The sequence below is a fragment of the Nomascus leucogenys genome, chromosome 12 (genome assembly GCF_006542625.1).
Source record: "Nomascus leucogenys isolate Asia chromosome 12, Asia_NLE_v1, whole genome shotgun sequence".
Classification (NCBI taxonomy): Eukaryota; Metazoa; Chordata; class Mammalia; order Primates; family Hylobatidae; genus Nomascus; species Nomascus leucogenys.
In genome coordinates this window covers 61,456,345-61,744,702 of record NC_044392.1, presented here as the reverse complement: position 1 = coordinate 61,744,702, position 288,358 = coordinate 61,456,345, and the positions used below count along the sequence as shown (strand labels likewise).

The following is a 288,358-nucleotide window of genomic DNA, read 5'->3' as shown; positions in this document are numbered from 1 at the left end:
ACAGTGCAGGTATAGACAAAGTTTTCTTAAATTTTAGTGTGCATAGCAATAATCTGGGTACTTATCATAAAAATTGATTCCCAGGCTCCTCTCCAAGGACTCAGATTCAGTAGATATGAGTGGGGCCAAGGAATTTGCATTTTGAACCAGCACCACAGGAACTTCTCATACAGGTTGAAATTTGGACCACATTTAGAGTTGCTATTAAATGGGTTTAGGGTATCTTGGAGGAGTCAGTCTTAGGCCATTTTTTGACTTAGATTATTTTGGTCCCTAAGCTACAACTTCCTATCCTAACACCCACTACGGAAGTTCTGGAATAAAAGAAGCACTTCCTAGAGGCAGCTTTTCTTGCTTTGCTGAATTGACATGTCAATTTTCTCTGCTATTAAGAAAATGAAACTCCCATGGCTGGCAAGATGGCCGAATAGGCACAGCTCTGGTCTGCAGCTCCCAGCGAGATCAATGCAGAAGGTGGGTGATTTCTGCATTTCCAACTGAGGCACCCAGCTCATCTCATTGGGACTGGTTAGACAGTGGGTGCAGCTCACGGAAGGTAAGCCAAAGCAGGGTGGGGCGTTGCCTCACCGGGGAAGTACAAGGGATCAGGGAATTCCCTCCCCTAGCCAACGGAAGCCATGAGGGGCTGTGCCATGAGGAATGGTGCATTCCAGCCCAGATACTACACTTTCCCACGGTCTTCGCAACCCACAGACCAGGAGATTCCCTTGGGTGCCTATACCACCAGGACCCTGAGTTTCAAGCACAAAACTGGGTGGTCATTTGGGCAGACACAGAGCTAGCTGAAGGAGTTGTTTTTCACACCCCAGTGGTGCCTGGAATGCCAGCGAGACAGAACTGTTCACTCCTCTGGAAAGGGGGCTGAAGCCAGGGAGCCAAGTGGTCTAGCTCAGCGGATCCCACCCCCACAGAACCCAGCAAGCTAAGATCCACTGGCTTGAAATTCTCGCTGCTGGCACAACAGTCTGAAGTTGACCTGGGATGCTCGAGCTTGGAGGGGGAGGGGCGTCTGCCATTATTAAGGCTTGAGTAGGCGGTTTTCCCCTCACAGTGAAAACAAAGCCACTGGGAAGTTTGAACTGGGCAGAGCTCACCACAGCTCGGCAAAGCCACTGTAGCCAGACTGCCTCTCTAGATTCCTCCTCTCTGGGCAGGACATCTCTGAAAGAAAAACAGCAGCCCCAGTCGGGGGCTTATAGATAAAACTCCCATCTCCCCGGGAGAGAGCACCTGGAGGAAGGGGCGGCTGTGGGCACAGCTTCAACAGACTTAAACATTCCTGCCTGCCAGCTCTGAAGACAGCAACAGATCTCCCAGCACAGGGCTTGGGCTCTGCTAAGGGACAGACCACCTCCTCATGTGGGTCCCTCACCCCCGTGCCTCCTGACTGGGAGACACCTCCCAGCAGAGGTCGACAGACACCTCATACAGGAGAGCTCTGGCTGGCATCTGGCAGGTGCCCCTCTGGGACAAAGCTTCCAGAGGAAGGAACAGGCAGCAATCTTTGCTGTTCTGCAGCCTCCGCTGGTGATACCCAGGCAAATAGGGTCTGGAGTGGACTTCCAGCAAACTCCAGCAGACCTGCAGCAGAGGGGCCTGTTAGAAGGAAAACTAACAGAAAGGAATAGCATTGACATCAACAAAAAGGACATCCACACAACAACGCCATCTGAAGGTCACAAACATCAAAGACCAAAGGTAGATAAATCCACAAAGATGAGGAAAAACCAGTGCAAAAAGGCTGAAAATTCCAAAAACCAGAATGCCTCTTCTCCTCCAAAGGATCACAACTCCTTGCCAGCAAGGGAGCAAAACTGGATGGAGAATGAGTCTGACAAATTAACCGAAGTAAGCTTCAGAAGATGGGTAATAACAAGCTCCTCCAAGCTAACGAAGCATGTTCTAACCCAATGCAAGGAAGCTAAGAATCTTGAAAAAAGGTTAGAGGAATTGATAACTAGAATAACCAGTTTAGAGAAGAACATAAATGACCTGATGGAGCTGAAAAACAAAGCACAAGAACTTTGTGAAGCACACACAAGTATCACTAGCCACATCAATCAAGCAGAAGAAAGGATATCAGAGATTGAAGATCAACTTAGTGAAATAAAGTGTGAAGGCAAGATTAGAGAAAAAAGAATGAAAAGGAATGAACAAATCCTCCAAGAAATATGGGACTATGTGAAAAGACCAAACCTACATTTGACTGTTGGTACTCCCGTGGTGTACCTGAAAGTGACTGGGAGAATGGAACCAAGTTGGAAAACACTCTTCAGGATATTATCCAGGAGAACTTTCCCAACCTAGCAAGACAGACCAACATTCAAATTCAGGAAATACAGAGAACACCACAAAGATACTCCTTGAGAAGAGCAACCCCAAGACACATAATTGGCAGATTCATCAAGGTTGAAATGAGGGAAAAAATGTTAAGGGCAGCCAGAGAGAAAGGTCAGATTACCCACAAAGGGAAGCCCATCAGACTAACAGTGGATCTTTTGGCAGAAACCCTACAAGCCAGAAGAGAGTGAGGGGCTAATATTCAACATTCTTTTTTTATTTTTATTTTTTGAGACTGAGTCTCGCTCTGTCCCCCAGGCTGGAGTGCAGTGGCACGAACTCGGCTCAGTGCAAGGTCTGCCTCCCAGGTTCATGCCATTCTCCTGCTTCAGCCTCCTGGGTAGCTGGGACTACAGGCACTTGCCACCACGCCCGGCTAATTTTTTGTATTTTTAGTAGAGACAGGGTTTCACCATGTTAGCCAGGATGGTCTCGATCTCCTGACCTCATGATCCATCCGTCTCAGCCTCCCAAAGTGCTGGGATTACAGGTGTGAGCCACCGAGCCCAGCCTCAACATTCTTAAAGAAAAGAATTTTCAACCCAGAATTTCATATCCAGCCAAACTAAGCTTCATAATCAAAGGAGAAATAAAATCATTTACAGACAAGCAAATGCTTAAAGATTTTGTTACCACCAGGCCTGCCTTACAAGAGCTCCTGAAGGAAGCACTAAATATGGAAAGGAAAAACTGGTACCAGCTACTGCAAAAACATACCAAATTATAAAGACCATCAATACTATGAAGAAACTGCATCAACTAATAGGCAAAATAACCAGCTAGCATCATAATGACAGGATCAAATTCACACATAACAATATTAACCTTAAATGTAAATGGGGCTAAATGCCCAAACTAAAAGACACAGACTGGCAAATTGGATAAAGAGTCAACACCCATCGGTGTGCTGTATTCAGGAGACCCATCTCACACACAAAGACACACATAGGCTCAAAATAAAGGGATGGAGGAATATTTACCAAGCAAATGGAAAGCAAAAAAAAGCAGGGGTTGCAATCTTGGTCTCTGATAAAATAGACTTTAAACCAACAAGATCAAAAAAGACAAGGCATTACATAATGGTAAAGGGATCAATCCAACAAGAAGAGCTAACTATCCTAAATATATATGTACCCAATTGTTGCGGGAAGTCAGGGACCCTGAACAGAGGGACCGTCTGAAGCCATGGCAGAAGAACATAAATTGTGAAGATTTCATGGACATTTATCACTTCCCCAATCAATACTCTTGTGATTTCCTATGCCTGTCTTTACTTTAATCTCTTAATCCCATCATCTTCATAAGCCGAGGATGTATGTTGCCTCAGGACCCTGTGATGATTGTGTTAACTGCACAAATTATTTAAACAATATGAAATCTGGGCACCTTGAAAAAAGAACAGGATAGCAGCAATGTTCAGGGAACAAGGGAGATAATCTTAAAGTCTGGCTGCCTGTGGGCCGGGCAGGACAGAGCCATATTTCCCTTATTACCAAAAATGGGTAAGAGAAATATCGCTGAATTCTTTCCCCAGTAAGGAATATTAATAATTGACAGCCCTGGGAAAAGAATGCATTCCCAGGGTGGGGCTTCTAAAATGGCCGCCCTGGGAGTGTTTGCCTTATGCAGATGTAGATAGGGATGAAACACACCCTAGTCTCCGGCAGCACCCCCAGGCTTGCTGGGATTAGGAAATTCCAGCCTGGCGAATTCTAGTCAGACCAGTTCTCTGCTCTTGAACTCTGACAATGCATGCACCACGGGACATGGAATTTCATTAGTGATTCTAGTTTCACCCTGACCTTCTGCCTTGTGATCTTTTGTCACCCTTGAAGCATGTGATCTCTGTGACCCATACCCTATTCATGCACTCCCTCCCCTTTGAAAATTGCTAATAAAAACTTGCTGGTTTTATGGCTCAGGGGGCATCACAGAACCTGCTGACATGTGATGTCTCCCCCGGACACCCAGCTTTAAAATTTCTCTCTTTTGTACTCTTTCCCTTTATTTCTCAGACTGGCTGACACTTAGGAAAAATAGAAAAGGACCCACGTGAAATATCGGGGGCCGAATTTCCCCCGATACCCCCGAGCACCCAGATTCATAAAGCAAGTTCTTAGAGACCTACAAAGAGACTTAGACTCCCACACAATAATAATGGGAGACTTTAACACCCCACTGTCAGTATTAGACAGATCAATGAGAGAGAAAATTAACAAGAATGTTCAGGACTTCAACTCAGCTCTGGACCAAGCAGACCTAATAGACATCTACAGAACTCTCCACCCCAAATCAACAGAATATACATTCTTCTCAGCACCACACTGCACTTATTCTAAGATTGGCCACATAATTGGAAGTAAAACACTCCTCAGCAAATGCAAAAGAACAGAAATCATAACAAACAGTCTTTCAGACCACAGTGCAATCAAATTAGAACTCAGGATTAAGAAACTCACTCAAAACCACACAACTACATGGAAACTGAACAACCTGCTCCTGAATGACTACTAGATAAATAACAAAATTGAGGAAGAAATAAATAAGTTCCTTGAAACCAATGAGAACAAAGACACAATGTACCAGATCTCTGGGACACAGCTAAAGTAGTGTTTAGAGGGAAATTTATAGCACTAAATGCTGATCTTTCCCAGGAGAAAGTGGGAAAGATCTAAAATCAACACCCTAACATCAAAATTAAAAGAACTAGAGAAGCAAGAGCAAACACATTCAAAAGCTAGCAGAAGACAAGAAATAACTAAGATCAGAGCAGAACTGCAGGAGATAGAGACACAAAAAACCCTTCAAAAAATCAATGAATCCAGAAGCTGGTTTTTTGCAAAGATTAACAAAATAGATAGACCACTTGCCAGACTAATAAAGAAGAAAAGAAAGAAGAATCAAATAGACACAATAAAAAATGATAAAGGAGATATCACCACTGATCCCACAGAAATACAAACTACCATCAGAGAATACTATAAATACCTCTATGCAAGAGTATAAATACTCTTCTAGAAAATCTAGAAGAAATTGATAAATTCCTGGACACATACACCCTCCCAAAACTAAACCAGGAAGAAGTCGAATCCCTGAACAGACCAATAACAAGTTCTGAAATTGAGGCAGTAATTAATAGCCTACCAAAAGCCCAGGACCAGATGGATTCACAGCCGAATTCTACCAGAAGTACAAAGAAGAGCTGGTACCATTCCTTCTGAAATGATTTCAAACAATAGAAAAAGAGGGTCACCTCCCTAACTCACTTTTATGAGGCCAGCATCATCCTGATACCAAAACCTGGCAGAGACACAACAACAAAAAAGAAAATTTCAGGCCAATATCCCTGATGAACATCAATGCAAAAATTCTCAATAAAATATTGGCAAATGAATCCAGCAGCACATCAAAAAGCTTATCCACCACGATCAAGTCAGTTTTATCCCTAGGATGCAAGGCTGGTTCAACACACAAATCAATAAACGTAATCCATCACATAAACAGAACTAATGACAAAAACCATATGATTATCTCTATAGATGCAGACAAGGCCTTCAATAAAATTCCACACCCTTTTATGCTAAAAACTCTCAATAAACTAGATATTGATGGAATGTATCTCAAAATAATAAGAGTTATTTATGACAAACCCACAGCCAATATCATACTGAATGGGCAAAAGCGAGAAGCATTCCCTTTGAAAACTGGTACAAGACAAGGATGCCCTCTCTCACCGCTCCTATTCAACATAGTATTGGAAGTTCTGGCCAGGGCAATCAGGCAAGAGAAAGAAATGGTATTCAAATAGGAAGAGTGGAAGTTGAATTGTCTCTGTTTGGAGATGACATGATTGTATATTTAGAAAACCCCCTCGTCTCAGCCTAAAATCTCCTTAAGCTGATAAGCAACTTCAGCAAAGTCTCAGGATACAAAATCAATGTACAAAAATCACAAGCATTCCTATACACCAATAATAGACAAACAGAGTGCCAAATCGTGAGTGAACTCCCATTCACAATTACTACAAAGAGAATAAAATACCTAGGAATACAACTTACAAGGGATGTGAAGGACCTCTTCAAGGAGAACTACAAACCACTGCTCAAGGAAATAAGAGAGGACACAAACAAATGGAAAAACTTTCCATGCTCATGGATAAGAAGAATCAATATCATGAAAATGGCCATACTGTCCAAAGTAATTTATAGATTCAATGCTATCCCCATCAAGCTACCAATGACTTTCTTCACAGAATTAGAAAAAACTACTTTAAATTTCATATGAAACCAAAAACAAGCCCGCATTTCCAAGACAATCCTAAGCAAAAAGAACAAAGGTGGAGGCATCATGCTACCTGACTTCAAACTACACTATAAGGCTACAGTAACCAAAACAGCACGGTACTGGTATCAAAACAGATATATAGACCAATGGAGCAGAACAGAGGCCTCGGAAATAACGCCACACATCTACAACCATCTGATCTTTGACAAACCTGACAAAAACGAGCAATGGGGAAATGATTCCCTATTTAATAAATGGTGTTGGGAAAACTGGCTAACCATATGCAGAAAACTGAAACTGGACCCCTTCCTTACACCTTATACAAAAATTGACTCAAGATGGATTAAAGACTTAAAGGTAAAACCTAAAATCATAGAAACCATAGAAGAAAACCTAGGCAATACCATTCAGGACATAGGCATGGGCAAAGAATTCATGACTAAAACACCAAAAGCAATGGCAACAAAAGCCAAAATTGACAAATGGAATCTAATTAAACTAAAGAGCTTCTGCACAGCAAAAGAAACTATCATCAGAGTGAACAGGCAACCTACAGAATGGAAGACAATTTTTTCAATCTATCTGACAAAGGGCTAATATCCAGAATCTACAAGAAACTTAAATTTGCAAGAAAAACAAACAACCCCATTGAAAAGTGGGCAAAGGATATGAACAGACACTTCTCAAAAGAAGACATTTATGTGGCCAACAAACATATGAAAAAAAGCTCATCATCGCTGGGCATCAGAGAAATGCAAAACAAAACCACACAGTGAGATACCATCTCAACGCCAGTTAGAATGGCGGTCATTAAAAAGTCATGAAACAACAAATGCTGGAGAGGATGTGGAGAAATAGGAATGCTTTTACACTGTTGGTGAGAGTGTAAATTAGTTCAACCATTGTGGAAGACAGTATGGCGATTCCTCAAGGATCTAGAGCCAGAAATACCATTTGACCCAGCAATCCCATTACTGGGTATATACCCAAAGGATTACAAATCATTTTACTATAAAGACACATGCACACATATGTTTATTGCAGCAGTATTCACAATAGCAAAGACTTGGAACCAACCCAAATGCCCATCAGTGATAGACTGGATTAAGAAAATGTGGCTTATATACACCATGGAATACCCTGCAGCCATAAAAAAAGGATAAGTTCATGTCTTTTGCAGGAACATGGATGAAGCTGGAAACCATCATTCTCAGCAAACTAACACAGGAACAGAAAACCAAACATTGCATGTTCTCACTCATAAGTGAGAGCTGAACAATGAGAACATGGACACAGAGAGGGGAACATCACACACGGGGGCCTGTTGGGGGATGGGGGGCTAGGGGAGGGATAACATTAGGTGAAATACCTAATGTAGATGATGGGTTTATGGGTGCAGCAAACCATCATGGCACGTGTATACCTATGTAACACGTTCTGCAAACATATCTGCACATTCTGCACATGTATCCCAGGCTCACGTCTGTAATCCCAGAACTTTGGGATTTTCACACTGTGAAACCCCGTCTCTACTAAAAATACAAAAATTAGCCAGTCGTGGTGGTGGGCGCCTATAGTCCCTGCTACCCGGGAGGCTGAGGCAGGAGAATGGCATGAACCTGGGAGGTGGAGCTTGCAGTGAGCCGAGATCATGCCACTGCACTCCAGCCTGGACAACAGGGCAAGACTCCATCTCAAAAAAAAAAAAAAAGGATAATTTTAAAAAAAAAAGGGTAATTTAAAAAAAAGAAAAAAATGAAACTCTATCAGTGGCAACAACTATAGCCTGAAGTAACCACCTGAGACCATTTCTTCTTCCCTCCTTCTTTCCTTCCTCCCCAGACTGACTCCACCCCCAATACCAGCCTCTCTGCAATGACCCCCTGCCCACACAATGAGACCTCCCACACAAGCAGCAGGGCTGTGCTTGGATGAGAAATCTCTCATTTGAGTGACTTAAGGAAATGTCTCTTACTCTTCCAGGGCAGGTCCTTCAAAGTCGCCGCTAAGTTCAATTGGAGCCAGAGAGGTGGCCAGAAGATGTGATGCCAGCACTCTCCCCACAAAGTATCCTGGGTCCTATGGCCTCTCAGTTTGGGAACATAAAACAAGGTCACGTTTATGTTGATGTCCCAATTTCAATGACTCTGAGCAACCCTCCCCTTGCCCAACCAGAACTGAGCCCCTCAAGGGGCCCCTAGTGAATTCTGGGAACTGCCCCAGGAAAGCTTCACATTGGGTACAGGCCAGGCTTCTAGCAGCACCAACTGCAGGGGGCTGCCCTGAGGTGCCTCTTCCTCTGGCTTCCACTCACCTGTTAAGCAGCTTGAAAAAGCCTTCAAAGGCCACCAATCCTGCGTTCTGTACAGAGGGAAGAGAATGGCCTTTCCCTACTCCCAGGCCGCACTTTGTCACCCAGGTCCTAAAGCATCCCAGCTTGTGCCCAGAATCTCACCAAGTCTACCATGAAAATAATTCCATCCAATTCAGATCCTTATCCCTGCAGAGATGAAGCCCAGGCCAAGCACAGACGGTGGAGAAGAGATCCATGAAACCCCTTCTTTCTTCCTCTCCCAATTACAAGGCATAAGTGTCGTGCATATAAATAGTGACAGAGGAAGGGGACAAGAACACTTGCAATAAGTGGGTTGCAGTTCAGCCAAAATTGTCCCTGAGGCACATAAATGAAAAACAGTCCAGTTAGATAAACCAAGGATGTCTGCCTTCTCCCTGTGGCTCTAAATCAATGGCAGGTATATACCAAGAAGAGCACAGAGTCAGCAATGCTGCAGTCTGAATAGCGGGGAGGGGAGAGTGGAGAGCACGAAGCCATAAAGCTTTCTTCTTTATAAGAAAGTATTTATCTATAATACAAACATTTTGCCTCTCCTGAAGAGCATCACCTGTTTCTTCTTTTCTTTCCTTTTACCTGCTTGAAAGCACAGTTCATTGATTCAGGGTTTTCCCTGGGTCAGCCCACTTTCAACAGACTCTAAGGAAGAGTAGTTAACTCCTGCTTTGAGACCCTCAGGGCAACTGGGCATAATAGAATCTCTCTGAGACTCCTGCAGCCCTGGGGAAGAGTCTATTCTAGGTATCCAGTTCACATTTTCTCTCAAACTAGTACTAAGTTGAAAAAATAGCATCAGTAGAGTCTGCCATTACCTGGAGTCAGGGCTTGGCTGTCGATTCCACACAACTACATCTCATCAGATGAAAAGTTAATTTCAATAATACGATATCTGGGAAGGCTTCAGAAGCTAATTTTCCCATCCTTGGATAATCTGGTACTGCTGACTGTTGCGGGGCGTAACCTGTCAGCCGGTGCCTTCACCAAACACAGAGCACTAGCACCCTGTCCTGGCACCCCATTCCCAGCCCCTTTCCAACTGAGCTGCCGCACACGACTTGGGGAGCCATCTCTGGCTGCCATTCAGGGGAAGACAGATGGCTGAGAAATGATTTTCTGGAGTTTCCTGACCAGATTTCTCTCCTATGTATCATGAAGCAAACCATGGCTTTAAGATTCATCCCTGGAGCAGCAGGCAGCCACCGTCTCTGAGTCGAGTCCTGCTTGGTTGGGAATTTATTTCTAAACACTACGGGATTTGGGTCAGGGCTTGCATTTTAAGCAGCCCATTTTCATTTTCTGGGACATAGGTAAGACGGGAGGACAAGCTTAGATTTTCACAGGTGGTATTGTTGCCGTAAAAAGGGGTCCCAATCCAGACCCCAAGATAGGGTTCTTGGATCTTGTGCAGGAAAGAACTCAGGCCAAGTCACAGGGCTTGGGAGCACAGTGAAAGAAGTAAGATTATTGGAAACTACTCCATTATGGTGTAGAGAGTCCTTGGAAAGCAGGAGGAGGAACTCGTGTCCTTCCTTTGTTAGTGTTGCTACTTTTAAGAAACTATAAGGAGCTATAATTAAGCTTGAAATGTGCAGATGTACGCATTAAAGGTAGGGGCTATTGGTGCTCTCAGTGACCACTCATCTTTCAACCTAAGCCTGCTCATTAACATTATCTTTAAGTCAAGTGGGGTGCACTCAGAACATGTGGACGTTCTGTGGGCTTGGTGAAAGACGTTCTGTATGGCCACAAATATTCTGCACTTATAAGTGGTGGCCAGCTTAGAATGTGGCTATTTTCAAACCATAAGTATTAACCTTATAGGTGCTGTGTGAGTGCCTAGTTACTCACTTTAAGATGAAATCACTCCGGTCATGTTTTATTAAACCAGAGGCCTGGTAAGCAGGGGCTCTTCTAACATTATTAAATCAAAGCGAGAGGCAGACAAGAGCAGTGAGATCAGGCAAGAGTCTGAAAATGGCACTGGGTGTGGGACAAAGCTGCCCCATTGCACCAGGGGGAGCTGAAGACAAGGGCTCTGCCATTGACTGCCACCCAGCTGTAGGCCAGGCACCCTCCTTGGCACTTTACGTATGATAGCTCACTTATTCTTTGAATCTCTGACCTTAGCTGTTTCACTGATAAAGAAATTTTGTCTCTTTGCTAACTAGGTGCTCTCCCTAGTAGTCACCTCTACTCACGTGGCTTCAGTGACCCTGCGTGGGTCAGCGACTTACAATCAAACACTGTCATCCTTCTGAGCCCCCAACACATTTACACAATTGCCCACAGAACCTCTTCAGCCTCAAGCTCAGCACTAACACCCCATCTTCCCCACCCCCATGACTGTCCTGGGTCCTTCTTTCTTCACCTACTATATCCCACGGTCACCACATCCAGTCGTTTCCCTGTGAAAAGGCACTTGGCTCCATCCACAGCTCACATACTCCCCACCACTGCACTGGCTCAGACCACTTCACTGCCACAACTGCTTCCTCCCATCCACTCTGGATTGCAGCTGGAATTCTCAGCCACCTGATCCTGTTGCCACCCGACTCGAAACTTTACAGCTCCCCAAGTTGTCCCGGATCTGTCATGGATGTCCCCTCATGATCTAGCTCCGCTCCCTCATGAATGAGTCACCCTGTCACTTTGGTCCTGGTGTGCTGTGATCCATGCACTTAACGACTTTAACCCAGAGTGTGCTTTTTATTTCTTTATCCAAATCTTTGAAGACTCTTCCCTCTGTCTGGAATCCTCTTACTCACAAATATTGATCCTCCCTTCACCCCAAGGGTTGATCCAACCCTCACCGTGGTTGGCTGACTCCTCCTGACTCTGATTTCAGCTGAGATGCCTCTTTCTTATGTGTCCCTCATCACTCTGCTCCTACCCTTTTCACAGCATCACTTTGTCCCCCACTGGACTGTAAACTCCTTAAGGACAGAAACAACGTCTTTCTTTTTTTTTGAGACGGAGTCTCGCTCTGCTGCCAGGCTGGAGAGCAGTGGTGCGATGATCTCTGCTTACTGCAACCTCGGCCTCCCAGGTCGAAGCGACCCTCCTGCCTCAGTCTCCCAAGTAGCTGGGACTACAGGCATGCACCACCACGCCCAGCTAATTTATGTATTTTTAGTAGGGACGGCGTTTCACCATGTTGGCTAGAATGGCCTCCATCTCTTGACCTCATGATCTGCCCACCTCGGCCTCCCAAAGTGCTGGGATTACAGGCCTAAGCCACTGCACCAGGCTAGAAACAACTTCTTGCTTACCATCGAGTCCTTAGTGCCAGGCACAAGATCTGGCACACAGCAGGTGCTCAAAACATTTTTGTTGAGTGAGTGAATGAGTGAACAAATGAACTAGCAACTTGCCCCAAGTTGCTCAGCTTGTAGATGATGAGCTGCAGTTGAAACCCAGTCCTGTTAATCTCAAAGCCTGTGGCCTTTCCTTTGCACTCTGATGACACAAGCATCATCATGTGGCTTATTTAAAGCAAGGCTGGATGACCTCTGGAACTAATACAGTATCTTGGGAATAACTGCAGTGAACTCTTGAGGGTGTTTTGAATCTGACATTTTGAAATCAACTTTGAGTACTCATCCCACCACTTACTATTCTGGTCTAGAAGACAGACCTCTTCCTGCTCTTTTATCTGCAAATTGCCTTAGGTCTTCAAGTTACCTCTTTCTTTCCCCTAAGTACAACACCTCAGCTATTGTGCAGTTTGTTTCCTGGTACAGTCCTAGTAATATGCCCTGAAGAGCTAGAAAGAGACTGAACCATTACTGTACTTTCTCATTGAAGGAAATTACTTATATTTCTGCTCTAAGGTTGCACCAACTCATTGTTCATGCAGTGTGACCAACTGTATGACAAAATTCAATCAGCCTAGAAAATTTCCCCAGAAGCCAAAGAAGAACCTCCCACTCAGCAGCAATCACTGTAAACACAAATCACAATATTTGCACTTACATGAGCCATGGATGGATTACATTATCTACCTCTGCTTTATTTAGATGATGAACGACATGCAGCTGGGGAATACAGAGACTCAGAAAAAGCCCTGAAAACCCTCAGAAGTGGGATGGATTAATCTTTTCCTGAAGAATCATTGGCTCCAATGAAGCAGGGAATGAACACAATGCACCAGAGCTACCCAGGGGGCCCTGGGCACCTCAGCAAGGCCTTCTCCTGGCCTAGGACCTTGGAGTGGGATCACATGAGATTCCAAGAGATTCTCACCATGGCCCTCTCAAAGGAGCCTCTCATTTGTCTTCTGAATGCTCAGCTATTCAACTAAAAGTATATTAAAAATGCCCGCTTTGGAGCTGATTCAAAATAATCTAGCCAGATGGGAGAGTTGTAGATGAAAGAGATTGGCCATAAGTTAATCATTATTGAATCTGAGTGATGGCTGCATGTGGGGAGCCATTGTTATATCTCTGTTCTTTTGTATATTTTTGAAATTTCCCATAAATAAAAGTTTTAAAAGGTTGCACATAAGTATAATCTGGTATAATTTTTCTGGGGAATAGTTTAGTATTATAAATTCAAAAGTCTTTAAAATGTGCAAATCCTGTGACTCAGAACTTCTACTTCTAGGAATTTACTCTTAGGAAATAATCATGAATGTGAGAAAAGATTTATCTACAGGGATGTTAATGACAGTCTTGTTTATAATGGGGAAAAAAAGTGTTCAATAATGAGGACTGGTCAAATAAATGATGGCACCTATTATGATAGACCATTATGGAGCCATTAAAATAATCTTGGGTCTGGTGATGGTGAAGAGAAACGTCATTTCACACACTATTAATGGAAATAAATTGAATAACTGCTTTGCAAAGTGAGTTGGTAGTATCGATCCTTGTTTAAAATGTTTACTTTGGCCCAGCAATTACATTATTAAGAATTTTTCCAATTGACAGACAAAGATGTATATAGTGGGATAACTGCAGCATTCTTTATATTAGGAAAAAATGAAAACAATATAAATGTTCAACAAATAAAGATAAGTTGAATAAATTGTGGTTAACCATACAATGGAATACTCGAAGGCATTGTTTGTATGTCATAATAATTATACCCAACATTCTTAGAACTTAGATTAGCCGGTGGTTTGGTACTATTTTTTAAGCACATAACCTACAACTCATTAAAGCTGAGCTGTTATAAAACCTTGTGTGTTTGCTCCTCTCCCCGACCTTTCTCCTTGATGACTGTGGCAGTCTCTAATTTCCCTCAAGGAACTTCCATGACCTGCAAACCAGAGTTTGAAAAATTCTGACCTAGGTGATTTCTGAGACCCCTTCCAGATGTGAAGTTGTGTGATACCAACTTGGAGTATAGGAACCTCACACACGTTTTCCACCATACATGGATGTGAGGGCAATAGGGTTAAAAGGTGATAATGCCATTGAGTCAGGCATTCAACATCCACTTCAACCTGCTTCTAAACAGCCTTCCTGAACTAAAGAGGCTGAAAAGCTAAAAATTACATTTCCAGATTCTTTGCAGCTAGTGTTCCATATGTGACACAGGTCCACCACACAAAGACACCAACATGAGACTTGAAAGGCAAAGGTGAGCAATGTTGTCAGTGTTCATGTGCAGGGAGGTTGGATCTTTCAGCAAGTGCAGTAGCAGAAGCATTTGACTTTTCTGGAGCAGTGGGGATGATGGTTCTGTTCCTAGCATCATCAGTGCTGGATGACCAGTCATGGCACCAGTGGGCTTCCTCTAGACTATTCTGGAATTCTGCTTGGGCTTTTTCCCTGGACGCATAAATCCTGAAATGGTAGCATCCAAGCATGATTGGAGCCTCTTCTGGAAACTCTAAACTAAATAATACCCTGTAACAAATCCCTTTATGTTTAAACTAGTGAGGGTAAATTCTGTTACCTGAATGCACTGGTCAAGAAACACCAGAGCAGACTCTTAGATGGCCCTTATGAACATGCCTGGCCCTTGTCCTTCTTGCCTGATTCTCTACCTCCTGCCTCTGTATGCTCCTCCAATCTTTCCAAACTGGACTCAGCAGTTTCTCTGCACCTGCCACCTAGTTACACTTTTGCAGGCACAGACTATAGACTCAGATTGTCCTGAGTTTGAATTGCAACTGCCACTTAGGACAATACAAACTGAGGCAGATTCCTTAACCTTTCTGTTCCATCATTTACAAAATGGGGCTACCAACCACAGAAGGTCATCATAATCAGATGGAATAATGCAAGAGAAACAGCAAAGCACTGGCACATAGGAAAGGCTCTTGGCTGCTGTTGTTGATGTTCTTATTACCTTTGGTTTTGGTGATGAACACCCCTCCAATGACTCACTGGTTCAATTACAGTCTGTGGCATCTGTGTATAATTCTAACACATGACACAGACAGAAATAAGAGCTCTCCTGGCTCCAAGGTCCAACCTTAAAGACAGGTCTCACCTCTGCACAAGTCAAGACTATTGGCTGCAAGCATGAGACTAACCTGCAATCGTCAGTAGAAAAGGGCATTTATTGGAAAGATAAAAGCAACTTACAGAATCCACTGGTATTGGGAGAACCAGGCATAGAATATGACAAGAGTTTACTCATGTCCAGAAAGTCAAGGCAGCCATCCTTTGGCAGTCACTCTCTGCTGCTCCTGAAGTGAACTCTAATTGCCTCTTTCTCTTGGTTCACCCCTCCCCAGGTTCAAAGTCCCAGGCAGGGGCATCTGACTGGCCCAGTGCAGGTCATGTGCCTGCACCCTGCAGCCAAGGTGTGGGGAGAAAGACCACCTGATCCTTGGATTTCTGTAGGAGGAAATGAGACATTGTCTCCCACCGGGATGATACACACTGAGAAACTCTCAAAACCAGAGAAAGGAATTGGATGCTGGAGAGTATTAGTCAGAGTTCTCCAGAGAAACAGAACCAGTAGGCTGCACCTGTACATACTATACAGAAAGATGTGGATTATAAAAAATTGGCTCACATGGTTATGGAGGCTAGCAACTCCTAAGATCTGCAGGGTGAGTCAGCAAGCGGGAGACCCAGGAAAACTGTTGGTTGTTGTTCCAGTCTAAAGACAAGAGGCTCAAGACCCAGGAAGAGCCAGTGCTTCCATTTTAGTCCAAAGACAGAGGAAAGCCAATGTCTCCATTCAAAGGCAGTCAGACAAGAACCATTCTCTCATTTTTTTGGGAAGAGGGTCAGCCTTTTTGTTCTTCTATTTGGGCCTTCAACTGATTGGATGAGGCCCACCCACATTAGAGAGGGCAAACTGCTTTACTTAACTACCCATTTACATGTTAATCTCATCCAAAAGCAATTTCATAGAAGTACCCAGAAGCATATTTGACCAAATATCTAAGCACGCCATGGCCCAATCAAGTTGACATATAAAATTAATCATACAAGTGACCCCAGTGTCTTTCAGGATTCTTCAAGAGGCCTGGAGTTTCTTGCTGGAGCTGCTTGCAGGGATGGGGCTTGTTGCATGGGGCACTATCTCATAGGCAACACAGAGGCTGCCTTGATGTCTACAGTAGCCCTCAGGCTGAGGTCATGGGGGAATCCATTGTTCTGCAAAGTAGACCCCAGACTGCCAAAGTTTGAGAATCTTGGCTTATGAGAGAAATACACACATTCTTTTCCACAGCAAACTCTTCAGGCCAGCTTCCCCTCACTGGTACCATATGTTAGGATTAGACACATTTTCTGTCCTTATGAGTTTCCCGTCCTGGTCAGGATTTGCAATGGCCCTATTTATCATGGAGACCTGTCCCAGACCATTTATGTGACTCACCCCCATTTGTCCCTATTATGATACATTTCTGCTTGGGAGTCCTGTCATCAGAGGACTGGTCTCTTCATATGGCACACTGAGTCTCATCATTCTCTAGACAGCTGGTGTTGATATCATCTGAAAACACCGATGTGTTAATGTATTTCCTCCTTCTCACCATAAACTCTAAACACAGTGCAGCAAAGAGGCCTTCAAACTGATGAGGTTTTCCACCTCGACAGGCTTTTCAGGATGGATCAGTCTCATTTTTGAGCAGTTTTCAGGAAAACATACCATCTGAGCCTCCTCAAATTAACCAATTGATGAAAACAATGCATTTTCTTTCATGATGTTCTCACGTATACCTCCTCGTTTTCAGTTAACAAAAGGAAAAAAATGAAAACTTCTACAGGGAAATTTGCCAAATGCTGCAAAACATACTCAATCATATAGTCAAATTAAGTAGAAAATCTTATCCCCTAACAGGGACCGTAACAGCCAGTTTCATGGATTAAACTGTCCTTTGCAAAATAAAGTTTTCCCCTAGAGAATGAATGAACTCAATTGGGTGGGAGGTTTCTAGGCTCTGCTTGAAATGTTAAGAGAAGTCATTTTTGTTGCATATATACTATCTTAATTCTCTGAAGTGAAACTTACAATATTTGAAATTTTAAGCTACAAACCATGACCTCTTTTTTACATACCGTGGCAGAACTACTTTTGAAGTGCCCCATGTTTTTTAAAACAGAGATTTTGAGTAACATTTCAAAGAGCCAGTCCTGATTTAGTAAGCGGATTACCTAAATTTAGCATGTATTCAAACTCTTTCTATCACTGAAGCTCAACTTTTCTGGACTATGGCCACATCTCTCTTTTCCATTATGATGCCACTTGCTGGCAGATGTCTCCTTCACACCCTGCACACAAGGAGATGGCTAATAATAAATAAGAGTAAAGGGTGATGAAATAATCTTGTCTCAGAACCTCACCCTCCAAATCCCAGGGGCTCCCCTCCCCTGGTTTGCACCCTTCTCCATATGGCCCACACCACGTTCTGCCTGTCTCCCACCCTACATTGCCCCCTGCATTGCTGACGATTATTATCGCCCTGGTGGAAGCAACCTAATCACCCTGGCAGGTACCAATGTCCACATTGAAACTCTGTACCCTGGCCACACCTCTGGGCTCACAGTCACCACACGGAGGTGGGAGGAGGTTTCCATCCCTAAACCAGAGTGACACAAATCCTTTTTTTTTTTTAATTAAACCCCATCCTAGGAGATTTCACACTTTAATTTTCTTACAACTCTTTAGTATTTTTAATCTCTTACATGATTTATACTTCCAAAGTAATGATGTTGAAAATACAGATAATCAGCATCACCATGTAATGAGCCTCTTTTATGTACCTAGACACAATGTTAAGCACTTTACATGGATTTTTCTCAATTGAGCCAAACAATGACCTGCTACACTCGTTTGCCATGATTGTGGCTAGGAACAGGTCCTTTCGAATCTGCCTGGGTTCCAGTTCCAGCCCTGAGATCTTTAGACAGGTTTCAAAGTCCCTGTAAGCTTTTCTTTCCTCAACTGTACATGGGGATAATAAAAGCCTCTACCGGCTGGGCATGGTGGCTCAAGCCTGTAATCCCAGCACTTTGGGAGGCCGAGGTGGGCAGATCACGAGGTCAGGAGATCGAGACCGTCCTGGCTAACACGGTGAAACCCCGTCTCTACTAAAAATACAAAAAATTAGCCAGGTGTGGTGGCAGGCCCCTGTAGTCCCAGCTGCTGGGGAGGCTGAGGCAGGAGAATGGCGTGAACTCGGGAGGCGGAGCTTGCAGTGAGCCAAGATTGCGCCACTGCACTCCAGCCTGGGTGACAGAGCGAGACTCCGTCTCAAAAAAAAAAAAAAAGCCTCTATCTTGAAGTGCTATTATCAAGATTAAATGAAAAGGTGCATATGATGCATCTAGCAGAGTGACCAGCACATACTAGGTGCTCAATAAGTAGTAGCTTACTCTCAGTGTCCCCACCTGGGTGACCTACAGGGTCCCTGGGCTCAGTGGTTTCCCGGTGGGGGGCTGTTACAGCCTCACCCACACTCCCTCCAACCCCTGTCTCCAATCCTTCCTCAATTCCCTGGATTGAGCTGTGACACACTTTCCGTCTCCCCCACCCCACTTTCAGGTGAATTTCCTTCCTCCTATGTAGATAGAAAAGCAGCCTTTGCCTCTCCACTCGGCTTTATTCTCAATCTGCTGGCTGACAGAGCCCCTGCCAAGGGTCCTGACAAGACCAAAGAATAGGACCCTCGTCTTCTATAGTCTGAAATTACCCAAAGTCCTATGTAACCTTTCCAAACGAAGGTACTTGATTTCGTTTGATACCTTCTTTGTTCTTAAGAGAATGGAATTATTTATTTCCATTCTTAGTTTAAAAAGAGCCAACGCTGCCTGCTGCAGGGCCCTGTTGCCAACCTGGAAGCTGCCAGGGTCATGGTCTATTTTAGCACCAGGCTGCCCAGAGACAGAAACTATCACGTGTCACTCATAGGTGTACTATGCATTTTCAAATGTCTGTGGGGCTATTGTGATGAATACAATGCAGGACACTTAAGACGCATGTGAGGGTGTTCAACGTTTGACATTAAAAAGGGCATCTTCTTACTTTCAAAAGCTGGAAACTCCTCATGTCATGGAAAGAACACTAGAAGGAAGTCAAGTATGTTGCCTGGGAGTGTGATCCTGCACAAATCACATTCTCTCCCTGGACCTCAGTGCCCTCATCTGTAAAGGATGGCAGTTGGAAGAGCTGACCTCTAAACCCCAGCACTAAAATGTTATGAGTTTAAAATCACTCTCTCCTAGCTACCTGATGATGAATATTTATAATGGCTGACATTTTTAAAGGAAGAAAACTACATAGACAGGCTCTATAGCCACATAAAACAAATGGCAGACTAGTACCTGTTGGTTTTTTTCTGTCAAATGTTAGTTTTTGTAACTTGTACCACTTTCCCACCCTCGTCACCTGCTGTCGTGAGAGTCCACTCCTTTGTCTGCAGCATCCTATATGTGTCTTTCAAGATTTATTAATGTTGGTGTTTTCTCACCGACTATAGGGTGGCCGTTATTGCCTCTCTCCATTATTTATCCATTTCACTTGCTTGGTGTTATTTTTATTTTTCATGCCCTCCAAGACCTCTCCTTGAACAGATTGCTTTCTATTACCATAGTCTTAACACTCTGTTCTAAGCCGAATTGTCCTCTGTCACCCCTTTGCAATCTTAAATTCATCTGTGGGAGATGTAATTGCCAACACTCCAACTGTTGCTTAAATATTTGCCCCTCTCCCAAGACAACTTCCTTCAAAAGAATGAAATCCTCACAGTCAAGTCATGTGTTTATGTGCTCACCATCTGTGGTGCCTTTGTGCTTTGCCCTCAGCAGGAGTTTTCTGGGCCTTTCCATCACCTTTCTATCTCCACTCTCCTGCCCTCACCCACTCTACCTACCTCTACCTCTGCACCCACCAATCAGAATGCCTCTTCATGTCTGGAACCAATCAGAAAGCCTCTTCTTCCAAACATGTATTAAGCATCTGTGAATGGGCAAAGCCTCTCTGACAAAAGAAAGCACAGAAGCTTTGAGGTGTCTGCTCAGGAAAGATAATCTGTAGGAAGGGAGAACTGCACGCTGTAAGTCTTACCTTTCCTTTGGTGAAGGCATACAGGGAAGTCTCATCCCCTTCAAAGTGATGAGCACTAGACATCCTTTTCTGTTTGGGAAAGACTCTTGCTGCCATCACCAGGAGGAATGTGGCTACCCCTCTAAAACGCCGACTCAATCATGGACCCAAACTGTTTCTGTTGGATTATTTTAGAGCAGCTAAGGCAGGCTGGGATTTTTCCATTAGACTATGTTAAATATTAAAAGACAATAAAAAGGCAATGCACAAAGAAAACACCAGAAACTTTTTTCAAATGAAGAGTACAAAGTGCAGCATGCTTATCCTATTACTGCTATTTCAGTGCCTGACCCTTCCCTATGCTATCTGAAATGGTTACTCACTAACCCCCAAAGAAGTCCAACTCTAAATGTCCCTCGCATGAATGTCTTGCTTCCCACCTTCCAGCCTGCCTCTCTTCCTCTCAACAAGGCAGCCATAAGAAGCTGGCAGTCTTAATCATACAACCATCACTAATTTAGCAAACATTTCTGACCCCTGCCTTTCTGTGTTTGGCACAGAGGTGCAAAGTACAGTGTGAAGCTTCCACCCCCAACCCTCCAGGTTTGTTTTTACTAATGGGGGAGGCAGACAGTAAACTATCAATTCCGCTAAAAGATTGTAAGTGTTATTATGGGGACATACAGAGAAAAGTGCTCTCTAAATCAAACTGAGAGGTCAAGGAAGAATTCTGGAGTCTGTCATGCTTGAGATGAGATGTGAAAGATGAGTATGATTAGTGAGATTTTAAAAAGAGAGAAAGGAAGAGGAAAGTCATTGCAGGCAGCAGGGACTGCATATGCAAAAGCCATGTGTTTATGGGCTCACCAAGTTACACCAAGGTATAACTTGGCATTGGTCATTGGGGAACTTCAGTGGGCTCTGTTTGGCTTGAGCAAAGGGTGTGAGGAAGAATCTCAGGAAAAGAGGCCAGGAAGGGGTCAGAGGGCTGCGTCAGGAGAGGATTTGTGTGCCAAGTGAAGACTAGAAACTTTATCCTGACAGGTCTGCTAAGCCATTGAGGAATTTTAAGCAGAGGATTGACATGATCAGCTTTGTGATTCTGAAACTCTAGCAGGAATGTTTAAAAAAAAAAAAAAAAGAAAGAAGTGGGGAGAAAAGGACAGGAGTCAGTGTGGAACCTGTTCCAATAATCCCAGTAAGAAATGATGAGAGGTTAATCCCAGGTAGATTCTACAGAATTTCATGAGTAGTTAGATATGAAAATGGAAGAGAGAAAGAAAGAGAAAGCGAGAAAGCCGAGAACATCTCCCAACTTTGTGGTTAAAACAATTAGCTAAATAGTAACAGCCCACTGTACTACTTATGATACACCATGTTAAATGCTTTGCATGCTTTCATTCTTTCATTCAGTCATTTCTTTGAGAAACTACTATGTGCCAGGCACAGTTTCAGGTACTGGGGATACAACAGTAGAGAGAAAAAGAAAAAAGGTAAAAACTCTTGCCTATATAGAGTATGCAGGAAAATGATAAGTAATGAGGAAGAAACATAAGGCAAAAAAGGCAATAGGAACATCAGGAGTGGGAAGAGTTTAAAATGTAAAGTGGGTGCCCAGGGAAGGCCTTACTGAGAAAGTGGCTGAGAAGTGAGGTATGTGGCTCTTGTGGGGGACAGGCATTCTGAGTAGAGGCCATGTTGTGAAGTGAACCCCTGGAACAGCCAGTGTGGTTGGGTGGAACAATGAGGGGAAAAAGTAGAAAGAGATGAGGTCAGAGGTATGGGGAGGGGCATGGGGGGACAGGTCACCCAGGGTCCCGCAAGCCATCGTAAAGACTCTAGCTTTCACTCTAAGGGAAATTGGAAGCCATTGCAAGGTTTTGAATGAAGTAGTAACGTGATATTAACAGAATCATTTGCATTTTAACAGAATCACTCTGGCTACTCTGTTGGACATAGACTGAAAAGGCGATAACTCAGAGGCCATTCCAACAACACAGGTGACAGATGATAGAGACTAGGATGATGGCAGTGGTGACTGCGAGAAATGCTAAGTTCTGGATATATTGTGAAGGTACAGCTAGATGGGATAAAGTTTTAAATGTGGATGTGAGAGAAGGAGAAGACATCAAGAATGCCAGCCATGGAGTTGCCTTTGATTGAGATAGGGAAGACTATAAGAAGAGCAAAAATAAAAAGGGCTCATTTTTGACATATCAGTTTTGAGATGCCTATTAGGTATTGAGTGGAGATTTAAGGAAAGAAATTGAATATATGGAGATTTAAGGAAAGAAATCGAACATATAAATCTGAAGTTCAAAAGAGAGGTCTAAGCTGAAGCTATAAATTTTCATCTTCAGCATAGAGATGGCACTTAAAACCATGTGATTGGATAAGACATCACTGGATGTCCCATCTACATCAGTGATTGGAATGGGAAAAGAACAGGGTCTATGATGAAGGTACATCCTAATGGACCTCAGCAGTCCCATGAAATCACTCCATTCAGAAGAGATTATTATGGGTCCTGAAGACAGGTGAGACTAACTTCCCCAGACAGAAGAAGAAGGACTGCTTTTATTGACAAAAAAGGCTTGGCAGAATTTGGAAATTGAGGTCCTCTATTTCATCAGAAACTGCCCATATGTCCCTATCCCAATTTTCAGGATCCCTCTTTGTCCCAATCAATGCTCTGACTTTCACATAAGACTCTTCAAGTTTGTGAATTTTTTGATAACAACTTTTTAAAGATACAAGTTACACACTGTGCAATTCATCCATTTAAAATGTACAATTTAGTGATTTTTTTCGTACATTCAGAGGTGTAAATTCTTTTTGCCCTGTAATTCAGCAATCTTCAAAATTAGACCATGGGTTTGGATTTCAGGATCTTAGCCCTGAACCTACAGATGATAAGGGTTTCTTTCAGGGAAGTTAGAGGGGCTTTCTAGCTCACCACGTGGACCTTGATCTGGGACTGTTGAGCACTGAGCTCATTATTTTCTTTACCCAAGCTGTCCAGTATAATTGGAAGCAACCAAGTTCTTCATCATTTTTATTTGCTCTAAAATCTTATATGGCAGCAGCCATTTGGTACTCAATGCCTTGCTTTGAGCTTGATTGCAATGGCTACAGGTGGTCATTTAAATAAAGATTTGTCATTATATGCCATGGGTTGCCATTGTCCAATTTATCGTCGGTAATGGGGTCTTTCATGCCTTTAAATCTAGTCAGATCAGTGAACCAATTCCAGATTCCCATTATTAAGATTCTATTCCCCTAGAACCACATTTGATACCAATAACTGTATCAGTAAGGCTTTAGTTAAGGAAGCAGAATTGCTATGGGTGTTACGGGATAAAGGATTTATTATAGTAATAAGACCTCACAATTGTGGAAGGAGCTAGGGATGGAAAGGTACTGAAGTGGTGTTGGATGATCAGGAAAGGAGTCAGTCAATCTAAGCCAGACATGTCCAACCTCTATGAAGGGGGGACTCATGGATAGGTCTACAGGAAACTTTAGCCTTGGTATAGCTAATGCTTCTGTGGGTCCACAGTCAAGTGTCTGGTAGTGGGCCTGGGCCACTCTTGGCAGCAGGGCTAGCAGTTGAGGAGAAGAGCTGGACTTGGAGAAGAGGAGAGCAAGGATATGCTAGAAACTGCTTGGCACCTGTGTGCCTTTCCTGACCAACTACATCTGACTATGAGGACCTGCACAGTAATGGCTACTGCTTTATTTCTAACTTCCAAATATCACACAAGTTCCTCTTTTGGCCAACTCTAGCTTGGAATCATACAGAAAAGAGGGCTCTGAGAAACTCAGTTCCCAGATTAATTAAATGACACAGTAAAAACCACCTCAGCATCCAAAGACTGACCTGGGGCATCACAACTTTCAGAGGTCAGGAAGAAGAGAAGGAAAAAGGAAAATGACTGGAAAAAAGGGGCTGCCAGAAAAATCAAAGGAAAAGCTAGGAGAGTTTGTTGTCCAGCACCCGGGTGAAGAAAAGCATCTCAAACAAGTGAGAACAATTTAGAATCTAAAATGCTGTTGATGGGTCAAAAACAATGACTAAGAAGCAATCACTGAATATTCCAACATAATAGTTGGAATCGCTGATGGCATTCAAGAGAATGATTTTAGTGGAATGAGAGAGCAAACTTTATTGGAATGGGTTCAAGAGAAAATGGGAGCACACTGAAGATAGCACATTTAACCAAGGAGTTTTACTAAAAAAGGAAGGTGAGAAAGAAGCTAGTGACTAGAGGGAAAATGGGATTAAGTGAATTTTGAGAATAAAGGAAGAAGGGAGCATGGAGAAGGGAATGATCCAGTAAAAGGAAAATCTGATTGTGCTAGGGGAATGTTGAAGCAATATGCTTGAGGGGATAGGAGGCAGGGTGGGGTGAACTCTAGTGTGTAAATGCAGGCTGTATTCATCCATTTTCATGCTGCTGATACTTACCCAAGACTGGGTACTTCATAAAGAAAAAGAGGTTTAATGGACTCACAGTTCCACGTGGCTGGGGAGGCCTCACAATCATGGCAGAAGGTGAAAGGCATGTCTTACATGGCAGCAGGCAAGATAGAATGAGAACAAAGCGAAAGGGCTTTCCTCTTATAAAACCATCAGAGCTTGTGAGATTTATTCACTACCACTAGAACAGTATGGGGGAAACTGCCCCCATGATCCAATTATCTCCCACCAGGTTCCTCCCACACCACATGGGAATTATGGGAGCTACAATTCAAGATGAGATTTGGGTGGGGACACAGCCAAACCATATCACAGGCAATGGCCTTAACTGAGCATGGAGAGGTCATCCATCCACTATTTCTGGAGGGAAGAAAGAAAAAATGTGCAGAGACAGGATGATTGCTTCTCTAGTAAGATTGGAAGCAAGGTCATGAACTCAAAGCAAGGATAGAGTTGGAATCGTTGGAAGTATGAGGAAAGAAAAGAGTTTGAAACAGCTATGGAAGATTGTATTTTTCAAAGATACTCAAAACAGTATAGATCCCATTCCACATGCTTTTCTTACAACGTGATGTTGAGATCTCTCCATCAAGAGGTAAGTGTCTGTGTTCCCACCTCCTTGAAACTGAGAGGGCTTTGTAACTGTTTCAAACAATAGAATGCAACAGAAATGACACCACATGACTTCCAAGGCTAGCTCATAAAAGGCAATGCAGCTTCTACCTGGGCTTTCTCTCCCTCTCACAACATGTGTCTTTGGAACCCTGAGTCACCATGCGAGAAGTCTGGCCACCCTGAAGCTGCCATGTTGGAGAAACTACATGGAAAGACCACATCTTAGAGACCACAGGTAGAAATGTATGAGGAGCCCCAGATGTTGCTGCACCTGGCTTTTTCAGTCTTCCAGCCCAGGTACTCAACATGAGAATGAATGGCTGTCAGATAATTGCAGTTCCCAGCCTTCAAGCCACCTAGTTGATGCTCAATGAAACAGAGACAAGCTATTCCCATGGAGCTGTGCCAAATTTACAGATGCATGAGAAAAATAAATGTTGTTGTTTCAAGCCACTAAGTTTGGATATAAACTTGTTATGCACCAATATAATTGGATCAATAGTTATCTAGGAAGTTATCTAGGATGCCATCAATTAAGCATCCCTTGGTTTTGATTAACTCACCCAGGGAGTATGGTTTGTATCAGAGTGGTCTGGGGGAACATTTGCAAAATGTGTGTGTTAACCACTTTTCTGTCCTGGGGCCTATCATAATTGGGATATAGGGAGCTACAGGAAGGAGGAGGTACTCTTCAGTGTTTATATTTTGAAATGGTTCCACAGGGAACATACAAACTCCCAAGTTGAGAATAATTGACAAAAATAAGAAGCACGAGGGTTAAGGACCGAACTCCATGGAAACTGTCATTTAAGTATCAAGTGAGCAGGAGGAGTGTTCTTGAAGAGTGCTTCTCAAATTTTTTTAAAAACAGCTGCATTGAGGTACAGTTTATATATTATAAAATTCACCCATCATAAGTATATAATTCAATGATGTTTAGTAAATTTATAGAGCTCTGCAACCATCATAAAAATTCAGTTTGAAAACATTTCAATCACCTCAAAATGTTTCCTCCTTGCAGTTAATCCCTGTTCCCACCCCACGCCCTAGGCAACCACTAATCTACTTTCTGTCTCTATAAATTTGCCTTTTCTGGACATTTTACATAATGAAATTATGCAACGTGTATTCTTTTGCATCTGGCTACGTTATGTTTTCAAGATTCATCCACGTTGTACTGTGGATTTGTAGCTTTTTTTTAATTGCTGAATAGTATTCCATTATGTGGATAAATCACATTTTATCTGTTCACCCAGCCAATAAACAACTGAATTGTTTCAAGTTTTTGGCTATTGTGAATAATGCTGCTATAAACAATCACATACATTTCTTTGTGTGGATATTTATTTTTGTTTCTCTTGGGTAGAATCCCAGGAGGGCAATTTCTGGATTCTCTTGTAAGTTTAACTTTTTAAGAAACTGACCATTTCCTTTACAGGGACATGGATGGAGCTGGAGGCCATTATACTCAGCAAACTAACACAGGAACAGAAAACCAAATATCATTGTTCTCACTTATAAATGGGAGCTGAATGATGAGAACACATGGACAAATGTGGGGGAACAACACATGCGGCCTGTCGGAGGGTGGGGGTGAGAGAAGGGGAGAATATCAGGAATAGCTAACGGTTGCTGGGCTTAGTACCTGGGTGACAGGATGATCTGTGCAGCAAACCACCATGGCACACACTTATCTATGTAACAAACCTACACATCCTGCACATGTACCCTTGAACTTAAAATAAAAGTAGGACATTTTTTAAAAGGAAACAATTATTTTTCGCAGTTTGCCCTCGTTCTTCTTCCTGCACCCTGGGAGAAACTTGGATGGCACACCCACCTAATGGGCATGGGAGGAGGAGAGTTCGGAAACACACATGCATTAATAGGTGATGTCCTGTCATGAAAAGTATTGTTCTTGTTTCCCAGATTAAGAAGCTGAGGCCTGGAGTGGGTAACCTGCCCATAGTCATGCAGCTGGTTTGAGGAAAATCATCACCAAACACCACCTTGAACTTCTAGAGCACTATCTGGAATGTGTGGTGCTGACACCATATAATTTACTGTTTCATTTTGGTCTTCCCTGTGTTGTTTTGTTCTCTGGCTGTTTTGTGTTCAATTGGAGTAGATTTCCTTAGCCTTGGGTTTCTAGTATAATTATTCCACCACTGTCTCCCTTAATTACATGGTTGTTGTCCTTTAACTCTTATTTTCATGTACGTTTATTATGAGCTTCCTCCAATTCAATCCTTTTTTGGAAGAAAATGAAGCATAAAAGTATAGGTAAATAAAATAGCAGTTTCATGTGTATTGCTGTTACATTCCCAAATGGACTGGGGACACCTTGAAGGCAAGATTTGTGTCTTAGACTTCACTTGCTCACAGCCCCCCAACACCTAAAGCGGTACCTGGAGGTGTTTCACAAACCCTTGTTTCAAAATTCACCAAATTGAGGGAGGAGGGTGGGAACTACCATTGTTGACCACTTACTTCCTGTTTGCTACTCTGCAAACAATATTTCAGCTCATCCACACAATGAGTTGTTAGTATTCCTGCTTGTATAGGATGACCCACATATCCCTCTTTGTTGGGGACCATCCCAGTTTTAACACTACAAGTCCTGTGTCCCAGACAAACCTTGGACGGTTGATCACCCTACACTTTAGAGATGAGGCCACTGAGTCTCAAAGAGATGAGTTGCCTTCTCCAACTTGTCTTACAGATCCAAATCCAAGCCTGCCTGGAGTATGGAACTAGTTTATTAATAGGACAGATTAGAGTATAGGAGAAAAAGAAAGTGGAGTTTGTCCAGGGCACCCTGGTCAAAGGCTCCGGTATGCCCCAGCAAGTGGCCCCAGGGCACTGTTGCAGTGCCATGAGGAGTAACTTAAAGTCCTACAGAAGAGACTGGGGTGGTTTAAAGAACTGTGAGTGGCAGGGCTTGGAGTTGGTTTGAAGATTAACCTCAGGGGTATAGTACAGAAGGGAAGGCAGCAGGCTCAGGAGGGTTCTTCTCACCCAAACAGGCTACCTTGGACCCTGTGTTGCAGCCCCTGATGGTCTGTCTGCCTGCTGCTTGTATCACAGACTTGAGTCAAGCTGACTGCATCAGCTGACACTGTATTTTCCACTAATAGAGTAACAAATGAGTAATTTGGACTGATCATTATTCCCTGCTTACTACTCACGTGCCAAATATTTATGGAAACTAATACAGCATTAAGTTTACAGCTGATAACAGGGAAACCATTAGCTCCCCCTAGTCATCCCTCTTCCCTCTGGCAGAGAATCGCTCAACCTTGAAGGAGACCAGCTGAAGACTTTAGGCTGTATGATAAGGTTCACATTTTTTTTGTGTGTGACAAAGGCATTTGGAGGCTCTCTAGCAATCTTTCTTGTGTTCTACATTTTTGCCTATTTAGTTTCTCTGCCTCTGAATCTACCTCTCTTCAAGTCACAAAAAAATGAGGCCCTGTGTTACTGAAGATCCAAGACCTGCAAATTCCACATCTGTCCCCAGCCCAGTTTCTGATACTTCCCAGACAATGGAATAATCCAATCACTTGCTTTCCTGAGGCTCAGGGGCCACCAAAGGCTGCACGTGTTGGCTCCTATAATCCAGTTGAACTCATTATGGTCACCAAGCCCCTCTGTGCCCTGCACTGAGCCCGGAGCTGGACACACAGGCTGAACGGCATGGTCCCTGTCCTCAAACTGCTCACAGGATATTAAGGTACTGACAGTCTTAAGGCGTTTATGAGGAAAAAAATAGGTCATTATGGTTTATGTTGCTGGTGTGATTAAAAGCAGTTATGTCCTTCAAAAGGCCCAGAATGATAATCAAATGGAGTGACACAAGGACATGCGAACCAGCTATCAATTCAAAACAATATTTTCAGAACAACAGAATAAGAGGGAAAACAAATTTATTGCGGCCTTATGTGGATAATACCAGTAACTTCAGCTTCCCACCCTTGTTTGGAATTCTGCATTTTTTCCAGATTTGTTTATTTTTGATCATTGTATCCAAACACAACAAATTTTAAATTATATGTCTTATACACTCTAGGGGCTATTAAGCTAGACAATTCTGTGATTTTCCGTCTCAAGCTATGTCTGTTACTGATCCTTAGAGCTGCTTTGGCAGATTTTCATAAATCAGATTTATATATAGTCATATAATTCAGGCTACATTTATGTTCTTATTATCAGTGAAATTAATATCAAGTTAAAGCTTTCAATTTTTAAAGAACTGGACTCAAGGAAAAATGAACTTTCACCTGAAATTGCTTTGATTTGCAACTCTTTCAGCAACCAGAACTCTAAAAGTCAATTTGTGCGTCTGGATTTGAGAGTTTGCTATTTTTAATTAAGTATATAAATCCCCTACCTCATTTTCCATTACAGCTATGTGTGGGGCCAACTTTGCTCTGCTGAAGTGCAGAATACATCATGCGTTTCACTAGCAGTAAATCCATCCCTGGAGACTTATCAATGGCCGTGATCTATCAAAGGTGGTCAGAAGATCAATGTTTCAAATACCCTCTAATGTGAATAAAAGAAACTTAGCTAATAATTTTTCCACATTGGGTTAGATTTACTTTAGGAAGCTTGGTATTATAATGGGCTCTCAAAAAGATTTTTAAAAATTTTAAATTCCCCCAGGAGAGAAAAAAATATATTCAAGAAAAGACACTAAGAGTGGCACAGAAGATGAAAAGAGGTAGTATAACGTTAGTCCTTACCAATAACCCAGCTTTGCGTTCCACCAGCTACTCCAAGCCTATGTCTTTGTTTTACTTCATTAAGGCCAGACACTGACTTCTTAAAGTTTGAGTTTTTGAGGACAATGTCGCCAAGAATTATAGGTCACCAGGACACCAGGACCACCTAGAACTTCCACAAAATAAGCCACTGACCTGCTCCAGGGACTTCTGCAAAGCCACTTGGCTATGCAACTGGACTAACAGCAGACCCACACTGACGGCCAATGCACAGAAGAAATGAGCTTCCCTCTGAGAAAATGGATGGGTTCAGTGCTCACAGAAAAGAAAAAAAGAATGGACCCTAAGAACTTTACTCCGTCAAATAATCTTGTATTTGTTCCCCGGAGTTCTGCGGGGCAGGAGGAGAGCAGGCCCATCACATGAAGACAGTTTCATCCTTCCACCTCCTAAGCACATTAGCCACCTGAGCATTTCTCCCAAATGGCCAAAGCTCTTTCCAGATAGTGAGAAGTTCCCAAAGCAAGAAGTGATTCTTGAGAACTGGGCATCAGTGACTCTGAGGTTTAGTAGGACAGTTAATAGTGACATAAAATGCAAAGGGAATATTGGATGGCTCAAACTTTTCCATTAAAGTTTTAAAGAGAACATTTTACACCAGCCTACCACTCAGGTTCACAGGTGGTATTGAAACTCAAAGTCTGCCAATTGTGGATTCTTCAAGTCGAGTGATACTGGTTTTCATGGAGAGAGAATCTGGTGACAAACAGTGCCTGGATCCTGGATCTATAGAGAAGAGCTCCAGCCAACAGCTGTTAAGTGTGTGCTGGCTCTCAGGGTGGGCTGTGTGGCCCAGCACTGCCAGCAAATAAATGAATACTCTGTTTTGAGAGGACTGGAAGGTAGAGGGCAATTGCTATTATTAAAGACCTTCTGTACCAGACACTTTATATGTGTAATCCCTTTTAATCTCAGAGCAAATGTAATTTGCTCCAAACAAAAGGAACAAAAAAGAAAATAATAATTTGTACGGGCCATTAGAAGTTTTAAAATATTATATGCAAATTTTAGTATGTAATTCTCAATCTGTCTGTTTTGCTCACAGCTGGATTCCCAGGGCCCTGCACAGGGCCTCACATGTAGTAGATGTTCAATAATTTTTTTTAATGAATGCATGTTTTTAACCCATTCCTCCTTCAGTAAGACAAAATCCTATGTTTTAGTATATAATTTTAAAACAGTTAAATATCTTAACAAAAACAAGAAGCCTTGATGTTTCTTAAATGTATTTTTAAAAACAAGTTTTAAAAATGGAAGTGTGAATAAGGTTTCTCAAATTGCACATGTGCCACTCTTTGCCATCCCTTCTACGGGCCAGTCCTCAACTGCTTGAAAATTACTGCCTTAGAAGTGGCCATGTCTGAAGTTTAAAAAAGAGGGAAAGATCATAAGGAAATAATCATAAGTGTATACAAGAACTTTTACAGAGATATGCATTGTGGGATTATTTACATAGTCAAAAAGTTAAAACTGTGAGAGAGGATGTCCATAATAAATTATGCAACATTCATACAATAAAATATTCTACATTCACTAAAGATTTTCAAGGATATTTAATGACATGGAGAAATGCTATCTAATGTCAAGTTTAAAAAGCGTGATACAAAACTGTGTGTGCATTCCCACTGTTGAAATTCATATACATTATACATGCATGCAGAAATGTTAAAAGGAAATATATCAAAGTGATAGTTGTGATTATTTCTTGGTGGTGAAATCGTTAGTGATGTTTACTTTTTCTTAATTTTTATCAGCATTTTCTGTTATTTTTATAATATACATGTATTATTTGCATAATTTTTTAAGTTTTTTTTTAAAGAAAGAAGGTGTTGATAATAGAACAATGAAGATGCAAAATATGGAGTTGACTTCTCCCTGGTGGCACAATCTGCTCTAGGGACATGACAGAAGAAGTTGTTTTCTTTTGTTTTGTTTTGTTTTGTTTTGTTTTGTTGAAACAGGGTCTCTGTCGCCCAGGATGGAGTACAGTGGCATGATCTTAACTCACTGCAGCCTTTGCCTACAGAGTTCAAGCAATTCTCCTGCCTCAGCCTCCTGAGTAGCTGGGACTACAGGCACATGCCACCAGGCCTGGCCAATTTTTGTATTTTTTGGTAGAGATGGGGTTTCATCATGTTGGCCAGGCTGGTCTCAAACTCCTGACCTCAAGTGATCTGCCTGCCTTGGACTCCCAAAGTGCTAGGATTACAGGTGTGAGCCACTGCACGCAGCCAGAAGAAGTTTTTATACCTAAGAGAATAACATTTTTTGCTAAATAATTTTTTAGGATTCCCCCACTAATTAGACTCATGACCAACAAAGTCAGCCACTTTGCTTATTTGACTCAATAATTTTGTCTTCATAGTTTTCCATGTTAACGCGGGCTGTAGCTGCTCTGAAACTTATCTTTGCATCCTGTGGGAAAGGTTCCAATAGTTAACAAAACGCTTCTGTAAATAATGTCATTTATTCACTCAAAAATTATTGCACACCTCCTGGGGCCCAGGTACTGTGGTGGGCACTGGGGGAAGGCCTATTTCATCCTGAAGTCTTTATATCAGTCTGTAGATGGGAGCTTGAAAAGCTAGCAATGCATTTCTTTCCAGGTGCTCCCACATCTGGGGGTATGCTAGTAGAATCTCAGCCAAAACAAAAGGCTCAGGTCAGATGGCGATTAATTGAATCAAAAGCTGTGCTTGGTCCAGTGAACAGCTGGGGCCTGCCTGACGGGAATTCTGCCTGTGCCAGGGCCTCTTCAGCTCAGAGGGCCCTGGGCCAGAAAGTACTGAAAAGAGCCCACAGGTCCTTACTACAGCCTTGCAAGCCTGGATGGGCAGACTGTAGAGAAGAGCCATGGAAAAGGAGAGAAAGGAGAGAAAGGGCTAAGGGTTAAATCTGAAGGAAATGGTACTGTCAAACTGTACTACTGCTCCAGTTTCTGGTACAACACATAAGGAGCTCACAAGTCACTACTCCACCCCAGCAACAAGTAAAATGCTGAACAAACTGAAACATTAGCAACGCTTCTTAGATCCATGAGAGAAGTGAAGTCACTGGGCAAACCATTGCCCCTAAAATTAGATAGACCGGCAGATACAAAGAACCACAACACACCGGAATAGAAACTCACAAGCACAAATCTCTGCAGGAACCAGCGCTAGGCAGCAAAAGCAGAACTGTAATTGACAAACTGCTGGAAGCTCAGTGTGGAAAAGTCTGAGAGTTACAAACTCCAGGGGGGCCTAGGCATGGGGAGGGGCCCCATGCATTTGTGAGTTTGACCCCCAGGAGCTCTACCAGACCCACACAGTACATATCGGGGAAAAACGCCCGTGTGTTTCTGACACAGGGAGGAGAAATGGAACCCACTGGGAACGTTCTAGAGCATTCTGTTCTTCTTAACAAGGTTTGCCCTCAGGAGAAACTAGTTAGCCAGAGCCTAACCTGTTGGGGGTTTCACCAAAGGCTAGCTAACCTGGGGGAAGGCAAATACTCAATTCCAGCCCACTTCAATCACACTGAAGGGGGGTGTGGGGACTAAGAAGCACGGGAGCAGTTCACACAGTCAAGGCACAGGCTCACTAGAAGACTGAGACCTACTCACAGCGCTAGAGAATGCTTCTCCTCTCCCCAGAACCTTGCCACCACGATACTAAATGCCTATTTACGGTAGTACCCTTTACCCAGCGTATCATGTCCAGCTATCAGGAAAAAGTTATAAGGCAAAAAACACAGTGTGGAAAGACAGAGCGAACCTCAGAACCAGATACGGCAGGGAGGTTGGAATTAGCAGACAAGGAATTTAACACAACCATAAGTAAGATGCTAAGGGAGCTAATGGATAAAGTAGACAGCATGCGGGAACAGATGGGCAATGAAAGCAGAGAGATGGAAATGCTGAGAAAGAACCAAAAAGAAATGCCAGAGATGACAAACAAAACCATGTAACAGACATGAAGAACATCCCTGATGGGCTTATTAGTAGACTGGACAAGGCTGAGGAAAGAATCTCTGAGCTTGAGGATATCTCAATAGAAAACTCCTAAACTGAAATGCAAAGAGAACAAATACTGACAAAAATCAGAGCAGAATATCTAAGAACTATGGGACAAATACAAAAGGTATAAATATACATAATGGAAATACACATAATGGGAAAGAAAGAGAGAAAGGGACAGAAAGGATGTTATTATTTAAAACAATAATGACTGAGAATTTTCCCCCAAATTAATGTCAGATACCAAACCACAGATCCAGGAAGCTGAGAGAATATCAAGCAGGATAAATGCCATAAAACAGAGCCAAAAAAAAAACCACCACAATTTCCAGGTATATTATTCTTACACTACAGAAAATCAAACATAAAGAAAAACTCCTCAAAGAAATCAGAGAAAAACACACCTTCCTTATACAGAAGCAAGGATAAGGATTGCATGCAACTTCTCAGAAGCCATGCAAGCAAGAAGAGAGGAGTGAAATATTTGAAGTGTCGAGAGAAAAACACCCACCAACCTAGAATTCTGTACTCTGTGAAATTATCCTTCAAAAGTGAAGGAGAAATAAAGGCTTTCTCAGACAAACAAAAATTGAGGGAATTTGTTGCCATAGATTTGCCTTGCAATAAATGTTGAAAGAAGTTCCTTGGAGAGAAAGAAAATAATGTAAGTCAGAAACCTGGATCTACATAAAGAAAGAAAGAGCACTGAAGAAGGAATGAATGAAGATAAAATAAAAACTTTTATTTTTATTCTTTTTTTTTTTTTTTTCAGTGGGACAATCTCAGCTCACTGCAGCCTCAAACTTCTGGGCTCAGGTGATCCTTCCACCTCAGGTTCCCGAGTAGCTGGGACTACAGGCACACACCACCACACCAGGCTAATTTTTGTACTTTTTGTAAAGATGGCATTTTGCCATGTTGCCCATGCTGGTCTTGAACTGATGGGCTCAAGCAGTCCACCTGCCTCGGCCTTCCAAAGTGCTGGGATTACAGCTGTGAGCCACTGTGCGCAACCTGTTTCTCTTATTCTTAATTGACCTAACACATAACAGTTTGTTCAAAATATTAATAGCAACAATGTATTTGATTATGTATGCTTATGCATATATGCTCATTATGCTTGTATGGTGAAATGAAATGAATGACAACAATGATTCAAGGGATTGGGGGAATGAGTTAGAGTTATTTGGTTATCTAGGCTACAAACCTGCACAGCATGTGACTGAATACTGTAGGCAATTGTAACATGGTGATAAGTTTTGTATATCTAAACACATCTAAACAAAGCAAAGGTACAGTAAAAATGCAGTATTATAATCTTATGGGACCACTGTCATATATGCAGTCTGTCATTGACCAAAACATCATTATGTGGCACATGACTGCATACTAATACACTAAGAAAGAAGATACAATCACATAAGAAGGTCAGTTACAACCCCAAAAGACAGAAAAAGTGTGGACAACAAAAAGAGGAACAAAGAACAAGAGCAACAAAAAGAAAACAGGAATAAATATCTTAGATATTAATGCAACTATATCAATCATCATGTTAAACATCGATGGTCTAAATGCACCAATTAAAAGACAGAGATTATCAGAATGGATCAAAAAACCCCATCCAACTATATTTTTTTTTACAAGAAACCCACTTTAAATATAAAGATGATTGTAGATTAAAAGTAAATGGATGGAGAATCCATCCTATATCATGATAACATAAGTCAAAAGAAATCAGGAGTAGCTATATTAAGTTCAGTTATAGCAGACTTCAAAGCAAGAAAAGTTATCAGTGATAAAGAAGGGCATTATATAATGATAAAGAGGTAGATTTTCCTAGAAGGCATACAATTGTTAATGTGTGTGTGCCTAACAACAGTATCAAACTACATGAGGCAAGAACTGACAGAATTGCAAGGAGAAATGGATGAATCTAATATTATAATTGGAGATTTCAACACCCCTCTATCAGGAATGAACATAACTAGCAGGCAGAAAATCAATAAAGACATAGTTGAATTCAACAATACCATCACCTGTAATCCCAGCATTTGGGGAGGCTAAGGCAGGAGGATCCCTTGAGCCCAGGAGTTCAAGGCTACAGTGAGCTATGAACACAACACTGCACTCCAGCCTGGGTGACAGAGTGAGACCCTCTCTCTAGAAACAACAACAACAACAACAAAAATACCACCAATCAACTGGATATAATGACCATCCTCAGACTACTCAGATGACTACATCCAACAACAGCAGAATACACATTCTTCTCAAACTCACCTGGAACACTCACCAAGACAGACCACAATCTAGGTCATAAAACACAACTTAACAAATGTAAAAGAATAGAAATCATGCAATGCCTGCTCTCAGATCACAGTGGAATTAAACTAGAAATCAGTAATAGAAAGATCTCTGGAAAATCCCCAAATATATGGAGATTAAGCAGCACACTTTTTAAAGTTATGATAAATAACCTTTACTTCATTTAAATGTCTTCATTTAGTAGTCAAATCCCAGAAGAAAATGCTATTTTTGGAGAATGTGTAACTGAAAAACCTCACATTTCCATTTAAGTTTAGCCAGTTATTCTTGACAGAAGATAAGCAAACTAATGCATGATAAAGCCCCCATTGAGTATCTCATACTTAAAAAAAAATCCCAAATTATAGTTAGTAGCTTTATTGCAGCTTTCATCCAAAATGTGTTTTATGTCATCTGTGACCCAGGAAATCCCTGATATCTTCCTATCAGGGTAAAGAAATGAAAAATAATAGGACAGTAATTATATTTTTAAGTATTCATCTGTTTAGAGCCCTAGATATTCCATATGCAGACCACTATGCTCACGTTTGTTTTAATAAGACTCTGGTCCAAAGCCTCACATTTTTATAGAGGTTACAGTTTTGCAGCACCAGACCAGGTAAAGACATGGCAACCCCATGATCCATAAAATCAAGGAATGATGATTCAAGGTGACCATCAAGGTGTTGATGATTCAACAATAAGATGACAACTTCTTGTTGACACTGAGATGACTGAGCTGGTTTACAACAAATCTATCTATACAGAGGCAACTTGGAAATGTTGGCCGCCTTCACAGCCTCAAAGGGCTCTGCCAAGTGCATCTCAGCACTGCTGTACTCTTGTCCCACAGTCAGGTAGGGCATGCTCGGCCGGTAGTGTTTCTCCACATGGTTCACAGCTGCTGGTGCTTCCCTGATCCACTGCCTACCAGAAATGTGATTGCAGCAGAGGAGGGCAGTCAAGGACATGGTGCCTGCATCCACAGGAAGAGTCTCTAAACAACACAGTTCTAAATAACACATGGGTCAACGAAGAAATCTCAAGAGAAATTTAAAAATATTTTTAGCTAAGTTAAGATGAAAACACATGAAAGCAGTGTTTAGAGGAAAATTTATAGCATCAAATGCATGCATTAGAAAAGAAGAAAGATCTAAAATAGATCATCTGAGCTTCTACCTTAGGAAACCAGAAAAAGAGGAGCAAATTAAATTCAAAGTAAGCAGGAGGAAAGAAATAAATAGTAGAGCAGAAATCAATGAAATAGAAAATAGAAAATCAGTAGAGAAAGTTAATGAAATCAAAACCTTGTTCTTTGAAAGGATCCAGATAAATAAAATCAATAAGTCTCTGGCCAGACTAAGAAAAAAAGAGAAAGGACAAATGCCAGAAATGAAAGAGGGCACATCACTACAGATCCTATGGCCATTAAAAGGATAATAAAGGAATACTATGAACAACTCTGTGCCCATAAATTTGATAACCTAGATGAAATAGATGAATTCCTTGAAAGGCACAATCTGCCAAAATTCATACAAGGAAAAATAGACAGTCTGAATAGGCCTATATCTATTAAACAAATTGAGTCAATAATTATTAGCCTTCCAAAACAGAAAGCATCTGGTGCAGATGGGTTTACTCATGAATTCTACCAGATATTTTAAAGGAGAAATGATACCAATTCTGAACAATCTCTTTCAGAAGATAGAAGCAGAGGGAATACTTCCTAACTCAATCTATGAGGCCAGCATCACCCTAACACCAAAACTAGATAAAGACATTGCAAAACCAGAAAACTACATATCAATATCTCTCATGAATATAAATGCGAAAATCTTCAACAAAACATCAGCAAGTTAATTCCAACAATGTATAAAAATAATTATACACCACAACCAAGTGAGATTTATCCCGGGTATACAGGCTGGTTCAACATTCAAAAATCAATTACTGTAATCCATTGTATCAACAGATTAAAGAAGAAAAATTACACGATCTTATCAGTAGATGTAAAAAAGGCATTTGACAAAACCCAAACCAATTCATGGTAAAACCTCTTGGCAAACTAAGAATAAAGGTGTTGCGGGAAGTCAGGGACCCCAAACGGAGGGACCGGCTGAGGCCATGGCAGAAGAACGTGGATTGTGAAGATTTTATGGACATTTATTAGTTCCCCAAATTAACACTTTTGTAATTTCTTACGCCTGTCTTTACTGCAATCTCTAAACATAAACTGTAAAGATTTCATGGACACTTATCACTTCCCCAATCAATACCCTTGTGATTTCCTATGCCTGTCTTTACTTTAATCTCTAAATCCTGTCAGTTGAGGAGGATGTATATCGTTCCAAGACCCTGTAATAATTGCGTTAACTACAAAAATTGTACAGCATGTGTGTTTTAGCAATATGAAATGTGGGCACCCTGAAAAAAGAACAGGATAACAGCAATCGTTCAGGGAATAAGAGAGATAACCTTAAACTCTGACTGCCGGTGAGCCGAGCAGAACAGAGCCATATTTCTCTTCTTTCACCCAATATGTGATGTCTCCCCTGGACGCCCAGCTTAAAATTTCTCTCTTTTGTACTCTGTCCTTGTATTTCTCAAGCAAGCCGATGCTTAGGAAAATAGAAAAGAACCTACGTGATTATCGGGGCAGGTTCCCTGATATCAAGGGGAACTGCCTCAGATAGATAAAAAAAAATACCTACGAAAAGCCCTATAGCTAACATCATACTTAACGGTGACAACTAGAAGCTTTCCAAATAAGATAAAGAACAAGGCAAGGATGTTTCCTCTCACTACTCATTTTCAACATTGTATTTGAAGTCCTAGCTAGGGCAAGGACTTGATTCACAAGTGGTGGCACGCACTTATAGTCCCAGCTACTTGGGAGGCTGAGGCAAGAGGCTCACTTGAGCCCTGGAGATTGAGGCTTCAAGGCTTCGGTGAGCTACGATGGTGCCACTGCATTCCCTCTGTGGGGTGACAGAGCAAGAACCTGTCTCTACCAAAAAAAAAAAGAAAGAAAGAAATGAAAAAAGTGGGCCACAGACCTTAACAGATGCCTCACCGAAGAACACATACAGATAGCAAATAAGCATATAAAACAATGCTCCACATTATATGTTATTGGGAAATGTAAATTAAAACAATGAAATACCACTACATACCTATTACAACGGCCAAAACCCAGAACACTGACAACACTGAGCGCTGGTGAGGATGTGGAGCAAAAGGACCTCTCATTCATTACTGGTGGGAATGCAAAATGGTACAGCCACTTTAGAAGACAGTTTCTTACAAAACTAAACATAATCCTCCCGTACAATCCAGCAGTCATACTTCCTGGTATTTACTTGAAGGAGTTGAAAACTTACGTCCACACAAAATCCCGCACACAGATGTATATAGCAGCTTTATTTGCAGTTGTCAAAAGCTGTCCTTCAGTAGGTGAGTGGATAAATAGACTGTGGTACATCGAGAAAATGAAATATTATTCAAGGCTAAAAATAAATGAGCTATCAAGCCATGAAAAGACATGGGTAAATTTAAGTGTATATGACTAAGTGAAAGAAGTCAATCTGAAAAGACTACACATACTGTACAATTCCCAAGTATATAACAGTCTGGAAAAGGCAAAACTATGGAAACGGTTAAAAAAAAAAGTGGTTGCTAGGGGTTACAGGGAGGGAGGGATGAATAGGTGGAGCACAGATAATTTTTAGGGCTGCGAAACCATTCTGTATGATATTATAATGGTGGGTACATGTCATTATGCGTTTGTCCAAACCCATAGAATGTACAACACCAAGAGTAAACTCTAATATAAACTATGAACACTAGGTGATAACAATATGACAGTGTACTCTGATGTACTCTGTACAGGGTGTACTCTGGTGGGGGATGTTGATAATGGGGGAGGCTGTGCATGTTTCGGGGAAGAAGGTATGGGATATCTCTGAGCCTTCCTCTCAGTTTTGCTGTGAACCTAAAACTACTCTTTAAAAAACTAGTCTTAAAATTAAAAAACAGGCCAGGTGCGGTGTTTCACTCCTATAATCCCAGCATTTTGGGAGGCCAAGGCAGGTGTTTTAGTCTGTTCTTGCGCTGCTGATAAAGACATACACAAGACTGGGTAATTTATAAAGAAAAAGAGGTTTAATGGACTTACAGATCCACGTGGCTGGGGAGGCCTCACAATCACGGCAGAAGGTGAAAGGCACATCTTATATGGCAGCAGGCAAGAGAAAATGAGAGCCAATTGAAAGGGGAAACCCCTTATAAAACCATCAGATCTTGTGAGACTTATTCACTACCACGAGAACAGTTTGGGGGAAACCGCCCCCATGATTCAATTATCTCCCACAACAAGGGGATTATGGAAGCTACAATTCAAGATGAGATTTGGGTGGGGACACAGCCAAACCATATCTCGGGGGTTGCAAAAATAGCTTGAGCCCAGGAGTTTGAGACCAGCCTGGGCAACGTGGCAAAATCCCATCTCTACAAAAAATTAGCCAGGTGTGGTGGCATGCGCCTGTAGTCCCAGCTAGTCGGGAGGCTAAAGTGGGAGGATCACCTGAGCCCAGGGAGCTGGAGGATCACCTGAGCCTGGGGAGGTGAAGGCTGCAGTGAGCTGTGATCCCACCACTGCACTCCAGCCTTGACAACAGAGCAAGGCACGGTGTCAAAAAACAAAGTGTGCCCAGGTCACACACACACAAAAAACTGCACTGCCTTTGCCAGAAAGACATCAACTATAACAGTAATCTGATGATAATGATGATAGTAACAAGTAATAAACAGGTAAATAACGGCAGCTACAGAGAGCAAAGTGCAAGGTAGAAGTGCTTAGGCCCTAATTTAGGCAGACCTGCCTCCACCACTGACACTGTGACCTCAGGCAAGTTCCTTAACCTCTCTCAGCTGCAGAGGCCTTGTCTGCATAGGGTAATAGTGAGGATAATAGGACCCCTCTTGCAAGTTTGTTTTGAGAGTTAGAAATAATATATGTAACATGCAGGACACAATCCCTGACAAATATTAGGTATTCAATCATGATAGCTCTAAAGCCGAAGTCTTACTCTGAACTACTTCATACTTTTAGAGTTACCTACATTTGGATAGCAACTATTTTGTTGTTGTTGTTGTTGTTGTTATTGTTGTTTTTAATGGCAGATGAAACTGCTGGTTGCTAGCCAGGATGATGGGAGAGAGTTCAAAACCGGGTACTGCTGGGAGGGTTGACAGTCCCTTGCAACTAAGGCCTTGGGACTCAAATGAGTGCTGGAGCTCCCCCTGCAGGCAGAGTTGGGTGTGTGTTAGTAGGATGTGGGTGCAGCGTAAATGAGCCACACAGAGCCAGCTGAAAACCCAGCATGATTCTCTGCTTGGTTTGTGTTTTTCTATTAAAAAAAAAAAAATAGTATTACTTATTCAGCCAGGTTTACACAACATTTGCTAAAATTACTATATTTACTATACTTATATCACCATATTTGATTAGATGGCACACGATTCAGAACGAGTTTTTTTAAATGCCAATTCTATGAGCTAAATAGCTAGCTTTCTCATTAACCTTGGGTATTAATCAGTGCTTTTTTTTTTTACCCACTTCTTGGCTTATCAGAACCCAGTTTTCCATCTCTCAAAACCACTTGAATTATTTCTATGTCACAAGCATGGAACAAGCATTTATTGAACACTAACTCTGTACAAAAATATTATACTAAAAGCTCAGAAGAACACAAAGAATGTGGATGGATTCCTGCCCTCTAAGACCTTTTAATGTAGTTGTGAAGACAAAATATACACATATGAAATGGTGAAGTCACGAGCAAGAAAATGATGACATGTGGGCTTGTCCATGCTAGGGCACATATTCCACACAACTCTCCACCCCATTCCCAATACTTAGCACAGTTTATGGCACAGCATAGGGACTTAACAGGAATTTAGTGAATTAAACTAAATAGCATGATGATGACAGAGAACAGGGAACAAATACTGAACGACTATAAGAGAAAACCACATTTTTCTGCCTCATTTTTCTCCTTAACATTTGCAACCTTCTAACACGCTGTCATTTATTTCATCATTTGTCTCCCCTCTTTAAATGTGAGTGTTCTGAGGCAGAGAGTTTGCCTGTTTTATTCACTGCATATCCACAGAACATAGGTTTGTGTCTGGAACATCATGGTCACCCAATATGTATATATAGATATACATACACACGTGTATATATATTGAGCGAATGAGTGAATAAATGAATATTTCAGCCACAATTTATTAAGTATTTATACATAAGTGATATTGAGATTCCTGAAATCTTGTGGAATTTCAGCGTCAGGATTAACCACAGGATGAAATACCAAAAATGTACCGGAAGTTTGTTACAGCTTTGTTTATAATAATGACAAATTGGAAACAATTTAAAAGAAAAGAATGGCTATATTTAATATTACACCGCTATAACGGAATCTCTATAATGGAATGGCACATCTGTATAATGGAATATCATAATTCCGTTAAATATAGCAACATCAATCTATATTCTTTGGAAAGGTTGCTTTTTTTTCAGAACAATTGTGGGGGGCCAGAACAGAAAAAAGTCTGGAGGGATTTACACGGAATGTTATCACCAGGTGGCAGAATTAAGAGTGGAATTTTCATTTCCTTCTTTAAGCCTTTTCACATTGTCTGATTTTTAAAAATAATAATGATATGCATGCATTATTTTAAAATCAGAAGAAAATAAAGGTATCTTTATTTTTGAAAAGACATTGTCTGGGGCTTCTGTCTTGCAACCATGCTGGGAGTGTGGAATGACCTGCCTGGGTTCCGGTGTGGTCCTGTGCTCATCACCTTCCCACACCTGCTGCCGTGCACCATTCCCAGGGGCTCCTCCGTGACATAAATTTTAGTTGACCATAACTGATCCAGCTAGTCTGGGATTATCAATTTCAGATGGTGGTCAAATTTAATAGCTAGTGGTTATTACAGAGGTCTACCTTTCCATCTTTCTTCTTGATGAAGACTGCCCTGGATTGCCAACTGAACTTTCATCAATGATAGCCTGTGAACCATTGTCTAAAGTCCTAACAGCAAGGTTCTGTGCCCCTATCTTCCACCCCTAAGGGATCAACTAGACAGAGCCATCACTGTGTTGATAAGAGGAGAGTTAGAGAGAAGCTTTGGCAAGGATGAGTATGTCTTGGAAGTCACAGTAATTAGGGGTTGGAGGGAAACAAACCATATTCCCCTTACCAGGGGCTGTGATGGTAACATTAAGTGTCTTGCAGGCTTATGGTAAAAGTTCCAAACAACAACTCCTTCATGCTGGTTCTGGTTTAATTACCAACATTTGGAACTAGAGGTGAAACTAGGTATTCTCCTTTAGAGGAGAATAGTGTATAGTGTTTGCTGGTCCAGAGATCTGAGACGGTGCAGCCAGTAGGAAGGAGGAATAGCATGGACTTTTGCAGTCAAGTTATTGACTTTGAAAAAGGTCTTAAATTTTCTGAACTTAGTTCTTTCATCCACAAAATTGTGTTATTAATATATACTTTACATCATTTTAATGAATACAGGAGATTATGTAAGATTATAAAATCCTAACCAGTACATGGCACACAGTAGGCATTAAGCAAATGTTAATTCTCCTATCAATGTCTATTATGGCTATTAAGAAAAGGGGAGAGGGACAAGATACTGAGATCCCACTAAGTGCCAGGCACTCTCCTGAATCCTATGCTTACATCATGTTCTCACAACTCGGTATTACTGTGTAAATACCCACTGCACAGATGAGGCCCACAACAGCTAAGTGGCTTGCCCAGGATCATGGCAACATGTGACAGAGCTGGTGTTTGAGTCCAAATCTGTCTGCTCCCAAATCCCATTTCTATAAACTATATTTAAGTTGTTCTACTTAGAATAAATTGTACCAGGTCCTGTTATTTTCTGGAGGGAGAAGTGTCAACCCTCTAAGTAGGTGTGGTCAAAGTCCAATTTTACATTAGCCATGAAGTTCTCTCCAATTATTCAGCTGGGGACTGAATATAAGTAAATAATGCTTGATAGTAACAGTAGCTCACATTTTTTGACGACTTGCTATGTATCAGGCCAAGTGCATTGGACTATAGGATTCTCATTTCATTTTCAAGAAGTCCAAGAAGTGGGCATTATTATTATCCTCATTTTACAAATGAGAAAATGGACATCCAATGAAGCTAAGTAACGGTCCAAACAGCAGAGCCCGGTTTGAGCGACTCGCCGCTGAACTGCCCACCACCCTGGAAAGATGCATCTTGAGGCAAGGAGCTGGCAGCCCGCCACGCAGTTCTCCCTCTGAATTCCTCTAGGAACTAAGCAGCACCTGTTCACAAGGTCCCAGGGGTGCCCATTCTCAGAGGTCTGTTCTCACTTCTCACTTTCTGAGACCCAGAGGTGGTAGTGAAAGCCCCTAACCTGTGAGGAAGAGGCTCATCCCTAGGCTTGGCCTTACAAAGACAGCAAAGGGCCAGGTCATTGGGAGCCTCTGAACTTGGGGTCAAGGCAAGCAGCAGGCTCAGAGGTCAAGGAAGGGAGCCCAGCAGGGGAGGCTGCAGGAAAAAGAATTTGATTGAGGCAAAATTTATTCACATGCTCTAAAGGAACATTTCTTAAAATTTCTGTGACCATGACTCACCAAGCAACACTGTTACATGTGGAGTAGCTATGCAAATTTTCTTCCACCAAAAGAAAAATCATTGTCAGATTAAGAAAAGACACAAACAAAAATAATACATATGGGTGACAGGAAACTTTATAAGTTAAATTTCACAACATGAAGAAAAGATGTTATAAAACTACATTTCAGTATTTTCCACTATTGTACAGTATAAAATGGTTATTTGTTACAAAATACGATTTATTTTTGCAAAGGCTCACAGCACGCAGGACAGCTTTTCAGGGAACATCAGCATTCTGATAGTGTTGTTTAAGAAATGCAGCTTGTAAGTGAATAAGCAACAAGCTCTTGATCTTAGGTCTATACACACTAGCCACCTGGTTCTGATGCAGAACAGGCAAGCCCCAAAATTGGGGCTTAGCCCAAGGTTTTTGGCCTCATCCAGGAAAGAATTCAAAGGTGAGCTGGTGGTGTTAAACAGCAGCTTTTATTGAAGCAGCAGTGTACAGCAGCAGCAGTGAAGCAGGGCTACCCCACAGGCAGTGTGTCCAGAGTAGCAGCTCAGAGGCAGTTCTGCCATCATATTCGTACCCACTTTCAATTATATGCAAAGTAAGAGGCAGTTTATGCAGAAATTTCTAGGATGAGGGTAGTAGCCTCTGTGGAGCTGTCACCATAGCAAGGGGTGATAACTTTCAGGTGTTGCCATGGCAATGGTAAGCTGACATGGCACACTGGTTTTCATGTATTATGGAGAAGTGCTTCCACACTGCACCTGTTTTAGGTAGTCTTCAATTTGGTCATGCGTCTGAGCCCCACCTCCAGAGTCTAGTCCCACCTGCTACCTCAGTTCTGCCCAAATGACAGTGAATATTAACTTAAAGGTCCGAGACTTGTTAAAGCAGTGCTAGGTCCCTAAAACGGAGGCCTTCAATTTTTAAAAAATCATATAACCCCAGCAGTAAAAATGTTGAACATACACTCCAATATAGTGTATTTACTTATCTATATTATAATCTTATTATATTGATGCATTTCTATTATTAGCCAATATCTCAAGGCTTAATATACACTTAGGATGAGGTTTATCACAAATGCCAATGGAGGAAAAGGCACTGTCCCCTTGATAATTTCTAAACTTTTTTTGTCAACATCTTGTCTGATCTGATTAGATTGTTATGGTTTCTAACCTCATGATGTGTCTGACAATGAGCTGATTTCGAATTAGGGACAGTGCCATTTTCTTGTTGTTTATTTGCATTTGTATTGTGGGTGTTATCATCACACTCCTGTCTTTGTAGAGCTCTTCTTAAGCCACTCTGTTTTGTGAGGATTTGTTTAGTTAAGACTAAATAATCCAATCTGCCTATCCTCTCAAGTGGCACGAATAAGCTACAATACTCTGAAAGCCAATGAGTGACTCGTCAAACTGTAACACTCAGTGTTCCTCAGGATACCCCTTGAGGTCTGTATGTGACATGGGAGCAACAGACCAAGCAAGCATGCATGCATCAACCTGTATGTTAAATTTAAGTGAAGCTTAATTCCTTTTGCATTTTTAGATAAAACATTAGTAGCAGACATCCCAATATTTGCTTCGCATTTCCCCAGCATATCATTCTGCATTCTCTGGGCTGCCCACTCCCTACTTTGAGATATTAGAGGCAGTATCTTTATAAGACTCTTAGGGTCTACGTGTGTGGGTAGATTTATGGGGTTTTGATCCCCCTGAAAAGAGACTTCAAATCTTGCATGACGGCAACAAAGACTTCTTTGGAGAGACTCTCAAAGGGAAAGGAGTGATACACAAGATTTTCCATCACCCCTCCCTTGAACCAGCCCCAGGACAGCCTCTAACCTAACCTGATTTCTGGTCATTGTAAATAAAAATAGTGTCTGTAGACTAACTGATTTCTCTGGAAAAGTCCATTCATCAGGCAAAGGAGGAAATTAACAAAGAACCTTACATGATTGAGGAAGAAGAAAGTAGGATTTTTTTTTTTTTTTTTCCAAGACAGGATCTTACAGTCACCCAGGCTGGAGTGCAGTACAGCGGCATGATCATAGCTAACTGCACTCTCGAACTCCTAGACTCAAGTGATCCTCCTGCCTCAGCCCCCTCAGTAGCCAGAACTACAAGCGTGCACCACCAAGCCTGGTTATTTCTTTCCTTTTTCAATAGACAGGAGCTCACCATGTTGCCTAGGCTGGTCTCAAATTCATGGGCCTAAGCATTCCTCCTACCATGGCCTTTCAAAGGTCCGGGATTACAATCATGAGCCAGGTTGTCCGGCCCAGAAAGTAATTAAAAAAAAAAAAAAAAAGGCTGTGAGTTCATTTTTCCTGTGGATCTTGTGATGTAGCTATACCTCTTCCTTCTCCACCACCCTCCATAACACATATCACCTTGGGCTGATAGGGCTGCAATAATTGATTTTTTGTGTTTTTGTCCTTCATTAAATGTAGGTTCCTTGAAGCAAGACCAACATAGTTTTACAGCATCAATACATAGCATAGTGCCTGACAAATAGTAGATGTTCAATAAATGTTATTGGATGAACACACTCTTGGGGATAACAATAATAACCTGTGAGAATCAAAGGAGATACTGTAGGTAAATCCCATAGCACAGGATAATTGCTCAATAAATATACATATTACTGCATGAGATAATATAATTGCTCTCTGAGCAATTTTGCTATTATATCATACAACAGTACTTTGTAAACTGTAAAACAGCATGTTGATTTATGCTTTTGAACTACCCGGTTTCTATAGTAGAAACTAATCTTCTGAGAAATACCAAGAGTCCTGAGCCTGCACGGGCCCCTTTCCACTCTGGGGGTAAGAAAGGCACTGGGTGGGGGCTCAGTTCTGTACATAGGAAGCTGTGTGGAATTCGAATGTTACCCGGGTAGGATGTAGGACACACAGTATTATTCCCTCTCCCCTTGCACCCGGGATTCTGGGATCAACTTTACAGCATCCTTCCTAGTTCACCTGGCAGCGGCTTATCGTTCAGCTGCTTCCACATTGAGATTCCAGAGGTCTCCACACTGCCTGGGCAGTCCTTCCTGGAGCCTCCGCTAGATGCTCGGCTGCTCTCTCAGAACTCCTGTTCCTCACACATCAGTGATGTCAATCCCTGTCTGTCCATCCAATAAATATGTATTTTCTCTTATGCCTACTATGTACTTGACATTATTGTAGGTGCTGGGGATATGGAAGTAAACAAAACAGACACAAATTCCTCATGGAGCTTACATTTTAAATAAAATAAGTAAAATATGTAGTGTTGGCAGTGATAGGCACTAAAGAAAAAAGTAGAGCAGAAAAAGGGGGTGGAGAATTTGGCAGGGTGGGGAGTGGGCTGCACATGTTATAAGGGTGGTCAGCTGAGATTTCACGGTGAAGGTGACATGTGCATAAAACCTGAAGGAGGAGAGGGATGGAGAGAGGCAGATACTCGAGGAAGAGCTCTCCAGACAGAGGGAAGAGAATATGCGAAGGCCTGAGACAGGAGGGTGCCTATGACATGTAGGAGTAAGCCGGGAGTAGGGCAGAGCCAGGTCCTTGTAACGGTTAATACTGAGTGCCAACTTGATTGGATAGAAGGATGCAAAGTATTGATCCTGGGTGTGTCTGTGAGGGTGTTGCCAAAGGAGATTAACATTTGAGTCACTGGGCTGGGGAAGGCAGATCCACCCTTAATCTGGGGACACAATCTAATCAGCTGCCCGTGAATATAAAGCAGGCAGAAAAACGTGAAAAGGTGAGACTGACCTAGCCTCCCAGCCTACATCTTTCTCCCGTGCTGGATGCTTCCTGCCCTCAAATATCGGACTCCAGGTTCTTCAGTTTTGAGATTTGGACCAGCTCTCCTTGCTCCTCAAGCTTGCAGACAGCCTATTGTGGAACTTTGTGATTGTGTAAGTTAATACTTTAAAAACTCCCCTTTATATATATACCCTATTAGTTCTGTCCCTCTAGGGAACCCTGACTATATAGTCCCGTCGGCCTGTAGGCTCCCTATGTATTTGGCTTGGAGTCTGAGTGGGACTGGAAGCCAGTGGAAATAGAGGAGTGATGTGAACTCACTTATGTTCTCACAGGCATCATGCCAGACTCCGTGGGGAAGGGAGGATGCTTGGACACAGGGAGGCCAGACCAGTGGCTTCCACAGTAACCTAGGTGAGAGATGATGGGGGTGGACCATGTGGTTATAGCGGAGGTGGCGAGACGCAGCCAGATTCTGGATATGATTTTAAGGTAGAAAATGCAGGATTTGTTGACTAATTAAATGTGGAGATGAGAAAAAGAAGCACCCCCAAACGGAAGCCTCAGATGAGACACTACCCTTTAGCCTCTTGCAGAGTTCTGAAGTATCTGTTCCTCTCTGCATTTGCCCTAAACCAAAGCCAATTTTCTAAATTTAGCCTTTCCTTTGTAACCATTGCTCAAAGCATGCATTTCTTGAAAAGTAAATGTATTTGAAGTTTCCAAATAGTTTAGCAGTACATAAAATATATGATGTGTGCTGGTTCTCTGCCATTAATATCAATCTCTGAAACTCCTTGTTTCTCACAGAAATTCTATCAGCAAAATTAGAATTGCAATTGTATTCCTCCTCGGTTGGCTGATTAAGGTTTCATTTAAGCCTTGGGCTTATTTTTGAAAGCCCTATAAACATTTTACACACCTACTCATATATTACCAAAGCCATTCTGAATGCAGCCTACAATAAAATTAATTACCGTGTCATGAGTCTGTCACATTTCAAGATAAATTATAAATATTTACTTAGACCTAATTCAATATCACTTGGAAATGAACCAATATTGGCAACAAATTTCTTGGTATTACAGTACATTCTTTAGTTGGAAATTCCCATGTAAATATATCCATGAAGTTTTTAGAAGGCCATTTTGTACATGCAGAGAAGATAATAAATCAGCATTCATAACATTTCAAAAATCCATAGGCCCATAAAATCCACATGCTTTTTCAGCTCCTCCAGGGCCTGTACCATGAGGCTGGTGGCAGCAAAAACAGAAGCCAAGCCTGAGAGTGAAAGAAACACTAAGCAGTTGGGACACTGATGAGACAGAGCTGCCATGAAGGAAATGAAGTCCTTGCAGGTGAAGGCAGCACAGGCCGGACCGGCTTGAGCTGGGAAAGCCAGAATTTTACTGCAGTCTGTACCCTGAAATCAAAGCCAAAACTCACCCATGCGGTAGAACCAGAGACAGGCAATGTGGTGTCATGAAAGCACACTGGATGATGTGGGTTCAAATCGCAGCTCTGCCACTTGGATACTGTGTGACCTTTGGCAAGGGAAATTGCTCTGTGCCTCAGTTTCCTCATCTGTTAAAAAGTATCTACTTCATGGGGTTGTGGTGAGGATATAATGTAAAGGGCTTATAAAGGGCCTAATACACAGTGGGTATTCAGTGTGCACACACACACACATAAACATTTATGCATATAGATGCATACATAAATATGGTATCTATACTATGTATACATAGCACATATATATATTAGTGAATATAGGGACCCACATGTACATAGTATGGTGCATATAATTAATTTAAGTCAAAAGAACTGACTTTCAGTCCCCAACTCTGTCACTGATTATCTTGCCTGTCTCCTTCAGTTTCCTGGGGATGTTAATGGCAATCTTGTCTGGAGCCTGTGAGGATTAAATAAGATAATGTGAAAGAGTTCTGCCAAGTATTTAAAAGTCTATACAAGTGTGGCCTATTCTTGTGAGGATGTTTTCTATCCTACTATTTTTTTCTTATTTTTCACCTCTCCATCCTGGTGGGTCTGATTCTTTCTGGGTGGTTTGGGTTTCATAGACCTGGGCCCTTGACCTGCCAGCTGGTCCGCAAAGCTGCTTGCCTCGGGCCAGCCAGCGCCCCTCCTGGCTCCTCACGTCTTTGCTCAGAGCTGCCTCTTCGGGACTATCTTGCAAGGGCCTTGACGGAGCTGGAGCTGCACCGTGTAGGTTGAACTTCCTGACACTGACAATTTGGGTCTTTGTGCTCTATGCTTGGATGACTAAAGTAATAGCTAAAAGAGGAGATGAAGAAGCTGCTGGGCCGGGTGAGCTGAAGAGGTTATATGCGGGGGAGGCAGCTCAGGGGAGCCAAATATCTTCCTCATGCCTGGCTTTCTGGTTTCACTGTCTTTAGCAGTAGGAGGATTCTGTACCATTTCCATCCCTCCAAGGACAGGAAGACAAAGTTGTTAAAAGAAAAAAGACTTTAACGTTGATGCATGCCTAAAATCTACATCAATAGAGAGCTGTAGAACGCTAGCAAATCTTTTCCATCCATTTCCTGAGTTGAAGGAAGAGTGTTTCAGTCTTTTTTGTGTGTGGGAGGGTGGGGTCTGGCTTCTTTTTTTTCCATACTTATAGCAGCTTCATATACATATAATTTACATGTCATACAATTCCCCAGTATAAATGCACATTTTGATGACTTTTAGTTAATTTATACAACAGTGCAACCATCACCACAATCCAGTTTAGAAGAGTTCCATTACTCCAGACAGATATGCTGTGCCCATGTCAATTTCCACTCCCCCTCTAGCCCCAGGCAAACACCGATCTGCCTTCCATCTCCATAGACTTGTCTTTTCCACAGCTTTCATGTAAGTGGAATCATACACCATGCAGTCTTTTATATCTGGCTCCTTTCACTCTGCATGATATTTTTGCATATACCAGTGGCATTTTCTTTCCATTGCTACACAATATTCCATTATTATGGAATTTTATTTGGAATTTGTCTATTTCTTTTATTTGATTATTATTTGAAGACATTCTTTGTTAATCCTTACCAGCAGTATTCTTTTGTTATAAGAACTGGGAAACACATTCTGCAGGGCCCCTATGAGAACACAGCCTGTGTTTAACGAAAATGTTGAACTAGGAAAATCATTCACTTTCCAATATTTGATGCCTTGAAATAAAGGAATTTTCCAACTGGAGTAGATACATAGGGCTGATGACTTCCGCTGGGTTAGCACCTGCACAGGATGTTTGCAGGGCACAGTGTAACCCTGATGACCACAGGAGGGACCAGGACAAGGAAAACCAGATGACGTGGGCCCTTCACGTCACTCCAGCAGCCAAGAGCAAGCCACAGCCCAAAAAGGAGCAGGAGGATCCAAGGGGAGAGCCAAGAGTGTGGACCCCAGTTTCCCATCCTTCCTCCAGAAGTGCACCCCCAAGGCAGAGACTAACTCTGTCTTGTCATTCTACTTTGTTCTTGACTCACACTTGAGCCCTTTCTCCTGGCAGAGGGCTTAGCGGAAGGGTTATTGCCAAGGAAAGCCTTGAGTTGTCTCTAGAGGCCATAATGTGAAGCCAAAAGGTAGCTCACTAGAAACTCATCACTGGGATGTCCTTTTACCATCCCTGGTAAAAGGATACATAGGCTCTACTAATAGAAGACTCTTTACTCAGTCAGTCAATAAATACGCAAGGGCTGCTCCCACGTATTGTCAGGCACCCTGCTGGGCACTACAGTAGAGGGGAGACAGAGTTGCTGGCTTTGATGAGCTCCCTGTCCAACCACAGAGGGCAACTATTAAACAAGTGAATGCAATTCTTAGAAAAAGTAATCCCAGAGTCCCATCAAAAGCACCCTGAGAACATGGAGATGAGGACTAGAAGAGTTACAGAAGAACTGGCATTTCATCTGAGCCTTAAAAGTGGAAAGTGTTTCAGATGACAAGCAGGAAAGGAGAGAGCAGTGTTTACACAGGCATTTCAATATGATTTTACATTATCAGAGATAAATCTGTACTTAGCCAAGCCAAAAGCCGAATTTCCCCTGCAACCAAACCAATGTGGTGGTTGTGAACCCACCAAGAAGCCCTAGGAGGCTGACTGCTGGCTGTTCATAGTGTACCGGCTACGTTAACTACTTAACCGTATATTTGCTAAGTGAAGCCAACTGGCAACAGAATAATGGGGAAAGGGATTTACTTTACAGCCGACTTGGCCCAATGACTTCTATCCCACTAAAGATGCTTATCTGGTGAATAACGCCTCACTTCTTGAAGCTCTCCAGGGAGACAGCCATAAAGAGCATTGCTAAAAGGTTAGTTCATATAGCATACCTCATGTGTACTGTGAACCAAAGCAGCAGTGGCTAGCCTGGAATTCAATGGCTCAAGTTCCACAATCAGGAGGCTTTTTCCCCATCAGTCTCTTCTAAGCCCAGGAGTTAAGAGTGGCTGCTCTGGGGAGCTTCTGGCTAAACGTGGAGACTAGAACACATGCTTTTATCTGTTTCCTACCAAAAGTCCACTAAGATGATAGTATAGTATTTAAAAAACAAACAAACAGACTACAAAGACAAGAGACCAGGGAGGAAATTCAGCAGATAATAAACGTCTATAAAAATTTGAAAGCTGCGAAGCAGCTGAGCAGGGATAATTTGGAACAAAGCCAGCAAGACAGGGAGGAAATCAAGATGAAGCCAGACTCTCTATACTTCAGATCTCTAGAAAGGTTCAGGAATTGAAGACACTATGTGCCTCAAAAGATAGAAGTACATATTGGGGCTGGAAAAAAGATAGGTGATCAAAAGACTGAAAGAGAGCCGCCTATCCCTCCTCTTGCTTTGCCCAGGCTGACTTTCTACCCACTCAGTCTTTTTTTTTTTTTTTGGTCTAGCTTTTTTTTTTTTGTATTTAGCTGGACCAGGGATTTACTCTCTGGAGAAATGAACCAGTCAGGCTCTTTGGGGAACATGGGGAGACTGGGTCCAACTGAGGATGGCTATTAGCCTCCCTACCGAAAACGGGGATTGTGTGAATACTTAGAACCCAAGCCCCGCCCACCCCCACCAACCCCCGCCGCCACACTCTGCTCCAGAATATCGGAAGCCAACCTTATATTCCTCAAAGACTCTTCACTAGGGAAACTGACCAGCTCAAGAGAAATGTCTAAGGATGCTGCTTTGGGAGATCTTTAACAAAACAGCCTGGTTCCCATCTGATCACCACTGTTTACTGTCACCAGACAATAAGCCCTTTATATGCACACAGAGCTTTGCATCAGCATTTTAGTGCCTTACCACGCTGATAATGCCTTCATGTCTTAAAAATGGACAATCAAAGATTAACAGACATTTGGAGAGTACCTAGAATGTGGAAGAGATCAAAACAGACCAGTAGATAAAAGAAACTTAGAGGGAGACAGTAATGAAAACAAGAACACATTTAGAAATCTGTAAATGTTATCCTTATAATAGGGTTAGATAATTGCATAAATGTTATCCTTATAATAGGGTTAGATAATTGCATCCACGAATTTGAGAATAAGAGACTCTAAAAAATAAGCATTCAGAAAATAATGAAGAGTTCTCAGAAGTTTAAAATAAAATTTAAAAATTTTAAACTCAATAGGAAGTTCGCAAGATAAAATGAGGAAATTTCCTAGAAAGTTGAATAAAAAATAAATAGAAAAAGGAAAGATAAGACAACTAGAAAATCCAATAAAGAGAATCAGTGTTTAAATAATAGACATTCCAGAAAGAGAAAGAAAAGAAAATAGAGGAGAAGAAATTCCTGAAGAAACAATACAAGAAAAATTTTACAAAACAGAAAGATAAGGGCCTCTGAAAAGTGTCTAATGAATGAAAAAAGAAAAACCCACACTAAGGCTCATAATCATAAAATTTCAGTAAACTAAGGTTAAAGAAAAGATGCTAAAAGTTTCCAGAGGGGAAATTTAAAAAGATCAAATACAAACTTCTGAAGCTGATCAGGAATCAGAATGGCAACAATCATCTCAACGACAAAGTGAAAGCCAGAAAAGAATAGAACAAAGGCCTCAAAATTCTGGAGGAAAATCATTTTCAACATAGAATTCTATGCCTATTCAAGCTATCAGTGAAGTGTGAGGGTAGAAGAAAGACATTTTCAGACAAGCAAGGCCTCAAAAATTCACTTGCAGGCAGTCTTTCTCAGGAAGCTACTAGAAGATGTGCTCCACCAAAATAAAAATTTTTTAAAAAAGAAGAAATCAAGAAAGAAGAAATCAAGAAAGAAGAAAACATGGGATCCAGGTAGTCAGGGATGAGCACACAGAAAGGAGGCAACTGAATTCCCAGGGCATGGTCATAGGGATGTTGGGGACTGCAGCTTTGCAGGCCTAGGGAAAGGCCAGTACAGATCTGAGCAACACACAGGGCTCAGCAGGAAGGAAGGAGAAAGAAAAGAACAGGCGGGAGGAATAGACAGAACACTCAAGGCAGGTCAGTGTATTGAGAGATTTTTCAGTGCTGTCGGAGTTTGGGGATTAACCAGTAATAGCCACTGAGCAGTAAACTAAGCAAACAAAACATGGGATGATTTTCAATTCCCAAAAGGAACAAAAATATGAATGAGAAAGGAAACACAAGTGAAGTACACCACGTGGTTCAGCAGTCATAATAATGTGAACTCTGAAATTGGTTTAAAGGGTGATTTAACAGTGTTGAGAGGATGGTGCAGAGACAGGACTTAACGGCGAGGTGTGTGAGAAAGCTAAATCTGCAAGTGTCATCACAAAAAGTCAATAGTCAACACTTAAAACAGAAAAAAAAGAAAGAACAATAAAAGTGTGTTTTTAAAAAAATGTGGAAGTAAGTACTAGATTAAACACTTAATAGAGTTGAAAGTGGATGTGATGGTTAGTTTTATGCAGCAACTTGGCTGGGCCATGGTGCCCAGATATCTGGTCAAACATTATTATGGATGTTTTTGTGAGGGTGTTTTTAAAATGAGATTAACATTTAAATTGGTGAACTTTGAGTAAAGCAGATTGCCTTCCATAATGTGGGTGGGCCTCATCAAATCTCTTGAAAGCCTCAGAGAACAAAGACTGACTTCCCCTAAGCAAAAAGGAATTCTGCCAACAGGCAGCCTCTGGTTTTGAGCTGCAACACTGGCTCTTTCCTGGGTCTCCAGCCTGCCCACCTACCATACAGATTGTGGACTTGCCAGCCTCCATAATCACATTAGCCAATTCCTTAAAATAGATACCTCTCTCCCTTGCCTTCTGTATACACACACACACACCCTCTTGGTTTTGTTTCTCCAGAGAACCCAGACTAATACAGTGGAGGTCACCCTGATGGGGAATGGGGCTGAGGCACCAGGTAGAAGATTTCAGGGTTTTGTTATGAACCTGGTTATAGTTTTCGATCTTCTAGACTATGTGTATTTGTTACCTTGCAGGAAAAAAATTGAATTTAAAAGACAACAAAAAGAAAAAGATGATATGCTTTATAACCAAGTGGCCTTGGTTTAAATTCCATCCCTGCCTTTACTGGCTGTGACCCTCACATCTCTCTGAGCCTCAGTCTCCCCATGTGTCAGATGGGTCCTGGTGGGTCAGCAGGAGAGCTGAATAAACCGATGAATGTAGAATAAGGCTGGTGCAGAGCCGGTGCTGAATAACGGGTAGGTGTTTTCATGAGAAGATGCCTTTGCTTTCATCAGGTCTCCCTGGCAGGGGCTCGGTGTTACTTTGATTTCGTCAGGATTATTGTTCCAATAAAATCCACTGGCAGAAAAACTCATTCTCCTGGAAAGGAATATGTGCCCTTTTAGTATTTTATCCCTGATGTGCTTTATATGACAAATACACTTCAGCGTTGTAATTAAAACTCCTTTCAGTGAAGCCGCCTTAGTCCACGAAGGGAGGTCAATTCCACCCCGCCCTTCTGCATCGATCTGCTGTGCCGGCCGCTTGTGCTGGGCTGCTGCCTCAGGCTCAGTGATTTCCTGCCCATCACTTGCTGTGCACAAATGAAATCATTTCAAATGACCTAATGTGCACCTCTGCCACTCAGAAAACTGAATGAAGAGGCAAAGAAGCAGCATCATGAGAGGGGCTGAGAGAACTGGTGCTCTTCGTGGCTGCATTTCTTGGGTGACTGAGTCGAAGAAAATATGAGGTTAGAAGGGCAATTGCAACCAAGGGATGGTGTCGTGTTGCTGTCAGGAAAACCTGTCTGCATTCCCTGGAGATGATGTTTGGTTTGCTTGTGAAGTTATCGGATTCTACCTTAAGAGTGGTCTTAATCTGGGGCATGTGCTTCAGAAAGGTCTGCAAACTCTCTGAAATTGTCTGACTTGAGTGTGCAGTTATCTGGGAAGCAGTCTGTGTCTTCATTAGATTTTCAGAAGAACTTCTACCCTTTAAAATATGGAAAGGGCTGACAGCCTAAGTATCCGAGTATCTCGAGCTGAGATGTCAGTGCTTGGAATGTCCATGAGTCCTGGTCAATCCAATCTCCTAGAAGTCCAAGGCAGAAGGCGTCAGCCAGCCTCCTTTTGGTTTCTCTGGACTCCAACCGCTCCATACTCTGTATGCTGGCTGTTCAGAACCATTGCATTATATTTGTAATTTCCCTACTGTAATACATGTCCTCAGGCCTTTAAGCATTTGTATATCCTGTTTCCACTGTCTGGTGTTCCCTCTCATCCATTGTGGACTTGAGAAAAATCTACTTACCCTTCAACACTCAGCCCAAGCTTCTCCTGTGCTGTGAACCCTCCTTGACCTCCACTCCAACCTCCATCTCCGCCAATAATCCCTGGCTGTTTTAACTCCATCCTTCTTTCTTTTCAGTTCCCAGGGCACCGTGGCACACATCCTTTCATTAAAGCATCGAGCATATTGGTTGTTTTCTTTTCTGTCCTTTTCATTAAAATAAGAACTCTGTAAGGGGAGATCTTTTTGTCTTTTTCATCTCTGAAAACAGTGAGAAATCCTATGCATCTCTCACTCCTCTAGCTATTCAAAACTACTTATGATTCGCCAAATGCAATGAGCTCTCCATGGCTCCTTGCCCCTTCCTGTGCTGTTGCCCTGAGCTGAACACTATACCTGGTACATAGAATGTGCTCAATTAAAGTGTTGGGAATGTTGGTTGTTAAAAGGATGGTTTGTTTCCTGAACTGTACAAAACCCTCCTAATCTCATTTCCTTGTCCTCCTTCTCAAAAGTGTTCTGAATGAGACATGACTTTTCAAAAGACAGTGCATTAATTCCTGAAGTACTCTCTGTTGTTCATGATGAGAGACAGGAAGAGGTAGAAGGATTATAGAGACAAACCTCTCCAAGCCCTCTTGAGGCAGCAGAGAAAGCAAGAATGAAAACAGGAGAATTAGCCTCTCAGGGAAATGTCCTTTAAAAGAAACAGCAAAGCAAATCAGACCAGATAGATTCCTGACAGTTTTGTTTTTTCCTGATGCAATTGGACAAAACAGCAGGTTTCCATCCTTGCTGCACTCACTGCACTGGGTCCTTATTTATTGCTGGCTTCCTGGGCATGTTTCTCTCTCCTCAAAAAAGAGATTTGCTGGAGGCTGGCTGCTTTCCCATTAAGGTCACCAGAGAGCAGCTGAACCCTGGGAAATAGTAACTTCAGCAAAATGTCAGGGAAGATTTAGTGAAAACGAACTCCACATTGTGCCCCTCGGTAAGGAGCAGAGCTGGCCAAGAGCACACACGTGGTGTCAGGTGCTGGATCGCAAAGGCGAGGGCAGGCTGCACCAGTCCTGGAAGACCAAGTCCTCTGGTCAAGAAATAGGCTCCTGGGAGCTCCACCAAGTGAGAGAGGCCTGCGGCAGTGAGAGTCCATCTTGTGACCATCCCTATAACCAGCTCCCCAGCAACAGCAGGAGCCCCAGCCATTCTGTTTGCACCCCAGAAATTACTCACAAAACCCAACTGTGATTTATTCAGTGATGGAACAAGGAGCAATGGCAATTTGCAACATGGAGCCTAATCTGAAATAGACTCTGCTCTGCATAAGCAATTCCTCTGAAATATACTTTCCCTTTGTCTGGAAAGCCAGACCTTCCACCTCAGAACCTTGCATTTTCAAAGGGACTTTTAAATCCTTAAGCCAGGAATATCCATGTGTCACAGAGGTTTTAGGCCACAGATAGACTAGACCACCCCTCTGGACAGGTCATGCCTAAGGGAGACATCCAGAAAAGGAATTTAAATTTAAAGGACCAGGAGAAATCTAAGTTTCTGCTAAGGTGCCCAGAATTCAAGCTGGTAACCAAATTTTCCCTCCACATATATGGCGCCACATGGTACATCCAAATGCATAGATTCATACTAGATAAATCCAAGCCAATTCCCTCCTTCATATTTCAGAAGAAGTTGTGACACACAACTCACTGTCTCTTGGCCAGCCTATCACACAGCTCCCTGAGTGTTTCCCCAGCAGCAAGTCACTGACCAGGTAATTGATGCCTCTTCTTCCTGTGGGACTGAATGAGACTAGATGTGTGAGCTGGAGCAAGTCCCTCTCTGGACCTCATTTTCCTCCTCCACACAGAGTGGCACTTGTGGTTCCCAAGGGCACTTTCAACCCACTGACATTGTGAGTGTTGCCTATCTGACTAAGAGAAAGTTTAGGTTTCCAACAACTTTCTTCCTTTTAGGTTTTAATAAAATAATGACTTTATTGGTTTTATTAAAATGATACAAATAAATTCATATAAATAGAAGAGTACCCAAAGCAAGTTTTTTTAAAAAAATCTTAAATACCATTATCTAGAGGTAACCACAATTAATATTAAACATCATTCTAGATGTCTCCTTATGCATATATTCAGATGCAAAGGTGGATAGATGGATAGAGCTAATTTTTAAAAAATTGGATAATACTCTATATGTTATTTTTGGCAAATATATCAAATTTAATACTTTGAGCTTAATAGGAAAAAGAAATTGAAGTAAAACTGAAAATATTCTATCACAAGAAAGAGGTAGTGACAGATGTAGTGGCAAAATTTGTTCACAAATTCATTACCACTACTTCAACTGAGAGGTGGGCTCTATTTCTCCAGACCCTTGAATCTTGGCTGTGCCTGTCACTGCTTTACCCAATAGAATATAGTAGAAGTGACATGGTTTCAATTCTTCACCTAGGCTTCAAGAGAACTTGCAGCTTCCACTTCCTTCCTTCCTTCCTTCCTCATGAAACCCAGCCACCATGCTGCAAGGAAGCCTGATATGGTTTGGATGTTTGTCCTCCTCACATCTCCTGTTGAAATGTAATCCCCAATGTTGGAGGTAGGGCCAGGTGGGAGGTGTTTGGGTTGTGAAGGCAGATCCCTCATAAATGGGTTGGTGCTGTCCTTGAAATAGTGAGTGAGTTCTCAAGACATCTGCTTGTTTAAAAGTATGTTGCAGTTCCCTCATAAATGGGTTGGTGCTGTCCTTGAAATAGTGAGTGAGTTCTCAAGACATCTGCTTGTTTAAAAGTATGTTGCACCTCCCCCAACTCTTGCTGTCACCCTCACCATGTGAGACACATGATCCCCCTTTGCCTTCTACCATGATTGTAAGCTTCCTGAGGCCCTCCCCAGAAGCAGATGCTAGCACCACACTTCTTGTACTTCCTGCAGAACCATGAGCCAATGAAGCCTCTTTTCTTTATAAATTACCCAGCCTCAGGTATTTCTTCATAGCAGTGCAAAAAGAAACCTAATACAAAGCAGCTACACAGAAATGCCAACCATGGGGGAGAATTGAGGCCCTGGTCAACAGTCACAACTGAATTCTCAAACAACAGCCATCATCAACTTTGCCAGCCATGTGAGTAAGCCATCTTGGGAGTGACCCCTCTGGCCCCAGTCGAACTACTCTAGTTGACACCAGGTATACTAGAGATAAACTATCCTAACCCCGAACTCTGCTCAAATTGCCAAATTGTAATCAAATACATGATTATCATTATTTTAAGCCACTAAGTGTTAGAATGGTTTGTTATGCAACAATAGATCATTTAAACAAAATCTCGGTACAATTAAGAAAAAAGATGAAAAATGTAAGAGATGAAATTTCTCAATTACAGATTTCACTCTTCAAAACTTTAAATTGACCCTAGCTGAAAAAAAAAGCACACTTTTATTTTTCCTATTATTGCTCTTCCTGTATGTTGTTACATTGACAAGTTTACATGTTTCGTAATCTTTATGTTATGTTCTGAAACAAAATCCCAGGGTTATTTAGTCTTCGTTTCATATTTAAATGGTAAAATATTTACCAGGAGATTTTTCACCATGTCTTGTTAATTCCTAATTTCTATTACTTGGTTTCAACACTTGTTTAATGGCTTTTAGCCTCAGATATTCTCCCAGCCAAAAAGAATTTATGGGTGCTATTTTTCCTACATTAACTGATGTTTAAGAATATCTATCTGTTACCGGCCAGGCGCAGTGGCTCACGCCTGTAATCCCAGCACTTTGGGAGGCTGAGGCAGGCGGATCACAAGGTCAGGAGATCAACACCATCCTGGCTAACACGGTGAAACCCCATCTGTACAAAAAATAAAAAAAAAATTAGCCGGGCATGGTGGCGGGCGCCTGTAGTGCTGGCTACTCGGGAGGCACAGGCAGGAGAATGGTGTGAACCCGGAAGGCGGAGCTTGCAGTGAGCCGAGATTGCACCACTGCACTCCAGCCTGGGCAACAGAGCAAGACTCCGTCTCAAAAAAATATATAGATATCTATCTGTTACCTTTTTCTTTGGTTAATAACTTAGGTGAGTGTTTTGGTTTTTTTTTTTTTAAGACATGGTTTCGCTCTGCTGCCCAGGCTGGAAAGCAGTGACAACAGACTCACACCACAGACTCAACCTCCTGGGCTCAAGCAACTCTCCCACCTCCACCTCCCAAGCAGCTGGGACCACAGATGCACACCACTGCACTTGGCTAATTTTGTTTAATATCTCATCATGTTGCCCAAGTTGACTATAATATTCTTGAGTCACAATTTTCTTCAGTAATTGTTGCTTCTTTGTCATTAGTATTCTTACGTTGTTTAAAGAAGTCTGAGGCCAGCCTGATTTTCTTTCTCTTGAATTGATTTGTGTTTTCTACCTGGTTGCCTGACATTTGTTTGTTTTCCTTTATCTTTTGAATTCAACAATGCAGTCAGGATAGATCTAAGGTAAATGTTATATTTACGTTACCTTCCCTGAAACATAGTAGCCTTTTTGGCTTTATTTATTCCTTTATTTCAGAAACTTTTTCTTCAATTCCAATTCTAATATGATCTTGTTCCATTTCTTGGGTTTTCTACTTTAGAGAAGCAAATTTACGAATTTACTGGTTAACTTTACTTTATTCTCCAAATCAAATATTCTCTCTCTAATTGTTTTGATCTCCTTGTCTTTTTTTTTTTCATTTACTGTTATCTCAAGTATTCCCTTTCTGTCAACTTTTCCCAGTTAGTACATGGAGATAGAATTAAATAATATTGAATCACAATGCAAGAAAGTCACTGTCTTTTCACTCTCTCTCAGTTCTGTTTAAATAAAGGGAAAAATCTCAATTTGGTGCTAGAATGTTTTCAACATCTTCCCAAACTTATCTAATTCTCCTTTTTAACAAAAAGAGAGTAGGCCTTAAGGTTTAGTGCTTTTCACAGGCAATAATGTATAGCTGAAATTTAATAGCATTAATTAATTTTCTCTAGAATGAAGGGGAGAAAAAATAATTTATTTTTATTATATTTAATTTTATTCTATTTTTGACAAGTCATATTGGTTTTCCATGAACTGCTGTTATAAAGTTTGCTTTTGAAATAAATTTCTTAGACTAAAAAAGCAAGCTGATTTAAAGAAAATGTTATGGAAGTGGAGCCAAGATGGCCGAATAGGAACAGCTCCAGTCTACAGCTCCCAGTGTGGGCGATGCAGAAGACGGGTGATTTCTGCATTTCCAACTGAGGTACTGGGTTCATCTCACTGGGGATTGTCAGACAGTGGGTGCAGGACAGTGGGTGCAGCGCACTGAGTGTAAGCTGAAGCAGGGTGAGGCATTGCCTCACCCAGGAAGCGCAAGTGGACAGGGAATTCCCTTTGCTAGTCAAAGAAAGGGGTGACAGACAGCACCTGGAAAATCGGGTCACTCCCACCCTAACAGTGTGCTTTTCCAACGGTCTTAGCAAATGGCACACCAGGACATTATATCCCGTGCCTGGCTCGGAGGGTCCCACGCCCACTGAGCCTCACTCACTGCTAGCACAGCAGTCTGAGATCAAACTGCAAGGCAGCAGCAAGGCTGGGGGAGGGGTGCCCGCCATTGCCGAGGCTTGAGTAGGTAAACAAAGCAGCCTGAAAGCTCGAACTGGGTGGAGCCCACCGCAGCTCAAGGAGGCCTGCCTGCCTCTGTAGACTCCACCTCTGGGGGCAGGGCATAGCCAAACAAAAAGCAGCAGAAACCTCTGCAGACTTAAATGTCCCTGTCTGACAGCTTTGAAGAGAGTAGCGGTTCTCCCAGCATGCAGCTTGAGATCTGAGAATGGGCAGACTGCCTCCTCAAGTGGGTCCCTGACCCCTGAGTAGCCTAACTGGGAGGCACCCTCCAGTAGGGGCAGACTGACACCTCACACGGCTGGGTACTCCTCTGAGACAAAAATTCCAGAGGAACAATCAGGCAGCAACATTTGCTGCTCACCAATATCCACTGTTCTACAGCCTCCGCTACTGATACCCAGGCAAACAGGTTCTGGAGTGGACCTCCAGCAAACTCCAACAGATCTGCAGCTGAGGGTCCTGACTGTTAGAAGGAAAACTAACAAACAGAAAGGACATCCACACCAAAACCCCATCTGTACGTCACCATCATCAAAAACCAAAGGTAGATAAAACCACAAAGACGGGGAAAAAACAGAGCAGTAAAAGTGGAAACTCTAAAAATCAGAGCGCCTCTCCTCCTCCAAGGGAATGCAGCTCCTCACCAGCAATGGAACAAAGCTGGACGGAGAATGACTTTGATGAGTTGAGAGAAGAAGGCTTCAGATGATCAAACTAGTCCAAGCTAAAGGAGGAAGTTCGAACCCATAGCAAAGAAGTTAAAAACCTTGAAAAAAAATTAGACGAATGGCTAACTAAAATAACCAATGCAGAGAAGTCCTTAAAAGACCTGATGGAGCTGAAAACAAAGACACAAGAGCTATGTGACAAATGCACAAGCCTCAGTAGCCAATTTGATCAACTGGAAGAAAGGGTATCAGTGATGGAAGATCAAATGAATGAAATGAAGTGAGAAGACAAGTTTAGAGAAAAAAGAATAAAAAGAAATGAACAAAGCCTCCAAGAAATACGGGACTATGTGAAAAGACCAAATCTACATCTGATTGGTGTACCTGAAAGTGACGGGGAGAATGGAACCAAGTTGGAAAACACTCTGCAGAATATTATGCAGGAGAACTTCCCCAATCTAGCAAGGCAGGCCAACATTCAGATTCAGGAGATACACAGAACACCACAAAGATACTCTTTGAGAAGAGCAACTCCAAGACACATAATTGTCAGATTCACCAAAGTTGAAATGAAGGAAAAAATGTTAAGGGCAGCCAGAGAGAAAGGTCGGGTTACCCACAAGGGGAAGCCCATCAGACTAACAGCTGATCTCTCGGCAGAAACTCTACAAGCCAGAAGAGAGTGGGGGCCAATATTCTACATTCTTAAAGAAAAGAATTTTCAACCCAGAATTTCATATCCAGCCAAACTAAGCTTCATAAGTGAAGGAGAAATAAAATCCTTTATAGACAAGCAAATGCTGAGAGATTTTGTCACCACCAGGCCTGCCCTAAAAGAGCTCCTGAAGGAAGCAGTAAACATGGAAAGGAACAACAGATACCAGCCCCTGCAAAAACATGCCAAATTGTAAAGACCATCGACGTTAGGAAGAAACTGCATCAACTAACGAGCAAAATAACCAGCTAACATCATAATGACAGGATCAAATTCACACATAACAATATTAACCTTAAATGTAAATGGGCTAAATGCTCCAATTAAAAGACACAGACTGGCAAATTGGATAAAGAGTCAAGACCCATCAGTGTGCTGTATTCAGGAAACCCATCTCAAGGGCAGAGACACACATAGACTCAAAATAAAGGGATGGGGGAAGATCTACCAAGCAAATGGAAAACGAAAAAAGGCAGGGGTTGCAATCCTAGTCTCTGATGAAACAGACTTCAAAACAACAAAGATCAAAAGAGACAAAGAAGGCCATTACATAATGGTAAAGGGATCAATCCAACAAGAAGAGCTAAGTCTCCTAAATATATATGCACCCAATACAGGAGCACCCAGATTCATAAAGCAAGTCCTTAGAGACCTACAAAGAGACTTAGACTCCCACACAATAATAATGGGAGACTTTAACACCCCACTGTCAACATTAGACAGATCAACGAGACAGAAAATTAACAAGGATACCCAGGAATTGAACTCAGCTCTGCAGCAAGTGGACTTAATAGACATCTACAGAACTCTCCACCCCAAATCAACAGGATATACATTTTTTTCAGCACCACACCACACCTATTCCAAAATTGACCACATAGTTGGAAGTAAAGCTCTCCTCAGCAAATGTAAAAGAACAGAAATTGTAACAAACTGTCTCTCAGACCACAGTGCAATCAAACTAGAACTCAGGATTAAGAAACTCACTCAAAACCACCCAACTACATGGAAACTGAACAACCTGCTCCTGAATGACTACTGGATACATAATGAAATGAAGGCAGAAATAAAGAAGTTCTTTGAAACCGAGAACAAAGACACAACATACCAGAATCTCTGGGACACATTCAAAGCAGTGTGTAGAGGGAAATTTATAGCACTAAATGCCCACAAGAGAAAGCAGGAAAGATCTAAAATTGACACCCTAACATCACAATTAAAAGAACTAGAGAAGCAAGAGCAAACACATTCAAAAGCTAGCAGAAGGCAAGAAATAACTAAAATCAGAGCAGAACTGAAGGAAATAGAGACACAAAAAACCCTTCAAAAAATTAATGAATCCAGGAGCTGGTTTTTTGAAAAGATCAACAAAATTGATAGACTGCTAGCAAGACTAATAAAGAAGAAAAGAGAGAAGAATCAATTAGATGCAATAAAAAATGATAAAGGGGATATCACCACCGATCCCACAGAAATACAAATTACCATTAGAGAATACTACAAACAACTCTATGCAAATAAACTAGAAAATCTGGAAGAAATGGATAAATTCCTCAACATATACACCCTCCCAAGACTAAACCAGGAAGAAGTTGAATCTCTGAATAGACCAACAACAGGCTCTGAAATTGTGGCAATAATCAATAGCTTACCAACCAAAAAAGACCATGATCATATGGATTCACAGCCGAATTCTACCAGAGGTACAAGGAGGAGCTGTTACCATTCCTTCTGAAACTATTCCAATCAATAGAAAAAGAGGGAATCCTCCCTAACTCATTTTATCAGGCCAGCATCATCCTGATTCCAAAGCCTGGCAGAGACACAACCAAAAAAGAGAATTTTAGACCAATATCCCTGATGAACATTGATGCAAAAATCCTCAATAAAATACTGGCAAACCGAATTCAGCAGCACATCAAAAAGCTTACCCACCATGATCAAGTGGGCTTCATCCCTGGGATGCAAGGCTGGTTCAACATAAGCAAATCAATAAATGTAATCCAGCATATAAACAGAACCAAAGACAAAAACCACATGATTATCTCAATAGATGCAGAAAAGGCCCTTGACAAAATTCAACAACCCTTCATTCTAAAAACTCTCAATAAATTAGATATTGATGGGATGTATCTCAAAATAATAAGTGCTATCTATGACAAACCCACAGCCAATATCATACTGAATGGGCAAAAACTGGAAGCATTCCCTTTGAAAACTGGCACAAGACAGGATGCCCTCTCTCACCACTCCTATTCAACAAAGTGTTGGAAGTTTTGGCCAGGGCAGTCAGGCAGGAGAGGGAAATAAAGGGTATTCAATTAGGAAAAGAGGAAGTCAAATTGTCCCTGTTTGCAGATGACATGATTGTATATCTAGAAAACCCCATTGTCTCAGCCCAAAATCTCCTTAAGCTGATAAGCAACTTCAGCAAAGTCTCAGGATACAAAATCAATGTATAAAAATCACAAGCATTCTTATACACCAATAACAGACAAACAGAGAGCCAAATCCTGAGTGAACTCCCATTCACAATTGCTTCAAAGAGAATAAAATACCTAGGAATCCAACTTACAAGGGATGTGAAGGACCTCTTCAAGGAGAGGTCACTGCTCAATGAAATAAAAGAGGATACAAATGGAAGAACATTCCATGTTCATGGGTAGGAAGAATCAGTATCGTGAAAATGGCCATACTGCTCAAAGTAATTTATAGATTCAATGCCATCCCCATCAAGCTACCAATGACTTTCTTCACAGAATTGGAAAAAACTACTTTAAAGTTCATATGGACTGAAAAAAGAGCCCACATTGCCAAGTCAATCCTAAGCCAAAAGAACGAAGCTGGAGGCATCACACTACCTGACTTCGAACTATACTACAAGGCTACAGTAACCAAACAGCATGGTGCTGGTACCAAAACAGAGATATAGATCAATGGAACAGAACAGAGCCCTCAGAAATAATGCCACCTATCTACAACCATCTGATCTTTGACAAATCTGACAAAAACAAGCAATGGGGAAAGGATTCCCTACTTAATAAATGGTGCTGGGAAAACTGGCTAGCCATATGTAGAAAGCTGAAACTGGATCCCTTCCTTACACCTTATACAAAAATTAATTCAAGAAGGATTAAAGACTTAAATGTTAGAACTAAAACCATAAAAACCCTAGAAGAATACCTAGGCAATACCATTCAGGACATAGGCATGGGCAAGGACTTCATGTCTAAAACACCAAAAGCAATGGCAACAAAAGCCAAAATTGAAAAACGGGATCTAATTAAACTAAAGAGCTTCTGCACAGCAAAAGAAACTACCATCAGAGTGAACAGGCAACCTACAGAATGGGGGAAAATTTTTGCAATCTGCTCATCTGACAAAGGGCTAATATCCAGAATCTACAATGAACTCAAACAAATTTACAAGAAAAAATCAAACAACCCCATCAAAAAGTGGGTGAAGGATATGAACAGACACTTCTCAAAAGAAGACATTTATGCAGCCAAAAGACACATGAAAAAATGCTCATCATCACTGGCCATCAGAGAAATGCAAATCAAAACCACAATGAGATACCATCTCACACCAGTTAGAATGGCGATCATTATTAGAAAGTCAGGAAACAACAGGTGGTGGAGAGGATGTGGAGAAATAGGAGCACTTTTACACTGTTGGTGAGACTGTAAACTAGTTCAACCATTGTGGAAGTCAGTGTGGCGATTCCTCAGGGATCTAGAACTAGAAATACCATTTGACCCAGCCATCCCATTAGTGGGTATATACCCAAAGGATTATAAATCACGCTGCTATAAAGACATGTGCACACATATGTTTATTGCGGCACTATTCACAATACCAAAGACTTGGAACCAACCCAAATGTCCAACAATGATAGACTGGATTAAGAAAATGTGGCACATGTATACCATGGAATACTATGCAGCCATAAAAAATGATGAGTTCATGTCCTTTGTAGAGACATGAATGAAGCTGGAAACCATCATTCTCAGCAAACTATCACAAGGACAAAAAGCAAACACCACATGTTCTCACTCATAGGTGGGAATTGAACAATGAGGACACATGGATACAGGAAGGGGAACATCACACACTGGGGCCTGTTGTAGGGTGCGGGGAGGGGAGAGGGATAGCATTAGGAGATATACCTAATGCTAAATGACAAGTTAATGGGTACAGCACACCAACATGGTACATGTATACATATGTAACAAGCCTGCATGTTGCGCACATGTACCCTAAAACTTAAAGTATAATTTAAAAAAAAGTTACACATATCATAGAACAAGTAACATTTAAATACATCAAAAATTAAGTTTGTGATATATGAATCCACAGCCTTTAGGAAAAACTGTTCTTTATCTTGTTAAAGCATCTGGATTCTGGCCTCTTTTTTGGAGATTTTGTTTAAAATCTCTACCACACCCGCAGTCCACCCAGCTGGTGGATCTTATCACTGGCTGGGGGGATCCTAGAGCCTATACTTCCATGTCAACCCCGAATTACTCACTTCCCCACTTCACTCTCCTATCTTCCCAAACATCTCTTTCCACCCCCTGCCAAGTGAGAAGACAAGAAGGGAAGGAGGTAAGGGTGTCTTTGTGGTCACCCTGTTGTTAATAGTTCACACATTAGGGAGAGGAATTTGGCCTTAGTTTCCCAGTGCCTCTTCTGTCTGGCTTCCTGATCCCCTGGGCGTCTTGTCTTATTTATTTTATCTTTTGCCCTGAGTAATGTTAAGTTCCTGTTCCTTGCTGGGGAGAACTAGCTGTCCGTGGTTATGATTGTCCTGACTTCTCTCTCCATTTTTCTCTCAGGCTGGAAAGATCACATGGCTACACTTGGCAGTCACTCTGTCTCCACTGAGTTCTGCCCTTCACTCCCTAAGTCGACTTTTGTCCAGAGGGAATTGTCTAATGAGAAAACTGAGTCAAAAGCATGTGAAAGATATCTAAAGCCTTTGATTTGGGGCCATTCCAAGGCAGGAGTGACTGATCCTGCTGCAGATAGTCAGCTTCAGTTAATTCCCATGATTTTATGTTGCCAAGGCATCCATTTTGAATGTAAGTTGGACTTTCTCACACCAGAAACAGGGCTTAGTTATCCTTGACGGTTTCCAGTTCTCCACCTATTCCCAGTTCCTCAATGTGGTTGACGATTTATCTGCTTTATACAACCGCCTCCTGGTGATCAACCCCTTTTGGCACAGTTAGTTACAACCTGCTTGATGCACCCCACTGATCCCCACACCCCACGAGGATTGCACAGATGTGCCACAGTGGCCACTCTCAGTCACAGCATGGTGCAGGGAACTCATGCCTGCTTGCTCTAAACCCATCAATTAAAACTTCTCATGGCAAACCTCCTTGGGTAGTGTTGCGGACTCCAATAAAGTCTTTGGCCTTCGGGTCCTTTGTGTCTTTTCTCTTGCTTCCTGCCCACTGGTTGAGTGTGTGTGTCCTGGTCAGCTCCCTTCCTGTTGGCCCTGTGAAGGGTGCTCCCCTCTTCTCTCTGGAACTTGTAAGTAATAAACTGCTTGTGATATTTTATGTGTTTTGTTGTGTCACCTCTTCTGTTTCTCACCAGATTGACACATCTGAACCTAATTTCTTTCCTGGTCAGGGCTTGCCTAGAGAGTGGCTATCTTGGTAAGAGCAAAGTAGACACAAGTCAGACAAGAACCACAAAGGTATCTGCCAGTATAGACAAGTTTCCTGTGTGGGGGATACCTGGTCAAAAATTGGACCGTGCACCAGGATAAAGGAGTGTCCTGTGAAAGGTCAGTTGTAAGCATCCATGACCAAGTCCTCTGGAGCCCTATCAGGACAGGGGTAGAGTTTATAGGAAATCTCCTAAGACAGACCTCAAGACCAAATAAGGAAAAAAAAAAAAAAAGCTCTTTATTTTTAAGTTCTCTAAGACAAACACACACACATTCTTACACATATAAGCCCTCACACACATACACACAAATATACACATACACACAAATATACACATACACGTTCACACTCACTTTCACAAGTGTGCAGACACACGCATATCTACACACATTCTCCCAGACATACATTTGCACGAGTACACATATATTCACATACATACTCATCAGAGGTACATCCTTTTACTTGTACATTGTGGAGATAAAAATGACTCCATCTTGGATGCCAATCCACCATGTTAACTTCTGATTACCCCAGTCCCATGGATGCCTCCTGATTCCTGCTTTATTTACTGTCCCTAGTGTAAGAACAAGTCAACCTTGGTGTTATTACACAAATCATAGGCTATGACGCATGGGGCCTCCTTGCCTGTTCCGGAGGGTTGCCTTTGATTGTCTTGCTGGAGCAGTGACACCTTGTCCTGTGGTACGTAAGTCTTGGGTCTGGGGAGTAACAGTGCAGAGACATACCTGTCTTACTGCTGCCCAGGACCACACTTCCATCCTATTCTGACAAACTGGATTTATCTGCCTTGTTCTTTGGTTTCTTGGCTCCTTGTGTGTTTGGGGGTTGTTCTGCATATACAGCCCTTTCATGTAACATACATACATGCACCCATATACATGCATACCCTCACTAACTCATACACACATTCCTGTTAAACTCTTCTCTTTATTAAAAGAAAAAAATTATTCCCGTTCTTTGGCATCAAGAAATGATATCTCCAAGGCTGGGGGTGGTGGCTCATGCCTGTAATCCAGCACTTTGGGAGGCCAAGGAGGACAAATCACTTGAGGTCAGGAGTTCAAGACCAGCCCGGCCAACATGGTGAAACCCTGTCTCTACTTAAAAATACAAAAAGTAGCCTGGCATGGTGGTGGGCACCTGTAATCTCAGATACTCAGGAGGCTGAGGCAGGAGAATCGCTTGAATCCAGGAGGCAGAGTTTGCAGTGAGCCAAGATCATGCCACTGCACTCCAGCCTGGGGGACAGCATGAGATTCTGTCTCAAAAAAAAAAAAAAAAAAAAAAGGAAAGAAAGAAATGGTATGTCCAGAGCCATAAAAATACTCTGCGATGTCATCTTATTTGTTATAACAGTGCCTGCAAAGTAGCCAATCAAATTTAAATGCAGGGACAGCCAACTCCAGAGGTCAAAAGAAACCAGTCTGGGTGAGAAGACAAGAGTAACTGATTGCATTCATCCTTCCTTACCAAAGTAACTAAAACTACAGTCTACTGAAAATATTTGAATAAGTACAAAGCCAAATCCCAAGTTTTTTATTTCAGCTTTGCAAATCTCAAAAATTATCTTTTTCTCAGCTAGTGGAAGCTGAGTTCACTAAGAATGCTTGTAAATGTAATTAGGTGACTGAGCTAAGTACACAATCTAAGTTGGAGTACTGTGAGTGAGCACACAGGTGAGGGCAGGTGGCTTAGTTTCCCTGAGATCTGCCGCTGGTGGTGATTTATTTTAGAAAGCTGCATCTTTAATTAAGTATGAGTAGCATATGATTTATTATGTGTGCATAACATGTTGTAACCAAGTATCACCATGTTCAAAGAGCCCTGAAGTTCTGTGAACTACATGAGCAATGAGTCCGTCACTTGGCAGACACAGTATGTGTCGCCTTCTTACTCCATGTATTAGTCCATTTTCATGCTGCTGATAAAAACATACCTGAGACTGGGACATTTCTAAAGAAAAAGAGGTTTAATGGACTCACAGTTCCATATGGCTGGGGAGACCTCACAATCATGGTGGAAGGCAAAAGGCACATCTTACATGGCAGCTGGCAAGAGAGAATGAAAGCCTGTGCAGGGACACTCCCATTTATAAAAACATTAGATCTCATGAGACTTACTTCACAAGAACAGCAAGTGAAAGACCCACCTCCATGATTCAATTACCTCCCACCTCTTCCCTCACACAACACATGGGAATTGTGGGAGCTACAATTCAAGATGAGATTTGGGTGGGGACACAGCCAAACCATATCACTCCATAATGTTTTCCACTTCATTTAGTTGCGTTTTAGAGTGGTGCCTGTGCTGTGTGACCACGTGCTCTTGGAATTTCAGGAGGGATGCTGCTTAAGCTAGTAGATACGTAGCAATCCTGGCTGAGTCCAAATGGGTTGCTATTGCAGACTTGTGGGCTGATGGCCCTGTGGGTGTCTTTCACACAAGCTGATATGCATGCTGGGGCGGGTCCTGGGGGCCAGAGGTACTAATACAGCAGAGAAAAGGAAGGTAAGGGGCAGTCTCTGTCCCTGCCACGGTTGCCTCTCCTTGGCTGGCTCTGCCCACTGTGCGGGCTAATTGATTACATTTGACCTCCTATGGACAGGGGGTTGGAAAGAAAGCCAAAGGAGCAGCTTTCACAAAAGTCCGAGGGAGATTCTGGGCACCACTGTGACTGAGGCAACCAAGCAAAGCCAAGTTGGAAGAGAGGGGTCATTGCTCTTATTTTGGTGCCACAACATAGCAGCAGGGTCCGAAAGGGTCTGAAAAACCACAAAGAGCAGCTGTAGTATGACTGGTATGATTTTCCTGGAACAGTGACAGAGGACCTTGTCTCATGAAGGTCACCAGCAGTGGCAGCAGAGGTCAGTGGCCTCCCTCAAGGGCTTGTGTGCCATGGATTTCCACAAGAATATCAAGCAAAAGAACTTGAGGAGGCTTGTTCCTGAGTACCTAGGAGTCCCTGGAGACTCACAGAAATACTGCAGGGAGACTTTGAATAGCTGGTGGTTGAAATCCTACGTTCTCCATGAGAGGGTTCAATGTCAGTGTCAATGGTATCTCTTTTGTTCCATCAGAGATGGAATGGAGACATTCAGATACACACACTCCATAATCAGTAAGTAAATTATCACTATGCTCACATACACCATACACACACACACACACACACACACACACACACACACACACACAAAACACCTCTATGCTGAGATAGGCTCGCTGGCTCCTGGGAACACTGCATGTCCCTGGGATTACATGCCCCAGCCTCCGTTGCAGCCAGGTGTGTCTGTGTGACCGAGCCCTGGCAAATGGAATGTAAAAGCGGGAGGAATATACGCCTCTTTCAAAGCAGGTTCATAATAATCTCCCACTTGTTACCACCTATCCCTGTTTTCATCCCTCAGCTGAATAGAGAAGACTCCAAGGAACTTAAGGAGGTCAGAGCCAAAAGACTCTGGAAGTAGCCTAGCACCTGAATTTTCTATTATCATTAATATTATTATTATTATTAAACCCTATCCTCCTACTTCTGCCTTCCTTAATGCTGGGATTATAGGCATGAGCCACCACACCCAGCCTAGCACCTGAATTTTCTACGTGGAAAATGACCAGACCAAAACTACCCACATTGGTGGAATGAAAGCAAACAAATTTCACTCAGATTGTGGAATTGTTTATTATAAAAGTTAGTGTTGCCAATCTTCCCTATTATACCAGAAAAGCATTATTATCCCCAAACTACAAATGTGGAAATTAAAGTTCACAGGGGTTTAGTCAGTGATTCTCAACCAGGATACATTTTACTCCCCAGGGGACATTTGGCAATGTTTGGAGACATTTTTAGTTTTCACAACCAGAGGGGAAGGATTGCTGCTGGCATCTGGTATGTAGAGGCCAGAAATGCTGCTAAATCCTCCAGTGTACAGGACCAGGTCCTACAACAAAGAATTTTCCAACCTAAAACATTAACATTACTGAAGTTGAGAAACCCAGTGGGGTTGAGGTTTAAGAGATGTGTCTAAAGCCACTGAACTACAACTGGTAAGTGGCTCATAACCTTAGTCCTTTCTTTGTATCAGGTTCTCTTTATCTGGAAACTTGTGAGTAAGCTGCCATGTGACAGTCCTCATACCCCTATGTCACTTCCGGTGGGGGAAGCCCCCTTCTGGGGCCGAAAGAATCAAGCTGAGAAATAATAAATGCACGTATGTACAAATTGTAATAAGTTTCAGAGAAGAATGACTGATATGGTTAGGCTTTGTGCCCCCATCCAAATCTTATCTTCAATTGTAATCCTCATAATTCTCATAATCCCCACGTGTCAAAGGAGAGACCAAGTGGAGGTAATTGGATCACGGATTGGCTTCCCCAATGCTGTTCTTGTGATCATGAGAGAGTTGTCACAAAATCTAATGGTTTTATAAGCTTCTGACATTTTCCCTGCTTGCACTTCTCTCTCCTGCCACCATGTGAAGAAAGTGCCTTGCTTCCCCTCTACCTTGCACCATGATTGTAAGTTTCCTGAGGCCTCCCCAGCCATGTGGAACTGAGAGTCAATTAAACCTCTTTTCTTTATAAATTACCCAGTCTCAAGCTAGTTATTTATAGCAATGTGAAAACTGACACTGATTTTTCCTACCTATTTGACAGACAGAGACAAGAATATTGTTTGAAAATCAGTAAACATGTTTGCAGTTCCAACAAGACGTCAGGCCTTAGAAACCTCATTTAGGGAGAAGGTATTTTCATCTCACTGCTAAGGTCCTTGTAGCCTTTTACATGAGCAAAACAAAAAGCTAGCAATATTTTCTGCTTCCAAAAGTAATATATTTGTTATTTTTTAAGACATTAATAAAAAATAGAAAATAGGCTGGGTGCGGTGGCTTACGTCTGTAATCCCAGCACTTTGGGAGACCGAGACAGGTGGATCACTTAAGGTCAGGAGTTCAAGACCAGCCCAGCCAACATGGTGAAACCCTGTCTCTACTAAAAATACAAAAATTAGCCAGGCATAGTGGCATGTGCCTCTAGTCCCAGCTACTCGGGAGGCTGAGGCATGAGAATCACTTGAGCCCAGGAGGTGCAGGTTGCAGTGAGCTGAGATCACGCCATTATACTCCAGCCTGGGTGACAGAGCAAGAATTAGTCTTAAAAAAAAAAAAAAGAAAAGGAAAGAAAAGAAAGTGTTTTCTATATTCCGTCTTCCTGAGAAAGTCGTGATAAGTAATTTTGTTTATATTCTTCCACGTTTGTTTCTATGCATATGCTAACATTTCTATTTCTAATTGACATATATATACACAAATATGTGTGTGTGTATATATATTAGAGACTGCTAGAGTAAAATTGGTGTTCTCTTCCTCCTGAGAACACATCTAGAATATATTTCCCAGCCTGCCTTGCAGTTTAGTTGTGGTCATGTGGCTAAGTCTAGCCCGTGGAGCGTGAATAGAAGTGATAATACATTTCTTCTAGAGCTGGCTATGAAAACTTCCTATACATGCTGCTCTAAGCTCTTTTCTCTTTCTAGCTCATCAGGCTGAAGATGGCCACATGTCAAAGATGACAGAGCTTCCTTCAGCTTGAGCTCTGCAGGATCGCTTGGAGGAAAGTAGCCCCAAGAACCTGTTTACCGGCTCTAGATTGTTATATGAACAACAAGTGTACTTCTACTGTGTACATTTGTGTACAAGCTAGCAATATTGCTCTGCAACTTGTTTCTTTCACTTAAAAATATATCTGGAATAGGCCGGGTGTGGTGGCTCACGCCTGTAATCCCAGCACTTTGGGAGGCTGAGGCAGGTGGATCATAAGGTCAAGAGTTCGAGACCAGCCTGACCAACATGGTGAAACCCTGTCTCTACTAAAAATACAAAAATTAGCCTGGTGTGGTGATGTGCGCCTGTAACCCCAGCTACTTGGGAGGCTGAGGCAGGAGAGTCACTTGAACCCGGGAGGCAGAGGTTGCAATGAGCCGAGATCATGCCATTGCACTCCAGCCTGTGCGACAAAGCATATATGTGTGTATATATATATATGGAACCTTTTTCTATGTCAGTAGCTATCCTGTATTTCTCATAAGATATAGTTTTCCCCCACAATTTAACTTTTCTGAAATTAGGAGATATATTTGAGAAGTATGGTTGCCAAAAAGTTTCCATTAAATGATTGAGGTAGCTCAGAATCAAGAAAATACCACAAATATTATTTTTTAGGGCCTTAAAAAATAATATGAATTTACTGTTGATGTTAAAAATCAAAATAGTACCACCAGATTTTAAAGGAAAAGGAAAGCTCTGCAGTATGGCATAAATGTTCAGACAGAACAGCACTTCACTTGAAATACAAGCTGAAATAATTTCGCTAATAAAGGAGCAGAATACTCATAATTCAAAGTGCTGAGGCTAGAGAAGTCTCCGAGATCCTTAAACTAAATAAGCATTGGTAAATAAGGAAAGCATTGGTACAGACACAGGCCGATTGCATCCAGGTTTAATCTTGTAAACTATTCAGAATATATTCAACAATTATAATAAAGATGGAAAAATATTATTATATCAAGAGTACTATCGAAACAAAATTAACTTGAAAAATATCAGAAAGCTGTTCTAAGAAGCAGTTAAGTGCTAGGCATGAGACAGAAATGAGAAATCAACCAATTGGGTGTACCACCTCCAAAAAGATTGAGAATGCCTATTTTTAACGCCATATTTTATTCATGTTTAAGAAGAGCTATCATATTCTTACCTTCTTATCTGCTGTCAAACTTTCCACATTCAATAAACTTTTAAAAATTATCAGCACATTTAGTATCACATGAGAAATGGAATGTTGGACCTAGATTCATGAGTTAGAAACGACTTATCTCTCTCCTTGAAGGTTTTAGAAATATTATGCACTTAAAAGCTTTTTTTTTTTGCAGAATGAGCTCCATAAAACATTAAACATGAAAAAATAAGCAAGATGTGCTGAGGGAAAATTTGACATCTTAAAATTAATTTTCCTTATAAAATGCATTTACTGTTTTCTCTCTAAAGCAATGAGGAATTTTGTGGCCACTATACAACTCTGTTTTGCCTCTTTTGATGGTTTCTGAGGTCCCTGGACTCCCTAAATTATTCTCTCTGAAATATGTTCTCTTTGGCAGAGTGGAATTTTTTTCTCACGGAAAGAGTCGGTGGTTTAAAAATACCTTTTTTGGGCACAGAATAAAATATTCATAAAACCCTGCCTCCTGATTTCCCAACATCTATTTATGAAAACCTGCCATTAAAAGTCTTATGGTGACCAAAAAAAGTTCCCAGGTGACAGCAAAAATAACTGATTTATATTATGATTTTATATTCCCAGTCCAGCCTTTAGACATTCCACAAATCTTTATGTTTGTATAGAAAATGACCTCTGGAGTTTTCTTCCTTCTCAATTACTATTTATGCCATAAGCACACAATATTCAAGAACTGATGAGTCTTGGACTAGAATTCACTGCAGAGAGTAGTTTAGGATATAGCTTGCAAGATTTCATAGAGTAAATCCCAGAAGCTCTCCACCCAATGTCATTCCTGACAAATGAAGAAAATATAGGTTCTTTGGAAGAAGAAGATGTGATTTGTAAAGCTAGCTGAGCCAACATCTTCAAAGTAAGAGAGACAGCCAGCGACTCACTATTCATAGACATATTTTATACCCTCGAATCGTGTGGTTTCTCTGCTGGTGAGTAATGAAAGCCATTTGGTTTTTCTGTCCAAGTAATAACAAGTCTTGTTCAAGGAAACTAGTTTTATTTAAAGCTTTGAGATTGTTTTTCTTGTTTTCTTGGCTTAAAAAAAAGTCAGCATTGAAAGACTCTTACTTCTTTCTTTACTATAAAAAGGAGAAAATTGCTTATTCTTTATGAGTCCTCTGTGGAATTTGTATTCACGTAGGAAGAAATTTACATCCCTACACCAATGTCTAGCTTGTTTTTAATTTTTTTTATTTAGCCAGACATTTATATATACTGTCTGCACCAAGCACTTTACACTTATGAACTCCATTAATCCTTAGAATACTCAGATAAGATTTTCTTAGTAATTTCTTCTTTTCCCTAAAATTCAAGGTAGCAGTGATTTTTTGCTGCGGATAGGACTGCAATTCATTTTAAGCCTTTTTGTCTTTTAGAATCATCCCAAGCAGATAGAAATTAGAAAGGCAGAGTAAACCTCTAACATATGATTTGGGGATCAATGTCAGTAGAGAAATAACAGACCAAAGCATCCAAAAAGGAAATATTTAACTTTGATAGAGCTTGTAGTTTGAGAAATTTATATAAAAACGGACTAACTCCCAACCATATAAGCTAACCAGCTGGTATTTATTTTATCAAAACTTCAGAAACTTTTGTCACAAATATACCATGAAAGACAATGCTACAGATTATATACTAGAGTTAATAGAGTGGCATTAATACTGTTTTCACAATGCTCATTAAAGCATTTAGAGAAAATATCACCATGTCATACAATACTGCCCTACATGATAGAAGACCAAGATCTTAATTTAGTCTTTCAGTTCTTATATGTGTCTTTTTAATACATATCTAAAAACTTGTCTTTTAAATACATATGTGTCTTTTAAATACATATTTTTAAGATGTGTCATTTAACTACAGAAATGGAGATAGTAACACCTCCCTTAATGAAAATTGGGGGCTGGGCAGAAGAATCCCTGAAGTCTCTACAGTATGATCTAACATCTTATCACTCATCTCATGCATCAGTGTAAACTCATCTACCACAGCATTCCCCAAAGTGTGATTCACGGAATGCCAGATTTACATGAAAATAAAGCATTCCAAGATACACACGTTTCAGAAATGCTTCTTATTATGTGGTCCACTTGGAGATGCACAACGCAGTTAGACTCTGAGAAGCCCTGCAATAAATGACCTTGCATGATTTATTTAACCTAGCCTTAGTGTTCCGAGAATGTGGCTGGACCACTGGTTTATCTAATGAACTCTGGACAATCTGCTTCAAGATATGAGGACAAGACATTGCAGAGAATAGAGTTAGAACTTGCATTCAGGAGCAGGCAGGGACGGTTTCTGTAGTGAAGTTGTTCTAATTTGGTTCTTAGATGCAGAGATTGGGTTTCTCGTCCTTCTCAGTTCATGACCCATTTTCACAATGGTCAAAGCAACACTCCTCTCTGCTATTTTTTTTTAATTCAGCCCTGTTTTAAATGTACCTAAATTTGTCTTAATCAGATATGGTAAGACATACAGACACAGAAACGACCATTATAAGGAAGGAGGTCTTACTCTTACAAATCCAGGGCCACATGGGGAGGCACAGGGCTAGTGGGGAGGCAGAGATAGTAGGGGTGAGGGAATGTGGGCGAAAGGCTTTATTGTGGTTCTTGCAGGAAGGGAAGGCAAGACAAGGTAAGTGGACTTAAGATTGGCCAGTTTGAGTAATTTCAGTTGGCTCCGGGGCTTAGAGGCTATAGATGGCCCTGGGGTGATTAGGGCAGGTGGATAGTGGCCCAAGGATTAAGTTCCCTATGAGTGCCCAAGAAAGGAGATGGTTTTGACTATGGGCTTCGAATTACTTGGCTCACATATGAAAGGTGCACTCTCTGGCAAGTTATTTGCTATGTCTGGGAGTTAGCCAGCTCCGGGAGAGGCAATCTCTCTGGGGTCAGCAAGGCCTCAGATGTCAAAATCTACAAGAATCAAAAGATATGCTTAATACAGTCCCTAATTTCCACTCTCATGCTCCTCCCCACAATACAAACCCATTCTGAAGTATTTGATATATATATATATACACACACATATATGTGGATATATATACACACATATATATACATATATGTATATATATCACATATGTGTATATATACATATATGTATCATATACATATATGTATATATACACATATACACATATATGTATATATACACATATACACATATATGTATATATACACATATACACATATATGTATATATACACATATACACATATATGTATATATACACATATATACATATATGTATATATACACATATATACATATATGTATATATACACATATATGTATATGTATATGTGATATATATACATATATGTAAATATATATACATATATACATATGTGTATATACATAGACATATATATGTAAATATATACATATATATGTAAATACATATACATATATGTATATATACACATATATATGTAAATATATATATGCATATATATGTGTATATATCCCAAGGGAGATACATATACATATATATGTATATATATCCCAAGGGAGATACATATGCATATATATGTGTATATATCCCAAGGGAGATATATATACATATGAAAATGTAAATATATATCCTTGGAAATATAAACATATTTGCAAAATATGAAGTGAGTTTTATGAATGTATGTGATTTCAATTTGCATAAGTAGTATTATGCTATATGTCTCATTCTATTTCTTACTTTTTTCATTCAACACTTTTGAAGATCCAGCCACCTTGCAGTATAACTATCTAGTTTTGACATGTAGCATCTAGCTGTGGTATAATTTTTTTTAGGTTGTATTTGATCTATCCATCCCTTAATAGAAGATTCTTGGTTGTTTCCAACTCCTTACCAGGAACAATGCTTTAATGTTCCCTTACATGATAACTTATCTGGATTGTAACTACTGTGTAAAAGGGCAGATGCACATTTAATATGCACACATACTGCAACTTTGCTCTCCAGAATGGCCAAGCCAATTTATACCCAAGCCAGTCATCCCTAAGGGTCCTCATTTCCCCATGTGCCCTGACATGGCTGATCTCATGTTATCACGAGATTCTAGCTTTAAATCGTTGTACCAGACATAGGCAACACAAGATCGGCCACCCTACATTGGGTTCCCCTCTTAGATTGTCTCAAGTTGCCCTCAGTGCCACAAGACTGAATTGTGAAAGCAGCAAACTTAACTTCTTGTGGCTTCACCACAGGCTCAAAAGGCTCAATGTGATCTCAAGTTTGGTCTGCTTTCTTGATGACATAAACTCCAACTATGGCTTGGGGTTTCAGAGAACAAAACTATGGTTTCACCCTTAGAAGCATGATAGAGTTTATTAAGGAAGGAACTAAGAGGAATGGGAAACCATATTTTAAAGATAATAAAGCATCTTCTTGGGTTAGGTTTAAAAAATGAGTGAAATTATTACAAACCCCCCAAATAGAAAGGTAATTTAAGGCCTATGCATGGAATAGTCTGACTTTTGGAATCATATTCACTCAGGAAATCAAGAAAAAACTAGAGTAGTTTGAAAAATATGACTCATTCTTACACTTAGGATGTGAGCAGTTAAAGAATATAAAGAAAAGTGAAAATCAATTAATCTGTAGAAGGAGACAAATTTCCTTCAAAGGAAAATTGAGGTCTCAGATGACAAGATGGGCTGATTTAGAAAGATGAAGATGGAACGGAGGGAATGTTTTGCATGTTACTACAACCCAAAGAATGAATTGGGCCTAGTGAAATACAACAGAAAAAGCAAGGCAAGATTGGAGAGAGATGGCTGGAAAGACTTCCCAGAAATTGCTGCAATCCAGGAAATGCTTGAGAAGTCCCTTCTTAACCTGCAGATAAAATGCCTGTAGTAAAGACAGTTGGGGGAACCACCCTTGCAGACTGGAACCACTGGAGCAAGGAGCCAGACAAATCTGGATTGATATAAGAGTGGAAGACTATGAATTCATGTAAAGTACTGAGTTTCAGGATGATGCAGTCATTATGGGGTGAGATGCGATAGAGCTCGTGTCCTGAGAGAGTGCATATATCAATGTATGGAATTGCTATTTATGGGACTCTATGGGAAGATGCTGCAAAGATGAGACCAACAACAGGAGCATGACAGAGGTCAATAATAGATTGAGACCAGCCCTGCATTGGATGCTGGTCTGATGGGAGACATCTTCCAGTTGGGATGATCTGACACAGGAAACTGGAGATGGTGATGATTGGTGTACAATGGGTGCTTTGGGCACACTCAGACCTCGTTGATTTCCTCTAAGAGACAAAATCAAGAGGAATAAGTACTTTTAAATGTCTGTGACAGAAATCAAAGAAAAAGGAAAAAGGAGGAAAACATTTAACTGCAGCAGTAAGTGTAAGCCCTACATGGTTAGAGAAGGAAATAGATGCCTTAGGATACAGGTTAAACTGTTAGAAACTCACTGAGCCTTCCTGAGAGGAGTAGGTGAAAAGGAAAGCAAATGAGACACCAACAGCAGATTGCACCTCTATTTAAAAATGTGGAGCAGAAATAAATGCTGTAACACACAAACTCTGGGGAAAGATGGAGCTGAAGACGAGGCACTTCCGTGGCCAAGGCAGTCGAGGCCCTCTGTGGCCCAGAGCACTGAGATGTCCAAGTGTGGACTCACTGGGCCAGACTTACATGGTCATGGGCCCTCAGTGGGCCCTGGGACACTGACTTAAGAAAATCAACCATAGCTTCAGTTGATCAATTGGCTAAAGGCTGAAACAAATGTGGATATGAAGAGAAAATCTTCCCTAGCAATGTGCTCTGGCACTCAAAGGTTTACCAACTCCAACATCTAAGAGAAGGCCCGAGAGCGCCCAAGAGCACTCCTCAACACCCACAGCCTCATCGTCACAGTGCCCAGCAGGACAGAGCCCACCAAGCCCCAACCCTGCTTCAGCCACCACACAAGGTCAAAACCCCAGGTCACCCTAAGCACCCAGCTCTCATCTCCGCGTGGTGCATGAAACACTCTTTCATTCCCTTGCCTCACTCCCCATCTCAGTCTCCCTTCAGCAAATGACCCTAGCTCCTTACCCTCTTCCCTGAACAGCCTCCTCACCTTCCCACTGTGGTGGGTACCTGGCTTTCCCTTAAGGACCTGGCCTCCCCAGCAGTCCTCCCACTGGGCATAGGTGAGGGACAGGAGTCTCATTCCTCGCCAAAATTGCCAGGTCGTTGTTCCCCAACCCCTCCCTAAAACTCCCAGTTCCTGTGACTCTCTTGTGGGATAAATCATCCAGTGACTCCTCCCACTCAGACCTCCCAGTGGCTCCGTTCTTTGAAGAGCTCAGCACCCGGCTCATTGTCTTTCTCTCCACCCACTCCTCCCATCATTATTCTTAGAGATTCCCTTCTAACCCCAGTCTCTCAGCTCCTTGGCCTCCTCTCCTGCACTGCAAACTTCAGCCGCCCATGCCCATGGCTGAAGTCCTTGTCGTCACCGATGATTGCACCCCTCCGTGCTTATGATTGCAAGCATTCTCATCCTTTGCCTTAGGATTTTCCATGAACATAAACATGTTCCATGAACATAAACATGTCATCTGTGAATAAAAATAATTTATTTCTTCCTTTCCAATCTATATGTCTCCTAGTTATTTTTCTTTCTTTATTGCCCTGATTTGGAACTCAATCAGGGTTGAACACTTTATATTGAACAGTACACTTTATGTTTCCTGTGTTCCCAGATCATCCACTCTAATAACGCGGGCAGAGGGAGAGAGAGAGAGAAGGAGGATGACCACTATCAGGAATGAAAGAGGTGACATCACTATAGATCTGAAAGGCCTTGAAAGATAATAAGGAAATATTATGAACAACTTTTGCCAATAAATTTGATTACTTAGATAAAATGGAAAAAATTCTTGAGAGATACAAATTATCGAAATGGCACAAGGAAAAATAGAAAATGTGAAAATATCTATATCAACTAAAAAAATGTAATTCATAATTTAAAATCTTCCTGCAATGAAGGTCCAGATGGTGAATTATTTCAAATATTTGAGGAAGAAATAATGCCTCTACACACAAGAAAAGGGGATAGAAGCAGTTCTTATTTTTTGAAGCCAATATTACCTTGATATATCAGAAAGAGAAAAGACAATAAATAAAACTATACTCCAATAACCATCATGAACATAAAGGTAAAAATTCTTAATAAAATCCAATTTAATCCAACAGTAAAAAAGGATAATACACCATGACCAAATGGAGCTTATCCCAGGAATCCAAAATTGGTTTAACATTCAAAAATCAAATTATGTAATTTACCACATTGACAAAGTTAGAGAAAACTCATATGATCATCTTAATAGATGCAGAAAAAGCATTTGGCAAAATTCAATACCCACACATAATTTTTTTTAAAAATTCTCAGCAAACTAGGAATAGAAGAAAATTTCTACCTGATAAAGGACACCTATGAAAAACTTACGCTACCATCATACTCAGTAGCGAAGGACTAAATGCTTTCTCAAATACCTGAAATAAGACAAAGAAGTCCACTCTTGTCCAACATTGTACTGGAATTCCAAATCAGAACAATAAAGAAAGAAAAATAATTAAAAGGCTTATAGATTGGAAAAAAGGAAATAAATTATTTTTATTCACGGATGACATGTTCATGTACGTGGAAAATCCTAAGAAGTCTACAAAAAAAGTTTCCCAGAGCTAATAAGTGAGTTTAGCAATGTCCCAGCGTATGAGATAAATATTCAAAAATTAACTGTACAGTATTCCTATAAATAGCAATGAACAACTAGAAATTGGAATTTTAAATTTACCATTTACAATAGCATCAAAAGTATAAAATACTAAGATAAATTTCACAAAATATGTGTAAGACCTGTAGACTGAAAACTACAAAACACAACTGGGAGAAATTTTAAAAGATCTAAATAAATGGAGAGAAATACCATGTCCATGGATGAGAAGACTCAATATTAAGATGTCACATCTCCCCAAATGGAGCTATAGATTCAATGCAATCAGAATTTTTTAAAGCAGGATTTTTTAATAAAAAAGGACAAGTTGATTCTAAAATTTATATGGAAATGCAAAGACCTGTAATAGCCAAAGAAATTTTGAAAAAAAGGAACAAAGTTGGAGGACATGCACTATCTGATTTCAAGACTCACAGTAATCAAGACAATGTGCTATTGGCACAGGATAGAATGACAGAACATGATAGAATCTAGAAATAGAATTTCAACCAAGTTAGTAAGGTCATTTAATGGGGAAAGGACAGTGTTTTCCACAAAAGGTGCTAGAACTAATGGATATCCATATGAGCTTTATATAATCTTGTACTCTCAGCACTTAGAGCAGAACAAGGCACGGTGCAGGCTGCTTGTTGAATAAATGAATAAAAGAACAAATAGCTATATGAAGACTAGTTTAGGCTGTGTCCGTGCAATGCAGCCCTCTCTCCAGGCAGAGGGGCAATGGGCACCCAGTACCATGCAGTGCAGGAAAGTCATGCGGCATATGCTACGCAACTAACATGCAGAAGAGTACATTGGTGAGTGGCATTTCTTTATACCCCTTGCAGCAGAGAGGGCCCCTCTACACTTAAAGCTACTTCTACCTTAGGGGCATTTCCATAAGGCCCAGGAACAGGGGACCACTGGGAGAACCAGTGGCGATATGCGCTAGAGAAAAAATATTCACTTGCTGCAAATTCCTCCAAGAACTTCAAAATATACCCACTTTTCTCTTGGCTCACAATTATACAGGTACCCCCAGATACCTTGGGGCCTAAATTAGCTGATCTCTCTACCTCACACAGTTGTGTGAACTTGAACATTTAAAGTGACTTACTCTAAGGCAGGGGTCCCCAACCCTCGAGCCACCATGGCCTGTTAGGAACTGGGCCATACAGCAGGAGGTGAGCTGTGGGCAAGCAAGCAACGCTTCCTCTGTATTTACAGCTGCTCCCCATCACTCACATTACCGCCTGAGCTCTGCCTCCTGTCACATCAGTGGCGGCATTAGATTCACAATGGAGAATGAACAGTATTGTAACTACACATGTGCAGGATCTAAGTTGCATGCTCCTTAAGAGAATCTAATGTCTGATGATCTGTCACTGTCACCCCCAGATGGGACTGTCTAGTTGCAGGAAAACAAATTCAGGGCTCTCACTTATTCTATATTACTGTGAGTTGTTTAATTCTTTCATTATGTATTAAAATGTAATAATAATAGAAACAAAGTTCACAATAAATGTAATGCACTTGAACCATCCCAAAAGTATCCTCCCTACCCCGGTCCATGGAAAAATTGTCTTCCAAGAAACCAGTAACTGGTGCCAAAAAGGTTGGGGGACCACTGCTCTAAGATACTATGACTCTGACTCCCAAAGTCACATTCAGTATAATTTGGAAAATTCCTGCAAAAGTTGTTTGTTAACCAATGTGGAAATGAGAGGAGAAATGGTCATTTCAGCTGAAGGGAACAGGAGTTGGAGACACTCTAATCATCCCAGATAATTTCTATTGTATGTTTATAAATTTGTCTTTTCTATAATTAGACTTGTTCGGTAATAGCAGTGAAGTCCCCTAGTTCTTCAATTAGTTAGTACTTTTAACCCCCGTAGATATTAAGATATCAAAAAGCTGAATTTGAAATGCAGATCTGAGCTGTAATGTATTCATCCCAGCATGCTGTGCAATTTTCCATTTATGTCTTTTGTTGTGTGGATGATGTCGTGTGGGTAACAATGAAGATGAAATCTTAGTGCCAACTACCTTGTATATATAACAATCTTTCCCTCTCTCTTTAAATTAATCATGGAAGTGCTAAAGCCAACTTTTTCTGCATTTCTCAAAAGAGACTGATGATCCTCAACACAGGCACACAGAAGATACAAACACACACATAAATACACCCACATTTAGAGACAGTTTGTAAAAACCAATTGAGGGTCTTTTTTTTTTTTTTTTTTTTTTTTTTGCTTTGGCAAAAGGAATGCTTTCTGGAGAATTCCTTAAAATAACATTAAAAATTGCACTGATTTTGTATTAAAGTAACAAAAGTTCAATTTATATGTAATGTCTTAAGGATACATCGACTTGTAAAGGCAGATATGCTAGTAAAGATTTGACAATTACTCCTATATATGGCATCATAATTTTTGCCATAATAACAGTATAATTTCTAGGAAGAGTCCGTTCAGAGGGCCACCTGAGCCCCAGTCTCCTTTCCAATTCTGCAATGAGCCCATACGTTTGCTGATTACCCCGCAGGTCTTGGATCCGATTTAACATTTGGTTGGTGGCAGTTGTAGAGGAAAACGTGGCACAGCAGATTGGAAATTTGCAAACCTCCTGGAAAAGCTATTTGCTAAGCTTGTGTCAAATGTGCCTGAGTAGGCTGTGGCAGCTGCAAAATCTAGGCGCCCAGGGTGCAGATGGTGTTCCTGTCACGTGGCCAAGGGTTGGCTGGGCCTTCACATCACAGAGCCCCTCAGCCAGTGGGGCTGGGTCCTTCCTGTAGGGCACTTGCATCCCACTCCATCCACTGCCACTGCCACTGCCACCCAAGGCTGTGGTGTTAACACAGGCATGGTGGCAGAGAAGGGTACAAAAGGTCAGGCTTCTTGTGCCCCTGCATTTACTGCAACAAGCTATGACATGGGCTTGGAAGGAGCATGCTCTCCCAGCAGCATCTAGAATACTTAGAAAGCTCTTAGTTACTACCCAAAATAGACATTTCCCCTAGCAGTGCAAATCCTTCCCCATCCCACTCAAAAGGTATCAACTATCTAATCTGGCACCTCTGACTCTTGCAAATCTGGATTTTCTGCCTTCCTAATCCTGCACAGAACTTCAGCTTCTAGCTAGCCTTTCTGGCTTCTCCACACAGCTCATAATATTCTTTTACATTGTGGCTTGTCAGTACTCACAGACTCTTTGATTTATTCAATCAGCCATTGATTCATATATTCATTCCATAAATATTTACTGAGCATCTACTATATGCCAGGTGCTGGGGAGGCAATCGCGAGAAAGCCCTACAATGGTAAATAAGATAAACAAGGTCCTGCATTTAAAACTTTCCATCTAATCAGGAAGATCAGTAAACAGGCACATAAAGGGAAAGATAAAGAAATGAAGATGTTACAGGGATGCACGGTAAGATTCTTTAGCAGACTTGCAAGCCAGAGAGGCTTCATGGAAGAGCTAATGTCCAAACTGAAGTCTAAGAGGTGAGTGGGCCTTAGGCAGGTCCAGAGTAGCATGGTGAGGATGGGTTTGAGAAGGGAGTGACCCTCAGGGAGGCCAGGGGCTTCAGAGACCATATCCTAGCGAACTAGAACAAGCACCAGAGAGGAGGTGGGGCTCTACTCGTGTGTGTCCCTTTTCATATTGTTTTGTGTGTGCTTTTGAATTTATGTCTGCATTCTATCTCATATATTGTTTTATCCTCCCTATAAGAGCCAATTCTTAACACAGAGCTTAGTAAGCACAGGTGACGCTCCGTAACATGTTGGTGAATAGATTATAGCTATTTGCTAATTTGTTGAGGCAGAACGATTTTCCTATAGCTCGCCATGTGCGGTCTGTCAGGCTGCCTGGCAGCAAAGGACTCAGCCTGGGCCCCTGGTTGCAGAAGGGACTGCCTTGTGCTTAGAGAATGATGTCCAAATAGTGGCCATATCCTTTGTTCTGGCATAACTCTGTCTTGAATAAAGGATATTCCCATCTCCCCTGACTTTTTGGGAAGTAACAATAATTCACACTCCAGTGCAATAGAGAAGAAATGGGAAGGAGTTGATTGGCGGACATTTAATAATTCATTAATGGACATTTCTCAGATCTCAGCTTTCTGGGTCTCTGGGCAGGATTCAACACCGAAACTACTCCTTCCTCCTCAAAGCACCCTTCCCTCTTGGCTTCTGAAATACGACACCCTTCTGCACCTCCTCTTGCTGCTCCTTCTCAGTCATCTTTGAAGGTTCATCTTCTATTCAGCCTTTAAATGCTAGGAGGTCTCAAGGCTCATTCCCAGATCACCTTATTGTCTCACTCAATGTTTTCTTCCTTGGAATTTTCTTAAACCCTGTTTTTCCAGTGATCAGCTCATGGGTGATTACTACCAAATGTGTAGCTCCAGCTGAAGAAGGCTCAGGCAGTTGTCATGTTTTGGCTGCTTAGCATCCAAACTTCTTTCCTATTCACGGAGAATTCCTCTTCTTGCAAGTCTTCATAGGGAGCAGAGATTCATTCCACGATAGGAGCTGGAGGTGTTGTATAATAATAACTTCCCCAGCATACAGCACAGCTAGGACATAAGCAAGAAACCCAGGCTCAGCCAATCAAAGGTTCATTTAGAGACTCAGTCTAAATCTGTCCAGGTGACAAAGTGAGGACGACAGCTGGGACAACAGCCTCCACAGACCAGCGCTGGGGTGTCTGTGATGTAAGATGCCACATCCTGTGTTTAACGGCAGCTGCAGAGGAAATAGCAGTATATTCCTGTCACCTGACTGTTTCCAAGGTGGGATATTGGCCCAGGTTCTGGACATATAGCCTCCTTTTGATTCTTCCTGCTCACTTTACAAGCGTGGCTCTTTAGGAGCCCTGGTGATTCAGTGGGCTACCCAATATCTGTTCAGTAAATCCCTATTCTGCTTAAATAAGCCAAAATCAGCATCCATTCTGGTGATGGTGGCCCAACTCAGAGAAGAGTTTCCAACTGGCTCTGTTCTGTTCCATCTTCACACCCAGTTACCCTACATCAGCTGTTTTCAAGATGTAGTCCTGTCTTAGTCCATTTTTTACTGCTTTAACAGAGTACCACAGACTGGGTATAAAGAAAAAGAAAAAAATCTCTGGGTATAAAGAGATTTCTTTTATATAGAAGAGAGATTTCCTTGATTCAAGGTTCTGGAGGCTGGCAAGTCCAAGATCAAGGGGCCACATCTGGTGAGGACCTTCATGTTTCATGACAACATGGAAGAAGGCAACCCATGATGAGAAAAGGCAAGGGAGGGAAAAAGCGCATGACACACTCTGTGAGAGGGAGAAATAGGAGCAGACCTCATCATTTTATTAGGGGCCCACTCCTGCAATAACTAACCCGCTCACATGGTAATGGCATTAATCTATGCGTGAGGGCAGAGCCCTCATGACCCAATCACCTCTTAAAGTCCCCACCTTCTAATATTATTACATTGGCAATTAAATTTCTACACAAGTTTTGCAAGGAACATTTAAATAGCAGGTCCCCAGGCACCTGGGGGTTGCTGAGGCACTTTCAGGAGGTCTGCAAAGTCAAAATGATTTTCATTAATTCATAAAATTGCTAAGACATTATTTGTCTTTTTCACAGTGTTGACATTTCCAGCAAGGATACAAACAGTAGTGTGAGGCTGTGGCATGGAGCTGTAACCGTAGCATCGTGTTCTTCACCATCGTGCCCTTGGAGAAAAAAAAAAAAAAAGCCAGTTTTGTTTAGGAATATCCTTTTTGAAACAGTAAGGAATATTAGTTTTATTAAATCTTGACTCTTAATACACAAAAAGTGTAAGTGCTGCTGCCTCACATTCTGCCCAAGGCCCCCACCATCTGTTCACAGAGCTTACGAGTCCCCATTACTGTGGGCCGTGGGTAGTGCCCTGGCTCAGTGAGGGCCCACAACGTAGACAGTTCTGTGTTTTCACTCCCTGGTCCTTGCAAGCCAAAAGAAGGGCCTTTTCCCTCTTACAAAGACCCTAAGTCCTTCCACTCCTTCCTCTCCTAACCAAGTTGCCTTTCACCTTTTGCTCACCCTTCCTAACACTGGTCCTAACTAGTTCTTGAAAGCAGAAAACCTCACTCTGCAGGCACTCAACAGACATCCTTGTCTGGCCTTGAGCTTTGCTGCATCTTTGAGTTATTGTTTCTATTTGGGGTGGCCTGGAGGAAGAGAAACCACTACATGGGACCCAAAAGCAGAGGGGTCAGAAAATGCACAGAAAGCACATTAATATTTCACATAACACTTAGCTGCACTTGCAATTCAGAACCCTGACTGTTCAGATGGTCTGTGGACGCTCCTCTCAGCCCCTGACCCACATGCAGCCTACCCTGGATCCACCTCCTTCTACCTGGAACATCCCCCTCACTTGATGCTTAGCTATCTCCTGCTTTCAACTCAAATTCCACTGAGCTTAAAAGCCACTTTCTCAAAGAGGTTTTCTTCCATGTTTCAATCTAAATTAGATCACCTCCTCTGCTACAGTACCCTGTCCTTTCCCTTCATAGATAGCATTCATCATAATTTTAATTTTATATTTATCTGTGTGTGTTTGTTTATTATTTGTCTCTTTCAGTAGATCATGGCCACCAGGAGGGCAGGACCATGTCTGTTCTGCTCAGTACTATATACCCAACAAGGAAGTGCTCAATATTAATTTATTTTAAAAATTAAGGAGAATAGGGCTATAACTAGTACTCTTTTTAGACCTTTCTTTATTCTAATGTATGCATTTAAAGCCACAAATTTCCCTCTAAGCCCTGCTTTAGCTGCATTCTGTAAATGTTGACAGGTTCATAAATTGTATTTGCATTATCATTTCAGTTTAAATACTTTCTAACTTCACTCTTGATTTCTTCAGTGATACATAGATTATTTAGAAGTATATGGTTTAATTTCAATATCTTGAGTTCCTAAATTTTATAGTATTGTTGTTGATTTCTAATATGGTGGTCAGAGAACATACTCTATATAATTTCAATTCTTTGACATTTATTGAGACTTGCTTTATGTTTTATGGCCCAGCATATGGGCTGTATTGGTGAACACAGCATACACACCTGAAAAGAATATAGATTCTGCAGTTGTAAGATGTAATGTTCCATATCAATTAGGTCAAGGTGGTTGATTGTTTTGTTCAGATCATTTACAACTTTATTGCTTTTCTGTCTAAGTGTTCTATCAATTGCTGAGAGAGGGGTTTAAACTTCCTATATTTTGAAGCTCTGTTATTAGGCACATACACATTTACATTTGCTGTGTCTTCCTGGTGAATTGATCTGATTATTATGAAATGTCTCTTTTATATCTCTGGTAATACCTTTTGTCTTAAAGTCTGCTTTGTCTGCATGTTCCTCTCTCTTAAGCTGATGTAAAATAGCACCATTTAAACTCCCACTTTTCTACATTCTCCCTCAATTTTTATCTCTATCTTGTTCTCTAATCTCAGTGTGGGGCTGAAACAAATTAGAAAAGTGATATGAACCAAAAAGATCATTTTCTCTAATGCTGAAAGGACAGGTATAACCAAGAGGCTGGTCCAGTCCCCATTTTCATCTCTGATGCAGCCATCACTCACCAAAGAGATAAGCTGCACAGCCTCCCTGTTCCCCAGGCTTTCCTCTGAAAGTTTTTCCCCCGATCATGAAAAGCAACTCTACCCATTTGTAACATTTTTATGTGTTTGACTTTATTAAACTTGGGGCTTTCAATAATGCATGAAAAGGAAATCATTTCATGGCTAATAAAGCAGTTGGAAGACAAACTTTTTGACTAGAGCATCTAACTGTGAACACAATCGATGCAACTTTAACAAGCATTTCAGTCTACTATAGATTCAGGGGAGACTTTCATAGCACTCTGAGGAAATCAGGTGCAAGGTTAACCATGATTTTTCTACTGTTTGAACTTTTCAGAACATCTATTCCTGTTACGGGAAACAGCTGGCAATATCGATTTTTAGATGATAACACAGAAGACCCACAGAAGTTCCCCTAAACATTCTAGTTAATGAAAATTTGGGGGTTTTATTTTTTTCATAAATTGCTGTAGTTCGATTGCTGAAGGAACCTATTGCTAGTCTTAGATTGTTTTCAGTCTTCTTGAAAATCTCCAATGCCAATACTGGATGCCTAATGTCATTAAAAATAAATCCAAACCAATTTCCACATGGCATGGACTTTAAATATCATATCTTACTATCATAGGCACCTTCATGAATGTTTATGACAGGCAGCTACCTAGATGATGGGATTTGAGAGGGCCACAAAAGCCCTAACAGTAGCAAATTGTCCCTCATCAGTTACTCTTTTGAATGAGACATTTTCTTTAGAAGGCTCCTGTTAGAGCTCACCTGCCACCTCTGCACAAGTAACATTAAAATGTACCAACATATTGAATGTTTATCTGATCAGTTAGTGGTTCACTATGCATGGGTCCCCATCACACTGCAAAGAATTGTGGCCTGTAAACCCCTCTGTTTAGTGCTTTGCTCTTCTCTCTAGGTAGCTCTGTGGTTTCCATTCTCACCACAAAACAGAAAATGTGAAAATGCATAATATACATCTCCAGCTCTGGCTTCTTTTTCTAAATAATGCATTCTCATCTCTGGCTTCCAAATGGTCATTCTCACTAGGCTACAATTAGCTGAAACCTAACTGCAATGGCTAATTTTGTATCAACTTGACTGGGCTAAAAGATGCCCAGATATCTGGTGAAACATTATTTCTGGGTGTGTTTCTAGAGGTGTTTCTAGAGAACATTTGCATTTGAATTGGCAGACTGAGTAAAGAAGGTGGCCCTCACCAATGTGAGTGGACACCACCCAATCCATGGAGGGCCTTAATAGTACAAAAACAGGAAGGAAGGGTGAATCCTCTCTCTCTCTCTCTCTTTAGTTGGGACATCCATCTCCTTTTACTGCCAGCTATCAGAGCTCCTGGTTCTCAGGCCTTCAGATTTTGGGATGTACACTAGTGGTCCCCCTGGGTTCTCAGGTCTTCAGCTTTGGACTGTATCACACTACCAGCTTTCCTGGTTCTTCAGCTTGCAGATTACATATCTTGGGACCTCTTGGCTGCTGTAATCACATAAGCCAAAATAAATCTCCTCTCTATCATCTATCTCTCTCTCTCTCTCTCTCTCTCTCTCTCTCTCTCTCTATCCATCCATCCATCTATCCCATTGGTTCTGTTTATCTAGATAACTCTGATTAACTAACTTTCCAAAACAAAATTCATTATCACTTCCACACTAATAAGCCCTAATTTATTCAGTGAATTATCATTTTTTCAGCCACAATAGGACTCCCCTCGTCCTCTCGCATTGAGGAAGCCACAAAGCTCCATTTCTTCCTTTCCAGGTCTAGCATCCACCAACAATAAGAAAGCAGGAGTTCTGAGGGACAGGTGGTGAGTGGACAAGAAGTCAGTAAGTGTGAGAAATGCCTTCTATGGGCCAGACATCATATCAGGTATGAAGACCCAAAAGGCTTATGGCCTTAGAGAATGACCAGTAAATCCACAAATATATCTGGGGTGCCACTGTGGGGCCCAGCAACTGGATTACAGAGAAAGCATCCTGAAGGAAGTGATGTTTCCATTAAGGGCTGAAGGCAGGATAGGAATTAGCCTGCTGAATGGAGGCATAAAGGCACCTTAGACAAAGGAACAGCATGAGCAAAGGCATGAAGGCAAAATCATGACAGCAGCATATTTCTGAATCTTTTTTTTTTTTTTTTTTTTTTTTTTTAGACAGCAGAGTCTCTCTCTGTCACTATGCTGGAGTACAGTGGAGCAATCTTGGCTTACTGCAACCTCTGCCTCCCAGGTTGAAGCCATTCTCCTGCCTCAGCCTCCTGAGCAGCTGGGACTACAGGCATGCACCACCACGACCAGCTAATTTTGGAATTTTTAGTAGAGATGGGGTTTCACCATGTTGGCCAGAATGGTCTTGATCTCTTGACCTCATGATCCACCCACCTTGGCCTCCCAAAGTGCTGGGATTACAGGCATGAGCCACTGTGCCAGGCCATTTCTGAATCTTAAAGATCAAGGTGCAGAGTGGACGATGTGGCGATGTGGAGGTGGCAGGAATTGAGACTGATGAAGCAGCCAGTGGTCAAATTATGAAGGACCTATTGATACATCTTTGCAATTTTCTTATAAAAACCAAAGTTTTAAGCAATAAGATTACAAATTCATATTGGCATTTTGGATAGATACCACTGGAAGCAGTGTGAAGCAGTGAGAGGGGAACAAGACTGGAGGCAGGGAAACCATGTGTGATAGATTGAATTATTAGTCCTAATTCTTCACTTCACTATAGTAACATTATACATCCACACCTCTTCCATGTACTCATGGTGGGTGCCATTCATTTCCCACATGTTGTCTTTGGACTCAATTTGGCCAGTAGGATATTAGCAGCCATGACACAAGTAGAGATTTGAAATGTGCCTACATGTTTGAGCTAATGCACTTGTGCTCCTGCCTTCCACGATGAGAAGAACATGTTGCTGCATGCCTCTGGTGTCAATAATCCCAGAAGGATGACAGACAAATGGGGCAAACTTAAACCAACATGCAGTTGGGACTTGAGGCAGGTCCAGCCAAGCCCAATCCAAGGTTATTGAACCACAGCCAACTTGTAGACACTCAGATAAGGAAGAAATGCTTGTCATTGTAAATCCCTGGGTTTGGGGGTGGTTTGTTTCAAGAATTATTGCTTCAGTAACTAATTTACATACCAGTTAAGAAGGTATTGAAAGAGGAACAAAAAGGAAAATGAAAAAAAAAGAATAAGAGGATAAGGACTTAAAATAGGGCAATGGCAATAAAGATAAGAAAGAAGTAAATCGATGAAACACCTAAGAGGTAGAATCTAAAAGACAGGGTAAGCCGGGCGCAGGGCTCATGCCTGTAATCCCAACACTTTGAGAGGCCGAGGAGGGCAGATCATAAGGTCAGGAGTTCGAGACCAGCCTGGCCAATATGGTGAAACCCTGTCTCCACTAAAAATACAAAAATTAGCCAGGCAAGGTGGCACCCACCTGTCATCCAGCTTCTTGAGAGGCTGAAGCAGAATTGCTTGAACCTGGGAGGGGGAGGTTGCAGTGAGCTGAGATCGTGCCACCGCAATCCAGCCTGCATGACAGAGTGAGACTCTATTTTGGGAAAAATAAATAAATAAATAAATAATAAAAGACACGGTAACTGATTGGATATGGAAAGTAAGTCAAGGAAGCCTCGTGGGATCCTAGCTGAGACAACTGAATGAATGGAGACAAATGTCACCTACTGAGTTGAGGGATGTAAGAGGGATGAAGAAGAAGCATATTTGGTTAGAAGATGATGACTCTAGTTTTGATATGGGGAGCTTGAGCAGCCTGTCGGGTATCCAAGTGGAGATGACTGGGAGTCTATTAGAAAAGAGGGAGACGGATGTAATGAACTTGGTTTGGTTTCTGCTTTGCATCTTATGAACCTACTTTATATGCCAGAGGCTTTCCCATTGTATGAATTTGGTGGGAGACATCACCCCCACTAATTCTCCAAAAGTCGAAAAGGCCAGATATTTACTCTCCATGACATCTGAGGTCAAGAGTCACATGACCCAAGTATTGCCAATCAGCTAATTCTGCTCAATGCTTTGTTTCATTAGTGAAACAAAAAAGCAGGGGATAGTTGAAATTTAATTCAAATGACGCCAGTGGCAACATCCAGCGTCCTGTGTTTGTCCAAGCAGGGGTATCTGCATCCTGTGGGGGTGGCCATAGTATACCCCACCCCATCCTACCCTCGCTCCTGCTCATTTTCTAAACCTGGTTCTCCAGCCCCACTGCAGGCTCTGTGAGCTATCCAATATCCTCCCTAAATCAATTCCTTTTCTGATTAAGTCATCCAAAGTGGGTTACTGATGTTTGCACTGAAGAACCCCAACTAGTAAAGAAATTTACAACAAGACAGAGCTGCAAGGAAATGGAGAGTTTGCTGGCAGATTGGTTATAAGTCTAGTCAGAATACTAAAATCCAGTTAATGTTCAGGGAATCTGGCAGTCTGTGGCTCACAGTGGTAAATTGCTCAAATTAAATGCTCACTTATAGTCACCTGGAATGAAGAATTCATTAAGGCAAAACTTTGAAGACCATATTGCTACTTGCATAGAATGAAATGAAGAGCTTGAGTCATACAGACCGTTGTAAATGTAGCTTTTCCCAAGAGAACAGGAGAGTTGAAAAAAAAAAAAAAGACAAGCTTAAATCTCTAAATGTCCAACTCAAAGACTTTCCAGTAATGTGCTAAAATGATATCTTATTTACAGTCTTTTAAGGCTAACATAGCTGAAAGCCAAGCACAGAAGTGCATTGCCAAATTTCAACATCTGCTGAGGTGACATACTGAAGCAGCTGCATGGTCCAGGGTATATACCCTGGAGTTCATCATCTCGCGCCAGGAAAATTTAGGACAGGGACGCACATGAGGAGTTTAGGAGCAGAGATTTAATAGAGAGAAGAGAAGAGAAAGAGAAACAGCTCTCTCTCTAGAGAGGGGTCTCCCAGCAGAAAATGACCAGCTGGTGGAGGAGGCACTGGGTTTTATAGTCCAGCTTGAGGAGATGGTGCCTGATTTACGTAGGGCTCACAGATCGGTTGGATCAGGTATGACATTTACACAGCCCCAGGGAAGGCTGGCTACTCTGCCCTAATCTTATTATGTAAATGAACTCTCCCGCTGACCCGTGCCATCTTGTCTGCTTTTTACTGTACACGTGGCTGATAAAGAGAAGGGAAGATGGGGCCACCATTTTGAACATGATTGGCACAACTGCCGGCATCGATCAGCTCAGTTTTACAGGCTGCTTTTTGTTAGAAGGGAAAATGATTTGGGACTGCTTTTCATTAAAAGGAAAATCTTACCGAGGACTTCCCTACCCTCACTGTGTGCCTAAGTAATTTCTTAACTTCTATATCAAAACTCCCTAGGTATGTTATATAAAGGATAGGGCATCGTTCAGAAAGGACTGTGGCCCCTACATGGGGCACGATGGCTCACGCCTATAATCCTACACTTTGGGAAGTCAAGGCAGGAAGATCACTTGAGCTCAGGAGTTTAAGACTAGCCTGGACAATATACTGAGACCTCGTCTCTACAAAAACAATTAACTGAGCATGGTGGTGCACACCTGTAGTCTCAGCTATTCAGAAAGCTGAAGTGGGAGGATCACTTAGCCTGGGAGGTTGAGGCTGCAGTGAGCCAAGATTGCACCACTGCACTCCATCCTGGACGACAAAGAAAAACCATGCCCCCCCCCAAAAAAGACAGCGACACCCAAAATTGTAATAAGGACATTTGGGAAGATCTTGGAGACTCATAGAACACCAAACATGGAACCCTCTGGGTCTCTCTTGCCAGCTAAAAGGCATGTCCCTCCCTTGTCTGATGAGGCTGCTCCTGCGTGGTTTGAAGATGCTCTAACTCTGTGCACAGACTTCCTCACAGAAAGAAGCCAGCTCTGCTCATGCCTCTTTCCTCCACGCCATCGCTCATGGCTCATAAGTCTATAAATAGAGTCAGACTCTCGCATGGAAGAGAGTGGAAGGAAGCAGGAAGTGGAGCTTTTGATTACTTAAAAAGTTAAATCCCCATCAAAAGACTTTCAGATAAGCAGATTCTAAGGTGGAGATTAGCAAGCAAGACCTTTATCAGGAAGTGAGCTTGAGACCATGCCTGTGGAGCAGAAGGGACAGAAGCAGCCTTGGGCAAGGGAGCAGTTGTGCTGTGCGCACAACTAGCACAGCTCCGGAGCTAGATGGTCATTTAGAGCTCTTCTGAGTTGGAACCAAGGAGCCAGGCTTTGTTAACCCAACTTTGACCAGTCGTTGGATGTGGCTGCTTCACGATAGGGCCATTTCTTCACTCAAGGCATCCCCAGAGAGAGCTGCCGGCTGAGGGCCCACTCCCGGCAGCTGGGAGAGTAAGTCCTTCATTTCTGAGAGGGGATACAGTGGTGTACCACAGTGTCCAACACCGTGCATTATTTTAAATCAGCCTGAAATTAATCAGGAGTATGCTCACCAGAAATCAAGAGACAGTGTGCTATCTCCAGCCATTGCAAGTGGCCCTAATTGCTACCTGTCAGTTGTTTTGAAATGTGGGCTCAACAGTGGCTCATGTGAAATGAAATTCCATGAAACAATGGAAGAAATAATCCAAAAATTTCAGAATATAGAAGTGCTGGAGAGGATTTATCATGTGTCACCTACCCATTCATCTGCTAATTCTCTCTCAAGAGGGCCCAGAAGAGGGCCCAGATTGGTGAGGGAGCACCTCCATCTCTGAGAAGCAGTCTTGTGACTGATTTCCGTAAACTAAAGATGCAATTGTATGCAGTTGAAATGGGATCCCTGATTTATTGGAAAAGGAAAGATACCAGAATAGCAGAAACTGATTTCAGGCACTTAACTACAAAAGACAAGATAATCATGGTAGTTATAATAGACAAGAGGGCTGGAATGGTAATAAAAATGATCCAACCTGACTTGTTGGGGGCTAACTGATGAAGTCTGGGGTAGAAATTGAAGTTCTCCATCAATATCCACTCTCTTGTTCTCTCTAACCCAGCCTCCTTTCAGCTGATATGGTTATATAACTAGCTCTGGCCAATGAGATGAAAGAAGAAAGGTGGGCTATCTTCATCCATTGTGCTGCTATAACAAAATAGCAGTTACCTGAGACTGGGTAACTTGTGAAGAACAGGAACTTATTTATCACAGTTCTGGAGGCTGGGAAGTTCAAGATCAAGGCACCAGCAGGTTTGCTGTCAGTGAGGGCTGCTCTCTGCTTCCAAGATGGTGCCTTGTTGCAGTATCCTCCAGAGGGGACAAATGCTATGTCCTCACATGACAGAAGGGCAAAAAAGGGCCAGACTCTCTGTGAAGGCTCTTTTATGAAGGGTTTATTCCTATTCACAAGGGAGAAGCCCTCATGATCTAAGCATCTCCCAAAAGGCCCCACCTTTTTATACCACCACTATGAGGATTAAGTTTCAATATGTAAATGTTGGAGGGGACACCATCACTCAAACCACAGCATGGGTCATCTCCAGGACATGCCCTTAAAGGGGGTGGGGAGGATACCATCTTCACTCCCTTCCTCCATCCTACTGTGTGGAAGGAACATGGGGGCAAGTTGTCTTTGGTTGGGGGACACCCGAGGGATGGTAGAGCAACCAGACAGAGTCTGGGTTCCTGGACAATTTTGGAATGCAGAGCTGCCATACCAGCCTTAGGCTGTCTACCTTCAGGCCATTACATGAAAGCTGGGTCTCTTCTATCTAAGTCATTGTTGTTTGGGGTCTTTGTTACACCCAGCAAAATCTATGTTATCTAGAAGTTGGTAGCTAAAAGTGTGGCATTGAGTTAGCAGGTGGCAGGAAACAATCATTGTGGGCTAGGAAATGGTGATGCTGGTTGGTTTCCCACGGCAAAACATTTGGTCACAGTGTCACCTATAATACATTGGGAGGTATGAACCAAGCTTGCGGTTGTGCAGGAGGTGATTAAGACAAAAATAAGAACATTGGTATATTTTGGGTGCTCTTTGCTCCCTTTAGAGTAACCCAATGAGCTGAATGTGGTGATGTGTGCCTGTAATCCCAGCTACTTGGGAGGCTGAGGCAGGAGGATTGCTTGAGCCCAGGAGTTCAAGACCAGCCTGGGAAAAGAGTGAGACCCTATTTCAATAAACAACGATAATAATTGTTATCACTATTCTTTAATAATCCCAGGGAGAGAAGATGCTGGGGAGAGCATCCAGTCTGCAAGGGTGGGTGGAAGGGGGAACAACTCTGCTGAGATGTTCCTTTCTCTGCCTGCCACCCACAATCTAAGTTGCCTAAGAGTCAAAGATGGGGCTTTGTGGGTCAAAAAAGCTCAGCTAACTGCTTCTAGTCACTAAACTAAGCATTTGTAAGTTAAGAGCCACCCTGTAGCAGGAAATAAGTATGTGGCTGTGGTGCTAAACCTTTCTCAACCTTTCCCAGTAGCCAAGAACGGATTAAGGGTGTTGACTTCCCTTCCAAGCCTGTTGTTTCAGCTGGCCTCGAGGTAACCACCATTAAACTGGGAGTGAGGTGAGGAACGAGTTGAGCACAAAGGTCAGTGAGCAAATGGCCAGAGCCTTCAGGCTTAAAAATCTATGCTTAGACAAGACGGTTCGCTGTTGTTACTTGCACTTTGAACCAACCAGACGCAAAAAAAAAAAAAAAAAAAAAAACTTTTTAATAAACAGATGGCTAAAGATACACAGCCTGGCCTGAAAAATCTTGTAACTGGTCAACTTTCAAGTCTGTGGCCATTCAACCTTTTTACTTAAAAGGGGGTTGGGACAGCACTGATGAAAGGGCCAGTAGGTAAATATCTTGGGCTTTGTGGGTCCCATGCCTCTGAACCCACTTCCTATGTTTGCAGAACCTGTCACTGTGTGAATCGTGGTGAGAAGAAGGCCCCTTCCTCCACTAAGACAAATACTTCCTTCCCCTCCCCCTGGCAGCCACAGCATGGGCAGGGGACCTACATGTGGCCCAGCTCTTGGGCAAGTGACACCAAGAAGCAGGAAAGTTAGAATTCCCTCAGGCAGCTCAGTGGTGTGGCCTGTGCCCAGCGCCAGTGGTGCCAGCAGCAGTGTCTGTGCCCTCAGAGTGTACAGTAGGTCAGGTTGCCCTGTGGTGTGACCCTGGAAGGGGTCCTGGCCATGGTTCCCCCACACTGCTGCCCGATTTCTAAGCCTAATCTCTTCAGCTTTCTTGTCCATTCATGAGAAACCTAGTATCTTTCCAATAAATTCTGTTTCCTGCTTAAGTTAATCAGTCTTCTGTCATTCTTCTTGCTGTTATTTGAAGCCAAGAAGCGTAACTTACAATTACAGATAACTATTTTGTGGCCACCAGCACAAATGTAGTAGCTAAATCTATGAGGTGGTTTGAAATTGCTCTCAATGAGAGAGAGAGAAATAAGCTGGAGGTGGAATCTCTGGGAACAGAAACATTTAAGGGAAGGAGAGAAAGTGATCTATAAAAGGGGAGTGATAGAGAATGGAACAAGTACAAAGTGAAGAGATATGTACAGAGATGGAGCTCCAAGTTCAGTATTTGGAGCTGGAATTGTTCTATGTGTAAATAAAATACAAAGTGGGTTGGTGACATTCACAGATGCCACCAAGGGCTGTAAGCCAGTAAAGGGTCATTGACATTAACATGGAGGTCACGTTTCTCAGAGTGAACTCCTTTAATCCAATTTAAGTAATTTATTAATTTGTTTGAGACAGAGTCTCGCTCTGTTGCCCAGTTGGAGTGCAGTGGTGCTAACTCGGCTCACTGCAACCTCCACCTCCCAGGCTCAAGCAATTCTCCTGCCTGAGCCTCCTGAGTAGCTGGGATTACAGGTGCACTCCACCACACCCAGCTAATTTTTGTATTTTTCATAGAATTGGGTTTTTGCCATGTTGCCCAGGCTAGTCTCAAACTCCTCGCCTCAAGTGATTCCCCTACCTCGGCCTGCCAAAGTACTGGGATTACAGGCATGAGCCACCGCTCCTGAGCCTATTTATTTGTTATTTTTTTTAGAGACAGGGTCTCACTCTTCACTCAGGCTGGTGTGCAGTGGCACAATCATGGCTCACTGCAGCCTCCAACTCCTGGGCTCAAGGGGTCCTCCAGCCTCAGCTCCCAAAGTGCTGGGATTACAGGCATAAGCCACTGTGCCTGGCCCAGTTTAATTACTTTATTTTTAAAATTTTTTTATTTATTTTTATTTTTAAAAAATTTTATCTTATTTATTTATTTATTTATTATTATTTATTATTATTTTTTCTGAGACAGAGTCTTACTCTGTCACCCAGGGTGGAGTGCAATGGCACGATCTGGGCTCACTGCAACCTCCGCCCCCTGGATTCAAGCAATTCTCCTGCCTCAGCCTCCCTAGTAGCTGGGATTACAGGTGTGTGCTACCACACCTGGCTAATTTTTGTATTTTTAGTAGAGACGGGATTTCACCATGTTGGCCAGGCAGGTCTCGAACTCCTGACCTCAAGTGATCTGCCTGCCTGGGCCTCCCAAAGTGCTGGGATTATAGGCATGAGCCACCACGCCTGGCCCCAATTTAATTTCTTAATCTGTTTTCCATACTGTGCAGTTAAACAGTTTCCAATTTTCTCTATTTTTTCATTTTCACATTATTGAAATTATTCTCATTGGCAATAATTTTCTTCATTTAAATTCTAAGATGCTTCATCATCAGCTTGTGGCCCATGGATTCTACCAGTTACAGCATCTGCAAATGGGAATTTTCGTAACCATTTTTTCTCCAATCAAATTTTGTAAATTTGGTCAAGTAGATTTATTCTGTTTTACTCAGTGACAAATTTTATCCAGTGTAGTTTCCATCACTGACAGTTTCATTTAGTGATATTTAGAATGAATTGAATACACCCTGAGAACATGCATCTATTTGTATTTATTCCTTGGTTAACCCATGAGAAAACTGTGAATGGTTTTATGATATAGAGAGAAGCAGAGACGGGAGAGACATGGGCAGGGAGGGGAAGGGAGGAAAGGAGAAGGGAGGGGAAGTCGAGTGAGACCCAGAGGTAAGGAGGGGAAGGCACCCTCTGTCCCGTCTTTAATCACCAAGTATTTAACCACCAGCATTAGGGGGTCTCTGCTTGGGCACTTAGTAGAGTTGCATCTCTGGGATCCCATGAGCCTGAAAGGGTAGATAATCTTGTTCAGGCGGGGAGTTGTGAGCCAAGCCCACCTGCCCCCTGGGCCAGAGCCTGCAGTTGCTGATGGGACCTGCCAGAGCTCTCTCTTCTCTGACTCAGCACCCAGCAATGTCCCACAACTGGCGGCCCCATTAGTCTGGGCCTCCAAGCAAGCACAGCACAGAGCAGAGTGAGGCACATGGAATGTTTATGGGAAATAAACCACGACTGGTTTAACATGAGCCACTGGAATATGGGGGCTATTTATTATGGCAGCATAACCTACCTATTTCAATTGACATCGAGAGCTGTGTGGTTTTGCACAAGTCTTTAACCTCTCTGATTACCAGTTTTCTCATGTAGAAAACAGAGAAAACAGTACTTAACTTGCTTGTTGTGAGAATTTATTAAATTTAGGCTGGGCGTGGTGGTTCACACCTGTAATCCCAGCACTTTGGGAGGCCAAGGTGGGTGGATCACTTGAGGTCAGGAGTTAGAGACCAGCCGGGGCAACATGGCGAAACCCCAACTCTACAAAAAATACAAAAAAAATTAGCCAGGCATGGGGGCACGTGCTTGTAATCTCAGTTACTCAGGAGGCTGAGGCAAGAGAATCGCTTGAACCCAGGAGGTGGAGGCTGCAGTGAGCCGAGATGGCGCCACTGCACTCCAGCCTGGGCACCAGAGTGAGACTCTGACTCCAAAAAAAAAAAAAAGAGAGAGAGAGAATTTATTGAATTTAAAGTGCCCAATGTCTAGTAGACCGTAAGTAAGAGCTTTTTAAATTAATAGTACAGCTTAGTATGAATTTTAATCCGGTTTAATTCAGAAATCAGCTGTCTTCTTTTCTTTAATGTCTTAGGATTCCGCCCACTCTAAGGCAGGAAGGCACACGTGTATGCCCCTCACCTCCAGGGTGTTTAAAGACCCAGCCCTCCCCTGCCTGGAGTAATGGGGAACCCATTTTTGGATGCCATAGATTTGGGCTCGGGTTTTCTGGGCCATCAGGACCTATTGTGAAAGCAATAGGAGACCAGCGTTCTTGGTGGAAGGTTCTGGGGAAAGGACAGGGAGAGGGAATGGAGACAGATGTTGAGCTACTGGATGAGGCCTGTACAGGATGAGCCTGGGCCTCGGAGCAAGCACAACACAAAGCAGAGTGATGGACTGAGACGCTTGTGGGGAGTAAACCAGGGCTGGCGCACTGTGATTCTGACCCCTGGAAAGTTGCCTGCGAAGGCCACCGCATTGCCAGAAGATCCAAGTGAGCAGATCAAGGGAAAGGCCTCTACCAGGAGCCTTCCCCTGAGAGACCGCTTTTCCTCCCACCGCAGGGTCCGCTTGCATGAGAAGCCTGCGCTCCGCTGGCTCCAGTGCCTCCGAAGTCACCTGCCCTGCAGGGGGGGCGCGCACCCAGACCCTCCCCTGGGCTCCCCTCCTCCCCTCCATCCCCCTTCCCTCCTGGCCCAGGGCCCCCGGGAGTGACGGCGGGAGGCGGAAAAGCTCTGGGAAGGGAGGGCCGGGCCAGCCTAGGGGAAGACAGGGCCGTCTTCACCCTCCACGCCCTTCCTTCCTTCTCCACCTCCTTCTTCCAGATTCCTCTCCAGGCACTGATAGAATAGACCGAAAGAACGACGGGTTTGACTTGTTTAGCAAATGTTTTTGATACCCCTGAAACACAGAGAAACGTGTGCCTTGGCAATAAAGGATTATTGCACGTTTTAACTCAGCAGGACTGAATCAGGCAAAAAGAAACCTAATCACCGGTCTCCAAAATCGGCCCAAACCTCTGGCTCCACCAGTCTGTGCCGCCTGCAGCGCCCCTAGCGGCCTCGCAGCCATCGCGCCTCAGCAGCGCCGCGGCGTCCCGCTAGGCAGTGTCCATTAGAGGGCGCCAGCGCGCCTCAGAAGAGGGACGGTGACGCTAGCCCTCGCTGGTGCAGCCCGGAATTGCAAGAAGGCTGCGGAAGGCTGTGCCAGCAACGTGCACCACAGCACCTTGCTTCTAGAGCATGAGTTTACCTGAACATGCAGCTCAGGGATTGTTTTCAGATTGAAACCATTGCACATTCCCTGTGGCAGGCAGCCCCTCTCCGAGGATAACAATCATGACGATAATCATGGTCATGATCGTCTTTGCAATGGCCCCTTGCCCTGAGGGTCTTCTGGCCCAGGATCGTCCGGTCCTGGCTGCTCAGGACAGGTGATTACCTTTTGAGGGCCTGAGCTACTATTCTCCCTCATTGGCAAAACTTTAATTGCCAATGTCTTGTAATTGTCTAGCTTTTGAAGATTCTCAGAACCATCTCATTTAGATCTCACAGAAATTGAACTCTCCAACTCCAATCCCCCAGCTTTTTGCCTCCCGAAATTTGCTCTGTGTGTGTGTGTGTGTGTGTGTGTGTGTGTGTGTGTGTGTGTGTGTGTGTGTCAGAGAGAGAGAGAGCATGCACCTCCCAAGTTCTTTGCTTACTAGCTTGCTGATACCTCGCAGACCAATATTCACTCTTCCTTTCTTTGACACTTTCCTTACTAAACTGTACCAGCCACACAACATACACGCGGATGGGTATGGACAGCACCAGATCCCTTCCTCACAGCACCAGATCCCTTCCCCACAGCACCAGATCCCTTCCCCACAACACCAGATCCCTTCCCCACAGCACCAGATCCCTTCCCCACAGCACCAGATCTCTTCCCCACAGCACCAGGTCCCTTCCCCACAGCACCAGATGCCTTCCCGACAGCACCAGGTCCCTTCCCCACAGCACCAGATCCCTTCCCGACAGCACCAGATCCCTTCCCCACAGCACCAGATCCCTTCCCCACAGCACTGGGGTCCCAGCAGGTGTAGGAGGAGGCTTGATGGCAAGCACTTCAGATCAGCGTCTGGAGATGTGTGTTCTGGGCCTGGGCCTGCCACCGCCTATGAAACCCTGGGCAAGGCACTAGCCCTGGGTGCCTCCCCCGAGGAGGCGACTGACCGCATCTCTGAGGTTTTGCGCGGCTCTAATGCTTCTGCACTGTGATTGTACAGTAAGCAGAAGGGCCACTGCCAAGAAGAAGGCACCATGTGCTGTGTTGGGTGTGAGCGTTGCCGTGGACAGGCAACCCTGGGCACTGAGCTTCCACGCAAACCAGCCCTGAGCTCCATCCCACTCCTCTCCCCATCATGACCTGCAGACCCTATCTCAGGAGCTGCATTCTCCAAGCCCCAAACTGAGAGGTGTGGTCTGATGATTTCTTAAGGGAATGTCATCTTTGAATGACCTGCCTTAGGAACCCCAAAGCAGCGTCTGCAGGCAGCCACTCAGCCTCAGGCCCTGAATACGTTCCTGATGCTGCCCTGCTCTGCCAGTTCTATTAATATTACATTAGCCTCCTCTCTCCACAGGGCCTCATACCGTGGGGGAGCTCCCAGCTTCCTTTGTTTGACTTCTCCCCAGATGCCACACCTGAGGACTTGGAAATATAATAAATGAATCCATTGTAATTATCAAATTGATGACAAAATGGTGTTTTTACTAAAGAAATAAAGAAGACCCTATGGAATTTCTAGGAAGCTCTACCTAATAATAGACTCTCCGCTAAAGGAAAAAGTACATATTTCAAGATCCAATATTATTTGCATTTTACTGGTATATGTGGGTGTGGTTCAAAGACTTTAGTCAGTTGGCTTTAATAAGTTGGCTTTAGTCAGTTGGTTTAAATAAATTTGCTCATTTATTATTTTTTTCTGACAACTATAACCACTCTAATGTGTTGCATTCACATAACATCTTTCATCTGCCATCTCAAATGTTTTTCCTCTCAGCTTCCTGAGTGCTGTTTGTCAAAATTGCTTTGGTTCTCTTTGTCCTTCAGGGATGGTTCCCCTGTGCCTACACCCGAGACGTGTCTCTCCTGAAAACTCAGGATGAAGGTGGACTTGAAGGAGGAGGCTCAGAGCCTGAAGGGCTGGGGGCTGGGCAGAGGCAGACACATGGCAAGGTGGGAGGATAGGTTGGGCAGACACGAGGCCTATTGGCCAGTCTTCAGCAGGCTCCCAGCTCCTGAAGGAAAAGTTCGGGTGCCCTCAGGCCATGCCTGACTGCCCTGAGTGAGAGGCCCATCTTGTGGGCTGGGCACCGAGTGTCCCCACCAGACTGAACCAAGATAGGCTGAGCACAAGAATCCTGGCCAAACAGGGATCTGCATGGCCACCATTCCACAGGTGTTGCCAACCGTAGGAACAGTGCCTGCTCTCTGCCCCTGGGTCAAACCATTCTGAAGCTGCCCGGTCCTGACTCGCAACAACCTAAGATTTTTGGTGGCACAGGAGAGGTGATAGGTTTCAGTTAAGCTACTTGGGTTGCAAGGAGCATAGAGAGTTACAGACTAACCCAGGACCATAACGTTCCAAGCCCTGGAGCTGGGATGGGAGGAGTGGCTCTTGGGACCAGCCAAGCACTCCGCCATGCTCAGGGGCCAGCTTCAGCCCTGAATGTCTACTCCATTCCTCAAACTCAGACTCGCTGCTGCTTCTTTTACTCTCCCTTATTTACCTTTTCTCTGTCTTATAGCTTCTGCCTCCAGATAGTTTCTATCTCCTTGTAACTTCAGCCTGCCAAGACCCTCACTCAACTTCTTGGTCTTGCCCTACAGCAGGATCCTTCAGCTGAAGTCCCCATGCTGCATGATTTTCTCCATATTCACAAATTCCAATGTCCCTCTTAGACCAAACAGCCTCAGGCCCCCAGGGACAACTGTGGGGTGACCTGACAAAGCCAGGTTTATTGACTTGTTGCAGTGAAAGAGCCACACACCAGAGGAACCATGAGGCATCTCACCAAATGTAGGAGATTGATTATTATACAGTGTTCGGGAAGGTGGTGTTTAGGTGACATTTAAATGATCAGTGTCTTACCAGGCTCACAGCAAGGCAAAGCTGAATGTGAAGGGGCAATGTCAGGTCTGGAATGCAAAGTGAATCCAAGGACCTCTGACCTTGGAATCTAAAGTTAGGATATATGTAAAATGTTGTGTCCAGAAACCCCTTACCTGAGGCTCTGCACATGGACTGTAAATTAAGGCTACTTCCCTGTGTCAATGACTGAGATCCTCCAAGCAACAGAGAGGTGTTTTATTCTTACTGATGTAATTTCAAGCAGTGAAATTTCTGATAGTCTATATTTTAGAGAACCAAGTTTCTCAGTGAGTGAGAAAACAGTAGTCACTCAAAGAAGGGAGTTACGACATTTTACAGCTGCACTGTGTCCTTGGGGAAAATAATGTTTTCTGTGAACTTTGCAGCTCACTTTATCCACGTCATTATTCCAGCATGATAGTCGGCTGGCAGATTCTTTCTTTCTTATGTTCAAAAAGAGCATCCGCTCGGCCCAGTCTATCTTTGCAGGCTGCTTCCCAGCTCAGGCACACGGTGTCCTTGGGTTCCGCTTTCCCCCAGCCCAGGTCTCATCAGTGACACTAGGAAGAAGGCTGTCCTTCAGGCCACTCTCCTGAAGGGGCTGTGGACATAGCCAGTGTCCTGCTGAATGAATTCCACATGAAAATGGGAGCTCCATCTCCAGAGCTGGGTAAAGTCCCTCATTCAGTCTACTTGGTCGGGGTGGAAGTATCCTGCAATCCCACCCACCACTCCTTGCTCCACTCTGCCTTTCCACGTGGAAGCACGTGTCCTCGAGCAAAGGATAAACTGCTTAAACAAGAAAGAAGTTTCTCTCCAGGTGACAGTCCGGAGGTAGACAAGTGGTCCAGTGCTGGTGTGTGGCTCTGCCATCCTCAGGCATGGCTTCCATTTGCAGCTGCAAATGGCTAGTATAGTCCTTGCTAATGCCTACCCAGCAGGCCGGGAAACACACAGGGGAACACACACTCAGTCCTCTTAAGTGCAAGAATATAACATCCTGGGAACTAAGGTGTATGATTTCAGCTCATTTCTCGTTCGCAGGACTTGCTCTCAGGTAAGGGAGGCTGGGAAAGAGACTTGACTTGGTGACCACGTGCAGGAGCTGTCAACCCTCTCCTAGCCCACCACTTAGAGACAGTGCCCTTCTTGTTGGATAGCCTCTTCCATCCACAGGCAAATGCGTCCTTTCCGCTTTTGTCCTGTCCTAGTCTCTAAAAGAACCAGAGATGTTAACACCTGAGCCTTCCCTGCGTGCAGACCAATGGGGACAGGGCTGCAGATCCTGGGCAGGGATCTCCGTGCTGATGGTGAGGAGAGATTGTCAGTGGACATTTCTCCACCAGAGTCCTCCCTGCAGCGCCCTTCACCGCCCAGCTCCCTTGCCCACCCCTGTCATTTGGTGCTCAATTTCAGATGCCTGCCCATTCCCTACCTTGCTCCAAAGAACTTTGGTAGGTAGAGGAGGCACTGCTCCAGGGCCCCAGGAGCATGGGAGTATCCTGAGGCCAGTCGGTGCCTCCAGGGCTCTTCCCAGCCTCCTCCAAACAGCATGTTCTCTTCTCCCTTCCTTGGGGCTAAAAGGGGTCAGGGCATGTGAGAGTAGAGGGTACTGAGGTTGTGCTGGCCTTTGTGCTCAGCACCCTCCATCCACTGCCACCCACCTATGCCACTCTCTTGGCTTGTTGACTGGCCAGGCTGGGGATGCAGTTTTCTTACATGTCCAGAGCAAAGCAGTAGAAGACAGGCCAGCACTGCAAGCTTAAGCCTACATGCCCCAGCATCTCTGAACTCCCAGGCGTCCACCACCCCACACGTCAGCCACTGGCTCCTGGGCCCCGGCAAGTGCCACATTACTGATGTGGTGGACGCTGTCCCAACTCATGTCAGGCCAGGCCCAGAGGCAATGGGAACTGATGGACAAGATGGATCACCACCTCCCCACCTACACAATTATTGTAGACATCCCACCCTAAGGCTTGTTCTATAGTTGCCATGGAGGAATGCCCCAGAGGAATGAATTGGTACCAAGGTCATAGTGACTTCATGCACCGAACGGCAGGGAGGTATAGCAGTTAAGTGCATAGACTTGAAGTCAGGTTAACTGCGTTTAAATCTGGGGTCTACCACTTCCCAGCAACTGGGACCTTGAGCAAATTATTTAACTCCTCTAAACCTCAGTTTCTTCATTTCTAAAATGAGACTAATAAGGGTAGCACACTTCATAATCATCAAGAAAGGCTAAAACAATTGTTACACCAAAAGTGCTTAAAACAGGGCCTAGCACAAAATGAGCATTTCATAAATGTTGGCTATTGTTACTTTTCTAGAGGTCTTTGGATTCAATGAATCAACATGACAATACACAACCTTGTGGAAAGACACTAATGGTGGTCTCCCACACATCAAGTCACAGAAGTAGGGGCATAGTTTTAGGGCATTGGGAAAGCTAGTGTTGCCCACAGGGAATTGTCTGATGTAGAAAAGGGCTTCCTGGGAACTGTGGAGTCAGAAAAATTGGTCAAAATCAGACTGATTGCTGTTAACATGTCGGAGGCAGGCAGGCTGCAGAGACAAAGCCTCTGGGGTCTCCTGATCACCACTGCGTAAAACCCAGGTTATTCTTCAGCACCCCTAGGACAATCTCACCCCACAAGCAACAAGGATGGTTGTGTGAACCCTGCTGTTGTAAACCTGGGGCTGGGAAAGGTGAGACCAATTTGTTGGATAAAGATGTGAGGACATTTAAGCCCTTGCCATGCATGAAGTTAGGAAAATTGCAATCATTTCTGCTTATAGCAATGCCTTAAAAGTTATCCTATGTCAGCAGCTGTGACTGGGAAAAGCCCTGTGCTGGGAGTGCAAACAAGACCATGAGCTTCTTGAGGTAGGTGTGGATCTAATCAATTGCCTGGCACACAGATGATGCTCAGTAAATGTTGGCTGGATGCAGTCAGGAAACCTGTGTTCCAGTCTCTGCTCTGTAGGAAGCCAGCAGTGTCACCCCGGTCAATATGCCTCTCCTCCAGGGTTGCTGTTTCCCCATCTGCCTCTGGACGTGATATCTGAGATTCCACTGAGCAGTAAGATTCTGTCCGTTCCCAGTCTGGGATCTTGCTGCCCACCTAAGGAGACCTGTCTTGCTGTAAGACCCTGAGGCCTTGCCCTCCTCGACCTCAGCAGGGAGACTGCCTGCCTGAGTTGGAGGTGGCATGTGTGGTGGAAAGGCAAGGCCCCATGTTTCTTTCCTTTTAACTGCTCGATAGTGGAGCCTCAGACCCCTTGCAGGAGGAATGAGTCCATGTGAGGAGGGTAAGTAATTGAGCCGAACCTGGCAGGAGGAGGAGAATAGGTGCAAAGGAAGTCAGGGCAACCAGCTCCCTGGGGAGAGGCTGAGAGACAGCAAGGAGAGGCCGAGCCAGAGATGATGGGATAGGGCCCAGCAGCAGCAGCGAACAGCAGCGTGGCTGGGGAAGAGCAGATGGGGCTGACAGATGGGAGCTGACAGGCTGCATGGACTGGCAGGCAGCTCAGCATTTCTCAAGAGGCAGCTCCGCTGAGCAGCCAAGGGGAGACAGGGAAGGCTGAGCTGTCAAACCCCTTCTTCCCAGTCATGTCTTTCTCTGGGAGACCTACAGGAGAGAATTGGGCCTGAGAAGTCAGGGTTGCCTCCCACAATTAATGATAAAATTTCTTTTTTTTTTTTTTTTTCTTGAGACGGAGTCTCGCTCTGTCGCCCAGGCTGGATGCAGTGGCGCAATCTCGGCTCACTGCAAGCTCCGCCTCCCGGGTTCATGCCATTCTCCTGCCTCAGCCTCTCCGAGTAGCTGGGACTACAGGCGCCCGCCACCACTCCCGGCTAATTTTTTTGTATTTTTTAGTAGAGACGAGGTTTCACTGCGGTCTCGATCTCCTGACCTCGTGATCCGCCCGCCTCGGCCTCCCAAAGTGCTGGGATTACAAGCGTGAGCCACCGTGCCCGGCCAATAAAATTTCAATTCGAAATCAATAACTTAATGGATTGAGATTTCTTTTCATTTGAATTGGGAAGCACTCATTAAATACCTACTCCGTGGCAAGCCCTCAGTAGGATGCTAGGTGAGAAGGACCTCTCTGCTGTGCAGGGGAAGCTCAGTCAGGGAGTAGAGCAAGCAAGACCTCAGACTCCAGGCAGACAGTACCACAGTACAGGTGGGCAGTGGGCCTGCTGTGGGGGAGGAGGAAGGGCCACTGGAACTGGGAGGGGATGTAAGACAGGAAGGTTTGGCAAAGGCAGCAGCATGCAAATTGAACTCTCCATTTTCACATGGAGGAGGTAAGGCCTTCTGACCGTGTGAGTCAGTTTGCAGGAAAGTGCAAAAGCCAGTCTGAAACATAAAGAAATATTAAGACATGCAAGGCCGTCCTTTGTTTCCGTTTAGTCTGGTTTGCTTAAGGGAAGCTTTCTTCATCCAAAATAGAACGTGGTTAGGAGGTGGTGGGGAAGTAAGAAGCAAATCCTGCCATCGTGCTCTGGATTCCATCTCTCCTTGCTGATCCCACCCTACGACACTTACTCAATTGATTATCCCAGCTCTCTTCAGTCTCGAACTTCTCCTCTGTTGGTCCCTCATACCATCTTTGAACTTGATCCACTATCTCATTAATAAACAAACTATCCCCTTTCATACTTCCTTCTTCTCTGTCTCTTTCTCATTGTAGCTAAATATCTTTAAAACGTGGTCTATATTGTCTTAAAGTTAGTCCTGCTGCTGCCTTAGTCTTGCTGAAGAATGGGAACAGAAGATGGAGATTCTGAATGGCCAGAAAGAAGGGCCTGGCCACAGACAGCTTTGCCTTTCTCTGCACCGACCAGGTAGGGATCACAGGCCTCAGTAGTGCCGATCCCTTCCAGGTTTTGTGCCAGAAAAATTCCAAGTCAAGCCCCTCGAAGGATCACAAACTGCACCATTGGCAATGGCTTGTTTAACCGAACTTGAGAACTGTTCTTGACCCCACAACCTGGTATTGTCACTAAAGGTTTTACCCAATCACCTGGGGATGCTGTCTTTCAACTCTCAGATTTGGAAGAGGATGAAGAGGAGGTACCACTCTATACTTCAGCAGCCACTTCAGTGGAACAGAAACATTCAATATCCAAGCAACACTAAGCATCCTCCCACTACCCACACTTCAGGATAGGGACTGGCTACTGCTGTCTCAAACCCAGGAAAGCATCTGTCATAGACAAACCGAGCATTTTCCCTCCTCACTACCTATGAGATATTGCATGTCTCTGAAATCACTCAGGTTGCCCCAAGCTCAGTCTCCCTTTATAATTCCAGCAGAAGCAGTGATAGCAGTTCGCTTATCACAATTATAAATTCTCCTGCCAGGTACTACAATTCAGCATTGATTAATCCACAAAATGTACAGTTTAAGACTTTCATTAAATCCTCCTAATGTGGGCCAGTTGAAGAGGAGTTTAGTAGACAGCTGAAGAGATTAGAGATAGCTAGAGTGATAGAGTCCTGATGCCCAGGAGAATGGAAGCTGCCAAGATGTGGTGGCTTACATCTGTAATCCCAGCACTTTGGGAGGTCAAGGTGGATAATCACTTGAGCCCAGGAGTTTGAGACTAGCCTGGGCAACATAGTGACACCCCTTCTCTACAAAAAGTAAAAAATTACCCAGGAGTGGTGATGTATGCTTGTGGTCCCAGCTACTAGGGAGTCTGAGGTGGGAGGATGCACTGAGCCCATGAGGTTGAGGCTGCAGTGAGCCATGATCATGCCACTGCACTCCAGCCTGGGCAACAGAGTGAGACCTTGTCTCAATATAAAAAAATATAATAAGTGCAGGTAGCAGTTTGTTGGTGAATTGAAAAGGAATCACCCTTTCAGTCACGATGGGTAGCCTCGGACCTCCACTATGTACATCCCCACCAAAATTGGGTAGGTATCCTGTAGGACTGAGACTCAGCAGTTAGCTGACTTCTTGTACAAATTTGGATGTGAATAGTTGTGCGCTGAAACATCTGGTCTGGTTTGATTTGAGAAAAAAGAACTGTGGCAAAAAGGTTATGCATATGGAAGTGGAGGAATGGGAACAGAATGTGATGAGGAAGTAAAGGATGAGGTCTGATGAATGGAGAGATTGTGTATGCAAAGTCCATGAGTCTATGGAACCAGCAAAGAATGAAAAGTTTAAGACACTTCATCAGTTGGGTTTTCTTGCCTTGGAAAAGGGGGAATAGAAAATGACTTGGTAAGTACTCCCTCTTTTACTTCCTTTGGAAGGGATTGGGCAAAGTAAGTATTATTTCCTCCTCATATAAGTAGAATTAGTTTTTTTGGTTTTTTGTTTGTTTGTTTGTTTTTGAGGCAGAGTTTTTGAGACTGTCACCCAGGCAGGAGTGCAATGGCGCGATCTCTGCTCACTGCCACCTCTGCCTCCCAGGTTCAAGCGGTTCTCCTGTCTCAGCCTCCTGAGTAGCTAGGATGATAGGTGCCTGCCACCATGCCTGGCTAATTTTTGCATTTTTAGTAGAGATGGGGTTTCACCAGGTTGGCCAGGCTAGTCTCAAACCCCTGACCTCAGGTGATCTGCCCGCCTCGGCCTCCCAAAGTGCTGGGATTGCAGGCGTGAGCCACCACATCCAGCATAGAATTAGTTTAGAAAGCCATTTATCTGTGGAATTTTCTTTAATGAAAGGTTAACTATAGATGCATTTCTCAAAAGTTATAAAAATTTGCATCAGTTTTCATTTTTCTAGAAATGTGTTGATTTCATCTAAATTTTCCAATTTACTGGCATAAAGTTGTCCATAAAATCTTGTTTTAGGCCCAGTGCAGTGGCTCACGCCTGTAATCGCAGCACTTAGGAAGCTAAGGCGGGTGGATCACTTGAGGCCAGGAGTTTGAGACCAGCCTGGCCAACATGGTGAAACCCTGTCTCTACTAAAAATACAAATATTAGCTGGGCGTGGTGGCACATGCCTGTACTCCCAGCTACTTGGGAGCCTGAGGCAGGAGAATCTCTTGAACCCAGGAGGCAGAGGTTGCAGTGAGCCTAGATTGTGCCACTGCACTCCAGCCTGGGCGACAGAGTGAGACCGTCTCAACAAATAAAAAAAAAAGAAGAAGAAAGAAAGAAAGAGAGAGAGAGAGAGAGAAAGAAAGAAAAAGAAAGAAAAAAAAAGAAAGAAAGAAAAAGAAAGAAAGAGAGAGAGAGAGAAAGAAAGAAGAAAGAAAGAAAGAAAGAAAGAAAGAAAGAGAAAAATCTTTTTTAAAAAACTCATTTTAGGGCTAGGCTCAGTGGCTCACGCCTGTAATCCCAGCACTTTGGGAGCCGAGGCAGGTAGATCACGAGGTCAGGAGATCGAGACCATCCTGGCTAACATGGTGAAACCCCATCTCTACTAAAAATACAAAAAATTAGCCGGGCATGGTGGTGGGCACCTGTAGTCACAGCTACTTGGGAGGCTGAGGCAGGAAAATGGTGTGAACCTGGGAGGCAGAGATTGCAGTGAGCCGAGATCATGCCACTGCACTCCAGCCTGGGCAACAGAGCGAGACTCCATCTCAAAAAAAAAAAAATTCGTTTTAGGCCAGGCACATGGCTCACGCCTGCAATCCCAGCACTTTGGGAGACCAAAGCGGGCAGATCACCTGGGTCAGGAGTTCAAGACAACCATGGCCAACATGGCAAAACCCCATCTCTACCAAAAAATGTAAAAATTAGCTGGGCATGGTGGTGTGTGCCTGTAATCTCAGCTATTGGGGAGGCTGAGGTTTGAGGATCACTTGAACCTGGGAGGTGGAGGTTGCAGTGAGCTGACATCATGCCACTGCACTCCAGTCTGGGTGATAGAGTGAGACTTTGTCTCAAAATAAAAATAAAAATAAAAATTCATTTTAAACTTTTAATTGTAAAATAAAGTGCAGATACAGAAAAATCATACAAATGTAGTTTTGTGAATTTTGATTAGGTTGACACCCATGTAACTACTAATTGGACCAAGAAATAAAACTCTGCTGGCCACCCCAGAAGTCCCACCTTCTGCCATGTTCCTATCACAGCCCACTCCCTTCCTCCAAAAGGAACCACCATTGTGACTTAATCGCTTCTTTATGTTTCTTTAAGATTTTATAACCTGAATCCATTCTAAAACAGTATTTTTTTAAGGCGTGTCTTTTTTTTTTTTTTTTTTGAGACGAAGTCTCCCTCTGTCATCCAGGCTGGAGTGCAGTGGTGCGATCTCAGCTCACTGCAACCTCTGTCTCCCAGGTTCAAGCGATTCTCCTTCCTCAGCCTCCCAAATAGCTGGGATTACAGGAACACACTACCAGGCCCGGCTAATTTTTGTATTTTTAGTAGAGACGGGGGTCTCACCATGTTGGCCAGGCTGGTCTCAAACTCCTGACCTCAAGTGATCCGCCCACTTCAGCCTCCCAAAGTGCTGGGATTACAGGTGTGAGCCACTGTGCCCGGCCTAACGGCGTGTCTTTTAAGCCTCTTTTAATGCACAGGTTTCCCTCCTCCATCACTTTAATTGTCTTGCAATTTTTCTGCTGATTATGAAGAATACAGGGCATTTTACCTGAAGAGTTTCACACAATCTGAATTCTGAAATTTGTTGACTGCATAATTATGGTGCATTTCAATATGTTTCTCTGTGTTCTGTAATTTCTACAGATTGGTAGTGGGATGTAAAAGCTTTAGACTCAAAGTAATACTTTGCCAAGACCGTATATAGTTTGGGTTGCATTCTTTAATCAGGAAGTGACTTCTGAACAGCCAGCAAAATTTGGAAGTGGATGAGTTAGTTGAAAGTGCAACCAATCACCCTCTGCCACTTTTGGGGTGTGACTGGGGTCCTGCCCTACTTGGCTAACCGTGCCACCATTTGACATTTTATGCATTTGTATTTGTTTGTATTTGTGGCACCATGACAGTTTGCTTAGATTGGACTCACTGGCCCATGGAGCCATTTGGAACTGGGGAGAAGGATTCAGGACCTCACCCAGCCCCCTTCACAGGGGACTCATTTGGAAGCACACTGTTTGCATATATGAGTGTAAGACTTTGTGTATGGGCCCTGATTCCTTTGCTATGGAAGATAAGTGAGAATGATGGGGGGTACTCCCTGCACTGTGTAATGGCTGGAAGGCTCTGGAATTTCCTTTCAATCATGTTACCTTTTTTTCTTCCCCTCCTTTCTTCCTCACACCCTGCTTGTAAGACCTGGCTCCTACACAAGGTTGGCCAGGCTCTATCTTCCTCTGTTTTCTCTTCTGCCTGCTTTTTATGAGTATGTAAGTGTGTGTTTATAGGTACATTTATGTATTTTGTTATGTGTTGTGGCCACAAGGTACCAAATTGGCTTAAAGGAGTACTCATAAATTAATAAGCCCAAATGCTTTCCAAGTTCATGTGACTTAAGTAAAATCTTTAATAAATAAGATGGCTCTAAAATTAGTAGTAAAATAATATTAGAAATGCCTTTAGAATTGTCAATATATATTTTTGTTTGGATTTACTGATCAAGCGGTTTCATATTTATCTCTGCCAGATATTATTAGGTGTCAACATTTGACATAAGAACTATAAAACTATAAACCCAGGCCAAACCAGAATGATTTTGTGTAATTTTTTATAAACAAGACATTTAATATTGTTTAAAGAAAACAACTAAATCTTCTGAGTTGTTGAAAAAATGCCCATATGTTTAAGTTTCTTATCTGGATAGACACCTGATGTTCACAAAGCTTTAAAAATGCTTAGCAGGGAAATAACTTTAAATAATGACCACCTTTGTATGGTATCTCAGTTTTCATAAATAATCTAAATAAACAGTGAAAAATGGAACGAATGGGTACATAAAAATGAGACAAATGTTTGTAAGTAAGCTTTTTTATAAAATTTAAAATCTTAAAATCATTTTGGATGCTTATGGGATGTCTGGGTCATTTGCAATTTTAAAAAAAGGGTTATGGCCAGGCACAGTGGCTCATGCCTGTAATCTCAGCACTTTAGGAGGCCAAGGCAGGTCAATCGCTTGAGCTCAGGAGTTCGAGACCAGCCTGGAAAACATGGTGAAATCCTGTCTCTATATTATATTATATTATATATTTTATATCAAAATTACACTATAAAAATATCTTATATCTTTATATTTTATACCAAAAATATAAAAATTAGCCAGGCACCCAAGAGGCTGAGGTGGGAGGACTGCTGGAGCCCAGGAAGTCGAGGCTGCAGTGAGCCGTGATCATGCCAATGCACCCTAGCCTGGGTGACAGAGTGAGACACGGTCTCAAAAAAAATCAATTAATTTAAAAAGCATTATTAGATGGAAAATATGTTCCAAAAATTGTGGAATGGTTCTCATCTATAAAATGCTAACATCTGATAAGCAGTTGAACATTTCTTACTTCCTAGGTTCATATAAAATATGCCAAAGAAGATGTGTTCTTATTGAGAAACAGAATAGTTTTGTCTAATTCAAAGGTTATCGAAAAGTTAATTCAAATTACAGACTTGAAAAGGTTATTCCATCCATGTAACTTTCTGTATTGCTTTTAAAGTCCTTGTGATGTTAAACTTACAGGGCTTTGACTCTTCAGTCTAAAAAGGGCACATGATAATGTCATGTCTAGACTTAATTCTCCTGAATACTTAAAATCTTTTGCAAGCTCAAAAATAACTGCTCTAGACTCATTCTGGGAAGAGCAATAGCAGTCACTGTGTACTATAGTTCAGTAGCTAAGGTTTTGCACTTTCACACTGGTAGCCTAGGTTTAGTTCCTGGCTTTGGGAATAAGCCCTTTCTGTGTTGATAGTTGTGGGACTTTTGCCATTTATTGATTCTCTCCCCCTTCATGGACAGCTTCTGATTTTCTGTCTGGAATTGCTTACATACCAGATCTTTCCCCAAAAATAAGAGTTGCTAAGAGTTAACATTGTAACATGTACTTGAGATTACTGGAGAAAGTTTTACATGCAAGATATATAAGGAAAGTAGAATGTGCTTTCGGCAAAAGGCTATAAGAAAGCATGAAAATATGGTTTTTGTTGTAGGAATGTAATTTTTTCTAGTTCAGAGGTTTTAAAGGATTGTCCTAATGTAAAAGGGTAATAGGACAAAACTAAAGGTTTAAACAAGTTGTAAAAGATTTGTGAAAGATTGATCTTATAAAGAAAATTCTGTGGGTATGAGTAAGTTGGCTAAGATTTGAAGGGGATTACTTAGTTTTTCCATAATTTAAACATAAAAGCACACTGATGCAGGGCCAGAACCTGGGCCCATGTGTTTAAATAATAATATGTATTTGAGAATTGGCCTATTGTTTAACAGAAAATTGAAAAGGATTATAGAAGGTCATGAAAATCTTACCTTATGGTCAAACTAATTAAGATTAAATAGATTTATTTATAAGGTTTTATTAAGAATTGGGTTTAACATTAACAGGATACTAATGCAAAAGTGAAATTTGGCTTTCTCTCTCTCTCTCTCTGAGACAGGGTCTCACTAGCCCAGGCTAGAGTGCAGGCTGGTGTGATCTCAGCTCACTGCAACCTCCACCTCCTGGGTTCATGTCGTTCTCATGCCTCAGTCACCCAAGTAGTTGGGGTTACAGGCATGCGCCACCACACCTGGCTAATTTTTGTATTTTTAGTAAAGATGGCTGTCAAAGGAAAATAAATCTTGGGGCCCCCAAATCACTAAGCTAAAGGGAAAAGTCAAGCTGGGAATTGCTTAAGGCAAACCTGCCTCTCATTTTATTTAGTATTCAAAGTCATCCCTCTGCTCATTGAGATAAATGCATATCTGATTGCCTCCTTCAGAAAGGCTAATCAGAAACTCAAAATAATGCAACTGTTTGTCTCTTACCTACCTGTGACCTGGAAGCCCCTTCCTTGCTTGAGTTGTCCCATCTTTCTGGATGGAACCAATGTACATCTTAACATATATTGATTGATGTCTCATATCTCCCTAAAATGTATAAAACCAAGCTGTGCCCCGACCACCTTGGGCAAATGTAGTCAGGACCTCCTGAGGCTGTCATGGATGCATGTCCTCAACCTTGGCAAAATAAACTTTCTAAATTAACTGAAATGTGTCTCAGATATTCGGGGTTCAGATTTTGGCGACCATAAAGGGATTCTAAGTGGAGGTGCTCCTGACCTTTGACAAGTCTCCTATCAGTATTTGGTAGAAGCTTGAGCTATGTTTTTGTTTGTTTTTTGGTTTTGAGACAGAGTCTCGCCCCATCACCCAAGCTGGAGTGCAATGGCGCCATCTCAGCTCACTTCAACCTTCGCCTCCCGGGTTCAAATGATTCTCCTGCCTCAGCCTCCCGAGTAGCTGGGATTACAGGTGCCTGCTACCAGGCCCAGCTAATTTTTGTAGTTTTAGTAGAGATGGGGTTTCACCATGTTGGCCAGGCTGGTCTCGAACTCCTGACCTCATGATCCGCCAGCCTCGGCCTCCCAAAGTGCTGGGATTATAGGGATGAGCCACTGTGCCTAGCCACCTTGAGCTCTTTATGGACAAACCAATAGGACAATTTGCTGAGGCCCAGAAGCATCCCTTCCAGAGAATCCCTGATGTCCTCAAATCTAAACTTTATTTTGCTGTACAATTCCTTTTTTTTTTTTTTTGGAGTTTTACTTGATTCCAACAAAAGGAAGGCAAACTTTTCCTGTTTCCATGACAATGGAAGGCAGGTAACTCCTTCCTGGAGTTTGAACTCACTTCCAACAGCGAAGACTAATTTGAGTTTTTTTCCTGCTTCTCAGAAACTCAAAAGAATGCCTCTTTGGAGGCAGTCTTCAGCCTGAGACCCATCTCTAGGTAAGTAACTGAATTGGAGTTTGTCTTGGCTAAACTTAACAAGCAGCTGGTCTTAATTTCTCCTTACCATTAGAGCACTCAGTGATCATATAAGTTGTGCCATCATGGGCCAGGCACAGTGGCTCACGACTGTAATCCCAGCACTTTGGGATGCTGGGGCAGGCGGATCACAAGGTCAGGAGTTCAGGACCAGCCTGGCCAGCATGGTGAAACCCTGTCTCTGCTAAAAATACAAAAATTAACTGGGCATGGTGGCAGGTGCCTATAATCTCAGCTACTTAGGAGGCTGAGGCAGGAGAATTGTTTGAACCCGGGAGGTGGAGGTTGCAGTGAGCCAAGATGGCACCATTGCACTCCAGCCTGGGTGACAGGGTGAGACTCCATCTCAAAAACTACATAAAAAATAAAAAAAACAACAATAATAATAAATTGTGCCATCATTTGTTTTGCTTAACTGTTTTTTTTGTTGTTGTTGTTGTTTGTTTCTGTTTCTGTTGTTTCCGTCTTTTTCCCATTGGGTTTGATCAACTCTATTTGACTTGATCAAATCCAAAGGAAAGTTCCAAATTACAGAGAACAAGGTCTCTGAAGTGGCTAAATTCTCCCCCACCCCCAACACACACACAAAAAGGTGGTGTGGTGGGGGAGAAAAACATCCAGCAAAAGGAAAAAAAGAAGAAATATTTTTGCTTTTGACTACTTAAGGGGCTTTATTTACATAACAAGGCCACGTTTTTGTTAGCCAGGCTGAACTGAAAGAGCAATGGCTGTTGCACCATGCTGAAGTTCCATAGCTAAGGGTTCTGCCTTCTTTCTTCCCACCATGACAGCCTGGGTTTGGATCCTAAATCAGGCCCTTTCAAGTTTGATACTTGGTATATCATAAATATTAATAGTGTAGCAGGACGAGCCTCAGACAAAACCCCTCAGACACCAAGTTGAGGAAGGAAAGGGCTTTATTTGGCCAGGAGCGTCGGCAGACTTATGTCTCAAAAAACCGAGCTCCCTGAGTGAGCAATTCCTGTCCCTTTTAAGGGCTTACAACTCTAAGGGGGTCCGTGTGAGAGGGTCATGATCAATTGAGCAAGCAGAGGGTACATGACTGGGGGCTACATGCACTGGTAATCAGAACAGGACAGGGATTTTCATGATGCTTTTCCATGTCTGGAATCTATAGATAACACAAGCAGTTAAGTCAGGGGTTGCTTTTAAATACCAGGCTCAGGGCGTGGCACCAGGCTGTCTGCCTGTGGATTTCATTTCTGCCTTTTAGTTTTTACTTCTTTTTCCTTTGGAGACAGAAATTGGGCATAAGACAATATGGGGGTGGTCTCCTTCTTTATTCCCCCCTTTGAGAACTTCACTCATTAGTCGGAGTTCTCACTTTCATCCTCACTGCCCACGTCTTCTTGCAAGACAGATCAATAGTGATTCATATAGTACACTTGTGCTGAAGCATTTTGGTGAACTAAGCTAGTGATGAAGCTTTTTAATCATTTGAAGGAGTACAGGTAGCAAACAAGGGAGTAGTAAGCAGGTTCCTATTACTATTACAATTCCTTTTAAAAGAGTTTTAAGTCCTCCTAGTGCTGGGAATCATTTTCCAAACATGGCCCCAGGATCAAATCCATGCCACACTTGCATGGGCACATGTGCCAGTTTTGTCATATCTCTATGTCTTCAGCTACTTGCCTTTGATCATCTACGTGTAGACGGCAATTGGTAAGGTTAAATTTCCCACAAATTCCACTTTCAGCTGCTAGCAACTAGTCTAGGGCTAATCTATTCTGATAAATGGCATTTCTCATCAGGGTTTCTTGTCGGGCTAAAACAGTCAAAGCTCTGCCAGTTTCATTAGTGATTATTTCTAAGATAGCTTGTTAGCCATATAATCTAGTTGAGCATGTAGATGGGCGTTCAGTATCCCTACGAGCCATCTTGTGCCCATGTGGCAAGCCCATAGTACTGTATGATTCTTTCAGGGGGCCACTTGTCATTTTTCCAATCACCTATGGCTATGCTCCTCTTTTCTCGGGAAGCATAGACAGGGAAGCCTAGGAGCTTACCTGTTTTTACAAGCAGTAGGAAAAAGGATGGCTTAATAGTGCTAACGACACAACTACCTGCCCATTGGTCAGGTAGCTTGGTGTAGGCTCCATGCCTGCATATCCAGTATAGTCCAGCTGGAGCTGTCCAGTCCCAGTGAGACTCTGGATGGGCCCAAACAGTTTGCAACTTAGGAAACTTACTAAATGGATTCTTCTTAGTATGGTTTAGACCCCACCAGGTGACTGTTCTTAATCTTTTTTCAAAAACTGTGACCATAGAGGCCTCAGATGGGTTACAACACACATCAGGCTGGTCACTTTCTGGGCTACATACTTTGTACTGGGTGACATTATACAAACAAGTCCCTTTTAGAGTTCCAGCACATTTATAATAACTATAAAACAAAAAGTTTTAACTTTTTGCCCTACCTCAGTGAGCTGATATATACACTGGGAACAGTCCCCAGTTTGAGGAAGGTCAGTTGAAGTCCTTACTGCACAAGTCCAAAATTTAAGGAAAATAAGTCCCACTGTGAGTGTCCTCATACTTCGGCTGTGCATGGATCAGTCAGCTTCCAGGTGTGACTGGAGCAGAGCTTGTCATCTTCTTCAGAGTCACTTTGCAAGGATTGTCTGGGCTTGGTCTCACCTCCCAGGTCTCAGGTGCTGCGGGTTTCACATGGCTGTGGTGGATCCAGGCTGGGATTCCTTCTACTTTCACAGCTGTGGGAGTGGTCAAGACAATGGTCTGGGGTCCTTTCCACCATGGCTGCAAGGGGGCTACATTCCAATCCTTGATCCACACCCAATCACCTTTGCTGTCTTCTGTACCAAGTCAGCTGACTTGGTCAACAAATGCTAACTCGTTGTCCAAGCCGATTTGTAAGGGCAGTCCAAACCTAGGGATGAGATCTCCACAGTTGGGCATCTCAGTGAAGTCTACTTGGGGATCTTCAAAGGGGGCTGCTCCATAAGCCTATATGCCAGGTGGGACGGTTGGACCTTGCCTAGCATTGTGCTGCTGGCAGGTGACACACTGCTGCACCACTGTTTTGGCAAGGGCTGACAGATGGGAGATGTAGAAGTACCAGCCTAACAACTTTTTAAGAGACTCATGGCCTAGGTGGGTGGTCTCGTGCACAGCTAGTACGACTGTGGCTCCTAGCAGTTGTGGCATGGCTATTCTTCTGTCCAATAACGAGATCCATCCTTTTTCTATCACCTGCCCTCCCTCTGGTTGATGAAATGCCAGGGTGAAAGGGATAGCCAATTGGACTAAAGCACAAGTGCCACTCCAGTTATTCGGCAGAGTGTCCAATAAAGGTCCACCACAATACCACCACACGTCCACTCGGGGATGAACAAGGGCTGACTTATTGGTAAGCTCTTGAAAGTTCTTAAGTTCACTGCATCCCTTCAGGTCTCCAAGGAATGCTAAGTTTTCTCCTTGTTATGAGAGACACGAAGTGAACTTAGTGTTGGGAGACAGAGCTGGATGGCCCTTAGGGGCTGACCCACAGAGTGCTGAACTTCGGCATATAGCGGAGAGAGAGCTTGGCATGACTTATTACTCCAGGCTATAGAATCCTGGAAAAGAGCTACCATGCAGCCCACGCCTGGTCGACTGGAGGACCACCTTAGTGGAAAGCAGACGATCTGGGCCTCTGTCCTACCACATGCACAAGCATAACAATTGCTTTTGTTTAATGTGTGTGCAGAATATTTGATCCATTCCAACCAGGCATTTGCATCTTGGTATCCTGTCTTAATTGCCAAAGTTTGTTTTAAGTCTTTAACTTCTATGATCCTATAGTAAAATGAATGTATGGTTTTAGGAAATTACAAAAACCAGTTGGGGCAGTCCATCCTTGCTTTTTAGTGGTCCACAGAACATTGGACCAACTACGGCATAAAAGCTCTACATCGGGGGGCAAGACTCCTGGTTGACACTGGGGTCTTTATCAAAATCTCCCCAGATTAAATGGTCCCAATTTACTAATGCCTAGTCTGAGGAGAGTCAGGAGGGACAGAGGCACTTTTCTAAAGTAGAGAGCTGTCTTTGACTTGGAAAATCCCCACAGGGTATAACAAGGCAAGCATTAAATGCAATAGTTTGAGGCAAAATTGACTTGGTTATGTTAATAAGTAGATGATCAGCAATACAGCGAGGAAAGAAGAAAGAGTAATAGAATAGATGAAAGAGTTAAATTTTTCTTAGCTTTAGTTTGGTTGGGTTTTCTCCTGGGACTATGGCCCACGACTCTGGAGGGAGTGGCACTTTCTTGACTCAGGTGTGATGAGTCCATCCCCTTTCTGCTTGTATGAACAGCAGTCTCAGTGGTTAGCAGCACAAGGTAGGGTCCTTCCCAGGCTGGCTCGAGTTTTTCTTCTTTCTACCCTTTGATGAGAATGTAATCTTCAGGCTGGTGCTGGTTTACCAGAAATTCTAGGGGTGGTACATGTGCTAAAAGACTTTTAGTTTTGAGGGAAAGGAAAGTGGAAGATAAACCAAGTATATAATTTCTAAGAAATTGACCTTTTGTTTTAAATGTGGGGACATCAGCAGCAGACTTTATAGTCCTTGGTGTCTTCTTACTGAGAAATTTCCTTTAGCACCTATTTTTATTAGTTTTTAGACCAAAGAAAGCCAAACAACATTTTATATTTGACAGTACTTTCTGTATGATTTTCAAACCAGATAAGCTAAATTTCACCTTTATATTAGTGTGTTATTAATGTTAAACTTAGTTTTAATAAACCTTTGTAGACATATTTATTCAATTTTTCATGTCTGACCACAAGGTAAGATTTTTATAGACTCTTTTTAACCTTTTATAATTTTTGTTAAAGAGCTTTAAGAAAAACCCATTTTGTTTTTACTTTAATGTCCAGTTCACAGAAAAACTGGATAATGCCCCTTTAACTTTAGCCAATATGTTTACACACAGAATTTCCTTTACAATTAACATTTTAAAACTTGCTTAAACCTTCAAAACAAAAAAAATTTGTTAACCTTTTAATGTAGGTAAAAATCCACATTTTTATGCCTCCTTATAATCCTTTTACTAAAAGTATATTTTACTTTTCTTATACACCTTGCACATAAAGTGTTTCTTCAATAGTTTTACATTCAGGAGGCCTAATTACTTTTCAATTATACAACATTTCTTGCATAAATTCCTTTTTTATAGCACACTTTTTTTCTTCTTTCACAACTTTCACAGACAATTCTTTAACATGTCTCAACTTTCTGACTTATTGCAAACATCCCTTTCTTTAAACAACCAGTTAATTTATTTTAGGACAAGAGTTTACTGTATAATATTCTTTTTACACAAATTCTCTCCCGCCTTTTTCTCTCTCTATCTTTTTTTTTTTTTTTTAACTTGGGATAGTTCTGAACTGGTGAGGTGTGCTTACAGTGAGGTTTCCTTTAAAAGTTATTTTTCTACTTTTTTCTGTTAGCAAAACCATTGCCGCTACAGATTGAATGTATTTGGGCCATCTGTGGGTAACTGGATTAAGGAATTTTGACAGGAAGGCTACGGATTGTCAGTGGCCTCAGTGCTTCCATGCTACGCCCTTGTTTACACTGACAACAAAGTGGTATTGGAGTGTTATATGGTCGTGGAGAAGACCTTTAATTATCAATTATAGGTTCTAAATTTACCTTGGCTTTTAAAGGAATAGGGTACACTGTTTTTTTCTTAACTACTTGTATATCTCTCTCTTTCTCTCTTTGACTTTCTCTCTCTCTCTTTGACTTTCTTTTTGTTTCTGTCTCTTCCTCTCTTTCTGCCTCTCTCTTTCTCTCTCTTTGACTCCCTCTTTGTTTCTCTGTCTCTTCCTCTCTCTCTCCTTTTCTCTTTTTGCCTCTTTTCCTCTCTCTGTCCTCTCTCTCTCTTTTTGCTCTCTCTCTCTTTCCCCTCTCTCTCTCCTCTCTGTCTCTCTATCGCTTTTTCTCTCTGCTGGTCTTTCCTTGCCTCTGCCAGCTGCTTATGCTGCTGTTCTCCTCTCTCCTTCCTCTTCCTCTAGGGGAGGGACTGGCGGGAGTGGAGGTACTCTTTCTGCCTTGGCTGTCTGTCCCTTTGCCACTAGTACTACTGCTGCCTGTCCTCTTAAGCACTGTGGGGGGTCTAAAACCAGCTGCAACCAAGTATCTATGTATGGAAACTGATCTGGTCCTGATTTACCAGTTACTTTGTGCCATACCTTTGAAACTAGGGACCTGTCTAGGCTTCCTTCTGATGGTCATTCCACCTCTAATGCCGGACAATGTATCTCACACAAAGCCTTAAGCTTTCCAAGTGTCATAGTAATTCCATAGTCCCCATTGAATCATTTCTTGAAATTCTTTAACATTGTTCCTAATGGGGTAGGCTTACTTTGTGTTTTACCCATTTTCCTCTCTCAGGAGACAGAACAACACTCTTACCACAAAGAGGGAAGGGAAAAAGGGGCAAAAAGTCACTCACTCCACTCACTCACCAAGCAATTCACACTAAAACCAAAGAATGGATAAGGAGTTACTCATTCATCAAGCAATTTGAGCCAAGTCAGAACCGAAATCAAAGCCAAAACAGTTCAAATCCGAAAGCCAATATCGAAATCTAAACCAAAGCAGTGCAAATCTAGTCAAAATCAAAACCAAAACCAAGTCACTGATAAAAGCATGCCATGGGTGATCAGGCCATGCTTCCACTCAGATGGAGTGGGCAAGTTCCAAGACCAGTCTTACCGTGTTCCAGATGTCTGGAGTCCAAGCACCGATTCCTTCTCGGTGTTCAGCCACTGCATTGATCCTCCATGGAGGCCTACCGTGCACTGCTCTGGCAAGGCATTTCACCAGGGCAATTGCCTACCTGGGAGTGCTCTCAGGATTCGTGTCGCTAAAGCTAGCCAGAGTCCCCCACAGGGATGCTCCACAGGGCAGGCCTAAGCCACCTAAGGGTTGCCTCAACCATCCGCTAATCACCTCGCTTCCTAGTTGGGCCACGAAGAAATGTAGCAGGACGAGCCACAGACAAAACCCCTCACACACCAAGTTGAAGAAGGAAAGGGCTTTATTTGGCTGGAAGCATCAGCAGACTTATGTCTCAAAAAACTGAGCTCCTCCAGTGAGCAATTCCTGTCCGTTTTAAGGGCTTACAACTCTAAGGGGGTCCATATGAGAGGGTCATTATCAATTGAGCAAGCAGGGGGTACATGACTGGGGGCTGCATGCACTGGTAATCAGAATGGAGCAGAACAGGACAGGGATTTTCACGATGATTTTCCATACAATGTCTGGAATCTATAGATAACACAAGCAGCTAAGTCAGGGGTTGATTTTTAACTACCAGGCCCAGGGCACAGTGCCAGGCTGTCTGCCTTTTGCTTTTTACTTCTTTTTTCTTTGGAGGCAGAAATTGGGCATAAGACAATATGAGGGGTGGTCTCCTCCCTTAATAGCAGCAATTTGTCCTAGCTGAAATATGGTAATGAGATTTTAAAAAGTTCTTTTAAAGGAGCTCAATGGTAAAAAGTCAGCTTAATTAAAAGCTAACATCCAAGATGTGTATGTATATGTGTGCATGTGTGTGTGTTTGTATTTAAAAGGTCTTCATGTTTTTGTTTTGTTTCTTTCTCCTAGGACCTTGTCTTTTTTTTTTTGAACAAAAGTTTTTCTTAGTTGACTGAATTCTGTTTTCTTCATTTACTTCTGCTGTCTCTCCTTTCTCTTGCACGCTCTGCTGCATGAGGGATGTAAAATAGTTTATAATAGCCTGGGGTTCCCTAAAGAAGATGGAGAAGGCACCAGACTCCCTTTGAGGGAGAAACATGTTTTTCCTTTTTCCTTGTGGAACCCCAAGAGTGTAAACAGACAAGTTTGTCTCAGCTCTTAAACTGCTTGCTTTTGTATTGTGTCACCTGATTTACTGACTAAAATAGTTATTGCAACAGAGACTACTCTTTGACTTTTAAGGAAGAGTGTAGTTTAGACAGTTAGAAATGTCTATGTTTAAAAAAAATGTTTAAGTGCACTGTAAAAACATCACATGGTCTAGCCTCATAATAATTCTCCCTTTTTGGAGACCAAGGATTCAGTGTGGACTCTGCCTAAAGCTCGGAGATCCATTTAAAAGACAGGTAATCCCTATCTAAATAAAATTGGGCTTCTCAAACAATCTTATGATAGATTTCTATACTTTTATGTTTGATTCAACATCCATCTTTAATCTCCCTTTAGCACCACCAGACTTTATCTCTCTGTACCTTGAGACGTAAATTTTGCTATCTGATTTTTCATCTAAGAGTTGTTTCCTTCAATATGCAGATTTACAGCTATGTAGCTGACAACTGCCAGGATAATGAAACAGGTTATCAAGAGTTTGCAAGTCTAAGATAGGAAAAAATAAAAAGGAGATCTTAGGAATCTTTAAGATGTACTTCCATCAGTATGCCTAATACAGCTACGTATTTATGTATTGTGTACACAATGTTTCACTTCTAAAAATATAGAAAAGAGGTCTAATTAATTGGCTTAAAGAAAAATAAAAGCACTTAAATCAAATACTTTATCAGAAAAAAGGAAAGACCAGTCAAATGCTCTTTCAAGTTTATGTACTTAAGTAAAATCTTTAATAAATAAGCTAGCTTTAAAAGTATTGGTAAAGTAATATTAGAACTGTCTTAAGAATTGCCAGCAAACATTTTTGTTTGCATTTATTGATCAAGCAATATCATACTTCTCCCTGGCAAATACCATAAGGTGTCAAAATTTAACACAAGGGTTATGAAACTATAAATCCAGCCCAAAACAGAATGATCTTTGCTTGTGTAATTTTTTTTTTTGAGACAAGAGTTTCACTCTTGTTGCCCAGGCTGGAGTGCAATGGCATGATCTCGGCTCACCGCAAACTCCGCCTCCCAGGTTCAAACAATTCTCCTGCCTCAGCCTCCTGAGTAGCTGGGATTACAGGCATGCACCACCATGCATGGCTAATTTTGTATTTTTAGTAGAGACAGGGTTTCTCCCTGTTGGTCAGGCTGGTCTCAAGTTCCCGACCTCAGGTGATCCATCTGCCTCAGTCTCCCAAAGTGCTGGGATTACAGGCATGAGCCACTGCACCTAGCTGCTTGTGTAATTTTTAAAATAAGATATTGATACTGGTTTAATGAAAACAGCTACATCTTGAATTATTTAGTAAAATTATCATAACTTCTAATCTTGTGGTTTTAGGCAATGTAGTCCACAGGCACAAGGTGGTTTGTTTGGGAAAGGACTTTTATCATCTTTGTTTCAAAGCTTAACTATAAACTATCTTTCTCCCAAAGTGAATTTGACTTATGCCCAGGAATGAACAAGGACAGGTTGGAGGTTAGAAGCAAGATGGACTCAGGTCATGTCTTTTTTCACTATCTCAGTTATAATTTTGCAATAGCAAGTTTCATAAGTTTAAATGATGACTATCACAGTTTTCATAAATAATCTAGAAAAACAATTAAAATAAAATAATTAGGTAAACGTAATGGGATAAATACTTGTAGACAAACCTCGTAATTTAGAATCTAAAGGTATATTAAATTAAATAATAGATATTTCAATAAAAATATATATTGTAGGAAAGCATCCTTTCTTAAAAAAAAAGTGTCCTTTTGGCTGAGCACAGTGGCTCACGCCTGTAATCCCAGCACTTTGGGAGACCAAGACAGGTGGATCATGAGATCAGGAGTTTGAGACCAGCCTGGGCAACATAGTGAAACCCCGTCTCTACTAAAAATACAAAAATTAGCCAGGTGTGGTGGCATGTGCCTGTAGTCCCAGCTACTCGAGAGGCTGAGGTGGGAGAATTGATTAAACTCAGGATCGGAGGTTGCAGTGAGCAGAGACCATGTCATTGCACTCCAGCCTGGTTGACAGATGGAGACGCCATCTCAAAAAAAACAAAAAGTGTCCTTTTTAAAAAGGTGAACAATTCGTGTCTAATTCAAAGCTTATTTAAAGGTTACGTATAAAACAATGTAAAGGGAACAAGGAAATAACACAGACGTAAAGAAAGTTATAGAAATAAAGAAGTATTTTTTGGTAAGAAAGCTTAAAGAGAAATAATTTTATATGAGAAATAATCTTGTATGGTAAATTCAGTCCTAGAATAAAATGACTGTTTAAGGAAGAGGGATGTTCAGAACAAACCAGAAAGTCCAAGCATGTTATGGATGGTCTGTGTAAGTCACAATAAAAGGATTTATAAAAAAAAACAACAAAAAAAACTTACATGATCAAGTTGTCTGTAATTAAAGGGAAATTACAATGGTCTTTCTAGAGATTGGGTTTTAAAAACCACTTATACACTAAAGAGTTGATTACAACAATAAAATTTTCTTAAGAGATTGATTTACTCATAAATTATAAGTGATTTTAATTTTTTTAAACCCAAAGTTCAACTTTTATTGCATCTCACCGTTTTTGGTTTTCTCTCCCCTTTTAAAAGGCATGAAATAGAAATGCTCTCCTTCAACTCATTTTCAGCTCATATAAATCTTTTTTTCCCTCAAGTTATGTTTGTTGTGGCCTGATACTAACAATGTTTTCTTAAAGGTCTAAAGGAAATGTTTTCTTTCAACATAATATTCTGTACACTGCAGAAGGTCTTTTCTTTTGCTTTTTGATAACTGGCCTAACAGATTTTACGTTTTATCAAAATATTTTCTATGTCATTATTATGAAGTTTTGGTTTGCTTAGAAAAAAACTGTGATAAACATTTTTTTAATTAAGGTTATTGCATCTATGTATCTTTCTGTATGTACTTTTAAAGTCGTTGTGACATTCAGTTGTAGGGCTTTGACTCCTGGGTCTAAAAAGGACACCAAGTCCTGCTAAATTTTAAACCCTGACAGTAATTAAAGCCTCATCTTCAGGCCTGGTAGAAGACACCAGTCAAAATAAACTGCATTCCTGAAACACAGGGCCAGAAATTAAAGCTATTCAACTCCTCAGGGCCCAGAGACTATTGCAGAAGAGATGGGTGTGTGAGATTGTCAGGGCCAATTTGAGAGATAAAATAAGTTCAGTTTTTCTATAAATTAACGATTAATGTCAATGGCACACTGATGCAAGACACTGATGCAAGCATATGGGCCCCTGTGTCAGATTGACAAAGTTTTCTTGAAGCATTAACCAACTCCTTAATAAATGTTATAAAGTTTATAAAAGGCTTATGGAAGTTATATCTTGTGGTCAATATTAAAATTTTATAGATTGTTTATAAAATTTTGGAAAGCAAATTTAATTGGCTTCACTCTGTTTTTATTAGGGCTTATTGTTTGGAAAATTAAGTCTCCTCTCTCAAAGAATGATGGTTTTTGTCTTTTGTTGAAATCCTTATCACTTTTATTAAATGAATGACTTATTTTACAATGATCTGTGATCCTATTTTGTGATATCAAGTGTTTTAAACCTTTGATATTTGACAAACTTTCCAAAATCAAATTATAAATTATGTTTTTCTGATCTAATTAATCTTTTAAGATATTAGGTTCCCTAAAGCCCAAAAATGATATATTTGGCTTATTTGGTATAAAAATTTTACAGAAAGCATTGTCAAATATGAAATGGTATTTGGTTTTCTTTGGGCCGTATTTGTATAAATATGTTATTGGTATGTGTTCCAAAATTGTGGAGAAACTCCTATAATTCTGATATGACTTACTGTACATTAACAGTAATAATTGGCCCAGCGCAGTGGCTCACACATGTAATCCCAGCACTTTGAGAGGCCGAGGTGGGCAGATCACGAGGTCAGGAGATCGAGACCATGGTGAAACCCCATCTCTACTAAAAATACAAAAAATTAGCCGGGCATGGTGGCGGGCACCTGTAGTCCCAGCTACTTGGAGAGGCTGAGGCAGGAGAATGGCGTGAACCTGGGAGGCGGAGCTTGCAGTGAGCCGAGATTGCGCCACTGCACTCCAGCCTGGGCGACAGAGAGAGACTCTGTCTCAAAAAAAAAAAACAACAGTAATAATTATAATTGTTATGTTAAATTATTGTGTGCCACAGAGAAAACAAATTTCCTTGTCAATTGTGTCTTTGACTGTGGCTGCCCTAAAACTTTTTGTCATCCACAAACAATTACTGTCTTGTTTGGGTCTTCTTTAGAAAGTGGTTTGATAATCAGCTATAAAACTCAAACAGGTGCTCTTGAATGCAGGTTTCTGATAACTTTGAAGATTGTGACATCAGAATAGAGGAAAAACTTTCAGGACTCATGGAGAGCTGAAATGTTCATGAATATCAAGCAGAATAGGAATTAACTGCATGGACTGAAGTAAAAGAAGACCGAAGTAATCTTTTTGACATTTTGCTGAAAACATTGCTGATCCTTTTGTTTTTCAGAGTCAAGGAAACTTTTCTTTTGAGCTATTAACAGATTTTTTTTTTTTTGGACACAATTTTGCTCCTTTTGCCCAGGCTGCAGTGCAATGGCACAATCTTGGCTCACCACAACCTCTGCCCCCCCAGTTCAAGTTATTCTCCTGCCTCAGTCTCCCAAGTAGCTGGGATTACGGCATGCGCCACCATGCCTGGCTAACTTTGTATTTTTAGTAGAGACAGGGTTTCTCCACGTTGGTCAGGCTGGTCTCAAACTCCTAACCTTAAGTGATCCGCCTGCCTCATCCTCCCAAAGTGCTGGGATTACAGGTGTGAGCCACCATGCTCAGCCTACTGACAGCTTTCAACAATTAAATATACTCCTATGAAAAAAATTTGGAGCATATTTGTTTCTCTCTACCTGATTTCTCCAGAATTTAGAAACTATTTGTGTGCATTCTTAACTTATGGCAATATTGTTATTTGCATAAGTGCAATAAGAATCTGTTTTCATTTGTAAATGAAATAGGACACAACTGGGGAAACTGGTTATTTTACCAAGGCTTTGGCTGGAATGGTGTGCATTCCTGTAAGGAATCAAACTTGACTTACAGAGCCAATAAAAGTGCCTTGGGAAAACTGGCCTCATACTTTGTACACAGTCCCTGTAGAGGGTTCCTGACCTGTGGTAAGTAAGGAATGTCACTTTCTGACAGGCCCAGGAGCCCCAAGTTATCTTGGGACCTCAAGAGGAGAAAAATTCACCCAACTTACAGGTATTTGATGGTACAAATCCATGGCTGGGCTTGGTTTTAAAAAGTCTTATCTGAGATTCCTTCTACGGAACAAAATTCCATGAAAGCCAATTTTAAAAGCCTATGTAAAAAATAATTATACTTAGATGGGCATGGTGGCTTACACCTGTAATCTCAGCACTTTGGGAGGCCGAGGTGGGCAGATCACGAGGTTAGGAGTTCGAGACCAGCCTGGCCAACATAGTGAAACCCCGCCTCTACTAAAAATACAAAAAAAATTAGCCAGGCATGGTGGCATGCGCCTGTAGTCCCAGCTAATCAGGAGGCTGAGGCAGAAGAATCATTTGAACCTGGGAAGTGGAGATTGCAGTGAGCTGAGACCATGCCATTGCACTCCCGCCTAGGTGACAGAGCGAGATTCCATCTCAAAAAAAAAAATTATTATTGCTGCATTTTTTTTTGAGACAGTCTCATTCTGTCACCCAGGCTGGAGTGCAGTGGTGCAATCTCAGCTCACTGCAACCTCTGTGTCCCGGGTTCAAGCAATTCTCCTACCTCAGCCTCCTGAGTAGCTGGGACTATAGGCATGTGCCACCACGCCCGGCTAATTTTTTGTATTTTTAGTAGAGATGGGGTTTCACTGTGTTAGCCAGGCTGGTCTCGATCTTATGACTTTGTGATCTGCCCGCCTCAGCCTCCCAAAGTGTGGGGATTACAGGCATGAGCCACCACACCTGGCCTTTCTTGCTGCATTTTATACAAATAATCTGGCCAAGTATAATAAAGCAAATTGGTCCTACCATGATATCTCTTTAGTAAAAATGGGAAATTAGAGAGAGAAAAATTATGTTTCAAAAACTATAGTACACCTGTTGTTAGATTCTAGTCTTGCCTAATGTTTTTCAATTTTTATTATTTTCTACAGTATGATCTGAATTCTAATCTTTCCTGGCTACAAATCTCCAAAACAATGTTTTCAATTTTTTTCTCCTTTCTTTTCCTTCACCCCCCCATTTTTCCCAATTTTAAATCTCTGAAAACTAAGCTATGTTTTCTTAAATCCCTGTGAACTGAATCTAGACAACTTAAACTTCAGTAGAAAATAACAGCAATCTATTTGCATACATAAGCCACTTTCATAACTGCCTAATGATGTATGGACTTCAGAATAATGTGGCCTATATTGATTTTCCAGGATTGTTCTTTTGTTTGTTGTTGTTTTTCTCCCTTCCTCCCCTTATTTTCTCTTCATAGGACATGAGACTTCTCAACCTGCTAAAAATGAGTTTTCCTAATAACTCTAAGAATAAACCATCCTAGCCATGAGAGATCAGAAAAAACCTGAGACCAGGGCTCATTTTCTTATAAAATGCTTTCTCCAAAAGATTTTTAAAAAGGGGGGAAATGTGAAAGGAAAATAGATTTGGGGGCCCCCAAATCACTAAGCTAAAGGGAAAAGTCAAGCTGGGAACTGCTTAGTGCAAACCTGCCTTCAATTTTGTTTAATATTCAAAGCCATCCCTCTGCTCATTGAGATGAATGCATATCTGATTGCCTCCTTCGGAAAGGCTAATCAGAAACTCAAAAGAATGCAACCATTTGTCTCTTACCTACCTGTGACCTGGAAGACTCCTCCCTGCTTGAGTTGTCCCACCTTTCTGGATGGAACCAATGTACATACTACATATATTGATTGATGTCTCATGCTTTCCTAAAATGTATAAATCCAAGCTGTTCCCTGACCACCTTGGGCATCTGTCATCAGGACCCTCAGGCTGTGTCATGGGTGCACATCCCCAACCTTGGCAAAATAAACTTTCTAAATTAACTGAGACCTGTCTCAGGTATTTGGAGTTTACACGAGGTTTTGCCATATTGGCCAGGCTGGTCTTGAACTCCTGGCCTCAAGTGATCTTCCCTCCTCCACCACCCAAAGTGCTGGGATTACAGGTGTGAGCCACTGCACCCAGCCAGCTTTCTCTTTTGAACATAATTTTCATGTAATATTAAAAGATAACAAAAGTTTTTTGTTTGGCTTTTGAACAAGTGACAGAAGAAAAACACGGAAGAGAATAGAGACAGATTCAGTTGGCCTCATGCTGTCTTTATTGGGTTTTTTTGGAAAGCTGAGTCTATCCTCTATCAATGAGCAGAGATTTTTCCCTTTTTCTTATAATGATCTGGAATTCTATTTTGCAATATCAAGTGTTTAAACATTTGATATTTGACAAACTTTCCAAAGTTAATTTCTAAATTAAGCCTTTTTTTGCTCTGGTTATTCCTTTTAGATATTCAGTACCCTAAAGTCCAAAAGAGGCATATTTGATTTGGCATATTAAAATCATACAGAAAGCATTGTGAAATATGAAATGGTGTTTAACCTTCTCTAGATTATATTTATATAAATGTTTTATCAGTATGTGTTCCAAACTTGCATGAGATTCTTATGATTCTGATATATCTTAATATGTTATCAGTAGTGATTATTATGTAAAATTGTTGTATGCCATAAAAGTAACCAAAATTTCTAGTCAATTATGTCTTTAACCATGGCCATTCTAAGATTTTTGTCATCCACAATGGTTGTTTTACTTTGATCCTTTCATAGGGCAGTTTATAATCAGCTATTGAACTCTGAGGAGTACTCTTAAATATAGGTTTCTGATAACTTTAGAGACTGTGCCATTGGAATGAATAGAGAGAAAAGCTTCTGGGACTCTAATGGAAAGCTGATATATTCATGAAGATTGCTGATTCCATATCGAGCAGCACAGGAGTTAATTGCATGGAACGAAATAACAAAAGATTGAAGTAATCTTTTATCACTTTTTGTTTAAAGCATTTGATTATTCTTTTTATTTTGTTTTTCAGAGTTGAGAAAACCCTTCTTTTAAGCTATTTGCAGCTTTTAACAGTTGGATAAAGTAAACTCTTAGAAATTGGAGTGTATTTCTTTCTGTCTACCTGATTTCCCCAGAATTTGAAAACTGTAAGTATACTTAATTTATGGGAGTACACTTATTTGCATAAGTTCAGTAAGAGTCTGTTTTCTTTTGTGACAGGACATCATTGGAGAAACTGGTTATTTTACCAAGGCTCTGACTGGAATGGCATACTTTCAAATGGAAACAGACTAAGGAATCAAAGTTGACTTATACAGCCAATAAAAAGCCCCTTGGGAAAACTGGCTTCACACGTTGTCTACATAGTCTCTCTACAGGGTTTCCTGATCTGTGGTAAGTAACAAATGTCATTTTCTGACAGGCCCAGGGGCTCAAAGCTATTTTGGCACCTCAAGAGGATAGGAATTCACTCAAATCCATAGAAGTATTTCTGGGCACAGATAAATCTGTGGCTGAGCTTAAGGCTTAAAAAAAAAAATCTAATCTAAAATTCCTTATGGATCAAAGTTCCAGCAAAGTAAATTTTAATTTTAAAAACAGCCTATATGGCAAATAATTGTTCTTGCTGCACTTTATGCAAATACTCAGACCAAGTATAACAAGACTAAAACTTAATTTTGCAAATAAATTTGTCCTACTACAACTTATCTTTAGTAAACACGGACACTGGAGAAAAATTGTGTCAGAAAAAGATCATAGTACCCCTCCTGTTAGATTCCAGTCTTGTCCATTGTTTTTGAGTTTTTATTATCTTTTTGAAATTTGGACTAAATCCTGAATTCTTTCCAGGCTACAAGTCCCAAGTTAATGCTTTCAATTTTTTCTTCCATTTTTCTAATATGGACTCAGTGAAATTACTACTACATTATTCATTATTCCTTGTAGTACAGTAAGAAAAACATGTCAGACTGCCGCTGTCTCCTCTATAACTTAAAGACACTTTTACTCTAACATCTGGATAGATTGTTTCCAACGCTAAGATTTGTTTTTCTTCTGTTTCCATAGGAATGCCTCTTATTAAAAATCTGTTTGCCTTCATTACATGCAGAGGCCTAGCCTATCTGCAATGCCACCCCCTGGATGAGGCACAGCTATTTACCTAAACTGGTCCATTCTCAAGAACTAGACATGGCTTGTGACTACCTTCATGGGTATTCAAACTTTCTGTAGCCTGCTAAATATATATTTAGCTAACCTGTCATCATATCTGGTTACAATTGGCAGTGGGGACCCTGCATGATAATTAAGACCAACTGCTATGTATACATCCCAGATAATTTGGGAAATGTCTCAGATAGCCCTGCAAGATATGCACCAACAAATCAAAGCTATATCTGACCCCACATTGTCCCTAGACCAGTGGTTACTATTCATGTCTGGGTCAGGACCATCCTAGTGGCAAAAGGTGCTTGTAACATTGGCCTTAATTGCAGGGATAGGCATATCCCTCTCTTGTGGTGTTTACTGCTATTGCACCCTCTGTGTGGGAATGCAAGACACGCTTTCCCAGGGACTCTGGAGACCTTGCACCATATTGCTCCAACAAACATCTATAAGTCTGGGTACTCGTGAATATTTCCAACTCCAAGTAGACCTCTTCCATTCTGATTCCCAATGACTATGTCCCATTTTAGCAGGAAGTAGCCAGAACGAATACGGTGTCCAAATCCCATAAAAATGGAATTGAACTTGGCAGTGGAGATTTGTAACTGAGTAGTCCCATTTTTCTAAGATACAGTTTAATTATTTTTTTATCTGTTCTTATCCTTTTTTAATCTGGTTCTCCACTTCCTACTTAGCCCTTTAGAAATGCAAATATAGAGCTGGGCACAGTGGCTCACAGCTGTAATCACAACACTTTGGGAGGCCAAGGCAGAAGGAGCAACTTTTTATTTTTTGTAGGGAAAGGGTCTCATTATGTTGCCCAGGAGACCATCCTGGGCAACATAATGAGACCCTTTCCCTATGAAAAACACAAAAAAATTAGCAACACAAGATTGTGCAAGCCTGTGGTCCCAGCTACTCAAGAGGCTGAGGTGGGAGTATTGCCTGAGTCTGGGAAGTCAAGGCCACAGTGAGCTGTGATCGTATCACCATGCTCCAGAATGGGTGATAAAGAGACCCTGTGTCAAAAAAAAAAAAAAAAAAAAGGCTTGGCATGGTGGCTTACATCTATAATGCCAGCACTTTGGGAGGCCAAGAGCAGGTGGATCACCTGAGGTCAGGAGTTCAAGACCAGCCTGGCCAATGTAGTGAAACCCCATCTTTACTAAAAATATAAAAATTAAAGTTAGCCAGGCTTGGTGGTGGGCGCCTGGGTGGCGGAGGTTGCAGTGAGCTGAGATCATGTCATTGCACTCCAACCTGGGTGACAAGAGCGAAACTCCATCTCCAAAAAATAAAAATAAAAAAAAATACAAATAAAGCCTTTTACCTTTTACCTCCCCATTCACCAGATACTCTCTATATGGCAAATTCAACTATGTGCTCCAAAACAGAACTCTCAAGAGTTAACAGTCAATTTACAAACCAAAGCATGCCCTCTGTGGAACTCCCGCTCACCAGGAGGTTATCTCGAGAGGTAACAGTCAAAAGCATACACCCACTACTCTCTCACTACCTAGTTACAACTTATCTCTGCCCACAGATGTCAACCCAACTGCTCAGAAGATAAGACACCAAGCTGGCTAACAGACACCTACCTTGCTCACTTCCTCCTCTGCCTTTTACAAGTGTCTGCTTTCTGCTCCAAAAGTAAAGCTAGCTTTGAAATAAATCACTTTCATTATACTGGAACTTACTCTTGTTAATTGAACTTTGTGCAGCTAGCAACTGACCTGTGTTTCAGTTACAAGACCATATTATAACCTAAGAATTGGTAATAGCTTGCCTGTAGTTTCTAGCCTTCTGTAATGGACCAAGTTAGGGAGATAAAATAAATATTATTTAAAAATCAACTTTAGGAGATATAATTTATAAAAAATAAAATGTATCCATTTAAAGTGGATAGTTAGGCTGGGTGAGGTAATCCCAGCACTTTGGGAGGCCGAGGTGGGAGGACTGTTTGAGCTCAGGAGTTTGAGACTAGCCTGGACAACACAGGGAGACCTCATTTCTATAAAAAAAAAATTTTTTTTAAATTTAGCCAGGTATGGTGGTGCACACCTGTACTTCCAACTACAGCAGTTCAGGGCTGCAGTGAGCCATGTTCACAGTACTGCACTCCAGCCTAGGTGACAGTGCGGGACCCTACAAACTGACTTCTACAAAGTCAGTTGGGATTTGGATAGGGATTACACTGAATCTGTATATCAGTTTGAGTATTGATCCATGAACACAAGATATTTTTTCAAATATTTAGATTTTCTTAACTTTTTTCAGTAATGCTCTGTAGTTTTCAGAGTATAAATTTTACACCTGTTTTGTTAAACTATTTCTATCCTAATTTTTTTGATGCTATTGTAAATGAAATTATTTTCCTAATTCCATTTTCAGTTGGTTTATTGCAAGTGTGTAGAAATACAATTGATTTTTGTATATTGATCTTGTATCCTGCAATCTCAAACTCATTTATTAGTTCTAATAGTTTTTGGTGGATTCTTTGGGATTTTCTAGATATAAGACCATGTCTGCAAAAACATAGTTTGACATCTTCCTTTCTCTTTTTGAGACAGAGTCTTGCTCTGTCACCCAAGCTGGAGTGCAGTGGTGCAATCTTGGCTCACCGCAACCTCTGCCTCCCAGGTTCGAGCGATTCTCACGCCTCAGTCACTCAGCAGCTGGGATTATGGGAACGTGCCACCACACCTGGCTTTTTGTATTTTTAGTAGAGATGGGGTCTCACCATGTTGCCCAGGCTGGTCTCGAACTCTTGTCCTCAAGTGATCCGCCTGCCTGTACCTCTCAAACTGCTGGGATTATAGGCATGAACCATTGCGCCCAGCCTGTTTTATCTTCTTTACTTGTTTTAAGTCAATTCAGATTGTCTATTTCTCAAGTCACTTTCAGGAGTTTATGTGTTTCTAAGAATTTATACATGTCATCTAGGTTATCTAATACAGTGTCATACAATTGTTCATTTTATTCTAATACTTTCATTTCTGTAATGTCTTATTCATTTCTGATTATACTAATTTGAGTCTTCTTTTTCTTGGTCAGTCTAGCTGTTTGTCACATTTGTTGATCTTTTCAAAGAACCAGCTTTGGTTTTCTTGGTTTTCTCTATTCTCTATTTCATTAACTTCAGCTCTGATTTGTATTTCCTTCCTTCTGCTTGCTTTACGTTTAATTTGCTCTTCTTTTTCCATTATCTTCAGATGGAATGTTAAGTTATTTTAACTCTTTCCTAACATAGGTATTTACGGCTATAAATTTCTCTGTAAGCTGGGCTTTAGCTGAAGTTCTGTTACGTTGTGTCTTCATTTTCATTCATCTCAAAGTATTTTCTGATTTTCCTTCAATTATTCTCTGACTCATTACTTACTTAGGAGTATTTTGTTTAATAATTCCACATATTTCCGAGTTTCCCAAACTTCTTCCTGCTATTGATTTCTCATCTCATTCCATTGGGCTGGAGAACATACTTTGTATCATTTCTTTTTTTTTTTTTTTTTTTTTTTTTTTTTTTTTTTTTTTTGAGACGGAGTCTCCTTCTGTCACCCAGGCTGGAGGTGCAGTGGCGCAATCTTGGCTCACTGCAAGCTCCGCCTCCTGGGTTCACGCCATTCTCCTGCCTCAGCCTCCCGAGTAGCTGGGACTACAGGTGCCCGCCACCATGCCCGGCTAATTTTTTTGTACTTTTAGTAGAGACAGGGTTTCACTGTGCTAGCCGGGATGGTCTCAATCTCCTGACCTCGTTCGTGATCCACCTGCCTCGGCCTCCCAAAGTGCTGGGATTACAGGCGTGAGCCACCGCGCCCAGCCGTATCATTTCTATCTTTTTAAACTTATTGAGGTTTCACAGACTAACATATAAACCTATCCTAGAAAATGTTTCATTAGCTCTTGAAAAGAATGTATATCCTTTTGTTTGTTGAGAGTATTCCACAGATGTCTGTTAGGTAGTTGATTTATTGTGTGGTTCAAGTCTTCTGTTTCCTTACTGATCTTCTGTCTGGTTGTTCTATCCATTATTGAAAGTGGGGTACTGAAGTCTCCAGCAATTATTATTGAAGTGTCAATTTCTCTCTGTTTCTGTCAGTGTTTGTGTCATGTATTTTGGTGCTCCATTATTAGGTGCATATGTTTATAATTATTATATCTCTCTGAGGGATTAATCTTATCATAAAATGTCCCTTCACATAATTTTTTGTTCTAAAGTCCATTTTCTCTTAAAGTATATCCACTCTAATTTTCTATAGGTGCTATTTGCATATTTTATTCTATCCTTTTACTTTCATCAATCTATTTCTATTTTGAATCTAAACTGTGTCTCTTGTACATAGTATACAGTTGGATCAGGTTTTCAACATCACTAATGATCAGGGAAATGAAAATCAAAACCACAATGTGATTCCACCTTACTCTTGCAAGAATGGCTATAATCAAAACAAAAAATAATAGATGTTGGCATGGATGCAGTGAAAAGGGAACATTTCTACACTGCTGGCGGGAATGTAAACTAATACAACCATTACGGAAAACAGTGTGGAGATTCCTTAAAGAACTAAAAGTAGAACTACCATTTGATCCAGCAATCCCACTACTGGGTATCTACCCAAAGGAAAAGAAGTCATTATATGTAAAGATAGTTGCACATGCATGTTTACAGCAGCACAATTCTCAACAGCAAAATACAGAACCAGCCCAAATTCCCATCAATCAACAAGTGGTTAAAGAAATTGTGATATATATGTAATGGAATACTACTCAGCCATAAAAAGGTATGAATTAATGGCATTTGCAGCAACCTGAATGGAACTGGAGACTATTATTCTAAGTGAAGTAATTCAGAAATGGAAAACCAAACATCGTATATTCTCACTCATAAGTAGGAGCTAAGCTATGAGGATGCAAAGGCATAAGAACGATACAATGAACTTTGGAGGCTTAGGGGAAAGGGTGGGAGGGCGGTGAGGGATAAAAGACTACAAATTGGGTTCAGTGTATACTGCTTGGTGATGGCTGCACCAAAATTTCACAAATCACCCCTAAAGGACTTACTCATGTAACCAAATACCACCTCTTCCCTGATAACCTATGGAAATAAAAAATTTTTAAAAAAAGGTTTTCAGAAAAGTCAGTCGGTCTTTTGATTGGATTGTTCAACCTATTCATATTTAACATTACTGATTTGTTGGATTTATGTCCTTTTCTGTTTTCCATGTCTTACCAAGTTTTTTTCTTTTGTGACTATTTTCTAATGTAGTATTTTCATTTCTTTTATTTTCTTTTACTTTTTTTTATTTTTTGAGACAGAGTCTCACTCTGCCGCCCAGGCTGGAGTGCAATGGTGCGATCTCAGCTGACTACAACCTCTGCCTCCTGGGTTCAAGTGATTCTTCTGCCTCAGCCTCCTGAGTAGCTGGGACTACAGGTGTGCGCCACCATGCCCAGCTAATTTTTGCAATTTTAGTAGAGACGGGGTGTCACCATATTGGCCAGGCTGGTCTCGAACTCCTGACCTAGTGATCCGCCCACCTCGGCCTCCCAAAGTGCTGGGATTACAGACGTGAGCCACTGCACCTGGTTTTATTTTCATTTCTTTAATAGTTTCTCATTAAAAGAGAAACTTTGTTGATTTTTTTTTTTTTTTTGAGAGAGAGGGTCTTACTCTCTTGCCCAGGCTAGAGTGCAGTGGCATAATTATAGCTCACTGTAACCTCTAACTCACAGGCTCAGGTGATCCTCCTGCCTTAGCCTCTCGAGGAGCTGGGACTACAGGCACTCACCACCACATCTGGCTAATTTTTAAATTTTTGTAGAGACAAGTTCTCACTATGTTTCCCAGGCTGGTTGTGAACTCCTGGCCTCAAGTGATCCTCTCATCTCAGCCTCCCAAAGTGCTGAGGTTACAGGCATATAATCTCAGCCACTGCACAGTCCTGAATTTTAAGTCAATCTAGGCTTTACCATATGCATCTTTCAGAACTAGACTTATTACATGCAAACATTGCTCTTATGTATCTCTATTTTCATTTTCTCCTTTTTGTGATCGTTATACATATTAATATTACAAACTCAACAACACATTATTACTTTACCAACTGCAGTTTCTCTAGCCCCGTACACCTTTGCTCCTTCCTGCCCATTTGCTTTGTACCATTATCAGAAAATTTCATACACATTACATTTTCATATTTATAGGGCCACTATTGTATATAATGTTTATATAATTTTGGTTTCTTCTTAAAATCAAGAGGAGATATTCATTTGTACTCTCCTATATAATTACACAATTACCTTTACTGGTATGTATTCAAATTACTATCTAGAGTCACTTGCTTTCAACCTGGAGTCCTCTTTTAGTATTTCTTGCAAGGCAAGTCTCCCAGCAACAAATTCTCTCTTTTTATCTGAGACAGTCTGTGTTTCACCTTTTTTGAAAGTAGCTTTGCTGGATATAGAATTATTGGTTGACTTTTTTTTTCTTTCGAGCATTTTGAAAGTGATCTGCTACTTTCTGGCTTTGTTGTTTCTCCTAAAATGGTCAGCTGTTAATATTCCCTTGAGAGTAACAAGTTGCTTTTCTCTTGCTACTTTCAAGCTTTTCTCCTATCTTTTAGCATTTTTGTTTTTGTTAGGACATGTCTGTTTTTGAAACTCTTTGTGTTTATGCTATTTGGAATTCATATAGGTTCCTGAATATGTAAGTTATTGTTTTACAAAAAATATGGGAAAATTTTTAGCTGTCATTTCTTTGAATGTATTTTTCAGCTCCCTTCTGCTGAAACTCCTATTATGTGTATGTTGGTGTCCTTAAAGGCCACACATATGTCTCTGAGGCCATGTTCACCTTTAAAAATTTTTTTTCCTCTAATCTCTATCAATCTTTCTTCAAGTTCATTTACTCTTTCTTCTGCCAATTCTACTATTGAGCCTCTGTAATGAAGTTTTTATTGCAGTTACTGTTCAACTCCAGAATTTGTTTAGTTCAGTATCTCTTTGATATTTAACATAATGTCATCGCACCTTCCTTTACTTCTTCAATTATTGTTTCCTTTAATTCTGGGAATGTTTTTAATGGCAACTTTCAAGTTTTTTTCTCATAACTTGACATCTTGTCACTCTCAATTTTTTTTTTTTTTTGAGTCTTGCTCTGTTGCCCAGGTTGAAGTGCAATTGTATGATCTTGGCTCATTGCAACCACTGCCTCCTGGATTCAAGTGATTCTCTGCCTCAGCCTCCCAAGTAGCTGGGACTACAGGTGTGCACCACCACACTAATTTTTGTATTTTTAGTAGAGATGGGGTTTCCCCATGTTGGCCAGGCTGGTCTCAAACTCCTATCCTCAAGGGATCCACCCACCTTGGCCTCCCAAAGTGCTGGGATTACAGGCATGGGCCCCACACCCGGCCTCATAGTCAGTGTTTTGTTGCTTGCTTTATTTCTAGTGTATGAGTTGTACTTTCCTGTCTTTGCATGCTTTTATATTTGTTACAGACTGGATATTTTAAATGATATGTTGTAGCAACTCTGGATACCGGTTATTCCCTTCTCATATCCCTGGGGTTTGTCACTGCTTAGTGACTGGCTCATTTATTTTAGTGTAGCCCCTCCCATCCACCAGTATTAAGCCTCTGTTGTTGCTCCTCAGGTTGTCATGACTGGGTATGCCCAGTCTCCTTGGGATGACAGTGTTTTTTTCTAGGCCCAGCTTACTCTATTAATGATCATGTCTAGCTGTTGATCTCCAATAATTGCCAGCTCTGTTTTCAACAATGTTCTGAGTCATAAATTGCTCTACAAGCTAATTCTATCATATTGTGACTCCTTTGAAGAAAAGGTTTCCAAGGTCTGTTTCACATTTGTTCTAATCCCAGGAGAGCTCCTGTGAGCTGTCTTATTCCCTGGTTCTCCTGCAAACTAGCTGGTCTACAGTTTATACAGATGTTGAATCTCTTTAGTTGCTTTTTACCACAACCTCTAGTGGTATGCCCTGAGATTTGAAACTATCTGTGCTGTGTTACAAATGAAGTCCCTTTGTTTTGGAAGAGAATAGGGGTTAGTTATTTCATCTGGTTCAGTTCCCAGGCAAAATCTCTAAACCAGGGCATTGGAACTGTAACAATGGCAAGCTTCTGTGTGACACACCACCACCTCTATCTCCACCCTAGAAACTGAGTGCTTAGTGGAGGGGGTTGGGCAGCAGCCTGAGGCCTTCTCAGCTTAACTCTTCTGGCACATAACTATCACCTCATGAGCCAGGGCAAAGATCATCTGTGTCCCAGTATTCTAAACATGCCACACCCAACGTAAAGCCTCTGGTGGCAGTGGGAGCTGAGTGGAAGATGTGAACCCATACTGTTCAACTGTACTCCCCTGGGTTTTAACCTCAGCAAAAGCAGCTGGGGGCAGACCAAGAATTGTTAACATCCTGCTTTTCCCAGGAAGAGGGTTCTCCAACTGGGAGGTGAGGAAAAGGGAGCCCTGTGTTCTTGGCTGCAACAGTCTGGAGTCTCCACATTAATAAGCATAGAGGAAGCAAGGAAGCAATCTAAGTTTAAATATCACAAACTCCTATTTCCTACAGAATTTTCACATTTCCTTGAATAGCTGTTTTTCTCATCTGCCGTTTGCTCACGGGATCATTTACAGAGGCTTTACATAAATAGTTTTATTTTACGTTTATATTTTATTTTACATCTATTTTGTTTTACATAAGTAACTGGTGAAAAGAATTATCACCAGTTTCCCTGAGGAGGGGGTAAGCACAGCTCTTCACACTATCACGCCAGTCATTCAGTTTTCTTTTTTTTTTTTTTGACACAGTCTGGCTCTGTTGCCCAGGCTGGAGTGAAGTGGCACGATCTCAGCTCACTGCAACCTCTGTCTCCCGAGTTTTCAAGCAATTCTCCTGCCTCAACCTCCCGAGTAGCTGGGACTACAGGCACCCACCACCACACCCGGTTAATTTTTGTATTTTTAGTAGACACGGGGATCCACCACGTTGGTCTTGAACTCCTGACCTCAAGTGATCCGCCTGCCTCAGCCTCTCAAAAGTGCTGGGATTACAGGCATGAGCCACTGTGCCCGGCCCAGTTTTCTTTTTAACTCATAAAAATCAGTATCATCATTTTTACATTTTTGTTTTTTAGAGATGGGATCTCACTATGTTGCCCAGACTGGTCTTGAACTCCTGGCCTCAAGCGATCCTCCCACCTTGACACTACCAAAGTGATGGGATTACAGGCATGAGTTGCCACACCCAGCCTCATTATTACTTAATTTACCCTCATTTACCTTATATATATATATGTATTTTTTTTTTTTTTTTGAGACGGAGTTTTGCTCTTGTTGCTCAGGCTCTGGAGTGCAGTGGCGCAATTTCGGCTCACTGCAACTTCTGCCTCCTGGGTTCAAGCGATTCTCCTGCTAAATTTAGCCTCCCAAGTAGCCAGGATTACAAGCAAGCACCACTACACCTGGCTAATTTTTGTACTTTTAGTAGAGATGAGGTTTCGCCATCTTGGCCAGGCTGGTCTCAAACTCCTGACCTCAGTTGATCCGCCCACCTTGGCCTCCCAAAGTCCTGGAATTACAGGTATGAGCCACTGTGCCTGGCCTCACTTACCACTTTCTTTGCTCACCATCTCTTCTTATGTCTTACATGTTCTTTCTGATCTTATTCTGACTCCTGGAATAAACTTTCCTAAGTTCATTTAATGAGGACATGTTGATAGTAAGCTCTTTTTATCCAAAATGTCTTTGGCCCATTTTCCTGATAGTTGTGTTTGCTACAGAATTCTAGATTGACACTTCTCAGCACATAAAATATACCACTCTCCTCTGTTTTTCACTGTTATCAAGTAGCTGTTACACTAACTGCTGTTACTTTGTAGATAATGCTTTCTTTCTCTTGTTCTTTTAGAGGCTATTTTTAGTGGTTTGCTTATCAAGAGTTTCACTCTGGTTTCTCACGTTGTCTGTCATCTACAAATTAGCTCAATGGGTCTACAGATTGATTTATTTCCTTGATTTCCTCAAATGCAAGGATGACTTTCATCAAATTGGAAAATTTCTCAGCTAAAATACCCTCAAATATCATCCCAAACCATTCTATCATCTCTTTCTGGTAGTCTATTAGATGTTCATTGACCTTTCAAAATGTCCCTGGTGTTGAGTTTTCATACATTCTACATAATTTCTTCATCTTGGTCTTCTGGTTCATTTTCTTTTATCTGTTTTGCTTTTCATGTCTAGATGTTTCACTGTTTCCAAATCTTATTTTTCTTGTCACATGCTCTTGCTTATCCTCCACCCCCTTCATTTTTTGTCTTGTTCCTTCTTAATCTTTGGATATTCTTTCATTCCTTACACATACTGTATTTCAATAAATCTAAGCCATCAAGTACTGAAAAACACATCGTTTTGTGCCAATTTAATGCTGCACTGCCATCCAGATTTTAGAGATGTTAAAAATTTTCTTGTGTCTTCGAATACTCTAATCCAGTAATTCCAAAATGTGCAGTCTTTGCAGGTCAGATTCTGTTATTTCTCTTTATGTATTCACAGTGACTTTTCAAAACTTTGTGAATTTGAGTCCAAAATTATCAGAATACTACCTATGGAAGTTATTTGAGATTGTTTAAAATGTTTCAAGAGTGTACTAACACTTGTTTTTGTTAAGTGCCCAGAATAACTTCAAACCTAATCACTTTAACTTCTTAGCTTTTCTTTTTTTTTTTGAGACAGGGTCTTGCTGTGTTGCCCAGGCTGGAGTGCAATGGTGTGATCATTGCTCACTGCAGCGTTGACTTGCCAGGCTCAAGCAATCCTCCCACCTCAACATCTCAAGTAGCTGGGGCTACAGGTATGCACCTAATATTTTTGTTAAAAATGGCATGCCTGGCTGGGCCTGGTGGCTCATGCCTGTAATCCCAGCACTTTGGGAGGCCGAGGTGGACGATCACGAGGTCATGAGATTGAGACCATCCTGGCTAACATGGTGAAACCCCGTCTCTACTAAAAATACATAAAAATTAGCCAGGCACGGTGGCAGGTGCCTGTAGTCCCAGCTACTCGGGAGGCTGAGGCAGAAGAATGGTGTGAACCTGGGAGGCGGAGCTTGCAGTGAGCCGAGATCGTGCCACTGCACTCCAGCCTGGGCGACAGAGCCAGAGTCCATCTCAAAAAAAAAAAAAAAAAAAAAAAAAAAAAAATGGCATGCCTGGCTTAATTTTTAAAATGTTTTTGTACAGACATGGTCTATGTTGCCCAGGCTAGTACCCAACTCCTAGGCTCAAGCAATCCTCTCATGTTGGCCTCCTAAAGTTCTTAGCTTAATTTTTCTAACCACATTGGTAGTATGAGTTTGGCTCTAAATTGATTTGTCAGCTTGTGGATACAAATTATCAGGTGAATTTTTTCCGTCTCTCAATCCAGTTTTCTTACTTTCCACTCTGAGGTAGCGTGTTCTGGTGCATTCTTTCACTGAGTGTATCATCTTTTGAGGTTCCAGGTTTTGGAAGACTGTCTCACTCTGAGTTCATATTAATGTTGGCCACTAGGCTTTGTTTCTCTTCTAGAGTTTAGCCCATTCCAAAGTCGTCACAAACAAAAAGACTGGGATAACTGTCAGGGAAAATGTCCCGTTTAATATTGTTATTTCTCTGGATTCATGCTTTTTTGTTCAATTCCACACTAAGCCTTTTATTTTTAAATTTCTCAAGTCTACCAAGATGTTGAAACATCAAAATACACAGTTATCTACCTTACACTAAGATTCACCAGCTGTTATTCTGCTGCATTTGCACTACCTCACATATGCTTTATACACCCACAACAGTTGTGCCTACTGGAAAACACCAAAAAGAATGACACTTCATCTCTCATTATTCCAGCATACATCTCTGAAGAAAAGGGACATTCTTCTATTCAGGCACAAAACCACTGTCACACCTAAGAAAACTATTCCATTTAAGAATTCATATACGAATTTTCTGAAATGTTCCTAAAATAGTTTAATGGCTGGGTTTAATTCAAAAGGAAATCAAAGTTCATGTAGTACATTTGATTATACTGTATTTCATTGCATTATTGATTATATTGCATTGTTTTATATACAACAGCCTCCCCACTTGTTTTGTACTTTTTAAGAATCCAAACCAGCGGTCCTGTAAATGTCCTACATTCCGATTTTGTTTAATTATTCCACGTGATTAGATTCAGGTCAAATGTTCTTGGCAAAAACGCTATACAGGTGGTGAAGTGGGGCTTTAGAGTATCTTCCTTGTTAGCTCTACGATGTGTTTAAAGATTTTCGCTTTTTAAAGAAATCTCATCCAGCATTTCAGGTATTTTGTACCATCAGGAGGGTTCTTCAGGGCATGCAGTCTGTCATACTGCCAGAAACGCATGCCCCTATGTAGTATTGCCTTTCCAGATCACTAACGGTAACATTTTCACAAATGAAAGACTGCTGATACATTTACCACCAACTGAGGTAAGGTAATAAGAAAAGGGGATGCAGCCAGGCGCGGTGGCTCACGCTTGTAATTCCAGCACTTTGGGAGGCCGAGGCGGGTGGATCACGAGGTCAGGAGATCGAGACCACAGTGAAACCTCGTCTCTACTAAAAATACAAAAAAATTGGCCGGGCGTGGTGGCGGGCGCCTGTAGTTACAGCTACTCGGAGAGGCTGAGGCAGGAGAATGGCGTGAACCCGGGAGGCGGAGCTTACAGTGAGCCGAGATTGCCCCACTGCACTCCAGCCTGGGCGACAGAGCGAGACTCCGTCTCAAAAAAAAAAAAAAAAAAAAGAAAAGGGGAGGCTTGAGACAAAATCTTCCATAAGATGTTCTATCCTACTAATTCATGTTTACATTTATTGTTCCCTAAAAGTCTGGAGCCTAATATGGGTGGTTGTTGAGTTTTGCAGTCTAAGAATCAATTAATATAGGATTACATTAATATTTAGGGCTGAGGACAGACCTGAAAGACTTGAGTTCCAGTTTGAAAGCCTTTTCTTAGGTAGAAATTACATTTTGAACCTACCCTTTCATGGCAACAGAAGATGTGAAAAAAGAAACAATATCTGTTGAGAATTTATTGTGTGTCAACCTTGTGCTATAAATGATCTCAATTCATCTCCATATTAATTTCATGAGCTGGATATGACGATCCTCGTTTCACAAATAAGCCAAGTAAAACTCAGAGAAGTCATATTGGTAACACAAGGGTTCAACCCCAAATCTGGACAATGGCAGAACTTGTATTTTTTCCACTATATAAAATGCTTTTAGAAGGGTAACAATTATGAATTCCCATTCTGATGTTTTACTTGGTTATTCAAGGCCTTAAGCTCTGTATAATTTTTTTAAAAACCATTTCTTGAAAAAATAGTCTATACTCAGTCATTCCTTCTATGTCTCATTCACCTAACCCACTGTACACTTGTTGCTGCTCAAACTGGAACAGCTTTTATCAAGGTCATCTATAACTTCTACATTGTTAAATTCAATGGCCACTTTATCTTTACTTCAACACTTGACATCAGCAACACCCCCACACCCCATCTTGAAACCTCTTTTTCATCTTCTATTATCACTCTCCTGGCTTTCCTGACTAATCCATAGGAATCCTTTGTGTTTTCTTTTCCTAGTTCTTAAATATTGTTTCCTCTGTTATTGTAACTATTCTGCTCTTCCCATTTTACAAATTTCCTAGACAGTATCATATACTTATACTGCTTTAGTTACCACTTATACTAGTAGCTAAACTTAGATGTTTATGGCCGCCATGCACTAGACGTATTCACTGATGAGTAAAAACAAATATGATACCTAATTGATGGATCTCACAGGCTCTATCTCTAGCCCAAGGGTCTCTCATGAGCACCAGAACCATAGACACAGGCACCTTAATTTTCTATTAGTAGTTCACACTCAATACATCCCAAACTGAACTCACTCCCCTGCTTCACTCATAACCTATTCCCTTCTCCTCCTCTTCCTAATTTTAATAGGTGCTAGCAACTCCATGGCTTCAATTACTGGTCCATTTTGCTAAGTCTCTCAAGTTTGACTGCTATTCTCCCATTCTACTGCCAGATAGCTAATTAAGGGCTCACCTGAATTACTTAGAGCATACAACTGGGTCTCTACCTCTAATATTCTGCAGAACTCATTCTTTACTGCTACAATGATCTTTCAAAAAGGCAAATCTGATTATTTCACCCCTCCAGTCCCCACCTTGCTTAAAATTCTTCAAGGACTCCTTGTTGGCCTCAGCATAATTCCCAAACCCTTTAATATAACTTACAAGACTCTCTGCTTGAAGAGGGCTCTGCTCATTTCTGAGTGTAGTATTTTACCACTCCAACTTACACTGTTTCAGATTAACTTTCAGTTAATTAACTTTTCAGTTCCTGGAATACATACATGTTCTCTCTCACTCACTCTTCTACATGTTGTATTCTCTTTTCACTCTTTGTCTTGTCCACTGTCCTTTTATGAGTGAAAGAAATTGCTTTCCTGACAAAAAAGATTGGGTTAGATCCTTTCCTACGCATTACAATTATATTCTGTTAATCCCTATCATAACATTGATTACTCTAACACAGAGACTAAAGTCTGTGAAGGCAACGACTATGTCTTGTTCACTACTGTACCTTTGGTGCCTGGCACATAGTGTAAATTTCTAAAATGATTTAAAACTATGATTAGGTTTCAACTCACAGAAGAAGAAAAAAAGAAATTCATTTGAAAACTTTTTCAATTTTCTAATTTAATAGAAATAACCAAAACAATGTGGCTTTCAAACAAGGGTTTAAAACTAATCTAATACAACTTCTACAACACATTCCAGAGCATTATAACAAGAATTATTTACAGGCAGCTAATGTATTAAATAACCATGAAAAGAAAAAACTTGCTTTTATTACACACCAGCAAAAACACAGGAACGAAACAATTAGAAACTGCAACCTTGTTTTAAAAAATTAAATATGATTATTTAGAGAATACGATACCACAGAAACAGCACTTTTTAAGAATCATATTGAAGGGCAGTTAACTATGTGCAAAAATAATAGTACTAGTAGTAATAATAATAATGAGGGGAGGAGACCAATTGAAATACTGGAAGCAAGGAACTAGTAAGGCTGTGAATTTAACCCTTTCGTGTGTAGGTATGTCTACATAAAAAATTAACAGGCTTTCAAATTGCACAAACCTTTTTTATAGGCTTATGTATACGTTTCACTGTGTTTCAAAATGTAGTAGATGCCTACATTTTTCAGAACCAGGAGCAGACATGCATTCTATCCTTAAGATTGAAATTTAGGCCACACTTGAAAGGGAATATTGCAGTGGCACTTACAAAATCATTTTGGTGCCTTCCCACACATATAAATTTCGTGAATGTAAAAGAGGAGCATTTTTAAAGATCACTTTCTAGAAAAGGGCTAAACTTAACTTTGTACATTTTGTAGTTTGATATGACAAATATATCCAAATTAACTTATTTTTGAAGATAGTTTTGTTTCTCCGATACAATAAAAAATATATAAAGGACCACATAGGCAAACACAAGGAACTAAGATGAAAGAAATGCTATACATGCATTTTGACCAAGTAAAAGAAACCATTATATTCAAGAGTACGTGTTGAATCTGAAATGTCTATGTAAACTGTGGCATATAAATTTTTTTCCTTAAAAAAGTACCTTCAATTTTTTTACTCAAACACTTACTTTTAAAAAAATATGCAACTTTCCCCAATTTTTAAAATAAAATGCCACAATATATTGTCATTACTTCCAGCATACATTTAAATTCCTTAATTTTTAAAAGATAGACTGGGTGATATGCATACAAACTTTCCTATAAAATCACCATCCAGGATAGGATTCTGACATGCTATTAGGCAACAGACTTAAAGCAGTGTTATTGCTTTATCAAGGAGGAGATTAACTGTGAGAAAAAAAAAATTAAATATCCAGGTCCGGTACATGATCAAACTGTATTACACCTTGAAAATCTTGAGTCACCTTCAGCAGATCATTAACATAGATGGTACAGAAATTAATAATTCATGGTATGAATTAAGAATCTGTTTTAACTAAGGGAGTTGGGTGCGTGGATTTTTTATAAAACTACTCACTGATCTGATGCTGAGTATGCAAATAAGCAGTGCTGATTTTGACAAGAAATGAGATTTTTATATTTCACATGTTGTACATGAATGGGGGTGGGTATGGGACGTAAAAGCCAAGGGAGATGGGGCCACAGCATCTACTCCCATTTTGGATAGTAAGAGACCATTTAATAACATACGGTAGGCCACAATCCAAGGGCATAGTTGGAAGACCTGAATCTATTATCTTATTAACACTAATCACTAATAATTACATGGCAGGATACCTGCTGAGGTAATTGATAAATCTACAATTTGCACACTTATAAACCTTTTACTTCTATTTAAAAGCATTATTTATTTCAATTAACTAAAAATTCCAAAACTTGTTATCACAAAAAATGAGACAACTGACTTAGCATTACCTAAAATTCCCTTATGTTAAGATACAGAAGTCAGAAAGTACCAACTTGTTGATCCAAAAATAATAACTTCAATAGTGGATCCAATGCCTTATCATTTCTCTGTAGTAATGGTTTGATGTTTCCATATAGAGCACGACCTACAATCCAACCATACTTTAGAACTTTCACATGCTTTGCCTTATAAAGCAATTCCTTCACTCAGTGAATTGGCTGAGCCAAGTGCTGAAAACACAAATTTAGGTCAGCGGAACAGACTGAGCAATACTTTGTTCTTAGTTTTCTGATGGAAGAAGTAAATTGAAGTACAGCAAAAACTTTAAAAGCTTTTAAGAAAACATTATTATGTGGACTTTTCTCCAAATCTTCTAAAATACTGCCATTTAAACAACAAATACAAATGTGAGAGAGTATAAAAACAAACTGCCTTCAGGGACTGACAGATATTCAATTTTGTCTTTTTAAAACATAAACTAATAGGAAAACATGTATCTAAATATCAATTTAAGTTTTTATACTTTTTAACCATAGGTATATTAGAGCTGAAAAAATCATCTTAGAAACACAACGATCAGTGTGCAAGAAAAAAGCTTTAATAAAAAATCTAAAATGAATACCTTAATTTAATGGTGGCATGTTGATAGCTATTAACAGTAATTCCTCAGCGGTATAAATTATCTTAACAGAAGTGGAGGCTATTAAATGTTGACAAAAAAGTGGCTTTTAAATTGCTTTAACCAATCTTAAATTAAAACCAAAAAAACCTAAAAACTCTATCTAACATGTAATTTTACGGGAGCACAATTATTTTTTAAGGCCCCAAATACTGAAAAATATTTACTTAAAATGTGTTTCTCCCCTCAGTTGGCAGAATCTATTTATGACTCATTATCTACAATTTTTTTAAAAGGATCCATTTGAAGAGCAATACAAAATATTAAAATTCAAAGGCCTGACAAAATGAAGTTATACTGCTGCTATTCCTCACTTTCCAAAAATGTGCCCTTAGATATATGTCTACTTACAAACTGAAATCATGGATTTTGTGAAAGAAGAGGGAAATAGGCATAGGCATAAGTATTTTTAAATAATTTTCTCCCTCTTATTAAAAAACTTTTTTAGGAATTTAAAATTTGAGTAAAACGTTTCAACAGTTTGGTATATTTTCAAAGGCTTAAATTATTTTTAAAAAATTGAAAGAAAAGTGAAAAGGAAGCCAGGAATAAAGTAAATCAATAGCAATAATAAAATCAATACTCTTTAAATACACAACCAGAAAGCCTAAATCATATTCCTGTTTACCCCCACCCCTTGTTAAGAAAAGAAAAACAACCCAAAGGAATTTGTATAATAATTTCTTTAGAGCACTTTATTTGATTCAATATGCACTAAAAAATATTGACCTCTTAGACAATTACGTGAAATAATTTTCTGAGTAGTCTACTCTCTGAACTGCTTAAACTGAATTTTTAAAAAGGCAAATAAACGATTTGCCACAAATCTGCTGACTTCTGAAAAATATCTAATGGCAAATTCTTCTATTTTGGTCTCTGAATATTCTAATGTGTCCATACAAAAGTAGGACTAAAATCTTTAATCAAACAAAAGAGAAGCCTGTTAACAGTGTAGAACACACATTTTGAATCTGAGCATCACAAATGAAGAAAAGAAAAATGAACCAGAGCCAAGTTGGTTTATCGGCCTCGGGTGCTGTAATTGGGGTGGTAAAGGTGGGTTTACTCCAGTAACCATTCAAGTGGGGATTGGCTCATTTTCAGGATTTACTTACAGGTCTCTTCTAAGTCCTTTAAGCCCCCAGTCCATGCAAATGTCCCACTTGGTGGACAGATGAGTAATCTAACCCCACCGGGTTTATTTCAATATTTCGATATTTCAGTAATAAGCTGCTTCTGAAGATTTTTTGAGAAGTCTGTTCTCTATTAAAATAAGATAGAACCTCAAAATATGAATGTGAACATTAGAAATAGACAGCATATATTACAAATCCATTCTTGATAGGAACATTAGTAAGAATACACATTAGCTTAAAAAACAGGCTCAGCAAATGTTGCTGATCTGCCAAAAGTTTTAGTTCACTATTTACAAATAAGACAAAGTGAAATACAGAAAATTTTACACATTTGGTAGTTGACTGATACTGTTTGCCAATAGTGGTCTATCAGAAAACTGACATGAAGGAAGACTGGAAGAGAGCCAGTTGTCACCTTCTCAAATTTAAATGTACAGAAAACTAGATTAATTTTGAAACAAACATTCTGCCTTTCATGGGAATAACTGTATGATCACATGATTTGATTGGGAAGTACAATTGTGAGGAAGTGTTTTCTGGAAACGACTACTATAACTCTAAATAATCCACTAATGAAAAGTTACCATTTTTGTTTCAGTAGACCATTGAAGTTGATTAAATGATAACTAGTGGTCGTGTTTCCTAAACCCTAAGTATGAGTAGAAAATAAAACCACTGCTTTGTTCTTTATATCAATTTTAAAACTAAGATCCAACAGCATAAAAATGAGAAAAAATATAATGGCATGATTCAATGCAAATCTGCACTGACATTAAAGTAGAATCTGAGCTACTTGGGTTTTTAACTAGAAAACAACCTGATATGTATGTGTGTGAAGGGGGAGGGTTAAAAGTTGTTTTAATAACTGTGTGACCTAGTCCAAAAAGAAAATTTATCAAGTGACACGAGCCTCAAGTATTTACTCGTACACCAAGTATCCTGCACCAATCAATAGCACACAATCATCATTTGCCATTTCTAACAATCACAGAATCATCCTCATTAGAACAGAAATCCTCAAATCATTTCACTTTTGCTTTTTGCTTTTAAAGTTACAAAGAGTTCTCTCCCCCTTTCTTGACAAGAATGTGTTTCTGTCCATTATTTCAATCTAATACTGTGTAAAAGCTATCAGCTTCTTCAAGGAGGTGCCCACTGTAGGCAGGATATTCCAGCAACACTTTAAAGTTTTCTGGGTTTTCTTTTTTTTTTCTTTTTTTTTTTTTTTTAAACAATTGATTTAAATCCATGTCATTTTACTTTATATGTACTGGTCTCTCATCTGACTTTAGGCGTTTTCTGCGGGGCTGTATAAAGTCTTCATCAGAGTCCTCAGTTACCTCACCATCATCCTCTTCCTGATCAAACTCTGGCAAAGGTGCGAAGGTCCTGTCTGAGTAGATCTCTGTGAGTTTATCTTCAAAGTACAATGCAACTGCTTTCCCTGCCTGAGCTACTTCTGAATCAGCCTGCAAGCAAAAGATAGGAATATTCACCTATTGGTAATGCATATTCCTTCACCAAGTTTGCATGGTCTGAAAAGCTTACCTTCAAATTAATCTCTTGTGTGTCTGCATAAACTTGAACAACTTTCATCATCTAAAAAGGATACCAGAGTCAAAAAAAAAAAAGGGAAATTATAATCCTTTCTAAAGTTATGAGACTGCATAGGATTGGCGACGAAAAGTCAGCCATACTAGGGAGAACAAATTGCTACAACCAGATAAAGTGCTTTTCTAAAATTCTACAGAACATGGAACCATTTTCTTTACAAAGCCCTGTTACTAAAGCTACTGTGAAACCTCAGTAATTGTCTTATTTTGAATTATCAAGGTCAATCTGAATAGGAATTGGTCTGAACACATCAATCTATTCAAGAGAAAAGTATCTGTAAAGCTAATTATATAAGAAACGTTGCTTTAAAAAACTGACAAACTTTCAACAAACCACTTAATAAAAATTCTATCTGTATAGCAATATGTTAATCATAAACTATCTAACTATTACTGAGGCAGGTAACATGGGTCTTCTTATCAACTATAGTTCATGAAAGCATATTTATTTGAAAATAATTTAACTGCACTGAAAAATAAGACAGAATTTGGGACTATAGTTTCTAAATATAACTTCAAACTAGTGAGATTTTACTAATATACTCTGTGTCATACTGCTATAAAGGTGACTTAGAATTTTCACCTTATGAGGATTTTGTTTTGTTTTTAATTTTAAAATGCCATCTGGATGCTTCCAGAGGCAGCTATAGGAATACGTTACAGGATCCAGTGTGATTTATTTTAGTAATAATCATATGGCACCCAAATTACATCAGCAACAAAGAGACTTTAGTATTAATCTTTTAAAAGATTTTGTGGATTCTCATTAAATTCCATTTTCTTCTCCTATAATGAAACTCTTCCATAACAATAATAGAATCGATTTTATCCCTAATAAAAACAATTTCCCTGAAACAGGTATATAATACATTTCTTCTCAAGGCATGGCTAACTCAACCTTACCCTCAAAAACAAAAAAAAAAACAAAAAACAAAAAACTCCCCAAACCAAAAAACATAACCAAAATTAATGAAAGTCACACTGCTGAAATAAGAAAACTTAGTATTATATACTCTGGGCTACTATTCAAGATGGTCACCAGAGATTAGTTTGTTATTTTAAGGTTCTACATTTATGTTGTCAATAATAAAATGCAAGGACATGGGTACAGATACTTTCCTAACAGTACCCAAAATGTAAGCTGTTTATAATCATACTCCACAAAATATACTTAACTACTGACAGTACTTTCCATACTTATGCCAATCCTCAACTCATTTAGAAAAGGATATTTGATAATATTCTTAATTTATTATATTTAAGTATATACTCCAAATCATACACAGTAAATTTTCTTCACTGGAGCTGTTAATACAATCAGATGTTACTTTTGACAGGACTTTAGCAGAAAAAACAATTTTAATAAAATTAAAGTCAGCAGAAAAAATAAAACAAGGAAACAAACAAAAACTAACAAATCAAGACTCTATAGGTTGGAAGTTAACATACTTCATTAAACCTTTCACAGTTCTTGAAGATCAAACGGACATCGGCCACAAAGTCATCTGGGATTTGGTAGTGTTGGGAATGTTTTTTCTGAAGCTTCTTTTTCACGGTGGATAAATCCATTGGTTTCTTTATAATTTTATAGTAGTTTGGTATCTAAAATAAGCACATAATGGCAAATAAGAATTCTCCAAAAATGCCAAACTGTTTAATTTGAAAATGCATAGCATATTAATTTTAGGGAAAAAATTATTATAGAGCCAGCTCCTTGCAAATTTTGAGTATAGACGTATGTACTTTACATCTTCATGAAAACCAAATCTTATGCAGCATATGTGCCAATCTTCATGGTTAGTCCAAGTCCCCAAAGTCCTACTTTTAATAATAAGATTTGGAAAGAAAGCAATTAGCAAGGGTAACCAACCAGTTGCCTTGAGGCAACATTTGACTTACCAGAATTTTATGACTCCTTAAGAGTTTTTCTTTTAAAGAAAAAAATTTACAAAGTATATTAACGTTACAATTAGAATATGATGTGTTTTGGAAAACATCACAGGGAATATCATTTACATCACGAAGTCCTGACTTAGTAACAGAGGAAGTAAGACTATTAGAATGTAAGAAAAATTTACTAACTTTATTAACCATTTAGTGTCCACGCTAGGGAATTCTGACCCCAACCCTGGCAAAAAATTTCTACCCTTGGGATAAAAGTAAAGTTAGAGAAGCTATTTTATTGATTGATTGACTAATTGATTTTTGAGATGGAGTCTTGCTCTGTCGCCCAGGCTGGAGTGCAGTGGCGTGATTGTGGCTCATTGCCACCTCCACCCCCTGGCAATTAACCTGCCTCAGCCTCCTTAGCAGTTGGGATTACAGGTATGCACTACCACGCCCGGCTCATTTTTGTATTTTCAGTAGAGAGGGGGTTTCATCATGTTGGCCAGGCTGGTCTTGAACTCCTGACCTCAGGTGATCTGCCTGCCAGGCCTCCCAAAATGATGGGATTACAGGCATGAGCCACCATGCCTGGCCAAAAAGCTACTTTAATAGTCCATAAAAAGAAAAGATTTGAAAGTCATTTTCTACTTTAAAATCCCTGCACTTAAAGATGAGACAAATTTTCCAGAAACAGATGATTACTGCTTGTACAAAACATCTTCCTTCTGTCTATACCTTTTGTGATTTAAAATTCATTTCTCAGACTACCCAGTAAACAAGTCAACTACCATTTAATATTCTCTAACAGGCCTGGTATGTAATAATGTACTATTCAACAGCTGATGGCTAGCAATAAAATGTGTGTGGAATATTCTTACCCCACTTATTAGGCACCAAACACCTCTAATCTTCCTTTTATTGCAGCATTTTAGAGCCTTTATTCCTTACAAAAGTCAATGACTACAGACTATGCTAAACATTTTACATAGGTTATCTTATATAATCCTCAGGACAACCCAATGAGGTAAAAAAATCGTGTCAGAAAACTTGAGTCTTAGAGAGGTTGAAGAGCTTATTCCAGAAGGCTGAGGTGTAATACAAGCTTAGTCTAAGGCCATACTCTTTTTCTTTTTTTTGAGACACAGTCTCGCTCTGTCGCCCAGGCTGGAGTGCAGTGGGGCAATCTTGGCTCACTGCAAGCTCCGCCTCCCGGGTTCACGCCATTCTCCTGCCTCAGCCTCCCAGGTAGCTGGGACTACAGGTGCCCGCCACCATGCCCAGCTAATTTTTTTGTATTTTTAGTAGACACAGGGTTTCCACCGTGGTCTCTATTTCCTGACCTTGTGATCCGCCCACCTCGGCCTCCCAAAGTGCTGGGATTACAGGCGTGAGCCACCGCACCCGGCCGCCAGAGCCCATACTCTTAAGTATTATGAGACTTCCCCACCGAGCTACTAAGGTAGGCAACTCACCGAAGCAGGAACAGGCTCCTGGAATTCAATACTTAATTCATGGCAATAGAGGTAAAGCAGAAGACGTTCACATTTCTGGCCCAAACAAGGAAAGGAAAGCACATGAAATATTTTTCTCCTAATAAAACATTCTCGAGAATGAGAACTGTATCACAACAAAGTTTGATTACAACAAACTGAACACAAGCCCCCTGTTTACTAGATACTCAACTAAACATAAACACCCAAAGAAAATTCCCTTGCTTCTCATTTTGTTTTCAGACTATCTTTTGTTCTACTTTAAATAAGAATGGAAGATAACTAAGGTAATTTATGGAAGGGAGTCACAAAAGCAACATCTAACACTTTGTGCAAAAATTTATAAATTACTTGGTAATAAATAAATAAGTAAATAAATTATCACTATTGCTCCTCATGGTAATTCCTTAGACAGGCAAGACAAATGTTGGAAGTTATTATCCCCTTTCTTCAAATGACTCCAGTCAGGTTCAAAATAAAAATGGCCTTCTCAATCTAACTCCAAAAATATTTTTTTACCCAATCATGATTAAACTGAAATGCATTTTACATTCACAGTCTTCTATTTATCTAAACTTCTTTTAATACAAGTTTGTATACCCTAAACACGTATCTTGTCTTCACAGATAGTGGATGAGGGTTTTTACCAGTATATACACCGGAGTAGAGCCAAACTTAATTCTAATGACTGCACGACAATGCAAAAGATTCTGTCTTTGGGAATCAGACTACAGGCCAGATTGGTAAAAATCTGAGTAAAGTAAGGAGAGAGTTTCCATTTTTAACATGATGAGAAGCTATTAGAGGATTTTAAGCAAGGAAATGATAGACTTGTTCACTTTTTAAAAAAGAACACTGTTTAATACAGAAAACAAACTACAAAGGTCAACAGCAGAAGCAGTGAGAGCAGTTAAGAGATCATTACAATAGTCTAGATGAGAAATTACGATGTAAGGTAAGAAAATGGTATTATAGTTATTATTATTTCATTTCTAATAGGTTTCTAACCTGAGCAACAGAAATGAATGGTGGTATCATTCAATTAAGGGGAATACTGGGGGAGGAATACAGTTTTTTATGTCATTATTTGCTTGGTTTTGTGTTTGGAAGGAGAGGATTAGAAATTAAGATTTTAGTTGGGACATGTTAAGTTTGAGGAATCTGGATAGAAGGGTCTGTAGTTCAGGGTTAGAGGAAAAAAAGACCAGAAATCATCAATATACCATCAGATGACAGGATTAAAAATTAAATGTTATCAGGTTTTGTGTATGCTACACAGAAAAAAAAAAGGTGTATGCATAGGCAGACAACTACTGAATCCCAGTGACAAATCAACTTATTTGACACTTACCCTTTGGTCCACGGGGCTTAATCCCTGCGCAGTTTTCCCCTTCTTACTATGTTGCAAATTATCACAATCATATTCAACTTCTGGCTTTCCAATATCTCTACAAAATGTGCATATCCAGTCCCCACTAGACAGGGAAATAGGCAATTAGTCCACATAATTGTAAGAAAGCCTGCTCTAGAAAAGCTACTTCCCTAGACAGGGGCCTGGTTTATTTTCTTAATAATTTTTTGAAAAAAGGGAGGTTTTATAGTTGTGAAATCTCATCAGGTGAAGTCATGTGATTAAAAACTCCTCTAAACTTTCCTAGTCATGCATCAATTGATTACTTTCTGGAATGCATTATAAAAATGGCATCTCCGCATTAAAAGGGGATCTCTTAGTAGTGATGAGCAGTACTTGCAGCATAAGGCCTAAGACCAATTCTCTCAGGTCCCAATATCACCATTATGTGGACTCAGTATTTATGAATAAGAAGAGCACAGGTTACAGAGTTTCTCAGGTATCTTGTACTGTTTTGGCATGTATTAAAATACCACAAGTAAATCAGTTCTTTTTTTATGGTCAAAACCTAGAACACACACACACATACCTGCAGGCACAAGCACATGTATATATACCTCCTTTTTTTTGGAGACAGAATCTCCCCCGCACCCAGGCTGGAGTGCAGTGGCATAATCTTGGTTCACTGCAACCTCCACCTCTCAGGTTCAAGCAATTCTTGTACCCCAGCCCCCCTAGTAGCTGGGATTACAGGTGTGCACCATCATGACCAGATGATTTTTGTATTTCTTTTGGGACACAGTTTCACTCGGTCCTCCAGGCTGGAGTACAGCGGCACGATCCTGGCTCACTCCAACCTCGGCCTCCCGAGTTCAAGCGATTCTCATGCCTCAGCCTCCTAAGTAGCTGGGATCACAGCGGCCTGCTACCATGCCCAACTAACTTTTGTATTATTTTGTAATATTTGTATGGGGTTTCACCATGTTGACCAGGCAACTCCTGACCTCAGGTGATCTGCCTACCTTGGCCTTCCAAAGTGCTGAGATTACAGGCACCCACCACCATGCCTGGCCAATTTTTGTATTTTTAGTAGAGATTGGGTTTTTTCACCATGGTGACCAGGCTGGTCTCAAACTCCTGGCCTCAAGTGATCCACCTGCCTTGGCCTCCCAAAGTGCTGGGATTACAGGCGTGAGCCACTGTGCCCGGCTACCTCCTATCTTTTAACCCTGCCAAGTATATACTTTGTTTTCATCAGGATTTCTTATCAAACTATGAATTCTAAAATGATTCGCTCCCTCTCTCTATATAAATAGATATATGGAGATACATAGAGAGATACATACATAGATCCTAAATCTAGGGATTGTACTAACCAATCTATTTGTTTTTCTATTTTAGAGACGGAGTCTTGCTCTGTCACCCAGGCTAGAGTGCAGTGGGGCAATCTCGGCTCATGGCAACCTCTGCTTCCCAGGTTCAAGCAATTCTCCTGGCTCAGCTCTCCAAGTAACTGGGACTACAAGGTGCGTGCCACAATGCCCAGCTAAGTTTTTTTTGTTTTTTTTTTTTGTATTTTTAGTAGAGACGGGGTTTTGCCATGTTGGCCAGGCTGGTCTCAAACTCCTGACCTCAAGTGCTCCACCTGCCTCAGCCTCCCAAAGTGCTGGGATTACAGGTGTGAGCTACCATGCCTGGCTAATTTGCGCCAACATTTTACAATCCTTTCAAAGCATTTGCCATTGAAAGAAGGCATTCAGTGGCAAAATTCTGACATTCCAGTAAATATTACTACCCAAAGAAAAGAAAATTCTTAATTTCAAGATCAAAGTGCCAATGCTTTTCTTTTCTAAGTAAGAGTAAAGAAAAAGAAGGTCCTTATTACATCTCTAGCAAATAACTATCTCCAAAGACTTAGGTAAGAAATTACAATTCTTCAGAAAAATATTCTGGCACTGTTTAAATATCTACTAGTTTTCTAATCCAAAAGGTTGATGCTTTCAAAGAGGGCACTATTATTCAATTAAAGTTACTGCTTCTCAGGAATTCGAGAAGATATATCTTTTCTTTTTTTAATTTATAGCAAGAGAAAAGCTGTGTTTACCCCAAGAATACTGATTTACTTTCGCTAAAAAGAAATTGGGGGACAAGAGAGGAAGGAGAAGACTGAAAAAAACAAGTATGACTCTACTATTTTATGGTCTCTGAAATCAGAGACAAGAGATTGCATGAACATAAAATATTAAAACCTACCACTTGTAGATGCAAAAACTGATCCCTGATAACTAGTGAATTGCCCAAGCTTACTACAGAATTAGAACCAGACTACAGGTTTTGTAACTTTAGCCCCCTCTTAATTTAGAGTTTTATCTATTTTCCTTATACTGAATATAAACTAAAGGCCAAGAGATGAAATCTACTCTTTAACATTAATGTACTACTTAGATCTTAGACATTTTATTGTTAGTTTCTCTGGAAGCTAATACCAAAAGAATAACAGGCTCCTTGTTTTACAGAAATACTATGCACTGGTTAGAAGGCCATCTGCCCTAAACAATCTTCTGTTATTTATTTTTAGCTTATGAAAATCAACACCAAAAATCAATTATTTCACTGGTACCTTGGAAAGCTAAGTAGTGTTGGAACATGACAAGTTAGATGAAAGACCTTTGGACATTTTTCGCAGCACAAGAGATCTCCTCCATTTTGGCAGACAGCACACCAGTCTTCATTTGGGTCATCATCTTTATTGTTGCCATCTCCTCCAATCCTTGCCGACCTGTGCATGAGGCTTCGAATTGGGGACTTTCCATTAACAAGGCTGCTGAGCCCTGACTGTTTGCAGCTTTCATTCATATCTGCAGGTTCAGTTTTCACATGGTTTTCCAGGCTTGCCAATGCATCCAACTCACTTTCTAGATGCAGGTTGGTTGAGAGAGGTGGTGTCAAGCTACTCTCAGGACTGCTCAACTAAAATAAAACGATGACAAATTCTTGAAGAATCATTTAATCTTTATTGTATGCCGTATGTGTATTTAAAAGTTATGTGAATATGCATATAGATATACTGACGTAAAAAATTTATTTTATAGATCACAATAGTGCCATAAAGAAATGACAATAACCCCAAAATTATTCAGGCACACTAACATATATGATTTTAAGGGGTCTGCCCCTCTGATAATGTCTCACTCAGATAATAATTAATTAAACTGTTAAGCTATTGATTGGGAAGTGAGCATAAGGTTATACTTTTCCTTGAGAGAGCTAATTATGGCACACTCCTTTTCACATACAGAATCTTTTGCATAGCATTTTAGAAGCATTCTATAATATCCTTCTGCTCACCTATCATTCTACTATATTGTAGGAAGGTTGCAACAACATAAAAGAAATCGTTCACCACCCTTGGCACCCATTTTTTTTTATGGGGGTACTTTCTAAACCAAGTTCTGGATGAAGAGGTAACAGTACTCCAAAACCAAGGCTGAATCTCTTGCTCTCTGAATCTATATATACTGTGTTAAATATACTAATACCTTGAGATGAATTCCTATGTGCCAACCATATAAAAAAGGAAAAAGAAGCCCGGTCAGAAAGAGAAAACAAAAATCAAAATATTTAAACCAAGAGGGGCTTGGCCTTCCTTCATTCTATATTAGAAATTTTACAAAATGTTCCACTCAAGGAACTCCAGAATGATTAGTAATACATAAGCCAAAAGACAATCTTCCTATCACAAATCTCTGATCAATAAATTTCTTTTCTGTCAGCAATCTTAATGTTGAGCTCAGAGGTCCAGGAGAATCCCAAAGATCTTTTGTGGCCTGAGATTCAATGTGACTATTGAAATAATAATTTCAGGACAAGATACAATCTGATTTAGCATCATGGGAAGAATATTGACTAAATACAAATTCAAAGATAATTTCAAATGAGTACTTAATACAATTAAGTCTTTTCTGATTAATTAAAGCTGACTCTTAGACAAAAAAGTTGAGTTAGAAAAAGAGATATCTGGCTTGTGCCAGGCATGAAATTTCAAAAATAAATAAATGTTTCTAGAACCACTACTTAGTCTTAATATACTCAGAGCTGAAGGAATCAATGAAGTGATATCTTTAAGTCCCTGTCAGACCCCAGTAGGAGCTTACCATGCAAGCACTCCTCCTGCCATCCTCTGTTTTTTCTTGTTTTACACCTCCTGAAAAGCTACATATTTCATCTTCAGTCCCAGGTTCTTGCTTGACCTTCACCTGATCAGATTTGAAACTAAGACTTGTCTTCTCAGCAGTTCTTCCTGATGACCCACAGCTAATAAGAAACAACAAATAAAGATCACATACGTTTGACTACGTGGCATAAATAAAAACAATTATATGAAAAGTAATGTTCACTAAAGTGAAGACAACAGACAATTAACTTTATAGAAGGATACCTCATAATGTAGTTAAGGGGAATGTGGTATAAAGCCTAGCTTTAAACTCTTTAAAATTATGCAGCAACTTTCAGAAGACCCTAAAAACACATTTTATGGTTTGAAGCACTTCTATCTTCACACACACACACACACACACACACACACACACACACACACACTCCTATTTCTTAGCTCTGTCCACTGAAAAGGCCTAAGAAACAATGAGCAATTCAGTAGCAATGAGTGCTATTAGTACTAGAATATTATCCTCAAACACCATTTTCCTGCTTTCCTGCTAACACTACCAGAACTTCCTGGGAAAGTGGCTGATTCCAAGTCTGAAGCAAGAAATGTACAAAATGAACCTGAAACACTGTTTCACCGGAAACACGGAAGCTTAAATAAGACTGCTGTGATTACAGCAAAAGGACTAAGGAGCAAGCCTGAGAAAGCTCTGACAGGCCAAAGATAGAATAATGTTAAGTGTTCAATATATACATACATACATACATACATAACATATATAATGGATTAAAAGATATAAAGTATGTTTAAATATCTCAGTCCATAAAGGTAATAACAATAAAATTGTCACTGTTGGAGGGTGCTGGAAATCAATTCATTACCACAAAAGCAGGGAAATAAACAGAAAGAATTTATCCTATCTTTCTTATAACCCAATAGTTGATGACAGAAAGTTTCTCTTTACAGAAATATTCTAAAGAAATAAAGAATGATACAATAATTAAAATATAATATTTCAACCAGCAGAAAAATAATAGAGCTAAACAATGATTATTAACGGTTGCCATCACAAAAACCCCCAACCAGGCATAATTCGCCCCTGATGGAAGTATACACTACCACTACACTACCAAGTCTTCTTGCTCTCCCTTTCCCCAAATCAAACCTAAATCTGATCAACCCTCTTGACCTAAATACCAACATAGACAAAAAAACAAGAGGCAATGTACTTAAATGACAAGATGGAGAAATCGGGAAAACATTGTAGGAGAAACTACACTTTTACAACAAATAAATTGATACTGACATAAACAAATAAACTGATGGCAATGTATAGAGCTTATTTGCATCTGATTCAAAGAAATCATCCGGTTTTTTTTAAAAAGGCATTTGTTGCAAAAATTGGGAACACTAAATATTAACTGGATCTCTACTGATATTAAAGAATGAGTTGTTAAATTTTTTTAGGTGTGATCATGGTTCTGTGGTTATAAATTTTTAAAGTTCTATTCATTAAGTGATACATACTGAAACAGTCACAAGTGAAATGACTGAGATTTGTTTCAAAATAATTCAGACCAGAAAGGAATTGGCAGAAGTATAGAAGAAACAAGGTTGGCCATTATTTGATCACTGTTAAAGCTGGGTGTTAAGTATACAGGGGTTCATTGTAATATTCTACTTTTATTATATATATTTGCTGTTTTTCTTAACAAAAAGGAAAAAATAATTATTAATAACATAATACTCACCTGCCTCGACTGCCAGTACTAGAAGTACTTGGGGGTCTCACAGGTGTGTGAGAATTGGATAAACCTAAAAAGTAGTAAGTCAAAATGAGTATCAATGCATGTAAGAATATTTGGAATTCTACCTACCAGTCACAGAACTCAAGATTATTATAACCCAGCTAAAAAATTATTGGAAATCAGACCTAGTCACAAAGTCAGGGATGCATGTGTAACCATTAGCAGACATCAATCAGTTTCTCTCAGCTGTGTCCAGACATCACCTCAGAATCCTCCTCAGGGCACCACTATCCATTCAACAAAACAGACCAAGAAAACATTATCTGCCATCCCTCAACAAGTTATTTGATAAAATATTCTACTTAGGTTCCCATTAATTATTTTCAGAAGTCCTGAAATAATTCTTATTAAACCTTAAAAATTATGTGATTTAAAAAATATGTTAATGTTGCATCTCATGGAAAATCCATATTTACATGTGAACTGTTCTTTCTCTAGAAAGAAGTAGGTGGTCTGTTTCAGTAAGAAAGAAATAACATTTAATTTACATAGAAAAATACATTCAATAACACTTCAAGACTGTTAACCTGTTTGGAGTTGCTTCAATCATGTATTCAAGAGTCCCAATTGAATCACTGAGTAATAGGGTTAACAAAACCACTGGGATTTTGGAAGAGAGCTACATATCATGGCTATTTTAATAGTTTTCAGCAAAATTTTTATTTTAAAATTACAGTTTGAAAATTAACCTGCCCTTCTTCAGCTCTTTTTTTTAAAATAATTTTTCAATGTTTCATTATTTTACAAAGTGTTTTAAAGTTGACTTGGAACCAAAGAACTCTTCAACTGACCCTCTGTGTTGTAAAATATAAGATTAAACCCATAAAAGACTGTGAATATACTAAGGGTTGAGTAATTTGGAGTTCCAAATAGTGTAGACTACAGATATACATTAATATGGCTTCAGTTACCGAAAGAGTACCAATAGTATTTGAACAAAAATAATTACAAAGAACAATCAAGAAAAAAATATGTTATTGTGTCAACTTGGCTAGGATATGACATCCAGCAGTTTGGCCAAACATCGGTATAGATGGTACTGTGAAGGCATTTTTTTTTTAGATGGGATTAATTAACATTTAAATAAGTTGACTTTGAGAAAAGTAGATTATCTTCCATAATGCAAGTGGGCCTCATACAATCAGGTAAAGCCCTTTTAAGAGAGAAGAGAAGACGGAGCCCTGTTCTCTCCCCTACCTCCTCATGCCCCAAAGAAGAAATTTTGTCTCAAGACTGTAACAATACTCTTACCTGGGTCTCCAGCCTGCCTGACCTCCCTGCCAACACCCACAATCACATGAGCCAATTCCTTAAAATAAATCTCTCTCAATCTCCTTTTCTCTCTTCAAGTAGATCTCCTACGTATTCTGTTTTTCTGGAGAATTCTGACTAAGACAGATACTGAGACATTTTTTTTAAGGTGTTAAAAAAATAAGGTAATACCCCTGTTTGCTTTACCTGATGATCCCGGAGAAAGGGCAGAGGGACCTGGAGAAGGATTCATGGTGCTTGTAGGCTGTGGGGGTAGGTGACTGCCTGAGATGTATCTACTTAGTAGATTATCTAAACTACTTGAGCCAGCATCTTCCAACTGAAGAGAAAGAAGATAAAGACAAATTTGCTTTGATTAAAGCAGAGAAGTTATTAATTTTATGTCACTGCTTATACTCAGTTTATTAATAAACTAACAGATTATCCAATATCAAGCTGAGCCTTATTATTGCTTCCTTAGGGTCCCCTGAGGGCCCACACAGTATAAAGTTTATGTGGATAAAACTGTATTATACAACAAACAACTAGGTGCTCAGAGCAAAACAAATCCTATATGTTCTATTATGAAAATAGCTGACATGCTCTGACACTTCTGCCGTTTCTCAAAATTGCTGCAGGACCTATTTATCAGTATTCTTGTCCCCAGTATCCCTCCATTTCAATGTCCACAATCATTCACTTAAATAGAAATGTAATTATGTTAGTACCCAGCTCTAAAACTCTGAAAAATTCTTACAGCCCACAGAAAGCCCTTAGCTTGACACATAAGGCCCCTTACTACATAAAAAAGGGCACAGTCAACAGTACATATGAGCCTTTCCCTTACTTAGAGGCAGTATGATAAAGCCAGAAGACCCATAACTATGATTCTGGGCTGGTTCTCAACCTGAACGTCAGTTACCTGTCTTTAAAACATGCCACCTATACTGCAGAACTCCTATGACTAAATGAGAAAATGTGTAAGAAAGAGTAAAAAAAAAAAGATTTAAGTATGAATATTACCTTAAATTTTACACTATTTCATAAAATAAATGGTCATATTCTTCTTTTATTTATTTTTGAGACAGGGTCTGGCTCTGCTGTCCAGGCTGAAGAGCAGTGCCATCATCTTGATTCACTGCAACCTCCACCTCCCAGGCTCAAGCCATGCCCTCCATTTCAGCCTCCTGAATAGCTAGGACTACAGGCATGTGCCACCACGCCTGGCTAATTTTTGTGTTTTTTTTTTTTTTTTTTTTTTTTGAGAGAGATGGGATACATTGCCCAGGTTGCTCTCCAACTCCTGAGCTCAAGCAGTCTGCACACCTCAGCTTCCCAAAGTACTGGGATTACAAACAAAACAAAACCCATGCCAGAGACATGAAGGGCTGAAGGTGAGAGTAGACAGTAGGTTAGTTGGAGGGAATCAAAGGACAATAGCAGTTGTGTTACCCTGTGGTCATAGCTGTTGGCCAAGGATGCACGTGTAAAGCTGTGACTACAGGTGAATCCCTAGCTGCAACTCAAGTCAACTGGAAGATCTGTTATGAGGGGGGAGTACCTAATATGGGCCAGACATGAAAATGGGGCTGCATCCCACCTAAAAACAGAAGGGGGAAGATGATTCAAAACTGACATGAAAATCCCATGTTACCTATTTCCACTCCTTTTTATACTCCTCACCTGCAATTTGTATCTTTTGCTAGAAAGATAACTCTAAGGGTAGAGGATGGACAGGTCAGGAAGAGGCAAACAGGAAATATATTAAAGGACATCCCTGTTGTCATTATAACCTCCAACAGGTAGGTGCTAACTGAAGCATTCACCTGTGGGTTTCACTAGACAAGGATAGTCACCATAAAGGTCTAACTGGAAAGACATTAATTCATTTATTCATTAAAGCAATGTTTTTTGAGCATCCCTGAATAAGTACATGGAAATATAAGTATTATATAAATAATTTTCATGATTTAAAAGTAAAAACACAGTCCAATAGGAAAATGAGCAAAGATACTTCCCTAAAGACAAAGATAGTTTACAGGGGAAATAAAAATAATCAATGAACATAAGAAAACCAATTTCACCAATCAAAGAAATGAAAATAAAATTAACAATAATATCATTTTAATCCATCACTGGAAAAGATGGAAGAATGAATAATTTACCTAGTATTGGGAAGACAATGCAAAAATGGGCATTTTCAAATATATAAGCTGGCACAATATTTTTTGTAGAGCAATTTGTTCAGTATCTATGTGAAATTTAAATGTGTAATTACTTTTGGCCAGTAATTATACTTCTACCAACTTCACTTACAGAAATATGTGTTTACAACTATATGCTCATTGTGCCTCAATGTAGCTTTTTACAAATGACATTAAGGTGTAAATGATGTACAATAAACTAAACATATTCAAAGTGTAGGATCTGATGTGAAAGTTTAATGCATTTTCACATAGTCTACAACTGGGAAACCAAAATCAAGAATAGTGGACAGATCTTATCTATCACCCCCAAGATTCCTCATGCCCCATGGTAATCAATCCCTCTCTCAAACAACCTGTCCTCAACCAACCACTCATCTGCTTTCTTCAGCTTTAGTTTTTTTTTCTAGTTTTATATAATTTGAATTATATACTGTATGCTTTTTTCATCTATTTTTTTCACTCAGTATAACTGAGATTTATCCTTGCTGTTGGATCAAGTTCATTCCTTTTCACTGTTAGTTACTATTCCATTATATGAACACACAATTTGTTTATCCATTTATCTGCAGGTGGACATTTGGGTTGTTTCCAGTTTTTGTCTTATTACAAACAAAGCTGCTAAAAACATTTGAGTACGAATCTTTGTATAGATATATTTCCTGTTTTATTTTGGCAAATAAAAGCAGAACGGCTGAATCATTATGACAGATACACGTTTAACTTTTAAAGAAACTGCTGAACTTTTTTCAAAGTGATTGTACCATTTTACAATCCCAACAGTGTTTGAAGGTTCTAGTTCCTCCACATTCTCACCGATACTTGCTATGGTTAATGTTAAGTCTATTTAATTTTAGCCACCCTAAGTCGTGGTACATCTCACTGTGATTTTAACTTGCATTTTCCTAATGACTAATGATGTTAACATCTTTTCACAAATGCAGCTTTGTTTTTAATAGTAACATATGAGAGATAAACCAAAAGTTCACCAACAGAGGGCTAAAAAACAGCCAATGAAATGGAATATCATATGGATTAAAACGCAAGAAAGCTCTAAGAACTGACATGAAAAAGTCCAAAAGCGGCTGGGCGCGGTGGCTCATGCCTGTAATCCCAGCACTTTAGGCGGCCGAGGTGAGCAGATCACCTGAGGTTGGGAGTTTGAGACCAGCCTGACCAAAATGAAGAAACCCCATCTCTATCAAAAATACAAAATTAGCTGTGCATGGTGGTGCACGCCTGTAATCCCAGCTACTTGGGAGATTGAGGCAGGAGAATCATTTGAATCTGGGAGGCAGAGGTTGAGGTGAGTCGAGATCGTGCCATTGCACATCAGCCTGGGCAACAAGAGTGAAACTCCATCTCAAGAAAAGAAAAAAGAAAAGAGAAAGTCCAAAAGCAAACATGTAAAAAAAAATGTAAAACTTGCAACACAGTATTTATAGCACTAGTTGTGTACATGTGGTATAATCTCATTTTCTGTTACTTAAAAAAATTACAGGATGGCCAGGTTGGCTCATATCTGTAATCACAACACTTTAGGATACCAAGGTAAGAGGATCACTTGAGACTAGGAGTTCAAAACCAGCCTGGTCAACTATTAGTAGCAAGACCCCATCTCTACAAAAGAAAAATTTAAAAATTAGCCAGGCATGGTAGCGTGTGCCAGTAGTCCCTGTTACTGGGGAGACTGAGACAGAAGGATCCCTTGAGCACCACTGCACTCCATGCACTCCAGCCTCAGTAAAACAGTGAGACCCTGTCTCAAAACAAAATAAACCAAAATAAATCACACACACACACACACACACACACACACACACACACGTTTTTAAATTCATGTTTGCATATTCCTAGGGAAAAATCTGAAAGAATGTACACCAATTGGTTATAGTGCTGGGATTTAGTTAGGTGAAAGAATGGGGTAGACAGCTATTTTTGTTTTTTTCCTTTTCCTTTTTTAAAAGCTACGATGGTTTTATATGGCTCATAAAGGCCTTTAAAAAGTAGGCAAATCTGATAGGTCATGTACACTGCTCCTACCCCACCAAAACCCTTCAAAAATGGTTTCTCATTGAGTTTAGGATAAAATCCAAAATCCTTTATGCAGCTTACGAAGGCCCTACCTGATCCAGTTTCCATTTTCCTCTACAGAACTAGGCCCTTCTCTCTTTCCTGTTCTTCACTGGCCTTTTTTCTGTTCTTCAAAAGTGCCCAGTTCCTTCAGACCTTGTGGGATTTGAAATTCTGCCCTTTTTCCTAATAAAATTTACTGCTGACATCTCCCTACTAACTCTTACCCAGCTTCCAGGTTTCAAAGCGGCTTTAACAACCCACTATGTTTTATTGGGTTCTCCTGGTATATACTCACCTTAGGTTGATGCCTTATAATTTCCCCTTTGAGTAATGCTATACAATTTATTATAGGTAGGGTTTTAAAAAATCTATAAATGTCTGCATTCTCCTGGCCTGTAAACTCTATGACAGCAGGTCTCTCTTATCCCTATTGTTCCTCAAGACAAGTACAAAGTACTCAACACACTTGGATGAATGTTTATAATTTTTCTATTAAGCATAATACGAAAGCATAATAGGGGTCCTTCCTCCCAAAGCTTACTTTTTAATAATGAGGGCTGGTGAAAAAGAAGAGGAAGAGAAAAATAATCATAACAACTAACATTTATTGAATACTTATATGTCAGACTTAATCTTACCAACATATCCATCCATGAGGTAGATTCTATTTTTTTTTTTTTTTTTTTGAGACACAGTCTCACTCTGTTGCCCAGGCTGGAGTGCAGTGGCACGATCACGGCTCACTGCAACCTTGATCCCCTGGGCTAAAGGGATCCTCCTGCCTCAGCTTCCCAAGCAACTAGGAATACAGGTCCACGCCAAGATGCCTGGCTCATTTTTAATTTTTTTTCTAGAGACTGGGTCTTGCTATGTTGCCCAAGCAAGTCTCAAACTCCTGGCCTCAAGTGTTCTTCCTATCTTGGCCTCCTCAAAGTGCTGGGACTATAGGCAGAGCCACTGCACCCAGGTTTAAGAGAGCTTAAAATAAAACAGTGACAAAGTCAGCATAAAAAAGAAAAATCACAAAATCTGACCTCAGATTTGAAATTATCATCTACAGTACACCTAACTGCTTTGAATCTCACACTCCTTTCATGCCCTTTGTTGCTTCAGCATACATAATTCCTACCTGGAATATCTGCCTTCTAACTAACCTTGACTAGCTAACACTTGCCTACTTATCTTTCAAGTCCAAATTTAAGATTATCTCATATAAAGTCTATTCTGACTTCCACAGGCAGATGTAGAATCTTCTGCCTCTATTCTTTCACTATCATCTATACACATCCATTTGTACCAATAAGCTCACTGTTTTGACCCTGTTTAGAAAACTGTCACCCGGCCAGGTGCGGTGGCTCACGCCTGTAATCCCAGCACTTTGGGAGGCTGAGGTGGGCAGGTCACCTGTGGTCAGGAGTTCGAGACCAGCCTGGCCAACATGGTGAAACCCCGTCTCTACTAAAAATCCAAAAAATTAGCCAGGCGGGGTGGTGCATGCCCGTAGTCCCAGCTACTCGGGAGGCTGAGGCAGAAGAACTGCTTGAGCCCAGGAGGCGGAGGCTGCAATGAGCCAAGACTGCGCCACTACACTCCAGCCTGAGCAATAGAGAAACACTCCATCTAAAAAAAAAAAAAAAAAAGCACAACAGCAACAAAAAAGAACAAAAGAAAACTGTCTCCCTATTACATAAGAAACTCCTTGAGGTCAAGGACCATTTCCGTTTGATCCTTGTATAATCAGTACCCAGGGTCTAATACATGGTAAGTTCTCAGATATTTGTTAAAGAAAATACACAAGTGCATTAATAGTGATCCATGTTTCCAGAAATTCTCTGGTGTTATGCACTATTGAAGACTTGGCCTTGAACCTAATAAAAGGATTCCATATTTAGGTGCTATTCTACCGATTATCAGGAAAATATTACATTTTATCAACAAACAGAAATGTTCTAAAACTGATTGAGATACATGTACTGTACCATAAGTGAAACACTAAATATACTACAAAACATTACGTTTTCCATTTACTATCTCCTATTACCTTCTTGCATAAATAAAATGTAAATGCTAAAATTCTTCATTTTAATATATTTCTTCTAGTTACCTAACTATATCACCATTAATACATCTGACTTAGTATAATCAAAAGCTATACAAATAATTCCTCATCTATTCTATTTTGGATAACAACTCACTTCTATCTTATTACTCCAGTTGTGCCTTTTCACACCCTCAAGCCATTGCATATACTATACTCTATCTTGACCAACAAATACATCTCATATCTACACACTAAAGTACAATTCAGTCCTTGAGGAAGTTTTTCTTGATTAGGCAAAAGAAAATTGAGACTTCATCTACATTTGAGTCTTAAACTTAGCTGTCTTGGCTATTTCACCAGCTTAAACTAATGCTAGGTTTTCTCCATGTGAATTCTTAATCTAGCCAAATTAAGTAGAAAAAGAGTTAAAAATAATCCATAAATGTGCTTGAATATGCTTCCTGTAAACCTGCAGAACAGTTACACAATTAAACCTCTTTTCTTTATAAATAGCAATGCAACAACAGCCTAGTACACTACGTTCATACTTGTATGAACTCATACATGAAAGCTCACAGCAGCATTATTCCTGACAGCCAGAGAAAAGCAAATGTTCAATGATGAACAAATGATATATGTATACAATGAAATATTATTCAGCCATAAAAAAATGAAATCCTAATACATGCTAAAACATGGATAGACCTGGAAAACATTATGCTAAGTAAAAGCAGCCAGACATCAAAGGCCAAATATAATTCCATTCATATGTGGAATGTCCATAGAGACAAAGTAGATTAGTGGTTTTCAGGGGCTGGAAGAGAAGGATATGAGTGACTGCTAATGAGTACCATTTCTTTTGAGGTGAAGAAAATATTCTTGAATTAGTGGTAATGGTTGTACAATCTTGTGAATGCACTACAAACCACTGAACTGTACATTTTTAGAGTGGATCTCATGGTATATGAATTGTATTTCAATAAAAAAGTAGATGATACTTGCCTCTCCCTTTGTAAGGTTCTTAAGAACTAGAACCAAGTCTTGTTTATCTTCTTATCCTCAATGCTTGAGGACTTTAGCATACAGTAAGTGCTTAGTAAAAACTGAATGACATTGTTATACTGTGCATACCTCTGGCCGCCCAAAGCTCTCAATACCATGTGTTTCCAGGCCTACAATCCCAAACTACCTCCCTGGTATTGTTATAGGTAGTGTGGAGAAAGAACTGGACTTAGTAGTCTGGACTTAAAACTCCACCTTTTCTTATTATTTATTTATTTTTCTTGAGATAGAGTTTCACTCTTGTTACCCAGGCTGGAGTGCAATGGCGCGATCTTGGCTCACCGCAACCTCCACCTCCCAGGTTCAAGCAATTCTCCTGCCTCAGCCTCCCAAATAGCTGGGATTACAGGCATGCGCCACCATGCCCTGCTAATTTTGTATTTTTAGTAGATGGGGTTTCTCCATATTGGTCAGGCTGGTCTCAAACTCCTGACCTCAGGTGATCTGCCCGCCTCAGCCTCCCAAAGTGCTGGGATTACAGGCGTGAGCCACTGCACCCAGCCTAAAATTCCAACTTTTCTATCTATCATGTGACTCTAGGAAAGTCACCAATGAAACTGCATTAGTTCGTTTTCACACTGCTATAAAGATACTACCGGAGACTGGGTAATTTATAAACAAAAGAGGTTTAAATTGACTCACAGTTCTCCATGGCTGGGGAAGCCCCAGGAAACCTACAATCATGGCAGAAGGCAAAGGGGAAGCAGGCACCTTCACAAGGCGGTAGGAGAGTGAGTGAGTGCAGAGGAAACTGCCACTTTAAAAACCATCAGATCTTGTGAGAACAGCATGAGAGAAACCACCCCCATGATCCAATCACTTCCTAACAGGTCCTTCCCTCGACAAAGTAGGGATTACAATTCGAGGTGAGATTTGGGTGAGGACACAGAGCCAAACTGTATCACCGCCTTTGCAAAAATTGTATCAGTGAAAGGGTCGGGGAGGTTCTGATATAGTCAACCTCCCTCTTCTTTGCCTTAAGCCTTCATGCTGACATTAATTATTCCTGGGCCTGAGACAAGCTGACTTTGGGAGACATTTATAGTTTACATAATAGCCCTTCCCCAAAACTGAACTGCCTTTGTAAAGTTAAAAAGAGACCACCAGGCTAGGAGGAGGAAAGGAGCCTGAATTCTGCTAAGGTGTTGACATAAAGGACTGCCAGCCATTACTCTGGAGGTCATAAGATAGACAACTTCCTTAATTACTCCTGCAGATAACATCACTATTGCTGAACCTAAGATTGTCCTTTTTAGATATCTTTTGAGGTTTCTCGCATGTCTGACACAGATAATGGCTCCACCTGGACCCAACAAGCCCTCCAACAAGCCCCCCTGTGGCCCCACCCAGAAGCAATTCAGCAATTAAGGGGGATTTTCCCATACCCCATGACTGCATTCTCCAACCAATAAGCAGCAAGCACCCATTGCCTTACTGCCCCCACCCCTTCCTCCAAACTACCTTTGAAAAACCCCTAAGCTGCCAGGCGCAGTGGCTCATGCCTGTAATCCTAGTACCTTGGGAGGCCGAGGTGGAGGTCAGGAGTTCAAGACCAGCCCGGTCAACATGATGAAACTCCGTCTCTACTAAAATACAAAAATTAGCCAGGCCTGGGGGCGTGTGCTTCCAGCTACTCAGGAGGCTGAGGCAGGAGAATAGCTTGAGCCTCAGAGGCAGAGGTTGCAGTGAGTCGAGATTGTGCCACTGTACTCCAGCCTGGACAACAGAGCTAGACACCATCTCAAAAAAAAAGAAAGAAAGAAAAAGAAAAACCCCTAAACTACAAGCCTTCAAAGAGACTGATTTGAGTAATAACTCCATCTCCTGCATAGCGTGGGTGGCCTCGCGTCAATTAAACTCTTTACTGCAATGCCATGGTCTCTGTGAATTGATTTTGTTTGTGTGGTGGGCACAATTAACTCACCAGGTGGTTATACGAACCTCTCTTACTCTTATCCATAAAACAGGGATATTACATATCAGGTGATTTTAAGCATTAAACTTATATATTGCCTGTGAAAGCGCTTCACAAACTATAAGCTGTTAACTTAGAAATGTTACTTTTTAATTTATATTTTAAAAGTTTCCACTCTGTATGGTCCAGTCCTCTCATCACCAATAAAACTACCATTCCTTCAGGCAAAAAAGACTTCTCCTAGTATTAGGGAAGCAATCAGGTTAAGAGAATTCACAGTATGTTAGTGATTTCTGAACAATTTTGTTAATAGTGCATTGTATTCAAAATTTTTGCTAAATGAGTAAATTATAGCTGCTCTTACAGGAGCAGGGGGATGGGTAATTATGTGAGCTGATGGATATGTTAATTTGTTTTACCATAGTAACCAGTTTACTATGTATATGTTTAACGTCATGGTGTTACCTTAAATATACACACTTACTTTAAATAAAATTAAAAAAATGTTTGAAGCTATAGAAATATCTTTTAAAACTCTTACATAGCCCACTAAAACCCACTAAAACAAAACATTAAACTGCAGCCACAGAAAGAATCAAGGGTGCTACTGTTACAATAGTTTCATTGCTCCTTGTTCCTATGGTGACCCCGGACTCCAAGATATGAAAGTAATGCATACAATGCATAAAATTAAATTCAGTATAACGCTGGCAGATTATATTTACGTTTTAAAAGAAAATGCTTTTAACTGAAACAAATTGGTAAAATTTCAGAAAGATCCAAAGGATACTTTTCTTCAGTTGAAAGGGACAAAAGGCCTCACTCAAAGGTCCTTCACATTCCATCTATTCCTCTTCTCCATCATTTCCCCCTCTCCATCATTTCCCCCTCTCAGTATAAGCCTCAAAGTGTCTACTATCTTGGCCTTCTAACCCCATCCTTTTCCCAGTCCAACTGACTACCCCTTTTAGATCTAACAGAAGAACAACAAAGATCTAACCACATTTTGGTCCTGGGTCTTCTCTCTGGCTCCAAACTCACACCAGGAGTGCATCATCTGAACAACGTTTGCCTGTAGCAGGTGTAGAAAGGGAGTAACTAGCCTTTTAGCAAAGGTGATATTAATCCTCCATTATTGTACTTCTGTTTAGATAGTCCCATAATTTGCTATTCATACAATCTTCAATTCCCCAGAACTTTAAAATATTGAAGAATGCTAGTTTTAGCTAAATAACTTTTCAAGACTCAAGTATTTATACTTAACTCTTTTTTGTTTAACTGGCAAATAACAATTGTGTTTACCTATGGTGTACAATGTAATGTTCTGATCTATGTTACGGAAAGATTGAATCAAGCTAATGAACATATCTAACCCCACCAACCCATCATTTTTTTGTGGTGAGAAACATTAAAAACCCATTTTGGAATTTTGAAATATATAATACACTATCGATCAACTGTTGTCACCATGCAATGCAAGAGATCACTAAAATTTATATCCAAAAGAACTGAAATTGTTACATCAGAGAAATTATCTGCACTCCCATGTTCACTTCAGCATTATCCACAATAGCCAAGATATGCAAGCAATCTAAGTGTCCATCAATGGATGAATGGATTTTTTTTAATGTGGTATACATATACAATGGAATATACTATACAGCCTCTAAAGAGAAGGAAATTCTGCCATCTTACAACAACATGAATGGAACCAAAGGACATTATGCTATGTATAATAAGCCAGGCACCAAAAGACAAATGCTGACTAATCTCACTTACATGTGAAATCTAAAAATGTCCATCTCATAGAAACAGAGAATAGAAAGATGGTTAACTGGAGGCTAGAGGAGGGGGTGGGCGGGGAATGCGGAAAGAGAGGATGTTGATGAAAGTTTCACTTAGACTGAATGGAGACTTTTAGTGATTTAGACTTTACTCTTTAGAAATTTCAAGGAAATGTTGATCCTGAATTAAAAAAAAAAACCTCTGAAATAAATACTCTAACTCTGTAATTAGCATTAAGTTTAATGAAGCCTCATTCAACTTAAATACAAACCTGTATGGGTGGAATATCTGGCAGCGATGGAAGGTTTTCTGGATTGGTAACTGAGGGGATTAGCTCTATTGCTGTAACAGACGGGCTGGTGGGACCTCGGTTTGCATTTGCCATAGTTGCTGTAGTAGGGCTCGTTGGGTTGATTGTGGTGTTGTGTACCGATACTACGGGAAAGGGTCCAGCATGCCCTGGGTTTGAGTGCTAATAAGAAAGAAGACATTATCATTACTTGATCTGCCAGAATTGCTGAATATAAACTATACCTTTATAATTTTTAGTTTAGGAAGGAAACAGAAGAAACAAAGAAGTGGGCCCTTTCAAACTTATTCAGGAGAAGAACAATTCAAACTCAGCCTTTTCATTTTTCTATTCATTTTTGAGTAGTATCTAGGGAAAGGCAGGCTTGTCAATAATTTCCCAACACATCAGCCTGGTGATATGATCTTATTTCAGTAGAAGGAAGTATGTAACAGAGGATCTGTAAACCTCCAAATTTTCAAACACCAGGGTAAGAGAACTACCATTCAGTCATTATTCCTCTTCGACCCTTAGTCATTTTTCTCATAAAAACGATTATATAATGCAGCTTGATGTGGTAGAAAGAACAATGAATTTACAGAAAAGAAAAATGGCATCAAGTCCTGACTCTAATACTGTGTGACCTTAGACAAATCACATAATCTCAGTCATTTAGAAATGTGGGTAACAATACCTCACTTGTTTCATTGTGAGGGCTGTTATGAGGATCATTTAAGACAATATACAAGAAAATCTTAAGAAAACGAATTCTACAAATACAAATAAATCATTTGAAATATTTAAAAACTAAAAATGCTTAATAACATCCAGTGATTGCTGTAGAGGTATACCCAAAGTCTAAGGAAAATGAAAATGTTCTGAGATGATTCATTAGTCTGATTATGTAGCTTCTGCGCTCTGACAAGGTGTGCTTGGCCCCTAGAAATACCTGAAGGCCTTCCATGAACTAAGGGGCACATGATTATGTGAAAAGTGTGAAGGAAATAAATGTTCAGATCCTCAACCTTTTGTATGTGCTCTTTAAAAAGGAAAAAAAAAAATCTGATTTGCCTGAGAATGTGCCATGCTCTGCTGGATCTCCTTTTCCACCACTTTCGCAAATGCCCTTCCCCGACCCTTGACAAAAGAACACCACACCTTTGACCATTCCTAAATCTTATTCTAGGCACACTGCACCAGGAAGGAAAAAAAAAACCTGTAGAAATAATCAAAGGTACAATTGGAAATAATGATGTTGGGTGTCTGACTCCAAAACCTGGGTAACAAACCTTCAAATGGGTTCGAATATTTGATGATTAACAAAAATGAAGTTGTCACTGACAAAAAGTTTTTAAATAGTTTTGATAGATTGTTTTCTCAGCTTATAATCTAGAAAAAATTCAAAGAATTGAGGGACATTACTATAATAAAATTCTTTTAATTCCCAAATACATAATTGTGTAAACACGTTTCCTGAGCATTACATAAAAACAAATCCCAAAAAAACTAGTAATAAAAACCAATGTTGAATTCCGACTTATTTTAAAAATAAGTAACAGCATACAAACATACATAACCAAAAGCAGGAGGTGAAAAGTCTCCATCTAGCTCAAAGAAACGTATATCCAAAAGAGTTCTGTATCTTCTAATAGTCTTAAACCATGTAAATACACCCATTTTGTTTCAACAATTGTGGCGATATAACGATAATTCGGTCCACAGAAAAAGTTTCAAATCTTAATAATAACCCTATTGTCACTGGAAATTTAACAATTTATTACAACAAACATTTTTTCCTGCAGAAATTTACAATAGGCTAATCTATATCTATCAAATAAAACTATCTTACGGTAAGATAAAAAGAAATAGAAGTGAAATTCAAGTCCAAGGAGAGCTTGCTAGGGTATTTGGAATTCCAGTGGATTCATTTAAAATAATGTAAAGGTTTTTTAACTTTATAGCATCAATATTTACAATATGCTATAAAGTATAGCTTTTGAAACTATTTAAACTTAAACCTATAATGTAAATTTTAAATGAAAGCCTTCAAATGTGAGTATATATTTTTTCTTTTTCTTTTTTTTTTTTTTAAATAGAAACGGGGCCTTGCTATGTTGCCCAGGCTGGTCACGAACTCCTGGGCTCAAGCAATCCTCCTGCCTCGGCCTCCCAAAATGCTGGGATTACAGGCGTGAGCCACCACTCCCAGCCAAGAAGCGCATTATTTTAAAAAGCTCTTTTTGGGCATATATGGACCAAAAAGTTGAAGGACCACTGTTCTAGGACAGTGTTTCTCCAACTTTAGTATGCAGATTGACCTGAGAGACTTAGTACAAATTTAAATATTACTGAGTACTCCCCACCTAGAAATTCTGATTCAGTGGTTATTCTGACAAGGTCGCCCACCCCACCAAAGCTGACTGGTGATTCTGATGGTCTTTAAAACATGTTTTGAGAAACATCATTCTAAGAGTTAAAAAATAAACTCTGTTATCTTATAACTAGAAATCCTATGAAAAAGTGGCCTCACTGTATACTCATATCTCCCATATAAACATAACTAGGCAAAGTTTATAAAACATGTCTCTAAGTACACTTATTAAAGCGTATCTACATCCTAAAAGGAACAATATCTGAGTAGAGAAAAAGGTAAAAAAAAAAAAAAAATACATATAGTTAGCTCTATTACTCTTAAAGTCCTTCTTATATATTAGGATCAAAAAGCCACATTAAAAGAGCAGAGCAGCATTTTCAGGAAACTAAGGTTCTTGCTATTTTATCACTGTTTTTTGTGATTGTGGGTAAAATCACCAGCTCATTAGATTTTTTTCACTTCTGCGAATTGAATGGGTTAACTACATCAGGGTTTCTTAACCCATAGTATATGATGCACTTAAAGCATTTTTTAAAAGCTCTTAAAATTAAATACAAAATCTCATGTGTATATTTATTTTCCTGGGACAAGAGGATATACAGCATTAATCAAATTCTCAAACACATCAATGACCTGCTCCCAAAAAGTGATTAAGAAAATGGTGTCTTTTAATTTTAAAATTGTAGGATTCTTACAAATGTAACTCTAGGCATACTTGTCTTTGGAGGTGTGGCTGCATCATGGAATATTGAGGGCCGCTGTGCCTGGGTATCCCTGGTATTCTGGCAGCATTCTGAGCCAGTCTCATCTGATGGGCTTGAAAAGCTCCACAGTTGATGTTGCCTCTTTGCATTGTTTGCACACTGATCAATCGAGGAGGCTACAAAAAGTAGAAATTGCAATTTATGTAATAATTTTAAAATAAATTTATCTCAATTATAAAATGTAATCATAAAAATAATTCAGTTAAGATAAAACAGTATAAAGTAAAAAGTATAAATAATTCTTATCGCTAGCTCCAATCCCCAGAGGACTGGTAATGACCAGTTTGTGTATCACTCCCTAATTTCCCTTGTCTCTCTCTCTCTTTCCCCTTCCCTCTCTTTTTCTCTGTGTGTGTGTTTAAAGCGTATCAACATTAACGTATCCCAGCCTGGAGTAATAGTTTTGATAGGGATGGCAGTGGAGACAGCAAAAGACACACAGGTATAGGAATGATTTGAACAAATGCTTAAGGAACATATCAGATCCTAGGCAGAAACAGTCTGGTCCTTTGGTCCACACAATTATACGTGGAAAACAAAAAAGATTTGATGTGAAAGGATGAGAACTTACATCCTTCCAGAGTATTAGTGAATTAATTCTGTTTCCCAAGACAATTTACTTACTGCCTTTCTTTACAGCTCCCTTACATCACCATCATAACTACAGCAAATATTTAAACTCTGACTTTTGAACTCTGCTCAAAGTCTTGCTAGTAACTTTGAAATGTGTAATTTATATAGGAAAAAGTGTAGTGTTGAAGGCTTCATAATTTCTATCAATAATATAGTAACAATACTTACCTGTTGTTGTAACATCTGAGGGGCTGCTTGTCTAGGATGCTGTTGTGTTGTTGTTGTTGTAGTTGGTACAGGTGCTGGTGGTTGCTGCATCCTCATCTGTTGCAACTGCTGATGTTTCTGTGCATATACTTGTTGTTGCATGTGCTGGAGTCGAAGCTGTGCTAAGTTAATCTGTCCAGGGGTTTTACTAATGTGGTTTGTCCCTGGAGGAACTTGCCCAACTACAACATTAGGAGTATAACCAGGAGCTGGTTTACTCTCTATTACTAGATTACCTGAAAAATTTAAAAAATGAGAATTTGCATATAATCAACTAAATCATCTACTTTGTTGAGTAATCACCATGTTTTCCTCTCTCCTCTGACAACTATCAGCACCTCAAAGCTCCAACAGTACAGCAGGGAATGGAGTCAGTTTAAAGATGATGATGATCAGAAACTTAATACATTCCAAAGCTGAATAAATGACTTTTGGCTATTCAGAAAAATATATTCTCTGTCCTTATTCTTTTTTACATAGACATACAGAAAATTAAGACACTAAAAGAGATATCTATTAGAAGAGGCCTATCTATCTAATCAATCTAAATCAATTCTCCCATGACAAGACTTACTCAAGGATACTCAAGATTGCTAATACTGTTTCCATCAGCCTTTGAATTGCCAAAATATGCAAGGCAGAGCATTACAATGTCACGAAATCGTCTTCTGTGGAAATACTGAATGCTTTAAACAACTTATATCTTTAGACGTGATGGTTTTCCTTGCTTTTTATAGAGCCATTGCTTTCTAGCGATAGAAGCCAAATTTCAGGATGATGTGATTTAAGGCACAGGTTGACAGGCTTTCTCTGTAATGGGCTATAGAGTAAATATTTTATGCTTAGCAGGCCACATAAGATCTGTCTCACAGCCCTTGGTTTTTGTTTGCTTTTACAACCAGTTGAAAATGTAAAAACCATTCTTAGTTACTATGTCACATAAAAACAGCTGGCTGATGTCAGAACTAAGGCTATAGCTAAATTTGAATATAATTTTTTTTCTTTTATGCAAAGATTACTTTTTTTTTTTTTAAACACAAGGGCAACTAGCCTCTGCTTTTACAATTCCCACTGTTTAGGACTTAACTGTTCTGAAAGTGAGTTTACTCAATTTGTAAATAGCTCTCTAATTGCTAGGAAGTTTGTGTCATGTGTTTTAACTGAGCTCTCTGTAACTTTCATCTGTGGTCTTTAGGTCCACACTATGCTGTAACAAAAGCAAAATCCATTTCTCTTCCAAGTGAAAAGAGCTAGTCTTATCTTTCAAACACTCCTCAGGACCTAACTACTGGACACATTAGCATCCTAAAAGTCCGTCACTAATGTACAATTTGGCTTAATTAAACAACTAAACATCTATGAAATTATTCCAGACAATGAATCATTTGCTAAGATTTCTATACGCAACAGTCAATATAAATTTAAAAGATGGAGGGTCGGGGGACTAGAAACAGTACACATTAAAAAACAATATACAGAGTGGACTCTCAACTTTCTTAAGATGTAATAACAGCCACACAAAACCACAGCTAAAGTGAGTTTCCAATGAATAACAACATATTTTTACATAAAATGTAAAACATAAGTAGTTTTATATTTTAAAGTTAAAAATTTTATCTAAATTTGCTTTAAGTATTTTCTCCTTCTAATTCAGTGTTCCAAGTTATATTCATAAAACTCATTATTTCTCACCTAAATTGACTACATTCTTTGCCCAGAAGGTGGGATCACAATGGAAACGTATTGCTCCATTAGCAGCAGGGACAGGATCACACCGTGCTTTCAAAATATGACGCAACTGGAAAGTAATCTTAAAGGGAAAAAAATCCACATTAGTCTCAAAATTAAATATCAATTGGGAAAACATAAGATAAAGACATTAAGAAACAAAGCACATATATTCCCACAGTGTCAGCCTCAGATTAGGCAGCATCAACATTTAAATTAGCAATCAAATCAAAGGTACATACTTGAATTTCTGCCATTTTGGGTAATAAAGTGCACTAAGATACTAGGTATCTTCAAAAGAGTACATACTATATAATTCCACTTATATGAAATTCTAAAAAATGATAGAAATCAGATTAGTGGCTGCCTAGTGGAATGAGGAAACTCTGGGGGGTGATGGAAGTTTTCTGTATCTTGATGTGGTGGTGGCTACATTTGCCAAAATTAAAATGTATACTTTAAACAGGTGCAGTTCACTGAATATATATCTTAATAAAGTCCATTAAAGAAAAATAAAAACAGTATGTGTCTCACCAGTCGCTTGCTGTATAGTAGTGCTGTGCTGCTGCCACTTGCAATTGCCCAATTTGTGAAGTTCATAACATGCTTCACCTGCCGCGAAAGGCCTGTGATGTCATTCTGCTGCTGTAGTAACTTCATCTGTCTTTCCTTTGTAACATTCTGAAACAGAACAAGAGCTTCGCTGTAGAATTCTGTATGAAAAAAAATCAACCCCAAATTTCTAATGCAAATGGGCACAATACCTATACTTCCTTTAAAAATGGGCTAAGTGAATAAGCTCCATGATTATTTAGCAAGCCTATCATCAATCAGAGGAAAAGCCACTAACAAAAGTGGGACTAAAACTTGGTTCTCTAAGCTAAAAAGGATATTCCACATATAGAAATTAATGTTAATGTCACTTTTCTACCAACATGTCTGTTAAAAATAGTGTCTTCCTATTAGATTAATCTAATGTATGGTATTTATAGCATAAGGAGCTAACTTTAGAAATAAACTTATATAATCTTAATATACTTTAAAGGCCAAAAAAATTTTGTGTCACCAGTGCCACCTCCTGGTATGGCATGAGAATGAAGTTAAAATCTCTCTTAAATATACAAGACAAAATGAAAAAGATAACTTCCAGAATTCTAAGAGTAGAATTAGGGAAACTTTTGTTATGACAGAACTTCATAGAGAACAAAGAAGTAAGGACTGACCAAACTGCAAAAACCAATTTCAGAGAAACACTGCAAAGGAAAAATAAACTGCTTTATGGAAACTAAAATCACCCCAGGAGGGATGGGTAATGTCCTACATACTTTTGACATTCAGCATGCTAAACAACTCATCTACTATTTTCTTAAGAACTTTCTCCCAAAAAATGACTCAAGTTGGTTTTTCTGGACAATATTTTTCCTAAGGAAAGAAGTTGTTCATTTTATAATGTAAATCAATGGATAAGAGTATTCAACTGACAGAAGTTTGGTTTACTACATTTCTTTTATAAAGCTTAGGAAAAAGTTTCTTCTACAAAGTGTAAGAACATATTACACTAGAAAACATCTATTTTAAAATTATCATCATGTTAGTAGTATGTGGCGTATTTATCATTAGGTATGTGTATACACTTTAGCCTTAAGAGGCTTTTTTTTTTTTTTTTTAACAGAGTCTCACTCTGTCCCCCAGGCTGGAGTGCAGTGGTACAATCTTGGTTCACTGCAAACTCCGCTTCCCAGGCTCAAGGGATCTTAAGAAGCATCTTTTAATTCAGAAACTCTTGAAATGGTTTTACAAATACTACTTTAGACATACAGCTCAAATGTATTACAGTAAGTTTAAGTGTATCAAAAATAGTCACTAAGTGCTCTCTATTCACATGGGTCCTTTTGGGGGAAAAAAACCTATTAGGGTTAAATGCAACAGACTGGTGTACAGTAGGAAAAGGGACCCACGACTTTTAACAACCTGCACAAGAGCACTTTTTTTTTTGAGACAGAGTCTCGCTCTGTCGCCCAGGCTGGAGTGCAGAGGTGCAATCTTGCCTCACTGCAACCTCCACCTCCTGGGTTCAAGCAATTCTCCTGCCTCAGCCTCCTGAGTAGCTGGGATTACAGGCATACACCACCATGCCTGGCTAATTTTTGTATTTTTTTTTTTAGTAGAGATGGGGTTTCACCATGTTGGCCAATGGTCTCGAACTCCTGACATTGTGATCCACCCACCTCAGCCTCCCAAAGTGCTGGGATTACAGGTGTGAGCCACCGCACCCGGCCAAGAGTACTTTTAATCTCACAAATCGTGTTTCACTGGAAAGATGTATTCCATTCAGAGATAACATTCTAATGACATCATTTCATTTTTATGTAACTATGCACCTAATATTTTTAAAGGGTGCTATGAAGAGATAGGACAGAAAAAAAAAAAACTATTGACAATTTGAGGTTAATGGAAGTAATCAAATAAATCATTTCATTATTACTATTCAATGGTGCAGAAAAAATAATCCCCATATCATCTGAGCCTAGTTAAGAGCATGAAATTTTCAATCAGGAAACATTTCTCTTTCTGAAACTTCAATTTCCCAAAAAACTCATATTTGAAATTTGCTAAAAATAAATCAAATGGGCAGTGGAGACTTTGATTAAAAATTCAGATTTCATGACCTGACTAGATTTTCATCTAGAAACTTACACCTACAAATTAACTTCAAAATATGCAATATAAATACCTAATATCACAAAATTTTCACTAAGTTTAAGGTTTATAAATTTCAAAATGAGCAGCATTTTCTGCAAAACTACGGAAATATTTTAAAAATAAGGTAAAACACAAATGACTCAAGCAGAAGCCTAACATGCATCTATATGGAAAAGTTAAATTGAGGCCCCATCTTAAGGGGGTGGGGAAGAAATGTGGTGGGACTACTTTGCCTTTATGTACATCGCATTTTAGTAACATTTCTTTTTTCTTTTTCTTTTTTTCATTTTGGAGACAGAGTCGCACTCTGTTGCCCAGGCTGGAGTGCAGGACACAATCACAGCTCATTGCAGCCTTGACCTCCCGGGCTCAGTCGATCCTCCCACCTCAGTTTCCTGAGTAGCTGTGACTACTGGTGCATGCCACCACCCTGGCTAATTTTTGCATTTTTTGTAGAGGCAGGTTTTGCCGTGTTGCCTGGGCTGGTCTGGAACCCGGGGCTCAAGAGATGTGTCTGCCGTGGGCTCCCAAAGTGTTGGGATTACAGGTGTAAGTCACCATACCCAGTCTTAGTAACAATTGTTTGATTTCTAAGAGGACATCACTATTTCCTAAGGTATACAGCTAAAGGCAGTGTTATTAAATTGGGCCGCAAAGTAACTAACTAGAAAAGGTCTCTTTTCTAAAAGTAAATTTTAAAAACCTTATTTTAAGTTTTACTTTATTTCCATACCCCCCAACCCATCTAAAATAGTTTTCAATAAACATTAAAAACAGCTAAAGAGCAAGAGAAGCAGTTTTTGTTTTATTTTGGCTTTGAACCATACCTCTAGCTGCTGTAAGAGAGATTTTCCTTTCTTATTAATTTCATTGATAAGGGTGAAAATGGCCACTTTAATTTCCTGTTCTACTCGTTTGTTAGTCTCATTTACTTCTTTTATCCTGAATAAGAGAAATGCATCATTAGGTTATCAACTTATCCTAGGTCTCTGAATCATCAACTGTTACAGAAATTCATCCAACTGGGCACTTAACCGAGTAATTAAAATGAAAACTTTGTCAAAATGCACAACTCATGTTTCAGCAGACCTGACCAATTTGGTCCAAACAAGTTATGTATATAGACAAATAATGAAACTAATATTTAGTAATTTTAAATTATGCTCATAAAGGACAGTTTATTAAGCTGGATGGCAATCTCCTTAAGTAACTATGACATGAATGTGATGCGCAAACACCAGTGACTTCTGGTCAGTGTCAAATGCGGCACATTGGTTCTGTTTAACCTTGACGCTTTCCAAGAACAATGTGCAAAAGGACCATGTTACAAGCAATAATTATCTTTTGAAAGGATAATAGTTAAACGTAGAAGCATTTATTTTCATTTATAACTTAGCCACTTCAAACGTGGGTTCTGATACACTCCCTTCAAAATTACTCTTAAAATAATTTCCTTTTGTATACAGTAAAGGGCATAAAACATTTTCAATCCATTTTTAAGAATAGCTTTAGATGTTTTATAAGTAGGTGTAAGCACTCAAAGCAGTTATGGAAGTTTTAGGTGCAAATATGAAGTGGCTGATACTTTGGTATTTACAAAACAGGAAGTGGAGAATCCCACCAATATAAATATATAAAATGTCAACCACCAACCATAAGACATAGCCTTCAATTTTTATACGTTCTACTTCTGTAAAAACTATAACCCATGCTTTCAGCTCCTAAACTGCCTTTCATTTGCCAAGTTCAAATTTAGTAACTTTAATACACTCCAAGAAATAATGTAGTTTTTTTCCTTCTCTGTACATCATTTGGCACTTACTTGAAAATTTTGAGTTCTGTCCTTATCTTACTAAGGTGAGTGGAAGATATTTTTAATATATAAAGGTACTAATAACTAGTGATAAGAAATACAGGTTTCAAATATAAAATGACTGGGCCAAAGATAGAAATCACTAAGCATGCTGAAAACAGAGAGTAGTTAGCCTCAGTCAGACTCCTATTGGTCTTAATTAAGTCTACTGTATGTCCAATTTTGAAGAAAAAAATGTACATTAAAAAATAATGGAGATAGGTCAGTGAAAAATGTGTCTAAAAGGGGAAGTTATCAGAGATTTTAATACTGTTTTTTTAAAAACTTTCTACAGATGAAATCAATCTCCTCAACCCTGTGCAATCTTGTAACAGGTAAACCTCTTGCTCTACTTTTGTATACAGATTCTGGAACACGTGTACAAAATATATTTAAAAAATACTTATACAATGTACACACAAAACATCTGTATAAAAATATGAAACTGCCATATGAATCAACTCACTATATTTCCTTTGAGACACCCATCTATCATTTCTGAGAAACAGTCTTCTCCAAATCAACCAGATCACCAGTTTAACCTAAAACAACTGAACATTTCCAAAAACAAAAAGTGAGTGTGAGTGTGTGTGTGTGTGTGTGTGTGTGTGTGTACAATCTACAAGCTCTGAGGAGCCTTTCATTTTCTTTTGGTATTACTTAAGATAAAAAGTAAAAAGTTCTGGCCGGGCACAGTGGCTCAGGCTTATAATCCCAGCACTTTGGGAGGCCGAGGCGGGCGGATCACGAGGTCAGGAGATCAAGACCATCCTGGCTAACACGGTGAAACCCCGGCTCTACTAAAAATACAAAAAATTAGCCAGGCATGGTGGTGGGCGCCTGTAGTCCCAGCTACTCGGGAGGCTGAGGCAGGAGAATGGCGTGAACCCAGAAGGCGGAGCTTGCAGTGAGCCGAGATTGTGCCACTGCACTCCAACCTGGGCGACAGAGTGAGACTCCGTCTCAAAAAAAAAAAAAAAAACTTCTACCATGTGTAAAGTACTATTTTCATTCATTCATTCATTCAATTATTTAATACTTTTGAGCATCTACTATGTGTCATTTTAATCATAATGAACTTTAATATCATTAGAAGTTCTAATATTTTTGAGTCTATAAACACATATTAACCTTATTCATACCCCCAAGAATTAAAGTTTTAATTATGCCAGCTCAAAGTGTTTGTCTTTTTGGTGTAAGAGTCATAACTTTGTTAATCTGCTCTCTTATGGAACCTACTCTCACTTATCAATAAATTTACTTAGAAATATACCAAAGTAGAATACTTTTTAAATAATAAATGGTGATGATAATTATAAATACAATAGCAACAGCTAAAATCTAAGTGCTTACTATGTGCCAGAAACTGTATCATGTATTCATCTTAAAATGCTACTCATAAGAGAAGCACTGTTTTCAATGAAATGGGGAAATAATTTGTCCACCCGTGATACTCTCTTCTCTATACTGTATCTTCCACACAATCTCCACTTTAAATTTTATAAGTCAACTCTCTCCATATTAATTTCTTTGTTTCCACATTTAAGGTTTAACACAGACTAGAGTCTTATTAAAAGAGACAAAGATGTGTCCTAAAAGGTTATACAAAAGTTTGGTCAATTAAATTTTGTTTAATTGACAAATACTATAATCCCAAATTCATACCATTTCCCCCTCAAAAAAATGTTTTCTTTATATGCTTCATATAGTAGAAAAACAGATTTAAACTGGACCACTTCTCTTTAGTAATTCTTAAAATTATGGTTTTAAGGCAACAAACTTACCTATTCTGCACCTGAGTAGCTGCAAAATGAACATAATTCTTCTTCTCAAGAAGTTTCGCCAGTAGATTCTCAATTGCACCCTTCTGATTTTGAAAAGCTTCTTCCAAAAACTGATACCTTAAAACCAAAACAAAACTACATTTAAAACAAAACATTTATGATTAAGATTTTGGAAATAAAGAACAGCTACATAAATCAATCTTGAAACCTTAATTAAGTGATCAACTCTATGCTGGCCACTCATACCTTATCTCAACAGCAACTTTTAATTGGCAATCACCCATCTCCCTCCAACTCTGACCCTGAAACGCCATTATGAAAGAAAAAAATTACTCAGATAATGGTTGAGTGCTCTTATATTAGAGTTTTCATTCAGGATTACACCTTTTTAAAAATTCAAATATTGGCATAAGTTGTATACATTTTAAATCATAAAGCGTAACCACATTACAGAAAATACTATAAAAGGCAGGGAAATCACCCATAGTTCCAACATCACAAACTCACTGCTACCACTGTAATATATAGTTCCTTAATCTTTTAATTATACATGTACTTATTTACTTATTTTTTAATAAAGACAAGGTCTATGTTACCCAGGCTGGTCTCAAACTCTTGGCCTCAAGGAATCCTCCTGCCTTGGCCTCTCAAAGTGCTGGGATCACAGGAGTGGGCCACTGCATGTGGCCTAACTATGCATTTTTAAATGCAATTATAATAATAATGAACATGCAAATTTACATCTGACTTTTATTATTTATCTTGTCTTTATAATTACACTTAAAATAATTTTTCAGTTCTGGATGCCATGTACTGTCAAACTTTCCACAAGGGTTAAATCAATATAAAACATCACATCAACACCAGTTTTACTTTGTCAGCATGAATGCTATATGTTAAAATTTTCTAATCATAGTAGTGCAAATGTAGACTCTAATAACATTTATTTGGCTACAAGGAAGCCAGAATAATAGTTTTCTTTGCTACTTTTATTTCCTTTTTGTAAGTTATTTATTAGGTTTTTAAGTTATTAAGTCAACAAATATTATTTAGTTTTTTTCTATGTCCTTTTTACATGGACGAAAGAATCCATTATTGTTTGTATTACCAACAAATAGTCACAAATACAAAATGATACCATACTGTGACAAGAGATATAATTCAGGTATATATAATTTACAAGAAACCACTGCCTACCTCGGCCTCAATACCAAGAAAAGCATAGCAGAGAAGTAAGAACAGCATCTTATGCTAGGTACAGAGGCATGTTTGAGACACGTAAATACTTCAATATGGACAAATAAAAATATACAAAAGTCAGAATATGAGACAATAAATGATAAAATCCACACATAAATACTTCAATATGGCCAAAGAAAAATATACAAAAGTCAGAATATGAGACAATAACTGATAAAATCCAGAGGCAAACTGTGAAGGGCCTAGTATAGCACACTACTTGTGCATTTAATTCTCTAATAATGGAAAACCTCTGAAGAATTCTAACCAGAATGTAATAATCACATTTACATTCTAGGAAAATCATCATACAGAAATATAAAAGACCCAAAGAAGGGAGTGGAAGGGAAAGACCAGCTAAAACTCTAAGACAGTAACTCATATGAGAGATCAGGGTACAGTACTGGTTGGTACAGCCAAACAAACAAGCTGGAACTGACTTTATCAGTGAGATCAGCAGAATTGAGAGGTTATGTGTCAGTCATGGCAAGGTCCATGGTACAACCTGAAAACTAAATGCCTAGCTAAGGCACAGTCAAGAAACAAATCATTGGAAATGAGTTCACAATTACTGTGTAATTGTCTATATGGGCACTAAAATCACAAAAGTAATAATACTATGAGCATCTAAATGTCTATTGTTTCTTCAATGAAAGTCTCAGCTAAGGCAGACAAGAGGAAAGACTATGAAATTGTTAACGTAAAGGAAAGTTTGTTAAGATAAAGGGAAGTTTACTTAGTAGTGGGATACAAGAGGTACAAGAAGAATGGAGGACAGCAGGAGAGAAAATGTAGATCAATATGGGAATTTCTGTTACAGAAAACTGCTGGTGCAGTGATTTTATTGTGGTAAAATATACGTAGTAAAATTTACCCGTTTGAACTTTTTTTCTGAGTCAGGGTCTCACTCTACCGCCCAGGCTGGAATGCACTGGAACCATCACGGCTCACTGCAGCCTCAAACTCATAAGCTCAAGCAATCCTCCTGCATCATTCTCCCGAGTAGCTGGGACTATAGACACGCGCTTTTTTTTTTTTTTTTTTACTTTTTTGTAGAGATGAAGTCTTGCCATGTTGCCCAAGCTGGTCTTGAACTCCTGGTCTCAAGTGATTCTCCTGCCTTGGCCAAAATGCTAGGATTACAGACATGAGCCACCACATCCAGCCCAATTTAACCATTTTTAAGGAGAATATTTTTAAAGCTCAACTGTCTACAATGTTGAGCAACATTATAACTTGTATAAGATATTAATAGCACAGGCCGGGCGTGGTGGCTCACATCTGTAATTCCAGCACTTTGGAAGGCCGAGGCAGGCAGATAACGAGGTCAGATCGAGACCATCCTGGACAACATGGTGAAACCCTGTCTCTACTAAAATACAAAAAAATTAGGCCGGCATGGTGGTGTGTGCCTGTAGTCCCAGCTAGTCAATATGCGGAGGCAGGGGAATCACTTGAACTGGGGAGGCGGAGACTGCAGTGAGCCAAGGTCATGCTACTGCACTCTAGCCTGGCGACAGAGTAAGACTCTGTCTCAAAAAAAAAAAAAAAAAAAAAAAGATACTAATAGCACAAAAAAGCATGCGAGTATTTTAAGAGAGTTTGTTTGTTTGTTTTTGAGAAAGAGTCTCGCTCTGTCGCCCAGGCTGGAGTGCAGTGGTGCAATCTCGGCTCACTGCAACCTCCACCTCCCAGGTTTGAAGCAGTTCTCCTCCTCAGCCTCCCGAGTAGCTGGGACTACAGACGTACACCACCACGCCTGGCTAATTTTTTTTTTTTTTTTTTTTTTGAGACGGAGTCTTGCTCTGTCGCCCAGGCTGGAGTGCAGTGGCGCAATCTCGGCTCACTTGCAAGCTCTGCCTCCTGGGTACACGCCATTCTCCTGCCTCAGCCTCTCCGAGTAGCTGGGACTATAGGTGCCCGCCACCACGCCCGGCTAATTTTTTGTATTTTTTTTTTTTTTTTTTAGTAGAGACGAGGTTTCACCGTGGTCTTGATCTCCTGACCTCGTGATCCGCCCGCCTCGGCCTCCCAAAGTGCTGGGATTACATGCGTGAGCCACCGCGCCCGGCCACGCCTGGCTAATTTTTGTATGTTTAGTAGAGATGGGGTTTTGCCATGTTGGCCAGGCTGATCTCGAACTCCTGACCTCAGATGATCCGCCCACCTCGACCTCCCAAAGTGCTGGGATTATAGGCATGAGCCACTGCTCCTGGCGAGAGGCTTTTAAAGAGGCTTTACTGTTAGATAGGGGACCCAAAGTTTGTTCCTTCGTGAAAGAGCAACATTTGATTTATCCCACATACTATGATTTCTCCATATCCAATAAAAACTATTACTATGTTAAATCTGAACAAATAAAGTAGAAATATGAGGATTCCATGCTAACCCTTTTGACTTAGCTTTATTTACATTGTGATGAAAAACAATCTTTTTGAAGGAGAATTTGATGATGTCAACAAATAAGCATTTGATAGAAAGGTTAACTAGTATCAAAATTCACAAAATTCTAACTCATAAAATTTAACCATGTACAAATTCTCCATATCCCAAAATAAATATTTTTCAAAGTCCTGTTTCTAAATATATCTTGTTACATTCATCTGAACAAGAAACAAGCAAACACACACTATTTTCCTAAATATGATATACCTAGGTAAACTGAATTTTCTTTAATCAAAATTACAGCTGAAATGGGGAGAAAGAATAACCAACAAATGAACTAAATGTAGTTTTGATTAATACATAAATACTTCAAAGTAACTTCTTAGATTTCAATCTTGCATTTTAAAGTAGTATTTATTTATTTATTTAGAGACGGAGTCTCACTCTGTTGCCAGGCTGGAGTACAGTGGCGCGATTTTTGGCTCACTGCAACTTGTACCTCCTGGGTGCAAGCGATTCTCCTGCCTCAGCCTCCCGAGTAGATAGGACTACAGGCGTGAGCCACCACACCCAGCTAATTTTTGTATTTTTGGTAGAGACGGGGTGTCACCATGTTGGCCAGGATGGTCTCAATCTCTTGACCTCGTGATCCGCCCACCTCGGCCTCCCAAAGTGCTGGGATTACAGGCGTAAGCCACCGCGCACAGTCTAAAGTAGTAATTCTTGTGGGCTTTCTTAGTCACAATGAACTATTCTCCATATTTCAAAATGAGTAAAATAAAGTAAAAATTATGTATGCCCAGGATTTAGTTAGGACAGACTAAGTAAAACTTTTTGTGCTTCTGGCTAGAATTATATAAACTTGGTAAAATTATCTGGTTTTGATCAGAATTAATCAGTGTGCTTAGCTTTTTTAAATTATTGAGATATAAATTATATTTAATACAGTTTTGTAAGAAGTTTATGAAAATATGGTGCTCATGAGTAAAGGGTAAGAGATAAATAATAAAAGGGTGTTTTTTTGCTGGGCACAGTGGCCCACACCTGTAAGTCCCAGGTACTCAGGAGGCTTAAGGAGGCTGATGTAAGAGGACCACTTGAGCCCAGGTCAAGGCCAGTCTGGGCAACATGCATACAAATATACATGGATGGGTGTTTTTTAAAAGGCTGAGAATCACTTAGCTAATAACTTCAAACTTCTGAATGTACATTATGGTCTTATTAAGTCCTGTGCTCTACTACTCTACTTTGCAAGTGATACAGTACTATTCTTAGTAATCGTCACTGTATATAGTAAGCTTTGATTTTGGCACACCTAGGGAAAAATGCATCATAGTGCTTTATATCCAAACTGAATAAGAGAACCCTTTTAATAAAACCCAGTTTCATTTTTCTTCAGTTATTCCATTTTTTAAAATTACATTAAATTTCAAACATATATTAGAAGTCTAATTCCGCTGAATCGATCACCCATTTTCAAGAAGTATCCATTCATAGCTGATTTTATGTATACACCCACCCACTCCATCACCTGGACTACTGTGAAGAAAATTCCAAACATCATACTTTATCTAAACATTTCTCAATCTATAGATGGCAATAGCCTATTCTGATAACTTACGACATTTTCAGGCACTGGGCTAAGTATCTTAACATGCATTCTCTCATTTAACCTTTAGAAAAACTTAATGACTTAGATACTACTACTATTTTCATAGTTTAAAGCTGGATGACTTCGACAACCCTCTGCGTCTCACTTCTTCTCCAGTAAAATATAGAACAATCATCATATATACATGCACAGGACTGTCCTAAGAATTAAACTGGTCAAAATGCACAAAGCAAAGCACTTAAGGCATACTAAGGATTTAATGCTTGCTATCACTGTTATTCTTAGCAGTAATTTTAAAGGATTTATACCGTTAGAATTTATATTGTTGCAAATGTATATTGTTCCTTATTTAAAGCTCTATATGAAGGGGAGATGATAACAACCATAAGAGTTCAGGAAAAGGACAGAGAGTAGGAAATGTGAGCAACTGTGAGGAAAATCTGAAAGGGTAGAAATTTCTATGAAGTATGGGAAAGACATTAAAATCCTCACATAAATAGAACAGGGACCAAAAGCTAACTCTAATTAAATCTCAAAGATCACAGTGACATCACCTGAATTTCAATTACCTAAGACTTCATTAGAACAGGATGTCACTTTCTATTGCTGTCTTCAAAATCATTTATCTTTTCTTCTGTAATATCTAATCTTCTGGCCGGGCACGGTGGCTCACGCCTGTAATCCCAGCACTCTGGGAGGCCAAGGTGGGCAGATCACAAGGTCATGAGTTTGAGACCAGCCTGACCAACATGGTGAAACCCCGTCTCTACTAAAAATACAAAAATTAGCTGGGCGTGGTGGTGCACGCCTGTAATCCCAGCTACTCAGGAGGCTGAGGCAGGAGAATTTCTTGAACTTGGGAGGCGGAGATTGCAGTGAGCCGAGATTGCGAGATTGCGCCACGGCACTCCAGCCTGGGCGACAGAGTGAGACTCTGTCTCAAATTAAAAAAAAACTAATCTCTGTTAATCCTATCCAAAATTAACCCCCCCATCAAAAAAAACCAGTGAGCAATGAAAAGTCATAAGTACATTAATATATGTATAATTGGCATCCCCAAAGGAGAAAAACAGAGGGAAGAGAAAAATATTAGAAATAGTAGTTACGGATAAAAGTTTTTCAAATTTGATGATCTATAGCTCTAAGAAGCTCAACATCCCCCAAGCACAAGAAACATTCAGAAAACTACACTAAGGTATATAATTTCCAAACTGTTTAAAACCAGTGATAAAGAGAAAATATTAAAAGCAACCAGAAGAGAAAAAAGATACATTGTATACAAATGAACAAAAATAAAACAGATTTCTTGATGGAAACAATGAGAGTGGAGCAACATCTTTAAACTACTCAAAGAAAACTTTCAGCCTTGAATTATTTATCCAGAAAAGTTAATATGAAGGTGAAACTACTGGGAGAGATAAAGATGTTCACTATTTTGACTGTGATGATGGATTCACAGTCCGTCACCACAAAGCAGAGATCTAAAACCTATACCACTACAAAGCAGAGATCCAAAAGTGCTATGACCTTAACATAAGGGTATACTAAGAGTAACCTGCCCCTCCATCACCTCAAAAAGACTGAATGACAGTAACATTGATTCTGTGGAAGAGGACAGGGGAGATCCTCAGAAGTTGTATCCACAAAACACTTCACATGTGAATTTTCAGACCAAGCGCACATCATCTTGGTGGTTCAAAACTTCATTCCAGAAATTTAACTGTCGGAAACTGGTAGCGCTTCCAGGCAATAGCAACAGGAAATTCAATCCTTTATTGTGGGAAGTATCTTAATTTTAGACAAAAAAAAATTGCATAATTTTTCAAGTAAAGAGGAAAGTTCATAGTTTTAAAAGACTACATATATAAGGAAAAACGGCACCCTAAGCAAGAATCAACAGAAATACCAGGAAGAACAGACTCACTAACAGAGGCAAAATAAATACATGTACTCTATTTAAAGAATAAAACACAGCTAAAATGTTCAGACAACTATTTAAAATTTTAGATGAAGTATACAAAAGACATCTTTGAACTTTTTTTTGCTATCTAAAAATAAAGTTTTTAAAAGGGGAGGAGCTGGCTGATCTAAAATATTTAAATTATAATGGATGGATTTTAATGGCAGTTTAGACATAAAGAGTATTTGTGAACTGAGATTGTTCAGAGAAAAGTGTCTCCCTGTTTTGCATTTTCAATGTAAAAAAAGGGGGAGAATACAAACATTAAGAGAAATGGAGAATGGATTGAGGGGAGTCTAACATACATCTCACTGGAATTCCAGAAGGACCAACAAAGAATGCAACACATGGAATATGTGAAGAGATTACTGATTGAAAGACACAATCATAATGCACATTTTTAAAGACATCTTTGTTATTCTTTACACGTTTCTTTAGGTATACTTCTGTGTATAAATTACGCATCTTGTGACTCTTAAAAGACTTTTAAGACTCTTAAAGTACAAAGGCCAGGCATGGTGGCTCACCCCGTAATCAGCAACAATTTGGGAGGCTGAAGTGGGAGGATCGCTTGTGGCCAGAAGTGCAAGACCAGCCAGGGTAATAAAGCGAGACCCTGTCTGGACAAAACATTTTAAAAAACGACTAGGGGTGGTGGCACATGCCTGTGCTTCCAGCTACTTCAGAGGATCACCTTAGTCCAAGAGTTTGAGGCTGCAGTGAGCTATGATCACACCACTGCTCTCCAGCCTTGGTGACAGAGTGAGACCTCATCCCTTTAAAAATAAAAAGGTATGTAGTCATTATTGATATGAACTAAATTTGCCTATTTGCCAGGAAATATTCAAAGGGTAGGGACACCACAGTAAATAAGGTAAAATAAGGTCCTGTTCTTCCTTTCCTTACATTTTAATTAAGGAGAAAACAAAAATTTGAATAGGGTGATGTGATAGAGAGGACGTAAGTGGCTAAACATTCTACATTGGATACATGCACAGAAGGGAACTCTTGAAGACGTGATGACACCTACAATTATTTCAAAGATAGGAACTAGACAGGCACAGAGAGATAAGAAATGAGCTGTAAATAATCAGAGGTAAAGCTGCATTTTTGCAAATGAAAATGACCAATTGGTTTTATTCTTTGCAATAATTTTGCCAATTAATACAATTTTCACATGGGATACTTCTCAACCCATCTGCCCTCTTTGCCAAATGGGTAACTTTTATCTGTGGAACTAATGACTCTGAATGTGTTTCTTCCTCAAGTCTTCATTCCTGATATTCTTCTCTTTCAAGTTAACTCTTAGCCATACGGAATTATTCTCCTTCTAGCCATAAGCAATGATTCTGCTGGGTAACTGACTCATTGAATCTATGGGCTCTTCAGATAGTTTGATATCCTAATAGGATCAGAAACTATAATATTAAAATTAATGAGGCTATGTTTCAGCAATACCCAAATGAATTAATTCAAATTTTAAAGAATACTCAGAGATGAACTATTATGGAACCAAATACTCAATCTCAGTCTCATACAGACTATACAACTCCAAGATAGCAAGGACAGAGCATATTTTTTCATTATTGTATAGCTATCACCTAGCAAGGTACCTGGTATATGGTGAGTACTCGAATATCTACCGAACAAATGAGATCAATGAATACTCATTTGTTGAGTGAAGTTCAATAAACAAACCATTTTGTCTGACAATAAGTGTACCCCATGAAAAAATTATGCTTGGATAGGAAATCTTTATTTGTTGCCATAGCTCTGAATCTAGCTCCCTAAGAGGACTGATGGTAGATACGTATTTACGTATCACTTCTACCAAAAATGTATTCAGATTCTTCAACAACTTGGATTGCATCTGAAAGAATTTTTAGGGTCGGGCATGGTGGCTCACTCCTATAACCCCAGCACTTTGGGAGGCCGAGGTGGGTGGATCACCTGAGGTCAGGAGTTTTGAGACCAGCCTGGCCAACATGGTGAAACTGTCTCTACTAAAAATACAAAAATTAGCCGAGCATGGTGGTGGGCGCCTGTGATCCCAGCTACTTGGGAGGCTGAGGCAGGAGAATAGCTTGAACCCAGGAAGCGGAGGTTGCAGTAAGCCAAGATCGCACCATTGCTCTCAAGCCTGGGCCACAGAGCAAGACTCTGTCTCAAAAAAAAAAAAAAAAGAAAAAAAAACATTTAGAAGAATTTACAGAAAAACTAAAAAAATGAGTTTCAGCACAGGTTCTTTTAAAGCTATGAATAATGCAAACTACCTGGGATGATTTACCAGTATTCTTAAAAGATCGTAAAAACAATTTTTTATATCCAGGCCATAATATAAGATTCTTATCTAACTAGCCTGGAACAGGAATGAGGCATCAATATATTTTTTTAAATCTCCCTAAATAGTTTTAATATAAATTTAGAATTGTGAATATCTGCTCTCACGTTTATCCATACAAAATCTTAATTCAAAAGTCCAATTCTAAGAAAAGCTATTCCTTCCCTTCCTTTTCTTCTTTCCCTTCTCTCTTCCTCTCTCCCTCCTCTTCCTCTCTCCCTTTTTTTTTTTTTTTAAATAATGGAGATGGGGGCTGGGTGCAGTGGCTCACACCTGTAATCCCAGCACTTCGGGAGGCCAAGGCGGGCAGATCACGAGGTCAGGAGTTTGAGACCAGCCTGGCCAACATAGTGAAACCCCATCTCTACTAAAAATACAAAAAAATTAGCTGAGTGTGGTGGCACGCACCTGTAATCCCAGCTACTCGGGAGGCTGAACTGGGAGAATCGCTTGAACTCAAGAGGCGGAAGCTGCAGTGAGCCGAGACCATGCCATTGCACTTCAGCCTGGGTGACAGAGTGAGACTCTGTCTCAAAATGAATGAATGAATGAATGAGATGGTGTTTCACCATGTTGCCCAGGCTTGTCTCCAACTCCTGGACTCAAGCGATCCACCAGCCTCAGCCTTCCAAAGTGCTCAGATTACAGGCATGGGCCATTGCACTCTGATGAAAAGCTATTTCTTTAAGAAAATATTTTAGAGAAACCTCACTTACATCATGCAAGTAACTATGATCATAAACTATCTTACTCTTTAATAAAAATATCTGATACTAGGTTTTAAGTAGCCACTCTCTCTTAAACAGTATCCTCAAAAACAATCTAAAATTACTCTAACTATACACAAAATTGCAATAGGGTATAAAAATTATTAAGTGAAGTTAATATTGGAATGAAATGGAGCCAGGTGTGGTGGCTTATGCCTGTAATCTAAACACTTTGGGGAGCCAAGGCAGGAGGATCACTTGAGGCCAGGAGTTCAAGACCAGCCTGGGCAACACAGTGAGACCCTATTTCTTAAAAAAAAAAAAAAAAAAATTAATGTATTAAGGTGGAACAAAGGTGACTTTCACTTTCGGCCAGGACACGACTGGTACCAGACTAGCCCTTGTCACCAAAAATTATTAAAAAAGACAGAAATACATGAGGCAACTATATTCAGTCACTGAACCACATGTAGACAAAAATCTACATTCCTTTAGAGAGCATCATAATCATCCTACCTCTCTGTCTGTAGACAATTTTATGATAACTGGAACAGGGGGCTAGAGACCAAGTAGAGCAGAGGCAAAAATCATGGTGTGGGCTCATGAGTGGCTGAAATCCATGGGGCAGGGCACTGGAATGGAGGGAACAATGTAGGATGAGAATGGGGAACAGAGGGTAGATAGAGGGAAGAGAAGATATTGAATATGTGTGAATTCCTCACAAGTCCTTGGTCAAAGTCTGGGCTATATATGACAGGGTGAGACTACACAAAGTTTAGCAGACTGCAGTTGCTATAAAGTTGACACTGGAAGAGAAGAACTAGAGGTTATGGAGTTCTAGAAGAATTCAGCTTGAATTCTATCTTCAGAGGAGAAAGACTTTGTTAATCTCCCTGGGGTCTACCTGAGAAACCAGAAAGGTCACCCCTAAAGGACTATACCCTGGAGTAAGCTCTACCCTGGGCCTATCCTGTCCTAAGAAAACCTAAATAAAACCAAGCCTTGACAAGATCTTCTAAGAAACAAGGTTCAGAAATTGGGTACCACCAACTTAGAAAGGCTTGGGAAATGACTTGGGCTTTCTACAGATCTTCCCTAACAAAGCATAAAACCAAGCATACACAAGCTTACAGTAATTTAAATGCCTACAAGAACAATCAAGTCTTCAGAGGAAGATAAAATTTCTAGAATTTCTACAGTGTATTGTCCACAATGTCCCAATCACAATAAAAAATTACCAGGCATTCAAAGAAACAGGAAAGCCTAACTCATAGCAAGAAAAAAAGTACTCAATACAAACTGACACCAAGATGATCTAGATGTTGTAACGAGCTAAAAGTTTAAATGGGCTATTGTATATTTATTCAAACCTTTAAATGAACACAGGTTCTTAGTGAACAAAATGAGAGGAAATCTCAATAGATAGATGGAAACTACTAAAAGAAAAAAGGAAATTCTACAAAAGTACAATAACTGAAATGAAAAACGTCACTGGATGGACTTAGCAGCAAATGGGAGATGTCTGAAGAAAGGCTACGTGACCATGAACACACATCAATAAAAAGTATCCAGTCTGAAGAAGAGAGGGAGAGAATAAATTCAAGAAAAATGAACAATCATCAGGGATTCTTGTGACAAAATCGAATAGTCTAACATACGTGTAACTGAAGTCCTGGGAGACTTGGGGTGTTTTTCGTTTTTGGAGATAGGTCTCACTCTGTCGCCCAAGCTGGAGTGAGCACAGTGGCATGACCACAGCTCACTGCAGCCTCAATCTCCTGGCCTCAAGCGATCCTCCCACCTCAGCCTCCCAAGTAGCTGGGACTACATGCATGCACTGCCATGCCTGGCTAATTTTAAAAAATGTTATGGTAGAGGTGGGGTCTTACTATGTTGCCCAGGCTGGTCTTGAACCCCTGGGGTAAAGTGATCCTCTCACCTCAGCATCCCAAATTCCTGGGATTACAGGCGTAAGCCACCATAACTGGCTGGAAAATCTGTTTTGAGGAATAATGGCCAATTTCCCAAATTTGATGAAAATCAGCTCAGTGAACGCCACAGAGGATAAACAAAGACGAACATATATAAAAACTTCATGGTCAAAAGGGAAAGACCAAAGAAAAAGAGGAAATCCTGAAAGCAGCCAGAGAAAAGCCATAAAACATTCAGGAAGGAACAATACGAATGACATCCAAAACAATGGAAGCCAGAATACAAAGTAGTAATATCAATATCTTTTTAATGTTAAAAGACAAAACTGTCAACCCAGAATTCTAGAGTAAATCATCCTTCTAAATTGAAGATTTTTTTGTTTTTGTTTTTGAGACAGTCTCGCTTGGTCACCCAGGCTGGAGTGCAGTGGGGTGATCTCAGCTCACTACAACCTCCGCCTCCTGGGTTCAAGCAATTCTCCTGCCTCAGCCTCCCAGGTAGCTGGGACAACAGGCATATGCTCCCACGCCCAGCTAATTTTTTGTATTTTAGTAGACAAGGTTTTCACCATGTTGCCCAGACTAGTCTCGAACTCCTGAGCTCAGGCAATCCACCTGCCTCAGCTTCCCAAAGTGCTGGGATTACAGGAGTGAGCCACTGCACCTGGCTTAAATTGAGGATTTTCATATGACAAGAAGATGAGAGTGTATTCATTGTCAGCAAACCTGCAAAACAAGAAATGCTGGAGAATATTCTTTAGACCAAAGGAATATAAGAGATAGAAACTCATATATACTGGAAGGAATAAAGTGAAACAGAAATGGTAATAAATCGGTAAATATGAAACACCAGCTTTTACTTTCTCTCCTCATAACTTCCTTAAAAGACAGCTTTTTTTTTTTAAGTATTGTATGTTAAGGTATATAATGCATGAATAAATGACGTGGCAATAGTACAAAGGATAGTAATTGAGTAAAATGAATAATCCTTTTGTAAAGTTACTAAAACCATACAATATTTTAAGTAGACATTAAGTTAAAATTGCATATCACTATCCCTACAGCAATCGCTAAAAATAATAAAGTACAGCTTAAAAAGCTACAGTAGATATAAAATGGAACACCAAAAACTATTTATAAACTTAAAATAATGCAGCAAAGAGACAAAAGAACAAAACACAAAAAAAGAGAAATAAAAAACAAATAGTAAATGGTAGATTTAACCATATCACAAGTTACATTAACTATAACAAGATTACACATTCCAATTGAAAAATAGAGAGAGGAGCCTGGCATGGTGGCTTATGCCTGTCATCCCAACACTTTGGGAGGCAGAGGCGAGAGGATCACACTTGAGCCCAGGAGTTCGAGACCAGCCCAGGCAATATGGCAAGACCCCATCTCTATAAAAATTACAAAAATTAGCTGTGTGTGGTCCCAGCTACTTGGGAGGCTGAAGCAGAAGGACTGCTTAAACCCAGAAGGTTGAAATGTTTGAGAAGTAGCAAGAAAGCCAGTGTAGCTGTAGCACAGATGGAGGGATAGGCAGAGTAGTAGCAGATAAAATGCATGTACAGGGTCTTTAAAGCCACTATAAAGATTGACTAAAGAGTCACTGCAGGTTTTGAGGAGGGAAGTGATACAGCCCAACTTAGGATTCACTCTAGCAGTTGTATTAAGAATAAATGGAAGAGAGGTAGTATTAGAAGCACAGAGACTACTGCAGTAATCTAGGCAAGAAATGATCGTTGCAGAGATCAGGCTAGAGGCAACAGAGGTAGTACGTGGTAGGAGTTGGTGATATATTTTGAAGGTGAAGCCAAAAGGATTTCCTGATAAGGTTGGACTTGGGTATGAAAAACAAGTAGAGTCAAGGATGGTGCCAAGATTTTTGGCCTATGCAACTGAAAAAAAAAAAAAATGCAACTGCCAAACTGAGATGGGGAAAGGCTGCCAGAGAAAAAAGGTTTGGAGAAAGTGATCAGTAGTTGAGTTTTGGATGTGTTATGTTTGAAAAAGTAGACATTCAAGTGGGAGATGTCAGAGTCTGTAGGGCAGACAAATCTGAAAGTCCAGGAATGAACAATGAGCTAGAAATATAAATTTGGAAATAAACAACATATAGATGGTATTGTAAGCCCTAAGACTATACGTATAGATAATGGTGTAAACCCTCGTACATCCAACCTAGAAGAACAAACAAAATAAGCAAATGAGATTGAGAAAAAATAATCAGTAATTAGTAGGAAGAAAATGAAAACAATGTGTTCTTCTGGTAGCCAAGTACATAAATGTGTTATAAAAGGAACATTAAACATGTCAAATGTTGCTGATACAATAAGGTATTAAGATGAAAACTGAGAAATCACCTCTAAATTTAGTTATGTAGTGGTTATTCATGACCTTGAAAAGAGCAATGTTGGTACAATGCTGACAGTCAAAAGTATGTAAATTTAGACAGAATGGGACAGGAGGAATTACAGACCATGATTATAAGCAATTCTTTCAAGAAGTTTTTCAGGGACAGCTCTGCTGGCAAGGAAAGGAAGTTAAAGAGAAGGATTCGTGTTTCATTTTTAAAAATGGAAGAAAAACAGCAACATACCGAAATACAGGAATAATTGTTAGAGACTGAAAAACTGACAGGTTAGCAGAAAGAAGGGTAAATTTCTGAAACAATGTCATTGGCTACATGAGATGGGATGGAATACAGTGTATAAGCAGAGAAATTAGCTTTCTAAAGGAAGAGTGTTCAGCTAAGATAACAGAAATGTAGAAATATGGGTACAGGTGCTTGTTGGAAAAGTAGATGTGGTAGAGGGAGTCTGTAGTTCTCTTCTGATAGCTTCACTTTTCTCAGTGAAGTTGGAAGCAAATGCCAGTATTTCAGAGTGAGGATGAAGTATTTGACATTTAAAAGAGGGAAAGGTATGAATATACAATATGACTTCCAGACAACATTAAGGGTCTACTTGAGGGAAGTGGTCAGGAATTGAGAATGTGACCTATTGGTATCATTATGCTAGAATGTGTTTTTCTCCTGTGATATTCAGCTGGATAAACAAAATATGATAGGAAGAAAGTCAGGTTTAATCAGGACTGTAGTTATGCCAAGTGAATTCAAAAAGTGGGATATGGGAGTCAAGGCTAAATGCAAGGGAGTGATTAAACTGATTAGCCATGACATTAAATAAGGAAGGAGTTAAATGAGATCACAAAGGGATGAGGTAAAGTGAAAGGGTAGTAGGATCAATGGATTAAAATAAAAGTCACTGTGTGGTTGAATAATTGTAGAAGTTTCGTACTAAGCAGAATGAGCTGGAGTAACAGATGTGGCCACAGAGAGGAATGCTTAAAATTGAATAGAATTATTACAAATGATAAGGTCTAGTATATGACTATGCATGTGAGTGGCTATAGCAGTGTAAATGACAAGAACACTGGAAAGGAGGTCAAAGAACACAAAGACTAGAGTGTCTGAAAGATCAAATCCACGTATATTAAAATTGCTAGGACTTAATAGTAGCATTCTACAGTTTACCACTGAGTTAGGGAAAAAAACCTTTGAGAGATGAAGGGGAATGACCCAAGGGTTTTTAGATGACAGCAGCAATGAGAGGTTATGGGTGATGACATGAAATTAAAATCTGGATATTTTAGGGAGGAAAGAGAAAGAATGGTCTAAAAAAACGGTAAAAAGACTTATCTCATACCTCCAGGCCCAGTCATACACGAGATGTGGAAAAAAAAAAAAAAAAAAGTCACCAGTCACGACAGTTGCAAGAGATGCAGTGTCCACTATGCCAAATAAAGCAAAGAAAAGGATTAAAAAAAAAAGGCTGGGGATATACGGATTCTGATGACATGCCAACAATTCCAAAGGACAAAGTGGCAGAATCAGGCACATGTAGAGCCTATGGAATTAAAGTGTGACAGATGAGGTGACACCTGGGAGTGTGGCACTTGTGGCATTCTCTTGGGTAACAGAAAAATACAGATAAAAAATGTAACAATATTAGTCTAGTGGATATAAGGCTGATAATGATGGAGAGGCTGCAAATGGTGGTGGTAATGAAGGATGCAGTTTGGGTCTTCCTCTTGTAAAACTGTCAATGGAAAAGAAATTCTAGTTTCAGCGAGTCAACCCTATCTTCACCTCAAACGAGGATTGAAGACTAAGAGTGTGGTCTTAAAGTGACTATTCACTTCAGGAGAAATAAATACATTTCTCCAAAATATATTCTCTCCAAATTTATTCCATCTTGCCCCATGCTGCAATCGCTAATGTTTCTCATGAACTACCACATGCCAAACTTGTCAGCATTATTTTTCAAATGACCCAATATAACAAATTTAATAGACATGGTTCCATTTTTTTCCTGGAGACCTTCTTCATAGGATCCTCAGTTTTCATTCCTCATTCTAAATTATTTTACCCCATGGCTGTCATTCCCTTACCTTTTATTTTCTTGGTTTACTAACTTACTTTGGTGAATCACATTCTCTAATGGCTTTCCAAAAAGAGGTACATAAGAGGCAAAGCTTCTCAATACTTGCATGATGAAACATGTCTACATTTTATTCTCACATTGATTTATACTTTAGCTACAGAATTCTAGATCGAGGCTGGGCATGGTGGCTCATGCCTGTAATCCCAGCTACTTGGGAGGCTGAGGCAGGAGAATCGCTTGCACCTGGCGGGGGCAGAGGTTGCAGTGAGCCAAGACCGCACCATTGCACTCCAGCCTGGGCAACAAGAGTGAAATTCCGTCTCAAAAAAAGAGAATTCTAGATTGAAAACCTTTGCCCTTCATCTCCCAACTTTAACGATCCTGTTTTTTTTGTTTTGTTTTGTTTTTGGAGACAAAGTCTCAATCTGTCACCCAGGCTGGAGTGTAGTGGCATGATCTCAGCTTACTGCAACGTCTACCTCCTGGGTTCAAGTGATTCTCGTGCCTCAGCCTCCCGAGTAGCTGGGACTACAGGCATGCACCACCACGCCCAGCCTAACGTTCCTATTTTGATTCCTATTTCATTGCTGGCTTTGGAAACTAAAAATTTACTAAAATTTTTTTGTATTTTTAGTAGAGATGGGGTTTCACCATGTTGCCCAGGCTGGTCTTGAACTCCTGAGCTCAAGTCATCTGCCTGCCTCAGCCTCCCAAAGTGTTAGGACTACAAGCGTGAGCCACCATGCCCAGCCTAACGTTCCTATTTTGATTCCTGTTTCATTGCTGGCTTTGGAAACTTCCCTGATCTTAACCTTAATCCATAGCATACTATCATTTTATGATGTTATACACCTTGATATGGGTCTTTTTAAAAATCATTGTTCTGGGCATTAAATGGGACATTTCATCCTGGTGACTACATTCTTAGATGAATTTCTTGCAATAGTTATCTAATAATTTCCCAACATTTGTTTTCTTTTTTCTATAATTTATACTGGTCTGCTGGAACTCGTAATTTTTTTCTTTTAAATATTCTTGCGAGGGTGAAAAGGTCTCTAAATCCTAAAAGAGAGGTAGGAAGGGACAGTGAAATGAAAAAGCGTCATTACTAGCAATATGGAAGCCAGAGAGACTGAAGGCCCCTAGAGCTTAATCTCCCTGATTTCAGTCTGGTACTTCCTCCCCATGTGGACCTAATAACTCCAAGTCCAGTGCCTCTCTGATTTTATTTCTCCAGAGAATAGGTCCAATTTTTGTGACACCTATCATCTCTACGTACTAGGTATTACAGGTTCCTGAGAAATATATTGATTGGCTTCCTTCATATCTCCTTTGCATGGCCTTAGATCATTCAACCCCATTAGGCCACATATCAGATCCACCAAATCTTCCATTCATTACCCTGCTTTAAAAAAAAAAAAAAGACTGAAATCCCCATTGACGTCTCTTCTCCCATTCTTAGTCTTTATAAGTCTACAGATTTTTAAGTTCCTTTAATGTGAATAGAATTTTTGGAGGGAGATGGAAAAACCCCATGGTTTATCTAGAAATCTAGTAATGTTCTCAGGTACAAAATTTCATGCAGTTCTATAGCTGCTTTCCTTTTTCAAAACAACTTCTAAAGCGATATAAGTAAATCGAAGACTTCAATTAAAAAAAAAATTTAAAGAAAGAGAAAAAAAATAAAACATGTGGGCTGCAACTGTAATAACAGCCAATAATAGCTAAACTGTTATTGAGTGCTTACTATGCTAAGCACTTTATAGGTGCAATTCTCAGTACTTGTAATCCTCACAACAACCTTATAAAGTTGGTAGTATATTTCACTTAAAAGATACACACACAAAACATAGCTCATCTTTTTTACTATGCAGCAATTATTTTAATTTAAACAAAAATTTTTAAAAGCAGGGAGAGGCAAGAAAAAACAAAACACAGTTATAGACTGTATAAATGGATGATTATGGAATGAAGCTAAATTCAGAGGAAAATTCACATCTTTTTGATTAACTGAGGTTTCACATAAGATTCTAAAAAGTATACAGCAAAATCAAACTAAGTAAAAAATTAATAAAGATAAAAGAAAACCGTGAGGATCAGAACACTTCTAAAGAATAGAATAAATGAATTAAAAAACTGGGTCACTAAAATGACCAATAAAGACCACAAACTTATGGCCAATCTAATAGAGAACAGGAAATAAACTCAGCTATAAAACATCATAAATAGGCTGGGCATGGTGGCTCATGCCTGTAATCCCAGCACTCTGGGAGGCCAAGGTGGGCGGATCACGAGGTCGAGAGATTGAGACCATCCTGGCCAACATGGTGAAACCCCGTCTCTACTAAAAATACAAAAATTAGCTGGGCGTGGTGGTGTGTGCCTGTAGTCCAAGCTACTCCAGAGGCTGAGGCAGGAGAACCACTTGAACCCAGGAGGCGGAGGTTGCAGTGAGCCCAGATCACGCCACTGCACTCAGCCTGGCAAAAGAGTGAGACTCTGTCTCAAAAAATAATAATAATAATAAACAATCATAAGATATAACTACAGATCTTCATAAAATCTTGTTTAATTCAACATTTTTTAACCTCTACTAAATAATTTCCTAACAAAATATAAATTATCACAATTGCAAAGTTGACTCAAGAAGAGATGGGAGCTGGGTGCAGTGGCTTATAACTGTAATCCCAACAATTTGGGAGGCCAAGGCAGGAGGACTGCTTGAGGCCAGGAGTTCAAGACCAACCTGGGCAACATGGCAAGACCCCATCTCTTAAAAAAAAAAAAAAAAAATTAGCCAGGCATGGTAGTATACACCTGTAGTTGTAACAATTTGGAAGGCTGAGGCAGGAGGATCACTTGAGCCCAGGAGGTTCAAGGTTACAATGAGCTATGATCATGCCACTATACTCCAGCCTGGGTGACAGAGCAAGACACCCTGTCTCCTAAAAACAAACAACTCAGAAGAGATAGGAAACCTGACTGAATCAATAAGCATATGAGAAATTGAGGTTCTTAAAGAACTCGCCCTAAAAGTCCTTAAGTCCTGAGAGAAGAAGGGGGGGGTATTGGTAGAGAGGGAAAAGAATGGAGCAGAACGCGTTAGTTAAGACACACAGAAGTGGCTAGGCACAGTGGCTCATGCCTGTAATCGCAGCACTTTGGGAAGCCGAGGTGGGCAGATCACTTAAGGCCAGGAGTTTGAGACCAGCCTGACCAACATGGCAAAACTGCATCTCTACTAAAAATACAAAAATTAGCCAGGCGTGGTGATGTCCACCTGTAATCCCAGCTACTTGGGAAGCTGAGGCATGAGAATCACTTGAATCCAGGAGGCAGAGGTTGCAATGAGCTGAGATCATGCCACTGCACTCCAGCCTGGGCAACAGACAGAGTCTCTCAGGAAAAAAAAAAAAAAGATACAAAGAGGTGAACTAGTTTTAAGGTTAAATGGCTCTCCTAATAAATACAGGTCTAAGAAAACTGCATGTACAAAGTTGGAGGGTTAGGTAGAGGGTTGTTGCTACTAGAGTGTAAGTGGAAGATAAGAGATTGTTTTAGTAAAAAAGTTAACTTTGCCCAAAGAGAGATCTAGCCTTTGCCTTCAGTCCCTGGCAGGTAATCTCTAACCCCCTGAAATGTCCTGCCTGATGAAATTATCTTTGTTTGCCTGGGGACTTGAGCCAAGCTAGATAGTCTGTGTCAACAATCTGATTTACAGTGGGAGCTCTGGGTCACACAGTCTCAGATCAACCTCAGGAGGAGCTGTCCTGGAGACTGAGGTCTACCATGTGGCCGGTGAACCACATCTATGTGACAGAGACTGACTCAATAAAAATTCTAGACACCAAGGTTTAGGTGAGATTCCATGGCTGGCAATATTTTGTGCACACTGTCACACATCACTATCAGGAGGTGTTAATGATGTCCATGACTCCACTGGGAGAAGACAACTGGAAACTCCACATCTGGAACTCTCCTGGACTCTGCCCTGTGCATCTTTCCCTTGCATGATTTTAATCTGTATCCTTTCACTGTAATAAACATAACTGTGAGTATAACAGCTTGCAGTGAGTTCTGTAAATTCTAGCAAATTATCAAACCTGAGTGTAGTTTTAGGGAATCTTGATCTTACAAGTGGCATCAGAAGTGAAAGGAGTCTCGTGGATTACTCTCTAATTTTATAGCCAGCATCAGAAGTGGGATCACTTGAATGACCCTGGCTTACTAAAACAGGTGGTTTGCGAAGAGGGAGGATGAGAAGGTGGGAATTGATAAACCTTTAATTCTTGGATGGGTACCAGTCATGGCATGGTTACATAACTGCAGCTGTAGTTACTAGAGGTAAAAATTACCAATGGAATTTAGAAATGGTAGACCCAATTCCCGAGGAGTTGAACCACCAGATAAATAAGGAAATGCAAACTAATAAGAGAAAAAGTAGGCCAGGCATGGTGGCTCATGCCTATATACCAAGCACTTTGAGAGGTCCTGGAGGAAGGACTGCTTGAGCCCAGGAGTTGAAGGTCAACCTAGGCAACATAGGAAGTCTTCATCTCTACAAAAAAATAAAAAATTGGCCAGATGTGGTGGCACATGCTTGTAGTCCCAACTACTCAGGTGTCTAAAGCAAGAGAACTGCTTGAGCCCAGGAATTCAAGCCTTCAGTGAGCCACTGCACTCGAAGCCTGGGCAATAGCATAGGACCCCTCTAAAAAAAAAAAAGTTAATGAAACAATTCTTTTGTTACTGCTACGTGTACTAGCTAAAATGAAAATACAACAGAATGTTAGGACAGATCCTGACACCAGGCCAAGCTCAGATTTCAGCCAGTCTGGGCTACAGTCACTAGTCTCAGGGTCACTCCAAAAGGAAAAATTATGCTGGAAATTAGATAGCATGTCTGTGACCTCCAGTTACAAGGAGGTAGTCCAGGTATGAGAATGACAAAACCAAGAAACTACTGAAACCAGGGATTATAGTACAAATTGTCTCATTTTGTTGATCAACACTATCAGCTTCTGGAATAAAAACCTTTACTAAAATGGACTGTGACAGTGATTGACTTAGAGGCACAGTCTTTGGTTTTTAATGCTGTAGAATGAAAGAATGTGTCTAGGTTGAAACGAGACCCACAGCTCACTATTGCACAACCAGAGAAGGCTATACATGATCCAGACACACCAGCAGGTTATTCCCAAGGGGACAACTAGCCCAGTGGACTAGATATAAAAGTCACTGTAAAGTGTGTTTACCTTGAAAAGGGCAACTATCCTCCTCCTCCTCCTCCTATAAATGCCAAATTGAACTCCCCAGAATAAGCAGCTGATAAGCTTCTTATGCAAGCTGCACTGGACTGACATGATGATGGGATAGTCAGTAGATGACTATGAGTGACATGACTATGACTCAGTATGCATCATGGTATATGGTAAATACTGTGATTGAGGCGGCCCCTTTTGCATGGGCACTCCCATGTAACCTTACTGCTGTAAAATCTAGCAATAATCTGAGAAGCCTTAACAGAAGTATTATCTAAGCTTCCCCTTTATGGGTCTTAACAGATGCTAAGAAAATTAGTTAAGTCTTAAGGAAACACGGAAATAGTAGAGGTCAAGGAATTTATCCCAGGAAGATGGAAATCTATAGATGGTTGTTTTAAAATGGGATGAATAAATTGAACATGGATGGAGTTGAAACGAAGGTCTTAATGTAGCATTACCATGGGACTGGATAGACCAATGAGAGCCCCAGCTAGCTCCCAACATTAAAGGGCCTTAAACTAACTATGCTGTATTTTACCCCAGTTTTGGAAGATTTAAAAAGCCAGGGAACAATAATGACAATAAGCAACCTGACCTCAAATTGCCTGGGGCAATAGTCTGGCAGATTACTCAAGATGAAGACAGAGAGGTCAACCAGCAGCTGGGGAACTAAGGCAATATACACGTGTGGGTAAAAATGCCAGGGGTAGATAAGAGACCTTACTAGAACTCCTTGACAGGGAGGCCCCCTTGACAGGGAGGCCCATAATTCTAAATCTTGTTGAAGTCCTAACTGGTGTTAAGGTTAAATTAAAAGGTGACAGCTGATGGGATTAGGGTAAAAATTTACATTAAAACTGGAATGTCTCAGCTGCCTTTATGTGAAGTGGTTACCTCTTCATTACCTGAATGTACTATTGGGATAGACAGTATGTTTGACTGAAAAGTACACCTGTCTAATACTGTAAAACAGAAAGCATGTAAGTTCACCTTGAGGCCAGTGTTGATGAGAAATGCTAACTAGGAACCACCAGAACCGCCCAGGGCCTCAGAGGTTGTTAATTTTGGACAGTATAAGGTATTGCCTGATGAAATTACCTGTTGGACAAAAAAAAGATTACCATTTTAATGAAGAATTAGACAATGGAGTGCTGGTGCCAATGAATTCTTTGTACAATAATCCTGTGTGGCCTATGAAAAAAGCAGATGGCTCATGGAGACTAACAGTGAACTATGAAAGCCTGAAGTAGTTCCGCCATAGCATCAGCAGTTCCTAATATGGTCTCAACAGTACAAAAAACATATAAAATATATAGCAGGGCAAAGGAAAACAGTACTCAGGGACTAATCTTGTGAATTTTTTTTATTTTACCTCCATCTTCAAAAAGAGCCAACCACAATTTGCCTTTGAGTGGGAGAGATCCCAATTTACACTTACTCTATCACCACAGGGTTATTTCCACTCACCAGCTTACCGTCATAATTTGGTTAGGAGAAATTTAGAGTTGATTTGGGTCCCCACATGTAATAATATAGTATACTGATGATGTCATGATACTATCAGAAACTGAAGACCAAGGCAGGACTAATTTCAATGCAATGGCGATAAAAAGTTTGGGGAATTAGGGGAAAAAAGCAGCAATGACATGTGACCAACAGGAGCTGGCTGATAAATCCAGCAAAGGTCTAAGGGCGTGCCTAAATGGTGAAAAAATCCTTAGAAATAACCAGAACAGGAGCATCCTATGACACTCAACAGAGAAAGAAAAATATACTGCTGTAGCCACCTACCCCAGCACTAAATAAAAAGCCCAGTGTTTGGTTGGGTATATCCGTGTTTTGAAGGACACATATTCCATATCTGGGAATACTGCTGCTCCTATCAATAAAACTCCCTAAAAGAGGCCTACATTTCAATGAGGCCTAATCAAAGACAGGCTGTATCTGAACTGCAGAAAGTAGTCTCTCTCAATACTTTACGGCCCTATAATCCACATTCCGCCATGATTTTGGGAAGTGTCAGCAACACATACTAATGCAGACTACAGCTTATGGGCAAAACCCTATGAGTGCCACCCAGTAGCAACCACTAGGATTTTTGGACCAGAAGATGTCCGGATGCCACGGTACAATGTACAACACTGGAGAAAAAAACAGCTACTACAGGCATTAACTGAGACTGAATCTATGACTGAAGGACATAAAATAATCCTGAAATTCAAAATAGCCATAATATCTTAGGTGATGTCAGAGAAACACTAATAAGGAAGGCAGTGTCCAGAAGAGTTCCCTATAAAATAGAAATAGTTTGTGCAGGATTTACAACCAGGAGAATGCAAAGAGGTACTCATTACACTTAAAAGCAGGTAGCTTCTTTTTCCCTAAGGCTGACTTTGAAACTACCTGAGGAGCTGCTGATCCTGTCATCAGATGGGTGCTACACTATAAACTACTTTCTATTAATCAGTAAAGAGCAGTTTGGTTTATGGACAATTCCAAGATGAATGCACAGCATCTTGTTTGGAGGGCCACTACTCTGATTACAGAAAGTAAAAAATCAACTCAGCAGGCATGTGATTTTCCCCTATGTTTGGGTTTTCACAGAACTCTGCAGTTGGTGTCAGAAGTGATGGTGATCTTGTGGACTGTTTTGTAACTCTGAACAAACGATGAAGAGAAAGACACTGGTAAAATTCAATAATGTATGTTATACTTGCAACTGCCTTTGCAAAATTATAACAGTGAGAGAAACCTAACACAACTGACTCCACCTTGCTTCTAACCTCACAAGCTGTCTTTGCTCATTCCCATATGTGGGCCAACCTAACTATGGGAGGAATTTATTTTATGGTTTAAAGCAAGGATAATAGTCTCTTCCTGAAACTAATACCCTCCTTGTTCAGGGACTGAAACCACCTTTGTGAAGCTAATGAAAGGCTGTAAGGTTAGAATTACAGTAGGGGCCTAAATTCTGCTAAGATTTAGGCATAAACAGCAACCATTGTTCCCTGTCTTGTTTTTTATAATTGCTTATTGCTCAGGAGTCACTAGCAAGTGGTCACAAGATTTCTAACTTCCCCTATAGATAAGATGACTATTGTGAAACCTACGACTAGTGTTTGAGATATTTTTCAGACTTTGCATTCTGCTGGACTAACTGATACCACCCAGGCTGGTGACCCATACCAAGAGACTAATTCAACTGGTCCTGTGACCCCCTACTCAGGAAGTGACTCAGCATAACTCACTGCACAAAGACAGTTTTGACACCTCTATGATTTCATCCCTGACCCAACCAATCAGCAACACCCATGCCCTAGCCCCTGCCCACCAAACTACCCTTTAAAAACCCTCATCTCCAAATTCTCAAGGAGTTGGAATTTGAGAAATATTTCTCAAATATCTCCCATCCTCCTTGCTCAGCCACTCTGCAATTATTAAACTCTTTCTCTGCTGCAACTCCTGCTGTCTCAGTATACTGACTTTTTCTGGACAGGGAGAAAAGGAGAATCTGGCTGGGTGATAACATACTGAACACTTAAACTCTGATTACTGTTAAGTATTTTTTTTAATGGGGGTCAACTATACTTTAGCAAAATAACCCTGGCAGCAATACAGACAGGATGAATTTGACAGAGTAAACCTCAAAGTAGGGAGAATAGTTGTAAACCTGTTGTAGTAATGGGAGCCTGGCTTTTAAGTCCAATGATATGGTTTCTGCAACAGTCCATCCAGAGAAAATAAAATGAAAGCATGAACAAAAGAGAAGAAATGTGTGATATTTTAGTATATATTTGTTCTGGTCTTTGTCCCTATTCCTGGCATACAATTCCTAAAACCCTCAGAATCTCTGAAATAAGTATATTTTTGTATGTTAACAAAATGACCAATAGCTGGGGACTCCCAGACCCATCAGGATGGGTGCTGGCTGCCAGGCAAACCAACCAGATAATTAAAGACTTGGAACTTTCAGCCCTACTTCCTAACCTAGGAAGAGAAGGGCTGAAGGCTGAGATGATCACAAATGATCAACAATTTAATCATGCATCCCTACATAATGAATCTCCATAAAAACCCGAAAGAGCAAGGGTTGGAGAGCTTCCAGGTTACTGAACATGTGGAGGATAAGGCATCTACCACAGAGGGTTGTGGAAACTCTGTACCCCTTCCCACATACTTCACCCTATGCATCTCTTCACCCAGTTGTTCATTTGTATTCTTTAAAATATTGTTGAGCTGGGCATGGTGATATGCACCTGTAATCTCAGCTACTGGTGAGGCTGAGGCAGGAGGATCATTTGAGCCTAAGTTTAAATCCAGCCTGGACAACATAGCAAGACCTAATCTCTTTTAAAAAATTAAATAAAAAAAAAATTAAATAAAATATTGTCAGGTGGGACACAGTGGTACACATCTCTAGTCCCAGGTATGCGGGACACTGAAGTGGGAGAATCACTTGAGCCCAAGAGCTTGAGTCCAGCCTGAGCAACAGAGTGAGATCCCATCTCTTCAAAAAATAAGAAAAATTCTCTTTCTCCATATATATACAGTTAAACAAAAATTACAGGAGGACATTGTTCTGGACTAAGCTCCTGCACTAGACCCCAACAGATCAGACTAAAAATCAAAATACAGACAGAACCAGAAGCAGCATATAGTTCTCTTCCCCTTTGGGGCCACTGCTGAAGCAAGAGTGGCCAAAATAAAGTTTAATCCCTTTGTAACTTCTGACTGAAGCAAGAACCACAAAAGGTGTTTCAATGCACCTTCCCACATTTATAGGAAGATCATGTCTTCCCCTCTTTCCTAAGAGCTAAGACAGAAGTACAGCGCTCATTCCACGCCCATCCAAAAGGATGATAAATTTCAGATTGTGCGAGGACACTATAAAGGTCAGCAAACTGGCAATTTAGTCAAAGTTTGAAACATATCATCAACACTGAACAGATGCAGTGGGAAAAGGCTAATGGCACAACTGTCCATGTAGGCATTCACACCAGCATAGTGGTTATCACTAGGTTAAAACTGGACAAAGACCACAAAAAGATCCTTGAACAAAAAGTCAAATCTCACCAAGTAAGAAAGGAAAAGGCCAAAATACAAGGAAGAAACAATTGAGAAGATGCAGGAATAAAGTAATCTTATATACAAACTTCCATTGAAACTGTTGAAATAGAAAAAAAAAAATCAAAATGGAGTCCCTCATGCTGAGTTCATCAAACTGAAAATGAGTTATCAGACCATCCAAGAAATCAGGAGAGAGATAGCACCCTCATTTCCCAAATAAGCCAGTTTCAATTGGCATGATAATGAGGCTCCCTGTGTTTAACCCCTCCCCATTTTTTTCTTTTTTTTCTTTTTGGTAAACCTCTCCTATGGTGCTGATGTCTTTAATCCTTACAATAAAAGGTAACCTGAGGTAACCTGATGTTAGCCAATCAATTATTTCTCTATTGTTCTGCTCTGCTCCAGCCTTACTAGGAAAGTAACTTTGAAATGACCAACCACTTTTTATTCTTTGTTTTTGCTTTCCTCAGTCCCTCTCTGTCTATAAAACCAAGCTCCTCTGCTCAGTTCACTGAAACAATCTAAAATCACAAATAAAACCAATTAAGATCTTTAAATTGTTGTAACTACTGTAATTTGTAATAAATTGGCAGTAGTAAGTTAAATGCCTCCAAGTTCTGTGACCCATTCCAGCAAATGACCAAACTCAAGGAAGGGGTCGTGGGAACCGCCCCGCCTTGCCCCCAATTTACAGTCAGTCAGTCAGAATACCAGAGGCCAGGGGCCAAGCTCAGTGGCTCACACCTGTAATCCCAGCACTTCGGGAGGCTGAGAAGGGAGGACAGCCTCAGGCCAGGAGTTTGAGGCTGCAGTGAGCTATGACCATGCCATTGCATTCCAGCCTGGGTGACAGAGCAAGAACCTGTCTTTTAAAAAATATATGTATTTTTTTTTAAGTACCAGAAGGTGGGACTTAACGAATGGTATTTGAAGTGGAATGGCAGTTTGCAGGACTGAGCCCTTAACTTGTGGGACCTGACTCTAACTCTAGGTAGACAGCGACAGAACTGAACTCAATTACTGGACACCAAGCTGGCGAGAATCAGTCAATATGAGGGGAAACTGGTCACACACATGGTGACCGAAGTGCTCTGTGTTGTGTGGGTATAGGAGGAGGAAAAAAACAGTTTTTTTTTAAAATTATACAAGAGATAATAAGGACTTAGATATAAGTGGTAAAGGAAAATGGTAAAAGAAAGGGAAGGATAATGGTTAAACTTTGAGGTGGCAATGCCGCTGAAGCTATTCTTTAATGAGGAAAAGTATGACATCTTCCTTTTCTTTTTGCCTCTCACCATCAACTTAAAAAGCTATAAGAAATCTAACACTCAAAAAACGATCTGACTGCAGCTGTGAAAAAGGTAATCTAATGTCTTACTGAGACTGTTAGCAGACAATCTAAAATTTCAGCCAAGTTATAGGTTAAGACATTTCTGAACAAATTAAGAGTACAAAAATTTAATAAATATACTGTAAAGCTGTGTGAGATGCCTTGAAAAAGAACAAAAAGCACTACCTTTATATAGTCAAATTTGAGACATTCTGCATTCTATATTCTCTATACCCTATGGAAGAAAATGAGCATATGGGTTAAGAAGAGATCTGGAGTCTGACTACCTGTATTCAAATCCTGGTACTACCAATTACTATAAGACTTTGTACACATTACTACAGCTTTCTGTGAGTAGGCTCTCTTACATTTAAAACAGTCATAATACTAGTACCTAAACCTCATGGGTAGTTGGTATGAATTAAATACATATTCAGCACTCAGAAAAGTACCTGGCACAAAGTTAAGGCCGCAATAATTGTTGGCAATTAGGATTACTGTATCCCCTCTTTAAGAAGGCTCTAATAAACTTCAATGAATTCAAATGAATTAAAAACTCTAAGAAATCATATCATTAAGAAACACATTTAAGTGTGGTTAACCCAAGTTCTCTTACATATTTTTGGCAATAGATTAATAAAATCTATTCCCATCCAGCCATAAAAACTGTTGTTTGAAAAACACTTTGGAAAATTCTGGACTATGGGTGACACCATCTTTTTACTTGTAATAAACAGATGCCATGGAAGCTGGAGAAATTTACTGAAGGATATTGTTACACAACTGACTAGAAATTTTAGTACAGTTCCCAAACCGTTCATATGAAACACACTCACAGTAAATGAATACTACTGAATTCTGAGGGTACAAGGCTAAAATACAAAGGTATGTATCAGAGGGTCAGTAACTCTGCTTAGTTGTTCATAAATCCCTAGCTTTTCTACAAATTTTATATGTAACATGAAATCAGTGTACTTATGATTTGATGTTTAAAGGAATACTGCTTTTGTAGATTACAGCCAAAAATACTATAGGACACCAAGAAAAAGCTTATTTGAATCACAGGAGTAGCAAACAAATGAATAATATAACTCCATTCTTGTAAACCCAAACCTACAAAATGATACATTTTAACAAACATTCATAAGACAATTAGATATAAATGTGGAAATCTTTAAATAATTTACCAAAACATATATTGCTCAAGAAATTAAAATATGTAAAATTTAGATTTAAAAGATTAAGAGACAAACGTATAATCAATATTTGCTTTAAGACGAAGAATGACTTTACAAGCACTTTTTATAGTATTTCCTGGTAAGTAATTATTATTTCTGTACCTATGTTCTTTGTGTTCCAATAGCTGACAGTCTCTACATGTCAATCTATCACATGTTTCACAGAAAAGTTTCAACTGTTCTTGTTTGTGTACAGGGCAGAAAACAGGGCGTTGACCAGATGCTCCGACAGACTCTGTAGCAAAATAAAACAAATATTTTTTAACCAAACATACAATTTTTGTCTAGTTTTCTAAATTCCTATTGATGTTGCTATCCAAAGTTTATAAAGAATAAGTAGAAAATGCTACAGGGGCAAAAGAGGGAGGTTAATCATTGTAATGATTACAATGCATCTATCTTACCTGAGACATCTTCTTTCTTCCTGATCAAGTGATCTTTAGTAAATTTTACTCTTTGATGTGCTTCGATACATGTCTTACATAGCCACTCTCCACATTCTACACAAAAGCCAACTGCACTTGCATTGTCTTCACAACTAGTACATACCTAAAAGAGGAAATAAGCACTAATCTAAATTAAATACATAAAATGTAGATCCAAAAAATAAAAAAAAACTTGCTCTTAAATATACTATTTCACTGTACACAGAATAAAATTATTTTGTTATCCATTTATCTTCAACAAAATCCTTTTCCTTACAGATCATTCATGTAGGTAAAAATCTAAGGCTGAGAACACAAAGTCTGTGCAGATTTGACTCTGTTTTTTTTTTTTTTGTTTTTTTTTGTTTTTTTTTGAGACAGGTTCTCGCTGTCACCCAGGCTGGACAGCAGTAGTGCAATCATGGCTCACTGCAGCCTCAACTTCCTGGGCTCAAGCAATCCTCCGACCTCAGCCTCCCAAGTAGCTGGGACTAAAGGCGCACGCCACCACGCCCGGCTAGTATTTTTATTTTTTGTACAGATGGGGGTCTCACTATGTTGCCCAAGCTGGTCTCCAATTCCAGGGCTCAAGCAATCCTCACACCTCAGCCTCCCTAAGTGCTGCGATAACAGGCGTGAGCCACCATGCCTGGCCCAAATTTGACTTTTTTTTTTTTTGTCTATCTACTGTGTCCCAGGCTTCTTTATTTATGAAAAAAGTGATACATGATGTGGGATTAAAATCAAGAGCATCATATTTTAAGTAATAGCTTTAGTCTCATTTAACTAAGTTTGAGAGTATATAAGAAAGCTATCTTTAACTTTCTATTTGAAACAGGAATCCGTAGCAGAACCACCCTAAATTACTTAACTATCCAAACATGTTTTTCTTATAATTTACAGTTTGATATCAAGATAGGAATATAAAGAAAAATTGAGAAGCATACCTGTTCTGATTTTTCATCAGAACTGCTAGGAGCTTCAGATGTGTCTTTCACAAAATAATTATCCACAAGGTCTATCTGTCTGCATTCTTGGCGGCATACTGGGCACCGTATTACACCAACTACAACATAAAATAACAACATTTTAAAATATTCTTCAGGAATAAAGAAATTGTGCATAATGTCCATATGGAAACATTAATTCATCACAGAGAAGACCAAAGAAATGAGCATCAAGAGTTCAGTAAAATAACCCAGCGAGTTATTCCATTTGGGTAAAAGTGATACTCTATTTAGGAAAAGAAAAAACAAGCATTATGATGCCTCCCAAGAAGTGCTTCCTCATTACAATATGTGGTTAGCTGAATAATTGCCCCAAAAGAAATCCAGATCCTGATCTTTGTAAACTATGAATATTAATTTACATGGTAAAAGGGACTTTACAGATGTGATTAAGGCTCTGGAGATGGTTTGTCCAGCGGGTCCTAAACGTGATCAAGTGACCTTATCAGGGGGAGGAAGAAGAAAATAAGACTACAGAAGAGTGGAAGGCAATTATAATAACAATGGACGCAGGGAGTAGAGTGATGCGCTTTACAGATGAAGGAAGAAGCCAGAGGCCAAGAAAGACAGGCAACCACTAGAAGCTGAAAGAGACAAGGAAATGGATTTTCTCCCAGAGCCACCAGAAGGAACCAGTCCTGCCACCACTTTTGACTTTAGCCCAATGAAAGGGATTTCAAACTGCTGGCCTCCATAATGGTAAAACAGTAAGACAGGTGCTGTTTTAAGACACCAAGTTTGTGGTAATTTTGTTACAGCAGCAACAGAAAACTAATATACAATCTATCATCTTATAAATTCTGACTTGGTTAGAGATACTTGAATACATGCTATTATGAGAAGAAAGATCATCTGTACTTTCACCTGCTAGTGTTCTAGGACTTATCAGAATGGATAAACTGTTGAGGTAACACATAGAGGCTAAATAACTAAAAACAGCACCAGAGTCAACATAACAAACTGACTACATGTCAGCCATGAAATAGAGGATACAGCATAAATGACACAATCCACACCTTCAAGAAGGATTCTATATTAGTATATAATTTTTATAGTTTATAATGTACACAACTACAGAAAGCACCAAAGACTGGGATATAAACCAAGTCCCCACGAGTTGTGTAGTACATAAACTGTAGTACCTTATATAGTTATTCTGATGGAAAATGAAAACATAATTAAAATTATCATTCTAAAAGAAGGGTGAGGTGGCTCATGCCTGTAATCCCAACACTTTGGGAGTGGGACGATCACTTGAGCCCAGGAGTTTGAGGCCAGCCTGGACAACATAGTGAGATGCCATCTCTAATTTTAAAATAAAATAATTAAAATTTAAAAATAACTACTGTTATATATTTAAAACAAAATACTGTCCTTATCAATACTTCCTCTTTATTTTACCAAAAACATGGTATAAAAATAAATAAAAAGAGCCGGGCGCGGTGGCTCACACCTGTAATCCCAGCACTTCGGGAGGCCGAGGCGGGTAGATCATGAGGTCAGGAGATCGAGACCATCCTGGCTAACATGGTGAAACCCTGTCTCTACCAAAAATTAAAAAAAAGTCAGCCGGGTGTGGTGGCACACGCCTGTAGCCCCAGCTACTCAGGAGGGCGACAGGAGAATCGCCTGAACCCAGGAGGCGAGGGTTGCAGTGAGCTGAGATCACGCCACTGCACTCCAGCTTGGGTGATAGAGACTTGGTCTCAAAAACATAAATAAATAAATAAATAAATAAAAAGATCTTGGTCAAAGGAAACACAAAAACAATTTTTCAAACCAAAGGGAGAAATAGTAAAGTGAAAAGAAAGGGGAAAAGGAAAAATATTTTCACATTTGGGAAAGCATGACTTAAAAACCTCTTGAGAAAGTGTATTATATAAAACTACAAAGAAGATAAGTATAAGTAACTGTAGAGACAAAGATATGAGAGCAACTAACTCTTCTTAGAGTGAATCAGTTAAATTTTCACCAAAAAGATAACACTTAATAGGGTCTTGAAGAACGAACATGAATATACTAGTGTGCAAGAAAGGGTTTACTTGGTAGGCCTGGGTTGCTCAAACGCTGCACATTCCTACTTAAGAAAGGCCTGTCTTCAGGACTGGCCCTTTACAGGTTCCTGGGAGATGACCTCTGAGCCCGTGGAAAATTCTGCCTGATAAGAGTATTTTTGTATACCTGAGGCTTTAAGCCATACCATGTTTGACCTCTGGGTGCACTGGTGTCCAAGTAGCTGATTACCAGTCCTGTGGGGGCTGCGTGGCAATGAGACTGATCTCCAAAACTTAGACACCAAGGCTCAGGTGAGATTCCCTACTTGGCAAACTCCCAGTGTATTGTCCCACATTGTTGCTGGGGACATCTGAAAGCATGGGTCTGCTTTCTCTTGGACTTTGCATCATGTACCTTTTCTCTTTGCTGATTTTAATCTGTATCTTTCAACTATAATGTCTTCAACTATAATAAAATGTGACCATAATATAAAAAATTTTCTCAATCCTATGGGTCCTTCTGGTGGATTACTGTTCCTGAAGCCAATCTTGGGGGACCCCCAACTCAACTAAGAAAGAAGGAAACTGATAATAGCAAGTACAAGTTTACAAATTATAAGAAAAAAGAATAGGAGGCTACAAAAGATAGCAGAAAATATATCTATCTTTCCTTCTATCCATATGTATATAATTACATCTATGTAAAATACTGAGAAAATTAATGAGAAATTTGCAACATCTAAATGAAGGAATATTTTTGTTGAAAGACACAAAAGATGGAGAGACATTCTATGTTCTAAGCAAGATTCAACGTTCTGAAAGTATCCATTCTGTGTAAATAAATTATTCCATACAGCTCTATGTTACACTTTCTGAAACTCAACAAGTTAATTCTCAGATTCTTATAAATTTCCAACTCAATCTAGCCGGCTGACATCACAGCTTATGAAGACAAAAATTCATCTTCTTCTTAAGTCTAAATCCCCACTAAAATGATATTAAGGAATTTAGAGGATTAACACAAGATCCAAAAAATGAGGGTGAAGGAAGGAGCAAGGCACATATATCAGTACACAAGCAACTTTAGCAAATTTAGATGAAAAAGAATAATTCAACAATGCAGAAGAAACCCAGTCCATAGTACACAGGAATGACAAGATACACCTGAGTTAAGACTTACTTGCTGAAAAAAATTTCAGAGAAGCTTGGAATTCAGCCACAAGGCATGAAGAAGTCCCAAAGAGACACAAGGGAATACATGCAAGTCTACAGACATCAGCAAATCCCACTCCTATACTGACTACTTACCTCTGACGGATTACTCAGTAGCCAGGGTGTCTTACCCCCAAAACAAGAGTTGAAGGTTCTTTAGGGATCTTGTTGCTATCTGCTTCTGTATTTATCAATAAATCTTAAAATTACATAAATATCTGCTCTAAAAATGAGAGCTGGCCAAGTATAGTGGCTCACACCCGTAATCCCAACATTTTGGGAGGCCAAGGCAGGCAGATGGCTTGAGCCCAGGAGTTCAAGACCAGCCTGGGCAACATGGCAACACCCCATCTCTACTAAAAAGACAAAAATGAGCCAGGCATGGTGGTGTGCGCCTGTAGCCCCAGCTACTTGGGAGGCTGAGGTGGGAAGATTGCTTGAGCCCAGGAGGCAGAGTCTGCAGTGAGCTGAGATTACACCACTGTACTCCAGCCTGGGCAACAGAGTGAGACCCTATCTCAAAAAATAATAATAAATAAAAATAAAAATGAGAGCCACTTTACATTTGAGTATGTATTCCCCTTATAAGTAGTGTATATCAGATGAGTGTGCTCCAGACTTAATCACTCAGTACTAGTCGCTATGAAGAGTTCTGATCACTATACAAAAAAACTGACACCCAGACTCTAAAACCAAAGCTACTGACCAGTTTTATGCATAATGTCCCTAGAACTGATTTCATCAATTCAAAGCTCAAGTTCTAAGAGACCCATTCATACTTATTGAATTAGTTTCTTTTAAATGTAAATTTACTAACATTTTTATTTGGGTATGAGGGGTCAGTGGGAAATGAGATTCTTCTAAAAGGCTAAAATACACAAGTCTACAAAGTAGTTTGTCTTTACAATGTTAAGTGGAATTTAGTTTCAGTAAGTTGACTGGTGGACTTCCATTCAAGATGAGTGATTAAGCAGGTGTGGAAAGACCAACTGATTCCCTGAACTCAAATACAGAAATGGCTAAAACATAACAAATTAAAAGTGTATTTTGAAAAATACTTAATTAACCCTGGAAGGAAGAAGAAAATATTGTGAAGTGCCAGAAACAAAAAGAAAACTCAAAGCCCACGTGGTGAGGAACTGATGCATGTGGGTCACAGGAGTTATTACAGTACCACTGTTGGGAACAGGAAAACAAAGTTTAAAAGGTGAAACTCAACCCCTTCATAAAGCATGGAACTCCCAAACAATCTATGAACTCCCTTCATAAAGCATGGAGCAGAGCATGAAGCGGGCTTTTACTGTCCTACAGCCTGAAACCCTTGTCGGTCCTAGAGAACCCCAAAAAAGCTGTATGCATAGATATAAATATATAACCAAAATCCGTACCATCTGTACAGGATACAGAAATGCCAAGTCAAGAAACTAATAAAAAAAGTCGTCTGTAACCTTACAAACACAAAACCATCTCATGAGAACACCTCCCAATCCAGAGCACAACAAGGACTCCCACTGAAGACAGGCTCACACAATAAAACTTCCATGCACATGAGCAAACCCAACATCTCAGTGTGAGTCAACACAATAAACCAAGAAGTAACAACCTAGAAACCACAGATTTTAAATAAATAAATAAATAAAGCAGTCTGAAAGATTTCAAATATGTATGAAATTGTTCAGAGTGATAAAGGGCCAAACAATCTATGAAACTGGGTAGATCTGAAAAAGAAATAGAGAAATAAAATAGCACCGAATAAGCTCAAAACAGGTTAAATGGTAAGCAAAAGATAACTGAAAATTATCAAGAGAGAATATAGATACGAAAGAAATAATACAGAATTTGTACAGATAAAAGAAAAAAATGGACACTGCAAAAGAGAAGGTAAGAAAACTAAAGAACTAAATGAGAAGCTCTACCATAAGTCAAATAAAAGTTAATGGAAGATAAGCAATAGAGATGCTATTTAAAGACATAATGAATGAGAATTTTCAAAGAAATGAGCCCTCAGACTGTAAGCCAAGTCCTGAGTGGGACAAACAGAAATAACAGCTAGATATACTATAAGAAAACTAAGAAACAAAGATAGAGAAGAAACTCTTAACTACTAGAATGAAAACAAAAATTACAGTTATAGAAGACAATCATGCTGACAGCAGACCTCACCAGTAAAAGGCAATACCAAAAGATAACAGGAGTAGTATCTTCAAAGCATTGAGGGAAAGGAAAAGTCAATCTAGAATTCAATAACCTAAAAAACTTTTACTCAAGAGTAAAAGCAAAAAAAAAAAATTTTCAGACATGAGTATTGCCCATTTCTATAAGAACTAGTAAAGCATAAAGTCAAACTATAGAAAATTGCCAATATTAAACCACTTATGACTTGCAAATATGGCAACTTTATACAGTTCAACCTAATATTTAAGAAAATGGAAACATATTTAGATGTGAGAAGCAAAAAGCAACTAGCAAAGGTAACAATAAAAGTTGTTACTAAACACGCATGGCCTAAAAGTAAATATAAAGATATATAAATATCAGTTTGGGAGATTTTAAAATGATGAAATCAAAACATCAAACTACAATAGCTTGTTACACTACAATTAAAGTTTTAAAGAGTCATTTTAATTACAATATGAAAGAAAAATTAAGGTATAAAATGTCAATCAAAAATACATTAAGGCCAGGTGCAGTGGCTCACGCCTGTAATCCCAGCACTTTGGGAGGCTAAGGCGGGCAGATCACAAGGTCAGGAGATCGAGACAATCCTGGCTAACATGGTGAAACCCCGTCTCTACTAAAAATACAAAAAAAATTAGCTGGGCGTGGTGGCGGGTGCCTGTAGTCCCAGCTACTTGGGAGGCTGAGGCAGGAGAATGGTGTGAACCCGGGAGGTGGAGCTTTCAGTGAGCCAAGACTGCACCACTGCGCTCCAGTCTGGGAGACAGTGACTCGGTCTCAAAAAAAAAAAGTAAAACCTTGCCATAACACAACATAGTAATTGAGGACCTGGAAGTTGAATCACATGAAATACAGTCAAGTTGTTGTAAAGTAAAATAATCTGTGCAACCCTGCTCACCTAGCCAATAATAAATTTCAGAGACTAAGTTCAGTGCCATGCTGACATTGCAGCTTTGTGGGCTATACTTTTTGAGAACAATGTTCTAAAATACAGACAAGAATTCTAAGAATCTGTTAGTTGATGTCATTTTTTCAGCTTGGCTCATAAAACTACTAGGGATGTGGGAACTCTCTGTTATGCCACGTCCCTTGCCTGATGTTTCCCAACCCAACTTTGCTCTTCCCTGCACGTCCGTCCTCACTCAAATAAGAACTTTAATCTGTCCATTTGAGAATGAGGGCTGTGCTGAGGACAGGCTCTATTCATAAAAAAATTGCATCTAAATATGCATTACTTACTATAAGATCAGTTAACTCTTTTTTTTTCTTTTTTGAGATTGAGTTTTTTTTTTAGATGGACTCTTGTTACCCAGGCTGGAGTGCAATGGCACTATCTCAGCTCACCGCAACCTCTGCCTCCCAGGTTCAAGCTGTTCTCCTGCCTCAGCCCCCCGGAGTAGCTGGGATTACAGGCATGCGCCACCACGCCCAGCTAATTTTGTATTTTTATTAGAGACAGGGTTTCTCCATGTTAGTCAGGCTGGCGTCGAACTCCCGACCTCAGGTGATCTGCTTGCCTTGGCCTCCCCAAGTGCTGGGATTACAGGCGTGAGCCACCACGCCCGGCCAGATCAGTTAACTCTTTAAGAAGTTTATATGTATAAGTGTATTTAGTTCTCATAGCAGCCCTGTAAAGTAGGTTCTATTACTATCCCCACATTAAAGGTGAAAAAATTGAGGTTCGGAGAAATCAAGAAACATTCTGAAGGTCACGTGGTGATGTAAATGCCAAGATCTGAAACTAACATGTCTGTGTCTACGGCTCATGCTCTTAAGAACTATGCCAAACTATTTCTCTAATTTAAACGCTGGTCTATCAGTAACAAAAGAGACTAAACTAAGGCAGTATTAAAGGAAATGCAGAGGATAAATCAGAGTATCAATTGGACTTAATAAATGACTGTATGATGAAGGTGTACTAAGAGTTACAATGAAGAAACAAATTAGAAATTCTAGATGATTCCCAAGTTCCTGGTGTGGGTAATGCATAGATAATTACATAACTACTCAAAATGAGGAAAAAGTGTTTTAGCCAGAAACGTAATGAGTAAGTTTTGGATAGATGGTGTTTAACTAGCATATTTCTGGAGCTGAAGGGTGTGGAGGGAGCTACCAGCATGTAAATAACTCAAATGTGAAGTGCAGTTATGACTGCTGAGGAAGAATATTATCAAGGACAATAACCCTTGTTACACCAATATTTACAAGTCAGGCAGAAGAAAAAGAGCTCTCAAATTTAGGAGACAGCTTTCAAACATTTTCAACTGCAAACTACAAGAAGTACACTTTACATCAAAGGCCAGGACACAAATACGTACCTGTCTGTGTAACTGAAACAAACACGAGTCAAGCAGGGATCAACTACTTTTCCATTAACCATTTATGATTAACTTGTTACCACTGTACCAATTTACTTTTAAAATTACATAATGTGCTTAAAGTCAGCTGACTCTTAGCATGACCTAACAATCTTTTCATTTGGCCCTAGCTTCTCTTTCCAATATTCTCAAGCAGTCACTCCAAAGCTTTGGTCATCAACACCACTCTCCTTTCCCTTAGAAAATAATGAAAAATTACGGATATATTTTCATATAGAGAGGTGAGTTGAGAGAATTTATACCTACAGCCTCTAATTACTTAAGTCAGAGCCCAGTCCAAATGATAAGAGAGAGTCCTGTGAGTTAAGTGTTGAAAGACTGGAATGAATTATCCAAAGAATGGGAAAAAGAAGCTGGAGGGAAAAAGATTGTCAAGTGGTGCCAGAAACCTCAAACTGGAGAAGTACAACCATGCCTAAGTCTAGTTCCTCTCTCCACCGTGCACCTATCTCTATTCCCACCCTATGTGCACACATTAATAAGGGGCTAGAGAGTGCAGTGGTGGGAGAGGTAACAGCAGGAGCAGCGCTGCTGCTGGGGGCTAGGGCGGATCTGTCTGACTTCCAGTCTGTGCCTAGCCCATTCGAGCTGCAGCCATGTCTGGGGATGAGATGATTTTTGATCCTACTATGACCAAGAAGTAAACTCAGCAGCAGCAGTCCTTTAGTTAGAGGAGGAAGGGGACACCCAAACAGAGGAGACCCAGCCCTTAGAAACAAAACAAGTGGAGCCAGAGCCAACTGGGGACAAAGAATTGGAAGCTGATGAGGAGAACAGTAGGGAAAAAGGTGCTTCTGATGATCTAGATGACTTGAACTTCTTTAATCAAAAGAAAAAAACAAAAAAGATATTTGATATTGATGAAGCTGAAGAAGGTGTAAAGGATCTTAAGATTGAAAAGATATTCAAGAACCAGCTGAACCAGAGAATGACCTTAATATCATGCTTGGCAATAAAAAGAAGAAAAAGAAGAATGTCAAGTTCCCAGATGAGGATGAAATACTAGAGAAAGACAAAGTTCTAGAAGATGAAGACAGCAAAAAAGACAACGGTATCTCATTCAGTAATCACAGAGGCCCTGCTAGGGCAGTCTCAGATACACTTATAAGGAGCTACTGAAGCAAATGTTCAACACCACGAGGGAAAAGAATCCAGATGTGGTTGCTGAAAAGGAAATTTGTCATCAAACCTCTACAGGTCATTTGAGTAGGAACCAAGAAAACTTACTTTGTCAACTTTACAGATATCTGTAAACTATTACATCATCAGCCCAAACATCTCGCATTTTTGTTGGCTGAATTGGGTCCAAGTGGTTCTACAGACGGTAATAACCAACTTGTAATCAAAGAAGATTCCAACAGAAACAGAAAAAGTCTTCAGAAGATATATTAAGGAATACTTTTTACACATGCTGATCACTGGACACAAACCTGCAGAAGGAGACTCAACTCTCCTTCTTACAGTGAGCAACTTATTGTTGACACTCTGTTGCAAGTACAAAACCAGTTTCCAGGCTGTCATGGGCAAACAAGCACAGATCCATGCCAAAGCTAACTAATTTGCCAATCACTGATTTTACAATATGTGTTGTGGAGATTTGGCGGGACAGGTTTGTCATCAGAAGGGATATACTGTTGTATTAAAAAAACAGGATTGAAAAGCTGCCAAGTTCTTTGATGAGTGGTCGGCTGGTCTGAAACTCTTGCAAGATGCCACTGTTCAAACTGTTGACATAATCATTGCCTCTTCTCTCTCTGTCAGAGAGATGTGATACGGGGTAAGGAAGTGTTTTTCAAAATTATTCACTGGCATCTGTAAGATAAATTAGTTCTTGTAACAGTGCAAGAAAATTAAATTTAAAAAACAGAGACCTAGAAAGCAATATGTATTTGCCAAAAGGAATGATGGCAAAAAACAGTAACTATGTTCTGGAGCAACAGGTCACTAATCTTTACTAAAGAAATTTTATAGCAATGGAGGTAGCGGCAGACAGACATTAGCATGAGTATGGGGAGCTGAAGATGTGAAATGCTGAATATGTTGCCCACTCTTACAAAAAACTTGGCAATGAAGAAAAGAGACAAAATGACCTGTCAACAGAGGGAGAAAAAAGAAGAATGCTGCTTTATACAGGGAAAACTTGCAGATACGATACAGAAAGTAACTGAAATAATTTATAATAAAAATGGCTTAAATCCTATAAAATAATATCATAGAGTAACATATATTTATAGAACGTCAGTAAGTATTTCCAAAGTTAATTTTATCACTTAAGAATGAAGCTGGCTTATGGTGAAGTCATAGTCATACTTGGCCACATATGTGCACATACAATCATATACGAAGAACACTAATATCTTATAATAAACTAAGTATAACTAATATCTATTATCATAAAGCTTGTTGGTATTCTTAGGGCTTCTTATATTCTTGAAGATATACAGGAATATCTTGTTTTACTGCATTTAGCTTTATACCACTTCACAGATGCTGAGCTTTTATAAATTGAAGGTTTGTGGCAACCCTGCATTAACCAAATTAGTAGACGCCATTTTTCCTACAATGTGTGCTCACTGTGCGTCTGTTACATTTTGTTAACTTTTGCAATATTCCTAACTTATAAATTATTATTTATCTATTATGGTGACCTGTGATTTCTGATCTTTCATGTTACTACTGTAATTGTTTTGAGGCCCCACAAACTGCACCCAATGAAAACAGCAAACTTTATCAATAAATGTATTCTGACTCCTTCACTGACTGGCCATTCCCTGTCTCTCCCTTTCTCAGGCTACCCTAATGCCTGAGACCAAACAATATTGCAATTAGGCCAATAAATAACCCTACAATGGCCTCAAAGTGTCCAACTGAAAAGAAGAATCGATTCAGCAGGATTTGGTCAATAACAAAAACAACAACAACAAAAAGTCAAACATCTCCTACATTAAATTTTAAAAAGCTAGAAATTGTTAAGCTTAGTGAGAAGGCATGTCAAAAGCCAAGACAGGCCAATGCTAGGCCTCTTGTGCCAGTTAGCCTAGTTGTGAATGCAAAGAAAAAGTTTTGTTTTGTTTTGTTTGAGATAGGGTCTTGCTCTATCGCCCAGGCTGGAGTGCAATGGCATGAACACTGCTCGCTGAAGCTTCAATTTCCTGGGCTCAAGTGACTCCTACCTCAGCCTCCCATGTAGTGGGGACCACAGGCTCATGCCACCATGCCCAACTAATTTTTTGATTTTTTGTAAAGACGGGGTCTCATATTGTTGTCCAGGCTGGTCTCGAACTCCTGGGCCCAAGCAATCCTCCCACACAGGCCTCTCAAAGTGTTGGGACTACAGACATGAGCCACTGCGCCCAGCCTGCAAAGTTCTTGAAGGAAATTAAAAGTGATAGTCCAGTGAGCATATGAATGATAAGAAAGCAAATCAGACTGGGCATGGTGGCTCCCACCTGTAATCCCAGCAATTTGGAAGGCCGAGGTGGGCAGATCCCAAAGTCAAGAGATCAAGACCATCCTGGCCAATACGGTCAAACTCTACTAAAAATACAAAAATTAGCTGGGTGTGGTGGCATGCACCTGTAGTCCCAGCTGCTCGGGAGGCTGAGGCAGGAGAATTGCTTGAACCCAGGAGGCGGAGACTGCAGTGAGCCAAGATCATGCCACTGCACTCCAGCCTGGCGACAGAGCAAGACTCTGTCTCAAAAAAAAAAAAAAAAAAAAAAAAAAATGCCCTGCTAAATTTAAATAAACACAATTTCCATGTTAAAAAAATTAGAAGACCTGAAGAATGGTAATCCTAAGAAGCAAATTAGTAGTCTGCTACTAATGAAACTTTAAGACATACCTATTGAAAAAGAAAAGGATAAACAAACATACAGCAGCAACTGCAAAAAAACAAAACAAAACGAAAAGCAAAACAAACCAAAAACAAACAGGAAGAATATTAGCATTAGATAAACCTAAGTAAAAGTTAAAAAAGCATTAAATAGGAATAGTGGGAATACTGTGCAACAATGAAGGACACAGTCCACAAACTGTCAAAACAAATTATGCAATTTATGCAGGATAGTAGCCACAAACAAAAGGCAAAATAAAAATGGAAAACATGTTATTTTATAAAAAATTTAATGGTTGTCAAGCTCACACTTCCTTATCCAGTTTTTGAAATACAGAAAATTATGGTATGTTTAGCCACAAAACACATTTACTGAAAAAAACCGGACCTGAACTGGCATAAAGCTATATATATCTTTAGTTACGCTATTTGGTGTAAATATTGCTGCAGAAATATTAAGGCATTTGATTACAGAGTACGACCACAGACGATGCTAGAAACTTAAGTACCATCTTGCCTTCCTAAAATGTGAACACTTACGCATCCCAAACACTGAATATATGAATAAAATTTTTAAACTTAGAAACATAAAAGTATTTTGTTTTCCTATGTCCACATTAATCATGTAACCTGGCTGCAATTTTCTTAAATTCCAAAAATTAAATATTTTACTGACAACATATATGAGCATAATCCAAATAACTCTAAGAAATAAAATTTTTAAAATGACCAGTTCCCCAAAGTGAAATAACTGCTAATTAAGGAACAATATTGTGGTTCAAGCAGAAAATTTTTCAAGTGGAATTTTTAAGAATTATCAAAACAGAAAATATTTTATAACGGTGTATTTCATTTCATAATAAAGTGATTGAAAACAAAATACAGAGGTGGCCAGATGCTGTGGCTCATGCCTGTAATCCCAACACTTTGGGAGCCAGAGGCGGGCAGATCACTTCAGTCTAGGAGTTTGAGATCAGCCTGGACAACATGGCGAGACCCTGTGTCTACAAAAATAAAAATTAGCCAGGCATGGTGGCGCCTGCCTGTAATCCCAGCTACTCAGGAGGCTGAGGTGGGAGCATCACCTGAGGCTGTGAGGTCAAGCTGCAGTGAGCAGTGACTGGGCCACTGGGGGACAGTGAGAGCCTGTCTCAAAAATGAAAAAAAAAAAACAAAAACAAAACACGGAGGAAGGCCTTTGTGGCTCTTATAAAAATTCACAAGCATGAACTTAACTTTAAAGATATACACGGTTACAATTAAACTGTTAAAAGTCAAAGACAAGAAAATTTTGAAAAGAGTAGGAGAAAAATAACTCATGACATACCTGGGAACAATATGATTAACAATGAGCTGAGCAGAAACAAAAAAAAAAAATTCAGAAGGCAGTGTGTTATAAATAAAGTTTTGGTTCCCCAAAAGAAATAGCACTCGAATATAAAATTTTCTTTTTTTGGAGGCCAAGGCGGGCAAATCATGAGGTCAGGAGATCGAGACCATCCTGGCTAACATGGTGAAACCCCATCTCTACTAAAAATACAAAAAATTGGCTGGGTGTGGTGGCAGGCGCCTGTAGTCCCAGCTACTCGGGAGGCTGAGGCAGGAGAATGGCATGAACCCGGGAGGTGGAGCTTGCAGTGAGCCGAGATCACGCCACTACACTCCAGCCTGGGCGCCAGAGCAACTCCGTCTCAAAAAAAAAAAAAAAAAAAAAAAATTTTTTTTTTTCCTCAGCAAGGCAATTTACTTTTATAGAAGAATGCACCCTCACAGATGGACCAATGGTGAGCGCACACCTGGACAAGGGAGGGGAAGGGGTTCTTATTCCTGACACACATGGCCCCTGCTGCTGTGTCATTCCCCTATTGGTGAGGGTTAGATCACACAGGCTAAACTAATTCCGACTGGCTACTTTAAAGAGAGTGACGGGGTGAGTGGTTTGGCAGGAAAAATGGTTATGGCAGAGCAGGAAATTGGAATGAGTCAGGGTGGAGAATGAGTCAGGGTGGAGCAGGTAATCAGAATGAGTCAGGGTGGAGCAGGTAATTGGAATGAGTCAGGGTGGAGCAGGTAATTAGAATGAGATAGGGTGGAGCAGGTAATCAGAATGAATTAGGGTAGAACAGGTGATTGGAATGAGTCAAGGTGGAGCAGGTGATTGAAAAAGGTTGTTTTACGAGGAAGTTAAGTTTAAAAGTAGAAGGCAAAGAATTGAACATACTGACATATTGATTACCTGAAGAGAAACTTAGAACTCATATTTAACAAGTAGAATGACATAATTTGAAGTAGTTTTTAAAATTCTGCCTATATCAATTTAAGAACTTCAGTAACTTGGCCTAAGTGGAAACCAATTTAAAAATGTAAGAAAAAAATAAAACAAAACACTGCCAACCAAGAATTCTATATCCATCAAAACTAACCTGCAAAAATGAAAATTAAATGAGGACATACTCAGATAAACATAGACTGGCAGAATTCATTATCGGGGGAAATTCAGCCCCCGATATTTCAAGTGGGTCCTTTTCTATTTTCCCTAAGTGTCAGCCGGTCTGAGAAATAAAGGGAAAGAATACAAAAGAGAAATTTTAAAGCTGGGTATCCGGGGGAGACATCACATGTCGGCAGGTTCCGTGATGCCCCGAGCCATAAAACCAGCAAGTTTTTATTAGTGATTTTCAAAAGGGGAGGCAGTGTACGAATAGGGTGTGGGTCACAGAGATCACATGCTTCACAAAGTAATAAAATATCACAAGGCAAATGGAGGCAGGGCGAGATCACAGGACTGGGGCGAAATTAAAATTGCTAATGAAGTTTTGGGCACCCACTGTCACTGATAACATCTTATCAGGAGACAGGGTTTGAGAGTAGACAACCAGTCTGATCAAAATTTATTAGGCGGGAATTTCCTTGTCCTAATAAACCTGGGAGTGCTACAGGAGACTGGGGCTTATTTCATCCTTTATCTACAACCATAACAGACAGACGTTCCCAAAGCGGCCATTTTAAAGACCTCCCCTTGGGAACGCATTCTCCTTCTCAGGGATGTTCCTTGCTGAGAAAAAGAATTCAGCAATATTTCTCCTATTTGCTTTTGAAAGAAGAGAAATATGGCTCTGTTCTGCCTGGCCCACAGGCAGCCAGATTTTAAGGTTATCTCTCTTGTTCCCTGAACATTGCTGTTATCCTTTTCTTTTTTCAAGGTGCCCAGATTTCATATTGTTTAAACGATTTGTGCAGTTAACACAATCATCACAGGGTCCTGAGGTGACATTCATCCTCAGCTTACGAAGATGACGGGATTAAGAGATTAAAGACAGGCATAGGAAATCACAAGAATATTGACTGGGGAAGTGTTAAATGTCCATTAAATCTTACAATTTATGTTCAGAGACTGCAGTAAGGACAGGCATAAGAAATTATAAAAGTATTAATTTGGGGAACTAATAAATGTCCATGAAATCTTCACAATTTATATTCTTCTGCCATGGCTTCAGCCGGTCCCTCCGTTCAGGGTCCCTGACTTCCCACAACAATTCATTGCTAGTCAACCTGCCTTACAAAACACGCTAACGAAAATTCTCCAGATTTAAAGGAAGTGACACCAAAGATCGTATCAAACGGATATAAAGAAAGAGCACTTGTAAGGTTAATCATATAGGTAAATGTCTAACACATATAAACCTACTTTTTCACTTTCTTAAATTATTTAAACGAAAAGTGCTTCAGATAATAATAGCAGAAAGAACAGGAGAGGGAATGGAGGTATACTAGATAGAACAAGATAGAACTAGATAGAACAAGAACATGCCACCAAACCATAAGTGGAATCCACAGCAATTAAAGAGTACTACAAATGGTAAATAAATGCAGGCTAATTAACGTAAGAAAATCTACAAATATATTTTTCCTTTCTTCTCTTCTTCAAAAACCATAAAAGTATAAAGAACTGTATAAACTCAGCACAGTATTGCTGAGTTTATAACACATAGATGTAACATACATAACAATTACACAAAGCCAGAGGTGGAGGGCGGAGGGAGGAAGAGAGCCACACTGGAGCAAAGGTTCTGCATTTTACTGAAGTCAAGTTAATAGTAATTTGAAGTAGACCGTGATAAATTAATATGCATACTGTAATCACTAAGAAATCAACTCAAAAATCACAGTAAAAACATCAATGAAGGAATTAAAATGATACACCAGAAAACATGTATGTAATGCAAAAGAAGGCAAATAAGTGTTACAAATAAAGTTTCGGTGCTGTAAAATAAATAGCACTCAAACATAAAATTTTCTTTTTTTCTTCTCAGCAAGGTGATTTACTTCTATGGAAGGGTGCACCCTCACAGATGGAGCAATGGTGAGCGCACACCTGGACAAGGGAGGGGAAGGGGTTCTTACTCCTGACGCACATGGCCCCTGCTGCTGTGTCATTCCCCTATTGGTGAGGGTTAGATCACACAGGCTAAACTAATTCCGACTAGCTACTTTAAAGAGAGTGACAGGGTGAGTGGTTTGGCAGGAAAAATGGTTATGGCAGAGCAGGAAATAGGAATGAATCAGGGTGGAGAATGAGTCAGGGCGGAGCAGGTAATCGGAATGAGTCAGGGTGAAGCAGGTAATTGGAATGAGTCAGGGTGGAGCAGGTAATCGGAATGAGTAAGGGTGGAGCACGAGATCGAAAAAGATTGCTTTATGAGGAAGTTTAAAAGTAGAAGGCAAAGAATTGAACATACTGACATTGATTCTTTGAAGAGAAATTTAGAACTCATATCTAACATAACGAGGAACCAATGAACAACAATAAATACATGAGCTATACAGAAAACAAAGAGCAAAACAATCAACATAGATCTAACCATATCAATGATAGTAAATGAGAATGAATTAAGTACCCCAATGAAAATAAAGAGCAGATACAATTAACTATATACTGTTTACCAGAGACACACTTAATTTATTTTTTCCAGATATAGTCTCTGTAGCCCAGGCTGGAGTGCAGTGGCGCTCACTGCAGCCTCAACCTCCTGGGCTTAAGCAGTCCTCCTGCCTCAGCCTCCCAAGTAGTTAGGACTACAGGCATACACCATCACACTCAGCTAATTTACTTAAAATTTTTGTAGAGATAGGGTCTCACTATGTTACCCAGGTGGGTCTCAATCTCCTGGCCTCAAGCAATCCTCCCACTTCAACCTCCCAAAGTGCTGGGATTACAGGCATACATCACTGCACTCAGCCCAGAAACACACCGTAAATCAAAGACACATACAGGATGAAAGAAAAAAGAAAGTCAAATCATGGAAACCGTAGTTACGTAAGAGCTGGAGTCTTGGTATGGTGGCTCACACCTGTAATCCCAGCACTTTGGGCTGAGATGGGAGGATCACTTGAGGCCAGGAGTTCAAAACCAGCCTGGGTGGCACAGCAAGGCCCCATTTCTACAAATTAAAAAAAAAAAAAAATTAAACCAGATGGGGTGGTATTTGCCTGCAGGCACAGTTACTTAAGAGGCTGAAGCAGGAGGATTGCTTGAGCCCAGGAGTTCAAGGCTGCAGTGAGCTAGGATCATGCCACTCTACTGTAGCCTGGGTGACTGAGCAAGACCTTGTCTCTATTTAAAAAAAAAAAAAAAAGGCCAGGGGCACTGGCTCATGCCTGTAATCTCAGCACTTTGGAAGGCCAAGAGGCCAAGGCGAGCAGATCACCTGAGGTAGGGAGTTCAAGACAAGCCTGACCAACATGGAGAAACCCTGTCTCTACTAAAAATACAAGAATTAGCTGGGTGTGGTGGCGCATGCCTGTAATCCCAGCTACTCAGGAGGCTGAGGCAGGAGAATTGCTTGAACCCAGGAGGTGGAGGTTGTGGTGAGCCGAGATCCCACCACTGTACTCTAGCCTGGGCAACAGGAGCAAAAGCTCTATCTCAAAAAAAAAAAAAAAAAGCAGGAGTGGCTATTCTAATATCAGATAAAATAGACGCTTACACAAAAATAATCATTAGAGACAAGAGCAAAATTTGTATAATAATAAAGATATCCATTCTCAAGAAGATACAGTTATATGCATATGTGTACGTAACAAGACAGCTTCAAAATACATGAAGAAAAATCTGGCAAAACTGAAGGGAGACAAACAGAAATGAACATGAAGATGAACAAAATATGCCCTCCCACAAAACAAAAGAGAGGCTCACTACCTGTGGGACAATTATCAAGTGGTCTAATATATGTGTAACTGAATTCCCAGAAGAAGAAATAAAAACAATGAGAAATATACTTTAAGAACTAATCATCAAGTTTTCCAACTTTAATAAAAACTATAAGCCAAAGATGAAGAACCACAATAATCTCTGAAGATAGCACTTCTAAATAAAACCATGCAAAGCACATCATAATCAAATTGCTAAAAAACAGTAATAAAGGATAAGTCTTAGGCCAGGCGCGGTGGCCCATGCCTGTAATCCCAGCACTTTGGGAGGCCGAGGCAAGCAGATCATGAGGTCAGGAGATCGAGACCATCCTGGCTAACATGGTGAAACCCTGTTTCTACCAAAAATACAAAAAAAAATTAGCCAGGCGTGGTGGCAGGCACCTGTAGTCCCAGCTACTCGGAGGGCTGAGGCAGGAGAATGGCGTGAACCCGGAGGCAGGGCTTGCAGTGAGCCAAGATGGCGCCACTGCAGTCCAGCCTGGGCAACAGAGCAAGACTCATCCTAAAATAAAAATAATAATAAATGTTTAACAAAGCAAAAGAGAATGCCACTTAGTATGACCAAGAAAAAACAGCATGAAAATAATTTCAAAAGAAATCTATAAACAAAAACAACAACTAAATAAATAAAAGGATCCAGCCTAGGCAACAAAGCAAGACCCCATCTCTAGAAAAACTTTAAAAAGTAGCTCAGCGTGTAGATGTGCATATGTGGTCCCAGCTACATGCGAGGCTCAGGCAGGACTGCTTGAGCCCGGGAGGTGGAAGCTGCAGTTAGCCATGTTCACACCACTGCACTCCAGCCAGGGTGACAGAGAGAGGCTCTGTCTCAAAATGATAATAAGGAAAAATTATTAAAATAAAAGAGATCATGCAAACATAGAAGTACCGTTTTCAAGTGAGGTATAAAAAAACAAAACATAAAAGAATGGATGAAATAATTTCAGAGCTATTTATTATATATTCCTGGAATAGAATATATACATTTTTTGGTATGTCTGTGTAATATTTACAAAATTTGATCTTGTATTCAGCTACCAAAAACAAATAAGAACAAAAAAAACCTTTCAATTAAAAAGATACTGAATTTTACAGTCCACATCCTATAAAAGTTTAAAACTTTACAAAGTGAAAGTAAATAAAAACATCACTACACACAACCCAAAATAAAAATGGATTCCATCTGGAAATCAAAACTAAAATTACAAGCTATCTGGAAAAAAACGCAGCAGAAACAGTTCATACTCAACTCTATTATTTCTATCTGTAGACTTAAATGTTTAAAAATAAAACTAATAGAACTTAGTTCTTTCCTTGACAAATTTTTTAAAAAACAAAAGTATGAGAACAGAATTAAATATAAAAGCTGAAATATATACAGTACTGAAAACAAAACTGATTACCTAAAAATAATTTTTTGAGAAAAAAGTAAAATCTTTAGGAATCTAACGAAGAGAAAAAAAACATAGAGAATGAAAACAGAGAAAGCAAAAAAATTTTAAAAGATTACTAAACCTATATCAGAAAATACTCCATGTAACTCTAAAGCAAGCAATATTAAAATCTAGCATAAATGGACAATTTTCTAGTAAAATATGATTCATCAAAAGCAAAACAAGAATTAAACTTGAATAGACATATTAGCATACAAAGATTAGAAGAAGTTGCCATTTAAAAAAAAATACAAAATCCAGATAGTTATACAAGAGAGTAATGCTTAAAGAACAAACTAGCATTCCATTATTATTTGAACCAATCTAGAACAAAAGAGTAAAAATCCGAATTCATTTTATAGAGCCCAACACTGCTTTACTATTAAAACCTACCAAAGGCAATTCAAAAGAAGAAAACTGCAGACCACTCCAGCGTATTGACTCTACATTTCTAAATGAAATATTAGCAAACATTCTGTCAATCTGTCAAAAGAATATTATGATCAATAAGGTTTACCAGGAATTCAAGGATTATTCAACGGAAAGAAATTTAACAAACTAATCGTATCAAAACAACTGAAGGAGAAAACTATATGGTTATATAAACAGATGTTAAAGTGGCGTATGATAAAATTCAGACATTTTTAGTGAGAACACTAAAAAAGAGAAGCAAACAACCTAAATATGAAAGAATCATTTACCAAAATATTAAATAGCATTTAAAGCTAGCAAAACCTTAAAGGGAAAGAAAAAAAAACCACTTCTCTATTTAACTCAGAAAACAGGCATATCATTTACTAAAGAGGCAATATACAAAATTATTAATGGCACAGATTCTGGAGCCAGACTACACAGATTTAAATCTCAACCCCTTCAGAGCTGCTAATTCCTTAATCTTTGTGTTAATTCCTTTATCTTTGAGTCTTAGTTTCCCATTTGCAAAATAGGGATAACAGTACCTACCTCAAAGGTTGTTGGGAAGACTACATGTTTATACATATAAAATGTGACACACACTAAGTGCTCACAAAATGTAAGCTATTATTACAAGTTACTATTCGTCTCAAAGATTTCAGAGCATCACTGTGTAATAGAATTTTCTGCAATAATGGATACGTGCTGTAAGTGCACTGTTCAATGCAGTACTCAATACAACACTGGCCACTGAGCACTTAGAAAATGGCTGGTGGAACCAACAAACTAAATTTTAAAATTTCATTTTAGATAACTAAAAGTTAAATCACCACCAGTGACTAGTTGCTATGGTACAGGACACTGCAGTTCTAGAAAACGCAGGATAGCTGAGATGCCACTTACTTTTTAAGACTACTAAAATTTAAAAGATAAGTTTACAACAAAATGAAGGTACAAAAAAAATTAACAGCTGGACCACTTTCAATAATGGCACAAGGGAAAGCAAATCCTCTCTTCAAAGACAAAGTATAAAACTGTAAAAAACTGTCAAAAAGAAAAAAAAACAACAAATTCAGACCACAGGGAATCAACTACTGTCATGCAAAATGAGACACACTTATTCTACAAAGACTGCTAAAGTTTCAGGTAAAAGCAATGACAGGCACTGACCCTCTTGCTTGAGGATGCTCCCACGATTCCCATTTACTCCAAAAGTCTGGTCTGAAAAATCAGTAGTTTTACTGGAATGGGGCTGACCATGAAAACAGCAGCTTTGCTGTCACACATGGCAGAATCAATTGGGGAGAGAGGTGAATGCGAAAACATGAGATTTGCCAGCTATAAATTAGTATCTGTTTGGAAAGAACAGGTTTTGCTATACCTGGGTTGGGGGTCACAGAGCAAGCAGCAGACCAACCACATTAATACAAAGAAACTTGAAATGAGAGTCACAGAAGGGCTAAGATCAACTGTCTATACAGACATGGCTAATTGGGACACTGCACATATCAAATGGAGACACAAGAAAGCCCTAAAAAAATTAAAGGCCAAGTGAGAATAAAAACAAAGATTTCAAAGCAACTATTATAAATATTTTCAAAGAATAAAAAGGAACCAGTGTTCAAATAATAAAATAATATGGCAAAGCCTCAACAAATAAGAAGTCTCAAGAGAGAACTATAAAAAGAACCCACACAGATTAAAAGTACATGCAAAATAAAAAATTCACTACGTATCTGGGCTTCAACAATACACTTAAGGCCGGGTGTGGTGGCTCATTCCTGTAATCCCAGCACTTTGGGAGGCAAAGGTAGGTGGATCGCCTGAGGTCAGGAGTTCGAGACCAGCCTGGCCAACATGTGAAACTCTGTCTCTACTAAAAATACAAAAAATTAGCCAGGCGTGATGGTGGGCACCTGTAATCCCAGCTACTCCAGAGGCTGAGGAGGAGAACTGCTGGAACCCGAGAGGCAGAAGTTTGCAGTGAGCCAAGGTTGCACCATCGCACTTCAGCCTGGGCAACAAGAGTGAAACTCTATCTAAAAAAAAAAAAAAAAAAAAAAAAAAAAAAGATTTGAGTGAACTTGTAGATGGATAAATTAAAATTTAATTTCAATCCAATCAAAAAAATCAGAGACGAAAAAAGACTGACGAGAAAAGAACAGATCCTCAGAAACCAGTAGAACAATGTCAAGCTCCCAACATAAATGTAATAAAAGTCACAGGACATAAGAGCAAAGAAATAGAAAAAATGTTTGAAGAAATAATGGTGGAAAATGTCAAACCTGATGAAATACATTAATCTGCAGATTCAAAAAGGGGAGAGAACCACAAACAAAATAAACACAAAATAAACCAAACCAAACACATCACAGTCAAACTGCTGAAAACCAGGAGAAAAACAATTCATCAAGGAAACCAATCCATCAACATCTGACTTTTCATTAAAAATATGGAGGCCAGGAAGCAATGAAATGACATATTCAAAGTATAGATTACAAACCAAGAATTGTATGTGCAACAAAAATATCCTTCAAAAATGAAGGTAAAATAAAGACAGCCACAGGTAAACAAAATTTGAGAGAAAGTCACACTTAGCATATATTTGTACCACAAAAAATTCTAAAGGAAGTCTGTCAGGATGACAGGAAATAAAACCAGACTATATAAATCTAACAATCATGACAATAACTGTACAAAAGATAGAAATGGAGCTACAGTGGAACAAAGTTGCTATATTTTAACAAAATGAAGGTAGTATCGTCCTGAAGTGACTTGTGGTGTTAAAGATATATCATAATTGCAAGAGTTACAACTAAAACAAAAACTAAATCAAAGAAAATTTTAAGGTACACTAAAAATATTGGTTAACATAAAAGTCTCAGTAAAGAAGGAAAAGAACAAAAATGACACATGGAAAACAATTAGCAAAATGGCATACCTAAATCCAACTATATCACTGAGTAAACACTCCAATGAAAAGAAGAGATTGTCAAACTGGATAAAAAGCAAAATCCGCCTATATATCCTCTGAAAGAAACATTTTTAGATTCAAAGACATAAATAGGGTTAAAGTAAAAGGAGAGGAGAAGATAAAATCATGAAAGCTGTTGCCTTAAGACAGCTGGAGTAGTCACACTAACATCAGAAAAAAAAAGATTCTTGGGGTCAGGAGTTCGAGACCAGTCTGGTCAACATGGTGAAACCCTGTCTCTACTAAAAATACAAAAATTAGCCAGGTGTGGTGGCGCATGCCTGTAATCCCAGCTACTCAGGAGACTGAGACAGGAGAATGGCTTGAACCCCAGGAGACAGAGGTTGCAGTAAGCCAAGATCACGCCACTGCACTGCAGCCTGGGCAACAGAGTGAGACTCTGTCTCCAAAAAAGAAAGAAAGAAGAAGAAAAGATTCTCAAAGCATATTACTAAGTAAAATGAAGCATTTTATATGTTAAAGAATCAATACATCAGATACATGTAACAATTATAAATGTAAATGAACCAAACACAAAATTAAAACTATAGGCCAGATGTGGTGGCTCATGCCTGTAATCCTAGCACTTTGGGAGGCCGAAGCAGTGGATCACGAGGTCAGGGGTTCAAGACCAGCCTGGCCAAGATGGTGAAACCCCGTCTCTACTAAAACTATAAAAATTAGTTGGGTGCGGTGGCAGACGCCTGTAATCCCAGCTACTCAGGAGGCTGAGCCAGGAGAATCGCTTGAAACTGGGTGGCAGAGGTTGCAGTGAGCTGAGATCGTGCCACTGCACTCCAGCCTGGGCAACAGAGTGAGACTCTGTATCAAAAAAAAAAAAAAACAAAAAAACAAACAAAAACAAACAAAAAGAAAAAAAATATATATATATATATAGTTTTTTTTTTCCTCCCATGGGATACAGCTGAAAGAGTGCTTAAACATTTTTTTTTTTTTTTTTGAGATGGAGTCTCACTCTATCACCCAGGCTGGAGTGCAATGGCGTGATCGCACCTCACTGCAACCTCCGCCTACCCAGTTCAAGTGATTCTCCTGCCTCAGCCCCCTAGTAGCTGAGGTTACAGATGTGCGCCACCATGCCCAGCTAATATTTTTGTATTTTTAGTAGAGATGGGGTTTCACCATGTTGTCCAGGCTGGTCTTGAACTCCTGACTTCAGGTGATCTGCCCACCTCGGCCTCCCAAAGAGCTGGGATTACAGGCCATTAGTCCAACAAAACTTTCTGCCATGACAAAATGTTCTATATCGGTGGCCGGGCGCAGTGGCTCAAGCCTGTAATTCCAGCACTTTGGGAGGCCGAGGCGGGTGGATCACGAGGTCAGGAGATCGAGACCATCCTGGCTAACACGGTGAAACTCCGTCTCTACTAAAAATACAAAAAATTAGCCGGACATGTTGGCGGGCGCCTGTAGTCCCAGCTACTCGGGAGGCTGAGGCAGGAGAATGGTGTGAACCCGGGAGGCGGAGCTTGCAGTGAGCTGAGATGGCGCCATTGCACTCCAGCCTGGGGGGCAGAGCAAGACTCTTAGTGCAAAGAGTCTTAGAACCAAAATGTTCTATATCTGCACTAATATGGCAGCCATCAGCCACACATGATTACTGAATACCTGAAATGTGACTACAGTGACTAAGGAAGTAAATCATCAATTTCAATTACCCTTAATTTTGTCACGTGGCCATTAGGTACCACATTTAACAGCATGAACTTAGAAATGTATAGCTTTAAAGACATATATTAGAAAGGAAAAAAAAACATCTAAAAGCAATCATCTCAACATGCCCCTCATTAAGCTCGAAAAAGACCAAATCAAAACATTAAGTACGATGAAATAAAGATCAGAGTAGCTATGAATAGGGAGGAAAGGGGAATGAAACTCAAAGTTGGTTCTTTGAAAACAACTGATAAACAATTACCTAGATGGGAAAGTGAGTGCAGGGAGGGAGACGGGAGGAGATAGAGAAGACAGATTGATACTGATCTAAAAAGAAGAGAGAGCACATTGTGCCAAAACCAAAAATGAAATATAAGACTTAACAAGAGATCCTGCCAAAATGTTACTGATATGGTTTGGATTTGTGTCCCCACCCAAATCTCATGTTGAATTGTAATCTCCAATGTTGGAGGAGGGCTCTGGTGGGAGGTGACTGGATCACGGGGGCAGATTTCCCCTTTGCTGTTCTCGTTATAGTAACTGAGTTCTCATGAGATCTGGTTGTTTGAAAGTCTGCAGCACTTCCCCCTTCATTCTCTCTTCCTCCTGTCAGCCATATGAAGATGTGCTTACTTCCCTTTCACTTTCTGCCACGATTGTAAGTTTCTTAAGGCCTCCCCAGACGCAGAAGCCTGCACAGCAGGAAGAACCAGAGAAACCTCTTTTGTTTGTAAATTACCTAGTCTCAGGTATGTCTTTATAGCAGTGTCAGAATGGACTAATACAACTATGAACTTCTTATGCCAAGTTAGACCACTTAAACAAAATAGGTCAAATTCTTTAAAAATGCAAATTACCAGCTAGGTAATCCCAGCATTTTGGGAGGCTGAGATGGGAGGATCACTTGAGCTCAGGTGTTGGAGACCAGCCTGGGTAACACAGTGGGACCCTGTCTCTACAAAAATAATTTTTTAATTAGCTAGGTACGATGGTGCACATTTGTAGTCCCAGCTACTCAGGAAGCTGAGGCAAGAGGACTGCTTGAGCCTATGAGATGAAGGCTGCAGAGAGCTGCGATCACACCACTGCACTCCAGCCTGGGATACAAAGCAAGACCCTGTCTTGAAAAAAAAAAATTTTACCAAACTATGACTCAAGAAGACATAGAAAAACTGAATCTGAATACTAGATCAGTAATTTAAAATCTTCTACAAAAAGGGAAGTCCAGACCCAGTAGGGTTTTTTTTTTTCTTTTTGAGATGGAGTCTCCGTCTGTCACCCAGGCTGGAGTGCAGTGGCATGATCTCACTGCAACCTCTGCCTCCTGGGTTCAAGTGATTCTCCTGCCTCAGCCTCCCAAGTAGCTGTGACTACAGGCGCCCACCACCACGCTCAGCTAATTTTTTGTATTTTTAGTAGGGATGGGGTTTCGCCATGTTGCCCAGGCCGGTTTCGAACTCCTGAGCTCAGGCAATCCACCTGCCTCAGCCTCCCAAAGTGCTGGGATTACAGGTGTGAGCCACCGTGCCCAGCCCCAGTTGGTTTTAATGGTGAATTCTCTCAAGGAAGAAATAATACAAACCTCAAACAAACTCTTTAAAAAATAGAGAAGAAAAAAACGTATTTTAAGAGGCCAATATTACCCTGTTACCACAGACATAAGACAAAGACATCACAAATAAAATATTACTAGAAAACTACAGACTGAGGAGTAGAGGAGTATTAGAAGAGGAGATGAAAACGATGCCCAAATTTCTGGTTTAGGAAATCGGAACAATGAGATGACTGTTCCAGTTTGTAAGTGGAGGTTTGGAAACTACAATTAGTTCAAGTTTAGAGACAGTAAATGTGAGATGCATCTGGGTCACTCAAGAAAAGATGTTAAGCAGGCAGTTGTGCTAAATAAAAATGTACATGACTGAGTTTGCACAAAGATGTCTTATTTTGAAATAATGGTCTGCCAGACAAAATTCAAGGAGCCTCTTAAGAGCTTGTGTGTTGTTTTAAATTTTATAATAAAGATGAGATAGTCAGCATTTCATACTTTGGAAACTTACAGACTTAAATGAGTTATTTTATATTCTGTTATACTGTTTGAAATTCTAACCATGTCCACGTTTTACTTTTTCTAAATAATTTTAATTGAACTGGTAAAAAAAATTAAAAAATAAAAAAAACTTGGCTAACTAACCATCAAGACTCTGACCTGCAAATTGTTTCATTTGCAAGAATTATACTGGTCATCCTTTTCATCTTTAAAAACGTGTGTTTAGGCTGGGCATGGTGGCTCACACCTGTAATCCCAACTTTGGGAGGCTGAGGCGGGTGGATCACCTGAGGTCAGGAGTTCAAGACCAGCCTGGTCAACATGGTGAAACCTCATCTCTATTAAAAATACAAAAATTAGGCTGGGCATGGTAGCTCACTCCTGTAATCCTAGCACTTTGGGAGGCCGAGGAAGACAGATTGCCTGAACTCAGGAGTTCGAAACCAGCCTGGGCAACACAGTGAAACCCCGTCTCTACTAAAAAAAAAAAAAATTAGCCAGGCACGGTGGTGTGCACCAGTAGTCCCAGCTACTCAGGAGGCTGAGGCAGAAGAACTGCTTGATCCCAGGAGGTGGAGGTTGCAGTGAGCTGAGATCGCACCACTGCACTCCAGCCTGGACGACAGAGCGAGACTACGCCACCAAAAAAAAAAAAAATGCACACAAAAATAGCCAGGCATGGTGGCACACGCCTGTAATCCCACCTACTCGGGAGCCTGAGACACGAAAATCACTTGAACCTGGGAGGCGGAGGTTGCAGTGAGCCAAGATCACATCATTGCACTCCCGCCTGGGAGACAGAGTGAGACTCTTGTCTTTTAAAAAAAAAAAAAAAAAAAAAAAAAAAAGTATGCATTTATTCAAGTCTCCGAAACTCCAAACTCCCAAGGGCAGAGATAATCTAACACTGCCTTGCAGAGAATAGGAATTAAAAGCATGAATTTAGTGAGTTATGAGTCCTAATTTCACGACTATAATCTGTAAAATGTTAGGACCAAAATAACTCAGTATCTCCACTGCTGGGATCTTAAATAAAGGTGACTTTAATTGAAGCCCCAATTTTTTTTTTAAACTAAAAATACTGAAAAAAAAAAAAAATCTCCTATTCCTCAACATCAGTAGGGAATAGCAGGAAGCTGAACTTCTACTCCCACCTGGCAATAATAAGGAATAAGGGGGTAAGAGATCAGGCAAATCATCACTTCCTATCCCTTTCCCTGGTATGATAAAATCCAAGTGGAAAGCTGGGACTCCACCCCTATTATGTAGCAATCAGGTGGGATGAGTTAGCCCTACATTTCCTCCCTCCCTGGTGTCACAAGGGCTCAGTGGAACTGAACTTAAACCCTAAATCAGAGGTGACAAGGTGGTATGAGTTGGTACCCCACTTCATCAGGAAGGACCAAGGGAGAAATTGAACTTTCATCTCACTTATCTGCAACATGGCAGAGAAAGTCAGCACTCCACTTTTGCCAGGGTGTTGTCAGGAGGCCCAAGGGGAAGGTGAACATACACACCTACCTGGCCTTTATGTTATACCTCAGTAGAAAGACTGCTGGAAAAAAATGAAGATTAAATAGAATCTCAAGTCTCAGAATGTGATATCCAAAATATTTGCAATATACTCAAAAAATTATTTGTCAAACACCAGGAAAATCATAACTGACAAAAGACAATCAGTACATGCCCAAACCAAGATGATCAGATATCAGTTATTAGAAACATCTGAAAAAGTCTTTAAAGGAACCATTATAAAAATGCTTCAAAAAGCAATACAAGCCAGGCACAGTGGCTCACACCTGTAACCCAGCACTTTAGGAAGCTGAGGCAGGCAGATCACTTGAGGTCAGAAGTTCGAGACCAGCCTGGCCAACATGGTGAAACCCCCATCTTTACTAAAAATACAAAAACTAGCCAGGTGTGGTGGCACACGCCTGTAGTCCCAGCTATTTGGTAGGCTGAGGCAGGAGAATTGCTTGAACCTGGGAGGAAGAGGTTGCAGTGAGCTGAGATCGCGACACTGAACCCCAGCCTGGGCGACAGAGTAAGACCTCATCTTAAAACAGCAATACAAATGTCCTTAAAACAAACGGAAAATAGAAAAAAAATGAAAGTTATAGAAAAAAAGACAAATGGAAATTATAGGATTAAAAAACACACTTTGGAAGTGGAGATGGGCAGATAACTTGAGGTCAGGAGGTCGAGACCAGCCTGACCAACATGGAGAAATCCCGTTTCTACCAAAAAATATACAAAAATTAGCCGGTGTCGTGGCACCAAGATCACACCACTGCACTCCAGCCTGGGCAACACAGTGAGACCCTGTCTCAAAAAAAAAAAAAAAAAAAACCAATAACGAAAAATTTAAAACTCAATAAATGGGCTCAATAGACAAGAGAAGATGACAGGCAACAGAATAACTGACCTTCAGGTAAAATCAAGAGGGAAAAGGAAAAGGAAAAGAGAAAAGAAAAAAAACAGAACACAGTCTCAAGAACCTGTGGAACAATGAGAAACTAGCTAGCTAACATTGCTGTCACCAGAGCCGCAGAGTTCCAGGGGAGGAGTGAGTACATAAAATTTAAAAATTACTTGAACAGGCCGGGTGCAGTGGCTCATACCTGTAACCCAGCACTTTGGGAGGCCAAGGCAGGTGGATCGCTTGAGGTCAGAAGTTCAAGACCAGCCTGGCCAAAATAGTGAAACCCCATCTCTACTAAAAATACAAAAATTAGCCGGGTGTGGTGGTGTATGCTTGTAGTCCCAGTTACGTGGGAGGCTGAAGGAGGAGAATCACTTGAACCTAGGAAATGGAGACTGCAGCGAGCCAAGATCACGCCACTGCACATCAGCCTGGGCAACAGAGCAAGACTCCGTCTCAAAAAAAAAAAAAATTACTTGAACAAATAATGACTGATAATGTCCCAAATTTGACAAAAGACATAAAACTACATATAAAAAAACTGAGTTAATGCCAAATAAGAAAAACCCAAATAAATCCACACCAAGATACATCATAACAGTTCTGAAAGATAAAGAAAAAAACCTTGAAAGCAGACAATGACCACTTTATTTGCAGAGGAACATCTATTCAAATGACAGTGGATTTCTCATGTAAAACCATGCAGGCCAAAAAAAAAAAAAAAAAAAACCTGGCTCAACATCATTCAAAGGCTGAAAGAAAGTAACTGAGAAATGCAAATTCTATATTCAACAAATATCCTTCAGGAATGAAGGACAACTAAAGATATTCTCAGATGAAAAAATATATAAAAATTTGTCACTAATACACCTAAAAGTATGTATGGTTAAAGAAAATTTGCCATAACAGAAAAAAAATGTTAACAGAAGGAAACTTGAATCTTTGGAAAAGAACACTGGAATGATAAAAATGAGAGTAAACATAATAGACTTCTTCTCATGGATTTCTTAAATCATGTGAGAGCTTATAAAAAAGATCATATATTATCTGGTCAGCTATATAGACAGAAAATTAAAGATAATCATTTTAAAACTAGGAAGAGTAAAGGGACTAACTAGAAATAAAATTTCTATACTTCACTCCAAATGGTAAAATGTCAATACAAAGACTTTAAGTTACAAATAAATGTTGCGATATCTACAGCAACCACTAAGAACCTATTCAAAGCACTCCAAAAAAGTATAAACTACACAAAACCACCATAAATAAAGATGGAATCTTAAAAAGAACTTTAGGTAACTCAAAAGAAGGCAAGAGAAACAAAGGAAACAAACAGAAAACAATAACATATTTAAGCCATAACACATCAATAATTACCTTAAACATACCTACATACCTTAAATACTCCGAAATACATGAATTAAATAAAGACCAGAAGAGTGGACAAACTTAAACCATAATCCAACAGTAATACTATCTATTAATACAAGAAGCTTCAAACACAATAATATAAGTACATTAAAAGAAGATGAGAGGCCAGGCACAGTGGCTCACACCTGTAATCCTAGCACTTTGAGAGGCTAAGGGGGGAGGATCGCTTGAGCCCAGAAGTTCAAGACCAGCCTGGACAACAATACAAGACCCCATCTCTACAAAAAATTAAAAAATTACCCAGGCGTGGTAGCATGCGGCTGCAGTCCCAGCTACTAGGAGGCTGAGGTGAAAGAACTTTCTTGAGCCCAGGAGGTCAAGACTACAGTGAGCTATGATCGCATCACTGCACTCCAACCTGGGCAACAGAGGAAGATCTGTCTTTAAAAAAAAAAAAAAATTCAAGGGATCTAGAAGAACCAAAACGATCTTGCAAAAGAACAACCCACCCCACAACATAGCAAGAACCCATCTCTACAAAAAATAAAAATATTGCTGGGTGTGGTGCAGCCGCACATCTGTAGTGGTATAAGACACACATCTGTAGTCTCAGCTGGGGAAGCTGAGGTGGGAGGATCACCTGAGCCCAGGAGGTGGAGGCTGCAGTGAGCCCTGAGCGCACCACTGCACTACAGCCTGGGTGACAGAGTGAGACCCTGTTTTTGTTGTTGTTATTGTTTTTTAATTTTGTTATTGGCATCAGGACAGACATACAGATCAATGGGATGAAATTAAGTCCAGGAAAACACCCTCACATTTACCCAGTCAACTAATTTTAGACAGGTTGCTAAGACAATTAAATGGAGGAAAGAGTAGTCTTTTCACTAAATGATACAGGGACAATGGATATCCTTGTGCAAAAGAATGAAACTAGATCTTTACCTCACACACAAATTTCACATACAAAAATTAACTCAACTTTATCAGAGAAGCTGAATCTAAAACCTAACACTGTAAAGCTCTTAAAAGAAAAAAATAAGAATACATCTTCATGACCTTGGATTATGAAATGATTTTTCAGATATGGTGCCAAAAACAAAACCACAAAATATAAATTGGACCTCATCAAACCTAAAAACTTTTGTGGCCAAGTGCAGTGGCTCACACCTCTAATCCAAGCACTTTGCGGGGCTGAAGCAATAGGATCACTTGGACCCAGGAGTTTGAGACCAGCCTGGGCAACACAGTAAAATCCGGTCTCTACAAAAAAAATAAAAACATTAGCTGGGTGCAGTGGTGCACCTGTAGTCCCAGCTACTTGGGACGCTGGGGTAGGAGGATTACCTGAGCCCACAAGGTTGAGGCTGCAGTGAGCTGTGATTACACCACTGCACTCCAGCCTGGGCAACAGAGCAAGATCCTGTCTCGAAAAGTAAATAAATAAAAAACTTTTGTGCTGCCAACACTGTGAATATAACTGAAGCCAATGAACACACTTAACAATGGGTAAAATGGTTAAATTTTGTTACATGTTATTTTTCCACACACAAAAAACTTTTGTGCTGCAAATAATTCCAGAAAGAAAGTAAAAGACAACCCACAAATAGAAGATAGCGCTAAATCAGATATAAGGGTGCAGCACCCAGGGCTGGGCATGGTGGCTCACACCTGTAATCCCAGCACTTTGGGAGGCCGAGGCAGGAAGACTGTTAGGGCCCAGAAGTTCAAGACCAGCCTGGGCAACAGAGCAGGACTCCGTCTCAAAAAAAAAAAAAAAAAAAAAAAAAAAGACAAGAAAAGGAAAGAGAAAAGAAAGACAAGAAAAAAAAATTAAGAGAAGAAAAAGGGTAGAACATCCAGACTATCATAAAGAAATGACAACTTTAAAATGTCAAATAACCTAATTAAATAATGGACAAAAGTCTGAACAGACATTTCATCAGAGAAGATATACTAATGATCAATAAGTGCAAAAGAAAATGCTCAACATCATTAGCCACACAAGAGAAATGCAAATCAAAACCACAATGAAATACTATGTCACACCCACCAGGATAGCTATAATAAAAAAGATAACAATTGTTGGCAACATTATAGAGAAACTGGAACCCTCATACATATTGCTGATGGTAAAGAAAAATGCTAAAGCCACTTCAGATAACAGTTGGCAGATCCTCAAAAGATTAAATATAAGTTACCATACAGCCCAGCAATTGCACTCTCAAGTATACACCCAAGAGAAATGAAAACATATGTTCACATAAAAACTTACCACAAATGTTCATAGCAGCACTGTTCAAAATAGCCAAAAAGGAGAAACAACTCAAGTGTCCATTTACTAATGAATGGTTAAACAAAATGTGGTATAGCCATAAAAGAATATATTATTCAGGCCTAAAAATAGTGAAGTACTGGCTGACTTGAAGGTAGTGAGTTATCTCAACAGATTGTTCAGTCAGTTACAGATCTAAGTCTTTGCTCTACTCTCTCCTCATATTACTACTGCACTTGACTAGTTTTTTTAAAAAGTATTTAAAAAAAGAATGAAGCACTGATACATGCTACAGCACAGATGAAGGTGAAAGTCGACCACATAAGACCACACATTGTATATTTCGATTTGTAAGAAATGTCCAGAATAGGCAAATCTATAGAGACAAAAAAGTAAATTAATGGCTGCCTAAGTCTGGGGGCATGGTTTGGGGGTGAGTAATAACTGCTAATTGGTAGAGGGTTTCTTCTGGGAGTAATAAAATGCTCTAAAATTGATTATGGCGATGGTTACACAACTCAGAATATACTAAAAACTACTGAACTATACACTTCAAATGTGTGATTAACATATCGTTTGTGAATTAAGTTTTAATGAATGGCTATATTAAGATCAAATAGACTTCAGAACAAAAATCAAAGGAAACTATGTACTTTTCAGAGAAAGATCCTGAGGTGTGGCCATTTATATAAGAGAAATAATTTTATTTGCATTGACATAGGGTCGATTCTCATCATTTATAGTAGTTATATTCTATACAGTTGCTGCAAACAATAAATTAACAAATTAACTAAACTATTGCTCCTAGAGGAAATGCAGGATTAGGTTCCTGCAAGCCTCTGGTCACAAAATTTTCATCAACCAGTCAATACGTAACATTTTTATATGCATCTATATTTAAAGTCACTTTAAAACATATTGCTGAGGGCTGGATGCAGTGGCTTAAGCCTATAATCCCAGTACTTTGGGAGGCTAAAGTGGGTAGATAAAGCTTGAGTCCAGGAGTTCAAGACCAGCCTGGGCAACGGGGTGAAACCCTGTCTTTACAAAAAATGTAAAAAATTAGCTGGGTGTGGTAGCATGGGCCTGTAGTCTCAGCTACTCAGGAGGCTGAGGTGAAAGGATCACTTGAGACCAGGAGGCAAAGGTTGCAGTAAGCCGTAATTGGGCCACTGCATTCCAGCTTGGGTGACGCTCTGAGCAAGACCCTGTCCGAAAAAAATAAATAAATAAAATATATTGCTGGTTCATTAACAATGAATTCAAAGCCAAAACACTGTAACTCATACATGAATGAAGCTTATCTTACATGTGTTTTCTCCATAAAGCACACACATCCTTCATGCACTTAGGAACACTAGGGGGCACTTCAGCTTTATTACATTTAGGGCCATTTGAAGCAGTGAAGTCAACAAAAAGCACCATGAGAACAACAGGGCCACAACAAGGACACATATTTATGCTATGAGTGCTGAAAGAAGGCAAAGCATCTCCCAGTTTGACCTCAGCTGGGAATATGTGAATTGGGCGAGTCAAATTTTTTGCTGCTCTGCCCATGTCTGGGGATGACCGTGAAAGCACTCCAATTATTAATACTGGGGTTACAAATAAATTTTAGTGTGTAGGTGAATTCTAAAACACAGAATCCACGAATGAGAATCAATTTTTAACATACATTAAAACATACTTTAAAATACACGATTTTAAAATTTCTAGAAGGAAAAACATTTTTAACATATTTTAACATTTTTATTGTGGTATATACATATAACATAACATTTGCCATTTGAACTATTATGTATATATATTATGTATACAAGTATACAACTATTAGGTATGTTATATGGCATTAACTACATTCAACATGTTGTGCAACCATCCAACCGTCACCATGATTTTCAAAACCTTTTATCATCCCAAACAGAAACTATATCCATTAAGCAACAATTGCCCATTCCTCCCCAACTCCCATCCTGAACAACTCTCTATTCCCTCCCTGTTCTCCCTGCAAGCCCTTGGTAACCCTCTAATCTGCTTTCTGTCTCTATGAATGTGCCTATTCTGGACATTTCATATAAATATAATCATATATTTGCCCTCTGTGTCTGTCTTATTTCACTTATGTTTGCAAGGTTTACTCATATTGCAGCATATATCGGAAATTCATTCCTTTTCAGGACCGAATAATATCCCATTACATGTATATACATTTTATCAATTCATCTGTTGAACACTTAACATTATTTCCACCTTTTGGCTACTGTGAATAATGCTGCAATTAATACTAGCAAGTATCTGTTTGAGTCCCAGTGTTCAGTTCTTTTGGGTCACAGATATGTAGAATGGATTTGCTAGGTCACATGCTAATTTTATGCTGAACTTTCTGAGGAACCACCAAACTGTTTCCCACAGTGGCAGCACCATTTTACATTCCACCAGCAATATAGGACTCTAATTTCTCCACATCCTTACCAACACTTTGTTGTTTTTTAACTAGAGCCATCCTAGCAGGTGTGAGGTGGTATCTGTGAAGTGGTATCTCCTTGTGGTTTTGTTTACATTTCTCTTAATAACAAATGATCTAGTGTATCATTATCCAATATATGACTTACAAATACTTTCTCCCATTCTGCAGGTTTTCTTTTCACTTTTTTAATAATGGCCTTCAATGTACAAAAGTTTTACATTTTGATCAAGTCCGACTTACTATTTTTTCTTTAGTTGCTCATGCTTTATTTAGGTTGTTACTTGTCTTTGTTTTGTTTTTGTAGAGACAGGATCTCACTATGTTGCCCAAGCTGGTCTCAAACTCCTGGCCCCAAGCAATTCTCCCACCTCAGCCTACCAAAGTGCTATGATTACATGCGTAAGCCACCATGCCCAGCCTGTTGATATATTTTGAGTTAACTTTTGCATATGGTGTGAAGTAGGGGTACGACTTTATTCCTTTGCATGTGAAAATCCAGTTGTACCAACATCCTTTTTTTGTTTTGAGACAGGGTCTCGCTCTGTCAGTGCACTGCAGTGCAGTAACACAATCACAGGTCAATGCAGCCTCAACCTCCCCAGGTTCAAACAATCCTGCCTCAACCTCCCAAGTACTTACCAGGGACCACAGATGTGAACCACATCTGGCTTTTCTTTTTTGAGATGGAGTCTCACTCTGTTGCCAGGCTGGAGTGCAGTGGCACGATCTCGGCTCACTGCAACCTCCGCCTCCTGGGTTCAAGCGATTCTCCGCCTCAGCCTCCCAAGTAGCGGGATTACAAGCATGCACCACCATGCCCAGCTCATTTTTGTATTTTTAGTAGAGATGGGGTTTCACCAGGTTGGCCACGATGGTCTCGATCTCCTGACCTCGTGATCTGCCCACCTTGGCCTCCCAAAGTGTTGGGATTACAAGTGTGAGCCACTGCACCTGGCCATTTTTTTTTTTTTTTTTTAGAGACAAGGCCTCACTATGTTGCCCAAGCTAGTCTTGAACTTCAGGCTCAAGTGATCCTCCTGCCTCAGCTTCCCAAAGTGCTGGGATTACAGGTATGAACCACCATGCCTGGCCCAATGTCATTTTTTGAAGATATCAATCTTTCTGCCACTGAATGGATTTGGCACCATTGTCCAGTATCACTTGGATATACTGGAAGGACAGATAAAGTATTAACACAGGTTATGTGTTGGGGGAGACAGGAACTGGATGAGGATAAGGAGTGGGAGGGAGGCTTCTCAATATCCAGCTTCGTATACTTATTTAACTTTTTAACCAGTGTGAAAATACTGTTGACTCAAAAGCTAAAATAAATTTAACATTTTAAAACACAATTGCTAGGCAAGCCACAAAATAGGATATATCTCTGACAAAAGAGTCATGATTGGAATTTATAAAGAATCCTACAAAAGCATTGGAAAAAAAGGTAGACAAACCACAGGGGAAAATGTGAGCACAACCCAAACAGGCAACTACAAAAAATGATATTCAAAGGCCAATAGCCATACAAAAAGATGTTGGACTTTACCGGTTCTCACGGATCTGCAAATTAAACTATAATGCTAGTTTACTTAAGTACTTGAACAAACTTAACTTTTCAAAATTATGAAATCAAACTAACTATAAATTAATGACATCCACCTTAAAAATGACTAATCAGATTCTACGAACTCAGGACAAAAACAGAAAATTGGCAGCCTAACTGGTATTATTTGGTCAGCATAGAGTTGTTGTTGTTGTTGTTGTTATTGTTAGGCAGTCTCACTCTCTTGCCCAGGTTGGATGGAGTGCAATGGCACCATCTCGGCTCACTGCAACCTCCACCTCCCAGGTTCAAGCAATTATCGTGCCTCAGCCTCCCGGGCAGCTGGGATTACAGGCATGTGCCACCACACCTGGCTAATTTCTGTATTTTTAGGTAGAGATAGGGTTTCACCATGTTGGCCAGGCTGGTCTTGAACTCCTGACCTCAAGTGGTTCGCCCACCTCAGCCGCCCAAAGTGCTGGGATTACAGGTGTGAGCCACCATGCCTGCCAAAATAGAGTATTTTTTAAATGCAAAAAGGCTAGGCAAGTTTCACTACTCTCAATGTCTTACACTAGTTACTTTCCTAGTTCCTGAAGGCATCTGAGTTTGTGCTATCAGCTCGACATGGAAAGGCCACATTTAGGTATAATGTTACCACATTACCTCGGTAGCCTCATTTGTTTAAAAAAGAAACAAGGATAATATTATCACCCTGAGATAATTCTTTTTAATTGGGCAAAACTTCATTCTGCAAAATATAATGAGTCTTCCCTCTAAGAGGATTTTTATAAGCAAATAAGATAACACGAAAAAGTTTTAACTTTAACATAAGATAAAACATAACAAAATAACTTATGTTATTTTACAGACAAGGAACAGAAGTCTAGACACATTCAAATAAACTTATCCACAGCTAGTTCTTTCCTGCCGTTATTAATTCAGATAATCTACTTTGAAAGCATTCAACATAAATTGAAGAAGGAAAACAGAGAAGAGAAAATTGGATGGATGTCAACAGCAGCCTAGATTACAGCCAAAAGCATAAGGACTAAAATCATATAATACACAAATGAAAAAGAGAGAATCACCTCCAAACCAACATTAAGAGCAGAAATAGTAAATTTCAGCTATGACTAATCCTTTTGAACCATATTTCAACAAACATCTGGTTTACTGAAATCAAATTTATTACTAATTTATTATAAAATGTATTATACTGTTCTTTAATATAATCTCTTACCTCTCCAGCGAGATTCAGTGGGTCCAAGGTTCATTACATATATCCCTTTTATATGCCTCACAACACATGAAGGTTCAACACAAAGCAGAAAATGTAATATATGAAGGACAGCTGAAATGCAGTGCTCTTATTACTTTCAATACTTCAGATTCATAAGCACAGTAATACAGTGAAACGATTCTCAATACCTTACCCTCATATCTGCCCTATTGCAGACAAAAAACTGATGGGGATCTTTTGACTGACATTAGCTTTTTGCTTAAGTATTTACTTTGTGAGGGTTAGTATTTAAGCCAACCCTCAGTGATGGGAAAAGAAATGAGTTGTGTAATTTGAATTTTAGCATCCTATTAATAAACCACAAATGGATGACAGGCCAGACTGGTCCAAAATTCATTTGTGGAACTCATTCTGGCAGTCATTTGTGATGTTAGAAGTAGAACCCTGTAAATTCTCATTCTTCCAAATCTATTGTGGACAACAGGTCAGGCTGTACACACCACACTGCTTGAAATCTGATTCATAACCAACACCTAACACGTCCCATCAAACGAAAACATGAGATGTGGCATCACAAGGCATAGTAAATATCTTAGGTTGTTTAGGAAAAAAGACAGTATCAAGGATATTATGTAGGTATTTACACAATGAAAGAAAAATTTCCACAATTTTTATCTACAAATTCAAAATAATTGAGTAATTTTTTTTGTAATACAGGTCTACCAATGAGAAGAATAAAATTCTCATTTAATTGGGAAAATTTTAATTAAATCACCACAGGTGAAGAGCTATCCCTGTTTGGCTAACAAATGAGCCACTCAAAAACTTCTCGTTTGAAGAGCCTCATTTTCATTTTTTAGTTTTAAGAAATTCTGCTGTGATCAGATATTCCATTTTAAACTTTCTTATTTCTGATTTTTGCTTTCCTGTGAGTTGGGAATAATGTAATCAGTGCTTAGTCTGGGGTTGTCAACATAACACTGTACTCTTTCAGCACAGCTATAGTGTAAGTACATAATAAACACCATGCTTTGCCATCTAACTCAAAACAAAATGTACTCTGCTGTAAAAGCATGACATTTAAAATCCACTCACTCTTCTTTGAAATGATAGGTATGCAGTATTTTGGAAAATTTTTTAAATTTTAAATGTTGTGCTACAGCCATACACATCCCTATCAAGTTATAGCTGCATCACTGCAATTTGTAATGTACCAAAAAGCAGCACACAGTATTTGTCACAACTACTCAATTTTCCCATTATAGCATGAAAGTAGTCACAGACAATACATAAATGAATGTGCGTGGCTGTGTTCAAATAAAAATTTCTAAACACAAATTTACACTTAAAATTTTTTTTTTCTTTGAGATGGAGTTTTCACTCTTATTGCCCAGGCTGGAGTGCAACGGCACAATCTCGGCTCACTGCAACCTCTGCCTCCCAGGTTCAAGAGATTTTCCTGCCTCAGCCTCCCAAGTAACTGAGATTACAGGCAACTGTCACCACACCCATCTAAATTTTTTTGTATTTTTAGTAGAGATGAGGTTTCACCACACTGGCCAGGCTGGTCTCCAACTCCTGACCTCAGGTGATCTGCCCATTTTGGCCTTCCAAAGTGCTGGGATTACAGGCATGAGCCACCGTGCCTGGCCTCTAATAATTTTCATATGTCACAAAATATTTTTTCCCAACTATTTAAAATATAAAAATCATTCTTGGCTCACAGGTCATACAAAACCATGCAGTTGACTGTATTTAGTTCATGGGCCAGTTTGTCAATCCCTGATCTAAAGCAATGCCCAACAAGCCCCACACACAAGCACAGAATCTTCAATCAGAACTGTATTGCCTCATTCAAGTGGGGAGACAACCAAGGATCATCTATTGCTTGAGGAAGCCTATGAAACACAAAGATCAAAAGAAAAAAAAAAACAGAAAGTAAAGCAGATAATAAAGGGAACAGAAGATAAACAAGAGTAGGCAGAAGCAAACAGTAAAATAAGATGTCAAAAATGTTATATAATGATAGCTGGGCACAGTGGTACACGTCTATAATTCCAGCTACTCTAGAGGCTGAGGCAGGAGAATCACTTGAATCCAACAGCGGAGGTTGTAGTGAGCCAAGATCGCACCACTGCACTCCAGCCTGGGCGACAGACTGAGACTCTGTCTCAAAAAAAAAAAAGTTATATAATAGAATTATCAAATATAAATATGGAATCAGTATACCTGAAATGTTTCAAAAGTAGAAAGTCAAATGAAAAATAAAGTAAAATACATATTTTGCCTGGGGAAGAAAAACATTTGTATCCTCAGAGAAAGAAGATATTAAGTCCACAGAAAAAGAATAGCATCTTATAAAAATACAACCTAAGCAAGGAAGCTCTTAGAAATGTACCATGTAGGCCAGGTGTGGTGGCTCACACCTGTAATCCCAGCACTTTTGGAGGCCAAGGCAGGTGGATCACCTGAGGTCAGGAGTTCGAGACCAGCCTGGCCAACATGGTGAAACTCATCTCTACTAAAAATACAAAAAAATTAGCCAGGCATGGTGGCATGCGCCTGTAGTTCCAGCTCCTCGGGAGGCTGAGGCACGAGAATCGCTTGACCCACGGAGGCAGAGGTTGTAGTGAGCCGTCCAGTCTGGGTGACAGAATGAGACTCCATCTCAAAAAAAAAAAAAAAAAAGAAATGTACAATGTACAATGTAATTAATAAATTGGATAAAAGGGTTAGAGATAAGGACAAGGAGATCTTTTAGAATGTCAGTTGAGCAAGAAAACAAAGGGAAGGAAACTAGAAAAGATAGCGGAGAATATGAACCTCGGAGAGCCAACATCCAAATAGTAATAGTTCAATAAGAGTGGGAGGTGGGGAAGGACCTTCTGAAAAAAATGTGAAGTTCTCTTACTATAAATGAAGATTACAAGACTAAATGAAAAAGCATAATGAATTTTCAGAAATTTTTAGGAAAAAAACAATAGAAGCATATCACTGTATTTCAAAACAATGATAAATAGATGAAGAGATCCAAGACATAAAAAGATAAAAAGATCTCAAGAAGAGGTAAATAAACAAATGAAACCCAACTGGGGTTGTACAAAGAAAGCAAAATCAGAGTAGCATCAGCAACACTGATTTAAGACACTGGAAGAGATGCCTTAAAAGTTCTGAGGAAAAAAGTTTTAACCCAGAATTTCATATCCAGCCAAGCTATCATTTAAGAAGGGAGTAGAATAAAGAAAACTTCAAAAATGCAAAGGCTCAGAAATTATACTCTTAGTGACTCTTCTTTAGGATGTACAAACAAGGGAGTAACAAAGAATGGGGAAGACATGGGAGCCTAGGGCCTGTGTAAAGTATTAATTAGATCAAGACTCATCTTCCTAAAACTGACTTGAACGATTACAACCTCAGTTATTAGGGTGCATAAGCAAAGAATAGTGAAATTAAAAAAAAAAAAATCTGACCAACAGCATGGAAATGAAGAAATCTGTCACTGCCTGGGGTTGGGGTAAGGAAAAAATTTTTCTCCTGAGAATTTCCTTTTTTTTTTCCCCCACACCCACATTGTGTGTAATTCTGAGAATTTCTAAATACAAGCCAGCCTATAAGGTAAATGCTAAATCAATGTTTGACAATACTAAGATATAGTAAACTAAAAGTCTGCTTCAGTAACTTCTGTGTTGGTGGCACCTGACAGAAGCAAATGCAAAATACCCTTTGGAGGCTTGTTCCCTAAAACAAGTCTGGCAGATTTCATAAAGCCCTGGTGAACAGGCTCACTGTCTAAAACTATAAAACACAGGAGGACACCACCCACAACAAACAAGAGCAGGCAGAAGCAAGTAGTAAAATAAGACATCAAGAACATCAGATAATGGAATTATCAAATATAAATATGAAATCAGTATACTTGAGACATTTAAAAAATAGGTCGGGCACGGTGGCTCACACCTGTAATCCCAGCACTTTGGGAGGCCCAGGCAGTCAGATCACTTGAGCTCAGAAGTTCAAGACCAGCCTGGCCAACATGGTGAAACCCTGTCTCTACTAAAAATTCAAAAATGAGCCAGGCATGGTGGCATGCGCCTGTAATCCCAGCTACTTGGGAGGCTGAGGCAGGAGAATTGCTTGAACCTGGGAGTCGGAGGTTGCAATAAGCAGAGATCATGCCATTGCACTCCAGCCTGGGCAACAAAGTGAGACTCCGTCTCAAAATACACACTCAAAAACATTCACAGACTTAAGCAAATGCAGAGGCATACCATGTTTATAAATACGCAGACATCATAAAGACATTTTCTCCCAAATTGATTTACATATTCAAAGCAATTCCAACAAAAACACTGACAGGTTTTTTGTTGTTGTTGTTTTTCTGTTCTTTTTTAAAGAGATGGCGACGTCTCTCTTGCGTTGCCCAGGCTGGAGTACAGTTGCTAATCCCAAGTGCAATCATAGCACATTACAGCTTCAAACTCCTAGGCTCAAGCCATCCTCCTGCCTCAGCCTCCTGAGTAGCTGGGACTACAGGTGTGTACCACCACACACAGCTTAATAAGTTTTTAAAATGAACTTTCACAAGATAATACATTTTAGTATAAAAGTGAGCAGAAGGTGAATGGCCAAGGTTTGTCTTGGAAAAAGAAATTTTTTAATAAAAAAAAAGGAGCAAAAGGTCAAGATCAGTTGAGATAATCTTGAAGATGACCAAGGTCTATGTAGAGAGGGCAGTGAAATTACCTTAATGAACAAAACTTACTGCTTATTATAAAGCTACTAAGAACAGCAAAAAAAAAAAAAGGAGGAAAAACTACTTTAATATAAAAACATGAAAAGACAGCTCTCTAAAAAGTAAAAGTGTATCAGTTATCTATTGCTATGTAACAAATTACTTCAAAAATTAATGACTTAAAACAACAATAATTATTTCTCACAGCTATCTTGAAACAAGAATTTGGGAGGGACTTGGCAGGCAGTTCTGGCTTAGTGCCTCTAAGAAGGCTGCAGTCAAGATGTCAGCCAGGAAGGACTGCAGTCATCTGAAAGCTTGATTAGGATAGAGAATCTACCTCAAAAGCGGCTCTTTCACATAGCTGGCAAGTTGGTGCTGGGTCTTTGCAGAAGATCTCAATTTTTCTCCATATGACCTCTTTAAAGGACTACTAGAGTATCTTTCACAGAATGGCAGCTGTTTTTCACCCAGAACAAGGGATCCAAAGAGCAAGGAAAAAACTGTATATATGCCTTTAATGACTTTTTAATAAAGTCACTATTAATTCTGTTATATTCTCTTAGTCACAGAGACCAGCCTTGAGCAACTGGACAGCAACCATACAACAGTGTGAATAACAGGAGAAAAGGAACAAGGGGCCATCTTAGAGGCTGGCTACCACACCAAGACATAGGCTCAGAATAAATCTTCAACCTACATCATCAACAAAGGATCACTATACAGAATTTGTCAAGAATTCTTGTAAATCAAAACAAAATGTAAGCTATCTAAAGAAAAACATAAAACACATGGACAAATAATTCACAAAAGGAACATAAATAGCATATAATAAGCATTCAAATGTACTCATTAGTACAATATAGTGCATGCTGTTTACTCATCACTGGGGCATAGGCTTTAAATATTTTTCTAAAAATGGTATATTTATGTTTATCCATCCTTGTTCTTTTTCCCACTTCCCCGTGAGTTGAATGGCTAGGGATAGAGGTGCAATTTGCGGCCAAAGAAGAGACAGAGGTTAATTTATCTATCATCCTGAGCCCAATCTCTGAGGCTGGCTTAGACAGACTGTCATAAACATGAAAAAAATCAGTAGACCTATAGTGAGCTATTTTTAACGGTTTAACTTCAGTTAACAAGTACTTTCTTCATTTTTACATTTTACTAAGGGGAGGCTTTTTCTGAACTGTTATGGGTACTCCAAAATGAAGAACTATAAATGTATAAATCTGTCACCTACTATTTTATGATCTGACATTCTTCCCACTAGCCCAAAGACTCTGAGACATTATCATTTTCTTAATGTCCTTTAACAGAGCAGGGCTCAAACTTTCTGGTCTCGGGACCTCTCTTAACAGTCTTAGTTACCGAGGAACACAAAGAGCTTTTGTTTAGATGGGGTATGACCATCAAATGTGTAATGAAAATGGATGTTTTAAATATATTTTAATTCATTACAAGATGAATTAAAGATGAATCTTAAATTTTAAAATGTTAAAATGACGTTTATTTTATTACTGGTTTTGTTTTCTGAGACACAGTCTCACTCTGTCACCCAGACTGGAGTGCAACGGCATAATTACAGTTCACTGTAGCCTCAACCTCCCGGCCTCAAGTGATCCTCCCACCTCAGCATCCTGAGTAGCTGGAACTACAGGCACACACCACCACACTCAGAGAATTTTTTTATTTTTTGTGGAGTCGGAGTCTCACTATATTCCCCAGGCTGATCTTGAACTCCTGGGCTCAAGTGATCCTCCCACCTCAGCCTTCGAAAGTGCTGGGATTACAGGCATGAGCCACCATGTCCGGCACGACAGGTTTAAACAACACTTTTAAAAATCAGAAATAACTGTATTTCCTAAAACAAAAAAAAATTAATAGTGTCATTGTGCTACATTTTAAAGATCTCTTTAACATGTGGTTTAATAGAATATGGCTGGATACGTGCTTCTGCATTTAATGTTTCAATATGTTGTTTCTTTGAAGAATATAAAGAAAATCTGGCGTCACACAGCTAAGTATCTAAGAAAAGGGAAAAGCAGATTTTAATACCCTTTTCAGATCACTGTGTGGATATTTTTCTTTGATATAACACAAAAACTGAAGAAGTATATTTATTTTTTAAACATCAGTTGCAATGTGGCATCTCAAACCTTAAAAATAAGCTTTACTACTCTCTTGCGTTAAAATCTATTTATTGGCCAGGCGTGGTGGTTCATGGCTGTAATACCAACACTTTGGGAGGCTGAGGTGGGCAGATCAACTGAGGTCAGGAGTTCAAGACCAGCCTGGCCAACATGGCAAAACCCCATCTCTACTAAAAATACAAAAATTAGCTGGGCGTGGTGGTGTGTGCCTGTAATCCCAGCTACTTGGGAGGCTGAGGCAGGAGAACTGCTTGAACTCAGGAGGCGGAGGTCGCGGTGAACCAAGATAGCGCCACTGCACTCCAGCTTGGGCGACAAAGCAAGACTCCATCTCAAAAAATAAAAATAATAAAATAAAATACAATCAATTTATTGTTGCTCTGTTTTGCACTTATGCATTTCTCATTTAGAATATATTGCAATAAACTACACAGATCTTTGAAATGTTGACATTACACAATATCGAAAAATTCATGCTCATTAATATCACCACCAATCTCTTCAGGAAAGTCTTTAAATACCGAGAAACTGACCAGCTCATGGCAGCAAATACCAATTTTCCAAAATTCTAATTTTCATTTAAAATCTCAATTTTTATCACTGGCAACATATGTCAATTGTTTTCCTGGAAATGACAGGCTCAATTCATTCACTTTTGAGAAAATGGCTGCCAAATACCCATGCCTAAACACAGTTTTTACGTAAAACCAAAGTTTCAAGTAAAAATAGTTTTCTATGAAAAAAAGCAAATTCAGCTTGGAACTCAAAAAACTGCACAAGTACTCTTCTTGCACTTTCGTCCACAGCAGAAGCATTTTAGGCACATTTCCCACTTCATCACACAGAGCTTTAAAGATCAAAATTTAATATAGTAATTGTTACTGTTTCATAAAGGATATTAAGTGACAATGACATAGGTTTTTGTTTTTTCTCTAAGTGTGTGAAAGTAAACATGCAATGACTTTTATAGTATGGCTTGGAGCCATTATCCCTTTTTTTTTTTTTTTTTTTTAAAAGACAGGGTCTCACGCCATTGCGGAGGCTAGAGTACAATGGCACAATCATGGCTCGCTGCAGCCTCGACACTCCCTGCCTCAGGCGATTCTCCCACTTCAGTCTCCTGAGTAGCTGCGACTACAGGCACACACTACCATGCCTGTTTAATTTTTTTGTATTTTTTGTAGACACAGGGTTTCATCATGTTGCCCAGACTAGTCTCCTACTCCTGGAATCAAGCAATCCACCCACCTCGGCCTCCCAAATGGAGTCACTCACCATCTTAATTCACGCAGAGGTGACGGCAGTTTTATCCATCATTGCTTTTGCACCATTAATATAAATGTCAGCACAGTGAATAAGGCGAACATCAAATTAGTGTAACTATGAAAATAGCTTTAAACTTGTGCACCTCTAAAAGGGTCTCAGTGACACGGTCACTACCATCACCCCCACCCCAGCATTCTGTGGCCCACACTTTGGGAATCACTACTTTAAGATACTCTCATTTAGGACCCACTGAGAGCAGTATCCATGAGAAAAGTAAAAGTAATTAAACTCCCTTAACTAGGGCTTTTGATGTCATTATACTAGACATTATAAAGACTTAGGATTTAGGACATGAGTTTATAAGTTTTACAAGTTCTAGGTAACTAGAAAGATTTGGAACTCAAATGATTTATCATGCATGCTGTATATATCAGTAGACATCAGAAAAGCCTTTAAAACCACAATTTACCCCCCTGCCTCTTCTGTTTACTGTGAGATAGTCACAAAGACAATGGGGGGACAAATGAAAAATCACCGAAATAACACTACTGCAGTTTATTGGGGGCTTCCCATGTAAGCTCCCAATAAATGTACCTTGCAACACATTAACTCTCTTAATTCTCACAAAAACTCTGATGTAGGTATAATTATTACTCCCAATTTACAGATGTTAAGTAACTTATCCATGGTCATTCCAGTAGTAAATGGTAGAGCTCAAAAATGAATTCAGGTAGTTTGACCACAATGCTAGACAGAAGTTGTGAGAAGTATTTCAGCACTCTTGGACACATCTTTAATGACTGGTTGTTGATGTAGTACCACATGATCATTCAAACACTCAAGCTTGTTTCTGTTGAAGAGGACAGTCAGAAAAAGTAGAGCCTAAAAAGTCCCCAAACCAGTTAAGTCACACTGAGGCCAGAACTGTCATACAGTATACACACTCCAGGGACAACAAATTCCAAGGGCTCAAACAGAAGACTCCTCAGAGTGGCTCAGCATGGTCTGTGATAAGCAGACAGAAACACTATGAGGAAGTGCTCTTCACACTACACTCAGAGGTTTTCCCTCCCACTTACACATGATTGTTGCCATCTCAGACTTCTCATAGTAAGTTTTTTTGTTTTGTTTTGTTTTTGAGACGGCTTCTCACTCTATCGCCCAGGCTGGAGTGCAGTGGCGTGATCTCAGCTCACTGCAACTTCCGCCTCCAAGATTCAAGCGATTCTCCTACCTCGGCCTCCCGAGTAGCTAGGATTACAGGTGCCTGCCACCACGCCCAGCTGATTTTTGTATTTTTTGTAGAGACGGGGTTTCGCCATGTTGGCCAGGCTGATCTCGAACTCTAGACCTCAAGCGATCTGCCCGCCTCAGCCTCCCAAAGTGCTGGGATCACAGGCATGAGCCACTGTGTCCAGTCCATAGTAAGTTGAAGAATTCAGTAACAGAATGATTTTTCCATGGTGATTCCATTATTACTCCCCACAAACTATAAGGACATTAAACGTATGTACATACAGAATGTTAGCATAAAAGACAACAGAATCATATAACCTAACAGGATAGGAACTCAGCCTCTTCATATTGCAAAAGACCTGGAGAGACTTCCTAGGTTCCTTGCCCAAGGGTTACGTAGCTAATTAATAGCAGAACCCAGGCCAGGTGGTACCTCACGCCTATAATCCCAGCACTTTGGGAGGCCAAGGCAGGCGGATTACATGAAGTCAGGAGTTCGAGACCAGCCTGGCCTACATGATGAGACCCTGTCTCTACTAAAAATACAAAAAATTAGGTAGGCATGGTGGTGGATCTCTATAATATCAGCTACTGGGGAGGCTGAGGCAGGAGAATCGCTTGAACCCAGGAGGTGGAGGTTGCAGTGAGCTGGGATCACACCATTACACTCCAGCCTGGGTGACAAGAGCAAAACTCTGTCTCAAAAAAAAAAAAAAAATAGCAGAATCCAATGCAACTTAATACCAATTCATTTCTTCAGCTGCATCATTGTGCCATCTCAGAGGTAGCCTCATCTCCTTCAAGAGTTCATCTGAGAGTTTGTTCAGATGCATCAATATGATTCCTATTTAAAAAAAGATTTTTTGAGACAGGGTCTTGCTATGTTACTCAGGCTGATCTTGAACTCTTGGCCTCAAGTGATCCTCCTGCCTCAGCCTCCTGAGTAGCAAATCTGTATTTTTATTGATAAAGTACAAACGTATATATACCCACTACTGATAGCTATTCTGCCTCAACCTGAAAAAGCACCCCCCAAAAAATCACAAAAACACTTTAAAAAGCTCACTATTGAGATTCAATATTAACTAATTTATCTATGTTGACTTTGCAAATACTCCAACAGTAAACAGATCATACTTTCTCCTCAAAATATTTAAATCCATGTTCCTCAAAGTGTGGTGGTACCACCAGCATCAAAATCACAGGGCACCTTTTAAAAATGCAGGCACATGGAGTCATCACCAAATCAACTAAACCAGTCTCTGAAGAAACTCCCAAGTTAGAATTTTAATAAGCTCTCCAGTGATTCTTATTTACTCAAAACTTATTTATTGAACAGTCTACAATATGCTAGTGCAAAGTGAGACAGGCAAGTAAACAAAAATAAACATTTTAGATTTTAGCTGTTCTACAAAGAAAAAAAGATGATATATCAGAGAGCGACCTGGAGGACTACTTTAAAATGAGAAGTCAAAGTCTGAGGAGACATTTGAAGTGAGGAGCCCTTCATTCAAGACAGTGGTTCTCAAACTTAAGCGTGAATCAGAATCACCTGGAGAGCTTGTTAAACGAGACTACTGGTCAGGAGGTCTGGAATGCGGCCCAAGAATCTGTATTCCTAACAAGGTCACAGATGATGCTGATGCTGTTGATCCAGGAACCACACTCTGAGAACTGTTGATCTAGAGAGAACAGCCAGAGGGTGTGAATAAATGTATTAAGAGAAACAGGAAAAGACCAGTTAGGCAGGAGGGCATTATACTCATCATTGTTTCAAAATCACTTGAAAAAGACAGTGAATTAAAACCACTAGTTATGATCTCCAGACCAGAGAAGATGATATCTGAGGTTGATCAATAATATCCTGTATTGTTGAAGCATTTCTCAGTTACAAAGCATTTTCACATTTATTATTTGCCTTAGTGAGATATAAGTAAACAACTATCAGCTACATTTTAGAGGTAAACTGAAGGACAAAAACAGTATGAACTCCCTTTAGCGTAAAACAGCTAAGGAGCTGAACTATGTCCCCTAACACCCAATCTAGTGTTCTTTCCAGCACAGCTTGATCTTTTTAAAGAGCAAAGCAGAATGGTATATAGGAGTTAATACTGACAAATTACTTTCTAGACTATCTAAAAACATGGTGGATGGCTGGGCACGGTGGCTTATGCCTGTAATCCCAGGACTTTGGGAGGCTGAACAGGCAGATCATTTGAAGCCAGGAGTTCAAGACCAGTCTGACCAATATGGCAAAACCCCATCTCTACTAAAAATAAAAAAAATTAGCCAGGTGTGGTGATATGCGCCTGTAATCTCAGCTACTTGGGTGGCTGAGGCACAAGAATCGCTTGAACCTGGGAGGCAGAGGCTGCAGTGAGCCGAGATCGAGCCACTGCACTCCAGCCTGGGCAACAGGGCGAGACTCTGTCTCAAAAAAAAAAATTTTTTAACCAAAAACATGGTGGATTCCAGACTCAATTTGTTTTAGATATTGGTTAGAGAGAAATATTACTTAAGATTGACAGCATTTGGTTAGTCCCTTCCACTTACTCCTCCTCCTTCAAAAAGAAAGGATAAAGAAATGAAGAGGGGATTTACATACTATTCTCTCTCCTTCATAAATTTCAGAGAGCCAATTTCATAACCTCAGTCCCTCAGCCACATCAGTCAAACATAATCTGTATCTTTGGGTTCCCTCTAAATCTCTCACCTAACCCAGGTTCCCACAAGAACACTGAATCCTATGTGTCTTACTATGCTCATGGGTGCATAGACCACCAGCAGTCATCCTCTGAACACCTATTAACAATTAGTAGATTCTCCAACAACCAAAGCCTTACTCTTAACATTCTTACCTACATGTCCCAATAATGCTAGAAACCCAAAACATCCCAATCTGAAAACATTTTATCCTCCCTACACCCCAGCCCTCACCCTCACCCCAGCCCTGCTTCAGTGTCTGAATATGTATTAATAGCATTGCCATCCACCAAACAAAAAATGTGGAATTCTACATGTTTGTCTCCCTCACACCAATCTCAATACACTCCCCCCGTCCCTCCATTCCCATGGCCACTATTAGTTACTACTATTAATATACTAGCTACCATTTCATTAGTAACTACCACGTACCAATCACTTTACACATTTTATCTTACTTCATTCTCTCAATAACCCTATGAGGTTATATACTTTTTTCCCGTTTCACAAATGAGAAAACTGAAGCTAAGAAAAGGTCATCTGACCAAGTCGTAAGTAGGAGATGGCAAAGTAGATTTCCAAACCCTACCGTTCCCCCAAACCAAAATGCTTCATTCTGTAATACCTGATATATCATTCCTTTACTACCCATTCCAAATGTTAATTTCTTTCCTAGATAACCGCCAGGATTCTCCTAACTGGTCTCCTTGTCTCCAGCCTTGCCTTCCCTCACCCCTCAAGTGCCCTAAGTGATCTTTCTGGATCAGAAATCTGATCCTTTTATCCTCTTGATATGAAAGCCCTCCAGGAACATCCTTTAGTCCACAATGTCGAGGATACACTCTACAGGATGAATTCCAAGCCCTTTAGTGCAGCTCCACAATCCCTTACCTACAGTTCCGAAATTCAAAAGCTTTGAAATTTTAATTTTTTTCATTGGTTTGCAACAGAACCCACTGTGAATGTTGGGAGGTTATTTATCGTCTATTCCATTAGCGTGACATTCATATGTTTCAATGTAGAAACATTAACGTGTTTCATAGAGTTAACTCAGACCCTGATAAACGTCTCACATAAGAGACCTTGCCAGAAAAAAGAAAAAATCCCAAAATATTCTTAAGTCCTTACACCTGGATCCCAAGAGTTAGACTGTGAAACCTTTATCTTTTCAGCCCATCAATCTAATCTAATTTCCACCAATCACCTTACACATTCTTTAGTTCCAGGGATGTAGAAGGGTGTCCTGTGGCCTGAACACCCTCCAACCCAATGAGGTACTCATTCCTCAAGAAACCTGTTCATGGATTTCCTTTCCTGTGAAGTTTCCCTGACCTTTCCTCTATTGTGCCACAACCATTGTACTGAGGACTCACCTCCACTGCTGCAAGTTACATGTTTCTCCTGTTAGACTGTGAATGAAGTCTTGAGTACTTTATTCAATCCTAGCACAGTGCCCCAACACTAGGGGCTCATTAACGTCCAATTAGCTAAAACAAATTCATGCCCAGCTTTCCCTAAACTCTCAATTTCCTTCAAAGTTCATTTCTCCTTCATCCCCAAACCTTAGGATTTTCCCTAACCATGCAATCCACCTTCCTAGTTTCTCCTTCCCAATGTCATCTTACAATTTTCTGCCAGGCGCCTTCTCTGGACCCCATGCTCTCCAACATATTATCCACCTCCATTTAATCCATAGTCCTCCTCTCTCCTATCTGCTAACAGGCCGAGTCCCCTCCCTCCAAAGCAATCCATCTTCACTGCCCTTACCTCTTACCTACTTCCTCAACACCTCGCTGGCCCGGGCCCTTCCAGCCAAAACGTTTCCTCACAACGTGTTTCCCAAATCTCCCTTCTCTCACTGTACGGGTCTGCCAGCTCCAGAACCAGCGCTCGGCCAGGTTCCGCACATCACAAACCCTCCCTCGCAGCCAGTGTCCCCTCCCCCAGCCTCTCGCAGCCGGCACCCCTCCCTTCATGCTCCCCTTATCTCTTGCGGTCCAGCTTCTCTGGAAAGTGTCCCAGGGGCGAGTCTTTCACCTTAGAGACCCCTTGGGATCGCGCCTGTCCGAGCAGCCCCAGGCCCCAGCACCTCCGTCCCCAGCTCCTCTAGGGTTGCGCAAATCCCTTGCGGCCCAGATGCCAGGCAGGGCCTCCGGCTCACCTTGCTGGATGTCGCCGTTGCTGCCCCCCGGGATGGGCACGCTGAGCTGGCGCTCCGGCTCGGGCAGGCAGCGCAGGCAGAAGGAGTGAAGACAGGGCAGCAGCTTGGGCTCCGCCTCACGCCGGCTCTGCAAGCTCTGCTGACACACGGCGCAGGTGTCCAGGAGCGAGGCTGGCGGTCCAGGAGGCGGCCCTGCCGAGGGACCCGGAGCGGGAGCCGAGGCTGGAGCTGGAGCCGGCGTCGATACTGCGCCCCCGGGAACTCCAGGGCCCACTGAGGCCGCAGGGGATGAAGCAGCCTGGGCCGAGCCCGAGGAGGCCGCGGCCACCCCCCCGTCGTCGGGCCCGGCCGCGCCGCCCTCAGCGCCGGCCCTGCCGCCTTCCTCCTCCTCCTCCTCCACCAGCACCGCGGTGAGAGGCGGCTCCGCCTCCTGCGCCGCGGGCCCGGCGGCCCCGGCAGTTACCGGCGCGCTGCCGCTGCCCCCGCCGCCGCTCTCAGCCTCGCCGCCGCCTTTGTTTTCCGCCATGTTTTCCTCTTTGAACCCGCCGGACCGCCCCGCGCCGCCCGCCGCCCGCGTCGCCGCCGCCGCCCCCAGCCCCAGCCGCAGCCGCAGCAAGAGCGGCAGCCGAGAGCGAGCGAGAGAGCGAACCAACGAGAGCGCGCGCGCACGCAGCGCCCCCGCCCTCGCGTCGCGCGTTTGAAGGAGGGCGGTTGCGGCACGCGCACGTACGCACGGGCCTCCTCCCGAGGGAGGCGGGAACTCGGTGCGCGGGCGCGGAGCGGTCCCGGACCCTCGAAGCCGGTGCTTTGCGTCAGTGCCGCGGCTCTTTAACCCGAAGGGAGATTTTTAAAGCCAGAGGTCGTTGACGCTTGGTAGCCTTTGGGTGGGGTTGGTTATGAACTCCGACACAGCGGTGGTGCGTACGTCAGAGTGGAAGCCGGGCCGGTTCCGGTCCCTGCGAGCGTGTCCCGGGCGTCTCCGCGGAAGCTTCACCTGCCGCGCCGCTCGATGGCCAGCGCCTCCTGGGTCTCTGCTGTGCGTAGACCAGCCGCGTTCATTTGGGTGGCAGTGGAGCACTAAAGCGGGGCTTTTTGTTTGTTTGTTTTTGCTTTTGCTTTTTGTTTTTGAACTGAGGATCTACCAGAAATAGGCTGAAAAGACCGAGTGAGGAAGAAACTCTTTAGCAGCTATTTATGGCATCTTAAGGTGATTCTCAGGAGTTGCTATACGTATCAGAATCAACGGAGGAGTTTTTCGAAGCAGAGGTGCCAGGGCCAGTCCCCAGACCTGAATCAGGAAGTGAGGGAGAGAGCCGACCGAGGGGGAAAAGTCCCTTCAACTGATTCTAATGTATGTCAGTTTGGAGAGCCACGGATATAACCAATACTGCGTCCTTCTGAGGTCCCACTTTAAGTGTCCTGGGTTGAGCTGGGTGACAAATGCCCTTACAACAATGGTAGTAGAAGCTTAGTGGCTCACGCCTGTAATCCCAGCACTTTGGGAGGCCGAGGCGGGCAGATCACTTGAGGTCAGGAGTTCGTGGCCAGCCTGGCCAATATGGTGAAACCCCGTCTCTACTAAAAATATAAAAATTAGCCGGGTGTGAGGGCGTGCGCCTGTAATCCGAGCTACTCAGGAGGCTGAGGCAGGAGAATGGCTTGAACCCGGCAAGAGGCGGAGGCTGCAGTGAGCCGAGATTGCGCCACTGCACTCCAGCCTGGGCGACAGAGCGAAACTCCGTCTCAAAAAAAAAGGAAAAGCTTTCAGAAAGTTGCCTTTTTATTTGGAAAAAAGAAAAGGTATTTGGAGGATTTTATATAGTGCAACAACTGTTTTAGTGTTAAGATCATGAAATGCTTTGGTCTCCTGTTATTGTTCCCAAGAAAGGTGCTGTAAGTCCTTAAACCACGTGAAAACTTTTTTTTTTTTGAGACCTCCTCGTTCTGTCACCCTGGCTGAAGTGCAGTGGCGTGATCACATTTCACTGCAGGGTCGACTTCCCAGGCTCAAGCCGTGCTCCTCCCAATTACCTGGGACCGTAGATGCACGCCACCATGCCTTAGCTGATCTTGAAGAGGCTGGGGTCTCACCATGTTGCCCAGGCTGAAACTCCTGGGCCCGAGCGATTGGCCTGCCTCAGCCGCTGGAAGTGCTAGGATTACAGGCATGAGCCACTGCGCCCAGCCTCCTGAAAATTTTTTAAAACTTATTCAAAAATGTTTCCTGACCTCTTTATTGTCATAGTGTTTTAGAGACACACTGGGATTACAAAACAGAGGAGCTCCCTGCATTCAAGGGGTTTACAATCTAATAGAGAAAGATTGAGAATAGATGTATGCCAGGGAGAGGTAAGTGCTGTGAAGAAAAAAATAAGTGGGGTAAAAGGGATTAGAGGTGATTGAAGAAGGCCCCTGTTGATGAGATAAAGGAACCTGTCTTGCAGAAGAGCAGGTAGAGGAACACATAGCAAGTGCAAAGGGCCTGAGGGAAATGGATTCTTGGCTTGTTAGAGGAGGAGTCAGTGTGGCTGGAGTGGCCTGAGCAAGGGAGAGAATAGTAGGACATGAGATAAGAGAGTTATTAAGGGAGCCAGGTCATGTACAGAAATGGTCAATTTTTTTTTAACTTTTGTGCCCTTTAAAAGAATTTTGGAAAGCTGTTTTCTTTCCTCAAACATTATAAGTTGACTAAATTTTTTCAGAAGTTTAAGTAGTTGCAGAGTGTAATTTGTGACATTCTGTAATACTGACGTTTAAAAATTATTTTTCATCTAATAGGGAAGTAAACGCTAAAGTGGCTTAATACTATCCATTTTTTAAAGGATATTAAAATGTTATATATTTTTAAACATGAAAAAGTATTGGGAATGTTTTAATGAGATGGCTGGGAGTCTTCCCCCTTCCCCTAATTAGTTCGAGTAGGCATGAATGCATATAACATTGCTAGAATGAGATAAGGTCCTGTATCAACTCCATTTTTCATTGCCACAGACTTTACTGCATTAAAAACTATATATGTATACATGTGTGTATCTACACACTCACATATATGATGGATTAATTCCCTTAAAACTACCCTTACTTTTTTATGTCCCCCTTGGAAAATTTTCCTTCACTGAAGTACCCCAGGAGTACTCATACCCTAGCCTTAGGACCACTGAGTCAGATAGGAAGCCTTGGATGGGTTTTGAGCAAAGACTCAAAGCAGAATTGTGAAGAGTCACTGTGGCTGCTTCCTAGAGGAATCACCTGTAAAGGGCCAGTGGAATAAGGAAGACCAGTTAGGGGGCTAATAGGGTAATAACTCGGTTGGTTGGACCAGGTTAGAATCTGTAAAGGTGGTGAAAAATATGGAGTATAAATCATAAATACTTCTAAAATTCACTTCAAAAAAATAAGCTAATGGACTGAATTTCTCAACCAAAAGTTTTCTTCCATGAGTTTTCTTAACCTTTTGATGCCTGCTACTTTTGCCTTTATAAAAATCTAGAATAAAAATGTTGTTTTTGAAAACTATATCATTTATATAGGATGGAAACAGCCCCCATGAAGTTCACTGTGTACTCTGAGAAGGCAGTGCCTGGAGTGTAACTCATGAAATATTTAGGATCATTGAAACAGACCCAGCTACATCCTTGATTTTCTGTGGGAGCCCAGAAATCTTGCAGGAGAAACTATGAAATAAGTCCACAGATGAGGCTGAGATACGATAATGCACAAACTTGTCTAATAGACTGCATAGCATGGGGTTCATTATGCCCTGGGACAAAATGCTTGATTTGAATCTGGTTCCATCACCTACTAGCTATGTGATTTAGGGAAACTTACTTAGCTTGCCTCAGTTCCCTCAGTCATGAAAGGGTGTTTGCTACTGGTAGGACCTACCTCAAGGTTGTCTCACAAACAATATTTGTAAAATGTTAATAGCAGCACCCAGCACATGGTGAACATGGATGTTAAAGTAAACCCAAAGTTCCCTGAAGGAAACAACTGGCAAGAGAAACATGCCACTGAGAGAAAATTTCAAGAAGAGGAATCATGCTATGGCCCAAACTGAGCAGCAGGTATAGGTAGAGGCTGTGTCCAGCCGTTTTCCTGACCTAGGCTACTATCCCTTGTTCTTCTGGTCTGAGCATTATCAGAAAAACACAGTTCTGAAATAAAGGAAAGAGCTCTTAGGAGGTTCATAGCGGTTCTGCTATGAAGAAAACTCCTCTAAGTTGCTCGTAAACAATAGTGGAAGGAGTTTTCCAGTTGTCTAGGAAAGAGAAAGGGCGTTGGAGGTGAGTGACCCCGGTAGGTAAGCAGTGGTGAGAACACGGTGTGTCCATCATCTGGGCACAGGAGGTTGGCAAAAGCAAAGCAGTAGCCCAAGGGTAGCGTGAAGATTTGCAAAGGCTGGTCTGCACCTTCTGGACAGAGCAGCCATGCTGAACAGCAGGAAGAGAAGAGTACATGAGAACCAGCAGAAGGATGCTGAGCTGCAGATGAAATCTGGGATATTTCTGTAAATGTACAATACTTGCACTCACCAATGGGTGAGGCCAGAGGATCTAAAGGTGACATTTTATCTTTTAAAGTTCACTTCTCAGCTGGCTGTGGTGCCTTACACCTGTAATACCAGCACTTTGGGGGAAAACAGAAGGATCACTGGAGGCCAGTAGTTCAAGACCAGCCTGGGCAACATAGCAAGACCCCCATCTCTACAAAAAAAAATTATTAATACAAATTTTAAAAATAATGTAAAGTTTAGTTCTCATCATTCCATGGCGTACCAAGTACACTTTGACTTCTAGGTACTCTGTTGTCTGAATGAGAGCTATTAGTACCAAGAAAAGCAGGACAGATAGCAGAGTTCTGGGTCTAATTACTATCTATTGGCTTTTCTATGTCTCTAAGGCCTTTCAGGAGCACACTGTAATTCTAGTAATAAACACCACATTTGAACAGCAGTTTACAGTTGACAAAGTGCTTTCACACACATTATCTCTTAATTTTTGCAACCAGTAAAATATAGCTCAACAATAAATAGACTTCTTTATGTGAATGTACTGTAATGTATTATCTATTCATAGACAATAAGATTGTTTTCAATTTTTTACTATTATAAACAATACTGTGATAAGCATTGTGATGCATTATTTGCATATCTAATTATTTCTTCTGAATATTCCTAAAAGAATTGTTGATTCAAAGAATATGCCCATTGTAAAAGTTTTTAATATGCAAATTTAAAGTATTCCATATGGATTATTGTTTTGATTATTTTGCTACTACAAATTTTAAAAAAGTGAAATTAACATGCAATTTTTTCCTTTTTTTTTTTTTTTTTCTAAAGATCCCTATTTCCATGACCAGGCACTGTGGCTCATGCCTGTAATCCCAGTGCTTTGGGAGGCCAAGGCTAGAGGGTTACTTGAGACCAGGAGGTTGCAACTAGCCTGGGCAATATAGCAAGACCCCCATCTCTACAAAAAATGTTTTAAAAATTAGACAGGTGTAATGTCTTATCTGTAGTCCTAGCTACTTCGGAGGTTGAGGTAGGAGGATCTCTTGAGCCCAAGAGTTTGAACCTGCAGTTAGCTGTGATTGTGCCACTGTACTCCAACCTGGGTGACAGACTGAGACCCTGTCTCTAAAAGTAATAATTAATAATAAAATAAAAATCTCTATTTCCTCACATCCCATTCATCCCTCAGTCCACTCTGGCCTGGCTTACACTCCCATCACTTTACCAAAACATCTTTTGCTAAGGCCACTAATTACTTCCATAATTTTATATCCAGTGAACTTTTTTTTTTTTTAATAGACGAATCTCGCCCTGTTCCCCAGGCTGGAGGGCAGTGGCACGATCTTGGCTAACTGCAACCTCTGCCTCCTGGGTTCAAGTGATTCTCCTGCCTCAACCTCCTGAGTATCTGGGATTACAGGCACCCGCCACCACGCCTGGCTAATTTTTTTATTTTTAGTAGAGATGGGGTTTCGCTGTTTTGGCCAAGCTGGTCTCGAACTCCTGACCTCAGGTGATCCACCTGCCTAGGCCTCCCAAAGTGCTGGGATTACAAGTGTGAGCCACCGCGCCTGGCCTCCAGTGAACATATTTTATCCCTAACCTTACTTGTTTTCTTGGGAGATTTAACACTGTTGGCCACTCCCCCTTCTGGAATCACTTCCTTGGTTCTCATGACACCACAGTCTGCTGGTTTTCCTCCTATCCCTTGGACTGCTATTTCTCTTTTATGCACTGTCAGTGTCGCCAAGACCACACTTAGGTTCAATGGTTTTCTAGAACTCACAGGACTCAGAAAATCTGCTGTGCTTATGTTTATTAAAGTATGAGGATACGGATTAAAATCAACAAAGGGAAAAAGCACATGAAGCAAAATCCAGGAGGAAACAAACTCAAATGTCCCTTCCCATTAGAGCTTTACGAGCATTAATTCTCATTAATTAGAAGTGTGACTACATGCATGAAGTGTTGCCAGCCAGGGAAACTTACCTAAGCCCTAGTGTCCAGAGTTTTTGTATTGGGGGTCAGTCACATATGCGTGCAACACCCACACGATTCACCTCAACTACTCAGACTCCATGCCTCAGAGGTCAAACTGATACAGTGTGACCCAAGGCCTCAGGCATACAAAAATACTCATTAGACTGAGTATTCCAAGGACTTGGAAGTTATTTCCCAGGAGTTAGTCAAAGGCAGTTCTAAAGACAAACCTTTCTTCGGAATGTGCAAGGTTTGAGCAATCCAGTTAACCCTTTCCTGAGCATAAACTTATTACATGTTGGGCTTTCTCAACTCTAGATTCCCTTCTCTTAATCAAGTTTCTTTTGCTGGCAAACTCATCCATGCCACGGGTTCATTTACCATCTATGTAATGATAACTCCCAAGTGTATATCTTCAGCCCAGGGCTGTTCTTTGAGGTCCAGGCCCATCTTGACAACTGTCTATTTAATGTTTCCATGTGGATGTCTTAAAAGCATCTCAAACTCAGCATGTCCAAGACTCAATAATCTTCCCCCAAACCTCCTGATCTTCTTCCACATTCCCTATCTCAGTGGATAGTATTACATTCTCTTAGTAGCACTAGAAATAAAGATATTTAGAAAATATATCAACTGGGCTAGGCATGGTGGCTCATGCCACTTTGGGAGGCTGAGGCGGGTGGATCACCTGAGGTCGGGAGTTTGAGACCAGCCTGGCCAACATGGCGAAACCCCATCTCTACTAAAAATACAAAAATTAGTCAGGCATGGTGGCGCGTGCCTGTAATCCCAGCTACATGGGAAGCTGAGCCAGGGGAATCACTTGAACCTGGGAGGCAGAGGTTGCAGTGAGCCAAGATCATGCCACTGCACTCCAGCTTGGGCAACAGAGTGAGACTCTGTCTCAAAAAAAAAAAGAAATCAACTGGCTTTTTGGATATAGGATGGCAGATTGGATATAGGATGGGTCATATTTGAAACCTACAACTTCTGACCCCTTGTATCTAATCTATTACCCAGTCCTGTCAATTTGACTTCCTAAATATTTGTCCAAATCCCTCCGTTTGTCTCAATGTCCACTGTCACCACCCTATGTCAACTTAACATCCTCAAAATGCCACCCCCTTATCTCTGAGTGTACTGTGACTCCCCTGCAATCCATTGTGAAACTGCAATGAGAGTAATCTTTTCAAAAAGGAACTGATCCCTCCTCCCCCAACCGCCATTCCCATGTCTTCCCATTGCTCTTAGGACAAAGAACAAAATCCTTAAGGGTTTATGACTTTATTATCTTACCTGGACTGCCTCTTCAACCACACCATGCCCTGCTGTCCACTTGCTTTGTACATTCTAGATACACTGGCTTTCAGTTTCTTCACTGTGCTATGTTCCCTCTTCCCTTGGGCCTTTTGCACATACTGTCCTCTAGCTGGAATGATCATTTCTCCAGCCCTTTCCCCTCCTCATCACCCACTTTACAGAATTAATGCCTACTCAAACTTTGAGTCTCAGTTCAAGTAGTAATCCTTCAGAAAAGCTCCTGTCTAAATCAGTTTTCTTTGTTAGCTGTTTTCATAGATCCCCGTTTGTCTCCTTCAGAGCTATTTGTGAGAAGCAGTAGAGTTTAGTGGTTAAGAGCAGGGGCCAGACTGTCTTAAGTTTAAATTCCAGCTCTGTTACCTACTGGCTTCATGACCTTGGAAAACGTAACCTCTTTCTGCCTCAGTTTCATCATCTATAAAGTGTATATAATAGTTACTAACTATATTCACAGTATATATAATAAGCTGTTTAATGATTAAATTAATACATGGGAAGTATTTAGAACAAGGCCTTACACATAGAAGCACATATTTTCTTTTATCACTAATGTCTAGATTTGTAATAATGCATTCATAAGTGTTATCTGATTTATAGTTGTCTCTCTCACCATGAAAGCAGAGATGATATCTACTTTTACTGCAAATAAAATTCACAGTGCTGGGCACGTAGGTGCTTATTAAATATTCAAAAAATTAAGAAATGATTCTTTTCTTTGAGATGGGGTCTTACTCTGTTGCCCAGGCTGGAGTGTAGTGGTGAGATCACAGCTCACTACAGCCTTGACCTCCCCTGGCTCAGGTGATCCTCCAACCTCAGCCTCCCAAGTAGCTGGGACTACAGGTACACTCCACTATGTCCAGCTAGTTTTTTGTATTTTTTGTAGAGATGAGGTCTTCCTACGTTGCCCAGGCTGGTCTCGAGCTCCTGGGCTCAAGCAATCTGCCTGCCTCAGCCTCCCAAATTGCTAGGATTACAGGCATGAGCCACTATGCCAAGCCACAATAAAGACTCTTTAAAGTGGATAAAAGAGTTTGCACATATTAAATGTTTTCTGTACTCATTGTGCAAGTCCTCTGAAGAGAGTTTATTTTGTTTAAAAGACAGGAAAGATTTGACCATGTTTCTGCTTAAGAAAAAGAACCAATAATGATACAGAGCTTGAAAATAAAGAAAGGAAACTTTTAATAAAGCAGACTCCCTAGGAATCTGGAAGAAAATGGGTTGTAGAACAAAGATGAGTAGATTAGCCTTGGATAAGAGGAAGAATATCACTGCCTCCCTATGAAGGGAAAGAAGACAGAAGAGCACTGTAGTGATGCAGAGAATTCTGTGGCTTGGCAGATGAGGAGGAGAAGAGTAGGAAGAGGCTGCACAGCCTCCACAATAGATGCAAGGCTGTATGCTAGGAGAGGGGACACCAATAGGGTTAGCTTGACAGTGAGAATTAGCTGCAAGAAACAAAATTTGTGAGAGGAACAATTATTGAAAAAGCAATCAACATTATCTGCTATGACTGATAAATATTTAAAATAGCCACTGAGCTCTTCTTCTTTCCCTTTCCTTTTCCCTTCCCCAACAATTCAGTCCTAAAGCAATAATGTAGGATCAGAAATGTAGGTATCAGGGCCTGGGGTGGAGGGTCACTGTGATCCAGAGTGGAGAGTCAGAGACTGAGCAGGGCATCCCTGGGGAGAGAAGAGTCAGCCTAGGACAGGGTGCCCAAGTCTACATGGGGTGAGGAGAAGAGCATGGGGGTGGGGGGGGTCCATCACAGGGTTTTGGAGCATAAGCAGGGTGAGGAGGGCATCCGTGCAGGGGCTATAACCTAGCAGAGGCAGTCAAAGCCAGAGCAGGGTGAGGGCATGGGGTCAACATGAGGTGGAGGCAGAAGCACTCCAGCATGGGACATCAGAGCACAGGGTGAGGAATGTGGCCCAGACGGGGGATAGCTTGGCCCTGAGTATCAGCACCCAAGAGGGCATCTTTGTGGGAGGGAGGCCAGTGCAGGGTGTTGGAACCAGAACAGGATAAGGAAGATGCCCAGTGGAACAGCCTTTCATGGGAGAGGCTTACCCAGCACGGATAGCCCAAGAAGGTCAAGTAGGTCATCAGTGCAGGGGTGTGACCCTTCATTACACATCAGAATCCCAGTACAATGAGAAGGACATCCACAAAGGGAGAGATGTGGCAGCAACAAGGAGGGATTATTTACACACAGGCAGATTGATCAAATAAACAAATGATTTAAAAAATATATTCTCCTGGCCGGGCATGGTGGCTCACGCCTGTAATCCCAGCACTTCGGGAGGCTGAGGCAGGTGGATCACCTGAGGTCAGGAGTTCAAGACCAGCCTGGCCAATATGGTGAAAACCCATCTCTACTAAAAATACAAAAAATTAGCCGGGCGTGGTGGCGGGTGCCTGCAATCCTAGCTACTTGGGAGACTGAGGCAGGAGAATCACTTGAACCTGGGAGGCAGAGGTTGCAGTGAGCTGAGATCGAGCCATTGTATTCTAGCCTGGGCGACAAGAGCAAGACTCCATCTCAAAAACAAAACAAAACAAACAAAAAATTCTTCTTAAGTACAAATGTAGAAAGAGAAAATTAGAGTGAACCTTAAGGCCAGGCACAGTGGCTCAAGCCTGTAATCCCAGCACTTTGGGAGGCTGAAGCAGGCGGATCAACTGAGGTCAGGAGTTCTAGACTAGCCTGGCCAACATGGCAAAAACCCATCTCTACTAAAAATACAAAAATTAGCTGGGCATGGTGGTGGGTGCCTGTAATCCCAGCTACTCAGGAGTCTGAGACAGGAGAATCACTTGAACCCGGGAGGTGGAGGTTGCAGTTAGCCGAGATTATGCCACTGCACTCCAGTCTGGGAGACAGAGTGAGACTCTGCCTCAGAAAAAAAAAAAAAAAAATGAACCTTGTAGTGCTGGATTGGAATTGTGGTATCTCTGTGTCCTCATGGCTGTCAATATATAGATAGATAGTTATAGAAATAATATAGATGTAAACGTATGTATGTGTATGTTTGTATGTATGTATATACATATATTCCTTAGGCTTGTCCACTGAGAGGCTTAGGGGCAACAATATCCCAATAGCAACAAATACACCAGTACCCAGATCTTGGCTTTTAAATATTATTCTCCTTTAAAAAGAATGCTTTGCTGAAATAACTGATCCCAAGTCTGGAGCAAGGAAAATGCAAGATGAGCCTGGGATATCTTGTGACAGAAAGTAAAGTAGTCCTTATAGAATGATCACAACATGTTAAAAGGTCAGAGAAGTCAGTTTGAATGGATTCCCATTAGCCAAACCTGGAACAATTTGAGTATCAAAATAAATAGTGATTCTAATGGATTATAACCCAGTGACTAAAACAGGAAACAATGAGTCCAAGCTGATAAAAATAAATGAATAATTTGAAAGTAATGGGATTCCGGCCATGATACCCTAAAACATAGCACCTTAGCATTTGAAAAAACAGCAAAAGCAGGTAGGTCACTCTTGCTTCTTCCTTCTCCCTGAAGCAGCTCATAAGAACCTCATTTAAGAGGTGC

At 40.3% G+C, this 288,358-nt stretch overlaps 1 protein-coding gene and 1 pseudogene across 4 annotated transcripts; one reads left to right on the top strand and one right to left on the bottom strand.

The window, feature by feature from the left end:
• Window positions 1-153,507: 153,507 nt before the first annotated feature.
• On the bottom strand, window positions 153,508-277,625 carry TRIM33 (tripartite motif containing 33). 4 transcript variants are annotated; one of them, XM_012500551.2, is made up of 21 exons: window positions 276,979-277,625; window positions 224,998-225,116; window positions 224,030-224,174; window positions 223,728-223,860; window positions 194,101-194,217; window positions 191,292-191,406; window positions 188,296-188,442; window positions 187,726-187,843; window positions 185,995-186,269; window positions 185,145-185,309; window positions 182,038-182,238; window positions 180,982-181,053; window positions 170,891-171,023; window positions 169,376-169,439; window positions 167,614-167,773; window positions 166,080-166,429; window positions 163,460-163,583; window positions 162,091-162,165; window positions 160,181-160,333; window positions 158,667-158,717; window positions 153,508-158,587 (listed from the first exon to the last, which is right to left on the bottom strand). In XM_012500551.2, exons 1-21 carry the CDS (start codon window positions 277,502-277,504, stop codon window positions 158,375-158,377), a joined length of 3,456 nt encoding a protein of 1,151 aa, XP_012356005.2. In that variant the 5' UTR covers window positions 277,505-277,625; the 3' UTR covers window positions 153,508-158,374. The 4 variants fall into 4 exon arrangements, with proteins under 4 accessions (XP_012356005.2, XP_030680655.1, XP_030680656.1 ...); XM_030824795.1 differs by lacking the exon at window positions 158,667-158,717; XM_030824796.1 differs by lacking the exon at window positions 180,982-181,053 and having other exon boundaries at window positions 153,537-158,587; window positions 276,979-277,622.
• Window positions 233,324-234,377, top strand: LOC105738421 (annotated as a pseudogene).
• Window positions 277,626-288,358: the final 10,733 nt, after the last annotated feature.

Coding starts and splice junctions, on each gene's coding strand:
- TRIM33 (XM_012500551.2), bottom strand. CDS start 277,504: ATGGCGGAAAACAAAGGCGGCGGCGAGGCTGAGAGCGGCGGCGGGGGC. Junction 191,407..194,100: donor GCTACTCAGGTGCAGAATAG/GTAAGTTTGTTG, acceptor TCTCTTATTCAG/GATAAAAGAAGTAAATGAGA. Junction 171,024..180,981: donor AGACCCAGGACCAAAATGTG/GTTAGATCTTTG, acceptor CTTTCTCTTCAG/TTGGAAGATGCTGGCTCAAG.